The 288,358-nt window shown below is 44.0% G+C and overlaps 5 protein-coding genes and 2 non-coding genes across 11 annotated transcripts; 1 reads left to right on the top strand and 6 right to left on the bottom strand.

The window, feature by feature from the left end:
* Positions 1 to 68,992: 68,992 nt before the first annotated feature.
* SLC30A10 (solute carrier family 30 member 10) lies at positions 68,993 to 88,355 on the bottom strand. The gene is given in 6 exon segments (XM_039914811.1): positions 68,993 to 69,563; positions 70,847 to 71,086; positions 72,317 to 72,417; positions 74,998 to 75,019; positions 87,946 to 88,081; positions 88,083 to 88,355. Coding segments are annotated over 6 exon segments (1,269 nt in total). The 3' UTR covers positions 68,993 to 69,066.
* Positions 88,356 to 91,059: 2,704 nt separating this feature from the next.
* On the bottom strand, positions 91,060 to 135,708 carry EPRS1 (glutamyl-prolyl-tRNA synthetase 1). The gene is given in 35 exon segments (XM_029047121.2): positions 91,060 to 91,435; positions 92,966 to 93,030; positions 95,783 to 95,861; positions 96,905 to 97,065; positions 98,071 to 98,235; positions 98,651 to 98,848; positions 99,423 to 99,578; positions 100,220 to 100,321; positions 100,568 to 100,647; positions 101,882 to 101,954; positions 102,401 to 102,610; positions 103,599 to 103,650; positions 104,475 to 104,737; positions 105,286 to 105,519; positions 106,731 to 106,985; positions 107,862 to 108,104; positions 109,904 to 110,248; positions 111,627 to 111,744; positions 112,858 to 112,970; positions 113,443 to 113,650; positions 114,643 to 114,779; positions 115,867 to 115,977; positions 120,474 to 120,494; positions 120,793 to 120,861; positions 121,087 to 121,166; positions 122,008 to 122,246; positions 122,762 to 122,933; positions 123,229 to 123,421; positions 124,828 to 124,954; positions 126,393 to 126,487; positions 126,735 to 126,877; positions 128,464 to 128,620; positions 129,384 to 129,483; positions 132,272 to 132,356; positions 135,607 to 135,708. Coding segments are annotated over 35 exon segments (5,046 nt in total). The 5' UTR covers positions 135,653 to 135,708; the 3' UTR covers positions 91,060 to 91,284.
* A 1,495-nt stretch (positions 135,709 to 137,203) lies between these two features.
* BPNT1 (3'(2'), 5'-bisphosphate nucleotidase 1) lies at positions 137,204 to 154,494 on the bottom strand. Of its 5 annotated transcripts, none has more exons than XM_007672369.3 (9): positions 154,366 to 154,494; positions 145,555 to 145,682; positions 145,191 to 145,295; positions 144,165 to 144,272; positions 143,223 to 143,271; positions 142,396 to 142,487; positions 139,748 to 139,945; positions 139,296 to 139,401; positions 137,204 to 138,050 (listed from the first exon to the last, which is right to left on the bottom strand). In XM_007672369.3, coding segments are annotated over exons 1-9 (936 nt in total). In that variant the 5' UTR covers positions 154,367 to 154,494; the 3' UTR covers positions 137,204 to 137,901. The 5 variants fall into 5 exon arrangements, with proteins under 5 accessions (XP_007670559.1, XP_003431384.1, XP_001511649.2 ...); XM_003431336.5 differs by lacking the exon at positions 154,366 to 154,494 and adding an exon at positions 151,363 to 151,505; XM_001511599.6 differs by lacking the exon at positions 154,366 to 154,494 and adding an exon at positions 148,699 to 149,068.
* A 376-nt stretch (positions 154,495 to 154,870) lies between these two features.
* IARS2 (isoleucyl-tRNA synthetase 2, mitochondrial) lies at positions 154,871 to 190,354 on the top strand. The gene is made up of 23 exons (XM_029047303.2): positions 154,871 to 155,130; positions 156,899 to 157,021; positions 158,287 to 158,446; positions 159,489 to 159,637; positions 159,726 to 159,775; positions 159,869 to 159,978; positions 160,146 to 160,236; positions 161,238 to 161,353; positions 162,969 to 163,138; positions 163,524 to 163,614; positions 163,930 to 164,081; positions 166,199 to 166,359; positions 172,876 to 172,978; positions 174,129 to 174,222; positions 181,209 to 181,317; positions 182,655 to 182,757; positions 184,201 to 184,326; positions 185,180 to 185,311; positions 186,595 to 186,701; positions 187,359 to 187,504; positions 187,845 to 188,035; positions 188,329 to 188,473; positions 189,782 to 190,354. Exons 1-23 carry the CDS (start codon positions 154,903 to 154,905, stop codon positions 189,922 to 189,924), a joined length of 3,000 nt encoding a protein of 999 aa, XP_028903136.1. The 5' UTR covers positions 154,871 to 154,902; the 3' UTR covers positions 189,925 to 190,354.
* Positions 168,309 to 168,426, bottom strand: MIR215 (microRNA mir-215). Its single transcript, NR_034742.1, is given in 1 exon segment — positions 168,309 to 168,426. It is a non-coding gene; the product is annotated as a microRNA mir-215 (primary transcript).
* MIR194-1 (microRNA mir-194-1) lies at positions 169,356 to 169,453 on the bottom strand. Its single transcript, NR_034741.1, has one exon. It is a non-coding gene; the product is annotated as a microRNA mir-194-1 (primary transcript).
* A 233-nt stretch (positions 190,355 to 190,587) lies between the features above and the next one.
* Positions 190,588 to 253,665, bottom strand: RAB3GAP2 (RAB3 GTPase activating non-catalytic protein subunit 2). The gene is made up of 35 exons (XM_029047302.2): positions 253,490 to 253,665; positions 240,749 to 240,813; positions 233,829 to 233,949; positions 231,977 to 232,058; positions 228,737 to 228,784; positions 228,573 to 228,648; positions 227,549 to 227,650; positions 225,762 to 225,861; positions 222,665 to 222,763; positions 221,924 to 222,072; positions 220,362 to 220,441; positions 220,147 to 220,236; positions 218,960 to 219,099; positions 217,358 to 217,574; positions 216,558 to 216,701; positions 216,330 to 216,412; positions 215,947 to 216,011; positions 215,489 to 215,579; positions 214,910 to 215,034; positions 212,390 to 212,603; positions 211,249 to 211,346; positions 207,597 to 207,702; positions 205,292 to 205,452; positions 204,173 to 204,401; positions 202,388 to 202,561; positions 202,180 to 202,286; positions 200,882 to 200,948; positions 199,395 to 199,465; positions 198,864 to 198,899; positions 197,603 to 197,677; positions 196,045 to 196,263; positions 195,123 to 195,212; positions 194,395 to 194,619; positions 193,478 to 193,636; positions 190,588 to 193,179 (listed from the first exon to the last, which is right to left on the bottom strand). The coding sequence occupies exons 1-35, from the start codon at positions 253,614 to 253,616 to the stop codon at positions 193,024 to 193,026; spliced, it is 4,191 nt and encodes a 1,396-aa protein (XP_028903135.1). The 5' UTR covers positions 253,617 to 253,665; the 3' UTR covers positions 190,588 to 193,023.
* Positions 253,666 to 288,358: the final 34,693 nt, after the last annotated feature.

Below are 288,358 nucleotides of genomic sequence, written 5' to 3'. Positions count from 1 at the left end.
ACTTGCCAGCTGAGTGACCTTGGGTAAGTCACTTAACTTCTCTGTGACTCGGTTTAACTCAACTGCAAAATTGGGATTCAATACTTAGACGGTGAACTCCATGTGAGACAGTGACTGCGTCTTACCTGATTACCTTGTGTCTACCCCAGGGCTTAGAACAGTGCTTGACACATAGTAAGGTCTTAACAAAGACTATGAAAAAAAACCTCTCCACCAGTAACTTTACTTTCAAAAACAAAGGGCAGCTTCCTAACAACCACATGTACCTCCACCCACCCACACATACACGCATGAGAATACCCTCCTTGCTATAGTTCTAGACCAAACTGAAGATCTGAGTTCTAGCCTGGCCCTCCCTGACAGCCTGGCTTGTGTCTGAGCCTGGTCCAGACCAAACTACAGAACTGAGAAGCATGATGTGGGGGAGTAGTGTAGCCTAATTCAAAGAATTCAGGTCTGGGAGTCAGAAGAACTGGGTTCTAAACCCAGCTCTGTCACTTTCGTGTTTTGTGACCTTAGGCAAATCACTTACTTTCTCTGTGCCTCAGTTTCCTCCACTGTAAAATGAGGATTCAGTAATTGGTTCCCCCTCTAACTTTGACTCAGTCCCATGTGGAACAGAAGCAGCTTGATTATCTTGCATGTCTCCCAGCATTTAATATTGTGCTTGGTAAATAATAAACACTTACAATCACAATCACAATTATTCCCATTATTACTATCATTATTAGTTCGATTGACTGATTTAGCCAGGTTCAGAGGGAAAAGATGGTGAAGGAACCACCCAATCTGTTTACAGTTACATGAAATTTGACACCTTGGCCCTTAATAGCTCTTCTCAGCAAGAGCCTGTTCCTTTAGAAAAACAAGGGAGAAGACAAAGTTTATAGCAGGACCGAAGAGTGGACGTATAAACACCAGAACCACAGAACCCAAATTTTAATAAATGGTAGTAATGCCCTCCCTCCAAAATTATCAACCGATTATGATTTAAGAAATGTTGACAAGTGAAAAACAGTTGGCAAGAATCACTTCAAAATGTTTTCAGAATTCTTTTAATGGTACTTGTCCAGTACTTATTATGTTCCAGACATTGTATTAAGCACTTGGGTAGATGCAAGCTAATCAGATTGGAGAGAGTCCATGTCCCACGTGGGGCTCACAGTCTTAATCCCCATTTTACAGATGAAGGAACTGAGGGACAGAGAAGTTGAGTGACTTGCCCGAGGCCACACAGTTTACAAGTGACAAAGCCTGGATCAGAACCCTGTCTCCCTGACTCCCAGGCCCATGCTTTATCCACTAGGCTACTCTGCTTCTTGCTGGCTTCTGGCAAATGTGTGAATTCACTCTAGACAAAGCAGGAAAAATAAGATTAGATAAATTGGAAGGGATTAAATTCTGATAGTCCTACATCGAATCAACTGAAGAACCAAGTTCTCAAAATAATGACCTTCATAGCTCCGTGTCAGAGACTTCCACTAAATAAACACTCAATGTGGAGCGACCTAAAACGAAGCTGAGATGCCACTGAAAATGCTTAGGCACATAAACACACCCAGAGCAACAGGAAAGTGTTCAAAAGATAAGAGAGGAAGTGAAGAATGTTTGAACCGGTGGCCTGGGGTGTACATCTTTGATCAACGGCAGGCATTCCTTACAACGCTGTTATACTTAGGACATTATCAGCAAATGATACCGGGGGCAGGTGGATGGAAGGAAGGAAGCTCATTCTGAGAAGTGGAGGGTTGAAAGCTGGGGAAATAGCTGTTGAAAATCCACACTCTATTGTTCCTCCTGCCCCGTAAATTGGGTCTATTTATATTTGATCCTCATTTCCATGTAGGGTGGCTTTCATCGAAGAAATAACACCGAGATCGTTTCCACGTTTTGAATTTTTAACTAAAACAACTAGGTCACTATTCCTGTGGGTAAGGAAGAACAACTGGGAATAGAAAAATCATGTAGCGCTCTGAATTAGTTCTGGTTGGGGCAATTCAAAAGACAGCTACAGCATGGGGAGTAGATTCATTCATTCAGTGATATTTATTAAGCGCTTACTATGTGCAAAGCACTGTACTAAGCATTTGGGAGAGTATGATATAACCATAAACAGACACATCCCCTGTCTACAACAAGCTTGTCACCTACTAAGTGGCTCAGCGTGGCTCAGTAGAAAGAGCCCGGGCTTGGGAGTCAGAGGCCATGGGCTCAAATCCTGCTCAGCTGCTTGTCAACTGTGTGACTCTAGGCAACTCACTTAACTTCTCTGTGCCTCAGTTACCTCATATGTAAAATGGGGGTGAAGACCGTGAGCCTCATGTGGGACAACCTGATCACCTTGTATCCTCTCCAGTGCTTAGAACCGTGCTTTGCACATAGTATGCACTTAACAAATGTCATCATTTATTCATTTATTTTTACTATCTATTTAGATATTACTTAATGGTCATTAAACAGTGTGGTTTAGTGAATAGAGCATGAGCCTGAGAGCCAGAAGGACCTGGGTTCTAATCCTGCCCCCACCATTTATCTCCTGTGTGACCTTGGCCCAGTCACTTCACTTCTGTTTGCCTCAGTTACCTCATCTGTAAAATGGGGATTAAAACTGTGATCCCCATGTGGGACATAGACTATGTTCATTCTGATTAGCTTGTATCTAGCAGCGTGGCTCACTGGAAAGAGCACGGGCTTTGGAGTCAGAGGTCATGGGTTCGAACCCCGGCTCTACCACTTGTCAGCTGTGTGACTTTGGGCAAGTCACTTAACTTCTCGGTGCCTCAGTTACCTCATCTGTAAAATGGGGATTAAGACTGTGAGCCCCACGTGGGACAACCTGATTCCCCTGTGTCTACCCCAGCGCTTAGAACAGTGCTCGGCACATAGTAAGCGCTTAACAAATACCAACATTATTATTATTATTATTATCTACTCCAGTTAGTAAAGTGCCTAGCACATAGGAAGCACTTGACATTGAAAACAAACAAAAAAAGCTTATGGCTTACAGAGAGGGAAACATATCAATATAGAGAAATACTTTTTAATATATAATGATTTAAAGATGTGTACATAAGTACTGTGACTCGATATACTATTAAGATCCACTCAACCTCCTCTCCCTGAAAACTCCCTTGGAATTCATGGGATTACTACAGCCTGGTCTTCAATCCTCAAACTAGAGAATCAGTCTCCATGAGTTTTATTCCCTTAAAGTCCAAATTCCTCCTTGCAAGTAAAATACTACATAAGGAAGTACATTCACCCTCTCTGTTTGATTTCATCCAGAAAGCCACTAACCATACTTACATAGGTTTGCAACAATGAAGATAGAAAGCTGACTGTGTGCAAGCGTTTTGCACATGAGTTGTGAGAGCAAGTAAATGATGATAATAATAATAATAATAACTGTTGTATTTGTTAAGCGTTTACTAGGTGCCGGGCACTGTATTAAGTGCTGGGGTGGGTACAAGCAAATCAGACTGGACACAGTTCCTGTCCCACACGGGGCTCACAAGTCTTAATCCCCAGTTTTCAGGTGAGGTAACTGAGACACAGAGAAGTTAAGTGATTTGCCCAACGTCACATACTAAATAAGTGGTGGAGCCTGGATAAAATTAGAACCCAGGTCCTTCTGACTCCCAGGCCCATGCTCTATCCACTAAGCCACACTGCTTCTCTACGAGAACGTGTGCGCGATTTCACTGACACTTCGGCACGCACCATCTGTTATCTGTGAAGCAAGTGATTTTGCTTGACAGTTTGTATGTCACCCCTGAGCCAGCAAAAATAAACATATCAAAAGCTGTGTTTTCATATGACTCTTTTCGCCATGTGGTTTAGACTTCTTCCCTACCTCTCATTTCTCCCAACTTCTCTTTCTTCCACATACAATCACACACGCACACAAACAAATAATTCTTCAGATCTTTTCTTCAGTGCCACTTAAGAAAGATGCTGGTTTGAAAGCAACAGGAAATACATTTTTCAGGATGGCCTGCTTTCATTTTAAATACACATTAAAACCGTGAAATGATGCAGCGAAAACCTTGTAAATGCATTTTCAGTCTATTCATAGCAAGTGCCTAATCTGACACAAATGCTACTTCGCAGGACACCAGAAAGGCTCTTCTTGAACCACTCAAAGCCGTGTACAATTCCTCTAAATTGAAAATGGGCATTTAGCCTCCAAACTACTGAACCTGGAGTGTCAAAAATGTTCCTGATTATGTGAGAATTTTTTGCCTGCAAAAAATCAAGCTCTTTGGCTATGCCTGAGTAATTCAGAGCCGTGCCAATTGATCAATAGTATTTATTGAGCGGGTATTGCGGACAGATGTGGAAATGCAATAGAACTGGCAGATATCTCCATCTTCAAGGATCTAGTGGTGGAAGATGCACTAAATTACAGGCCAGAGGAAGATGAAAAATGGGACTTGTACATGAGTTAGTGCTTAAGTAAGTTAGCGTGAGAGTAATGAAGTGTGAGTTGGGGTGTAATGGAAGAAGAGAGTGGATAAGTAAGAGGGAGAGAGCTGACTGAGTGCCTTAAAAGCACTACAGCAGTTGGTAATTCCACCCCCTTTAAATGACTTCCCTCCACCAAGCTACATCGCCTCTTAGATAAGGACTGAGAAAAATAATGTCATGGGTCCCGGAACAGCAGCCCTGGAGGACATTATGAATCCACTAGGAGACTTGGCCTACTGGGAAGAGTGCAGAACTGGAAATTAGGAGACCCAACTTCAAGTCCCAGCTCTGCCGCTGGCTACTGTGTGAGCTTGGGCAAATCCCTCAGCTTCTCTGGGTCTCAATTTCTGATCCGTAAAATGGGGATAAGATTGGCGGTGAGACCCATGTGGATCAAGAACCGTGTTTGATCTCATCACTCGGTATTTACCTCAGATCTTACACATACTAACTGCTTAACAATTGCCATGATTTACAGATGACTAAGGGACTTGGTGGCTACAGAAATACACTGCTCTCAGAGACATCTCACCAAGCCCATCCATTCTGGCTCCCTTCCCCTTCAGAGGTGAAGCAAGAGCAAATTCCTAAAGGGACCGATGAAATGAAAGGTTATTTATCACTGTCTTTCCTGGAGGACAAAATGTACCCCAAACAGTTTACCTTTTTGGACTTTCAGTAGTTCTTGAGCAGACATTGCTAGCCAGAACCAGATCCCACGAGCCCCAACTGATTCCGTCTGAAGTGAATTCACAGGGTTCGCGGGGATGAGCCGAAGCTAGTAGGGGTAGGAAAGAAGGAGATGTTCTTCTGGACTCTTCAGCACACCCCTAATTAAAAGGTGAGAGATTTCTGGCAAAGGCAGAAAAGAGGCCATAGGGAGAATTTTATACTCTGCTTCCTGTCAGATAGCCCAGATTCATTATGAAACCTGAAAATTAGCTCCAACATTAACAGTGGGAGCCGCCTCGGGCTTGACAGGGGCGGCGTGTGGGCAGCGGTACAGCTAATTTGACCTCCATTCATTGAAACGAGAGGAAACTGTGATCCGAAACTAACATTTCCTCAGAACATCGCCCAGCTCTGCTAGCAGAGGAACTACAATTCACTGATAACAGGGCTTTGAAGTGCCTGGACCGAGGCCAGGAAACACTGCAAGTCTTCTTCAGAGAAGTATCTGGTTCAGATTACCCCAATTTATAGTAAGCCACACATGCTAACTTGAGCATTTCTTCTGCCTTCAGAGCTCTTTGGCTTCTGCCTGATTGATTGTGAGTCTTATCCCTTGGCTCCAACCCGCTCATCAGAATGGCTGGACTTGGGCCTCTCCTTCCACACACACTCCCGTCCACCCACCCGACTGTGAATTCCAAAATTATGTTCAAGTCTTTTCCCTGCCACCACAGACCTCTTATAAAAACAATAGTACTTGTTAAGCACTTACTATGTGCCAAGCACTGTTCTAAGTACTGGGGTAGATACAAGTTGATCAGGTTGGACTCAGTCCCTGTCCCACAGGGGGCTTACACTCTTAATCTCCATTTTACAGGGGAGGTAACTAAGCCCAGAGAGGTTAAGTGACCTGCCCAAGGTCACACAGCAGACAAGTGGCCGAGCTAGGATAAGAACCCAGGTCCTTCTGACTTCCAGCCCCGTGCTCTATCCACTAAGCCGTCCTGCTTGGTGCCTGCATTGAATCTTATTATTTCTCCCATGACAAAGGAGGCATCCAGTGTCAGAGACTGCTTCTTAATTTCCTTTGCTCTCTTTCCTCTCCTCTCCTTTGCACCGTATGTGTTCCTCAAAGCTGAGTTCTATGCTTCTACTCTCTTTTCACTCACCCTCTCAGGGGCCTCATCCAGTCACACGGGTTTAATGATCTCCTCTAGGCAAATCTAGATCTTCAGACCTGCCCTCCCTCCTGCTGTACAGTCTCATTTCTCCAGCCTCCAGGACATGTCAAGCTGAATAAAAATCATCATCCTTCCAGACCAAGAAACAAAACAGTGACATCTCTGACTTTTCCCTATCTTCTAAGCCCTACTGAAATGATGAACTAAGCTCTCATCTCCCAACCCTATTTCCCACACTTCTGCCTCTCCCAGGCACTTAGTCCACTAAGGCACTTCCCATAAACCCCACAGCATTTATGTACATAATCTTACACTCAGTTATTTCCCCTCACCTGTAATTTATTGTCTCTGTCCCCCATTAGACTGTAAGCTCCTTGTGGACAGGGATCATCTCTAACTATAGTGAACTCTCCCAAGTACTTAGTACAATGTTCTGCACAAATTAAACATTCCATAAACACCACAGTTTGACTCCTCTCTCATTTACCACCCTCAACACATCCTGTCTGCCTCTAATCCTGTCCAGCTCTCCTATAACATTTCATTAATCTAATATTTCCTCTCCATCCTTAAAACCATCACCCTGGTTCAAAACTAAACATTTATAACAGTCTCCTCACAATAGGAAGCAGTTTAGGCCTAGTGGAAAGAGCACAGGCCTGAGAGTCACAGGACCTGGGTTTTAATCCTGATCCACTTTGTATCTGCTGTGTGACCTTGGGCACAGTTCCCTCATACAAAATGGGGATTCAATACCTATCCTTCCTCTTGTTTGAGACTATGAATCCCATGTGGGTCCTGATTATCTTGTGTCTACCCCAGCACTTTGTACAGTCCTCGGCACATAGTAAGCACTTAACAAATACCACAATTATTATTACTATTTTCCCCACCTCTTGCCTCTTCAGTCTATCCGCATCTTTCCAAAGTGTCATTTACAACACATCCTTTTCTTTCTTAGAAATCTCCAGAGACTAGCCCTTCTTTCTCATTTAAATAAAACCTCCTCACCAAAGGCTTCAAGATTCTCTATCAGTTAGCTCCCTTTATCAATCTGCTCTCTCCTCCAGGGACACCCTAGCTCATACCCTTCTCTCCTCCGGAGTTAACCATCTACTTCCCCTTTGCCTCCAACCCAAATTCTATGCTGGGCATACACTCGCTCTTCATCTGCAACAAACCACAACCTTTCCCTTCCCCTAAGAAGCCATCATCTCCAAGACACATTTCCTCATTAATCCTTCTCCTTTCCAGTCAAACCCTAACTTCATCATCAGTGGTATTTATTAAGCATTTACTGTGTACATAACACTATACTCAGAACTTGGGAAAGTACAGTACAAAAGAGTTAGTAGACTCGTTTCCTGCCCACAATGAGATTTACGTGTATCTCTTGCTTATTGTGTACCTACCATTCCCCGACTTTAGACTGCAAACTCCTCAAAGTCAAGAATATTATTTACTTCTGTGTGTCCCCATGGACCTAGTAAGTGCTGGGCACAAGGTAGGAGATCAACGAATACAGGTGCTAGCTCTGATTGGCAAGCGATGCTCTCCTCTGTAGGGAAATATCCATGCTGGAATTCAAGATCAGTTGAGAGAAAGTAAATTGAACAAGCAACAGGAAAAATACCCAGGAAAGAATCTCTACTTCTATTACACATCCTCTCCTCTCATTGAATCTTTCATGTTGCAACTTGTCTACAAGTGTTCCCTCAGCAGTTGTCCTGGGAGATCACATTTTGGTTTGTTCCCCGATCTCTGGACAATAAAGCAAAAAAGACAAGCTTGGTAAATCTTACTGCCTAAGGAAGTTGATTTTAGTGCCTAACATAATAATAACGGTATTTGTTAAGCGCTTACTATGTGCCAAGCACTGTTCTAAGCACTGGATGATGTAACATCCCCACCCCACCCACCATCCACCCTCCACATCCACCCTCAACAAAGCCTGTTGACTAGCTGCCTGCTGCAGTGAGTGATGAGTGGGTTTTGAAATAGTCAGAAGTTCGATTCAGTTCACCAAACCCATCAAAATATTTAGGCCTGGGGGAAAGCTTATATCAACCTTTTGGATTGGAAAGAAAGCTGGAAATTTTAGGAAGATGGATTGTGTCATGAGGTAGTTCCTAAATAACTCTCAGCCTCCTACTCGGCTTTGTGGCCTAGTGATGGAGCAAGGACCTGGGAGTCAGAAGGCCTGGGTTTGAATCCCACCTCTGCTACTTGTCTTCTGTGTATGGTTTTGGACAAGAACCTTAACTTCTCTGTGCCTCAGTTAACTCATTTATAAAATGGGGATTAAGACTGTGAGCCCCATGAGGGACATGGATTGTGTCCAACGTGATTGATTACACCTTGTCCCACATAGGGCTCACAGATACTTAATCCCTATTTTACAGATAAGGACACTGAGGCAACAGAGAAATAACTTGCCCTACGTTCCACAGCAGGTAAGTGGTAGAGTCAAGATTCTCTGACTCCCAGATTTATAACCTTGTCATTAGGCAGTGCTGCCCCTCATATCTCCATCTGCCTGCCTCTCACCAATTTCCTGTCCTCAGATGAAAGCCAGGCTGCTTCCACATCAGATGCAACAGAAAGTCCAGAGGTAGAGACGCACGCAGGACAAGGTATGAGACCTATAGTCATCTTGGGCTTCTTAGAATCCCAGGGCCTGACTGTTTGAAACCACAAAAAAGAAACCTATTCTACCCATGAATTGTTTGGCTTCCCTTCAACCCCAGCCCAGCCTCTCCTTTCAGTGATTAGTTGCAGTGAGCTGCTCCCGTTCCTTTGCTCACTGATACTTACCCTCTTATTCATTCATTCAATAGTATTTATTGAGTGCTTGCTCTATGCAAAGCACTGTACTAAGCGCTTGGAATGTACATAGTAGAAGGAGGACTACATATCCTGCTCCACATTTAGTTTCCTTCTCCAAAACGGAGAATCTGTTCTAGATAAGTATCCTTCTTCTCTTCCTCCACCCTACTGATGAGTGGCCCCTGGATTCCCTAGAGCCAGTGCAGTTTAGAAGCAATCATTCTCACACCAGATACCAGGGAAGCTAGGAGGATAGGTTGATATGAGGTGATGTTTTAGGTGAAAAGAATGCTGAGAATTAGAAATGGATTAATGGATTCAGGCAGAAGAGCAGAAAAAAAAGACAGTGCACATGGCCTACAGGCAAGAGCACGGGCTTGGGAGTCAAAGGACTTGGGTTCTAATCCCAGCTCCACCATTTGTCTGCTGTGTGACCTTGGGCAAGTCACTTAACTTCTCTGAGCCTCAGTGACCTCATCTGTAAAATGAGGATTAAGACTGTGAGCCCCACGTGGGACAACCTGATCATGTTGTATCTCCCCCAGCACTTAGAACTATGTGCTTGGTTCATAGTAAGCACTTAACAAATACCATTATTATTATTTTTATGAACCAGTTGGTTTGTAAACCCCTTAACAGGGCTTCAGCCCACATCATTACATCTGACATGCCAGCAGGGCCCCGGACTTCCACCAGCAGACCAGGCCATTAGAACATGCAAGGACAGGACTGGCCACTCTTAGTAGACCTCGTTTGAGGGTAGGTTTAGTAGAAGGTGAGAGCTAGAGCTGATCCCCAGTCCTCCAATGGAAAGCTTTGTTTCTGCCCACAGGAAAATGAGGAAATGTGGATACTTGTGTGATCTTAATTGCCATTTTCCCCACAGCCCCAAGGTGCTATACAGTCCTAGCTCTCTCTCCACCCCCCATCACCCCAACCCTCATTATTGCCCCTGAGGCCTCACTACAACTTTCCTGTCAGCCACGGCTCTGAAGGGGCAGGAATCAGGGACTCAGGGACTCCAGGAGAGGCAGAGTAGGGCAAAAAGGAGCATAATGCTCTCAGGACTCAGGAATCTTAGAGTAACCCCGGCTCTGCCATTTGTCTGCTGTGTGACCTGGGGCAAGTCGCTTCACTTATCTGTTCCTCATCTGTAAACTGGGGATTAAGACTGTGACCCCCATGTGAGAGGTGGACTGTGCCCAACCTGATTAGCTTGTATCTACCCCACTGTTTAGTACAGTGCTAGACACAAAGAAAGTGCTTAATAAATACCATAAAAATAAAAAAGAGAAATGACAGGTCCTCAGTGGCTTCCAGAGGCTGCCGCCCTGGAAGTCATATGCTTTCTGCTCTGTTTTCCTGCCGTTCCCTAGGAAGCAGTCCGGTATCCTTGCTTTTGCCTGGATGAAGCCAAAAAGCAATTGCACCAATCTCCATTCCACCGCCCCCTAATAGGAAGCCAGAGTTCTGTCCCAGTGACCACTCCCCTGGCTGCAATCTCTGCTTTGATGGGCCTCCTAGTTAATACAGTCACATGAAATGGTCACCTATTCCAGAAAATATCTTCTTAGTCCTCCAACGAGCTAAAGCACTCACAAGAGAACAATCTGAATTACGCAAAAAGGATGACTAAGTGAAACAGCCCCGAACCCAAAAGCACCCCAGCCACCAGACCTGTCAATATCCAGTCAAGGTCTGCTCTGTGAATGAAAAATTGCAGAATTCCCTCTGTTCTATGTCTCTCTTAGGGTGGGTCACCCCTTTTAGGGGCTCTGGACTAGGCACAAAGCTGAGCTTTGGTTTTCAGCTTGTTTCATTTTTAATTGAGTGTGCAGAATTCCTGGCAGGCTCACCCCCGCACCAAATCCCTGTTTGGCTTGGCCGATGGTCCGGAAATGACTTAAGAGCATCGGGACACCTTCCGTCCCATTGCCACAATGTCTGGCCTCATTGTTTCATGTGCTGTGTCATCCTGAGGAGCCAAATTCAGACTTGGTTGTCTACCTGGGGCATGACTCTGAAAACTGGATCTCCGAGGTGTCATTTAAGCTCCACCACCGCTCTGCTGGGTGACCTAGGACAAATCATTAAAAGTTATTTGCCTTTCGATTTTTTGGTCGTATTTCTTAAGTGCTTAATATGTGCCAGGTACTTTACTAAGTCGTGGGTAGACAGAAGCTAGTCAGGTTGGACAAGATCCATGTGTCCATAACAAATACGATCGAATGAATGAATGTCCTTCGTGGGGCTTACGGTTAAGTGACTTGCCCAAGATCACACAGCAGACAAGGGGCGGAGTCAGAATTAAAACCTACGTCCTTCTGACTCCCAGGCCCATGTTTTCTCCACTAGACCATGCTGCTTCCCCTGTCTAGGCTTGTCTAGGCTTCTGCTTAGGCAATCTTTTGGAGAGTGGAATAAATCTCTGGACCTTCTCTCATGGCTTGATTTTATAGGCTTAAAAAAGCTTGATCCAAGTGGGGAGGAGCGATCAGAGCCCCATCCCCCCATAAACACACACAGACACAATGAACTGTTTGAACTGTTCATTTGTATCTAAAGAGCATGGTTCTATTGTCATATTGTACTTTCCCAAGCATTTAGAACAGTGGTTTGCCCATACGACTGAATGAATGAATGAATGAATGAATGAATGAATGAATGAATGAATGAATGGTTCTAGGTCCTGCTCCGCCTCTCACCTGTTGGGTGACTTTGGGCGAATCATTCAACTTCTCTGTACCTCCGTTCTCTAATCTGTAAAAGAGGTATAAAATACCAGCCTTCACACCCTCTAAACCCTCTTAGATTTTGGGCTCCATGCATCTGATCTGATTATTTCGTTATCATCTAGTCTGGCGCTTAGCACATAGTAGATGCTAAATAAATTCCATAATTAAATAATTGTCCCCGGGTTTAGTAGACCCACAGTATATAAATGGAGAAGCAGAATGGCCTAGGGGAAAAAGTACTAGATTGGGTGTCATGATATTTGAGTTTTAATCCTGGTTCTATCACTTGCCTGCTGCGTGACCTTGGGCAAGTCACTTAACTTCTCAGGGGCTCAATTTCCTTATCTGTCAACTGAGGATCAAACACCTGTTCTCCCTCCCCCTTAGACTGTGAGCCCTATTTGGGATAGAGATTATGTCTGATTGTATTGTATCTATTTATGGGCTTGGCACATAGGGTTTAGCAAACACCATGACTATTAAATTCCATAATCTATTGCTGTAAAGGATCAGGTCTTCTGTCAATCCCAAGGGAACATAGCTACATCTGACCATCTTAATTATTGAGTTGAGAAGTACATACCAGAAGTCATGAATTCTTTGGAGCTTTGAGGGAGACTGGCAACCACAGAGGACAAAAGTGAGTCTATCTCTCTGGCTTCCAAGTAAGAGGTTCTATAAACTTGTTGGTGAGGAGAGACAAAGTCCTCAAGCAGATATGACTGCAGCCCATAAAGTGAACTAAAATTCAGATCTCAGTTAAGTAGGATCCATCAACCCTCCCCCCCACCCCGGCCCCCACACACACGTCCATGAGATTCAATCTGGGTTCTAATCACAGTTCTGTCACTTGTCTACCAAAGTTAACTTTTCTGGGCCTCAGTTACCTCGTCTGTAAATGGGGATTTTTTTTACGGCATTTGTTAAGTGCTTACTCTGTGTCAAACACTGTTCTAAATACTGGGGTAGGTACAAGTTAATTTGGTCGGACACAGTTCATGTCCTGCATGGGGACTGTGAGCCCCACGTGGGACATAGACCGTGTCCATCCTGATTAGCTCGTATCTTCCAAGGGTTTAGTACAGTGTCTGGCATATAGTAAGTCTGTATTTAACAAATACAATTTTTTTTTTAAATCACCAACATCACAGCACAGAGTGTGTTTCAAAGGTGAAGGAAAATTACACCCAGAGTCCGCTCAATCCTCTATTTTTAAACATCCAGCACTTTGTTATTTCAGAACCAAGTATCTTCAAACGAAGCAAAGCACACGTTCCTCCTTAGGGCTTTTGTGCCCTCTATGCCAAGCCTGAAATTGAAAAACAAAGCTGCTTTTGAGTAATCCTAATACAAAAAAAGCATTTGAAAAATGTCTGCCCTGCTCAGGGAAAAAAAAAGCCCTTTTTCACTTTAGGTAACTCAGAAATGGCTAAATGGGATTTCATGAAACTTTCCAAAATAAACCAATTTTGAGCTGCAACCAAGCATGAGAAAGTGAAGCCAAAAAGTAATTTTGGAAGGGATACAAGGGAAAGGAAAGAGCTAGAAATGAGGTGAGAAATGGCCGGGTGCTCCGCCCCACAGGGTTTAGCCCCAGGACTAAGGGATCATTCTGAATCCAATTGTTTTCCAAACCCCAACAGACCCAATCTGGGCCTGGAAACTGTCATCACACACACAAAAAAAACCCTAAAAAAAACAAAGGATGAGGTGAAATTCCATCCTCCCCACTCCTGGCATTGCATAGACCGACATCAGCACCCTGAAGGTTCTTTGGGACCAGGGGTCAGGACCTCACTGGTCCCATTCTTAGTACACCGCTTAGTACAGTGACTGGCACATAGTAAGCACTTAACAAATAACATTATTATTATTGTTATTATTAGTTTGGGGCCAGTCTCTTGAGATCTCAGTGCTTCTGTTTCACTACTACCAATGAGCCTGATATTTGTTAAGCGCTTAAAATGTGTCAAACACCGTTCTAAGTGCTGGGGTAGATACAAGAGAATCGGGTTGGACACAGTCCCCATCCCACATGGGGTCCACTGTGAGCAGGAATGAATTTGCCTCTCCAAGCCTCAGTTTCCTCATCTGCAAAAGGGGGGGATGTTACCGTGCTCGATCGTAAGCATGTTGGGAAGCAGCCATGCTTGTAAATTGCTTTAAAATGACAAATGTAAGCTCCCGGGCCAGAGACGAGGACCTGTAGTAATGTACTGGGCCGCCCAGCAAGGTAGGTCATAAGGAGTTGATGGGACTGGCTGATGCCAGGACTGTCCCATCCACTTATTGTAAGTGGCTGGTCACCTTGTGCATGTGCTGTCCTGTTGCTCTTCATTGACCCTGAAAACCAAACAAGAGAAAATGAATATCATATGCAGCAAGATGAATCTGCAAAGCAGTGTGGCCTAGTGAAAACAGGCCTGGGTGTCAGAGGACCTGTATTCTAATCCCAGCTCTGCTGCTTGCGTGTTTTGAGATCTTTGGTCAGTCAATTTACTTACTTGTGCCTCGGTTTCCTCATCTGTAAACTGGGGGTTCGATTCCTGTTCTCTGGCCCACTCAGACTAGGAGCCCAACGTGGAACAGGGCCCACCGTGGTCGGGTTGAGCATATGGTGGCGAGGGTCACCATCGCCAAACCTCTTGTGCCCCTCCCCCAAAATGCTGGACAAGGAGGGGTGCGATGCATGGTGGGAGAGTGAGGCCTGGGAGGTGGAGGTGCAACCTTCTGTTACTAAAAGGCCCCCTTCCCGGGTCTGATTCTATACCACCATTGAGCAGAGGAGCTAAAAACAGAGCCTTTATTTACTGGAGACATTGCACTGTCAGGAGTTACAGAGGAAAAGTGAGACGGGAGCATTAAAATCATATGTGAGAAGCAGCAACAACCAAACTATCTACACATAGCAAAGAAGATGTTAGTTAAAAAGGGTAACTGAACTGAATAGAATGTGAAAGGGGTAATCAGGTCACATTGGATAGCTGAATTTAGCCAAGCTATTCAGGAAGGGAACCTTCAAATAGCTAAATATTTGAGGAGAAGGTGAATTATTTTGCCTGAATTTTCTACTTTGCCAGAACAATACTTACTTTGAAAGCCCCAATTCCTCCATGAGTCTGTCAAGAGAAGCATTCACCAGTTGAACCGTACCTTATCAACCACCATCTTTTGTGGCAAAGCTAAATACCATCGCTCATTATGTGAACGATTTAAAGATAAACACCTAACATTGATGCTAAACATGATTAAACATCAATGCAAGATTAATTAGCAGCTCCGGGATCTGGTTTTGGTTTCTTTAAATTAGAATAGTTTGGCTTGCCAGGCAAACAGAAATGTGAGTGTGCCTGGCGCCCTAGAAAAAGGATGGGAAACCTTAGGAATGGAGCACAAGAGTTTATTGTATATCCACATTTATGCATAGCTAGACAGACATAGGAAGCGTGACTAACACCAGTCTCCTTTCTCGAAGAGCCTCTCAACTTCCACATGCTTCCTCTAGCATCCCATCCCTTGTCTCCAAAGTGGAAGGCAGCAGTGTATGAAAATCATACCTTCGAGGGTCCTGTTCAACTACCAACTGGCTTAAAGAAGCCCAACCCCATCTAGTTTCAGTCAAGTGAGTTACTTTTTCCAAGAGGTTTATAAAATTTTTCTTCCCATTTGCTTGAGCCGGTGGTTCCTTTTGGTTGGCCAAACTGGAGGATCCAAACCTTGCATCAGGTGAATTGATCATTCAACCAAAGCTCTTAATTCAGTGCTCACTGCAAAACACTGCATTATGTCCTTGGTAGAAAACAATGCAATTATTTTTGGTGTTCACTCATTCAATCGGATTTATTGAGCGCTTACTGTGTGCAGAGCACTTTACTAAGCGCTTGGAAAGTCCAGTTCAGCAACATATAGAGACAATCCCTGCCCCAAAACAGGCTCACAGTCTGGGGTAGGAACTTAGAGTCTGGTTATAATGATGGCGTTTGTCAAGCACTTACTATGTGCAAAGCACTGTTCTAAGCTCTGGGGTAGATACAAGGTAATCAGGGTGTCCCAAGTAGGGCTCACAGACTTCATTCCCATTTTACAGATGAGGGAACTGAGACCCAGAGAAGTTAAGTGACTTGCCCAAAGTCACGCAGCTGACAAGCGGCAAGAGCGGAATTAGAACCCATGACCTCTGACTCCCAAATCCAGGCTCTTTCCACTAAGCCATGCTGCTTCTCTGGTTAAATCAAATACCAGGGAATCAAAGTTTGTAGATCATTACTAAACACTGTTTACATTCATGATTAAAGAATAAATTCTTTCATCCAACTAGGTATGTAAATGCTTGGCCCTCTCCTCACTTCTTATAGCTATGCTGATCGGTCTCTGCCAGTTTAACTCATTCTTGTAACCCTCCCTATCTCCCTACCCACAGAACCTGTGCCTGACTGATCAACTAGTGAAAATTATGTCAAAGATGGGCAGCCACTCAGGCAAGCCAGAAGTATGTATAAGTGGGCAAAAGCTGGTGTCACCGATTTTTATTAAAGATATGCTAAGACCCAGTCTCAAGAGAGGTGGTACAGCTGGGGTCTGCTGCTAGAAAATCGTGCCATTCAACCTACCCGCATGAGATAATTAAGACTGGCAAGGCTTTTTTGAGAGTAGAGTCTAGGGAAAAGGACACAGGCCTGGATTCCAAATCCAGCTCTGCCATTTGCCCACTTTGTGACCCCGGGCCATTCACTTAACTCATTTGCACCTCAGTTTCCTCATCTGTAAAATGGGGATCCAATACCTGTTCTCTCTCCTACTTATATTGTGAACCCCAGGTGAGACAGGAACTGTATCTGACCTGATTGTCTTTTATCTACCTTAGTACTTAGTAGAGTGCTTTTTTTATGGTATTTGTTTAGTGCTTATCCGTAACAAGCACCAGTGCTGGGGTAGATAAAGGTTTAGCGGGTTGGTTACAGTCCTTATCCTATAAGGGGCTCACTGTATAAGTAGGAGGGAGTAGACCAGTAGGCCGCAGTAAGTACTTAACAAATACCACAATTATCATTATTATCATTACTATTAGGAAGAGAAGAAGGAAGAGGAAGAATCAAAAATCGTCCCAGGTGTAACTAATAGCAAAATGTGCAGGACAGCTAAGGGGCGGGGGTGGGTGGGTATAGCATCTCACATCACAGAAGCTCTCTATAACCCTGTAAAAGACACAAGACTCAATACCCAGTACCCTCGTTCTTTACTCAAAGATGCATGTGATTATCAGCAAGTAGATTGGCTTCTAAACGCTCATAACATCTAGAATCCTTCCCTCTTTGTAGGCTTCCCTTTATTTATTCGTTCATTCATCCACTCATTCAGTCGTATTTATTGAGCGCTTACTGCGTGCAGAGCACTGTACTAAGCACTTGGAAAGAACAATTCAGCAATAGACACAACCCCCGCCCACAATGGGCTGACACAGAGTAAGCATTTAACAAATAGAGAAACAAAAATAATATAATAATGATTATTCTAAACCTACTCTTCATTGAAAACAATCCAAGATATTCCAGATATTCAAACACAGGTGGAATGGAGCAAAAATTTTCAGTTAGATAATTACACAGGCTACATATTGCCCCAAGGAGGTGTTTGTGATAGCATTTGACTGTTGGCAATGATAATATTTGACCTTGTGATAAGCATCGAATCCAGTTGTTTCCCACCACGAATCATCTATTTTGGGACAGATACGAAGCTCTGACTCGGTAAAACAACTTCTGTTTATCTTTCATCTTTCATCATTGTTTGATCCCCTTTCCATCTCTCACCTCACACACCAAACAGAAACCGAATTTTTGTTTTCTTTTATTTCTTTTTTTTTTCCTGGTGAAACTGCAAACCGCTTCTAACCTAGGTGGAGGGCAGAAAAAAAAATGTTTTCCTTTTGATATTAAAAAGTTCTCCCCGCAATTAAGTAAACACTGGCAGCCCCACAACATGGGGAATGTTATTTCAGAATGCAGCCTAGTACAAAGCCAGAGACTTTTCAGCGTGTCAAAAAAAACCTCAGGCATTGGACCTCTCCCCAGCAAGCAGATGAAAACGACATGAACACGTGTTGGAATGCCAAATGGAGTTGTATAAATGTATCCCCCTCGTTCAAGCTAGTGTTGCAGCAATCTCCCAGCAAAAAATGGCTTTCTAAATAGATTTTAGGTGAAAGCACCTTCCATGCTTTCAGTTTAGAAGAAACTTAGTGGCCCACTCAGGGCTGGGCAGAGGAGAGAAAGCACCTTGTTCCCAGCTCTGGCTTTTGGCTCGCTGAGTGGCTGCCAGCTAGTCACTTCACAGCTTTTTGCCTCAGATCCCCCACCGGCAAAACAAGGAGGAAACTCAGCAAGAGTTTGCTCAGATTCAAATCCGGTGAAATTCTCAGATGAAAATTTCCCTGTAAGAAATGAAGAATTGCGATATTATTAATGAAAGAACTATTTGGTGGAAAGAGAAAAATCGACCAGTGGTCTGACGCTGCTTCTCCTGCTTCTCCTCATAACTCCTACATTCCTCCCACCTAATTCATGTCACCTACCAGTAATAGTCATAATGGTAAGGATTAAGTCTTATGTGTACAGGGTACTGTGTTAAACACTCAGAAAAAAATTCAAGGGCCTCACATTCGAAGAATAAGAGAGGGGAGAAGGGACAGACAACAGGCACAGCACATAAGGAAGGATGAAACAATGAAAACACGAAAACAACACAAGAGACAAGGCTAATGAGCAGAATTTCTTGCCTCTCACAGTTTAGAAGCTAATAATCCCAGATTAAAACCCAGGTTCCTCTGACTCCCAGGGCCATATTCATTCCAATCATCATAATAATAATAACGGTACTTGATAAGCATTTATTATGTGCCAACCACTGTTCTAAGCACTGGGTAGATACAGGTCAGTCAGGTTGGACTCACTCCTTGTTCCACAAGGAGCTCACACTCTTAATCCCTATTTTACAGATGAGGTAACAGAGGCCCAGAGAAGTGAAATGACTTGCCCGAGGTTAGACGGCAGACATGTGGCGGAGTCAGGATTAGAACTAAGGTCCTTGTGACTCCGAGGCCCGTGCTCTATCCGCTCGGCCACGCTGCTTCCAACACCCGCAGATGATATCGACGGCAGTGGTGACGGTGATGATGGTGAGGCTGACGATGACGGCGGTGAGGAAGAAGACAATTAGGGTAAGTCATCTTTAATGAATACCATTTTCAAACCCCAGAGGTGGAAGGAGCCGATGTAGCCCTTCCTCTCATCCTCTCTGCTCGGTAACATCTTTAAGCTTTCTCTGGACTGAGGGCAGGTTGGACCTCTTTTTAATCTAATAAATATTCTGCCGAGAGCTTTTGTTTCCCTTTGCTGCCAAGGTGAGAGTCTGGCTCTCATTTCCTTTGAAGAGCATGATTCGATGAGTAAGGTACACATCAGATATAATTAGGAAAAATGGCGCCGAGCCCTTCCCGTCAGCCAAGCGGACCACCCAACACCCACGGGGAAGGAGAGCCAGGACTCCCCACCTGCAGTGCGGCTCCCTCTGGGCCAAAGTGGGGCCCCCGGGCTGGCCCAGGCGGAATCAGGTCATCGACAAGAGTCGCTGAGCCCCTCGTCGCCCCCATACCCACTCCCACCACTCCCACCCGGAGAGGCGCTTGGAGTTCAGCGAATGAGTTCTGTCTGTTCTGCGTTTCCCTCCTTTCGTGCCCCGGGGGTGCTTTCTGAAGCTCGTGTGAGCCAATTATGGCTCCTCTCCTCACATCTGGAAAAGTCAAAGATGACCCTGAGAATCATTTCCAAGGTCCCGTGGTTCCCCCGCCACCACCCCTCTCCCGGCCAGGAGGACACAGTGAGCTTTGTGGGTGACTAGTAAAGTCTCACACCTACAGTTTGTTTCTTGCCTGCATCCCCTTTGCCATCTTGGAGAGAAGGGTCTCAAAAGGGTGTCCTAATGATAATGATAACTGTGATTTTTTTTAAGCACTTACTATGTGCCAAACACTGCACCAAGAGTTGGGATAGAGAGAAGATAATCAGGTCAGACACCGTCAATCAATCGATCATATTTATTGAGGATTTACTGTGTGCAGAGCACTGAACTAAGCGCTTGGGAGAGTACGGTGTAATGGAATTGGTAAGCACCTTCCCTGCCCCCATGGAGTTTACATCATCATCTCCCCTGGATGATTCTATAGGGGTGGGAGCCGTCAGGTCTATACGCAGCAGTAAAAGGTCCATCTCTATCCCCGATGTCACCTTCTCCCTTGCATCCTGATTCCATTTCCCAATCCAGGGGATTAGGAAGGCAGGCATGGACCTGAGTTCTAATCCTGCCCCTATCACTTGCCTGCTCTGGGACCTCATGTAAGTCATTTAACTTCTCTGGGCCTCAGTTTCCTCATCTGTAAAATGGGGGTTCGGTACCTGTTCTCCCTCATCCTTAGATTGCAAGCCCTGGGCAAGGCAGGGACTCTGTCTGACCCAATTATTTTATATCTTCCCCTGCATTTAGTATAGTGTTTGGCCCATAGAAAGCACAAAACAAATATCGCTATTATTATTATTATTATTAGTGATATTGACAATAGTGATATTTGTTAAGTGCTTACTTTGGGCCAAGCACTGTACTAAAGGCTGAGGTAGATAGAAAATAATCTCAACATCCCACCCTCATGCTGCCAGTTCCGCCCTTTAACCCTGACTGCGTTCTCCTCAGAAGCAGTTAACCTAGATTTTAAATACTGGGAAGGAAAAGCACACTGACCATAGAAGAAAAAATGAGGTTTATAAATGAAAAACATCTTCTTGCTTTTTTTAAAAAAAAAGTTCAGGCTCTCCTCTGCTGTAGCCCAACTTCCTCTCCTGGGGTGCATCTGGAAGGCTCATTAAGCAGAAATGTTGGCATCACCCTCCGAACAGGCTTGTGACTTCAGCACCTCAGCTTCCACTAGAAAACCGCAGCTGTAACCAAAAGAAGGGCATCTTACCCGGGAGAAGAGACTGAGGTTTGAGCCAGGGAAGGAGAGGACCACAAGGGGCAGGGATCGATAGAGAAAAGGGAAGAAAATAGGCACCCCACTGGAGCAGACGCCCCCGTGCAGCACTCAATGCATTCGGCCGATCGAAGCCCTGGGCGGCTCTCAGCCTCTGCTCACAACGTGACGTGTTCCTGGGGTCAGGAGGACCAGATGGCTGCTGTGCGGTTCGCACACTGTGTGCATGTGTGTATGTTTATGTCTTTGTATGTGCAGAGGTAGGATTGTGTCCACAAGGGACCCAGAGGAAGCTGTGCTTAGAACCCCTTCATTTACTAGTAGGACTGCTGTCCTGTCTGTTGGAGCCTAGCAGCATGGCTGAACTGTTACCGAGAGGGCGGGGACCAGAAAAGCTTGTAATTGCTAGTAATAAAAATGGAAAATCCTTCTCTAGAAAGTCACCCATTTTTTCCCCCCTTCCCTGTGTGTTCAATCCTGAGTTGAATGGAATAAAATGATCTTCCGGGCCTCGGACGCCCAGATAAGCGGAGGGTGAATCCTCCAGGGTTAAAAAAATACACCGGCCAAGAGAAGATTGGGGAAGCAACCGTAAATCCACTGCAGCTGTCCGACTCCCTTCTTTTCCCTCCTTCCTGGAATCCCCAGTTGGAAAGCTAAAGGGGAGAAGGCAAGGTGCCGGGGACGGTTGTCTTGGAGTGTGTTTGTACTGGAAATGGAAAGCATTTTATCTAAAGCGGTTGAAAAATGACAATCTCTCTTCAACCTGCAGGACTGACTAGATTGGGTGGCTCCCCCATTCTTCACCCATGCTTTGGACAGCAAAGCCTGAGGTGTTAGTGAGGAATTTGCAAATCCTTACTGTTGCCTCGATCTCCCCGGGTCGACTGTTTGACAACTGAAGGGTCGACTTTGTTTCATGGGGTAAGCAGAAGAGACCCCACCCCTACAACTCTTGGATGGATAGAGCTGTGTTTTAGATCCAGTGCTGTTCAATCTGTTCTAGGTTGCCACACTTGAGGATCCAACGAGAATTCCAGAAGCTGGACTCAGGCTAAGCTCCCAAGATACTGGGAAACTCTTCCAGCCCAACAGACCGTGAACAACGTAGGGCTGGAATGGCTAAACGCCGATAACTGCACTTTAAAGTCCCGAGAACAAGAAGACCCTCCACTGATCGTGAATTACTTTCCAAACTCAGCATAGCCTAGTGGTAGGTAGCGAGCCTGTATCCATGCACAAGATTTAGTTCAGGGTAACATTATCTCTTCTTTGGTCCTCAGGTGCGTTCAGCTCCCCAATATTGAAACAATACCCCCTGAAACACAACTTCCCTGGGCAGAACACGTGAGAAAAATGGAGGATGGAAATACCGGTGCATGGTGAACCGAACGGGAGCCTCGCCATCGGAACGTAGAACGAATGCTTCAGAAGAACGGAGTGATGCATAGCCTAAATCACATGACTCAAGAGCAGACTTTCGGAAGGCAGTAGGTCATTCTGGCATGCAGCAATCAAGTGGGAGTCTGCCTTCCTTTAACAGAGGCTTCCGGAACGACTGGTTACAAGAGTCAGATTAGAAAACAGTAACGGGCACAGCAGCTGGCAAACCCAGCAGCACAGCGCAGGTAGGAACGAACTGTTAATCGAGGGTAGGCCTCCCCACCACACGTGAGTTATCACTCTCAGTAATAATAATAACTGTGGTGCTTGTTAAGCGTTTACTATGTGCCAGGCACTGTACTAAGATCTGGGGTAGATACAAATTTGTCAGGTTGGACACAATCCCTGTCTTGCATAGGGCTCACCGCCTTAATCCCTATTTTGAGGGAACTGAGGTTCAGAGAAGTTAAGTGACTTGCCCAAGGTCACACAGCAGACAAATGGCGGATCCGCGATTGGTCCCCATGTCCTCCTGAATCCTAGGCTCACGCTCCATGCGCTAGGCCAGGCAGCAGCATCGGCTTCAAAGCTGAAGTACTGCAATTAATGTCAGAGCACAACATAAAGGCAGAAACAGTGCATATTTACCTTAAATGCACTTGTGCCCCCCTCAGTGTCACATTTCTCTTCGGAGTCAATGATTCACAGAAGGACTGCTTTAAAGCGAACAGCAGAGGCTACACTACATTGAAGACCGTCGTTATTGGAATCAAACTAAGCTACATTAACTATCAATCAAACTGTAGTTTTTATTAAGTGCTTACTGTGTGGCAAGCATATGGTAGAGTGCCGTAGATGTAGGAAATGTGATCCCTGACTTCAAGACAATCTAATATGGAAAGCTCAACACACAAGACTCTACAGAACAAGAAAGTGATGTTTAAATATTAAGGTAAACTGATTTATACAGAAATGCAACAGGCATCGTAAGTGCAAAAGTGACGAGAGGCTGAGTAGAAAAGATTCTTGGAGGCAGTAATGAGATTTAAATAACTGCTCAGTATAGAATTCCTAATATGGAATCTTTTGGGTTCTTTTTTCAGAGAGCTAGTTCTTCCAGAGCAGTGAAGAATGTGGAAAGTGAATAATTTTTCCAAAAGAATGAGGTGCTGCTAGTTATTGCTTTTCCTCCAGTGGCTAAAGTTGTCGAGGATCTATCCAAGACCTTACTTCAAGAACTGAAATCTTCTGCATTAAAGGAAATAGCGCAGACACTTTCTGGTAGGAGATAATTAAATAAAAAGGAAATTCCAAATGCAACTTCGGTCACCCATGAAATTAAATTTGCGGTTTCAACTTAACTCACCTCGTTCTTGTACATTCACACGGTCGCCTTGAATTTTACCCTCCTCGCTTGAACTTCAGAGTTCCTACATTTACTACTGCTATTCATTTCCTACATTATCAGATACAAAAAACAACTCACATTGTAAAAAGAAGCAATGCGACCTAGTGGAAAGAGTGCAGAGCTGGAAGTTCAAGGACCTGAGTGCTGATCCAGCTTTACTCTTGCCTGCTGTGTGACCTTGAGCAAATCGACTCCTCTGGGCCTCGGTTTTCTCATCTGTAAAGTGGGAGGAAATGTTTGTCCTTCCTCTCCCTTAGACTGTGAATCCCGTGTGCCAAAGGAGCGGTGCCCGACCTGTTCATCTTATATCTACCACAGTGCCTGGCACAGAGAAAATGCTTAATGAATAGGGTAATTATGAATATTATGATTCTGTTACTGAAATCCCACAAACACTCCCTCGCCCGTGCCAATCGTGTCCCCACCTGGACAGAGAGTGCTGCAAGCGAGCAGCTGGCAAGGATACGGCAGCTTGCGAAGTACTTTCGCAGTCTTTGCACTCGGTAGCCAGCTGCAGAGAAAACCAGAACTAGAATCCAGCTCTCCTGATGCCCAGATCAGCGTTCTTTCCACCGAATAGAACGGCAGGACTCCCAAAATAAAAAAATATAAAGCCACAGTATACAGCGGGACCACCCACCGCTGGTGCGGCACCCAGAAGGCAGGCAATAAAAAGCTGCCAAAAGGCCATCGTGATAGTGGCAGGAAGCCCAGAGTTACCTGAGCGGCGAGCCACGTACCCGACATCAAAGGCCACAGCAGAGCCCCCGAGTTTCAATCGCTGAAAACTTTAAACAGCTGAAAATTAAAATAAGCTGTCAGGCAGCTAAAAAAGGGTTTTTTTTTAATTCAAAATAAATAGGACTAACAATCTGCAGATGTTTGGAAAGAAAATGTTTAGGTTGCTCATTTTCAAAGCTCGATTCCCAACCTTCGCTCGGCCAGGGCATTTCATATCTGCTACCTCTTAATGGACTCTGGCCCGCTTGGTCTGGCCAGGATCTCACAACTCCCATGAGTTCGGATCTCCTCTAGGATATACCGAAGACCACCTGCCTCCCTCTATCATATCTCCACCCGGAAGCTTTTCCCAGTGAACCCCACCCATTCTCCCCACCTCTGCCGGTATGATCTATGATCCCCTCCTCTCTATTCAGTTCCTTTTGCAAATGATCGTATCTCTTGTGATGATTTGCTCTACGTTTTGGTAATAACAATAATAACTCTGGCTTTCGTTAAGTGCTTACTACGTGCCGAGCATTGTACTAAGGGCTGGGATAGATAAGAGATAAAAGCGTGGTGCAGTGGAAAGAGCCCGGGCTTGGGAGTCAGAGGACATGGGTTCTAATCCCGGCTCCGCCACTTTGCTGCGTGACCTTGGCAAGCCACTTAACTTCTCTGTGCCTTAGTTGCCTCATCTGTAAAATGGGGATTGAGACTGTGAGCCTCACATGGGGCAACCTGATTACCTTGTAACTAACCCAGTGCTTAGAACAGGGCTTGGCCCATAATAAGCACTTAACAAATACCATACTTATTTCAGAAGCAGCGTGGCTTAGTGGAAAGAGCACGGGTTTGGGAGTCAGAGGTTGTGAGTTCTAATCCCGGCTCTGCCACTTGTCACCTGTGTGACTTTGGGCAAGTCACTTAACTTCTCTGTAAAATGGGGCTTAAGACTGTGAGCCCCAACTGAGTCAACCTGATAACCTTGTATCTCCCCCAACGCTTAGACGAGTGCTTGGCACATAGTAAGCCCTTAAAGAATGCCATCGTTCTTCTTCTTATTATTATCCACATGGGGTTCCAGATCTAAGGGGGAAGGGTGAATAGGCTTTGAATCCCCATTTCCGGATGAGGAAACTTGAGGCATGGAGATGTGAAGTGACTTACCCAAGGTCACAAAGCAGACAAGTTGTAGAGCTAGGATTAGAATCCAGGTCCTCTGACTCCCAGGCTGGTACTCTTTCCACTAGGTCAGACTGCTTCAATATATACTTGTCTGTATTTGTGTTGAGGGTGGGTGTGTCTTCCTTGCCCCTGTTTATTAACATATAAGCTCCTCCAAGTGAAAAAGATGACTATTCTTTTTGTACCCCAATTACCTATTTTGGTTCTATGTAACCCATGGGACCTCAATAATTACATGTTGACAGTCCAGTTGTGAAAAAGAGGGAGTGAAGGAGAGTGAAGCCAATGTTTTTCCCTAAAGGAGGCCACTGAGGCAGAATTTAAAGATGATAAACAACCAATATATTTATAATAAGGAGAAAAAAACTTCAAGCAAATATTCCTAACATCACATTGTATTCCAAATCCTTTATTACCACCACAGGTTCTGTATAAAAAATCAGCTTGGCCATTCCCAACAACAAACGAGGAGCCTTTTCTCTGGGGTGGACAAACGGAGCTAATACTGAGCGGAGGTTCATGGGAACTGAGCACTTGGATTGCTCTCCACTAGGCCTTGGCTAGAACTTTCAATTTGCCTTTCCAAACCCAAAGTGTCTGACAGAAAAAAAAGGACAATTAAACCTGAAATGGAGAGAAAAGGCAAGAGATCATTCATCAGGTCCTGAGTTTCTTTGCTCTTGCCATTCCACATGTTGACTCCACCTTATTTGAGGTCTCCAGTTTCATGACATCCTTCTCTCCATTCTCCATCTTCTCTCTCCCCTACCTCTGCAGAGTCCTAAGGAAACTCTTGACAATTCTACCCCTTTTCATCTGTCCACCTCTCTTTGCGGTGTCATCCTCTTCCTCCTCCTTCTACTCATCATCATCATCGTGATCATCATTATCCTTTGATTGTCTGCTTTCATCAGAGCCCTGGAATGTTGTGAGGAGCTACAAAACAAGGGTAAGATCTGATCCCTGTCCTTACGAAGTTTACAGAGTAATGCACGAAGAGCCTGGATAGATGCATGAACATTCAATCCGCCAAAGAAGTGCACTGACATAACTTAACACTGAGATCAGGCCTATGTAGGTTATCCTGAGATAGTGCTTCATATGCCATCATGGCTGCGGCAGCGGGGATGACCTACATCAAGGGATTTAGTCAGCCAGTCACAGTCAGTCGATCCTATTTATTGAGTGCTTACTGTGTGCAGAACACCGTACTAAGCACGTGGGACAGTAAAATATAACAATAAATGGACATACTCCCTGCCTACAACAAGCTTAGAGTCTAGGGGGAGAGACGGATAGTAGCATAAATAAATAAATTACAGATATGTACACAAGTATTGTGGGGCTGGGAAAGCAAGTCAGGGATGACTTCAGGTAGTTGGAAAGAAGATGAAGGAGGAGATTACAGTGCAGCAGAGTTGGTAGACATGCTCGCTGACCACAAGGAGTTTACAGTTTAGAGGAAACCATGGAGATTATAAAATGAATGTCTGTATCCCCTTCTATTCATTCATTCGTTCATTCAATAGTATTTGTTGAGTGCTTACTATGTGCAGAGCACTGTACTAAGCGCTTGGAATGTACAATTTGGCAACAGAGACAATCCCTGCCCAATGATGGGCTTACAGTCTAATCGGGGGAGAGAGACGGACAAAAACAAGACAACACAATCACGATAAATAGAATCAAGGGGATGTACACCTCATGAACAAAATAAATAGGGTAATAAAAATCTATACAAATGAGCACAATGCCAAGGGGAGGAGAAGGGAGAGGGGGAGGAGCAGAGGGAAAGGGGACTTAGCTGAGGGGAGGTGAAGGGGGAAAGGGGGAGGAAGCAGAGGGTGGAGGGGGAGCAGAGAGGGAGCAGAGAGAGCAGAGGAAAAAGGGGAAGCTCAGTCTGGGAAGGCCTCTTGGAGGAGGTGAGCTCTCAGTAGGGCTTCTAGACCCTAAGTTCACTGTGGGCAAGGAATGTGTCTGCTAACTCTGTTGTACTGTACTCTCCCAAATGCTTAGTATAGTGGTCTGCATGTAATCCTCAATAAATCCCAATGATTGATTGATTGATTCACTGGTGAGAGCAGAAATTGGGGTATAATGGGAAAAGAGGGCAGTTAAGTTTGGGGGAGCTTTTGGAGGTGAACCTTCAAGCCCATGCTCAAGATACACATCACCATTTCCCAAGCTACCATAAACTTTGTTTCCCAGGCCCATGGCCAAGGACGGTCTTCTTCCCATTTCCTCACACTTCATCTATCCCCATGGCAAGAATGAGAAGATAAATATTCTTGAAAAATAAATACAGAAGGGCCAAAGCACACATTTGAAAGACACTTGGGAGCTGGGCTTGATCCTAGAATCAGTTGGGCCTGCTTTCCCTTAAACCTCTATAATCCAAGTAACATATTCGGTAAAAGCACAATCAGGGCTTTATTTGTCCAGGGAGACATGTCACAGACCCCGAACCTCGGTCCTTCTCCCGGCGGGAGTAGTCAAGTAAAAGGTGGAGGTGAGAGGATGGAAGAGTGGTATGCACTAAACAATAATAATAATTATTATAACTGTGGCATTTGTTAAATGATTACTACGTGCCAGGGACTGCACTAAGCACTTGGGTACATGCAAGGTAATCAGATGGGGTTCACAGTCTAAGTAGGAAGAACAGGTATTGAATCCCCCATTTTAAAGATGAGGAAACCGAGGCCCAGGGAAATGATTTGCCCTAGGTCAGCCAGCAGGCAAGTGGCAGAACCGGGATTAGAACCCAGGTCCTCTGACTCTCAGGCCTGTGCTTTTTCCACTAAGGCATGTTGCTTCTCAACTCCCTCTTCCTCTAAGCTCATTATGGGCGGGGAATGTGTCTGCTAATTTTGTTGTATTGTACTCTCCCAAATACTTAGTACGTTGCTCTGTATGCAGAAAGAGCTCAGTAAATACAAATGACTGTGTGCTGTAGCCCTTGTTTCCAGAAGTAACTTTTCCAAAGACATATATGAGCTCAGGAGGGGAGGGACTGGGATGAACTTCTAAGAAGTCAGGACTCTGTCCATAGATGCAAGAGCTAAGCCCCACAGAGCTCTGGGCCCCATATAGTCCCCAATAATATTAGCCTGAATGCGAGAGGATGGGCTTGGGGGTCAGAAGACCTGGGTTCTAATCCCAGTTCTGCTACTTGTCCGCTGTGTGACCCTGGATAAGTCACTTAACTTCTCTGTGCCTCAGTTTTCTCATCCATAAAATGGGGATCCAGTACCCAGCATGGCTCAGTGGAAAGAGCACGGTCTTTGGAGTCAGGGCTCATGAGTTCGAATCCCAGCTCTGCCACTTGTCAGCTGTGTGACTGTGGGCAAGTCACTTAACTTCTCTGTGCCTCAGTTCTCTCATCTGTAAAATGGGGATTAAGACTGTGAGCCCCACGTGGGACAACCTGATTCCCCTATGTCTACCCCAGCGCTTAGAACAGTGCTCAGCACATAGTAAGCGCTTAACAAATACCAACATTATTATTATTATTACCCGCTCTCCCTCCTATTTAGACTGAAAGTCCCGTTAAGGACCGGTAGTACGTCTGACTTGATTATCTTGTATCTACCCCAGAGTTTTTAATTCAGTACTTGGAACATTGTAAATGCTTAACAAATATTAATAATAATGATGGCATTTGTTAAGTGCTTAATATGTGCAAATATTATCGTTTTTATTATCATTCATGGAAGTATGGAAGTCCGACGTGGATATTCTGGAGAACCCTTTTACATGTATGTATCATCTGTATAAGGGGGAAGACACAATTGATGGATTACAAATTTACGGTATGAAGTTATTTTCTCATTTATTAGTTCACATGGAGGAGACAGTCTGGTAGAGTGTCTATGACATCCGGGATTTATATTCCCATTTACAGCATCACATGTTACTCAGAATACCTTCATTTCCTGGTATTTACTAAGGCTTTTGATTAATATGGAAATCGAGCGCAAAGAGGTTTGGGTCAACCAGTCAAGCACAGCTAAATTCTGGACTCGTGGCGTGCCGAAAAACAGGTTTTCCGGCCCTGACTCGCCAACCGTGTAGCGAGGCAAACGATTCGCCGGTGAACCAGAAAGTTTCTCTCTGCTTCATCATTTCCTTGCATTCTGAAGAGCTGCATCTTCACCTAGGGCATAACCGCTTGGCAATGACGGATTCGCCGGGGACCTTATTGCAACAGGAGATATTTATGTCTCTCCTGGTGCCCCAGAACAGAGGTGGAGAGGACGTGTGCAACACTGAGGGCTTAAACTGGGGATCGTTTCCAAATGGACCCGTACAACACAGCCAGCTCAGGATGAGCTTCAAACAAAATCAAAGTTCAGAGCCCTCTCAAAATAGGTTCACTAATCCTGGGTGTCATTACTGCTTGGGTCTGATTGCCTCAGAACAGGCATTCGAATGAGCCTCTTAGGCACGTCTGCCATCTAGAGCAGAATCCAAGAAGGACCTGAGTTGGTTTGTGTTTCATAAAGGTGGAAATATGGGCAGGTTTAGTAGGGGTAGGAGGCTCCCAGTCCAAGAAAGGGAAGACAGATATTTAGAACAATAAGAATGAGCAACTAAAAACAATAGATTCCGAATGCAACGGAGCAAAATAGCATTGCCAAAGTAAGGGGTGAGACAATGAATGAGGTGAGGAGATGGGTGTGAGGGAAGGGAGAGCGTTAGGGGATGGAGGGGGGAGGGTTAATTTCACTACTCCAGACAATGGGTTTTCAACCCCTGCAGTTTCCCTAGGGTTCTAAAAATTACCCTGTCCTCTGGTGCTCAACCCTTCCTCGTAATAAAGGTATTTTTAAGCAACTATTATGTAGAAGCAGTGTGGTTTAGCGAAAGAGCAAGGGCTTGGTAGTCAGAAGGACTTGGGTTCTAATCCCCACTCCTCCACTTCTCTGCTGTGTGACATCAGGCAGTCACTTAGCTTTTCTGTGTCTGATACCTCTTCTGTAAAATGGGGATTAAGATTGTGAGCCCCATGTGGGACAGGGTCTGTGTCCAACCTGATCTGCTTGTATCCACCCCAGCGCTTATTACGGCTCCTGGCACACAGAAAGCACTTAACAAATCTAATGATTAGTGCTATTATTATTTGCCAACCGCTGTGCTAGATAATCAGGTGGGGCACAATCCCTACCCCAAAGAAGGCTGACCATCTAAGAGAGATGGAGAACAGGTATTTTATCCCCATTTTACTGATGAGGCAACTGAGCCAGAAAGAAGTCAAGTGACTTTCCCAAGGTCCCACAGCAGGGAAGTGGCTGAGCCAGGGCCAGAACCCGGGTCTCTCGGCTCCCAATTCTTGCTCTTCCCATTAGAGCAAACTGTCTCTTCCCGTTATAATGGTATCCAATGTCTATCACAGGGAGGAGCCCAGAGAGAACTCACAAACTTCTCCCATCACTGAACACTGAGAGAATCGGGATCACAAAGGGCACAGTTGCTCATCTTGCCAGAACGGCTATCAGTCAATAGTCGGACACAAAAGTGGAAGTAGTTGTAGTAATAGGAGGAGGAGGGGTATGTATTCACCACTGATTCTGTGCAAAGCACTGTACTAAATCTTAGGGAAACATTGAATTCCATCTTCCCTCATTCCTCTAGAACAGCTGGAAACAGGGTCCACTGTCCAAGGGTGAGGTGGCTTGCCTTCCAAATTATCAGAAATTTACAGGACTATTATCATATTATTATTATATCATTATGACACTTATTATGTACTATGTATTGGCACAGAGTAAGTACTTAAAAATAATATTGTAGTATTATATGTTATTATTTTACAGGCTCTGGTTCTTGAAACTGTCCTAGAGACTTGAGGAATGGCCACCCGGCAGCGGGTTCTAAGCCAGCCCGTTTCTGTCCCAACTCAAAGTGCTCAGGGAAAAAACCACGGGTCGCAGAAACCCAGGGAGGGAAACGATGAGCTGCCACTTTGTTCCATCCTCACTTCCCTCCCCCTGAGATACAACCTGCTCAAATTCCTTTCTGGAGCAAAACTCCAGAGCAGTGAGTTGGGGCAGCCTGTCTGGCAGCTTGACTAATCACCATGGGAGATTGAAGGGCGATGGCAGTTGGAGAATGGCCCCTTCGCAATTCAGAAAACAAAATCCAGTTACCTCATAGGAGAATAAAACCACTTCAAAGTCTCAAGAAAGCTAAGTTTTTTGGCAGCAAGAGCCCAGTAAGGATTGAAATGAAATTCTACCTAGTTCTATAGGGCTGGAACAATGATTCAAACGGCTTAGACGCTCAGTCAGAGTCCAGCCATGGTGGTGGTTCATTAATACCTGTCTCAGACCCAAATGTTTGCCGCATTTTCATATTTTGTCTTTCAAGGTGTTAAACCTGGGGACCGCCATCCAAACAGAAACAGCACACCCTTGAATCCCCAATTTTTCTCCTGCAGGGCTGGAGAATATTTGAAAAGTGAGGAGACAGGGGACAGAGTCAGTGGGGTTTTCTTCTCCAAATCGAGGAGTAGTAGTAATAGTAATCACAGTATTTGTTAAACACTTACTATATGCCAAATACTGTATTAAGCACCAGAGCAGTAAGATATTCAGATCGGACACAGTCTTTGCCCCACCTGTCCCATTCTAAGAAGAATGGAGCCCAGGAATTGAATCCCTATTTCACCGATGAGGGAACTGAGGCATTGAGAAGTTAAAATGACTTGCCTGAGGTCACACAGCCGGCGAGTGGGAGAGGCAGGATTAGAACCCAGATCTTGTGACTCCCAGCCCATTGCTCTTTCCACTAGATCATGCTGGGTGCTCTAGGGAGACATGGGGCCACTATTTCTCCTTCACCTGCAACAGCAACACGGTTAAATGGGTCTAGAGAAAAACTGTTTTTTTAATGCATTTTTTAAGCACTTACTAGGTACCAGGTACTGTACTAAGCACTGGGGTAGATACAAGCTAATCAGGTTGGACACGGTCCATGCCTCACATGGGGCTGCCAGTCTTAATCCCCATTTTACAGATGAGGTAACCGCGGCCTAGAGAAGTTAAGTGACTTGCCCAAGGTCACACAGCAGACGGATGGCAGAACTGGGATTAAGACCCAGGTCCTTCTGACTCCCAGGTCCAAGCTCCATCCACTAGGTCACACTGCTTGTCTAAATCTCTATGGATAACCCTGAAGTGCGCCCCAGCCCTCACGCAAGTCTCCTACTTTGGGAACTTCTCGGCTAAGGGAACTTGAGGGAGGGAGTGGGGATTATGCAACGCATTCCAACCCCATTCAAGCCTATTAGAAACAGCAACTGAGGAGCCTGGGAGGTCTGTAACCGAAAATAGAGCCATCAGCAGAATTATCATCTACAAAGGGTAATTGCTGCATATCGGCAGAGCTCCATATATGCGTGTTCAGCCTTGCAGAGAGTTTCCAAAAATCATTAGGCTGCAAAAGTTCCACTTGGCTCAGAATATGCTCCGTCCTTGCCCACAATTGTCAATGCCATGCTTCACCCACCTGGAGAACTCCACCTGCTTCTCACCCTATCATTAGGCTACAAAAAATTAAGTATCCGCCTGCAGAGTTCTCCTTTCGTCCAACACAAGTTCCCATGAAAATATTTGAAAAGAGAATTGAAAGGAGTGGTAGGCTACGTTCTCGATCTCCCAATTTCTTTTAGCTTTGGGGCTTTTGCCTAATCTCCTTTATGCCGATGAATACAAGCATGTTTCCTGAATACACATTTGAGAGTGATTAGGTCTTTTTCATTTTCCAAATCTCTTCTACAAAACCGATCTTGTTCCCCTCCCAGAATTATTCTGAAGTAATAAGGTCAAGAAGTATTCTCCCTGTTTTACAGGTGGCAAAACTTAGGCCCAGAGAGGTTAAGGGACTCAAAGAAGATTGCAAAGTAGATTGGTGGCAGATATGGGACTAGAATCCAGGGTTTCCAAGTCAGACTTCTCCAGGGGGTATTTATTTTGTTTTTATTCATTTATGGTATTTTTAAGCACTTACTATGTGCTAAGCACTGCTCTAAGGGCTGGGAGAGATGCAAGTTAATTGGTTGGACACAGTCCCTGTCTCACATGGGGCTATACTCTAAGTAGTTAAAAGATAGGGCTTTCAGCTGAGAAACCCTAAGGAGATTTCCCTCTGATGCTTTTCCCCTGTGGAAAGTAGGAGGTTCTGAGGGGATGTGTTGAGTGAAAAGGCAGAAGGCTACAGTGTAAACCCAGCATCTGCCCTCAAATCTGTGCATGCTAAATCTGATCGTATGTAATTGGAAAGAAAACGCGGAACTAGTGGAATTAGAAAGGAACCTGCTCCTTAAAAAAATATGCAAGTAGTTTACAACTAGTTCGTAAGCTCCCGTTAAATGGTAAACCACCAAGGGGCAGGGATGGTGTCCCCCAATTTCATTGTAGTCTCCCATGCACATAATAATCATAAATGTGATATTTGTTAAGAGCTTACTATGTGCCAAGCCCTGTACTAAATATGGGGGTAGGAATAAGATATTTGGGTTAGACACAGTCCCTGTCCCACAAAGGGCTCACACTCTTATCCCCAATTTACAAGGGAGATAACTGAGGCACAGAGAATTTAAATGACTTGCCCAAGGTGACAAGTGCCAGAGCCGGGATTAGAAGCCAGGTCCTTCTGACTCCCAGGTCTGTGATCTATCCACTAGGCCAAGCTGCTTCTCTGCACTTAGTACAGGTCCCTGTCCGTCTCAAGCGCTCAATACCCACCATCGATTGAAAGGCATAGCAAAGGGCTTCAAGTCCCCAATTCATCAAGAGCTAAAGTCCATTTAATCTTGGGGCAAACATAGTGGAGCTAGCTGTTGTGTTAGAAGTTCTGGCTGAGTTCACGTGTCCCAGAAGGTCTGGGCAAAAGTGCGAGTGGAAGATGGCTCAGAGCAGGGACGACGGGCATGGTTCTCTAAGAGACTGGGCCCATGACATACAGCTCTCATTTCCACTGCACAAGAGATGACAAAATTAATTGCCAGGTTGACGCCTGGGCTGATGATGCTTGTGTTGACGTCTCACTCTGTTGGAAACACTTAGCCGGGTCTTCCCCACGTCTTGAGTTAATGCTGTATGCCCTGCATTCCGAGTCCTAGTCCCTATCCCAGGGAAGCAGTGCGGCCTGGTGGAAAAAGCACGGGCCTAGGAGTCAGAGGACTTGATTTCTAATCCCGGCTCTGTCACTTCCCGGTTGCGTGACCTTGGGCAAGTCAATTAACTTCTCTGGGCTTCAGTTTCCTTCTCTGTAATAAGGAGATTTAATACCACCTACTTAGACTTTGAGTCCACATGGGACAGGAACTCTATCCGACCTGATTGTCTTTTCTCTATCCCAAAGCTTAGTACAGTGCTTGGCACACAGTAAGTACTGAACAAATGTCACAGTCATTATTATTAAGGCCAGCTTCAGATATTAGGCCACCTCAAGGTGGAGAAATCACCCCCCCGGCACACATCATCTCTTCCCTGTGTCATCATTACCTTATTCTGGGTGCGCATGTAATGTAACGTTAAACACAGCATTGTGTGGAAAAGCCTTTCCCCCACAACGGCCATATGGTCATCCTACCCCTGAGATGGCCCCCGGACTGAGCTGCAAGGCCCTGACTTACACTCCACTAGCAGATCACTTACTTCCACCCCTCCGCCTTCTCTGCCATCCAATATTTAGCAATCCCTTCCTGCAGCAAGCAGAAACTCCTTACCATCATCCTCGAGGCACTCGATTAGCTGTCTCCCTGCTACTTATCCTCATTCTTCTCCCCGTACAGCCCAGCCTGCACACTTGGTTCTTCTACCACCAACTTATTGTGCCTCTAATTCTCGCTGTTGACCTCTTGTACCTGCATCTCCCTCCAGCCTGGAATTCTCTCTCACCTCACATCTGAGAGATCACTACTAAGAATCACATCTGCCCCAGGAATCCTTTCCTGACTATTCTCCCTTTACCTACTTCCCCATCTACTGCATTCTCAATCCTAAGCACTTAGTTACCCTCCCCACCCCACCTTCACAATACTAATGAACAGGTCTTTAAACTTAGTTGTTTCCCCTATCTGAAATGTACTTTGGAATCCATCACTCCACTTGACTGGAGGCTCCTTGAGGCCAGGGAATGTGTCTACTAAGTCTATTGCACTTTCCCAAGCACTTAATTCAGCCCAGAGTGCCTACTCGGTAAATACTACCGACTGATTGATTACAGGACAATGACGTCGACATCTTAGAGAGGAGCTGGGTGTCTGCCATCTTTATGTGGTTCGAAGTGTCTCTCCCCACTTGGCGGTCCCTGCGCCCCTTGTTTTTGAAGCTGTCCCCTCGGCTCTCAAATCCACCATCAGTTCCAACACCGGCTTCGTGCCCTTGCCGAGCAAGCAATAGCTGGAAAGCTCGAGGCCCATAATTGTCTTTGTCTCCTCAACCCTGACGAGTCGTATTAATGTTCCTTTCGCTTCCATTTCTCTTTTCACTGAGAAGCAGTCCATAAAGTGGTTTCAAAAATAAGACCTTTTTTTTCTGCAAACTCCTTCTCAGAAAAAAGTGCTTAATTTGGATTCCGGAGATGCTTGATCCTCGGTTGAATTGCAAGCCATCCGATCAACGTGGATATCCCAGGAGAATGGGCTTGTGCGATGGGTTTATTATGCCAGGCACACAATACTAGCTGTTCTGTTTTACGGTTCGCTTGAAAAAAGGAAATGGAACTTTACCCATCTAGGTGGCCAGAATTGAGTTGAACGGTAGCCATTTTCATTCCCTGGTCTCTACTTCCCCCTTACGGTCATTTCAAGACATGGCTACTCAGGCCATTTCACTCCTGACATTGTAGTTTCGTCTTGTTTTTCACTGAGTTAAGCTCGATATTTAATTTATCATCCAAGAGTGCCTGGAGCTGAAGTAATTAGGTGATTTTGCATTTCCTGTCATGAAAGAAAGCCCGAAGCTCAGGCAATTATGTAATTTTGAATTTCCAGTGGTGGCTTTGGACAGCGGATTTTTTTCGTCACAACTACCGATGGCTAAAACGCTTCGGGTGAATTGCAATGGTCAGTTCCAGAGTGACCAGGCTAAACCCCGGCAAGCTCCAGAGTAGACTAAGTCCTACTTATGCCCTTGTCTTTCTTCTGTATTCTCCAGAAATGAGAATCATTTAGGCAATATTTTTTCTTTGTTGGTGCGTGCAATCCTGCTGGGATTCAAAATTGAAAATCAATACAAATAAGCTTTAGGAGGTGCTCAAGAAAACACCAGATGCCATCAATGATTCTGGGTTCATTTCCTGCCCTAACAACCTCTTTGGTTTGTCAGAAGATGAAATTGTAAGCCCGTCGATTAGACTGTAAGCCCGTCAAACGGCAGGGACTGTCTCTATCTGTTGCCGACTTGTTCATTCCAAGCGCTTAATACAGTGCTCTGCACATAGTAAGCGCTCAATAAATACTATTGAATGAATGAATGAAAATCCTCAGGGAAGGGGATCTTGCAGGGGCTTCTAAGTCAAGGTGTGTCATATTTTACTCCACACAGGCCTGCTAGATGTCTTTTCATGTTTTACTCAGCCTGTCATCCATTCCACTAAGCAGTTTGCTCAGGCCTCTTCCCATCCCTTCGGACAAAATGTGAAAAATCATCCTGCATCTCAGGCACGATCCTTGTCCCACATGGAGCTCTCATTCTAAGTAATGATTATGGAATCTGTTAAGCACTTACTATGCCTAAAAACTGGGGTAGATACAAGTTCATCAAGTCAGACACAGTCCCTGTCCCATTGTAAGAAGGAGGTAGAAAAAGTATTGAATTTCTAATTTACAGGGAATGAAACTGAGGCACCGAGAAGTTAAGTGACCAGCCCAGGATCACACAAGTGACAGAGGTAGGATTAGAACCCAGATCCTCTGCCCCCGGCCCCAGGCCCATGTTCTTTACACTTTGCACTAGGCCACACTGCTGAGAAGTGACACCTAAAGCGCTCGTCATTTCGATACGTAGCCGAAAGCATTCATCATGAGTCCGACGGAGAACAGGAAAGGGAACGTAAAACCAAACGGATGGGTTGGGGAGGGCAGGCCTATCATCTCTGTGTTAAGTGTATTTATTATATTGTCCCATAAAATGGAAAATGGGAGGAGGAAACCATCCAAGGGAGAAGCAGACATTTATCTTAAACATATGTATTAATTTTGGCTCCCAACCTGGAATGGCAGCTGGAATCTCCAGCTACTGGGAGGGGAGGACAGGAGGTGGGCGGGGGAGAGGGGGCGGAGGGTGGAAGGCACGGACACGAGCCCAAGACGGGAGGGGAGGGTGAGAGAGCAGTGGCAGATTGATGTTTTCACTTTAAGTGACTGTGTTTAGAAAGAGCTCAGAAGAGAACTCAACTCTGGGAGTTTTCCAGATACAGAAGAGGCAGCGGGCAGACCAGAAAGCTTGAGGTCTCTCTCACTTTGCAGCAATTCAAGCCCAGCACTCCTTAGAGGAGCTTATGAGAGGCTCCCTGATGCGTCTGAGCCACAGCTTGGCCCCAGCCAGACTTTGACACCGCAATTTCTAGCACTAGGCTCCCCGTTCTTGCTTGGGTTTCATTCATCCCCCCTCTTTCTGGGGCTACTGGTTTGACCTGGAATGGGGAGGCGGGGAGGGTGGTGGTTGGCATTCATTTTGGACTGAAAAGGAAGGGAAAAATGAAAAAGAAAAAGTATAGTTTAAAAAAGAATCCAACCAAGAAATTGGATCAGGTGGTCTTTCCCTGAAATAGCCCTGCTATTATGGAGACCTTTAAGCTAATACTATCCCAGCTGACAGCTTTCTCACAAGCCACTGCCAGCATCCTCACTTTGGGATCCTTCCTGGAAAACAGAGCTTTTAAAGCATGGCAAGTTATGGAGGATTGTCCCCCACCCCACCCCTCCTTTTCCTATATCCATTGCCAGCACTTTATCATTCTTCCTTAGGTGTGGCCCTCCCTGAGCGTAGCTCAGTGGAAGGAGCCCGGGCTTGGGAGTCAGAGGTCGTGGGATCTAATCTCGGCTCCGCCACTTCTCAGCTGTGTGACTTTGGGCAAGTCACTTAACTTCTCTGTGCCTCAGTTACCTCATCTGGAAAATGAGGATTAAGACTGTGAGCCCCACCTGGGACAACCTAATAAACTTGTATCTCCCCAGCACTTATAACAGTGCTTGGCACATAGTAAGCACTTAGGAAATGCTATTATTATTATCAATGAACACATAGGTGCTTTCAAATATCCAGCTCTAAGTGGTTGGGCATTGAGTATTCTGTTTTCTCCTACTCAGAAGGCAGTGAAGCCTAGTGGAAAGAACAGGGAGTCAGGAGACCAGGGCTCAAAAGCCAGTTCTGTCAATAATCTGCTGTGGGACCTGAGGCTTCTGTTGGGAGCCAAGATAGAATGTCAGCCTTGTGTGGGATGGAGTCTCTTTCCGATCTCAAAACTTTCTACTTACATAATAAGCTCTTTAAAAAATACCTTTACTACTACTAATAATAATGACAATGGTATCTGTTAAGCACTTACTGCATGCCAAGCATTGTTCTACATACTGCGGTAGATACCAGTTAATCAGGTCCTACATGGAATCCCCAGTCTAAGTAGAAGGGAGAATAGATGTTGAATCTCCATTTGGCAGATGAGGTAACTGAGACATAGAGAACTTAAGTGACTCGCCCAAGGTCACACAGCAGATATGTGGTGGAGCTGGGATTAGAATCCAGGCCCTCTGACTCCCAGACCCATGCTCTTTCCACCAAGCCACGCTGCTTCTCACTGCTACTTTTCTTAAACCATTCGGCATCACAGGAAATTAAAAACTAGACAAAGACCCAAGAAAGCATGGACTTTCTCTGGAAGAAAAGTCAAATATCCCAGTAAATTGAGCTGTTTTCTCATCTCATTCATTTTAGACATGTGTGAGCAGAAGGATAGGAGAAATGGGGGAAAATGAATTTCCCACTATCTTCAAAGTGGAAAAAAATCTGTCTTCTTTTCCCTCTCCTTGTTTTGACTGCATGTGTATTATCTAAGTCACATACTCGACATTTTTTCTCCCTCTAAATCTCATTTATTGGCTAAACATTTCAATACTGCAGAATCAGAATCTTGCTTTTGAGGTTGGACATATTTAATTAAAGTCTGTTTAGGAAGAAAAAATATTTTTATTAGCATTGCCATATTGCTTCTTTTCCCCCCTTCCTTTACATCAAAAGTGGCCTTTTCTCAGATGGGCTTTCCTCATGTTACTCTGATTTTGTTAAGACATCTTATTCCCTAGAAATTATGCCTTTGCTCCCCATTAGATGGTGATCACCCCAAACACAGAGAATCCTTCATTAACTTACTAAGAAAAATAATGGTGATTGTTTACCTGTAGAAAAGTTTGTCAGCTTCTTGCAAGCAAAACAAAGGCAATACTGAATATTTTTGAAATACAATTTGTTTGAGTGAAACAACTCAATGGAGGCCTTGAATAGAACATGGTTGTTTACTTCTAAGGTGATGTTTATTGTCCTGTTCATGATAAGCAAACTGTGGTATTTTGACAAAGCATCTGTGCAGTTATCTCTTGCTTTATAATGGCCCTGTGGTAATCCAATAAGGGGTGATTGGTAATTAGCCTTTCTTTGGTTGAACTTGACTTATGCTCATCTGGGAAATCTGAAGTAAAGCAGGACTTCCTGATCTATTGTTCATGCATATATCATGAAGATGAATGTAATAGTTTGTCAGACACTTTGTTTTCTGTATAAATCTAAGGCATTAGTGTGACTGTTAGTATGATATTGTGAACTATGTGAGACCGCAAAGGATCTTCCTTCTTTTTTTCTTTTTCCCCCTTCACATCTTTCCTCTGAAGTCTCAGCTTCTCTCTTGTCTTCCCTGTCTTTCACTTGATCTCCCATAACTTTCTGTGCAGGTCTTCTCTTGCCTGATCTCCTGTTTCCAAGTCTGTGCATAAAAACTCTTTAACTCCCTTTGTCTATTACTTTGTCAGCATCATTGTGTGTCTGTATTTGTGTCCCAGTGTTTGACTCCCCATGTCTAATAACTGTATTTGTAGGTGTCCATGTATTTGCATGAATACCTGTTTTCCTTTGTAGTTCTGCCCTATGCAGTGTGCGTGTGTTTGTGTATGTGTGTGTGTGTGCACGTGACCCAGGTATCTCTGGAGAGTCAGACTGTGGCTAAATTATTGCCCCCCAACTCCCACTTCCCCCCATCGATTTCCCCGCTTCCAGCCTTTCTATCCTCCAATCCAACCCACCATAGTCTTCCCTGTGTTCAAACCTCCCAAAATCCCACCTTCCCCACTGAACTCTGAACAACCCTGCAGCCCCCTCCAGCACTTTATACTTGCCCACAACCCTTATGTTGTGGGTATAGATCTATATTCAGTTGTACACTTCATATTATATTATTCATTCTGATTCCTCAACCTGTTGATTTCTCTTATGTCTGTGTGCCTTCCTCCTTCCCCTTATTAGTGAGCTCCTTGTCGGCAAGGAATATATCTCTTCACGTTGTACCCAGAGGATGTCCGATAAATGCGATTATTACTAATGATTGTTTCTTAGAAGTGAGCTGGAGCGAAGGTTAAGAGGAACCCAGTCTCTTGTGCTCCTCCTGCAGCTAACACTCTGGGGTTGGGTCAGGGCAAGAGTTAAGCTCACCAGCGTATGCTCGGAGAACCTCCCCTAGACGGTAAACTCGTTGGGGGCAGGGTATGTGCCTGTTATATTCTCACTGTACTCTCCCAACTGCTTAGTACAGTACTCAGCACACAGTAAGCACTCGATAATGACGAATGACAAAATGACGGGCACGGCAACTAGCCTGAAGGCCTCTAATGGTTTGACACTCAATCCAACAATCTCCCAGAGAAAAGTTGACTTTCTTGATTCCATTTCCTACCCCTTTGCTATTCAGAGATCTCCGAACGACGTGAATCTTAGAAAGCAGCATGTCCTAATGGATAGAGCATGGGCCTGGAGTCAGAAGGACCTTCGTTCTAATCCCGGCTCCACCGCTTCTCTGCTGTGTGACCTTGGGCAAGTTACTTTACTTCTCTGTGCCTTAGTTACCTCTTCCCTAAAATGGCGATTAAGAATGGGAGTCCCATGTGAGACAGGGACTCTCTCCAACCTAGTTTGCTTGTATCCTCCCAAGTGCTTAAAATACAGTGTCTGGCATGCTTAACAAATACCAATTTTAAAAAGCAGAATTCAGTGATGGTTTTCAGCTCTTTATTTTTTCTTAGGGTATTTGTTAAATACTGGCTACGTACCAGACACTGTACTAAGCGCCGAGATAGATACAAGCTAATCAGGTTGGACAGAGTCCATGTCTCACTTGGCACTCACAGTATCACTCCCCATTTTACAGATGAGGTAACTGAGGCACAGAGAAGACAGAAATGAAGATTGCTCAGGCTCCATCCTTCCCACTGACTCCTTTTCAACCCACTGCGAACAGGAATAAACTCTGGAGGTCTAGAAGAAGTCACTGGGAGTTCCATCTGTCACTCGGAATTTCTAACCAGAGCACCTCCCATCATCACTACTAGTGGAGTGAAGCCATTTTCTTAAGTAAAAACCCCTTCTCTCAGTATTAAATCTTAGTACGGCCCTAGTCTGCAATAAAGAGGTAAAGTGTATTCAATTCGGGGTACATCACAAGAAATAAATACAGACTCCTTCTGCCTAATCCAGGCTGCTTAGAGAGAAAAAATGAAGTCCCATCTGTGTACATTTAGGCAGACTTTATTTCCAGTCTGAGGTAGGCTGAATGGCACCGTTACAGACCTACCCGGCTCTGACTGTATAGGTAGCTTGTCTTAAAGCCAATTTTTGCCAAGTCCCTCAATCCCTCAGGATTTCGATCTGGCAGGAAAATGCGTATTTCAGCAGCCAACTATAAACAGCATCCCAAGACCTTTAAAAGCCTGGGGGTTCTGGTGTGAAATGAAAAGTATATTCCCTTTGTAGATAGAAGATCACGAGTGGACCAAGGTGCAAAATCAAGGCTAAGAGTCTTCCTGGGACTTTGACCTGCTTCGTGTCACTGAGTCATTTGCCTGACATTTCAGCGGGCTACCAGTATGAGGAGCTGAATGTAATATTGGCAACTTCTTTGGACCACTGAAACATTGGAACATGAAAGACAGGTGATTACACACTGGCTTCCAGGGGTTGAAGTACTTCTGAAATGCTTTTTGGCATGAATCCGTCTAAGCCAATTGAAGAGTCTTGTGAGCAGCCATGGGTTGCAGCTGCGACATCTGCCTTGGGAGTTTGTTGGTACGGGCCGGAACCTGTCTTCGGTATAAGAAAACGATCCCAGAACATCTGCTCCGGAGGCAGGTGGGATCCTCTCTTCTCCCCCTGGCAAGTCCCCTCACCAACATGGCTATGGCCCCTCGCCATCCTCCAAAAAATACCCGCTATGCCTGTTCTATTTCTGCCACCATCAGCCTTTGTTCTATTTTCAGTACTGTGTGACGTGTTCCAAGACAGAGCTTCCCGTCAAATTTCCTCTTTGACATTCTTTGCCCCCATGCCTGTAGCGACATCCACCCTTCACTTTCCAAGATGGCACTGACAGTGGGGAGATCTGGGACCAAGAGAAGCTCCTGCAGTGAGCAGAAAGCAAGCCAGCTGGGATTACAATATATAAAACCATTTCAACTTTGCCACAATAAAGATTCCTTCCGCCCTCCCTTTGGCATCTGCCATTCTCAATTTGCAGTCCCATTCTTTAAAATTTTTTCCGTATTAAAAAAAATCCAAACTGATTTTCCTAGGACTAAACCATTCATCTGCAGCAATATTCTCTCCTACACCAGGAAAGGGTAGAAAACCCCAGCCTTCAGAGAAAATAAGAGGAAAATCCCGAATTCTCTCATCATCTCGTCCGTCTTCCTTCTGCTTTCTTCCTGGAGAAAACAGAGACTAAGCTGCCTCAAACCAGTGCCCAGCCCTGCTTTTTCCTTCCCTAGTGGCAACACAAGAGTTACCGAATCTAGATTACCAGACCACCTACTGATCAATCCCTGAGGGGCATTAGATCCGCCAGCTTCTGCTGTGCGACCCTAGGCAAGTCATTTAACGTCTCTGTGCCTCAGTTACCTCATCTGAGAAGTGGGGATTAAGATTGTGAGACCCAAGTGGGACAACCTGATTACCGTGTAACTACCCCAGCGCTTAGAACGGTGCTTGGCATATAGTAAGCGCTTAAATACCAAAATAATAATAATAATTCCTTCAGTTTCTATCTTTAAGCCCATCCCATTCTTCCAAACCAACATCACTCTCCATTGCCTGGAAATTTCCCATCCATATTCACGTTCCAAACTCGTATATTACTTTTCCATTTTCTCAGGGCCATAATAATACCAACGGTAATAACGTCTTCCTTCTCCCGGAAGCGATCCTGGCCATCATTTGGTCTTTTCTGGTTTGGAATTCCCGAATGGGATCCTTTTTCTTCTTCCTCTTGAATGGAAAACTTGACTTTTAGCTGCTGGATTTAATTTCGTCCCATTTAATTACAGCTTTTTGCACATGTGCCCAGGGGCCTTTGGGTACTTGATGCATTTTTAATAAATCTAATATATAATAATGACTTTGTTTTTAAGTTTCCACTGAGAGTTGGATACAGATCTTCTGACAGGAGTTGCTGGCTTCATCCCCTGGTGGTTGGATTTCAGAGAACCATGGGGCCAGTACTATTCTTCTGCTCAATACTTAAACACACCTGTGTGAAAGTCTACATTCCAACCTATCATCCATCATAAGAGGGATAATACTATTCCTTTCCAGCTCAGGACAATATGCAGACTTGCTGGCAATTTGCAACTGGGTTTGAGCAATCTGGAAGACAGGTTAAACTACTGCCCTTAGACAAGACCCAAAAGAGAGTTCACTAAATTGTTGGTGACTGAAAGTTTATTTAGAATTTCTAATGAAAAGTGGAAAGATCCTGGGCTAGGGAGGCAGAAGTTGGGGGTTCTAATCCCTGCTCCTCCACTTGTCAGCTGTGTGACTTTGGGCACCAACTCTTAACTTCTCAGTGCCTCAGTTACCTCATCTGTAAAATGGGGGTTAAGACTGTGAGCCCCATGTGGGACAACCAGATAAGCTTGTATCTACACCAGCACTTAGAACAGTACTTGGCATATAATAAGTGCTTAACAAATACCATGATGATTATTATTATTACTGGAAAAAAAATGTTCCTTCAAGTGTCCATTAGGTAATGACAGTGTGGGAGGCAGCATAGTCTAATGGAACGAGCACAGATCTGGAAGTCGGGAGAACTGGATTCGAGTTCTGACTGTACCACTGGCTTGCTGTGTGACCTTGAGTAAGTTGCTTAAGCTCTCTGTGTTTCAGCTCTCTCATCTATAAAATGACGATAATAATTTTGGCCATCCCCAGGGGTGTGGTGAAAATAAATGTATATCCTGTTGGTAACCACAGTGCAAAAAGGTGGCCCCTCCCTCCCTTCTTTCAATATGGCACCTCCATCCCAGTAGCTCAATGATAAAATCCAGTGCAGCAAAACCTTCCTCCTGTTCATTTACTCCTTCAGTCGTATTTAGTGAGCACTTACTGTGTGCTAAGAACTATACTAAGAGCTTGGGAGAATGCAATATAACAATAAGCAGACACATTCCCTGCTCACAACACTTCCATACTATGTTTATGGTGGCTGCCAGACCCTAGATCTAAGCAGGCAGCAGTCTTTGATATTAAGAACCGTGAGATGGAGAAAGGATTTCCAGTGTTGGGTGGCTTACGATTGTACCATCCACTGGCCTATCTTTTGTCTCCAAAGAAATTGAAATTTCAGAGATTCAGAGTGCTGAAAATGGTACCAGAAAGAAGGGAATCCAGGCAATTGTTTGATTCAGCCCGGCCTCTGAGAAATAGTTCAAAACCCAGGCTATTGATCCTAATGCCTGGATAGTTCTGTCCTTGGCTTTGACTGAACTCCTCTCTAATGGATGGTGTGAATGGCAACTGGAATCTTTGAGTTAGAAAAGGTCTCTCAGGCCCTGTAAATTAATTTGTTCCAACACAAGTTGCATAAATGTAAGAAAGGTCTTATAGCATTTATATCCAAAGTATAATTACTTCCAGGGAAAAAGCCCGTGGGCCAAGTTTCAGCCCAGAGAGAAGGTCTAAACTTTTATAAGAAACCCCCAGAAGTAGGTTCTTAACAGGAAATCAGAAGGGATGACGTTGTCCCCACACCCATGAGAACAGGACCAGAGCCCAGGTTGCCGGGCTGCCCAGGAAATGGGGAGAGAAGGTTGTAAAAACCTCAAAACTCCCCAAAGTTCATCCATTTCCTGTAAAGAGGCCAAGCCTGGCTAAGAGTTACACCTGAGCTATTTGTGCTGGAGTAACCACCTCGGCCACCAAATCCTGAAGGAAGTTGACACTTACCAAGACGCTGATGGGCTGATTCTGCTCACCTGGCTCATTCAATTCTAGAAAGCATATTGAGAAGAACATTGAGATGTTCTTACCACCACCTCAGAATTTCCTCCATTGCCTGCGAGGAGATTGGTGCCATCTTCACTCTTCATGGACAGAGCTACAGCTCTAGAGACCTTTTGTTTAGTCTGGAGCAAATCACCACGCTGCCTCTGTGCTCCGTGTGAACATCTCCCAAAGGATAAGCTGTTCTCCCTGAATGATACACCCTACAGAATGTTGTTCAGGAGTTCCATGTATGCTACGTACTTGGTTCAGGAGTCCTAAGGCATATAAACAACAGATTCAAAATGGGTGCCATCATCGGATCCAAAAGTTAAACCCACCTGCATTAAGTCCTTGGGGCAGGGAAAAGACTGATTGCCCAGTATTGTCCATCTGGTTAAAAAGATAGTCCGTGGACTGGACTTCTACCACGTAAGAGAGGACAAAAATGATGGCCATTATAATTAAGGTGATTTCCCAGGATTCCATTTTTTCCTTGCACGAGACTGGGAGTCAGAAGACCTGGGATCTAGTCCCAGCTCCACCACTTATTATTATTATATTTGTTAAACACTTACTATGTCCAACACTGTTCTAAACACTGGGGTAGATACAAGACCATGTTAGACCTAATTAACAGGTACTTACCCCAGCGCTTAGAAAAGTGTTTGACACACAGTAAGCACTTAAAAAACATTTGGAAAAAAATGGTTAATTAGGCTGGATGCAGTCCCTGTCCCACAAGGGCCTCATAGTCTAAGCAGGAGGGAGAACAGTATTGAATCATCATTTTACAGATGAAGAAACAGAAGCATAGAGAATTTAAGTGACTTGCCCAAGGTCACACAGCAGATAGATTAGAACCCAGATCCTTCTGACTCCCAGGACTGTGCTCTGTCCACTAGGCCACGCTGCTTCGTGCATGTGGCCTCCCTCGGAGCGGAACCCGCTGCTTCTCAAGCAACCTGGGGTGTCTCAAGTGCAACGAGGATTGGAGCTAATTCTTTTTCTTTTTCCCCCCAGCAGATCAGAAACTGCTTGAGGTCATGCAAGAGTGCCTTGATTCTATTGCACTCTCCTAAACATTTAGTACAGCATGTTGCATTTGGTATGCTCTCAGTAAATATCATTTGGTTGTTTGAGTACAATGAGAAGGCTAATCCTTCCTATCCCTATTCTAACTGTTCCTAAAAACAAGCCAGTGGACTAGTGGCAAGACCCTGGGCCTGGGGGTCAGGAGATTGGGGTTCTAGTCCCAGCCCTGCCATTTGCCTGCTTGACCTTAGGTAAGTCACCAACCTTTCTGAGCCTCAGTTTCTTCATCTGTAAAATGGGGATAAGATCCGTACCTTTCAGACTGTGAGCCCCGTGTTGGACAGGTCCTCTGTCTGATCTGATTATTGTGTATCGATCCCGGCCTGCGGAACATAGTAAGTGCTTAATAAATGCCAACGTTATTATTATCATTAGACAATCCTTCATCTAGTTTCTACTACTCCTCTCAAACTTTTCCCCTATACCTCCCCTCCAAAAGAGGTAGTTATGCAGAAGTCGAAGGTAAGTCCCACTTTTATCTTCTGGCATGAAAGAGGCAGAAGCCCCCAGGCGAATGATATACAACAGTAAAACCCCATTATCCTGCTGAGTCCTCCGATCATGAAATGAAGATTTTTCTAAAGAGGCCTGGGCTAACAGGACAGTTTCTACAGAGAATGGCCATTTATAGAAAAAATGTGGCCTAAACCAAGAAGGAAATCACAAGTGTACAAGGTGAGTGATATTTTCTCTGCTTTTTTTTCTTTTTGGGAGTGGTCGGGTTCATTCAGTTTATTCAGAAATGGCTTTCACCTACCAGGACAATTTAGACTAAATAATCTGACTGCCAACTCTCAGTGAGCTCCTGGCTCCCAATTCATTTGCTTTTATGAGGTTATGCTTTTATCATTTCAAAGTTCAATAGGTGTGTTTATTCTCATGCAGCTATTTGCTTTGGCAGGATGTTGAGATGGGGCCAATTTGGGGCTTTTTGTTTCAGTTTCATTCTGTGTTTGGGGAAAGAAGGGGATGATTGCAGCGTCTCCTGACAGTAAACTGGAAATAGATGGGCATGTGAGAAGTAACCGCTATTTCCTTCCTGGGGGAAGGGAAAGAGCCCTGTTCTACCCAAAAAAACCTGCCCCCACCCATTGCCCCTCTGCTGGGAGCTTTAAGCAGCAGCCAGGGAGAAGGGGGAGATGATGCCTAGGAAGAAAGGAAGCTGGTAGGGGATAAGCACAAATCAAAAAGATTTAAAACCTCTCCTTCCTTCACCATCTTGTTCCCCGGCTGTTACTAATACACATATGGCCGGAGTAAGGAAAAGTAGCAGAGATGGCACTGGCAGGATGGGCTCTGGGCCAAAGCGGTTTCACCGGAGCGTGATTCTGGCACTGATGACTTCTTGGGGATTGGCACTCCATAGCCCAGAGCCTGGTCCCAGCGGGATTCTTTCAGGATTCCTTTAGAGCCCATCAACTTGGGCCCTCCACCCCAGGAGCTTAATGCCATCCCCACCAAACTTTTCTTCTTTCTTCTCACACAAATCCAGCTAGTACCTAGATAAACCAAGGTGTCCTCTCTGTCCCCAGGTACCTCCTTTTTATTGGGCATTGTAACCAAGTTTCAATGCCCCATAAATATGGGACAAAAGCCACTGATGACTAAACAGGAACAATGCCCAACTCGGAACTATCCAAGCTTTTTCAAGTATTTCAAATGACCTTGACCTGCTATACCTTGACTTTTTAGAAAGCAGTGAAAAGAGCACAGGCCTGGGAGTCAGAAGTCCTGGATTCTAATCACAGCTCTGCCACTTGCCTGCTGTGAGACCTGTGGCAAATTACTTAACTTCTCTGTGGCTCAGTTCCCTCATCTGTAAAATGAGGATTAATTCCTATTCCCTCCTAAATAGGTTGTGAGCCACATATGGGACAGGGATTGAGTCCAGCCTGCTTAAGTTGTACCTACCCCAATACTTAGTACAGTGCTTGGCACAGAGTAAGCACTTAATAGATACCAGGGAAAAAAAAGGGAATAAAGGTAACAGATTTTTTTTATACTTTTGCACAAATTTTAACCATTATCTGAAACGCTAATCAGGTAATAATTAACCTACCTGCTGGCTTTACGTGATTCCCTCTGGTCCCCTTTGAAGGATTTGCAGAAGTGGAAAGGTGAGGTAGGAGGAAAAACATGGTTTTGCCATCTACCATTCTGGCACATACAAATCATTCAACAGTCTATAAATGACTCAAAAGGCACACAGTCAGGCTGCTCAGAGTAAAGGAATTCCACTCTCCTTGCAGGGTTAGAAGAAAAACCAGCCTGAGACGTGAGTTCCTTTTCATTAACAGTGCTTCTCAACCAAGCAGTACCCCATCCGCATCAAAAGGAAGAGCGAAAGGGCTAACTCACTATTTGCCCCAAATCTCTTCTCTTTTCATCAGACTAAAACCTCAAGTCACTAAAATAGCTAACATAATAAGACATGAGATTGTAAACTCCTTGAGGACAAAAACGCTGCCTTTTACTTCTTTTGCAAACTCTCGGGGGGACAGTGAAGTGCCTATCAAATAAAATTACTCCCTTTCAAATGAAAGGCACGCCTTCAGTTTCCTAAATGAGATTAGCATCAAGCGGAAGAGTTTGGACCGTGGAAGTTCCAAAAGCCTAGTACGGTGCTCGACACAGAGTAAGCATGAGTAAGAAGCAGTAGCCGACCTAGTGGAAATGGGTCGGGCCTGGGAGACAGAGAACCTGAGTTCTAATGCCAGCTCAGCCAATTGCCTGCTATGTGACCTTGGGCAAGTCATTTAACATCTCGGTGCCTCAGTTTCCTCATCTGTAAAATGGGATTCAATACCTGTTTGAGTTGCAAGTTAGCTATTGATTACAGCCTCTAATCTTGTCTCAGGAGATACGACAACCCCCGATTACCATGTCATCACATCTCACAGAAAAGGCAAACTCAAAAAACTGTGAACATAAATATATTTGGGAAAACATCTTCAACCACGCAATGTCCTCAAACAAGAAAAAAACCTCACCTTCTTAGACAACTAGTCAGCAAGGTTTATTGAGCACCACTGGAATATGTCTGCTTTAGGCAGTGAGGAGAGTTACAAAGGCAATAACGTGGTTTTTGCCTTTAGGAAATTTGGAGTCTAGTGGAGGAAAAGGGAAAAACATTAGTGTCTTCATAGAGAGACAATACACATCAGAGAAAGGAAGACTCTATATGAAAGATATAAAAAAACAAACAACAGAAATGTGCATGTACAAGGCTAGCCATACTGCAAAAGGGTCTTGTGAGAGTGTTTGAAGTGATTAATCTAGAAAGGCTTGTTGGAAGAGGTAGCTTCTTAGTAGAATTGGAAAGGAGAGAGGGCATGTGAATTGGCCACTGGAGTGGCCAGAAAGAGGAGAATAGCAGAGCCAATTTCAAAGCCAAGAAGTGCTGCTCTGACAAAGGTGAACAAACTCCAACACCATCTTGTTCATCCTGGTCCAGTTCCATGACCCCAACCTATAAATTCTGAGGGTTCTAAATCTGGCAGAGTCCATTTCTCACTTCGCGTTATGAACCTTAAAAACCCTGCTACTGACAGTCATCGGTCCCTGCTCTATCCTATTTTCGAGGGCCCCCACGCCCTGACCCGTATCTCAGCAGTCAGCAAGGCTTTGTCCAGGTAGCACTGAACTGAAAAGTGTTCACAACTCATCCATAAACTCCTGCAACCCAGAGTCATAGGAGTAGCCATGTTTTAACCCTGACTCACACTGACCATGGAGTCTCCTGTTGGCATTATTCCATGCCCTCTTCCTTCAGAATGACAGAAAGTTAATGTTAAACCAGGAGCCCTTAGAAGACCTTCTTCAGCCAGGTCAATACACACGATTCCTATCAGAAATGATTGCAAGTAGCCAGAATTTTTATACTTTAAACAATGGCTTAAATCATAAAAGGCAAAATGAAAGCCCCAGATCTCCACAAGTAAACATCAACAGTCAATTTTCAAAGGCAAGCACTTTTGATTATGCAGATGTCATATCACAATATTACTTTATGGCCCTCAAACCCACTGAACCCAAGACATCCAAGAACACTATGAAACCATTGACCCTCACAAACTCCTGAGTCAAGTGCCATGTTGATCCCCAGTCACCTTTGGAGCAGAGGTAATAGTCATAGCAGTTATAGTATTGATTAGCATTTACTGTGTTCAGAGCACAATACCAAGCACTTGGAAAGTACATTTAGCTGGGCATTAGACATGGTCCCTCTCTTTCCGGGGGCTGGGAAATTATTTGGGCGGGCAAGAGAGTTTCAGAGTTTTCCATACTGCATATAAGGGAGGTGACCAGATGTGCTATTTTAGCAGGGCAGTCGCAGATTATAAGGCTCCTTACCTTTACTTTCTGCCTGGAACCTCTTCAAGAGAGAGCTAAGGGCATCCAACCTGATTTTGAGAGTGTTCAGATGCAGATGAGTTAGGGGCAAAAGAAACAGAAGAGGGTGCTGCCGGGCTATAGATGCTGAATCCACGGTTCAACAGAATGAGGCCGGTCCTGCATTTCTAGCAAGAAAAATTCAGTCCCGGCCATTTTGCTAGGGTCGTGATTTTGTCAGACCACACCGGCCAGGGAAGCACCAAGCCGCTGGCAAAGCTTTGGGATTGGATGCCAAGAAGTGACTGGTTTCAGTGAGATTCGGTCCACAGCTCTGTCTTACTTTGGGCCATGTAGAAACAGGCTTTGAAATCCATGGTAATCAAACAGTGGTATTTACCGTGTGCTTACTGGGGGCAGAACACTGTACTAAGTGCTTGGGAGAGTGCAACGGTGTTGGGAGACTGTTAGCCCGTTGGATAAGGATTGCCTCTATTTGTTGCCAAATTGTACTCTCCAAGCGCTCAGTGCAGTGCTCTGCACACAGTAAGCAGTCAATAAATACGATTGAATGAATGAAACAGGTTCTCTATCCACAAGGACCGTACTGTCCAGTGGCTAAATCAAGAGCAGAGTCCCAGTTCTCCTGGCTCTAAATACATAACTTCTTCCATGATGCGACAGGCGGGACCATCCCTTGAACATCCTTAGGGAACTATTACAGGCAATAAAATTCAGTAAGGTCTTTCATGGAATAGACATTTGAATCTTCAATTGTTTCCTCTCACTTGTGAGTTTTTACTTAGACCGAATCGATCGTATTTATTGAGTGCTCGTGGTTTGCAGAGCACTCTAATAAGTGCTTGAGAGAGTACAATACAGCAGAGTTGGTAGACGCATTCCCTACCCGCAAAGAGTTTACAATGTAGAGTGAACCAAAGCTACTGGTGAAGATCATTGTTTTTCTCTTTCATTTTGCCATTTCATCATTTCCATTTTCAGCTCTGCCAGCCCCACAAAAGGTGACCGCGTTCTTGATTCTAATCTCCCCAGGAAAAAGTGGTAATTGTTTTTTGAGTCCCGTATGAATTTCCCAGACTTTGAAGCTTGAAGAACGATATTCTCCCACAGAATATAAACTGTTGAAGACAATTTAGTAGTATTCCTCTTGTAAAGGAAAGTCAGTATTCATCTCCTGTGTAAGTGAAACAGGTACAGGAATTTCAGACAGTTTTTAAAAAATCAATGAAACTGCTTGTTTACCCTTCTGTTTTGTTCTATTGGAAGCGGAAAACGTGAAGGTCTATATGAACAGTACACCTCTGGTATAGGAGAAAAGTGGAAAGAAGGACTCGTTCATTAGAAGGTTAAAAACTCACTATGTTTAAATTGTAATAAGATTGATAAGTGTCAAGGGAAATTAATTCTTGGAAATCCATGAGAGAAAATGGTTAGATATTGTTTGGAATGCCTGGTTCCAAATCATTATCTAGAACTTTTAAATTTCCACCTGAATACTAATCTCCAGTAACATAACAACACCTTTCCTGCTGTCACAAAGTGAACCCATTAACTTTGAAAGAAACCCCTTACAGTACATTTTAAAACTGCAATATGAATCATATCCTTTGTCTGGTCATTAACTCATCCACTGCTATGTCAATATTTGCAAGACCCCATTTCAAAAGTAGCTTCTGAATTAGGTCAAACCTCAGTACCCTGTTTATTCTGTATAGATGTATGGACAAATTTGAACTCATTTGTAAGTGATCCTGGCATATTGCATTCTTCTAAAAATAATCCTCAGTGGTTTGGAAAAACCATTTTCAACACTTAGATTCAGTATTATGTCCTTTTCAGGCTCTACCAGAATCAGATGGACAACTCAATAATGGAGCCAGTTTCTCAAAGTCAATTATCACTGGATTTGAGCCATTTTCCTAGAAACATTTCCCTGGACTCCTTAGGAATAAGACTTTGGTGTAATTAATGTATAATAAATGCACTGTCTTTTAAAACTCCTGGAGCACTGGAAAAATAATATGCTTTAAACATATTTTGTTTTCCAAAGAAAAATACATTATAACTGGGAAATATTTTTAAAATATGGTATATCTAAAACTCTGTTATCTATATCAGGATGATTTTAGAATTACTTAAAAGGCTATCAAATCAAATTTATGTCATTTATCTCAAAAGGACAGGAAAGAAAAAAAAACATAATACTTAAAAGCAATACAAAAACCCTACCATTTAAGCAATGTAATGAATTTTAGAAAATTCTGTTAATGCTTCCTGATACAAGTAACAACAATTAGATGAACAGAGTGATTCCATTTTATCATGAATACACTCAAGCAAACGGGAAAAGTACTACCTAATTAAAATACACTGACAATATGCCCATCATTAGGTGCAAATAAAAAGAATATAATAATTGGAACACATTTTCGGCTTTCAATTTCAGATACAAAACACAAGTAGTAAGAGATTTCTAAAAGGGTTCCAGGACTATAATAAATCAAACAAGAGTTCGAAAGAGAATGTTAAAATATTATTTTCCTGAAATTTTTATTTTACAATTTGAGATGAAATTACATACCAAATATAACTTGATATATGCTTCCTCTTCCAGTACATAGCAATAGAGAACAAAAGTTAACTTTAAAAATCTGTCAAATTGCAACTTTAAGATACACCATATCACCTACATGCACTGAAATTAATGTCATTAATAATCAGGTTTGCAAAATGTGATTTACAGCATTTAAGCCAATCCAGGTTTAAAAAAACGAAAACTCTAAAAATGTAAATCTACATTTGTTTGGAAAAAAAGGATTCCAGCTTTGGAAACTAATCAATGGGCTATCTAGTGCTGTTTGTTAGTAGAAGATTACCTTCTTTAATATTTAATAGCCAGACAACTGTGCAAACTGAACATCGTTTTAATTGGCATTAGTTTAAGGGTTGGTTTCCAAGGAAAATTCTCCTGTGAAATGACCACTTACTAGTGAGGTACCAGTGTTCCTTCAAACTCTCAACTCAGACTCTCAACTGAAATGTTGGTTGCTCTATATGCCCAGGATTATCTGCTTTGAAGTTCATTTCTACCAGTTTCCTAATCGGATGTTTCTCCCTTAATACTTTTCAGATGCCTTCCAAATCAAAATTAAATTTGTATTTCATGTCCTGATTAACAGGTAAACCCCATTATTTTTAGAAAGAATATTAAGACAGTTTCATTGTTTCACCTATTTTACTACTAGCTTTAAAAGCAGTGTCCACATCTTTGCATTTTTTAAAAGAAGACTCTTGTTTCCTATTTTGTATATTGAATTCCTGAATAGAGTGATATTAAATTGTTTTCATTTTATGTAATTTTCAGACACTGAAATCTTGGAGAAATGACTTAGAAGAAAAGATGATGTTTTCATATATAAAGTTTCTTTCAATTGTTTTTCTTTATTATTTTAAAAATCGTGAGCAGGAACATGTCTACCAACTCTCCCAAGTGTTTAGTTCAGTGCACTGCACACCATAAGCACTCAATAAATACAATTGATTGATTCCAGGGGCTGTTTTCTTGCCTATACAGAAAACTACTAAATGTTCCACATCAGCCTGATCTTTTTAGACTTTTTAGAAAGGAATATAAAAAGCTACCCACCACTTGGTACAAATGCCTAATTTGCTTCTTTGTCTCGCCTTTTTGCTTCTTTTTTTAAAAAAGGTCCTTCATTTCACAAACTAATTTTTCTCTGGGATGCAAAGCATGTGCTCCAAGTTGTGATTACCAGATAGACACGAGCAACAATGAGTAGGGTTTTGTATTGCGTACCAATGTTCATCTAAAGAACTCAGAACCCTTGGACAGCGTTATCACATGGAACTCACTAAATGCTGGTCACAGAGATAACATGGGAGACTATCAGTGATGACAAATCCAACCAAATGTTTTTACCAGGATCGGTGTGAATGTGGGACCTTCAGTTAAACATTAGTCCACGTTTACAGAACACATGGAAGAAGAAGAGTGCTATACTGTGTTCAGGATTTTTATTTTTACTGAACAATTTACAGTGGACAGAAAAGACGATGACAGAAAGCACAGAAGGTGATTGGGAACTGTTTAAATTGGAGCATAAAATCTGACTAAATGGAAGTGAAGCACCCATGTATTCCTGTAATATACCAGTAGAAGCTACTTCCAGTCACCACGGTCCAATGGGCTAGCAGAAAATGCAGTCAAAACAATTAAGAGATTATTTTGCCAAGACAAATGATTCAGGAATAGATTTGGCAACATTAAGTTATTAAACCATTCCTCTGGCAATGACAAGACCACCACCAGAGTCATTACTGAGGCTAAAGTAAGAACTTAATATCGAACAAATTAGGAAATGAAACCAAGAGCAGAAAAAGCACTTAATAGAAACAGGTTAACAAGGAAATAAATTTTATAAAGCCATGGAATGACTAGGGTTCTCGAGCTTTGCCTAACTTAAAGGAGGCCCATAAAATTAATAACTCTTTAGACTAAAACAGTGCTCTTTAGACTAAAACAGTGCTCTCGGATGACTGATTTTATTCCAAGCGAAACAATTCTTGTTCTTTTAACCTTGCTACCTAGGAATCATTTTCCCATTGTTTTGACTGCTCTGATCATTGGCTCTACTGATATCTTTATAAGAAGTCGATTGCAGTTTTTTATAGTATCAAAACTTTCTTTTCATGGCATCCTAATAAGACTGTAGCACGATCTTCCATAATGAATTGACAAAAGTGTAGGTGAGCCCATTGCATTGACTCTATTTGCCTCAATGTTCCAAACTTTGAAATCTCACCAAACCACGTCTTCTCCTCTTCGTCCTCTTCTGCATGGGGCTAACTCCACCAACTTATCTCATGGCTTTCTTCTAAGGAATAATTAAAAATAGAAAGTGTTTTACAGCTACTTAGGGTTCTATAAATATTTAATAACTACAGAAGTCTTTTGGTCCTGAAATGCTCCTTCAGATCACTGAATCTCCTACTCTTTAGCAGAAGCAGTTTGAAAGCCTGTTCCTGCATCGGTAGTGCCCCAGGCAGCTGGTACCTTTGAGGAAATCTGGTTCCCTCACACTCCATCCTTCTTGCCAAGACGCAAATAATTCTGCCGAGTCATACTATTTATCAGCTGCTGAGCCTCACGATTTTGTTTGTGATTCAATGAACTGAGAAGAGAAGAGGAACAAAGAGCCTTCTTGTTTCAGGAAAGAGAGAGGAAGAATAAATGTTCTGGAATGAAATGTAAATGATGCTCGATTAAACAACCAGGCTCAAATGAAGCCTGAATAATAATTGTAATGGAATTTATTAAGCACTTACCATGTGTTAAGTACTGTACTGAGCACAGGGGTGAATAGAAGCTAATCAGATCAGACAAAGTCCCTGTTCCAATCTAAGCAATCTAAGAAATAGGGAGAGTGGTATTTTATCCCCATTTTACAGGTGAGGCATGTGAGGCACAGAGAGGTTAAGTGACTTTACCCAGGTCTTTGACAGTCTGACAGTCACCTGACAAGCACCAGCAGGCCAGTGGCAGAGTTGAGCCTACAGCCCAGGTCTTCTGTTCCCAGTCCCACGCTTTTTCCTCAAGTTGTGCTTCATACTGAAAACAAGAAAATCCCAGGCTGAGAAAAGAAATTACAAATCACTTTTACAATGTATGAAAGCCACATTTTCTTTTATAGATTCTCTCAGACCAGGTTATCTGGATGTTTCAGATGAAAATTGTTTTGGGCCTGAATCACCCTAATAATCGTTTTAATTCTTAAAGCACATGGCTGGAAAGCCTCCGTTTTAGAAGTTCCCACAAAATAACCTAAAAGAAATTCTCTATTCATAGTCTTCTCCTCTACCAAAAAAAACTATCTCCCCCTCCTACAGTCCTCTCATCTCACAAGGCTGACTACAACTCAGAAGGTCTTGGGTTCTAATCCCAGTTCCACCGCTTGTCTGCTGTGTGATCTTGGGCAAATCACTTCATTTCTCTGGGCCTCAGTTATCTCATATGTAAAATGGGGATTCAGGCTGTGAGCCCCACATGGGACAGAGCCTGTGTCCAACCCGATTGGCTTGTATCCATCCCAGCGCTTAGTACAGTACCTGGCACATAGTAAGTGCTTAACAAATGCCATTATTATTATTAATAACTCTGTGACTGAATTAGTCTCCCAGCTAAATGGAAAAAAAAACCAACATCCAAAAACTCTGAATGGCCACTCCTCAACTCTTCTCCTTTATTTTTCCCTTCTCCCTCTCCTCCCATCCCCATCACAACCCCCAATGTCTTTCAATCACACACCCTGCCTCCGCCTGCAAAAAAAACTGACAGTGATTTTGTTTAATAGAGAGCACACTACTTCTCCAAAGGAAGCCCAGCAGTTTTCAAGAGTTTGAGCACCGAGAGTAGGGAAGTGAGGGATCAGGGTATGAAGTTTTCTGAGACTTCTACACCTCTCTTTCAGAGATTTGTTTTAGCATTCCCCTGCCACTAACCCCTTGTCCAATATAAAGAGTTATTTTCCAGGTGTTTTGGGCTCCTAATTCTAGAAAGAAAATAGAGGTTTCCATGGTTCACCTTTCAGCTTTTGCACAACTGTCCCTATCTCTTCAACTAAGCATTTCTGGCTACTCTGGTCAGTAGGTGTTCTCCCTCCAACTTAGACTATTTTTTTGTTAATGGTATTTGTTAAGTGCTTACTGTATGCCAGGAACTGTAATAAGCACTGGGGTAGATACAAGACAGTCAGGTTGGGCACAGCCCAGTCTTAATCCCCATTTTACAGATGAGGTAACTGAGGCACAGAGAAGTTAAGTGACTTGCCCAAAGTCACACAACAGACAAGTGGCAGAGCCGGGATTAGAACCCAGATCCTTCTGATTTCCAGGCCCTTACTCTAGCCACTAAGCTATCCTAAGTGCTTAAAAGAGTAAAATACCACAGAGTTGGTAGACACAATGGACTATCAGGCCAGAGCATCAGATGATTAACCAGGTGGTTTGCAAATCATAGTTTCTCCTTTAGGTACAATTGTCATTAGATGATACCAGCAGCTTAATCATTTATGAAAAATGAAAAGACCATATCATCATACAAATGTCCTTGTAATCATTTGGGTAAATAATCTGGAGGCATCGGTATTACACCTTAAGGGATAATGAGTTCAAAGCTGTAAAATCTGGAAATATTTTACCACAAGAATGCTGTTATAGGCATTTCCCATACAATACCTCCTATATTGAAGCTCAGAGTAATGTCTTGCTGGACAAAAGGCTGTACAGAGGGTGGTAATGTGTAATCATCCCAGCCAAATTGGGGAAATGACCTATCTCTGGGTTCAGTTAGTCCTTTCCCTCCCATGCTCCTCATAGCCAAACCAGCCATCAAAAATATCTGTCCAGCACCCTGGGATCTGAATCATCGTTTGCCTTGTCTCTGTCCTTCCAGGAATGTTCAGAGGAGCCTGGACTCTTTATTAGCTTGGTGATTCAGCAAAAAATGAGTCAAGGAACATATGACCATTTTTGAGACATTGCTGCCCTAAAGGTCACCTGAAGGCTATCCGTAAATAAGGAAGCGGCTTAGGGAAGAATAAAAAGAACAAAACCCAAAAATGATAAGCAACTTAAAGGCAGCCATACATCCCTCCTCACGTGTAAAAATGCTGGTTTGCTTTTCCTCCATGTACATGTATTCTATAAACTGGGTAGGAGGGTGCAGGAGAAAATAAGGAGAGCAACAGAGAGTCGGGGAATTAGAAGTGGTTTTCTCAGGCAGACAGTAGAGAAACTGATTGCGAATACGTCCGTCTTAGACTGACAGCTACAAATAAGGAGATGACAGTAATGGACTTAGTGATGAAAGAAATCACGGGAAAAGTGGATGTGAACTGGCAGACTCTAGAATGTCAAGAAAATAACGGAGAGGAACTAGAAAACTAAAGCAAATCACCCTACATCAATCAATCAAGTATTTATTGAGCATTTACTGGGTGCAGAGCCAGGGACTGAGTACTTGAGAAAGTACTCAGAGAAAGTTGGTAGAAGCAGTCCCTGTCTACAAGGAGCTTAGAGTCTACAGAGGGGAGAGAGACATTAAAATAAATTAGGGATGACAGAAAGTAGAGTATAAGAATATTTTTATAACTATTGCAGGGCTGGGGTGCGTACCGAAGTGCCTCGTTCAGACTTAGTCCAAAAAGAAGAAACTCACCAGAGCCAGAGATTCTAGCCCTTAAAGGCATTATGGGATATAGAAATCCTCTATTAAGGAAAGCTGGCTTTCATACCAATGTCAGCACTCTGCCATGGGGGATTCCTCTAGACATGGCGGGAGATAATCTCTTCAGCCATGAAGAGCATCGAAAATGGGGGACTAGGAGCCGGAATAGAGATAGTGTGGAGTGGGGTTGAAACAGAAGAAATGTGATGGAAGTGACAAGATGTTGGAAAAGAACACGTTGAAAAGACCATGTTTGAAGAGAAGGGCAGAGGCTGTGGGGGTGGGGAGCAATGAGGAAGCAGTGGGTGGAAGGGAGGCCGGGGGACAACCCAGGGACCAGCAAATGAAAAGAGCTGATAAGTAAGGCGGGCAAAGCTGGTGGAGAGTCTTGAAACCTTTAAGGTCTTGTTTCCTCTACCTCTGAATTTGCTGGATGCTGAGCTGGCTTTTCAGACGCCCAGTTTCAACCAGCTGGAGCTGAACTTGTTTTCCCAAATTAAAAACCTTCCTGTCAAGTAATAAACAAGAGTCACAATGCTTGAGGTTTTGCTTCCTCAACAATTCCCAAACCAGCCTCTTTATGACAGGGCTATCATGGACACAAATGGACAATCTCTTAATACTTCAACAAAAAGATAAAAAGGAGCAATTAATAAGCCCCATGTTTTTCAGCCTCCGAGATTAGACACGCTACCAGCCATCAGCAGCTATTGCAAAACAGTAGCCACTTGATTAAGAACCGAGAACTTTCAACTAGTTCGACGAGACTGCTTTGCTACTACCCTTTCGTTTCTCACTGGGTCTCCGCTGATCAAGCCTCCCGTGGAGGTTGAAGGACAGCCGACAGTCCCGAGGCTGCAGGATCGTGACCCTGTGCGAAGGAATCGATCAAAGGGTTAGTGGCTCGTTCCCACTGAGTTGGAGGGTGAAAAGCTGGCTTGAGATGCTCTGATGGCCTGGAAGCGAGACCGGGAGAAAAGGTCAAGTCGAAAGGCTGGATGCTAGGAAGAGATCAGCTATGAGTGTACTGTGAAGTCCCGTCCTAAGCTCAGCTTTGCATCCGCTTCCCAAGGAAAGCACACACAGACAGCACTACCTTGAATTCCGTGGCCATGGGGTCATTTGGCTAGTCATTTTGAGACACATCAACTGTGTGTAGAAGAGTTAAAAAAGAAATAGAAGACAATCTCTGCCTTGAAGAGTTTGCAGTCTGAAGGAAGAGACAGGGCAAATAAAAACATACTCAGTCAAATCAATCGGTCAATCAGTGGTATATACCGTGTGCAGAGCACTGTACAAAGTACTGGGGAAAGCAGAGATGAAGGACATATTCTGAGACCTTAAGGAAGCTACAACCTAAGGTAACCTAAAAGACAGACAACACTGTTTACAAAGAGGGGAAGCAAGGGGGAGAGTGACAATGTAATAGTTAATAGTGTGAATAAAAACATATAAAATACACACACTGGATGAGTAAAAATAAATTATGAGGGTATTTGTACAAAAACATCACTGGTGGGAATAAATATGTGTATACGTTTAGGTACCTTTAAAAGATACGAAAATGGTTAACCAGAGTATATAAAAAAATGTAGAGTGGAAAGAGCACAGGACTAGGAGTCAATTGACCTGGTTCTAATCTCAACACAGCTATTTGCCGGCCATCTGAGCTAGGGCAAGTCACTTAAACTGCTCTGTGCCTCAGTTTCCTCAATTTAATGGGGATTAAATGCCTGCTCTCCTTCCCACTTTGACTGTGAACCCCTTGAGGAAAAGAGACTGTGTCTGATCTGATTGCTTAGCACATAGTAAATGCTGAAAAAGTACTATTGGTCGAAGTAATAATAATAATAATTAGGGTATTTGTAAAGCGCTTACTACGTGCCAAGCACTGTTCTAAGCGCTAAGGTAGATACAAGGTAAGCAGGTTGTCCCACGTGGGGCTCACAGTCTTACAAGCTAGAGTGATGACAAGTTTGTTGTGTGTAGGGAGTCTATCTACCAACTCTGTTATATTGTACTCTCCCAAGCGCTTAGTACAAAGTACTGCACAGAGTAACTGCTCAATAAATACCATTAATTGCTTGACTGATTAATGAGCAGTGAGGCCAGCCAATGTCTTAGCTAATATCCTGTTCCAGTAGGTTGGGATTCTTAGAGAAGCAGCGTGGCTCAGTGGAAAGAGCACGGGCTTTGGAGTCAGGGCTCATGAGTTCGAATCCCAGCTCTGCCACTTGTCGGCTGTGTGACTGTGGGCAAGTCACTTAACTTCTCTGTGCCTCAGTTCCCTCATCTGTAAAATGGGGATTAAGACTGTGAGCCCCACGTGGGACAACCTGATTCCCCTGTGTCTACCCCAGCGCTTAGAACAGTGCTCGGCACATAGTAAGCGCTTAACAAATACTAACATTATTATTATTTCTTCAGAACCCTTTTTGGGATTACAGTAGGAAATATCAAACAATGGGGCAGTTAGTAAAATGATGCTTATTTGTCTGCTCTCTGTATTACTGATCAAAATATTAGTTTGCAAGCCAGACCCCATTACAGGTGCCAGTCAATTCTAGAGGAGATTTTTAACCATGTCATCTCTGGTTTCTAAACAACAAAGTTATCTCCTCGAGTGTCGTCTATCACCCCTCCACAGCAACTAGGGGGCTTGGTACAACATACCACACCCAAAAAAGTTTCCAAGCCTTCAAACTCTCAACAAATGTTAGGGACGATGTGCTAGCTTGATAAACAATTGTCTCTGTTGTCTTTCCCCTCCACGTTTTTTGAGCCTCCCTAATCTCTCTTCTTCATTCCTTCCTTGAAAGCATTGCATGTCCAATGATCCAAATCCTCAAAACAATGCCTGGCTCAGAAAATGCATTTGGATAACTCTTCAGTAAAATTCTCTGAGTCCACCGTGTGGGCTTGGATAGGCTAGGGAAAGATGTCACCGACCCAAACAATTCCTTAACATTTTCTTCTATAGTATCTACTACTTACTAGATACTTGGTGGCTTAGTGGAAAGAGCTCAGGCTTGGGAGTCAGAGTTCATGGGTTCTAATCCCAGCTCCGCCACATGTCAGCTGTGTGACTTTGGGCAAGTCACTTAACTTCTCTGTGCCTCAGTTACCTCACCTGTAAAATGGGGCTTGGAAACTTTTTTGGGTGTGGTGTATTGTAGGTAAGAAGGGGAGAGATGGTGGAGAGCCTTGAAGCAGATCATGAGGGGCTTTTGCTTGATACAGAGGGAAATGGGAAATCACTGGATGATTTGGAGGAGCAAGGGCATGTGAGATGAACACCAGCTCAAGAAGATGATCCGCACAATAGCACGTAGTATAGAGCGGAGGGAGGAGAGGCTGGAAGCAGAAAGACAACGGGGAGGCTGATAAAACAGTCTAGCCACAATTTGACAAGAACTGGGACCAAGCTGGAAGCAATCTATGAGGAGAGGAATGAGTGGATGCGGGGAATATGGTGTAGGAAGAGCCGGCAGGATCCAGTAACGGTTCGAATAGGAGAGTACGGGCCGCCACTGGCTACCCCAAATTCATGTGAAACTCCAGACATTATTAATTATACATTATTCTAAGTAATTTAATACATAACTGTAACATAGTAATAAGAATGGCATTTGTTCAACACTTACTATGTGCCGTGCACTATACTAAGCACTGGGGTAGATACAAGATAATAAAGTTGGGCACAGTCCCTGTCCCACACGGGACTCACAGGCTAAGTAGGAGGGAGAACAGTTATTTAATCCCCATTTTACACATGAGGTAACTGAGGCTCAGAGAGGGGGTGACTTGTAAGGTCCCACAGCAGGTAAGTGGCAGAACTGAGATCAGAACCCAGATCCCCTGACTCCCAAGCCCGTGCTGTTTCTACTAGGACATTCGGCTTCCTCAACCAAAAAAATAAGCTCTTCGCACCCCAGGTGGAACCCAAACCCAAAACCCTGATTTAGGAGGCCAGTATCTTATCAGTTAGGCCAGTGGGGCCCTACATTATGCTGGGCACCCTGTGTAACATAACGATGACCTACAGAAGTCCCCCCATATCCCCAAGCCTAGATCATTTCCCTGAGGGGACCCCTGACCTCTTCGGGGGTCACTGCATCCTCCTCCTCCTCCCAAGAGGGGACACTGTTCTGCACCCCAGGACTTGGTAGCAGGAACTGAGGCATAGGAAGTCTGGGCACCTCCAAATTTTCAGATATCCCCACCCATCCCCTTGATGTGCACCCAGAGACACCAGCCTTTCCTTTTTACTTTCTGAAGCCGACCTGGATCTGAGGGCTTTCTGAGTAGGAAAGAGTCCAGGTTAAGAATGCCCATTTAAAGGCCAGATTAACCAATCAGTCAATCAAGGATTTTTTTGAGCATTTAGTAATAAGAATAAGAATAATAATGGTATTTGTTAAGCGCTTACTATGTGCCAAGCACTGTTCTAAGCGCTGGGGTCGGGGAAGGGCGATAGAAGGTAATCAGATTGTCCCACATGGGGGTCTTAATCCCCATTTTACAGATGAGGTAACTGAGGCACAGAGAAGTTAAATGACTTGTCCAAAGTCACACAGCTGACAAGCGAGATTAGAACCCGGGACCTCTGACTACCAAGCCTGGGCTCTTTCCACTGAGCCACACTGCTTCTCTGTGTGCAAAGCAAGTGAAACACCTTGAATTCTCTGAATTGGTCAACAAATCAGCCTGAGAACATTTTTATTTAAAAATACATTTTATTTTACAGCACCATTGAACTTCATTCACATTCAAAAAAAAAACAAACAAATCCATACACAAACTGGTGAAATTTCATACATGGGTTAACAAACTCTCAAATCTTACATCTGACTAATTATGCAAAGATTACTCCGTTTCACAAGGTTACACTTTGGCCAAACCGTAGACCATGATAAAAGAAGGTTTATAGGCAACAGAACTCCATGACACTGTAACAAATTCTGAAATCCTCCAAAAAGGAATTACCATCTTCAGAAAGTGTCCCTCCCTTCCACTTGCATTTCCAGTAGAATCCCAGAAACCTAATGAGAAGACTGCTGATGTCTCCCTTCCTCAAATGTGAACGATGTCACGCTCAACATCAGCGACCCTATAAATGAGCAAAGACATTGTTGGCTGGCATAATCAAAAACCATCAAGATCGCTACAAGATACAGTTATGATTTGATACTGTAAATATAATGAGATTTTTCTGTCCAGTCCTTCATTTCTCCCTCAGTCTCCCCCTAAGAGAAATGGCAATGCAGTGACTTCACGATGTCACGATGGGCGTCAATGGGCAAAGGAAGAGTACGACCAGGAAAGAAGATGGCGTTTCCCTTTGGGAATGATCGGTGAGCCTCAGTCCTGCAACTTCGAGACTGAGAACCCATACAGAGGAACTAATTATAGTGCTAGTAGATGACACGGGGCCACTTGCAGTCTCTCATCCCTGTCCGGCATCCACTGGGGCCTGGAGTACGAGCAAATAGGCCGGCAGCGGTGAAAAAACAAAGACATACAACGGTAAGCCCCATCTATTCCAGCTTTGAAATTTAACATTAATAATAATGAGAAGTAGAAATATAGAAAAATTCACAGTACACTAGAAAACGTTTAAATATTAATAAATTATTAATACTTGAAAATGGGAGAAATGAAAATCTGCTTCACAGGACTTCAGAAAAATTACAATGAAATCTCAACTTGGAATTAGTATTAGTAGCATTGATTGTGTCTTTTAAGTGTTTCCTGTATGCGAAACACCGTACTAAGACCCGATAAAGAATACCCAAGTGAGAATTAGACCTTTTCCCTGACCCTCAAGGGGTTTACAATCTAGCAAAGGGACTAGCAATCTAAGTTAGTACTCTACTGGGATTCAGTAAGCCCAGCAAAAGCCCAGCTGCTTGGAGAAATCGAGAACTAGGACGGATTGTAGCTCCAAGGATATTTATGAGTTTGAACAACTCGGGTTCAAGCAAGAGACTTTAAATAAGTCAGATTGGATAGATCATTCAACGATGGTGTCGGAAGAAAGGCCCATTCTTGGAAAAGTTGGAAAAGCAGAGGAAAGAGAGGGTGGTAGCCACTTACTGAAAAGTTCCAAGTTAAAGGGAGCTTAGTGCAAGGACAACATAAGTTATCACCTATAATGAGCTTTCTTCATCTTATCTGCCTTCCCTGATATACTGTAAGTTCCTTGAGGGTGGTGTTCCTTTCTTCCAACTCTACTGTACTCTCCCATGCTCTTGGTAAGTGCTCTGCATACAGTAGGCTAAGAATTGACTGAGTGAATGAGTCTGAGAGGCTCTAGCAAAACAATTAGGCACTCTTCTGAATTACAAATCTCACTGGGAGGCAACTGCACTTCGATGGGGTTTGGGGTTTTTTTTTCTTTCAATTTAAATAGGCCTAATTCTTGAACAGCGAAAGGAATCAAATGGTAATAGAAGGTTGCCTCCCAAAGTCCAAACGGAAATGTTTTCCATGCAAACAGTGAAATAGCCAGCGAGATCAATACTTTTAAAGGGGGAGTATCCAATTTGCATATGCAAGCTACCATCTCTAACAGGGGTCAGATCTCAAAGACTCTGCCTATCCAACTGTTAGGATTCAGGGAAGGTGTTTATTCTCAGGATTGAATTTGAAACAAAGGCCAAAACTAGGCTCTGTCCAGTTGATTAGGTTCATTGGTCAGGGAGTCCTGATAATTTAGGCCCCAAAATGTTTGCTTTGGTTGGAGAGATGTGAAGCGAGTGGGTGACTGCACCTTCTTTTTGTCCTGGGTAGAAGCATCTTAGCAATTCTGGAAACATTTACTTCACGGAGGGCCAAATTTCCATTAATGGGGCCTCATTCTCAGAACGATATTTTTAAAATACAATTTAAGGACCAAATAGAGCCATCGATTTATTTCTCATTGCTAAAGATTCCTACTGGGCCTGGTATTTTCTGATTCATATATAAGAAAACACATGAAGAAAATATGTAACTAGAAATTAGTAATTAGTACAAGTTAGAACATAGATTTAGGCTAAACACCTCACAGAGGTAAAGGATGCGAAATCTCACCCAAACTCGGAGCAAAAGAAAGCAAGGAGAAAACATGCGACCCAATATAAAATAATTTATTTTTAGTTGTCCGCGTTCCTGTATTCATGCTACTGTCTGCGGATCTTTCAGCTTTGATGCCCAAATCATGCACCCTGATGTTTGAATATGCAGAATGACACTTTAGAATGTAGGCTTCTTGTGGGCAGGAACATGACTCATGCTTCGATGACACTTTCCCCAGGGTTTAGTACAGTGTATTGCACCCAGAGGGTGCTCAATAAATTATTTTACTACTACTAATAGTATTACTACCACCATTACCATGTAGTACTTATGTGAAATCTCACAATGCGATACTAACGCACATGAAAAGAAAATACCTTTGAAATCCTCCTAAATTATATTGGGATTGGATTTTGTCTTTTAAGAAAAGTAGCTGGTAGAAATATTAAGCGACATCCAGACACCGGTCAAAGCACATTCAGTCAACACAGCTAGAAATAAACCAATGGGAAGGGAAACACGGAGTTAATGAAACTGCGACTTATTTTTTCTTCCATCGGCTAAATAAAAGCAGAATGGGATGGAATCAAACTGGCCCCCTGGACTTCACCAACATACCCAATGGCAGAGTTTGACTCAGACCATCCCCATAAAACCCAAAGATTGTCCCCGGTTTGTGTCAGCTTGGGCCATGTATGGTTATTCACGTTCCTTGCAAATAAAGTAGTTTATTTTATCATAACCTTTGCATAAGGTTATAAAGCCTATAAAGAGACGATACTTTTTTAGGGGAAAATAGGGATAATTATCCAAACAATTCTGTTTCATTCATAATCGAGAAGTGAATGAAGAAAAAAAAATTCTAAAGCCCTTTTCTCCTACCCCACCGCTCATCGGGGTCCATCTTAATACGTCCAGTCAGGGGACGTTTTGAGAACATGGAAAAATGCTTATTTTCATTTTGTGTGCTTTTTTTTTTGGCTCTCGACCCTGAGAATTCTAGGCATGGTTAGATCCCGGGATGCCATGAATAGACTCATTTTCACTTAACTTGGCACCCCATGTCAAGAGCTGAAGGGTCCCCAGTTCGGGGGTCTTCACTGAGGCAATTTTCATTTCCTCGAGGCTGCTTGGAAGCACTCTGAATGAAATGCTGACTTTTGAACATCGGGTAAGAAGGTGATTGGAGGTGATGACAATACACCTCCAATACAATATCAAAAATATCTAATTAAAGAATAGTATTCCCTTAACTAGGCATGAACAGAAACATCATCTTGCTCGTTCAGTAATAATGAAACTGCTGTATTATAAATCCCAGTAATGTCGGTCTTCTCCTGAAGAGTGACAGAGAGATCTCTTGCGATCGTATAATAAGGAAGGACTCAAAAGGAGCTCACACTAACAGACAGTCCATAATCCAATCAGGGGATGAGACCGGTTAACAGCAGAACTTACTGAAAGAGAGACGGCAAACGTACCACATTTAGCATGGATTATAAGGAACAAAAACTTGTGGTTTCCCTAACCATCGATAGTACAATGTCCCGAGGTGCCACACCCAGTAGGAAGTTACAGTCAGCTATAACATCCTTCAGTATTCACATATCAGGTCAAATATCATCTCCAAATTTTGAAGACCATTTCTACCTTAAACCAGCTGCCCAGTAGCCCCTACTGTGGTCAGGACTTCCTTACCTCCCTCTTAAAATACAATTAGGAAGATGTGAGGAAAAAAAAAGCACCTATCTAAGGCCTTTACCAAATGAAAACCTCAGACACTGGCACAACCAAGAGCCAAAGTGAAGTAACCTTCAGTTGTAAAAAGCCAACAAAAGGACGAAAACTTTAGTCTGGGCCGTAAGAGTTTCACATTCCCATCTATTGGCTATGACTGTTTACTTCAAGAAAGATATAAGTACACAAACTCAAACTGCTAAGGCTCCTGGAGTCCTGGGTAGTTGAATGGCCCTCTGGTAAACCGGGAGGTTTTTGTGGAATCCCCTGATTATCCAATTAACCCTTTATTTGTGCACGGAAGGTTTTTGCTATTGGCTTTAGTTCATGACTCTAACCCCGAAAGGTTTCCCCCTCTCCCTCCCACCCCACCCCCAACACCTCACATGCATCAGTTGGGACTGGTGGCCCCTTAGGGACCTTCAAAGTATCTCAGGATGGGCTGGAGCCCAGTTAAAATTGCGTGCTCTTGGTTGGTGACTTTTCCCTTTGCAGTTTGTGAAGAGCCTGTCCTTGGTCACTCAGGTGACCGGCCCAGTCTGCTTCGATGGTAATTTCGGCCGCGTCGCTTCTACTTAAGCTTCCGCTCCACGGCCCGGTACGTGAAGCGTCCCCGTTGGGCTCAGCGTAGCCGTTGACTTGAGTGAGAGGCATTTCCTGATTGCAGCACAACTTGCTGGAGCAGGCCTTGGAGATGCAAGGCGAGCTGCAGAAGAGCACTAAATCCTTCGGGTCTGTGGGCTCTTTAGGGTCCAGGTATTCCGGCTGGATGGTCACGCTATGGATGCCCGCGTTGTGGAAAATTTCCCGCATTTTGAAATTGGCATCTCGGTAGTCTCTGCTCTTTTGACATTTGACGTGGAGGGTAGCGATGGTCTTCCCACTGGCCAGCTCCCAGATGTGCACGTCATGAATGCTGCTAATTCCAGGCACTTGAGACAGCTGGATGGCTGAAACATGAAAGAGCAGAGAGGGTGCAAGGGGAGCGATGAAGTTAAAATTCAGAGAAGTAGCTGGGGAACAGCAAGGTAGTCCTTGCTTATTGACCATTCTAGCCCACCAGGCTAGAAAGCAAAGTCATTCAATCGATCAAATGGTATTTATCGAGCACTTGCTGTGTACAAAGCACTCTGCTAAGCACTTGGGAAAGTACACTATAACAAGCTTGCTAAACACTCTCCCTGCCCCACGAGGAGCTTACAAGCTTACGGGAGAAAACAGACGTGAAAATAAATGACAGATAGGGGAGATACTCAAAAGTGCTCCACTGGCTACTTAGCAGAGCTGCCAGAGAAAGTCAGACCGAAAGATTAGCCTCCTCGTGCTCTGCACACAGAAAGCGCTCAATAAATACGATCGATTGATTGATTTGGGGGTCCACGTGTCATCCCGTTAGACTCGGATGGAAACCATGGAGCCGGAATTCAAGTTGCCCTTGTACTTGGAGTCGTCAACCTTTTGGAATGTTTTGTTTCACATTTACTATATCATCAGTCAATAAAGCATCCGGGAGTAAATACAGCAACAGGAAACATTCACAAGATAGAAGAGATTCTAGACATTCTAAAAACCTTCTTTTGTACACAGTTGCACACTGAGAAGCGTCCAGACAAAACCGGAGTAGCTGGAAAATGACTTTATCCATCTCGGCACGGAGAGCATCGTGACATAACTGGTCTACTGGTAAATGAAAAACAGAGAGACTAAAGCTTTTATTTCTATGTGTGCATATTGCACCTAAGTCGGAGTTTAGTGCCTCTGTCAGGAAAAGCTAAGCAAAGAAATAGAGTTCGGTCTCAAAAGAGGTCACGAGTGCTCGGAATTTAAATGCAGCAGTTTCTACGGTGATACAATAGATCTGGTTCCTCGCTACATACAAAAATCAATTAGGCTGCAGGCAGTGCCTTCCAAGTGGAACAGCTGAGAAGGAAATGGGAGAGGGGAGGATCTTAGCACCAACTATCATCTAGCCATCAGCCCAGGAGTTGGGATCCCAGCCGCATCTGTAGCTGCTAAGGCACAGCATTCTCGGGCTTCATACTCCAACTAATCCTCCCACATTTGAGTTAGGTTGCTAGGATGCAAACGTAGAATTGAGTTTCTCCCGTCTCCTGGGAATTTACAGAAGTTGGGGAATTAATAACCTGATCTCGTGAGGCCAGGCATAATGCCGGCATTCATTTTTACACAGACGAAAATACCGTAAGGGGATAAAAGAGCAAAAGCGACTCACTCAGTTCTTCCACATTAACCCCTTTGGGAACCATCTGTAGCAAAATGGTTGCCGTCTCCTTGATGAGAGGAAAGGCAGAGGACAGAATGATGATCACCATAAGGATGGTGAGGCTGGGGTCAATGTAACACTCCCAGTTGCAGGGCTCAGAGGGATCGAGCGGGAGCACGTAGAATATGGTGGCGGCTATGACCACGACCACCGAGCCCAGTGCGTCTCCCATTACGTGCAAGAGAACACCTAGAAGAGAGAGGTTAGAAACACTGTCATGGTTAGAGTGGCGTTTCCGGGTTCCCTTTTTGATTAAACAAGAAATCCTCACTTTGATTTGGGGTACGTTTTCCCGTTTTCCTATTAGACTATACGCTCCTGCCCTTCGCCTCTGTCGTACCCTCCCAAGCGCCGGGGCAGTGCATTGTACAGAGTAAACGTTTTCAGGAAATGTCATGGATGATTTTAAGTGAACTGAAAACCAGCTTCTAGCGGTGGCGACAGCACGGTGAAAAAGCATGGGGGTACACTTGCTAGTCTGATGAAAAGGTCAAGTCACCAACTGCGGGGATCTAAAGAATGAACAGAGGAAGAGAGACTGAACTAGAAACTATGCAGGCAGAGCCACGGGGACCACATCTCCTGAGACCACTCAACAACCCTATCTCCACTCGGGATCCGTAGACCGGAGCCGGCTGAAGAGGTTCCGAGCTTCTGGAGTCATTTTTCTTTCCAACACAAGGGCCTCTTTCGGGTTATTTTAGGTTCTTTTCCTCCCCTCTCCGCCTCAGTTCGCTTTCATTCTTCCCTTTCAGAACTACGCGTCTAGTCACCGACTTCCTCAAGGATCAGTAATAATAATAATAGTATTTGTTAAGCGCTTACTACTTGCAAAGCACCAGGGTAGATAATGGGGTCGGACCCAGTTCCCACATACAGCCCACAGAGCAAGGGCCTCGGAGGTAGAAGGACCTGGGTTCTAATCCCAGCTCCACCATTTGCTTGGTGTGTCACCTTGGGCAAGTCATTTAACTCCTCTGTGCCTCAGTTACCTCATCTGTAAAATGGGGATTAAGACCGCGAGCCCCATGTGGGACACGGACTTCATCCCAACCTGACTAGTCTGTATCTACCCCAGCGCTCAGTACAGTGGCCGGCATACAGTAGACGCTTAACAAATACCATCGGACAAAAATCCTGCCGATCTCTCAACCGAACCAAAGTGAATAATCAGCCGTCAGTATCATTCCCCAGACTAGATACTGAGATGGAGGGATGAGATGGAGGAAGAAGTAAAGAGGTCTGCATGTGATTAACCCATTTTCCGAATAACCCCGCCCTAAATTAAAATGAAACAAAATTGAAAAGCTCATCGTATGTTCCCAGTAGTTGTTCTGTGGACAAAGGGGGTCGGGAGAGGTGGTTTGTGTGTGTTTGCTTTCCTTCCCTTTTGTTTAAAGGTCACTTGAGTCAATATACCTCTGATGTTCAAGGCTTCGGATTTTTTCTCTCTTTTCACTATCTCCTGTTCGGGTCCATGCTGAGTATTCAGGGAATCACCTGCATTCAAAGAAGAAACGCTGTGTTGTGTATAAATTCTACAAACAAAAGAAACCAAGCGACTCAAAACCAGTTGAATTTCTTTAAAAAACCCAAAGAAACAAGCCCTCTGATTTTGGCAGTAACCCCTCCACTCCCACCCCCACCTTTCCCCTCCCCTCTAGATAGACCAGGCAAATAGAGACAGTTCAATTTGGCCCCAAAGCAAACCTTGTCACCTATGGACTTTGTCCGTGCCTCCATTAACCCTTAAGCAAACTCAGAAATATCGAAAACCCCAACACTCTCCTCCCCGCCCCCTCATCCCCACCCCAATCTCAGAAAAAGGGTGGAAAATAAGAAAAGAGATATGCTCCTCCAAAAGATAGATGTTCTTTTCTATGAAGAAAATGCATTTCCAATACTGGAGAAGCAGCCTGGCCCGGTGGGAAAAGCCCCGGACTGGGAGTCAAGAGACCTGAGTCCTACTCCCAGTTCTGCCACCTGTTTGCGGTGTGACCCTGAGCCAATCACTTTACTTCTCTATGCCTCAGTTTCCTCCTTCGTCATACGGAAGTAAATCCCTCCCGGTCCGCGCCTGAGCTGGTTGCGGGGTGTGGAGAAGCAGCGTGGCTGTGGCAAGGGCACGGGCTTGGGAGTCACCGGATGTGGGTTCTAATCCCGGATCCGCCACCTGTCTGCTGCGTGACCTTGGGCAAAGCCACTTCACTTTTCTGTGGCTCAATTCCCTCATCTGTAAAATGGGATTAAGACTCTGAGCCCCATGTGGGACAACCTGACTACCTTGCATCTACTCCAGCGCTTAGCACAGTACTTGGCACATAGTAAGCGCTTAACAAATATCATTATTATCATTATTATTATTATTATTATTATTATTAAAGGGAGCGGGAGAACTTGAAGAGAGGGAAGGCCGGGTGGGCTGGCGAAGCGAAGGGGAGGAAAAGGAGATGGAAAGGGGGTGGGGTGAGGGTGAGCCTAGGGAAGGAAAAGGAGGTGTGGAGGAGGTGGGATGGGGAGGGGGGGTGCGCCTAGGGAAGGAAAAGGAGATGGGAAGGGGATGGGGTGGGGGGGGGAGGGTGCGCCTAGGGAAGGAGAAGGAGATGGGAAGGGGATGGGGTGGGGACAGAGGGGATGCACCTAGGGAAGGCAAAGGAGATGGAAAGGGGATGGAGTGGGAGAGAGGGGGTGTGCCTAGGGAAGGAAAAGGAGATGGGAAGGAGGTGGGATGGGGAGGGTGCATCTGGGGAAGGGAGAGGAGACGGGAAGGGGGTGCGGTGGGGAGCGAGGGGATGCACGTGGGGAAGGAAGAGGAGACGGGAAGGGAGTGGGGTGCGCTGAGGAAAGGGAGGTCGAGGGCGCAGGTGGAAAGCACCTGTTGCGGCGGAGCGGGCGCGGGAGGCGGTGCGGCAGGAGGAGCAGTCCCGGAAGATGAGCAGGCCGAGCAGGTTGACGGCCAGGCCCAGCGCGCCCACGGCCAGCACCAGGGCCGGCCGCTCGATGGACTGGGGCCGGCCCAGCCGCAGCACGGCCTCCACGGCGATGGCGAAGCTCAGGGCCAACAGGAAGACGGCGTTGGCCAGGGCGCCCACCGCCTCGGCCCGGCCGTAGCCGTAGGTGGCCCGGGGCCCGCGGCGGGGCCGGCGCGCCAGGCGGCCCGCCCCGATGCCCACGCACAGCGAGATCAGGTCCGACAGCATGTTGAACGAGTCGGACAGCAGGGCGATGGAGTTGCCCAGGTAGCCCGACAGCAGCTCGGCCACGAAGAAGGCGGCCGTCAGCACCAGCATGAAGATCAGCCGGCAGGTCTTGCCCGAGTAGCGGCCCATGGGGCCCCGCCGCCGGGCCCGGGGGCCGCGGGGGGCCGGCCGGGGGGTCGGGGGGCCGGGCGGGGGGCCGGCCGGCCGGGGAGCCCCCTCGGGACAGGGGAGCGAGGGCCCGGCCGGAGCGGACGCTCCTAGGAGCTCAAGGTCCTGGGGGCGCACCGGCCCGAGAGCTCCAGGTCCCGGGGGCGCACGGTCCGAGCAGCTCCAGGTCCTGGGCAGAGCGCTCGGTCCTAGGAGCTCGAGGTCCTGGGGGCGCACGGCCCTAGGGGCGCACGGTTCTGGGGAGGGGGGCGATCCTGGGGGCGCACGGTCTTGGGGAGGGCGCACGGTCCTGGAGGGGAATGGGCCTGGGCAGAGCGCAAGGGCCGGGGGGGGAACGGGCCTGGGGGCGCACGATCCTAGGAGCTCACGGTCCTGGGGGCGCAAGATCCTAGGGGTGGCACGGCCCTGGGGGGGGGGCGGACACGACACGGCCCTGGAGAGGGAGCACGATTCGGGGTGGGGGGGAACGGTCCTGGGGAGGAGGCACGGTCCTGGGGCGCACGGTCTTGGGGAGGGCGCACGGTCCTAGGAGCTCACGGTCTTGGGGGCGCAAGGTCCTAGGGGTGCACGGCTCTGGGGAGGGTGCACGCTCCTGGGCAGGGAGCACGGTCCTGGGGGGGGAAGGGAATGGTCCCGGGGGCGCACGGTCTTGGGGAGAGCGCAAGGTCCTGAGCGGGAACGGTCCTAGGGGGGGCACGGTCCTTGCGGAGGGGAACGGTCCTGGGGACGCACGGTCTCGGAGGGGCGAGTGGGCCTGGGAAGGACGCACGGTCTGGGGGGAGCGAACGGTCCTGGGGTGGGCGCCAGGTCCTGAGGGGAACGGTCCCGGGGGGGGGCCCCGGTCCTGGGGAGGGGGCTCGGTCCTAGGAGCTCACGGTCCCGGGGGCGCAAGGTCCTGGCGAGGGCGCTTGGTCCTGGCGAGGGCGCTTGGTCCTGGCGAGGGCGCTTGGTCCCGGGGGCCCGACTTGGAGGGGCTCCCGCTCCTGGGGAGGGCGCGCCGTCCTAGAAGCTCCCGGTCCCGGAGGCGCCAGGTCCCGGGGCAGAGCGCACGGTCCCGGGGCGGGGGGAGGACCAGGGAGGCGCCCCTCCCCGCGGGGCTGGGCCTCGGCAACAAGTGCAGCGCCCGCCGCTGCCTCGTCCTCCTCCTCCTCCTCCTCCTCCTCCTCCTCCTCCCTCCCCCGAGGGCGAGCGGCTGCCCTTTGGCTTTTATAAGGCGGCGGCGCGACCCCAGCCCCGGCCTCCGGCCTCCGGCCTCCGAAGGAGGAGCAGCCGGGCAGCGAGTGCAATCAGAAGGGACCTTGCACCTCCGGCCCTGCCCACTCCCTCTGTCCGCTTTGACGGTCACCTCGAGGCCAGGGCATCACTCCCTTCTCCGAGCACGAACACGGAAGAGGGAGGAAGAGGAGGAGGGAGGGGGAAGAAGTCGTGGAGTCCCATCCCTGCGTTGGCCAAGGGCGGAGGTGCTACCGACCTTCTGTCCGAAGGCGAGACCAGGCCCTCCTGCTCTGCCCTCCGCCGAGCCCTAAGGATCCCCGACCTCATCCTTTCCCCAGGGCCCCGGAGAGCGGGTGCCGAGTGGATGCGGACTAGGACCCAGTCTTGACCTTGGGAATCCCCGACCTCATCCTTTCCCCAAGTCCCCAGAGACCGGGGGCCGAGTGGATCCGGTCTAGGGCCCCGTCTTGGCCTTGGGAATCCCCGGCCTCATCCTTTTCCCAAGTCCCGGGAGACCGGGGGCCGAGTTGATCCGGTCTAGGGCCCCGTCTTGGCCCTGGGAATCCCCGGCCTCATCCTTTCCCCAAGTCCCCGGAGACCGGGGCCCGAGTGGATCCGGTCTAGGGCCCCGTCTTGGCCTTGGGAATCCCCGGCCTCATCCTTTTCCCAAGTCCCGGGAGACCGGGGGCCGAGTGGATCCGGTCTAGGGCCCCGTCTTGGCCTTGGGAGATGGCGTGAGACCCTTTCGCCGATGGATCCGACAAGGCCCGGCAGCGGCGGCGGCAACAGATTCATTTTCGACGACGGCCGAGTCGGGCAAAAATACGTTCGGTTTACCTTATTCTCACCAGCGTAAGACAAGATTCTCGCTAAGGATTCCTTAACTAAGCAGACGCCTAGCTTTTCCTCCGAGGACCCGTCACTATCGCTTAAATGTCTGCGAGTGCCCGCTCTCCTCGGTTCATATACCCAAACTTCTCCGGTCCTCGGCCGTCACGGCTTTCGGCTAAACCGTGTCTCCGGGATCTACTCTTTCCCCATCCTTGATCCGTGAAAGAATCGACCTCCCCTGACACGCGCACATACACCCCATCCCTCGGGAGCCTTTCTTTTCACAAAATCCCCTCCGTCTTCGTTCGGTACGTCTTCTGATCAAGGGGCTGCCGCACGAGCCGCCCAGAACCACCAACCATCTCGAGGCCAATCCACGACTTTCAAAATGTGGTTTTAACACACCCTTCATAAAGGCCGTCCCTACTTTTGGCTCTCTCTCTCCTCGTTCTCTTTCTCGCTCTATTTATGTACATAGTATGTATACATGTATATATGTGTAATAATGGCATTTGTTAAGCACTTACTATATGCAAAACACTGTTCAAAGCTCTGGAATATGTATGTATATATATAGTATTTGTTAAGTGCTTACTATGTGGTAAGCACTGTTCAAAGCGCTGGGGTGGATACAAATCTAACAATAATAATAATAATGTTGGTATTTGTTAAGTGCTTACTATGTGCAGAGCACTGTTCTAAGCGCTGCAGGAGATACAGGGTCATCAGCTTGTCCCACATGAGGCTCACAGTTAATCCCCCTTTTACAGAAGCGGGAACTGGGGCCCAGAGAAGTGAAGTGACTTGCCCACAGTCACCCAGCTGACGTGGCAGAGCTGGGATTCGAACCTCATGACTCCCAAGCCCGGGCTCCTTCCACTGAGCCATGCTGCTTCTCCATAAATTTATCAAGTCAGACGCGGTCCCTGTCTCACATGGGGCTCACAGTCTAAGTGGGAAAAAGGAGCGAGATCGAATCCTCATTTTGCATCTGAAGAAACTGAGGCACAGTGAAGTTGTGACTGTCCTCGGATCACGCAAGAAGAGAAGCGTCTGCTACGGGATTAGAACCCAGGTCCCCTGACTCCCAGGCCCGTGTTCCTTCCACTAGGCCAAATTGCTTCCCAACAGTAGTATTCCGTCAGAACGTTCCTTAACTACAAGAGGGCAAAAAGTAGACCTTCCCTAAACGCCCCTTCTGAGACTGCATCTGACAGAAACACGAGCCATCTGTGCAAAGATCACTTCAAAGAGGTAAAAACGTATATTCAATACAACTTCTTCAATTAGGAACTTGCTTTATTCCAGATCGACGTTAGCCAACGTAAGTATAATCATAATTTTGGTATTTGTTAAGTGCTTACTATGTGCCAAGCCCTGCGTTAAGCGCTGGCTAGATACAAGGTTGTCGGGTTGTCTCACGTGGGGCTCCACTCTTAATCCCCATTTTTCAGATGAGATAAACGAGGCACAGAGAAGTGAAGCGACTGGCCCAAAGTCACAGAGCTGGTAAGTGGCGGAGCCGGGATTAGAACCCGCGACCTCTGACTCCCAAGCCCGTGCTCTCTCCACTGAGCCACGCTGCTTCTCAAATACTTAAATATTTAAATACATGGCAAACAGCGAAGGTTTGGGGCTTTAGGGTGAGAAAAATCCACCCTGGAAATTAATGATCCGTTTCCAGCCGTTGGAACATCTTAGCAGGCCTTCATGACATCATCACTCTAGAAAGGGGGATTTAGTAAATCACTCGGAGCTCGAGCTCCAGAAAAGAAAAAGAGACGGGAGGGTTTTTGCTCATAGTTTAGTCAAGCGCCTAGTCCATGTATAAAACACAAGGGAATTTTAAAGGAGGATAACATAATTCAAGAAATCGAAATTTCTCCCCGCTTGGTCCCTGAATCTCACACCTGGTTCCTAGAAATATTTAACTGGGAGACGCGGGGCAGTTCAACCGACCTAAGAGAGATCCCGCTAATCCACAGTGGTCTGAGCTGTTTGCAGCCGGCTTACGAGGACCATGTATTCCACCTCACTGCTTGCAACTTGGGCACTCGTAACTCGGAGGAGAAAAATGCAAGGATCAGCAAAGGCATATCGCAGTGGTAGTAAACTCCAGGTATGATGAACTTTAGTCCGCACTCCACCACAGCTGCCCTGCAGGTCGGGCGCATTCCCAAGATGCCAGGCCACTGGGTGGAGTGTCCAGGGGCGAGACTACCCCGAGGGCTGACCTGTCCATATGATGTCACTGGGCGGAAGGGTTTAGAGGTGGCCCAGAGGTAGACGGGGCTGGCGGCCTCCCTCCTGCTCCCCGCGAAAGCGTGCAGTGATGCCTCAGTTCCCTCATCTGTAAAATGGGGATTAAGACTGTGAGCCCCACGTGGGACAACCTGATTCCCCTGTGTTTACCCCAGCGCTTAGAACAGTGCTCTGCACATAGTAAGCGCTTAACAAATACCAACATTATTAATAATCATAATGTTGGTATTTGTTAAGCGCTTACTATGTGCAGAGCACTGTTCTAAGCGCCGGGATAGATAACAGGGTCATCAGGTTGTCCCACGTGAGGCTTGTGGTTAATCCCCATTTTACAGATGAGGAAACTGAGGCACTGAGAAGTGAAGTGACTTGCCCACAGTCACCCAGCTGACACGTGGCAGGGCCGGGATTCAAACCCAACACCTCTGACTCCCCAGCCCGGGCTCTTTCTACCGAGCCACGCTGCTTCTGTACCCTACAGTACCCTGCAACAAAGCAGCATGGCCTAGTGGATTAGAGCGTGGACCTGGGAGGCAAAAGGATCTGGGTTTTAATCCTGGCCCTGCCGCGCGTCTGCTGCTTGGCCTTGGACAACTCACTTCACTTCTCTGTGCCTCAGTTACTTCCTCTGTAAAATGGGGATTAGGACCGGGAGCCCCTTTGGGCCAAGGACTGTGTTCAACCTGATTATCTGGTATCTACCCCAGTGCTTAGAACAAGCGTTGGGCACAGAGAAAGCGCTCACCATATACCATAAGGACTAGTATTCTAACACGGGGAAGGCACCCAAATGCCTTCAGGCACAGTTCAACCCCGACTGTAAAACTTCTCTGTAGTCACAGAAACCTAGCCCTTCGACGGGTTACCCAAAAGGGCAGAACTGTTACAGTGAAAACAGTGAAGCCACAATGGGTGATACGCGCTAGGAGAAGAACTCACAAAAAAGGGACGGCAACCATTCGCGATCGGGGAGACGTCTTTGGGAAGATCCGTCGTCCGCAGGATTTTACCCCAGAGAAGCCTCACCCTCGGGGGAACCCACAGGGAATCAACCCTAAGAATCGCCTTGAAGTCGACTTTACCCTTGCCATTCCCAGTCAATCGAGCATATTTATTGAGCTCTTACCACGGGCCGTTCACTGTACCGAGCGATGGGAGAGTACAGCATAAAAAAGTTGGTAGATACATTCCCTGCCCGCACGAGTTTACAGTCTAGAGGGGGCGACATTAGTGAGAATAAATAAATGATGGATCAAGAAATCAAATTTATTGAGCCCTTACTGTGTGCAGAACACTGTACTTACGCTTGGGGAGTGTACAACACCGCAATGTAACAGAATCATTCCCTGCCCACGCTGAGCTTGTAGTCTAGTGGGGGAGACACAGTCTAGATGGGGAGACTCTACAGCTTTGTACATAAGTGCTGTGGGGCTGCCTAATAATAGTAGCATTAATATTTGTTAAGTATTTACGAGGTGCTAAGCGACTGTACTAAGCGCTGGGATAATAGGAGAAAATCAGGCCGGCCCCAATCCCCGCCTCGTCTGTCTCACAGTCTACGTAGGAGGAAGATCAGGTATCGAATCCCCGTTTTACAGATGAGGAAACTGAGGCATAGAGAAGTTAAGTGACTTACTCAAGGTCACACAGCAAGCGGTCGCAGGGTCAGAATTAGGACCCAAGACCTCTGACTTTCAGGCCCGTGTGCTTCTCAGCGCTTGACATAGTAGACATTATTATTGTTATTATTATTATTATTCCCACTAGGCCATGATGATCCATCACACCCTGGGGGTTGACTAGCCAAAGGGCCACCCCTATATTACATGAGAACACTCCTAAAAAATTATTTAGAAACGTACATCCCACACTCTTTAATGACACTATAAAGATATGACTAGATTTTATTGACGTAATTTAATCTACCCGGCAGTGTCGTTATCCTTTCTTAACTAATCACGCACACGGATTGGAATCAGAATAAGTACGCCATTCAGAAATGATGGAAATACGATTGGACCGACTGAATTGGAAAGGCATTTCATTTATTTTTTGGTGGAGATAAGAGGGTGGAGGGGAAGATTAGGGGTGTGAGGAGAAGATTACTCTGGACAGTTTTTCATCATAGGCAGAGTGGGTGTTAACTTACCCTATCTATGCCTTCCAGTCATGCTGACGGCAATATTTCCGTAAAGGACCGCAGTTAAGCCGGTAACACGGACAAGGAGGAGAAAGATGGTGGAGGCGTTGGGCCGGGAGATGGGCGGGAGGGGCTTGGCTTACAGAATTCTTACCACCCCAGGGCTACTTGATCTTCCTCTGAGGCTGTTTCTTCCTATTCGTTTTATTCAATTAACCTGCCATTGATTTCCAAGTGTATCTGTCCTTTCCACCTACTCCCATTCTAGTTGGTGAGCTCTCTGTGGGACAGAGTTGGCCAAAGCAGCAGTTAACGCGACTTGCAAACTTTTACAAGACGGGCTGAAGATCTCTGCACTTTTACCATCTGGAAGAGAATATGAAAGCATGACTTACAGAGTCCAACATTGATTTTCCATGGCCGGTGTTTAAAGTGTGTCCGGGGGGGAGAGGCCAGAGCAAACATTATGTTTTTCCACTCACTACGGGAGATAGAAAACATGGAGCTGATCTCTCACCACCCAAATATGTCAACTGGCAACTGATAGGATGGAAACTTGAAAAATGAGCTGGCACACAGAGATCTGTTTTGCGGGATGGTTTGTTGGGTTGCAGAGAATCAAGCCTTTTGCGCTAGAGATTTTTCTAAGGGCTATTAAAATGGTTAGAAGGGCTACCAGAGGATTGGTGCTTAGTTTTCCCCAGCACCGTTGACCTTATTTTACATATGCTATTACTTCCTCCTGAAATCTGTTTTAGTTTCCGTCTTCCCCATTAGATTGCACGGTCCTTGAGGCAGGGCTTTTGACTACTAACTCTACTGTATTCTCCCAGATCTTGAGTACGGTGGTGGGCGCACATTAGATACTCGAATGATTTGTCTGTATTTTACAAATGTTGGATGAGCTTTGGGCAGCTTATTCTTAGGCGAGTTTCAAATTAATGTTTAATTTTTATTTCTTTTTTTTTTATTTTTTTCATTTCCCACCTTCTACCCCTGGCCTAGCTCTATACACCGGGAAAAAATGTCGAGATACAGCGGTGCCTGATGGAAAGATTATGGGCCTTGGCATCAGGGAATCAGAGAACCCCAGCTCTGTCCCTTGTCTGCGATGTGACCTTAGGCAGGTTGCTTAACTTCTCTGTCCCTTAGTTTTCTCATCTGCAAAATGGAGATTAAATACCTGTTCTCCCTCCCCTTCAGACTATGAGTCCCACTTGGGGCAAGGATTGTGTCCAAACTGATTGTCTTGTATCTATTCCAGGTCTTGGTACAGTGCTTGGCACATAGTAAGTGCTTAATAAATTTCATCATGAATATTACTAGATGTCCAGGATCAGAGAAGACTCTAACAGAGCTGGGAACATTTTGCCTGGTCCCGCCTGGCGATAGCATGTAAACTGAGCTACTTTATGACAATCACTGTATAAGGGACAATAAATATGACCATTTTCATGAATAAAACTCAATAACCCAAATTCTCCATTATCATACAAAACCATAGAGTAGAGAGTTTCAGAACAAACCACACCAGTAGTTCTTGAATGGTACCCAAATATCAGATCAGGAAGGAAAGAAAACATTCCTCCCCAAAATTTAAAAATCCGATTTTCCCTGCTTTTCTGAAGTGTAGGGGGATTGTCCACGGTCACCAAATAATACTAATATTTTATGGGTTGCTTTTTTTTTTAAATGTAGCACTTTATATTTTTCTAAAGTGGTTTCCCAACAGTTATCTCATTTTTATCCTCCCAACATCCCGGAGGGGAGGGGAGAGACAGGAGACGCGGATCAGAGAGGTAACGTGACCCGCCCAAGGTCACGCAACAGATCAGCGGCTGAACCAGTAGAACCCAGGGCTCCCGTCTCCCAGCCTCAAGGTTTTTCCACTAGACCCTGGACCACAAAGCTTCCCCAGTTTGGTTGAAGCCTTGCTGACATCAGAGTCCGAGAGCTGGTTCACCGATCCTCGACGGGAGCAACATCCATCCTAGATAAGGATGAACTTTGCAGTATCACTAAATTTCCCATCTAATAATCCAGGAATCCAGTATAGGACCCATTTATATTTTCAGCCTCTACAATTTGTGGAAGCAGCATGAAGCAGCATGGCTGAGTGGAAAGAACACAGGCTTGGGAGTCAGAGGTCATGGGTTCTAGTCCCAGCTCCGCCACTTGTCTGCTGCGTGACTTTGGGCAAGTGACTTAGCTTCTCTGTGCCTCAGTTACCTCATCTGTAAAATGGGGATTAAGACTGAGCCCCGCGTGGGACAACCCGCTTAGCACATAGTAAACGCTTAACAAATACCATCATTACTATCATTCCTGATGTTTATCTACCGCTCGCTGCCCGTGAAGATTTCTTTTGGTTTGTTTTGAACCTCCTACCTCCAGGCTCTAGTGGATGTCCCTCTTTCAGCTGTTGTGGGATTTAATGAAGACTATTCCACATTTACACACTGCAGGATTTTGTTCATTGTGAACCCAGCCCCTTCTCTTGTTTGTTTTTTTTTCCAGACTGATCCTTTCGGTCTTTCTTTCCATGGAATCTGTTCCATTCTCTTGGTCATTCTAATTGTCATTCTCTGTACTTTCTCCTGCAATATCGTGCTACTTGTAAGACAGAGCAACCAACCAGAATCCGGAGGCAGATGTACCACGGTTAAGAAGCGCGAGAAAACTCTGCCTTTGGCTTGGTGTCTCAAACAGCTTCCTTCCAGTCATCTTATGTGCTAGACCAGCTTCTTAGACTTCCCTCAGTTTTCTTTCTTAACCCATTCGATTTACTCATCCACTTCTTCGCCGTTTTTCTTCTAGCACTTGTATTAGTGGCTATTACCTGTAATCCCTTGCTTTTTCCATTGCTTTTCATTCCTCCTTTGAGACATCTGTTAGGGAGGTGAGGAGTGAGGGAAGGAGAGGTGGAAGAGGGAGGATGAAAGGCGTGAATTCACAAGAAAGACCTAGAGGGATCCTAAGCACCAGTTAGGACTAACTGTACAACTCCAAATTTTGGAACCTCAGGAAAGGAGTCTCAAATAGCTCGGGAAGAATTCTTCCCCTAAAGAATTTTTTTTCATTTTCTTCTTCCACAGAGATTAATGGAATGGAGAATTTAAAATATTTTATGCTGTGGCTCCCTCTATCCACCCTCCCCTCCGTATTGACTATGCATCTCTTAAACACTGATAATAATAATGCTGGTATTTGTTAAGCACTTACTATGTGCAGAGCACTGTTCTAAGTGCTGGGGTAGATACAGGTAATCAGGTTGTCCCACATGAGGCTCACAGTTAATCCCCATTTTACAGATGAGGGAATTGAGGCACATAGAAGTGAATTGACTTGCCCAAAGTCACCCAGCTGACAACCCATGACCTCTGACTCCCAAGCCCGGGCTCTTTCCACTGAGCCACGCTGCTTCTCTACACACCCCTGTGGGTCTGTGCACTTATGTACGTCTCTTATATACGTCTCCTATATACCTCTATTTCCCCTATCTCTAATCTATTTAATGTCTGTCTCCCCCTGTAGACTGTAAGCTCTTTGTGGGAAGGGGTGACTCTACCGGGCTCTGTTATATTGTACTTTCCCATGTGCTTAGAACACTGCTCTGCATAAAATAAGTGATCAATAACACACCATGATTGATTGATTCAAGGTTTCTAATAGAATTTTCAGTTTCACTTCAGAAGCAGCTGTGCCCAATCAATCGATGAGGGGCAGTTGGCTTAGTGAACGGACTTGGGTGTCAAAGGACCCGAGTGCCAATTCTGTCTCCGCCACTTGCTTGCTGTGTGACCTTGGGTATGTCACTTTATTTCTCCGTACTTCAGTTTCTTCATCGGTAAAATGGTGTTGAAATATCTGTTCTCCCTTCTACTTATTCTCTGGGCCCCCATGAGACACAGGGACTGTCTGACCTGATTAACTTATATCTACCCCGTTGTTTAGAACAGTGCTTGACACATAGTAAGTGCTTAAATTCTGTAATAATAGTATTTAATGAGCATCCACTGTGGGTAGAGTAGCCTACTGAGCTTTCAAGAGAGTATAATGGAGTCGATGCCCTTGGTCCCTGCCCTGAAGGAGCTCAGATTCTGCCCGTGTGACAGACACTAAAATAACTTTAGGAGAAATGGAGGGTAGGTATATGAGTATATGGCTGCCCAATCCACCTCCACATCAAACAAAACTCCTTATCATTAGAGCACTCAATCAGCTCAAACCCATCCTAACTCTCCTCAGGCATTTCCTACTCCAGCCCAGCCCTCACGCTCCGCTCCTCTAGCCCCAGCTTACTCACCGTGCCCCGATCTTCTCTATCTCCCGCCGACCCCTTTCACCGTCCTCCTCCAGTGTTTTGACAAGAGTGAACTTTAGAAATAACAGCTGAAATTAAGATCCCAGTTCTTCTGTGCATCCAGGTATTTTTTTTCCTCTTGGTTGATGCCAGTGCCCTCTCAGATTATACATGAGCAGAGGGGTGGCAGTAACTATCTCTATCGGTCTGGCATGGAAAAAATTGACGATACTGAAGGGTCCTTCGAGTCCAGTGAGTCTCCAGCTTCCGAAGATGATCTTGGGGGTGATGGAGCAGAGTGAGCTTTGAGGTGCCTTGTTTCGGATGTTTCTTTCCTTTTTCACATCTTTAGGTTAGTCACCCTGAGCTACAGTTCCACAAGAGAGCAAGCAGGGCAAATAAAGATTGAGTTCAAATCGGGTCATTGGTTGGGGTGGTGACAGATGATTTGATACACTGAGGTTTGGCATGTGCCGGCAGATGTCATTTAGTCAAGCTACCCATTTCTAGAGGAAAGCAAGAACTGCCTCAGAGCTAACGCTCTGTGACAGAACGTGTTGCTAAACACATAATGCTCTTACAGTAAAGTGATTTTATACGCCCTCTGGGTAGATTAACTTTTTTAAAATGCTATTTGTTAAGTGCCTTACTATGCATTCAATACCGTTCTAAGCACTGGGGTAGATTCAAGTCCCCACATGGGGCTCACAGTCTAAGAAGGAGAACAGGTATTGAATCCCCATTTTATAGTTGAGGAAACTGAGGCACAGAGAAGTTAAGAAACTTGCCCACAGTCACACAGCAGACAAGTGGTGGAGCCAGGATTAGAATTAGACTCCCAGTCCCCGTGCTCTCTCCAGTAGGTCATGCTGTTTCCAAATTTAACAAATTTACATTTGTTAATCTGAAAATGCATTATGTTGAAACCGGCTCAGTTTAGTTGTGGAGCCCCTACATGTGATGCAAATGAAGTAGTAAGTAGTAGAATTTACTGAGTGTCCTCTTGGTACTGCACACTATGCTAGGTGCTCAGGAATTTCAGAATAATAAAGTACTACATTCTCTGCCTCGATCTCCGAAATGCCCTCAGAGCTTCATAAAATGCTTTGTACCATTCTCGGCGCAGAGCAAGCGCTCAATAAATACAACTGATCGATTACAGCCTTGCTGAATTCAACCTACTCAGACTTAGGGTTTTGATTATTTAGCAAAATGTTCTGGATCCTCTTTCTCTTTAAGATCAATTGAGAAGGGCATTTTCTAATCTCCTTTCCCTAATATTTACTAAAATAGATAAAATACTCCTCCATGCTACACCGCCCCACAGAGCCGGTGTCTGAGGAACTATCCAATTCAAGCGTTTACTGTTTTTTCTTCCCCCAGCCTTCTCTCCGGAGGCCCCATCTCCATTACCTTCATCTTCATCTTCTCTCTCTAAATTCCGGCAAGTTCCTTTCTTGGAGGCTCTTTTGGATCCCCTCTCTCCCTTCCAACTTTGCACTTTTTATCTGTGCTATGCCTTACCCATGTACCTGCCTTCTAACCGACTATTAAATTGTTCCCACACATTGCTATCAAATAAGCAACTTCCCAACAGTCCAAATTAAGTGTTCTCAAAGGGGACTGACCATCTGGTTCCCTTAGAGTATTAAGGGAGGCTGCCATCTTTCGTAAGTTCTGTGAAAGTCCATAACCCCTTGTGACTGCTCCTAAAGTATGATTTTATCCATAGGCAGACGGAGACGAGGGGTTGGGGCCTGGAGGGAATGACTGTATTTGCAGACGTCAATAGCTGAGTAGGATAAAACGAAAGGATTTTGAATCAATTTTCCCCTATCGTTTTTCATCCAAGTCATCCCTCGTGGTATTCTGCTCCCCCCAGATGGAGAAGAGCTGACCAGGATTAAGCAAGGAAAAAACCTTAAACTTTTGCAGACAAGTTTCTTCCCATGTTATCAGAAAAGATCTGGACTAGGGCAACCCGAACCATAAATTCTCAAAAGGCTACCCCCGCTGGGGCGGTCTTTATGGAAACGACCTTACCGAAGGACTCGGGATAGCAAATGTGAATCCACTGTTCGGTCTCCTGACAAAGAAACTGCTCCATCTGTTGCTCTGATTTTCAACATTCCTTCCAGGGGAACTGAAACTCACACAACCGATAGTCTCATCGAAACACTCTCCCACTTCAGTTCCTTTCCAAAATAAGAATTTTAAAGGTTTTTTGAGGGTAGTCTATACCACTTTGAGTGGCCGTGCAAATTTTTCTCACACAGAGAAGCTATTACCCTTGACAAAGATCTCTTTTACTCATCATCTTCCTATTTTATTTTGACAAAACATTCCTCCCTGACGCGCTCTTTAGGATTCGTCAACCCCAATCGTCGGTAAGATTCGCTGCATGGATTCTGAAGCGAGAGACTATTTTTTAGAAAAGTATTAAACCTAACACCCGCAACTTTCCAAAATGCCCTCTGCAAGTTCAACTTTGACCCCGCTTTCTTTCACCTTCTTATTCCACCAAATAAGCCTTTCAGGAGAATGCTAAGGGCGCACATCACTTTCCTTTCAGCTGTTTCTTACTCTCCCACCTCAGGACTCTAGACTCTCTGCTTCAAGCAAGTCTCTTTCACGATTTCTCTCGGAAAACACCAACTGCAAATAAACAAAAAAAGAGAAACTCTGGTGGGAAAGTGCTGTGCTTCCTCCGGCGTACTAGCGAGCTCCTCCTCCCCCCCTTCCCCATTCAAGAACTCTTATTTTCACCTCCTCACCCCCGGCAAATAAATTGACGAGGCATCATTGACCAAAGCAGCCTCAGAAGTCCAGTACGGAAACGAACAAAGGAGCGGCCCCGGTTAGAAGGATCGATCGCCCCGGATTTACCTGTTTCGACGTCATCCTGGACCGAGGGGGCCGTTTCGGTAACAGCAGTCCAGAAAAATAACGTAGTTGAGGATGTTGACGGCGAGCCCCGTAACTCCAGCCCCGAGCACCAGCAGCACGTTGTCCGTCTTCTGGGGGTTGATGTACCTCTTGAGGGCTTCGACCAGGATGCTGAACATTCAAGGCCGTGGCGAAGACGGAGTTGCCGAAGGCTCCCAGGACGTCGGCCCGGGGGAAGCCGAAGGTGTTCCGTCTGTGCCACCGGACACGGCTGACCCGCACCCCGAAGAACCCTATGATCATGGAGATGAGGTGCGACAGGACCGCGACGGCGTCGGAGGCCAAGGAGAGGGAGTTGCCGACGTAGGCCACCGCTAACTCCATCGCGAACAGCAGAAAGCTGACAGCGGTCATGACGAGCAGGCGGAAGCTTCTGCCCGTGTACCGCCCCATGCCCGCCGGCTCTCTGGCTGTCACTCTGGGGGCGAGGGGCGGCCGGGCTTTAGCAGGGAGGTGGCTGGGCTGACGATTTAGCGATTACCGCTCCTCTAGAACTGTCTCTCTTCGGCCTTCCTCTGAGGGCTCGGCATATTTAGAAATGGTTTATAGGCTGCAGTAAAGCCATAAAGCGGTTTAAAGGGCAATTAAGCAAGAGCTGTCAGGTGGGGAGACCGGAGTCGGTGAGAGCCCCCGGTTTCCAGCTACCCCTCTCAGTTTCACTGACTGGCTCAGGTGGAGGGAATCGATGGGTCAATCGGTGGTATTTATTGAGCATTCTGTGTAGAGAACACTGTACTAAGCGCCTGGAAGAATACAGTACAATGTAGCTGCTACACTGTAGAATGGATATTGTGCACCCCGTCTTGACCGTAAGCTCGTTGCGGGCAGGGAACGTTTCTACCAACTGTGTTACACTGTACTCTCCCCCAAGCGCTCAGTACAGTGCTCTGCACACAGTAAGCACTCAATAATCACGACCGTTTAATTGATCGACATTTGGTAGAAACGGTCCCTTCGTCAGGTTACTATTTAGCAGGCACTCGCTGTCTCCCCACGTCTCTCAGGGCCCCGAAATTAATATCTGTCTCCCCCTTAGACTAAGCTCACTGTGGGCAGGGAACGTGTCTGTTTCTTGTTATAATGTACTCTCCTGAGCACTTAGGACAGTGCTATGCTTATAGTAAGTGCTCAATAAATACCAATGATTAAGCACCGACAAGAATTCATTAATAAACACCTAAATCTCATTCAACTCCTGCTTCGTCAGTCTTTTCCCTGGTCCTAATTACTTACAACTTTGGAATAAGGACCATTCCACGGACCTTAAGATACTGAGTTAAGGGCCTCCACTAAGGGGCTGTTGGAAATTGCTGGAGTTGGAATCCAAGGGAATTTGCCACAGAGTTAAAGGTTTCAAGTTCTCAGTAAGTGATTAGTAATTGTAATCAAGTATCACTTTGTTTTGAATTTTGCCCCTTCACTTTGTCCAAGTTCTTGGCTCAGGTCCCTCTCCTTGATCCTTGGCAACATCAGATGTTGCTTTTTGTTGTGCAGGGCGTGAGGGACATTCTTTATCTAAGGCAAGGGCGAGAACCAACTAATAACATAATTGAAGAGCCATTTGGGATGGAAAGCTGGAAAACCAACGTAGGAAAGGGAAAGAAATGGATAGAAGAGACTTGCAGAGCCTGCAGACAGGCAACCTGGCCCACTGAAGGGCTTCATGTAAATTACTGCAGAGTCCCCAGCTTTGCCATCTTGGAACCTGGGACGGGAGCCCCTGAAAAGGATAGATGTCTTGCTCGTGATCTAAAGTAAAAGAGGGAGAATCCGGTCGCTGGAGGTTGATCAGTTTGCGCGTCGATTCCTGGCAAGACACCAGAACAAATCTCTAACAACTGATTTGTAGCAGACTAGAAGAATGAGCTATTTGGCAGCAAGCAATGTCGGTTTGGAAGGACACAATGTGGCAGATAAATTTAATCTCTTTTTATGATAGTAACAACCCTTGTGCCTTAGGGGGACCAGCAAAAAAAAAAATAATTAACTTCTGTTGGACTTGTGATGCCATGTCATACAGCATTATCACCCACAAGCTAGGAAAATGTAGCTTTTATAGTAAAAACTAGTTTAATTTGGAATAAGGAGGGGGGTGGGGAGGAACTGGTGGAAAAAGCACCTTGCCTGGATTTGCAGAAAGTCTGAATTGTAAAAATATCTCTTAAGATAAATACCATTTCTTTAATGGCTATCTGGCCATGTTATATTTTATTTAGAAAAAAAGTTTCTCCCAAAGAAGCTGTTTCCTCTCCTTCCCTCCCCCTTCAGCAAAGCTCTTCAACTGAGCTGGAGGAAGGGAAGCACCATGGCCAAGTGAAAAGGGCATGGATCCAGGAGTCAGAAGATCTGGGTTCTAATCCCTGCACCACTTGTCTGCTGTGACCCTGGGGCAAGCCACTTAACTTCTCTCTGCCTCCATTTCTTCAATGTAAAAGGAGGATTCAATACCTGTTCTTCCTTCTACTTGGTCTGTAAGCCCCATGTAGTACAGGGATTACATCCAGTCACAATCAGATGGTGGAGGCAGAGAAAACAAAAAGTGTCATCCTAATTTGGAAGTCATCAAAAGGGCCCTGAAAATTCCCAGCAGGGTCGTGAGGCTGCTTATACCACCGGCCTGTGAGCGGCTCACCTGTCAGGGTCAAATTCTTGGGATGCCAGGGGATGGAGTACGGTCTACTTCATAGATCAACCAATAAAATTTCAGGTAAAAGTAACAAGTGACACTCAAAAAATAAAAAGATTGATTACCCGAATTAGATGAACACTCTAAAAATGAAAGTCCCTAATTTCTTTTAAAATGCTGATTAAAGGATACTTTAAACATACTACATTAAAAAGTTACATAGAGAACAACAGAAACGTTTCAATCCTTTAAGGTTCCCACATGACTAATTATCAGAGAAAAACCAAGTTGACCCTCTTTTGTCAAGGATGCAGTTATATACTACAATCCATATACTGTAGCTAGGACAGTGGTGTGACTTAAAATGAATCCCTTTGACTATTTTCATCACCTTTTTTTCCATCGGGACATTTTTTGGTGAAATAACGAACTGGACCACCCCACCAAAACGAGTCAAACTCAGAGGCAATAATAGCTCACAATACATATTTATTTTTAGAGTTGTTTACAGAAAAGTCCTTACCACTGCTATGCTGAGACAATGATGACTTTTTTTTTTTTAAACTGTTTCTTATGGCTTTGTTTTTACAATTTTCATCTAAAAAGTCACAAAACCGGTATGTACGTGGGACGGTTTTCAGCCTTGTAGTTTAAAAAAGGTTTGGAGGTTTGGAAATCAGAGAGGCGACACTGGCACTAATAACTACGACCGAATAAGGTGTAGTGCTTGGCGGGGCTCTTGCCACAGATGCACGTGGCTCCAGGCTGCAGCTGACAGAGAGGTTTGAAGGGGATGCAGAGACTTTTCGCTCCCATGGATGGGGCGCCAGGTTCGAGATCTTGATCCCTGCAACGACAAACACAATTTCCTTCCTGTCTGTGTCCTACCAGGACGCAGAGTTTCACGGTCAAGTTAAATCCTGCACTGTTCTGAAATCAGTGGGATCCTCGATCTAAGTGCCCTCGATCTGGTCCTCAGGAATAGTAAAACTCGTTACCATGGAAAATTTTCAAATGAATCGGTGTGATCGAACAGGATATTCATTTAGGCTGCGAGGCCTAAATTAGGCTGTTTAGACTGTGAACCCCATGTGGGCCTGGACTGTGTCTGATCTCATGATCTTGTATTTACCCTCACGCTCAAAACAGTGTTTGGCACATAGTAACCGCTTAATAAATACCATAATAATAAAAAAAATAATAAGCTATTGCCTCTCCAGCCAGTGGATCGTGGAACAGCAATCACTATTTCCAGGATGGTGTTTTGCACAAATAGGAGTTTCTAGCAGCAGCTCATGGGATCTGAACTCAGTGCCACACATTAAAATACAGCCTTTGAGGCTTTACTGACCCCAGCTCCCCAACCCCCAGTTCCTTTGCTCCTCCTCCTCTACCTCTCAGCGCCTTATACCACCTCCCGTTGAAGAGGAGGAGCAGAAGCCTTTTGTAGTTATCCACCCTGCAGCTTAGCCCTCACTGTTCGAGAGAGCCCTTGATAATCCAGTGGGAAAGATTCTCATCTTGGTTTCAGAGTTATACAGTAATGCTTTACAGAAAAAAAACAGGAATGAAGTATTGGTGTACTGATGAGACTTCAATTTTCTACAAAGTGAGGGATGAGTCGAACTGTTCCTGCAAATTGAACTTTCTAGGGTACTAAAGAAGGTCAGTGAAATAGCTTTGTGAACATTTCTAGGTGTAAAGGCACTACATAAACACAATGGATTGCATTTCTATCTCCCCAGAGACAAAAGGGATATGTGATTTGGACCACAAGCATATGAAAAGAAGCATTTCCTTGAATTGAAGTAGAAAAAATGTGAGGGGTGAGGTAAGGGGGGGAACCTTAGTGCTTTATAAGATTATGTTTTGGGGGGAAGGGACTACCCCAATTGATCTCCATCACGCCACGCATATTTTTCATGCTTTGAAGTTAATCTTTACTAGGGCCTTAAACAAAAGAATGACCAGATTACATTTCCTCCAACTAAATTAAAAAAAAATTTGAAAGACCAAAAATAAGAAGCACCCCAGAAGCTGGCCATGTAGCCTAGTTATTTCAAACACTTCTTATTAAAAAAGAACCTCAGTTAAATAGTATTCATTTAGAGGAGGTGCTGAAATTAACCTGAAGGGGGTAAAATCAGAGGACTTCAAAAGTAATGAGTGAGGTTAAAATCATACAGTAAAATGGGAAGAATGGACCATAGGCACTTAAAATAGATTTAACAAAATGCAAAAAACATCAAGGCTGCTCCACTACTTAGAAGTTTGTGATAGATGGAATCAGCACCTATTTCAGGTCATTCCTCAACTATTTTGTTCTCGAGGGTGGGGTGTGTGAGTGTGTGTGTGTTGCATGTGCAAAACAATTTACCTGGCTGTAGTTTTCTTGATCCAGTCCTCACAGTGAATTTCTCCACAGAATGGAATCTGAGCAATCTAAGAGAGGTGGGGAGGAATATATATTTTATAACCATAGGTATTTCAGAGCACTGCAAGATATAAATCCTTTATTATATAAATCTCAACTCTAATAGCTCCCCCCACCCAGGCATATATAGTCAAATCAATTTCATCTTGGTTAAAAAAATTTCTGCAAGTTACAGGCCACCATGTTTGTGCTAAATGAAATGGAAACTCAGGCTGAAAACAAAGAGCACTAGGTGAAAACAACAACGTGAAAGCTGCTCCCTTGTGGTGAGACAGCAAATCGTTACACCACTCCAAAGATTTACACAACCACAAAAAACACCCACAAATATACCAAAAAATACATTTTAAAAATCCATAATGAACCTAAGACAGGATGACAGTAACCCCTTACACCTGAACATGCAAAAACATGAAAAATGTTCAAAGGAAGTTTTCCCAATGAAGTTTGTTTTAAAATGACATCTTTGGTGAATACGCTCCCTTTTTTTGATTGCTTTGACTTAATGAGCTCGTTGCGGGCAAGAATGTGTCGGTTTTGTTGTTATATTGTACTCTTCCAAGCGCTTAATATAGTGTGCTCAATAAATACGATTGAAAAAGGACCTCAGGTATATTTCTAAAACGGAGATCTCAAAGGTTATGGAATCCTGTTAAGGGAGTTATACTTCACTAAAAAATCTCAAAGTGCAAAATCCTTTCATATTTTTACTTAAGAGAATCAGAATAATTGGCCAAAATCTGCCAGGGAGAATTCCAGAACATCTGTTTAAAAATTAATTTCATTTTTGAGAGGAAAACTGACCTAAGCCAAATTTGTTATGATTTGAACTTATTTCTAATAGCTAATAAATTCCTAGAGACCAATTTGGAGGCTAGAATACTTAGAGATTCAGTCACTGCTCTTAACAAATACCCATTTGAATGTCTACAAAAGACTGCTTATCTAAAGTTTTCAAAAATAGCTTAAAGAAGGTGCATGTTACAAAGCAAGAAATGAATACCCTGAAAAACACTTGGAGCAATCATGCTGAAAAGTAATCCCAAAACAAAATATTTACTGAATTTTGAGGGAAAAATGAAATTGGCAGCAGGTCACCATGAGTTAAAAGAAAATTGTGAGAATATTTTCTTTTTTTCCTTGCTAACCCGTGAGCCTTTTTTTATCAACAGCCAAAAGCAGAACTATTTTTTCTAGAGAGTTCTGTGCTTTCATTTCAGGCCCACAAATTTCTTGATTATCATATCCTAAAAGACAGTCAGAGTCTAACTGTATGACTACTTGTTATTTCTTCCGACAGTACACTTGAAACCTCAGTTTGGCCACCTTTAAATATTGCATCAGTTAAAATATTTACAGTAGCTTATCATACATTACAATGAATGATTCATAGTGAACTGAGATTAATTTCTCTTAAAAATTGGTCATTAAAATGATAAAAAACCCTTTACTAGTTACCTTACTGACCTTTAATCTCTTATGCAACTTACTGTGGCTCCAAAAGCGAATTGCACATATCCGCTTCTATAATAAAGTAGGAATGCCTAAGAGATGGTCAGAACACAACTAGAAAAGTGTCTGCGGCCTTGAAACTCTCAAAATCACTTCAGATATGAAATATATCACGTGCCTCTCTCTCTCTCGCCAGTCAACAAGTACAGGAACTGGCAAATACGATGTTTGCCCTCAATCGCTGCAGTTTTCTTGGTACAAACAATTTAGAGCAACAGCTACCAGGGGCTTCACTCTAATTTGGAGCCACCAATTCTGTCTCCTGTCCTTAAATCCGGTAACTTACTGAAGGGAATGAAGGAAGGGGATAGAGAGAAGTTGTCAGCCTAAGAATATTGCCTTGATCGACCTCTCTGCCTTGCAGAAGCCTCGTCATCACGACCATCATCATCAATGGTATTTACTGAGCACTTACTGTGTACAGAGCACTCTACTAAGCACTTATTTGGTAGATACGTTCCCTGACCATGAGTTGAAAAAAAGTTTAAAAAAAAAAACTTCATCTCAAAAAACGTTAGATTCTAAAAATCTGAATTCCAAGATATTGTAATACACAACTGGACGTTTAGGCAAGACTAGAGGAATCTTTAAGTAATGAAGCACATAGAATTGCTATAAGCAAGACCTTCAATAACACATCAGACTAGGTGAGAGTCAGCTTGCTTTGCAGGGGAACTGTGAGGCTCTGCTACATCGCACTAGTGATGTCTAAGGCTTAATTATTTATTTGAGAAGTAATTAACACACTTTTGCCATATTAAGCACATTAATGACAACGACTGAAGGAATGGTCGAAAGCGAACGAAGTAAAAAGGATTGTTACTGTACTAAATTAATAATGGATGAGTTAATTAATCCCCCCAAATTCATCCAAAACCAATTTTTAATCCAATCAATCATATTTATAGAGTGCAGAGCACTGTATTAAGCACTTGGGAGAGTACATATAACAGAGTAGTAGACATTCCCTGCCCACAATAAGTACAACGGGGGATATGGACATTAAAATAAATTACTGATATGGACATAAGTACTGTGAGTACTGTGGCTTGAGGGAGGGGTGAATGAAGGCTGCAACATTCATTCATTCATTCATTCAATCACATTTACTGAGAGCTTACGTGTGTGCAGAGCACTGTACTAAAGCACTTGGAAAGTACAATTCGGCAACAAAGAGACACAATCCCTGCCCACAGCAAGCTCACAATCTAGAAGGGGGGAAGAAAAAATACCTCCCACTCTCCTCACCTTTCCTGAATCCAGTACTTTCTGAAAATCTTCCATAGTGTTAGCAACGACCATGTGGGTCTTGAGATCTGCAGAAGCCCTAAGGAAAAAAATGATAGAAACAGATTCTCAAATTTGGAGTTACAAAAAACAGATTGTCTGTTGCAATATTTTTAGGTTGGAGGCCAAATCACATGACCTATTTGTCATCTCCCTTTTCTAACAACTTTTTCTAGTTTCAAGTTTTGAAGTACACAGATCCAAAAAATTTTCCCCCAAAGGCATAACCATAGGCATTATTCTGAAAAATCTTTAATATTCAAAATTGCTAGTGTCTGAAGCTATTAGAACACATCAAGCGGAAGTTTAATGGACATAGAATATGAACATTCAGGGAGTGGTGGCAGAATTGAGAACTGCTACAAACCAGAGGTGATGCGGTATTTGGATCCCAAGAGGTTGCTTCCCTTTTTCTGTCCATTATATCCGTGTTTGCTATCTACCTCTGCATTCCGGAGAGAGAAACCAGCTATATGAGGGCTACGGCTACCATGGGTTTCACTCCCGGCCTCTCATCCCAAGCCTCCAACAAGACTCAAAAGTTTCTGAACATCTGAAAAGACTTTCCAAGCAGAGCTGAAAAGATCCCATAACAGGCCTGACCTGTTAGCGCTATGAAGCTTGGACCCAGCCCTATCCTGCAGTGGCCAAACAAGATGGAGTCCAGGCCTTAAGCCTGTCACATTTGCTTTATAAAATGATCCCCATCCTTCCTTACACTACCTCATAACATGAAAAGTTGGCCCTTAGGTATATGACAGTCATTTCCTCTTAGGGTCTAAGTATATAATCAATCAAATTTTGTGAATAGCAATTTGACACAACCACGTCTACACAATCATTTACAAAGGTTTTCTGCTGGTCTGGCAGAATTCACCCTCCCTTTGTCAGAACTGCTTCTTCCCTGTTCAATTCTCATCAGAAACTTGGTCAATGGAGGAGACTACGAAACTCAAAATTTGGAAATTCTTCTCCATGACCAAATCAGAAGAAGAAGCCAGTAAGACTTGAGAAAATTTCTTCTTCAGGAAAGGAAACCTCTCCACATATATTTTATATGGTTTAAGTCTCCCAATGTCTAACCTGTTGAAAAGATTTACATGGATCTCCTCCAAAATGGTTTTAAGTTTAGTCTCTGCCTCATTTTCAACAATTGTAATCTTGTCTCCGGTATCTCTTCTAACCGCTACGAACTGAGAGTTCTTCATGTCACGTGGTCCAACTTCAAGTCTGATAGGGACTCCCTAGGGAAATCATTACAACAAATGAAAGCGTGTTTTTACACGGTCATAAATCACAATGGGAAATTTAAAAAAAATAAACTCATAACTTACACAATAAAGCACCAAAAAGAATACCGTTTATTACAGTGCTCTGCACCGAATTAAGAGCTCAATAACTGATTGATGCTGCTAAGATGCTGAGGCAACCTAACTCAGGCAAGTTGGTTATGAGCCAAGGGACCATATGTCTAGCCCATTATTTTCAGGCAAGAGATGATTTTCTAAAATGTAATCTGCTTTTTCTAAGCTATTCCCTGGTAAACTAATTTTCCTTGCATTTGGTCTTCAGAAAACAGAGGAAAAACTGAATGGTACCACCTCATAAAAACCTGAAAATAACACTACTCAGCTCGGTTGGTTATAAACACAGTATTAGCAAAGCCATTTTTTAAGAAAGACTGGTTTAAAAGCATAATTTAAGGATGCTGGTACATTTCAATCTGAAATCCCACAGAAAAGGTGCTTTGGAAAAACCTGAGAACCTGCCCAAAGGAAAGATTAATTTGATGATCAGTTATGAAAAGCATACATAAATGTTAAAATGAAAAAAAACCTGTCAGCATTTGCAGCTTTGAAAGCACATAAAGGATGATAGAAAGTGACAACAATGAAAATCTCAGCAATTAACTTGATGAACTAATAAAGTTAAATTTTGGCAATTATGACTACGTGGGAAGATCATTCAAAAGTGAACCTGTCGCCAGCTAAGCACAATTCCAGAGGGAGAGGAAATATATACCAATCATAAATACCAATCTTACAAGGTAAGTAACGTCTTTGATCATTAGCAGGAAGATTAGTTTAAATTCAACAAATGCATGAACTTCCAGGAGTCAATGTCTAAAACGGTATGGTTTTATAAAACCATCTGGTATCCATGAGTGCAAACAATGAATTAAAATGAAAAAAATAAAAGGACAGGGGAGGGAGGGGAAAAGACAGAGGAAGGTCTGAAGAGAAATTTACCTTGAGTTCCCAGTGATTGAATTTCCATCCTGGCGAGTAATTGTCTCGCAAATCAACGCGCACACGGACATTTGCACTGAGTAGTCGTTTTCGATACTCATTGCACTTCTTTATCAGGGCCTCTCTGTCTTCTTCAGAAAGTGAGTTTGTGATATAAACAACAACCTGTAGCCAGAAAAATGCCCCAAGTTAATATCCAGTAACACAATGTGCAAAGCGGTATACTAAGCACTGAGAAGAATACAACTTTAATTTATAGATAATTGTACGCCAAGTGACTAGGGACCCTTAATCCACAGTTAATGGCATTTTGCAGAGGGTAACTGTCACAATCCATTTAAGCTCAGCTCTAGAAAAAGTAATAAATGTGAAAGCTGCTGAGAGGACTGATGTTAAGGGCTCTCAGGGCAGAAATGAGGCTGGTAGTTAGAAGCCAGATTCATTCTGCCCAACCTGGTTTCATGCAAGCTCTCCTTCATGGTCAGAAAAGCCTTTCTTCCAGTTTACCGAAATGGAATTTGACTTGTACAATGTAAAAAAAAATAGATGATACATTCCCTAAATTCAATGTGCTACTCACCTGAACAGATGCTACACGGGGAGGCAGCACCAGGCCCATATTATCTCCATGAACCATGGTCATTACCCCAATAGTCCGTGTTGTAAGGCCCCAAGAGTTTTGATACGCAAACTGTTTCTCCCCCGGTGTCTTTGGATCTTCAAAAATAATCTCAAACATTTTGGAAAAATTCTGACCAAGGTGATGGGATGTGGCTCCCTTAGAGAAAACACAGAGAAAGTTACAGTGAGCTGAAAGGATCTATTCTCAACCCATGTGCTCTTCAGAAACAAAAGTGTTTTCTTCCTGGTTCTAAAAGCCCTCTGACAGTGGGATACCAATTACCTGAAATTTCCTGGAGAAGCCCAATTCCTATTTTGCATAAAGCTGGGACAAAGAAGCTTGGTATAGCCACAGTAGAAAGCTGCAGACCAGCAAAAGGCATATTAGCATGGTGCGCTTATGCCTAAACTATTACACGCAGCTGTGGTTGCGGGATTTTAGAAAGGATATTATGAAGCTGGAGAAAAGTTACGGTCAAAACCCAAGACGATCCACAGGGGTGAAAAAGCTTCCAAATGAGAATAGGCTGACAGACTAAGACTTTTCGGCCTAAGAAAAGAATCGGTCACCAAATCCCCTACACAACAGGACAAAGATGCACCTATGAAATTTGAAACTGCGGGAGTCAAAACACACAAAATCACCTTCTTCACACTGCTGGTGGTAAATATATGGAAGTTAAGCAGCAAAAAAAAATCTCCAGGTAAACGGTTTAAATAAGCGTAAATACCTGGATAGCTCTTCCACTGGCTGATATGAAGGCCTCTACAGTAGTGGTATAGTCTCCTCCTGCAAATTTCTCCTTTTCAGTCTTTCTTCCCTTCACAACAGGGATTGCCAGTAGTTCTTCATACACCTTAGCATAGAGGTCAAGTATCTGCAAGACCTAGAAAAAACAGGTGGAATAAAGAACATCTTTAAATCTGGAATTGATCTTTTCCATTTAAATTGATAATTACTAAAAAAGGTTTAAGAGGACAAAAACTGCCCTAATCCAGAGAAACCTTTCATACTTTCTTCCTAAAAAGCTCACTGTGGTATACTGTACTCTCCCAAGCACTTAGTACAGTGCTCTGCACACAGTAAGCGCTCAGTAAATACGAATGAGACTGACTGTGTTAAAGGTACTGTTTTTGGATTTAAAGAATTAAATTCAAGGAGTTCTATAGGAAATCCAATAGATTGAACAAAAAAATCCTTTCCTGAAAACTTGGTTCATTGCTTTAGGGCACAAGGGAGCCAAGTAAGAAAATAATATGCCTAGTTCCAGCTGCCTTAGTGCACAAAGGTAAAAAGGGCCACGTGAAAATAACAAAAATGCAGAGTTGGATTACTTCATTTACTAATCAATCCTTAATTAGAAATTGCTAAAATCCCAAAATACCAGATGCTTTGATTTTTTTCCCCCTTGGACTAGGTGTTACAATCAGTTTGTAATAAAACGTAAGGAGCAAATTAAGTTCTTAAACTTTTCTATACATATGAAATGGAATCAAACCAAACAAAACCGAGATATCGATTAGGTACCTCCTCTGCTGCTTCTTCATATGTAGCGAATGCGCTGTGTCCTTCCTGCCAGAGGAACTCACGGGTGCGCAGGAAAGGCTGTGGATGTTTGAATTCCCAGCGCTGCAAGACAATAAGCACAAAGAAAAATGAGGCATCCTACAGGCACTTTTTAGAGTTTATCAACTGAGAACTCCATTTTTCTCATACTGCCATGTTCAGAAACCTCATCTCTGGAATGATTTTTTTCCAAAAACAAACAAAAAATCTGCCTACATCCAAAAGTAGGATCATTTGGAAGACTTGAAAAGAGAAACACTTTTAAATTCTATGAATAAAGACTCATCCATACAAGAGGCCTGTACTTACCACTACATTACACCATTGATTAAGTCTGATAGGCAAATCCCTATGTGACTGGACCCATTTTGCATAAGCAGGATACATTACTGAAAAAAGAAACAAAAGGGAAGGGAACCTTTAAAAATCTAAAAATTTGCCAGTGGTGCATAGAACTTCAATACCACGTACAATACGAAGGCAAGTCTTTTAGCAATCAATGCAACTCTCCTGTTTTAGGTGCTCAAGGACTCTTACATGTGCTTTTGAGGACTCTGAATACCATCTCTACATTTAAATGATCACTACATATTAATACATAACATGAAAGAGGGGATTTGGGTGGAACCAGGTCATTCACAGGAAAATTTACACTAAGAGTAACAAATCTGTCCAAAACTTTAGAGGGGAATTTCTGGCTCTAAGTGGCTGAAGAAAATTCTGTTGGTGACTTCTGAGGTAAAGGGTGTGGGGGTGAGCGACTGACTGGACTGTCCTATGGCCTGGCAGAAGATTTACTTCAAATGTAGGGCTTGGTCTGCAATCCGTGGGAGGAGACGGGCTAGGCAGTCGATCCTTTCCCTCAGCATTGCGCAGTGGGATGAGTTGGTTTTGGGTGGACCCGCCTGAAAATTAGTGCCCAGACGAGATAAAATCCCCCCATTTGCCAAAGAGTATGTGGACCCTCATTTACTTCCATCCTGTGTCTTAACTCTCTAGGTAATGATCATTTAAAGCAAATGTAAAGTATTAGTTCCCTGACCTGAGTGCTTATCTCCACTTGTATCAGCAAGAAGTTGGGACCCCAACAGCTTGTAAAACTATCCTGAGTGCTGTTCTCAACAATGGCTTTTGATATGTGGACATAGCTGAATCTGAAGCCTGGGGCCTCACAGTGAATTTCTGTTCAGCAACCTCAGATTACATCCACTATTCCTGCTACCTAACAGTGCAATCTGAGGCCATTTAAGAAGTGGGTAAGAGTAAGAATAACTCAGGGCAGAGTTCCCTACTACTACAAAAGTCAACCAGCCACACATGCTGCTCACAGGAAAAAATCTCTCCCCCTTTGGTCCAAAGAGGCAGCCCCTCAAACTGGTCTCAGTTGCTGGAGAGGTAGAAACACTGTTTTTGGCAGCATTTTTAGTACGTCAATAGCCCAATTTAGGAACACGTGGCTCTCCCTGTTAGGACGCAAGTGTAAAGAAGGTGCCCGACTATATCTGCTTGTACAGTGGAAGTGGTTGTCTTTTCAGTCACGCACTCGTGAAATTTCACCATCAGAAGCTTCATCTCAATATAAAAGGCAAACAAAAACATGAAATAGTGTTAAATTCTATTTACCCGTTTCACTGGTAGGACGAACTGCTATTGGTTCGGCCAACTCTGTTTTGCCAGACCTCGTAACCCAAGCAACCTAGCAGAACAAAAATCAGTTTGTCATTTCCAAAATCCTTGAGAGTTTAACCTAACTGTTGATTATGGGTTTTAAAAACAGTTGCCTTCCCTCCATACTGGTGAGGAATAATACGGTGGAATGTGAAATTGAATGCAATTCCCATAATTACCTACAGGAGAAGCAGATATGCAAGCATGTGCTAACTATAAAAATTTTAAAAAGAAAAATCTGAGGAGCTTAGATTGCTACTCTATTACAAAAATAAGGCACTCCCCAAATTTGAATTTAGAAAATGCACCCCAATTTTACCTGCCACCTACCTTCAATCTAGAGTTCCCTTAATTTGTGATTACCCGGGGTTTTTTTATTTAATTTCAAAATAGGAAAGTGAAAACAACCCAGCTCTTTAGAGGGAGAAAGGCAGTCCATATGAATCTTTTGAATGAATAAATCGGCACGCTTACCTCGGGGGCAAAATCGGCAATGTGAGTCTTTTCTCTCTCCAATGCAGCTTGAGACACAAACATGGGGAAGTAGCAGTTCTCCACTCCAAGTTTCTTGATCTCAGCATCGAAGAAATCTTTGATGGCTTCCCAAATGGAATAGGCCCAAGGACGGAGAATATAGCACCCGCTCACATCATAGTACTCAATCATTTCCGATTTTGTAATGACCTGTACAACGAAGACATATGCTACGAGATTTTTATTTTATGAAATCACTAATTGCAGAGGCTGGATAAGCAAGTCATAAGTATGGAAATTTCTTGCCTATTCCATTTAACTCACTCAGTGTTGCTCTATAAATGTTACTTGGCCAAACAATTTGTAATCCACCCTCTTCCAAACCTGAACCCCTTTACCTCAATCATCAGTAAATGTACCTGTCTTTTTTCTGATATACAAAATAATAAAAAATACAGTTTTCCTGGAATTTTTTTAAAAAATTAAAATTTAAAATACCTTACAGTGACAGAGAAGAAAAGGTAGATATTAATTATGGTATGGGATTAAGTCTTAATTCCCATTTCACAGATGAGGTGATTGAGGCACAGAGAAGTTAAGTGGCTTGCCCAAAGTCACCCAGCAGACATGAATGAGAGCTAATACTTAAGTAACAGGGTAACATATGTGGAGAAGTTCTAGTTGACACATACAAGCTGAAGTGGAAGTTGTGGGGCTATAACCTGGGAAGAAGAGAAATGAACTGAAGGAGACTTCCTGTAAATGTGATTTCAGAAGGGCTTTGAAGATGAACTTTCAGGTATTTGGGGTTCGCACAGGCCAGACCCGAAAAGCCTGGGTCTACTGAGGCTCGGATGAAGCAATAAATAGCTTTTCATAGCACACCCCACACCACTAAATGCTGACTGGAAACCACTAGCCTCCAGTGAGAACCTCACTGTAATTAGTGGCAATGAAGGCTTTATTGCAATAATGATTATGCAATTCTAGATGAAATAAGAATTATACCCTGCTTTAATTTTATAAACCCTTGTACTCAGATTTCACTTGTAAATAGCATATTTTTGGAAATATTTTATTGCAAGCAATAAGAATTCCATCATAAAGCAGTTCTCCCATTACAGCAGGCCCAGCTCAAGAGTAATCAAGCTCATACATCTATTTAGCCCAGTATGCACTTAAGTTAAGGCACACTCACCTGAGAAAACCAGTCTGCCAAATTTTCTTCTTTTTTTGCCTCTAAACCCAATCTGTAGACAGTTAAAACAAATTTGCAGTTTAACTCCCACTTCACATTCCTATGACTAACTTCGAGAGAAAAAAACATTTTCTGGCAATGGTTATAATTTATCAACCCGATCAAAAATTTAAGTTGATTTTTACTCCTCATTGCTTTACACCTCAAAATATACAGCTTTGTTCTTTCTATGTATTGTTGCATTATTTCTGCACACCTGAACTAGAAAAGGCCCAGAATGTGATATTTTCTTCTGAATTCTATTACTGTTACTAATACTGGTTGCTTTTGTGCCCAGTACTGTTGGAAACACTTGGGATTATACATTAAAAGCATCCAATTTGAAGACTGCCATTGCCTTACAAGGAACAATCTGGGTGTAGACAAATGAGAGGCAATTATGACAACTTTAACTTAAATATCAAAACTATCCCTTTTCTCCCTCCTCCCCCATTTTCAGTCCCAAAACAAGCCAAGTTCCCAGTGGTTTACATATTTCTAAAAGGACTGCTTCGCCTGCCTTCCACTCCCATTGAGGGACTTGGGCGTCATACTCTCAGACAGCGCTTCTGAGAGAAGATGGACTGAAGCTCAGGAGCCCTAAAATTCCTTACATTTGGAAAAATCTAATGTAACCCGGTTCCCTTGTGAAGGAGATTTCATTCCATTAAAAAACAGAAACTGAAGTTGTCTGCTTATTGTTATACTGTACTCTCCTAAGCCCTTAGTACGGTACTCTGCATAGAATAAGCACTCCTGACAAAAACTAAAGTACATCTTTCACTAGCTGAATTCTGTCCCAACTTTCCATTTTGTGATTTCCAAAAATTTCATTACCTTGTCTGTTTCTTAGGTCCTTGACCATCTCCGGGTCCCCCTGAGGACAGCCCACTGCCTTGGTCTTTTGCAGATTCTTTCTTTGGACCATCGTTCTGTTTCTGAGGCTTATTCTGCTTTTCAGATTTATTCTCTTTCTCTTTCTTCTTCTTATCTTTGTCTTCAGTACCAGTGGCAGTGACCGGTTTATAGTCCATGCCTGTCAGAGATTTGTACTGGGCCTTCAGCTGAAGGAGTTCCTGAACAGCTGCATCTATCTTATCCTTCGGTGTGCAGGAAAATCAATGGAATAAATACAAACCATTATGGATCAAATTCACCGTGTGCGTGCATCCTATAGAAACTTTATTACCTCAAATGAGGACGTCCTTGACTGGCTGAGCTGTTTCCTCAGAAAAAGTTAAAGCCCCAAAAGGCAAGAAAATGCCACAACTAATTTTGAGATGATACGAAAAAATCCCATCCCTTGATGGAAGCAGAAATCATAACGTCTAATAAATTTCAAGGCTGAACTGTAATACATCAAATCATGATTTTTGCATAAAGTAGATCAAAGAATACAAGTCAATCTAGATACTAAATATGGTCACATCAGGATAAGAAAAAAATTATCTTAATGCAAAGACCTGACCAAGGATCTTAGTATAGGCTTCTGATAACTGCATTATGGCCAATCCTACTGTTTCTATCACTTTATTAATGACAAAAAAAATCATACCAAGGTATAGGTTATTTAGCTTTATCATGTGGCATGCCGGGCGAATTAATACATCAACTGACAATGTAATGGGTATAAATGCAAGAAGCTGACCTTGGAAGCTTTCTCAGCTTTCAGTTGCCGAACCTCTTCTCCTTGAGAAGCCACCTTGTTAAAGAGAGCTTTAGCTTCAGGGGTGTCAGGACCACTGGCGTCTGCGCTTTTGGCTGGACCTGGAACAGAAGTCTGGAGTGCTGGTGGTTGCCCGGGCTTGTACTCCTGACCAGTCTTTTCTTTATACTCCGCTTTCAGAGACAGTAATAGTTTTACGGCTTCATCCACTTGATCCTGGGTAAAAGAGAAACAGTGAAGAGGAGGTCAGAGGAGGACTTAGCCAAATTAATATTCATATCATACCTAGGTCTTAAAAAGTCATCACAGAATTCCTTCTAATGGCATTAGGACAAGAAAAACAAAGGGAAGTTAAATATGAGGCTAAAAGCCAAAACTGAGAAAAAAAATAGATCCACTACGTAATCTGTGGTTCGCCAGACCCACTTGGTTCAGATAGTACACTGAATACCTGGAAATTAGACTTCCTTTTGTAAAAGAATGCCTGGAAATTGGAGTAGGCTCTTATAAAAGAGTAGGCTCTATATTTCTAGGGGTTTAACCAGATTCCTGCCTCCCAAATAACGAAAATTAAAATACCCTCTCACCACTGTGGATCACTGGTCAACTTTGGCTCCATTATAAAGCACTCACTTCAGAACCACGACTTGGATCATGTTAAAGTTCGTACTGGCGATGGTGTCAAATACTCAAAATTTAACAAAATGCCTCCCCACTGTTCTGTATGCCAGAAATAACTTAAGTGCTGAATATTCACTTAGCCATATGTCATTTGCAACCACTGGAAAAAGTCCTATTACCTAAAAAAATACTTTGCCATACAAATGCTTTTTCCCTGGAACATAAAGCAGATAAAATCAAAATACTTTAAAATTTACATCAGGTTTTTACCCAGATTTAAGGAATAAAACCAAAAGATGATCCCCCAAATTACATATTTTTAAGCTCTATAGTCATGATACATACGATAGCATATGATGGCAGAGCAGACTCACATGTATGAATTGTCACCAATTTAGGGTTTTTTTAAATCTTAAATTATGTATTCGTTCAGCACTTACTCTATGTCAAGCATTGTTCTAAGCACTGGGGTAGCTACAACTGTTTGGAAGCCATTAAGCAGCCCCAATTGGGGCTGAGTTAACAGACAAAGGACAGTGATATATGGGAAAGTTGGGACCTGAAGGTCCGCATGCCTGATCTAACTATGCCTTCAGTTTAACTACATATTCCTGGCCCAGGGACACATAATTATTCAAAGTTGTCTCCCATTGTGAAATGCAGGGGTGGCAAATCAGACACTGAAATTATGCCCAAGGTACAGGGCCATATTTGTCCGCCAAATTTCCAAAAAATGACAGTCGACCTATGCCAGTTTATCAACTTTTCAGAATGCAACCTGGGGAGTCAGCAAGGATAATGGTTACCTTTGAGGCTTTTTCAGCTTTGAGTCTACGGACCACTTCTCCCTGTTCGGCTACTTTATCGTAACACTTTCTGCTTTCTGCTGAATTAGAAAATGTCACATCATTGCAGGGCGGTGAGGGGGTAAGGCTGGGAGATGCCGATGTGCAAAGCGGAGAAGCTGCAGGAGGGTTCCCAGGTTTGTATTCCTGGCCTGTCTTTTCTTTATATTCTGCTTTGAGAGTCAGAAGCACTTTCACAGCTGCATCTATTTGATCCTAAGCAGAAAGAAAAAAAGTGAATTCATTCAATCGTACTTATTGAACGCTTACTGTGTGCAGAGCACTGTACTGAGAGCTATGAGATAAACATAATTGCTTGGGTGGGAAAATGTGTTAAAAGCAACGTAACAGCAACTCCTACTACTGAAAGGGAAACAACTAAAACAGGGTTTACTTTCTATTATAAATATTTGTTCATTGAATGACAATGTTGGGCACTGTTCAGTTGGAAACCTTCACTGAGGTAAGCTTAGTTTAGGAAGGGAGGAATTGAAGAAAACACAAGAATGGCAAAGAATGTGAGGAAAAAAACTTGAAGATGAGGATAATTAAGAAATTAATAAGGAAATGGCAGTCAAAATTTTTTAATTTTGAAAGAGAGAAATTCAGCACACTGAGGAAGGAGGAGAGTGCTATGTAAACGACAGCTACAGGTGCAAAACAAAATACCAGTAAGGAGTATACTGAAAAAAACTGAGTGAAGATAACCTGAACACAAATCTAGTTGTAGGGAAAGAGATAAAGAATAGGGCAGGTTTTAGAGACAAGACTATACAGCTGTTAAGTTATGATTTTAGTCAATTATATGGCAGGAAAACAAAATGTACATTGGACAAGAAATACTAGGAAACTCAAATGACCAAAGAAAACTTTGGTTTTAAAATGGGGTAAGACACACCTGTTTTGCATTTGAACGGCACAGATTTACTATTTCTAAATCCAATTTAGCTCAAGCACCACGTTTATACCACCAATTTAAATCTTACAGAATTAATGAAAACTCTCTCTTCACTCCTCCCATAACTTAAAAAAAAAGGTCTAAAATGTGCCAGTCATTTTAATTCTCATTTCTTCATGCTCACACAATTATACCTTTGGAGCTTTCTCAGCTTTGAGTTTGCGCACCCTCTCTCCTTGTTCAGCTACCTTACTGTACAGAGCTTTGCTGTCTACCAAAGAAGCATTCGAAGTGGAAGCAGGAGTAGGAGCAGAAGGAGAAGGCTGGCTAGGAGGCAGAACAGAAGGTGGGGCTCCAGGTTTGTATTCCTGCCCTGTCTTTTGTTTATATTCTGCCTTTAAAGTTAAAAGTTCTTTCACAGCATCACTTATCTGATCCTAAAGGAGAAAAAGAAATGTGAGAAATACAGCAAATATAGTTACAATGACCAAATGAGGGTTTTTTGAGAACACCACTTGAAGCAAAAGCTCCTATATTTCACCCCAGGAAACATCTATGTTGGACTCTGCACTAGGCCCTCCGACATTTGAAAAGTCACTGCAGGACCCATCACTAGTGTTTTAAAAGTATCTGAGGAAAATCAGTAATTTTTTGGAAACAAAACCCAGAACTCTGTATTTTCTTAATGGCCATACAGGAGCAACCATCCAATGCAAGGGGGATTTTGCAGCCATTTCTTTTTAATTTATAGGACTCCATTAAAGTTATTTGTTTGAACTCCCTTAAAACCACTCATTTTTCTCCCCTGAAACTGCCTCCTGGGCCTCTAATCTTCTTGGTGGACACTGCTCCTGGGGTACAGGGATGGAGGATTGGGAGGGGTTGAGAAGCGGCATAGCCCAGTGGATAGAGTTTGGGTTTGGGAGTCAGAAGGATCTGGGTATTAACCCTGGCTCCGCCATTTGTCTGCTGTGTGTCCTTGGGTAAGTCACTTCACTTCTCTGTGCCTCAGTTCCCTCATCTACAAAATGGGGATTAAGATTGTGAGGCCTATGTGGGATAGGGACCGCCTTCAACCCGATTATCTCGTATCTAACCCAGCGGTTACAACAGTGCCAGGCGCACAGTAGCACTTAACAGATACCACGATTATTATTAAGAGTCCAAATTCTTTATTTCTGATCTTTCTGAATGCCATATCTTCCATGTTTCCAAGTCATGCCTATTTTGCTTTCGCTAGACTGGAGCAACTTATCTGTTCATTTTCCCCTTGTTCCTGGTGAGAAACCATCTCCATGAACTCATTTTATAATGAACTCATTGACACAACAGTTCTCCATATTACCCTGATTTTTCTACTTTAAATAGAATTATCAATTTGGTGGGGCTTTTCTTTTCTCTTCCCAAAAAGAGCAGCAGTAAATCAACAGGACTTGAGTCAGAAGGAAATCGCTATTCAGTCTCAGTGGGTATTAAAGAACACAGAATTCGCTTGGACATGATTCGAGAACCCATGCTATGTGTCTGTAGTTCTTAAATTATCAAGCCCAAAACTGAGCTCCTTATAGCCTGATAACTTCTTCCTCAAAGAATCCTGGCTCCCACTAGCACATTAAGGTAGTCCTGTGAGCTCCTCAAGGGCAGAGTAATGACTCCCATACAACTTTGAAGAGATTATGGGAGCCTTACAGTAGAAGAGGTGCAAGTATCAAATTCAAATTTTGTCACCTCTGAGATGCCCACAGAGCTCCAAACGTTTGGGAAGTCTCCCTGGAGCATTCGTTCAATCGCATTTATTGAGTGCCTACTGTGTGTAGAGCACTGTACAATTCAGCAACAAAGAGAGACAATCCCTGCCCACGCCGGGCTCATCTGTCCTGCCCAAATAGAGTTTAAGAGCAAATGATTGGGTGTCCCCCGTTCCCTGTTGGGTGCCTGGCAAGGGAGAGGAGGGAAGGAAGCAGTGAAAGAGGAAAGAGGTAAAATACCAGTCATGGGCAAAATACCACGTCTAAGAGGCTATAGGACCTGCATACTCAAGTAGTGTAATCAAAAAGTTGTCTTTACACCCAAGAGACGGCGCTTCAACAAAAAAACACTTTTCCAAAGACCCAAGCACATAAGACACACAGGACTGTCCATATATTTGGTTAAACAGACTAAAATACGTGTAGGCAAGCCCTCATTTTGCTTTATTCATTTCCACGATTGCCTGAACTTATTTCGCTGTGCTCACCTTAGAAGCTTTTTCAGCTTTGAGTTTCCGGACCGCCTCTCCTTGTTCAGCAACTTTATCATAAAGAGATTTACTATCCAGAGGCTTGGAGGCAGCATCCTGTACTTGTACTGTTGATGGAGGACTACCAGGTTTATATTCCTGCCCAGTTTTCGTCTTATATTCCGATTTCAGAGCCAAGAGTTGTTTTACAGCAGTATCAACCTCTTCTTTTGCTGCCTTCTTGGCTTTCAACTCTCTAACTACATCCCCTTGAGAAGAAACTTTGTTGTACAGGTCTAGAGGGCTCTCATTCGTAGTATGAGTTACAACTGCCACAGACTTTCCTTTGACAGCAGTAGGTGCCTTAAGGAATGTAAAAGAAGAACGGCAAACATAAATGCACTGACCTTAGGGGAATCTTCAAAAACACAGTCTTCCAACAATACAACTAGAAAATGCCACTTTTCTTATTTTTAGAGTTCATAGGAATATCAGTAACAAATAAAGCACATTTGCTTTTTAAAAGTTTTAAATTGACATTACTGTAAATTTGAAGATAAATTCTAACTTTTCCATAATTAAATAAAAATAATTGAAAGATCCTGGATATACAGTACCTGCTTCATAACCTACAATTTATTTCAGAGAAATTCCTTGAGTCACTCACAAAACAGTGCATTAATACTTGAAGATAGTAGAGGGAGAAAAACAAAATACTTTTGCCTTATAACTAAAAACTGCTTTGAGAAAAGGTTTATAAAGTTCGGATTGTGTGTTTACTGTAACCTACTCAGGAAGGGAATACTCATTTAAAAACTAGAAGTTAATTTTTAAAATGATTAACCTAATACTCGATTCTCTAATTAAAGAGATGTAGAACAGTATACTATATTATCTAAATAATGAAATGAATGCCACTGGTTGACACAATGAAAAAACAACTCTAAATATGAAGCCCTTGCCTATCTTCAGATCAATTCTTTAGGATTTAGGCACTAAGATTCTAGCAGAAAGAGCCTGTTCCTTCATGTTTTAAAAAATAATTTTGTGATTTTTCTGTGTTGCATATCCATGAGGAAAGGAGAGCAAAATCCTTGCAATTAATTCACAGTGTAAGAAATCAAATTCTACCAGGCAATGGAATACTATTCCAAATGGTCACTTTGCTTCTCCAGTGTGGCTCAGTGGAAAGAGCATGGGCTTTGGAGTCAGGGCTCAAGAGTTCGAATCCCAGCTCTGCCACTTGTCGGCTGTGTGACTGTGGGCGAGTCACTTAACTTCTCTGTGCCTCAGTTCCCTCATCTGTAAAATGGGGATTAAGACTGTGAGCCCCATGTGGGACAACCTGATTCCCCTATGTCTACCCCAGCGCTTAGAACAGTGCTTGGCACATAGTAAGCACTTAACAAATACCAACATTATTATTATTATTATTCTCCATAGCTGTTTCCCCATCTGTAGAATGAGGATTTAATACCCGTTGTCTCTCTTACTGAGACTGGGAGAAGAAAAAACTATGTCTGACCTGATTATCTTCAATCTCCTCCAGCATTTAGTACAGAGCTTAGCACACAGTAAGTGCTTCTTATAATGCCAAAATAAATCAAGTTGTAAAATGATGGTTGCTACGAAACAAAGTTCAAGGTCATCATAAATGTGTAATTTACTAAATACAATACATTATTGACAAAAAGTGTGCTAATTTAAATCCAATAATAAGCAGGCACCAGAACCTATTTACCTCATTCTTTGTTATTTCTGCCTTGGTCTTTTCCTTTGAACCAGATGTTGGCATTTCCTTTGTGTGTCCATCAGGGATATAGATCAAAATGCATGGAGCTTCTCTACAACTGTGAGGGCTAAAGAAAAATTTAGAAATAAATTCCAAATTCCTATAGGTATGATAAAGTAACTTGAAAAGGGCAAAAATAATTGAAATAAAATAGACTGGGTTCAAAATTCTAATAGGGCATGACTTCTGCAAGTTCAAACTACTCTAGTCTATTTGGTCCCAAAACAATGGTAATTATATACGTATATATATTCCTGGGTTTCTTAATTATTAATAATCTTTCACTTTCAAGACCAGCTTGATTATTGAGCAGCTAAGAATCAAGCTGTTCTTGAAACTGAAAGACTATAAGCAATTGCTCTCTCACCAAATGTAAAACACAATATTATGCATTTATTTCCCAATCCGTAAAACAAGAACTACAATAACAACTAGTTAGATGCTCAGAAAGGATAACAATTATAAAGTCCAATTTTAAAATCTCTTACAAAAAGTCTTACTGAAATCTAGTAAGCATACAAAATAGTAGAATTTTCGCTGTAACGGAAGCTTTGAAGAACAAGATCTCCTCACGTTATGGCACATGCGGTACAACGAGAGATGCCTATGTCTCAGCTTCTGATCTGGAGGTGGGATTCACATGATACACCGAGCCCCATCCCAGGGCAAGAAATAGGACTAAAGACTCATTTTTCTAAGTTGGGAGGGGGAGGGGGGAAATATCCTTTTAGCTAGCCTCCTTTCCATACATCAAAGACTCCTGGACCCTGTTTACTAATCTAACAAAGGGTCCAAGACCTACGGTTAGAAAGCAGATTCCAGATATCACCTGCTCTGCAGCACCCCATTATCTGAATTAGGAGGGCTAAAAAGAACTCCTCTAGACAGTTCCTCTTATGCGGAAGAAAATTTCCTACCCATGACAGGTCAGTTCTCCCATTTCAGGTTCAGTGCAATAGATCCATGGCCTGAAACTCCGAATGGCTACTAGGCCCTTTGTGTTCAGCTTGAGCCTCATCCCCTCTGGCTTTGCACTCCCTTTTCTAGCTCTCGGTTTTAGATCCCAGGTGACCGATGGGTTTTCCCAAGCCCCATGAGAGTTCTAGCCTGTGATGCGTCTGGGCCGACCAAATCCTAGCTAGGGAAAGCTAGAGATTATTATTTTAGAGTATATATTTACCTAAAGGGCTCGTATGGTTGATCACAAATGAAAAACCCTCTTCTTTGCAGCTGAATTATTTCTCCTTTTTTCAAGTCCTTAAGGCAAGGATCCCCCAGCATAAGTTCTTCTTGCTATAAAAGATTAATCGGCTTTGTCATAAAATAAAATTAGTGCATTTCTAAGCCCTGAAGTGAAGGCACAACTAATTTAGCAACCCCTATCAAAGAGGCTGTGAAATATTTTATATGGAAAATTTGCCGCAAGCCTTACTTACAGTTGAACAAAAAATCAATTACAACAATCACCAGAAGATACTTCTTTCCTAAAACATCTAAAAAATTGAATTTTTATATAAAGAAGCATATGAGTACTGTTTTGAGTAAGGATTTAATTAGACCGCATAATATTACATTTTTTGATTAAATAAATACAAATCTTCCACTTGAGTTTAAAAATGTCAACTTTTGAGAGAATGGTTACTTAAATAAGGTACCCTTTTCTCCCTCTAAACTTCTAATTACTATTAATACAAATTCTTTCAAATTCCAGAGGAAATGTGACAGTGAAAATAAATGACCGCACGGTCTCCTTTCTGATAACTACCTTGCTATTCTTGTTCACATACTGCTTGAAATCTTCATCTTTGCCCAGGACTGGTTTAGTGATCAGATGTTCATAATTCACACAGACAGCAGGGATGGGCAGAGCCAGAGGATTCTCTGCTAACCAGGTAATCTTAGTGGTTTTCTTGTAGTCCTTGTTCTCCAAGTTCAACTTTCCATCAAGGGACACGATTTTCCCGTTAGGATTTCTGGAGAGAAGTTAGAAAAAGATTTGATAGCCAATAGAATATGATTTACCTGAGTTACAAGGAGCATGGCTGACCATCCTTTTTCCTTTCCTCTCAACCTAACAGTTCTCCCTATAGCTCTCCATCCACCCCATGTCTCTCCATCCCTCCATTTAGTTATGTCTTTTCTGTTTTCCATTTATCCGTTTGTACTTTTCCTTTATATGTATGCCCCTCACTTCTGCTATCTTCTGGTCCTTTCCTTCCTGTTCAAGAATGATAAGAGTCTCACAGTTTGCTTCAGGGCTCTCATTCTGGCAGCAGCTAACCTGTTCTCTTATCCTGTTATTTTCCAGCTGGCTGAATTCATTCCTCCCAAGCCAACTCTTGACTCTCCTGCCTGTCTGTCAATCAGTCAATCTTGGCTAATCTTGCCCCCAGCTTGGAACTCCTTCCAGCAGACAGACCAGCGCTCTCTTGATATTCAAATCCTGCTTAAAATCCAACCTCCTCCAAAAATCACTGTTCAACCGATTGCCCAGCGCTGCACTAAGCACTTGGAAAGTACAATATTGCAATAAAGAGAGACAGTCCCTGCCCACAACGAGATTACAGCCTGGGGGTGGTGGTGGGAGACAGACATCAAAACAAGTAAACAGGCATCAATATAAATAAGTAGAATTATAGATATAAACATACACACAAGTCCTGTGGCGGGGGGAAGCAAAGGGAGAGAGTCAAGTAAACGTGTATGCAATAATTTTGATCACTGTAGTCAGAGTTTTATGTTTGTCTCTTCCATTACAGTATAAGGTCCATGTGGGCAGGGAATGTGTCATCTCCTTATTCTTTCTCATAGAGAACACCATGCCAAATGATACTTTTCCTACTAAATGATGAATGAAGGGTGCTCATTTTCCATTTCCCTCTTTTAGCCTAGGTGGCCACTGAAAAAGGCTGCTGCCCCCTGTTTCGATATGGTAGACCCTTGAAAACAAACGATGGCTCCTTACCTGTGAATTTTAGTGATATCGATGTTACCCCAGTTTATGAAGGTAACAGTTTCTCCCTCTGACAAGGTCTCTGCATCAGCTCCTTCAATGAGTACCCTGGGACCATACCACACAGGTTTCAAGCCAACATCAGGATTCTGAAGAGGAACAGGAGAAAAAAAAAAGGACACAGCTATCAAACAACTTGGATTTACTTTCCTCACAACACAAGAGAGTTGGGAATGATGAGGAAACCGCTACTGTTATGTACATACTAAATTCAGATCACTGCCTACTTCTACTTTAGTAATTGTTTCCATTCTCATACTTCAGTGACTTACTGTCTGCATTTTAAGTTTTTACCTGAATTCCCAGGGTTTCAGCATTCAAATAATTTTAATATAATGTACTAAAAACAAAAAGAAACTAAACATTCCCCCATTAGACAAAAGTGAAATCCACAACTAAAATAGCTTATCCATAAGCAAGCATTAGGCTTCTGCGCACAATATAAATTACTACCATCACAACAAATTTTACTTTGCTATTTTATTTTTAGGGCCCAATCTCCCTGCTCACTTCATTCCCCTAGGTTCACATCTGGCATACTGTGCACCGACTGAATGATGCTGAGCCATTTAAATTTAAACTATTACTAGCCACACCAAGTTTTGAAGGACAGATTCAGAAATATAGTTACCTGCATAAATAGTACCCCTAAAGTTCAAGAGTTCAGAGTGTGATTTCTGTAACCCACATAAAGTTTAAAAAAGGACAGAGGCCTCGGGTAAAGAAATGCATTCACCCTTAATGCTTCAAAGGACAAATTCCCAACGTGGGAGGCACATTTATGATGACAAAATTTCCCATTAACAAGGAAAATAAGGTGGCTTTCCTGTGCCGAATTAGGAAATTAAAACTGATAATTCAAAGGAGTATGTGAAAAACAGCTTTCTCATATTAAGAAAGTGCATTAAAAGACTCGGCTTAAGTGAAATCCCACTGCTGCCTTCCGCAACTGTCAAAGTTTATTACTGAGAGGCTAACCAGTACCTCGCCCTAAAAAGTGTTGGCTCATTCAACATTGCAGTTGGACTGGGGAATGCATAAGAATATTGATCAATCTGGCATCAAACCTCTAGACTCTTCCAACTGCTTACTGAAAATACACTGCCTCCCTTCTTACACTGCTCTGATGCGCAAGTTTTCCTAAGAGAAGAACACAAAGTAAAAGAGCAATGTTACCTTCGGATGTTTGGCCACTTCCTTTATCTCCTCCTGAGCTTCAGGAATGTTCACTGGGACAACTTCATTCTGCAGGAGAGCAACATACCGAGGAGCTATGGGGTCTATGACCTACAAGAGAAACCCAAAGAGTAATGAACCTCATTTTCAGATCCTCGTCCAAATAGGTTAGCTTACATGAACTAAATTGTACAAAAGGAACACAGGACTATTAACTGGGTTTCTTTAAGTTACTGCATTTGCTTGTTTTTATTCCCCTCCTTTAAAAGTTCAGTATCTAATAAATGAGGAAAAAAAGCCACAGGGAGGCAGCATGGCTTAACAGAAAGAGCACAGGACTGAAAGTCAAGAGACCCAGGTTCTAATCCCAGCTCCGCCACTAGCCCACTGTGTGATCTGGGCAAGTCATTTAACTTTTCTGTGCCTCAGTTTCTCATCTGTAAAATGAGGTTAAAATATCTGTTTTCCTTCTCTCTCAGGTGCGAGTCCTGTGTGGGACAAAGAAGTGCCTGACCTAATTATCTGGTACTTTAGGAGTGCTTCTCACACAGTAAGGACTTAATAAACACCATCATTAGTAGCACAGAATAATTTATAATTCATTTTTAAAGCATAGTTAGAGCACTGCAGAAAGGAGTTAACCTGTTAACCAAGGACTTTTAAATCACTGCTGCATATCCCCGCTGCAACAGATTCCTGACACTCTGAATTACTGCTCCTCCTATAGTGCTTACCCTACTACCTGGGAGCAATCCTAGCCTCTGGGCGATTGGCGATTATTTTTTCCACCTGGTACCCCAAATGAGAAAAGGTTTTATTGATGCTTTGATTTTTTATTCCACAGGCTACAACCTATCAATAGAATATCTCCTCTGGGTTTGGGGGGATGACTCAATCCTAAATGAACATCCATGTTTGTTTTTTCTCTTGTTCTACACAAGCGCAATGTGGGGTGATTCCACATTGCGAATAGCAGAGTAGCATTTGGTCACCATAATAAGGCAATCTCAAAGTATAAAACTCTTGACTCTCAGCTCGTCTTCCTGACAAATTATGCTCTAATCCACCCTCAGAATCACTCTCAACTTTCCCCTTTTTGGAGGGGACCAATGCATTCTTCTCACTTCGTAGGTGATCGTAAATCTCCACAGAAAGTGTAGGCTGCTCAGAGGACTGGTGGACTTGTGTAAGGAAGCAGACTGCCCTTGGTCTCGGAGGCTAATAAAAACACAGGCGCCAGTAAGTTTTACCTGAATCTCAGGGTCATGCACCCAAGCAAGGCCCATTGCCGATGCCTTGTGAAACCAAATGCCTGGAGCCAAGAAGAAGAGCGGCAAGATTCATGGGAGGGAGGATCCAGTGGGAATGGGAGTGAGGGGATGGAGGGGCACATCAGGAAGTTGATGCCTCAGCCATTTTCAAGGCTGCTGCTAGAAGGCCAAGGTCTCCCATAAGGACCAAGGCTACCCCCCAAAAAGGCCAGGACTGTCCACACTGGGCAAAGACAGGGAGCTGGTGGGTACTGGTGCGGTGCTCCGAGACTGTTCAGTTAGAAGAGAGTCTCCCTTAGATCAAAAACAATCCTGGTTGGGATGCTAGACGTGATCAAGAGCAGACTGGAGATTAGGTCCTGGAGTGTGTCTGAAAGAGGAGAACCTGCTGCAGTTTGGAATTCATTCACTGGGTGAAATCTGCAGCTCTCAGAAGCACGGCTCCTACTAGATGGTGATAAACCTTACCAAATCCCACCTAAGACAACTTCCTGCTAGATTCAACTGCTGGGGACAGTCACTGGTCAAGGGATTCTTCATAAACCATAGAGAGGGCACACAGGTTTCAATGGTACATGGCGGATAAAGACAGAGAGGGTTTTCAACAACCAGGTTTTATTTTCTGTTATAGAAATGCATAGGAAGTTTGTACCTCAAGAAGAGATTGAAACTAGCCATGTAGGTGGCCAACTAGTTTACCAACACCAAGACAATTAAACATATGGGCCAGAAATATGAAAGTTGGGGAGGATTTTTTAAACTAACTTCTCAGTTCCCACCAACGGACAATGGTCAGAGTCCTTAACTCTGGTCTTGGGAACAGCATTATTAAAGATTCGTATTTTTCCCTCCCTCCAATCTTTCATGTTCATAGCCAGATGTGGATCTGACAGCTGACAGTTTCCAGACCTTTGCAGAAAAAAAATCCCTGAGAAGTCGAAATCCAGTTACCTGAACTAATAGGGAAAGACACAAATTTATATAAAAGTTGAAATTTACTAAACAAAGATAAAAGGAGGCTATGGGAACTTGCTCACTCTGTTTACTGTCTTATGTGTGGGGTTTTTCCCCTCTTTTTTAATTAGCCAAGCTAGCTTCAATTTGGATAATCAGCATTTGTATACTCGGCTGTCTACTTTTTCTTTCAGCACTGAGGAGATGGGGAAAAAATGCTACATTTTCAGAATGCTTTTACTGAAACTGCAAATGAAATGCAGCCTCGAGGCCCCGGGGACCTTTGTCTGATTTTCATCTGTGTATCCTTTGCATGTTGTACATGTTTAATACTACTACTAAATGCACACAAATCAACATAGCTTGTACTTATAAGTAACGTTTTGAGCCTGGATGGCTCAGTCGTAGAGCATTCTGACTTTTTAAGCTGAGGCTCCAGCTTTAAAGGTGCGACACATAGCAGGCACAGAGCAAATACCATATTATTCATATGTATGAGTTTACCTGTTACCCTAACCCTCTCCCTAGATAACTCAGGATCTGCAAATCCAACTACTTAATCCCTACTGTATGTCACCATTATTCTTTCCCTTTAGCCCCCTTTCATACCACATTTTTATTATCTGTGACCTGGGCTCACCCTTTCCCATCATCTTGTCCCTCAATTCTCCACTTAATCCCTACTGCATGTCACCATTATTCTTTCCCTTAGTCCCTTTCATTCCCACATTTCATTATCTGTGACCTTTGCTCACCCTTTCCCATCATCTTGTTCCTTAATTCTCCATTTCCATTACCACTTTCCTGCGGTTCACTTTCACTGGACTGTCTCTTTGCTGGTTACAAAGTCAACAGTGAAGTTAATAACTTTAGAGGGGTTCCGGAGATCTGGTGAGGGTAATCTTTGTTCATCAGCCTTTTTCATCTGGTCCTCACTTTGTTTTGCCCTGGGAAGTTGCGCTGGGTTTATTAATGGCATTTGTTAAGCTCTTCCTATGTGCCAGGCACCATACTAAGCGCTGGGGTAGGTTCAAAGTTATCACGTTGGCACAGTCCATGGCCCACAAGGGGCTCACAGTCTTAAACCCCATTTGACAGACGAGGTAACTGAGGCACAGAGAAGTGAAGTGGCTTGGCCAAGGTCACACAGCAGAAAAATGGCGAGCCGGAATTAGAACCCCGGCCCTTCTGACTCTCGGGCCCATGGAAGTCGTCAGCATCGCCACGGATAGTATTTACTGAGTGCTTACTGGCTGGCATATCACTGAACTAGCGGGCTTGGGAATCCAGCATAAGCAGAAAGACAGAGTTATTGGTCCCTCCTACCCGTGAGGAGTTTACACAGGTGGCAGAGCAGTTGTACAGAGATGGGGACTATAGACTTTATTCTGCGTGGCTTTCAAAACGCTACGTAGATAATCCTTCATAACATGGGACCACAAAGGATTTCAGTAAAGTGGGGGGAAATGGGAGCAAGACCCCCAATAAGAGATATTGCCTGCATCTGCTCAGAGTGCTTTCCAATTTCCCTACCTTCTCAAAATTTCCTCATATTGCACTCTTCCAAGCGCTTTGTACACTGTTCTGCACAGAGTAAGCACTCAGTAACACCACTGATTAACACTATCAACTTGAGGGTGTGGGCTTACATAAGGATTTTGGGCCCAGAACACTGAGGTTTTCTGTGCAATGCACCAACTCTGAATTTTGGTTTTACATTCACATCAGACCACTGGATCACTGCAGCAAACCGAAAGACCAATTGATAATCCTTTATGTTCTTCATGGCTGACAAAAACACAGGAAAGGAAGGGGCACACGACATGCCAGACAAGCAACTACTTTTTAAATGGGGCAAGGCATCAGCAGAACCAAGGCAGCAATGCAAATGAAGAAAAAAAAATGTTACACGATCCATACAACCACACAAAGTTTTCAAATTGGCATTTCTAATAATATTGCCTTATTATAGTTGTCCAAGCAAACTGCTGTCAACTAGCAATTAACCATATCAAGATGCAGTATTCTTATTGACAATTCAGTTCAGGCGTAACTGGATACAGGAAAGCACAGGAAATAAAATCGGTGAACTACATTCAATAAGTTCATGGAATGCACATTTTTCTTTAAAAAAAATCCTGAATCCTCTCACCCCAGGAGGGAAAAGTTGTTAATGAGTTAGGAGATCTTCCTTTGCCACTATGAAAATCAGAGGAAGAATTGAAAAAATTAGAAATAATGCATTTTTAATGGGTTTGTAAAAGCTGTTGCCCTTTATAAAAATGCGATTTTGCTCTAACGCTGCATAATGACATCTGAGATTTTGTATCTTTAAAGTGCCGAAAGCTATGTGCAAAGGCAAGCAAAAGCATTAAGTAATACCTTCTTACAGATAGCTCGCAGCTTGAAAGCAGAAAAATGAAATGCAAAGTTTTCATATCAGATTCACAGCAAAAATCGTTAGCCTTTCCCAAAACTCCAAGTAAACAACAAACACCTTTACTTCGATTTAGCGAGTCAATATGCTTAGTGCTATTTGTACGTTAGAAGAGAGAAACATTCCATTTTCCTGGAAGTAGGCTAAATGATGCAACATTCTGCAATCACTTCACTATAATGAGTACTCTAATGAATGCCAGATTCATTATTCGCTCTGTTATCCAAGAGGAGAGTACAACAGTGAAAAGCCAACAATGAAAACCTACCTTTTTTGTTAAAATGACCAAATTTTATCCCACTCCATGTTTCACAACTGACCGAGGAGGAGGCCCTGGAAAAACAAAGTTAAAATATTTTCAAGTCCCCAGAGCACTCAACTACTACCTTAAAGTTAATTTGGTTTTATTCAATGTCACATTTATCTACTGCTTTCTGCTGAACACAACTTTGCCTTATGGGGCAAAAAGATGAGAAGAGGGAACTCCAGGAAATCATATAAAGCCTGAAAAAACACATAACTCAGAAGAGAAAGAAATGAAAAATTACATCAACTCACTTGAGCCGCAATGAACTGTTTCAGCCCTTCGACTGTCATCCCTCTCCTAAGGACACCGCGTACTGTTGGAAACCTTGGGTTCATCCCTGAAAACAAACAGGATAAAACTGGAAAGTGTCCCTCACTTGGAATGTCCTGAGCTTCCACCAAACCACATCCTTCCCCTCTTTCAAAGTCCTCCTCGAAGCCCACCTCTTCCATGAGGTATTCCCCAATTGATCCCTTAAGCTTTACCATCATACCATCCCATCAGCCTCCAGAGCAATAGAAGCAGAACCTCGGGAGTCTTTGAGGTTCTACTTGGGGTTGCAGCGCTCCTTCGATCTAGAAAAGGGGTCTGAAACGCTAAACACTCCAACTCACTCTACAAGAGAGAGAGAGAGCAATGCACGGGGCTCGGCCAGGTCAACGGGTCCTTAAAACCCAGGGCCGAGCCGGCACGGAGCCAGGGCTGGAGCAGGTTCAGTGTTGACTTTGGGAGAGGCCCAAAAGATTACAAACAAACAGGAAGTGACCTAGAGCGTCTTTCTGGGAAGCCCCGAGTTAACGGGCAATAATCTGCTGGGCTCTTGGAATACAATTTTCAGTAGCCCACAGAGGCCACTGCACAGGAATGAAGTGGCCCCTATAAACTGGAAGAGTGTGGACCTCTTCCAATTTGACTCGGTGCTCAGATATTGAGGTTCAGAGTTACGCAGGTCTTGAATTGTTGAATTGAATCTATAAATCATTATAAAAGATTATATTTATCTTTATATTTATCATTATAAAAGAACCCTATTCTGTTCATGTGTAATTTCCAACACCAATTTTATTTTTACTTCCTTGCACTTGCCAAGCTTCCAATGAGTACGACTTGTCTTTTCACCGCCAGAACACCAGGGCCATTTGAAATGAGAATGATGCTTCCACCCATTAACACATACCATCCATCAACTAGTCCTTCATTGACAAACCACGTAAGTTTTCTTTTTGACAGAACGGTGTTGTTTAGGTTTAGACGACTATACTCCCAAATATACGGCTTTCTTATGCCCAGAGCTTCAATAATCCAGTAGAACTGCTCATCCCTGTCGTGGTATTCTGTTGTCCTCAAAGCATGAGTAACCCCCTCAATGCTGTCGACGATGGGGCACGCAAAATCATATGTGGGGTAAATGCTAGAAGAAAATCAGTAGCAGTATGAGAAATGTCACCGGTTTTAATTCATCCAATCACTGACTCAACTGTATTTATTGAACGATTACTGTGTGCAAAGCACTGAACTAAGTGATTGGGAGAGTACAATACAACAATTAACAGACATAGTCCCTGCCTGCATCAAGCTTCCGGTCTAGAGGGGGAGATCTACGATACACGGTGATTACAAAAGGGTTTAACAGATATTGGTTTAGTTCACCACAAATACCAATTATTAAAAGTACCGCTTTCCCCGAGATCATTTTCTGAGCTGAAGACACTAGGGAGCCACTGAAACTAGACAGTTACCGGGCGAGATAGACAGGATCGAATGAGCCGGTGAAGAAGACTGTACTAGAAGCTTGGGAGAGTACACTAAAGGATAGAGTTCCTGGCCAAAGAGTTTGCATTACAGCTAACCTCATACAAATCTGGAGGCCTGCAATCACAATATGTGAGCAGTGAATCCAGCTGAGCAATGAAGAAGTTGACTTACTTGTATTTACTTGCTGTACGTGGATGTGGTTGGATTTTGCAGCGATAAAGAGTTGGGTCCCTCATGCACCCATTATTACTATTCATGTCAATTTTTGCTCGTAAGCAACAAGTCTGACCAAACTGAGATCCTTTTTTCATTTCTTCCCACATCTGCAGATTCTTCTCGACAGCTAATAAAATTCAAGTGACAATCAGATTCAACGCAGGCATTGGCTGAGCTAATTCATATTCCTCTTATGACAGGTTTAAATTCTATTTCAAAAAAATTTCAAACTGTACTTGATCACACCCATAAACTGCACAAACACACACCCTCACAGGGGAATCTTTAGGCTACTTTCTGCTCTTAAAACAATCCTAGTCATCTATTTGGGAAGAAGGTATGAATACTGTTTATATGTTAAACAGGAGGTCAAATAAGTTTCAATGATTTCCTAGTAATGACAAGCAGAAAATGAACCTTACAGTTTTTTCGGTGTTTAGATTCTGTCCTCTGCTCCCTTTCGGCCTTCATTTGCTCTGCTGGTGTATCATCTACATAAGCTTTCCCTTCCTGAATAAGTTTCTCTGCATATTTCATTATTGTTTCAAAATGGTCTGAGGTGTAAGTAAACTGATCTGGGTTGATATGCAGCATTGCAACATCCTCCAAGATAACCTGTAAAATGTAATCAAAACAAATCGTTTTCTTTAATGACCAGACATTCAATCAGAGACAAGTGATTTCTAATCCCTTTCACTAGGCTTCCTTGGCACTGTTCTATTGTTATTGATTTGGAGCCGGTCGATAATGGACAGTATGAGGAATGCTTGATGAACCTACAGGATTTAGGAGCCCCTTGCATAATCAGCGTTAGATGGCACCCATATTCAGTGTATGGTAGAAAACATTTTGATATTAACCTCAGACTCTCACTCTCTAAGAAGGAAACTATGGGAGTACAGAGAAAAAATTGGGGAGAAAGGAAAAAAAGGTAATTATTCATTCCATGTCCTCTTCCCATTTTAGAAAGTTGATTACGTCACGCTTTAAGCAGTGTGTAGTAGCCTATTAATCATTTTCAAGACAATCCAGTTCTCTTCAAAGATAATGCTTCCAGATGAAGAGAGTGCACGAACACTGGAAACTTTCAAATTTCTGACTACATACTACGTTCACTGGCAAAACTGCCTTTACCGCATAACCCCCACCCCCCGGCAATTCTTGAAGAAATAAAACACTATTTTTGTAAACAGTGATAAAGATGCTCAAGGGGTAGGAAGAGGAGTAGAATTAAAACCAGCTAAAGCCACAGCTACAAGCTTGTGGAGACAGCAAACTCCTAAATACGTCTTTAGACTGTAAGCTCGCTGAAGGCAGGGAATGTGTCTACTCTCCCAAACGTTTAGTACAGTGCTTCGCACAAAGTAGGTGCTCAATAAATACCATTGATAATGATGAAGAGTTCACTGTGGGTAGCAAATGTGTCTACCAACTCTTATGTTGTACTCTCCCAAGCACTTAGTACGTGTGCTGGAAAGTAAGTGCTCAATAAATACAATTGAGAGCAGGGGTGGAATTTACTGAGAGTCTACACAGTCTCAAATGCTCTCTTCCTTCTCCCCTCTTTTCTCCTGCTCCCCTTATTGCTAGGCTTTAATTCCCCATGCAACAGCCTCTCCCCAGTCTTTGGGTGGCAAAATTTATTCAACAAAGTGGGGGTGATTATGCCAAACAAATATGGTACTTTGGATTCTAGGCTTCGCTGAAATCAATGACATTTACAGGTTGTCAAAAAGTTACCTACTATCCACTATTAATTTAGAGAAAAGTTGAGAACATTTCCTACCACCTGATTAAAACAAGATTTTGTTGGTAGGAAGGGAATATGAGATAAAGTACTCAAAAAGTAAATGATTTGCTACAGAAATATTGCTTCCTGGAAGGCCCCAAAATCTGAGTTATGATCGGGTTGAGCAGATAGGAGAGCAAACATTAACATTTCAACCATGACTGAAGCTACCGGTCAACCTCTAGTTGTAATTAACATGATTGTTGGGGACATCGCTATACTCTAAAATTACCTTTTCAAAATCTTCCTTTTCCTTTTCAGGATTTGTGTCATCAAATCTCATGATCAGTTTCCCTTTAAAGTTAATCTGGTAGTGCTGGTTTAAGAGAGCAGCTTTGGCATGCCCAATATGTAAGTAACTACAACAAAAACAGTTCACAAAGATAAACTTCATTAGCATATTTTAGGCAAATTCATGTACTTTCTTTTTCTTAACCCATTTGATGGATCAGAGCACTCTTTTAAAATGTCCCATAGATGTCATTCTTATAATCTGACAATTGTATAACCTGTCAGTTCTGCTAGCAAAGGATGCCTGATACAACATATTTGGATAACAAAAATTAGGTAGATATTAAATTGAACACTTACAGGTGCCTAATTCCTATCTCAAACCTCAAAAAAAGGTGGTTAATGGATAAATATCCCATCTCTTCCACGGATCACTAATTTTTTTAAATTATGTTTAAAAGTGAATGTTGCCTGTCACCCAGATATTTGTTCTAGGGCTGTTCAAGAAAGCTTCTAATGCAGAGCATCAAGCTATTTCCCGTAAATGCAAAAAGTGCAACGCAATGACCACTAATCTATAAAAGGACTAAAATGCCATTAACAGCATTTCCCTTTAACGGATCTAAGGGAACACAAAAGTAGCTTCATTTACATTTCCCCAAACTACTTACAATTCTTACCCAAGATTCTAATCCCAATCACTTCACAATGGGGCAGCCTTATAAATACCTTAGGCAGCAGCTAAGGGGCACTTAGTAATTTATAAATGGTGAATAATAGAAGAACCCCTTGAAAGGACACTAAACAGTGAAAAGTAGGGCTCCTAAGATGATACTTCCATGGATCCTTTTTCCCTTATTAAAAGCATAATAAAAGTCCCACTCTACAACCATGACTTTTTAATTATATGTTTATTTCCCCATAATATATGGCTCAAATAGGATGTTGCAAATGTATACGAATACTTGCACTCTGAGAAAAAAGTTCAAACTTTCACTAAGCACGAGTAACTCCGAAGGTAGCCAAACCAAGAAATAAAGATACACTCACGTAAAATCTAATTGCATGTGGACTTGTCTGACTTTAAAACTACACAGCATAATTTTAATTCACCCAGCGTCTATTTTCTTCAAGCAGATTGAGCTCAATTCTCCCGGCTGCCCCAAGCTTATTTCTTGGTAGTGAGTTAAGGAGTTTTGGTTGGAACAATAATCTTTTCAGGACACTAGGAGACCGTTTACTGCAAATGTTGTGCTTACACTGAACCACTTGCCAAACTGTCCTCTGAATTCTGAAAACTGTTGCTGCTCCTCCCAAAAGGCTTAATTTATGAGCAGGGATCAAAGTTGGGACTTGGAAGAACTGGTCTCACCTTAAACCTAAGAAACCAATCTTCTCCGGACTACTGTTGCAACGATTTTGCTTCAAAAATTACCATAAAGGTATTTAATTTAAATTTCCAAACCAATACAATAACATTCTTAATTTATAATACCTTTGGAATTAAATTCCTGGAAGGTTTTTTTAAAAATACATACAAATAGAACTTGAAAGGCATCATCTTACCCACTTGCTTCCGGAGGGAACCTGACAATAACCTTCCCCATCTCTGCTCCTGGGAGCTCAACGAACTTCCCAACATCCTGCTTCTTTTCAGTCGCCTAAAAAAGTAAACCATGATGCTGTTAAATATCACCTATGCATTGAAAAGAATTGGCACCATCTGGGTAGGACAAGATTTCAGGTGAAACAGGTAGAAATGGCTCTTTGTTGGCAATCCAACTGGATTTAACAGCTTTCAAATTTGCTTTTTTAAAGAAAAACTCAAAATTCTGCACCACAGAAATCTACCGCTTAAAACCCAGGGCCCCCGGTGTATCAGAATCAGAGATATCACGAGAGACTTACCCCTCTGGTCTTGGGTTCAGCAGTAACATTCCATTTGGAACCCACTGACTGAAAGGCATGCTGAGCCTCGAGAAAGCCATACCAGCGCTTCACATGAACGAGAGTTTTGTTCTGCTTCAGTTGCTCCTGCCAGGTATTATTTCCTGTTGACAGACAATAAGGCACACTTGCAAATTATGATGACAAAGGGTGTCTACTACCACTCCCTTCAAGTAAAACAAATGGATGAAATAGGATTTCTCTACCGCACCTAAATGGAAGATTATTTTTTCCGAATCACACACTTAACACGGTAGGCTAAAGACCAAAGATGCATCATTGTCATTATAAATGAACTTAGGATTTCTCTTTTTCCTAATCGCACTCTTAACACAGTAGGATAAAGACCAAAGATGCATCATTATAAATGAACTTGTCAGTCAAGTACTTAAAAAACAATGACGCTTCTTTGGCTCGCTTCATATTTGCACTGCCCTGCAAGATCTCTCCTACATTGCTCCACAGATGTTCTTTCCGATGAGTAAGACATGAACTGAACCTTCTGTGGACCAAAAAAAAGAAAGCATCAAAGGCCAGCAAAAGAGCCCGGCTTACTTGCTTCAGATCTCAATGTTGAAATTAGACATTGTGAGAGTAGTTTTATTTAGACACAAGCTACTTATTAAGGTGACTGCATAATTTGGTGGTAAGCGCCAAGGTCTTAGTCAGAGGCCAAAGTTATAGCCCCAACTCTGCCACTGACCTGTTGTATCAGTCAGCCAGTCAATCGTATTTATTGACCGCTTAATGTGCGCTAGCACTGTACTGAGCGCTTGGAAGAGTACAAAATAATATAAAAGACACATTCCCTACCCACAGCGAGTTTACAGTCTAGAGGGAATGAACTTTCATGAACTTGGGCAAGTCACAGAACCTCAGTATGCTTCGGTTTCTTCATCAGTAAAATGCAGATAACAAGACCCACCTGTGCCCAAATCACGGGGATGTTGTGAAGACAAAGTGAGAAATGCAGAGTCAAAAAAAAAAGCACTTTGGAAAAATAAAAGTTCAAAGTAACACCATGACTATAATAAAAATCTTACTTCGATTAAGATCTTCATAGCTTCAAGTGTACATAATTCAATCACTCCATAATGCAAAATAGGTTTAATATAACCTGCTCCAAATGCTTATCTCCTTTTTTTAATACTACAAAATCCAGTCAATTTAAAGGGAGTTTTAAAAATTACAATTCATTACCAACCAAAAAGCAACAAGTAAAAATCATAACCTAAAACAATTTTTTCTGAATGCACCAGAAAGACCAGAAAAACTGGAAAGGTTACTTGAAAAACTGTAAAATCACAGCACAACTTTAATGATGAAGACTATAAGATGAATCATAAAGATGTAATGTTTTAGTGTCTGAGTACATAACATGACCACACTTAACGTACTGAAATGATACAGACCTCAGCAAACCAGCTAACGAGGAACTCTTCTTAAAAAGAAAAATCTAAATGTTGGAAATGACTGTCCAGTTTCAAAGGTTAGAGATTCTTGGTGATCTGGCCCGATCCACTGACCATCCTCTACTTACCTTTCTACTGAGACCCTCTGAGTGCAGAGAAGTGCATTAAGCACTTGGGAGAGTACGACAGTCACCTTAGGGAAATACTGGTTATTTAATATCATGGTACAACTGCAAGACAAAGAGAAATTTACCATTAAAAAAAAAGGCTGACAATACCTTTAAGGGTGGCCCAGACACACAAATCTGCTAAACTCAGAGAATTTCCAACCAAGTAAGTTCTCAGAGAGAGGGAATGATTGAGCTCACTGATTGCTGAATCAAACGAATTACAGGTAGATAATTTTGTAGCACTGAACTCAAGCCAGTGGTCAATCTGAGAAAGCAAACACACAAGGGATAAATGAGAATCTCTTTTTTTTATGGTACTTTTAAAATGCTTACTATAAGCCAAGCGCTTCAGTAAGCGCTTGGGTAGTTACAAAATAATCAGGTTGACAAACTCCCTGTCCCAATGGGGGTCACAGTCTAAGTAGGAGGAAGCAAGAGTCAATCTTCATTTTACAGATGAGATGACCGAGGCAAAGAGAAGTGACTTGTCCAAGGTCACTCAGCCGACATGTGACAGATGCAGGGATAAGAACCCAAGTCCTCCATGTCTAACCCTTTCCCCGCATAATCGGACATCAAGTTACAGAGGTAACAGAATTCTTTCGTTAATGAAATGTACATCCCCTTGATTCTATTTAGTTGCCATTCTTTTTACGAGATGTTCTTCCCCTTGACTCTATTTATTGCCATTGTTCTTGTCTGTCCGTCTCCCCCGATTAGACTGTAAGCCCGTCAAACGGCAGGGACTGTCTCTATCTGTTGCCGACTTGTTCATTCCAAGCGCTTAGTACAGTGCTCTGCACACAGTAAGCGCTCAATAAATACTATTGAATGAATGAATGAATGAATGAATGAATGAATGAATTCAGTGGCTGTATTTGACTGTCTCAGCCCTGGACCTCAGGGAAGGACTGAGCTGCGATGAATCAATCTTCTCGTTGATTTCTTTTAGTGCCAGACAGGTGGGTAAAGCATAAAAGCAGTGATTAAGTCCAATGAAAGATCAGGGATAAAAAGACCACGCTCACCTCAGTATGTTCCATCAGATTAGAGCCATACAATCCAGTTGAAGCTGCCACTCTAGCTAAGTAACGAACTATGGAATTCACATCGGTGAAGGAAACATTGCTAGAATAAAAACAAATAATGAAAAGACCTTAATCTGTCTTGTATTTTTGTTTTTTCAGCCACTCTAGCTAAGTAACAAATTATGGAATTCACATCGGTGAAGGAAACATTGCTAGAATAAAAACAATGAAAAAGACCTTAATCTGTCTTGTGCTTTTGTGTTTTTTTTGCAATTCCGTTTCATTTCAGATCCCTCGTGTTTCTAAGATGAAGAAAAACAGATTGTTTTGAGGTGAATTAATACTACTGGAATTCTAATTGCCAATACAGTTCGTCTTTTTTTTTCCTCTTCTGCTACCTTGTCCTCTCAACCCCCACACACCCCCACCTGTAAAATGGGGTAATGTTTGAACTAATTCTCAGCTCTGAACTTTCTTCCACCAAATGGGACCAGTGCTCCTTCCCTAAAAGCCAGAAAAGGAGTCCAGGAATCTTCACTCTTGTAACTCTCGTGTAGGGGAAAGGTTTTTTAGCTCAGTATTACTCAGAGTTGGAAGTCCTCGTAAGAGGGAATGCGTAGGAACCCTTTCTGATATAAAATTAACTCTATTTACCCAGAAATATTATTTTTCCCACCTATTTTCATCAGGTTTTGTTGTAGATAAGTCCCCATGAAAATATGAATAAAATAAAACCAGACATGAAGGTCATTCTGGGTGGCTTTGAACACTGAACAGGATGTTAGCATGGCACTTGAAAATATGAGGCCATACAATACAATAAATAGTTAAATATTGTATATCAAATATAGTAAACAGCTATTGGAAATTTATGCAAATAGCACCTTCAATATTTGTGCCATTAAAATTGTTTTTTAAAAAGACAAATAAGGATTAGTATCATCAAGTGTCACTAATATCAAGTATCATTAGTCTCCTGGGTGCACAATATATGGGGTGCTTGAGAGACATACAGAAGACCTTATGTTCTAGTGGAAAAAGCGAGGAGACAAACGGATGAGTTAAAGGAGCAGGTATGTCTTTTCCAATTCTGCTACTCCCCAATTTGAAAATATGGCCTACTCAGGATCAAGCAGTGTAAAATCATGAAAGAACAGAAGACAATATAATCTTGAATAAAGCACAACTTAAGCACTCAGCAACATTCAGAACAGGTTAGTGTAACCATAAATTTACAGCAAAGCCAGGTTTATAAATAACTGATAGTTACTTTAGGGGATTAATAGACTGCTAAACCTAGATCTTGCTCTAAACAACAAGCTGAAGTAATAGCTAAATTGGTCAGTGCAAGTATGCCAGATGAAGAGACAGGGACATATAGAAGTCCAACCCAAAAGATCACAAATCAGCATCCTAGAGATGTTCTTAACTGAAACAAAGAATAATCAGCTTAAAAATTCAGCTCTTGCAAACTGATCAAATGCATATAAAATTTAAATAAATTTCAGATTTATAAAAATACATATGAAACATGAAATTAAAGAGCATGGACACATCAGACTTGCAAGGCCAATACTAATGGAATTTAACAAACTTAACAATGAAATTCCTAAGGACAAGTTACCGTTTACAGCCTGCTTCAGAGAGATGGGTTCTTATAAAAATTATATTAAAACCAACTACAGTATGAGAAATATAAACCCCAGTTTATTGGGGGATTTAAACTATAAGACTGAAATGTGTAATTTTCTAAGCTGCAATTCTTAAAACTTTACTTACCAATTTACATAGTAGAAATTTTGCTAAACCCTTAATTAGGAAGTAACCAAAATTCTTGCCAAACCTTTAGCTTAGCTTATAGGACAACTTACTTGAACGAGCGAGGACTCAAAAGTGCTACCCTGCTCAAAATAGTTTAACTGCTCTAACCAATAAATGCCTGAACCTCAAATCTGAACTGTCCCAAGTGATTTCTGGTAGTGCCAAAACGAAGTTCAGTTTTCAGTGCTATGGAAGCCATTTCTCCAAACCATTAGGAGAGCGAATAGTTTAGCGGATATCTCTCATGTTTCAAATCCCATTTAAAAAGACTGAACCATTTCAAGAAATCAATTTCAAAGAGTAACTAAATAACAGAAAGGGATGAATGTCAAAATCATATTCCTGAGGATGAAATGATCATTCTTTAAGAAAGATCGGGAAAATATTAACATAATTTATGTACCTGTTTAAAATACTTGTTCAACTGTGCTAAAATGGGGAGGGATGTCCAAAGTTTAGATGGGAGTGCTTGGGGCTGAAAGAGCTAAGCGGCACCAAAAGTCTCAGGCTGATGGACAGAAGACGAAGAACAAAGAATGCACTTTGCAACGCTCTTGCAACTTTGGCATCTTCAGCATATAACTTGAAGAATACAATATTAAATGTTTTAGAAGCGTTAAATATTAATTTTTCAGAATTTCCAGAACAACGTAGCTGAGCATTTGATGTAGGTCTGCCAATCAATATGAGGTACCTAATGCACCGACTGATGGTCGATGGCTTCATACTTTGCCAGACCAACTAAAGAAGAGGATGAAAACGATGAAAATGGAGATGATGGGGGGGAAAAACCCTTCCCTGCAGTTCCCTTCCGGTTCAAATACAGAAATCATTAACAAGCACATTTCTGGATGGAACAATAAAAGGACATGACCTTCTCATTTTTTTAAAAATTTTAAAACACCTTATCTAACCCATATCCCTAATACAGTCAGGGATGCACTTATTCAGTAACATGCAAAATCTACTGTTGTATCTTGGAGCTCTCATTCCCTACACACCCATCAATTGCTAACGTATAAAACTGACTTCAAAAACTGTTGATCCACTGCTGCAAAGAAACTTACTCAGAAACGCGAAGGATGTTCTCTTTCCCTTCTTCAACTGCAACTCTGACATTCGTCTTCACATGCTCAACGGTCAACAGAGCTCCTAAAAATAATGGGGAAGAGAAATATTTTTTACCCCTCTCTACAAATGATCGCTTAAAATGTAAAGCATTAACAATGAAGCAAGACATCTGAAATCGACAGCTTCGGTCTTTAAGTCTGGGAGAAGAAACCAAGTCTCTAGCCTGAGGACATGAAGCTATTTATTCCTGGAAACTTCAATACAGACCAGAGTATGGTATCAATAATAAATATAAAAATATACCAAAAGGGTAGGTTGTAAGCTTAGCAGGCATCATTTTTAAAGTTATTTTACCAGTAGCCACACAAAGAGTCAACTTTCCCCTTCATGTAGTGTAGGGAATCACATTAAATCTGCAGCCCACTACCCTGGAAGCAGCAGTGGTTTAGATGAATTTATTATTTTAATGTGCTTCAAGGACACCACTGCATGCTTTAAAGAGGCATATTTGGACAGTGGACTGCTTTGGTTAAATCCTTAGCATAGCAGAAGATGCTGCTTGAAGCCATAAATCATCAATATGGAGATTGGATCCAACTAAAACCAACAGAGAATATAATTTTTTTTTCCTGGAATTTAATTTTAGTACCCTTGAAAAGTCAGTCATTCCCACAACAGCCCACAGACAAAAAGGAAAGCAAACCTCTGATTTACCAAAGTTCTTCAAAGCTATATATGATGGGATTACCCAAAAGAGTGGGTAATTAAGGAATGGGCCCTTTCCTTAACCTTTTTGCTGAGATTTCCATTTTGGGTACTGGGAGTTCTAAATTTTGGGAAATAAGAGATGGGAGTCAATTCATCTCATCATATTTTACTTGTGCTCGATCTTGTAAAGAATGCCACACCTAAAGATTACAAAGCTGTTGCATCACCCTCTTATTAAAATGTAATTTCTGGCAAGGATTTTTTCCAATTAAAAATCTGGGATAATTTTTTCATTATTCACTTCAACTCAAAAATTAAGAGGTAATTGTAAAGGAAAGTAGGTAACTTTTAAATAATTCAATCTAGCCCAGAGTGTACTGGAAGCAGCATGGCCTAGTAGATCCAGCACAAGCCTGGAAGTCAGAAAGACCTGGGTTCTAATCCCATCTCTGCCCCTTGTCTGCTGTACGACCTAGGGCAAGTCACTTCACTTCTCTGTGACTCAGTCACCTCATCTGTAAAATGGAGACTAAGATCGTGAGCCCCATATGGGACAGGGACTGTGTCCCACCTGATTATTGTATATCTACCCTGTGCATAGAATAGTGCTTGACACACAGTAAGTGCCTAAGAAACACCACTACTATTGAACTTCAAGATATTCTTTTTCATTGACATTACAGTTCTATTTTTTGAAGAAACTGATGTGACAATCGTAGAATTAAATTACTGGCTAAATATTAAATTCCTTTAAGCTCTAATGCAGGTTGAATTCTAAATCAACTTCAGAACTGTCATAAATGACTGCTGCAGGAAAAACACCCACAAGCGTGGCTCCTTAAAACTTTACCAAAATGTGAGAATTTAAAACGACACAATTGGATCGCCTTCCCTGCCAGTGACACCTGTGGATGGTTCCAATTCCTTCTATCGTATTTATTGAGCGCTTACTGTACGCAGAGGACTGTAACAAGTGCTTGGAAAATACAATCCAATGTTACCACCCTGCCTCCGACTCAAACCCCTATTCCATTTAGATAGATCTGTGGCTCAAGGAATTAAACGAAAGTGATGTATGATCACTAATACTAAAAAAAAAAGGAGAAAATAATTACTATACTACGGTTCTACATATGACCCCCACGCCGCAGGGGAGCCAGAGCAACCTGATGCGGTCTTTTTGGTCATTTTATCGACAAGCCCAACTGAGTGGAGAGATTCCCAAACTGGGGAGCAGGGAGAACCATAAATAAGGAAGAGTGAGAAATAAGGGCTGGGCTAATTGGTTCCCGATGAGGTTTATGTCATCGTCGTTACTGGACGAGCCAGGGTGAGTTTGCCATCATCACCCGACTTTGCCTGGGAGCCCAAAAGGCTTTCTCTCCGTCCACGTAGCGAGATTGAATTTGGCAGCCCTGAGGATGGAGCGGTGAGACAGCAAGGAGGTGGCTGCGAGGGGAGGACAGGGAAAGAGGAGAGGGCAGGAAGGGAGGGAAGGAAGGGCGAATGATGGATTTCCAACCCCCCAAAGCAGGACCATTTCACGAGTCTGGGTCCGGGACAAACTCCACGGGACGCCCCCACCCCCCTTCGGGGGGGGATTTGCTGGGCGCCCACTGTGTGCTGAGCACTGTACTAGACGGTCAGGAGGGTGCGGTTCGACAGAGGGGGTGGACGGAGTCCCTAGGCGGATGAAGGGCCAGGCCCGGGCCCGCAAGGACAGAGAGGGAGAGAGGGAGGAAGGGACAGAGAGGGAGAGACGGGGGAGGCCACGGGGGGCCGGGGAGGGGGGGAGGATGCAAGGGCTGGTAAGGGCCGGGGGGAGCATGGAAGGGCTGGTGGGGGGAGAATGGAGGGGCTGGGGGGGGGGGGAATGGAAGGACTGGGGGGGGAGAAGGGAAGGACTGGGGGGGAGAGAAGGGAGGGGCTGGGGGGGGGAGAATGGAGAGGCTGGTGGGGGGAGAATGGAAGGATTGCTGGGGGGAGAATGGAAGGACTTATGGGGGAAGAATGGAGGGGCTGGTGGGGGGAGGGGAGAATGGAAGGACTGGTAGGGGGGAGAATAGGATTGGCAAGAGGGAGAATGGAAGAACTGGTAGGGTGGAGAATGGAAGGAATGGTAGGGGGAGAATGGAAGGACTGGGAGGGGGAAGAATGAAAGGACTGGTGGGGGGAGAATGAAAGTACCGGTAGGGGGGAGAATAGAAGGGCTGGTAGGGGGGGAGAATGGAAGGACTGGCAGGGGGGAGAATGGAGGTGGTGGGGGGGGGAGAATGGAAGGACTGGCAGGGGGGAGAATGGAGGTGGTGGTGGGGGGAGAATGGAAGGACTGGCAGGGGGGAGAATGGAGGTGGTGGTGGGGGGAGAATGGAAGGACTGGCAGGGGGGAGAATGGAGGTGGTGGGGGGGGGGGGGAATGGAAGGACTGGCAGGGAGAGAATGGAGGTGGTGGGGGGGGGGGGGAGAACGTGGAGGGAGCGTGGGGAGGAGACGGACTCCCCGGAAAGGCTCAAGGTCTCCGGGCCGGGAAGGCCAGTGAGCCGCCCCTTCGGACAACCTCCTCCCCGCCTGCCCATCCGATGCAAGGTCGGTGCGGTGCGGTGCGTCCCGATCCGGCCCTTACCGAGAGGGAGGTCTCCGGCGTTGACGGTGAGGCTGAGCGCCGCCATGGCCCGGCTCCGTCCGCCCGCCCGCCCGCCGGGGAAGGGGAGCGACGCGCCTGCGCACAGCGGCCACGCGCGCGCGCACCCCCTCCCCCCCCCGCACGCGCCCGGCCGACCCTGCCGCTGCCAGCCCACTTCCGGGTGTCGCACTCAAAAGCCGCCGCCGCCGCCGCCGCCACTTCCGGCCCCGCCGCCCCCGGCGCCCCCGGAAACCCTCTGTGCGGGCAAGAAAGGGCCGCGGCGAGCGAGGCCCCCGGGACCGGCCCCTCCGTCATCCTATTGATTGAGCGCTTCTTGGGGGCAAAGCACTGTACTAAGCGCGCGGGAGAGAGCACTATAGCATCAGACACATTCCCTGCCCATACACTACAACATCAGGCAAAGAGAAACAGCGTGGCCCAGTGGCAAGAGCCCGGGCTGGGGAGTCGGAGGTCATGGGTTCGAATCCCCCCGTCAGCTGTGTGACTGTGGGCAAGTCACTTCACTTCTCTGGGCCTCAGTGACCTCATCTGGAAAATGGGGATTAACTGTGAGCCTCATGTGGGACAACCTGATGACCCTGGATCTACCCCAGCGCTTAGAACAGTGCTCGGCCCATAGTAAGCGCTTAACAAATACCGACATTATTATTACTATCATCAGACACATTCCTCAGTTACCTCATCTGTAAAATGGGGATGAAGTCTGTGAGCCTCACGTGGGCAACCTGATTATCCTGTGTCTCCCCCAGCGCTTAGAACAGTTGGTTGGTATTTGTTAAGCGCTTACTATGTGCCGAGCGCTGTTCTAAGCGCTGGGGTAGACACAGGGGAATCAGGTTGTCCCATGTGGGGCTCACAGTCTGCATCCCCATTTTACAGATGAGGTAACTGAGGCATAGAGAAGTTAAGAAGTTAAGTGACTTGTCCACAGTCACACAGCTGACAAGTGGCAGAGCCGGAATTCGAACCCATGACCTCTGACTCCAAAGCCCGTGCTCTTTCCACTGAGCCACGCTGCTTCTCAGTGCTCTGCACGTAGTAAGCGTTTAACAAATACCAACATTATTATTATTATTATCATTATTATCAGACACATTCCTCAGTTACCTCATCTGGAAAATGGAGATGAGGACTGTGAGCCTCAAGTGGGACAACCTGATGACCCTGTATCTACCCCAGCGCTTAGAACAGTGCTCTGCCCAGAGTAAGCGCTTAACAAATACCAATATCATTATTATTATTATTCCCTGCCCACAACGAGCTCATCTGTCCCGGTGACCCCAAGGCCACAGTCATTTTTCTGCAATTCTTGCCTTTTTTTAGACTGTGAGCCCCAGTTGGGACAGAGGCTGATTAACGTGTATCTACGCAGCACATGTAATGTTAAGTTAGAGTTAAGTTAGAGATGATCAGAACATTTCTTTTAAAGTTTATAATCTGTTTGGGGTAGAGACGGTTTGCCCACTACGGAAACGTCCCTTCACAAGGTTAAAGGATTATGAAGCACAACCAGCGGAAGCTTTGAAACAGAGATTGACGATGGTTCTCAAATAACGAAAGGCATACACACAATCCGTACATAAAACACCTCAGAACTTTATTATAAAGGAAATGGATCCCACAAATCAAACTCTATACAATTAGCATCTACACTATCCCTTCAAAGAAGCACGTTAGAAATGAGAAGGCTAAAAAATAACTGAGCAAACTAAAACCGGGGAAGCAATTTAGACACGTCTCTCTGCTCTAAAATTGGAAAAGGAATCCGCTTCATAAGAAAGGAATGATGATAGTTCAATTGAATTAAAATGTCAGCCCCCAAAGCTCATCTTTCTTTTACTTCCACTAACGTGAGGAAGGGAAACAGCCAACTCTGCAGGCTAGGAGTCACTCTATACCAAGTAGGCAAGAGTGATTCAACCTTAGCTCTGTGATGAGGACTTAAAAGTGGATTGATCTGCACACACTCTGCTGCTTTGGACTGTATGCCACGTGCACTTTCATACGCTCAAAATGCACCATGGCTACGGGTAGTATCCACTGTCCCACCCCCAACTTCAAGATGAGACTTCGAATGTCATAATTTTACCTATTGGTTTCCGTGAGTCAAGACTCACACTAAAAATCACACATGCCTTGTACGCCTTTTTGTCTAAACAAAATCACCGATCGTTAAATGTTTAAAGTGAAAGTTCCGTATAACCGCTTGAATCATTTATTCGCTTTCTCACGGAATAGAAAACGTCTTCGCAGACAAGTGGACCAAGACTTCCCTTACGGCAAAAGTTCTTTTTTAACGGCGTCTGGGATACGACTTGCATAGTAGTCATAATTTCTCAAAGTGGCAAGGACTCCTGCTGAATTCATGTGCTTTACATCCTTGTCATATTGATATGGATTGCCATGGATATCGGTTAGCTTGCCTGCAAGAGAGACATTCATGTATGATATTGCTTATTGCAAAAAGGGAAGATTTCTTCCTCCCCTCCTCCCTGCTGGTTAATGGCATAGCGATCGGTCGTATTTATTGACTGCTTGCTGTGTACAAAGCACTGTACTAAGTGCTTGGGAGAGGCAAATAAATAAGCTGTCCCCCACAATTAGGGCTCTGTGGGATACAGATAATGTCAGTCAGTCAAATTTGCCCAGGACTCCCTAATGGGGAGCCTTGAACTAAGTCACGTGGGTGGAGCCCTCAAGGATTATTTCTTGATAAATCTGACAAGAAATATGCCCACCAAAACCAGCTACATTTCTTCTTGGATTGTTTATCGTGATTAGACTGTAAGCCCGTCAGAGGGCAGGGACTGTCTCTGTTACCGATTTGTACATCCCAGGTGCTTAGTACAGTGCTCTGCACATAGTAAGCGCTCAATAAATACTATTGAATGAATGAATTCTGGGAAGATAATTATGGAATGTGGGGGCTGTATTGTGAAATAAAAAAAGAACTGAGCTTGGGTATTAATACCCTGATGAAGATAAGCTAGGGTACCTCCGGGAAAAATCAAATGATTGGATTGAGAGTCCAACCTCTGAGAACACATTTTAAAAGACAAAGCCTTCAAATAAAAAAACAGAATGGAAAAGTGAAAAGATGTTTGTTGGGAGATTATCATAGGATAGAGTCTTTCTGAATAATGCTGGCTAGCACCTAGATTCTGTGGTAAAAATGGTGCTCAATATATACCTTTGGGGTTAACGAAAGATTAATTAAAAAGGTGTTTATGTATGATATAGCAAAACCACCAGCTAGCCAAAAGCCACTGATGTAAAACAAGTGAAAGTTAAATCCGATATTCTCCTGTTTCACATATTACTTTGCAAATCATAAATTATTCCCCCAAAAAATATCTTAATTACAAAAAGATAAGAGAAAGGACAGCTTTTTACAGAGCAGCCTTGCTCTCGCTATCACCAACAGTTAATTTTTGCTCTCCAATATATCAAGTGGAGAATTTTACCGCTAAACTCCACTCCCACTCATCCATGCTGAGTTCAAAGTCAGATGCAGACGCACAAGTCAAGAGTTCTACAGCTTCTGGTACAAAAAACAATGCTAAAATAGGGCATCCTGTCAAAGTCGAATGTTCAAGGTAAATTATGAAAGAACAGGAATCCCCTTCTACCATCTTCAAACAGTTTGGAAGCTTAGAAAGTTTGCTCACCTCCCACCGCATGCAAAATGACTTCAGGAGCACATGTATCCCACTTTTTGCACCCAGGACTGGCAAATACATAAGCAGAGGCCTTTCCTTCAATAAGCTGAATTATCTGTTAAGGTAAAAAAAAGTATTAAGGTGCTATTAAATGTCAAAGACCTTACAATCTAGCAGACGGGCTGTAGTTCAATCACACTTTATCAAATAGAAGGTGTCTTAGCAGGAAGGCAGGAGCTGCCGACAGTAAGAGTAGCATGCTACTCGGAAACATAAAATGAAATGCAGGTGAATAGAATTGAAATTCAAAGGTTTTATGGCTTTGTGTTTTACAATTAAACCCCAAGATGACATTTTTACCTCTTTGATCTTACTTAACATTAAAAGAATTACGGGCAGCCTTTTTCTCCATCAAGGATGGTGATCAAATTTGACAAAAAGTGAGGGATCCCTTTTCTTACCTTATTTCCTGCTCCTCCAACTCTCAGCACAAGATCAGGGTTCATGGCATCAACGCAGTCGTTTACCAACTTGCTACTGTGGGAGCGGGTAGTGGTGACAATATGCTTCCCAGCAGGCACTTCTTTGAGCTGAAACCCAAAGGCTCCCAAGCCCAAAATGCCCCATATTGTCCTTCCCAACACGGCACCTGATCCTGCCTAAACGGTTGAGTAGAATAAAAATCATTTGCAATAGTTGTACATAAAATCATCGTCCCTGAACAGTGTAAATGGTATTTTAATCTCATTCTTTGTGCTTCATAATAATAATAGCACCATACAAAATAGCAAGACCTCAACATCAACAAGGGGCCAGTGTATCAGCTAGCGAGCATTTATTTCCCATTGCCATAACAGCTTGGTCTCAAAGATGCCAAATGGAAGTTTTAATTATGGGCACAACTCAGAAAAATAGATACATTTTAATAGATACTATTGTTCTGTTGACTGCTGGAATTAGCCACTGTAAGTAAAATTGTGGACATCATTTGTCACAGACAGTTATTTAGCTCCATGAGGTATCATGAAAAAGCCCAATCCCAAAATGGAGATAAAAGGATAATAATAACAACAATCATAATAATAACAATAGCAATGAGTTTGATTTTGCCTCCTACAGCAGAGGAGACCAACTGTCATAAGTCTAGAGGAAAGCAGTTACAAATTGACTTGGGGAGGAAAATGTGAGGTCTCCCAATGAAAAGAGGCCCACAGAACCCAGTGGCCTCCATAGATTAAGGACAATGAACAGTCATTGAAAGGCGAGGCTGAGAGAGACACCGACAGCTCTCTTCTCTCGGTGATTCTGACAAAGTCACTTCAGACGCGGTTGAACTGCTTAGAGCGGCTTCCTGTGTGTCTGTTTGAGATGTTCAAGCAGGCCGGCAGTTCTAGAGCCTGTTGATTACCCAGCAGCAATTCTTTGCTACAAGAGGACATCAAAGCTCCCACAATTTTAACCTGCCCATTTTACTGCGACAGAATTTCCCAACAAGACATCCAATCGAAAAAAGCCCAATAACTATATGGACTTTCGACCCATGAAGCAAAAGAGATCAAATTCACCCTATGGTGCCTTACAAATGTTTTTAAAATCCCTCCTCACCAAACGGTACAAGTTTCGAAAGGGAGGAACCTTCTTTGGGCATGGCCTGCTGCAATAATAATGATAATAATGATGGTATTTGTTAAGTGCTTACTATGTGCCAAGCATTGTTCTAAACACTAGGGTAGATAGAAGGTAATCAGGTTGTTCCATGTGGGGCTCACGGTCTTCATCCCCATTTTACAGATGAGGGAACTTAGGCACAGAGAAGTGAAGTGACTTGCCCAAGATCACACAGCAGAAAAGTGGTAGAGCCGGGATTAGAACCCACGACCTCCGACTCCCAAGCCTGTGCTCTTTCCACCGAGCCACGCTGCTTCTCTAAGTCAGCTGTATGGAAGGTAGTGGGCTCCAGTTTGGGAGTTCCATTAGAATCATTTTGTGTCATCTTGTCTCCATCTAATATGTCCATTCATTAGAATGACAGGAAAAGGAGACTCCTTTGGAATTTGAGTACATGTCTAGTTATCCTTATTCTCCAAGGCAGATAATCCTTAGATCTGGGTGGTCCCCAAACCACTTTTCACCCACTGTTCAACATATCTTCACCATCTACCTGATCCCAAGGGGCTTCCTTCTCTGATGACTGGGCTTTTGGGTGGCTCACTGTGGTCTGAAACCATCTCACTGTGACCCACCCTCATTGATCCCACAGGCTGGAGAGTCAAGCCATTTCTTCTCCTTAAAGTCACTTCCAGAAGGACGAGTGGCAGCTGGGGGGGCAGGGGTGATGGTAACTGGAGATGACTGTCTGTTTATTGTTGTACTGTTCTCTCCTAAGCACTCTGTATGGTGCTCTGCACACAGTAAGCGCTTAATAAATACCACTGAATGAACGAACGAGTGAACGAATGAGTGGACTAGGGGATTTTGGACTATCCACGTTATTCATGTCAGCGATCATCTCGATCGCTGCGGATATTTGAGAGTGTTTGGTTCCGAATTGTTAAACACCCTGTGGACTGTTTTCCCAGGTTATGTCTCCCTCTCTATGTGGAACCCTATTGGAAATTTACAGGAGCTACAAGTTTTGCAAAGATTGGGAAAAAAAGACCAAGGGGCACATGGGGTTTCCTGGATTTATTCTAATCATATAGTTAGAGTTGTTCTTCATATCTGAAGAACACGCTACTGAAGGTGGAGCTCACCTATTAAAACGTGTGTAGTTAAAAAGGCCAATGAAAAGGCCAATGTTTTGTTGTTAAAAAATTCTGATCACAACTCAGTTAACAACAACATGACTCAAAGCAAATCTTGCCCTTTTGCCTGAATCAAAAATACAACCTTTGTAAGATAGACAAGTCTCCTAAAGGATAAGCGTCATGACAAATTAATCAATCAGATAATAGTATTTGTTGAAAATAGGAGAGATTTTTCATCTTTCTTCAAGGGCATTTTCCCTGTAGATTGGGGGAGGAACCGATTACTTCTTATGGTCTCTCCAGGACAATAACCATATGATTATTAAACCAATTAAATCCCTCTCCACCAGTGCATTTCATACCTGATAGTTGTAGTAGGGCTGGTTGATAACACCTGCTATTGCTTTCCCTTCATATGCAATCCCAATAAGGACTGTGACATTGTCAAGAAGACCTGTACACAAGTAAACAGATATTTAATTTTTCCTCTAAAGAGCTGGGACTAACTCCTGCTCCATTCAGACATGTTTCCTCACACTTATTCCAAAATTTATTTCACCATTTCGTGGTGACTTTCAGAGGCTTACAGTATAGGAGATAAATAATGACAGTTGAGTGTGAAGCTTGATGTGGATTTTATCTTGGAAGGAGTTTGGTCTACTTGTAGAATAGATGCGTGAGGATTAAGAGTGTTTACGTCTCCTAAATCTGTCTGGCAATATGTGCAGCTGGAAAAGCCACTTAATCTTTCAAAACTCCAGTTCATCCACCCCCAAAATCTAGGTGTCAGGTTCCCAGGACCTGGCGGATCTGCTGAAGTTCAGTGGGGGTGATTCTGGTGCCAAGAAGCTGTGCCAGGCCATTAGCAGATGCCCTGGGCCTGACTAAAACCAAGGACTGAATAGGGAAATACATTTTCACCTCCCATCCTGCGACTACCTCTGCCATTATTTATTCATGGACTCCTGTAAGTCTTCACTTCCACTGCGAAATCGGGGATCGTGTTAAAAACGCTACCCAGTTCTCAGTCTGATCCCTTCCAAAATTTGTTTGCCAGTCCTCTGGTCTTTTACATTCTAGGAGATCGATCTGGAAGGAGAGACTGCCTCTGCCATCATTTACAGCCAATGTTAAGTAAACAGTTGAAATTCTGGTCAAGGAGAAATGTAAGTTGAAGAGAGAAGCTGACCTTCAGTGTATTCCTTGGTGCCATCCAGAGGGTCGACCCAAACGACCAGCTGAAAAACGTCAACAAGGGATTAGGTTGCCTGTGAATGTGAGTGTCTGGGAGAGCAGCTTCCTGTATCTGTGTGCCTGTCCGATCACAAGTATTTCTGTTAATTAGTCTTACATTGTTTGTAACACCCTGTGGGCTCCTCAAGGACTAGAACCCACTTTACTCTCATTAGACAATAGCTTGTATAGTCCCCAGAGCTCCTTGCTAGGGTGACGGCAAGAAAGGGCAAAATTTCACAGTAACTGCCAAATATCTGGAATCAAAGAGGAACTGTAATATTCCAAATTCAAAAGAAGCTTCCTGGAATTGATAAATACAACTTTTTGCGGAGGTCATCAGAACCCAAACTGATCAAAAGCAACTAAATTGGAGCGGATAGTCGCAATCCAGTTGAGGATTCACACTGAAAAAGAATTTGTGGAAAACAGTTTTGATAGTGAGTCTAGAAAGGATAATACACAAAAGGGCTGGGCAACCGAATTATTCTTATCCCTAAATACGTTAGTTCAATCAGTGGGCTTTACTGGGCTCTTACTGCAAGCAGAACACTGCTTGGGAGAGTAGTAATAATAATAGTAACTGTGATATCTGTTAGGCTGTATGTGCTCAGTACAGGACTAAGCGCCGGGGTAAATACAAGTAAATCAAAATACTATACAGCAGAATTGGTAGACATGTTCCGTGGGTGCAGGGACATACATATCAGTAGGCCGGAGCTAAGTTACACAACTGATGCGATTCCAGCCGCATGAGAAAATTTAATTTTTAGGACAGACATCTTTCACAACCACTGGATTCAATTTAATACAGCTGCATGAACAAAATGATATTTCTTATTTTCTTTTCTTTCTTTGAGACCGTACCAGTTAGTTAAAGAACAAACATTAAGCTTACATCTTCCTCTTTGATAGAACTGTACTGCACGGGACAAGGTTTCTTCAAAATTTCATCCCACTGGCCACTCTCAATCAGCTCTTGATCCACATCTTGAAAGGGTAGGTCCTTCAGAAAAGACACAGGCATTGGGGGCTGCAGGAGCTCAGTTGAATTAGAGTGCCAGCAGTCAATTAATCAATTGATCAAACAATAGTATTTATCGAGCTCCTACTGTGTGCAAAACCCTGAATTAAGAGTTTGGAAGTGGGCACTAAAGATGAAAGATACTATCCCTAAAATAATCATTGTGGTATTCGTTAAGCACTTACTGTGGGCCAATCACTGTACTAAGCGCTGGGATGGATACAAGCAAATCGGGTTAGACACAGTCCCTGTCCCACGTGGGGCTCAGAGTTGCAATTTCATCAACTCAGGATTGGCTAGCTCCCTCTTCCTAAATTCTTGCTATGGACTAAATTTGCAAGAGGGGGAAAAAGAAGGATTTCTCTCTCAAGATTTATTAAATGACCATTAACCAACTCTCCCCTTAACTATCCCTCTGACCTGTCCCATACACCTACTCAGGGTCACCTCGCTGCCCAAGCCAACCCGCTGACCACCTGAACCACTCTTCTTTGGGTCCGCTGAGCCATTTTTCCTACTTTTTCTCCTGCTTGGAATGTTCTCTTCATATACAGCAACGCACCCGCCACAAAAACTCAGTGTTCACCTTTCTCCCCACATGGGCTGCTCACTGTATGAGCCTGCAGGGTTCTACTGTGTCTTTCAATGTGCAGCCACTGGGATCAGACACAGAAGCAGGCCTGGTCTTAGCCTAAAACTCTCTTTCCTTTAGTTCAGGGCAGCAGGGGAGCCAGGAGAAGGCTTGGTTCCTATTCCTGGCCATAGGAACCGCCTTGAAAATCCATCCTAAATCTAACGTTTGGCCTATGAACATCCTCTTAACAGTGTCTGATTGATATACATAGATGTAAATCAGATATAAACAGATAAACTGGATATTTTACAAGTAGACACTCTTACCTCTTCACCTATAATTGTCAATTTGGGGAATTTTCGTGCCAATGACGAGCATATACTCATCTGGACCAATCGGTCTGCTTTGGTCTGCAGGTCTGAAGCACTCGTCTACAAAAGAAGGGTATTATGTTAGACATGATAAAGGTATTTTTCAGCTACTGTCAGTCTAGTTCTTAATGCACAGATCCTTGTACTGTACAGAAAGCATTCCGGGCAGTCATCCAAAAGCAAGCACTAAGCAGTTGGGAAGTACAAAACAAAGAAGTGACACCTTTTCTGCCCACAAGGAGTTTACAGGCTAACGGGAATGAATATAAATATAAAGAGAATCGGTACAGCATGCAGTCAATTCAGTGACTGTGAGTACCTTTTCCACGATGTCCAGGTCTCCTGCAGCCATGACATTTCTGACTATTGTTCCGGCTTTCTGGGCAATGGAGTAGGCAGAGGCTACTAGGCGCATCAACACAGTTGGGTTGGAAGCCATTATCAGCACTGAAAGGAAAGCAGCAGAAGTGAAATAGTGCACGAAGTAGCGTGGCTTAGTGGGTAGAGAACGGGCCTGGGATTCTGAAGGACCTGGGTTCTAATCTCGGCTCCATCACCTGTCTGCGCTGTGACTCTGGGGCAAGTCACTTCACTTCTCTGTTCCTCAGTTACCTCATCTGTAAAATGTGATTCAATAGCCATTCTCCCTCCTAATTAGATTGTGAGGCTCGTGTGGGCCAAGGACTGTGTAATCCCTGATTTTCTTGTATCTATCTCAGCGCTCAGCACAGTGCTCGACACAGAGTAAACATTTAACAAATGCCAAAATCATTATTATTGCTGCCATTGGGTCTATCTCTCTACTCCCATCTAGTCTGAGAGCCCTCTGTGGGATTTTGATCTGTTACGTTTGCATCTACTCCAGAGCTTAGCACTGTATTTGGAAAACAGTAAGCACTTAATAAACTCCTGTCTGCTACCAATGTGGAAATTGGTGCTTTCTGTCCTTTAAAAATAAAAAAAGTAAAAGCTCTGGCTCCCATTGCCAAGTTCTACAGCTCTAAAGAGCACTAGAGTTTATTTGAACCTGGGAGACAGTGTAATAGCGCTGGAGCAAATGGGGAAGCTGGAGGTCCTCCTGAGAAATACTCTAGGATGGGCCAAATTTGGGCTTTCTAGACTATAAGCTCCTTGAGGGCAGGGCTTGTATCTACCAACTGTGCTTAGCACAGTGCTCCGCAGACCGTAAGTCCTCAATAAATAATAAACTGGCAGCGGGTCCCGGTGGATGGACACGGGCCTGGAAATCCGAAGGACCCAGGTTCTAATCCCAGCTCTGCCACTTGCCTGCTGGGTGACGTTGGGGAAGTCACCTAATTTACCTCATCTGTAAAATGCAGATCAAGACCGTGAGTCCCATGTGGGGCAGGGACTACGTCTAACCTGGTTATCTTGAATCCACCACGCTGCTCAGTACAGTGCCTAGTACGAAGTGCTTAACAAATACCATTAAAAAAATAGCACTGATTGAGCACGTTACGACTTGTGCCCAGGAAATGCGTGTGGTATCGTGTGCGCCCTTTAGTCTGGAGCACGCGGGGTCTGTCAGAGGTGATTCTCTCTGGTTCTAATGGATGCCACAGTGGACAGGTAGGACAGGAATGACAGACGGCCTCTGTTGGCACGGGTAGAGGCTCTCGGCTGTAGTTTCTCTTACAGACTCTGCACCTGCTACTGTTTCCCCCGCTCTGCCCCAGAGACATCTGGGGTGTGGGGGAGGAAGTGTTACTGTTTGTGTAAGTGCCTCAGTCCTCCTTCAATCTCCGGCTCTCCTGGGGGAAACACACCCAAAACACAAAACCACACAAGGATAAAATACAGGGAGAGGCTGAGAGACTGACAAGGGATTGATGATTACAAGGCTTGAAGAGAACAGGGTCAGGGAGAGAACATTAGACAAATAATTAGAACCACATTTTATATTTAAACCAAGTAAGAACTGGATATTTCTGCCAATTACTTAATAAGATCTTATTTTTAAAAAGTAGCAACAATAATCCAGAGTCAATTTAAAAAAGATTGAAAGCACGGAAGTAATCTTTAGAGGGCTGAATTTGCCTTTTTTTCCAGAATATCACCCCCTGCCAGCCAATCTCGATTGGTTGCATTTCCAAATCTCTAATTGGAAGTCCCTAAATACCAAAAAGTTTTATAACTTTTTGTTGTTATACACTGGTATCTTCCACAACTTTTCCATTTGCTCAAGGTGGGTCATTTTTTCTTGATTTTTTTTTTTTGGTTTTGACCGATAAGCATTACTTTTCACCTAGTTATACAACAATCTCAGTTTACTGAAAGAAAAAAATTAGAGTTGTTAAACTTCAACTATGACAGTTTTCTTCTTTCACATTTGCCAAATTGATTCCCTATTTTCTTTGTAATAAATTACTTCCCTTACCAACCCACAACAAAAACAAATCTGTCTGTATGCTTAGAACAAATAAAGAGCATGTAATGCAAATTTACTTCAAACTTCCAAAGTGCAGTAATACACAATAGGGACTTAAGAATTGATATTTTAAACCTGATTTTTAATGTAGTTGGCTATTTCTCTTGTGGTCCCTGAACTGCTCCCAAATGAAAGAAGTTCTTTTTTTTTTCCTCTTGACTTTCCCAATCACCTTACTTTAAAATGAAACTAGACATAGAAGTGCAGAAAACACATCATTCATTTCTGTCGCAAATCACTTAGCAAAACACAAAATCTCTAACTAAGCACTCCTTAAATGCTGATTAAGAAGCTCAGCTTCCAAATCATTTATTGCTCCAAAATGGAAGAAATACCTGTTTCTGGGCTGGTGCACGGGATAGAGCAGAACAAATGAGCAAGAAGGCAACCTCTTCCTTATTCCCACCCAACCAAATTCATTCTCTTAAATTCCAAGAACACCTCCTGGGTCCTAAAACCCTAAATTTATAAACTTTCTTTCCTGACCCTCAAATTACACCACTTTGAAATATGGCCAAGATACACACACACATGCACATATGCATACATAGGTGTGTTTGTAATAAGTATGAGTGGGTATAAAATTAATTATATGTTTTTTGATCTGGCTCAGTGGAAAGAGCCTGGGCTTGGGAGCCAGAGGTCATGGGTTTGAATCCTGCCTCCCTTGACAGCTGAGTGACTTTGGGCAAGTCACTTCACTTCTCTGGGCCTCAGTTCCCTCATCTGTAAAATGGGGATTAACTATGAGCCTCAGATGAGACAACCTGATGACCCTGTATCTCCCCCAGCACTTAGAACAGCGCTCTGCACATAATAAGTGCTTAACAAATACCAACATTATTATTATTGATTAGACTGTAAGCCCGTCAAACGGCAGGGACCGTCTCTATCTGTTGCCGACTTGTTCATTCCAAGCGCTTAGTACAGTGCTCTGCACATAGTAAGCGCTCAATAAATACTATTGAATGAATGATCTCATAAAATAATCCAAATAGAAGATTGAATACGTACCTAGGTAAACTGATAGCTTCCATTCTCCAAGGTGTCTGTCAACTGAGTGAATGTCAGTACTGGCAAAGAGAATCTTAGACCACACAGTGTTCAGTAAAAAAGTTCAGATGTACTTTTTTTTGATAATGTCAACTAATTCTACTGTACCCTCCCTATCACTCAGTACAGTGCTCTGCACATAGTAGGTATTTGATAAATACTACCATTTAATCCCCTATAACTCCAGTTTCCTAGTATCTAGGACACTATTTTTTTTTTATCACCCCTTCCTTCCCTCTGTCTCAGAGAACAAAACTGTAAGTAGTCATGGGCCACATCTGTGATAGGACTGAAGGAAAAGGGAGTTGGGGGAAAAGAGTGCTGGGGCAAAGAGAGGAAGAATAGTAATAATAATTGTGGCTTTTGTTAAGGGCTTACTATGTGCCAGGCTTTGTACTAAGCTCTGGGGTGGATACAAGCAAATTGGGGTGCACACAGTCCCTGTCCCATGTGGGGCTCACAGTCTCAATACCCATTTTACAGATGAGGTAATGAGGCACAAAGGAATTGAAGTGACTTGCCCATGGGCACAGAGCAGATAAGTAGCAGAGTTGGGATTAGAACCCAGGTCCTTCTGACTGCTAGTGCCTGTGCTCTATCCACTACATCGTGTAGTGGGGGAGAGAACTAAAGGAAGGCCAGTAGAGGCGATCTGATCTAAAGAGAGAGGAAGGGCAGAGAGATAAAGTCACAAAGAGGCAGAGTGTGAGGGGCAAGTTTGTGAGAGAGGAAGACGGAAATAACACTGGACTACACACAGGAAAAGAAGACTGGCAATCACCAGAAAGAAATAACCAAAATGAACACACCTATGTAAGCAGGTTAATGAAGGATGAGATCGTTTTATAAGCTAATTACAGCAAAGAAAATGCTGCTTTCACATATTTAATACAGTAATTTCCATTCTAACACATTTTCATTTCCCAGTTTAGATATAACATTGTACAGTATTCTGGAACCTTCTTCCCCAAACATGACTTGATACTAGATATAACCTGTTTCACAACTTGGGGCAGGTAGCTGTAGTTTAGGCAAAAAAAAAAAAAAAGGTGTGAATGCATGTGGGATTGGCCAAAGCATGATTTTGCTACACTACCCAATGTGAGCCTCAACCTTAAAGGGCTCTACCCATACTTTGTGTTTCTTAAATTTTAGGGCATTTAGTACAGTGATATGAGAGGCGAGAATGTAAAGCATTCTGCTGGTGGTGGACAATACTACAAGATCAGTAATAACAATAATATAGGAATTTGTATTGAAAAATGTCAGTAATGGTGGCATCTTCAAATCACCTACCCCCTAACCCAATTCCATCAAAAGAGATTGTCTCATCTCTTGAAGTTCTTCAAGAACACAAAGATCATGTTTCAGCAGAAATTACTATCTACTACGTTAGTTGTAGATGTAGTCAAGTACTTCATATTGAACCCTTATGAAAAGTAAATTTCAACTAGAGTGAAAACCCCCTTTGTCGTGTTTATCATTTGATAACCACCCATTGCTTTAGGGAACATTTGATTTCTTTTTTTGCTATTTCTGAAATTTCAATTACATTCCTTTTAGTTAACTGCAACTGTAGTCACTGGGGCTGACAATTGGTGAAATAAATACTTGCCCCGGTTGCTCTTATACAAGTGTTTTCTCTGGTGCTGAAGTGTAGAATAAATGAACAAAGACTAACAGGAAAATCAGCAAAGGGAAGGTTTTTATTTTCCCTGCTGATCTGAAAATGGGAGTGTTTACGTTCAAGAGGGGCTATCCTGTTTCTTTGCTCTTTAAGATACATAATGCAAGGAGTGTTCACGCCTGGGCTGGAAGTCTGAGAAACTCGTTAAACCTGTCCCTGTCTGATGCCATCTTTTTTTTTTTTTTTGTCTCTTTAATGGTATTTGTTAAGTGCTTAACTATGTGGCAGGCACTGTACTAACCACTGGAGTAGATACCAGCTCATCAGGTTGGACACAGTCCCTGTCCCACCTAGGGCTCACAGTCTTAATCCCCATTTTACAGATGAGGAAACTGAGGCACAGAGAAGCTAAATGTTGCCCAGAGTCACAAAGCGGACAGGTGGCAGATCTGGGATTAGAACCCACGTCCTGACTGCCAGGCCCATGCTCTATCCACTGGATCCAGATGCTTCTCATCTCATCAATGGGCTAGACTAGAAGTGGGCCAGACATTTGTGTCTTTTCAGTCACATTCCTGTGCACGGAGAGAAAAATTTCACCATAAGCAGTATCATCTTTGAAAACCCCAAATTGCTATTTACTGGTATCCCTGCAGCTGCAGCAAACCTACTGGGCTTTGAGCTGGAGCTCAGGTGTAGAAAGGGGGGGGGGGGGTGGGGGGCTTCTCCATGCACGTACCAATTAAACCTCATTTTTGGTCCCATAAACCTCGAGACATTCAATCAGCGAAATCTGAACAAGGTAGGAAATAAACCACACGTGGTCACATCCCTACTCAGTTCCCCAGCCCTGCTTTTGAACCAAGCAGGCACTACTCCTATTATTTTTGTCTCCTGCCATTATCACACTTAGTATCTGGCCAAATACTCATTTAGGGTCCCCTTGGACCCGTCCACATTCCTACTTATCGGGATTACTGATGTAGGGAGAAACTTACTTGCTCTCTAAACCTGCACTAATTCTTGTTAAGGAGGCCAGGAGGAGGGCTGGGCCTGGCAAGACGCGTTTTCAGCGGCAGGTCCCTCTTCGAGCACCGTAGGGCAGATGACAGGCGGCGATGTTTTTTACGCATGCCCAAAATATGGAGGTTTCTCCACCCCAACCCTTTACGCATGCCCAGAATATAACCCCTCTCTGTCTCTCTCTCTCTCTCCCCCCCCCCCTTTACGCATGCCCAGAATATAGAGACTCCTCTCTCTCCCCCCCCCCCTTTACGCATGCCCAGAATATAGAGACTTTTCTCTCTCCCCCCCCCCTTTACGCATGCCCAGAATATAGAGAATCCTCTCTCCCCCGCCCCCTTCTTTACGCATGCCCAGAATATGAAGCGTTCCCCCCCCCCTTAATCCCCTCCTTCCCCCCTTTGGGAAAAATCCAGGCCTGATTTTCGCATGAGCCCCCGTTAGCCGTGCCCTCCTGAGGATGGTTCTGTGGCTCCCAACCATCAATCTTTGCAGCTCCTCCAATCAATCAGTAGTACTTATTGAGCTATTACTGGATGCAGAGCACTGTACTAAGCGCTTGGGAGAGTTGGTAGATCCATTCCCTGCCCACAAAGAGTTTACATTGTAGAGGGGCCCCTGATGTGGCTCCTTCCAGCCAGGTGTCCCACTGCAGGCCTGTTTGCCCCTCTCCACCCTCATCCCTTCATTCAGTCGTATTTATTGGGCGCTGATTGGGTGCACAGCACTGTACTAAGCGCTTAGGAGAGTTGGTAGATGCGTTCCCTGCCCCCAACGAGTTTACATTCTAGAGGGACCCTGGCCCCTTCCAGACAGGTGTCCTATTGCAGGCCTGTTTGCCCCTCTCCACCCTCATCCCTTCAGTCGTATTTATTGGGCGCTTATTGGGTGCCCAGCACTGTACTAAGCGCTTAGGAGAGTTGGTAGATCCATTCCCTGCCCCCAACGAGTTTACATTCTAGAGGGACCCTGGCTCCTTCCAGCCAGGTATCCCACTGCAAGCCTGTTTGCCCCTCTCTACCCTCATCCATTCATTCAGTCATATTTATTAAGTGCTTATTGGGAGCACTGTACTAAGCGCTTGGAAAGGACAATTCGGCAACAGAGAGAGAGATAATCCCTACCCAACAACGGGGCTCACAGTCTAGAAGAAGGGGGAGACAGACAACAAAATGAAACAAGTAGACAGGCATCAATACCATCAAGATAAATAGAATTATATAGATACATCAATAAAATAGAATAATATGTACATATAGGCACAGGGGCTGTGGGGCAGGAAGGGGGGTAGAGTTGAGGGAGAGGGGAGGAGGAGCAGAGGAAAAGGGGAGCTTAGTGTGGGAAGGCCTCCTGGAGGAGGTGAGCTTTCATCCTCCCCGTTTGACTCCCTTTTAAGACAAAGAACACCGGTCTGGGTGTTAGAGGACCTGGGTTCTAGTTCCGGCTCTGCTGGGTGACCTTGGATAAGTCACTTCCCTGTGCCTTAGTTTCCTCATCAGCAGAACAGGGAATTAATCAATAGCTGTTCTCGCTGCTCCTTACTCTGTGAGCCCCAGGGGGGACCTGATGATCTTAAATCTCCCCCAGGGCTTAGCACAGGGCTTGCCACATAGTAAGCGATAATAATAATAATAATGTTGGTATTTGTTAAGCGCTTACTATGTGCAGAGCACTGTTCTTAGCGCTGGGGTAGATACAGAGTAATCAGGTTGTCCCACATGAGGCTCACAGTTAATCCCCATTTTACAGATGAGGTCACTGAGGCAGCAAGAAGTGAAGTGACTTGCCCACAGACACACTGCTGACAAGTAGCAGAGTCGGGATTCGAACCCATGACCTCTGACCCCAAAGCCCAGGCTCTTTCCACTAAGCCAAAGTGCTGAACAAACACCATGTTGTTATATTATTAAATCAGTTTCGAGGGTTTCCAGCTGAGTACAGTGCCTGGTACACAGTATGCGCTTAACAAATACCATAATTAGCACCTCTGTAATTTATTTATTTAGATTAATGTTTGTATCCGGCTCCCGGCGCTAACCTTTACTTCTCTGGGCTACGGTGATCTCATCTGTAAAATGGGGCTTGAGACCGTGAGCCCCATTTGGGACAGGGGCTGGGTCCAACTTGATTTGCTTGTATCCACCTCGGCGCTTAGTACAGTACCTGGCACACAGTAAGTGCTTAACAAATACCATCATCATCATCATTATTATTACTGCTTGTATTCCCCCAGCGCTTAGGACAGTACCTGGCACATAGTAGGTGCTTAACAAATACCACCCTTATTATTATTACTGCTTGTAACCACCCAGGCGCTTAGGGCAGTACCTGGAACATAATGAGCGCTTAACAAATACCACCATTATTATTATTATTACTGCTTCTATCCAGCCCCAGCGCTTAGGACAGTACCTGGCACATAGTAGGTGCTTAACAAATACCACCATTATTATTACTGCTTGTAATCACCTCGGCTTTTAGTACAGTACCTGGCACATAGTAAGCGCTTAACAAATACCACCATCATCATCATTATTATTATTATTAGTGCTTGTATCCACCCCAGCGCTTAGGACAGTACCTGGCACATAGTAAGTGCTTAACAAATACCATCATTATTATTATTATTACTGCTTGTATCCACCCCAGCGCTTAGGACAGTACCTGGCACATAATAAGCGCTTAACAAATACCACCATCATCATTATTATTAGTGTTTATATCCACCCCCAGCGCTTAGGACAGTACCTAGCACATAGTAAGTGTTTAACAAATACCACCATCATCATTATTATTCTTACTACTGTATGTATCCACCCCAGCGCTTAGGGACTGTCTCTGTTACCGATTTGTCCATTCCAAGCGCTTAGTCCAGTGCTCTGCACATGGTAAGCGCTCAATAAATAGTCTTGAATGAATGGCCCATAGTAAGGCTTAAGAAATATGATGCTGCTGATGATTAGATTAGAATCGCTTACTTCGATTAGACTATTAGCCCCTCGCTGGGCAGGGATGGCCTCTCTCTGTTGCCCAATTGTATATTCCAAGCGCTTAGTACAGTGCTCTGCACATAGTAAGCGCTCAATCAATACAAACGGATGATTAGGAGTAAGCAGGCCCCCCTCCCCCCATCCCTCTCCGGCGAGCGGCAAAACGCGGACTGGGGCCTGGTTTTGCCGGGACGGGAGGCGGTCTGCGGGCGAGACTGGGCATGCGCGGGCTGTGGACGGACGGGCGGGACTGGGCATGCGTGGGGCTGTGGACGGGCGGAGGGGACTGAACATGCGCGGGGCTGTGGACGGGCGGGGGGGGGGGACTGAGCATGCGCGGGGCTTTGGACGGGCGGGATTGGGTATGCGGGCGGACGGGGCTGGGCATGCGCGGGGCTCCGGACGGGTGGGCGGGACTGGGCATGCGCGGGGCTGTGGCCGGGCGGACGGGGCTGGGCATGCGCGGGGCTCCGGGCGCGGAGCTCGGGGCGCAGGCGCAGTAGGGGGCGGCGGCGGGTTTGGACCATGCGTTGGGCGCTGCGGCCCCGAGGCCCGGCCGGGCTGCGGGCGTTGGGCGGCCTGGGCCGTCCTCCTTCCTCCTCCTCCTCCTGCTCCTCCTCGTCGGCGTCCGGCGTCCGGCAGCCCGACCCGGACCACGGCAAGTACCGGGCCACGGTGCTGCTGCCCCGGACCGCCTTCCCCATGAAGCTGCTCGGCCTCCAGCAGCCAAACACGGAGCTGCACGTCCAGCAGGTACCCGGGCCCCCCCCCCCCGGGCTCTGCCCCCACTCCCACCGTCTGCTCCTACTCTCAGGCTCAGTCCCCACTCCCAGGATCTGCTCCTATTCCCAAGGTGTGCCCTCACTCCCAGGGTCTGCCCCATTCCCAGGATCTGTTCCATTCCCGGGGTCTGGCCTCACTCCCAGGGTCTGCCCCTATTCCCAAGGTCTGCTGTCACTCCCAGGGCCTGTCCTCGCTTTCAGGGTCTGCTTCTAGTCCTAGGGTCTGCTCCATTCCCAGGATCTGCGCCATTCCCGGGGTCTGCTTCTATTCCCAGGGTCTGCGCTGTCCCCCAGGGTCTGCTCCATTCCCAGGGTCTGGCCTCACTCCCAGGGTCTGCCCCTATTCCCAAGGTCTGCTCTCACTCCCTGGGCCTGTCCTCGCTTTCAGGGTCTGCTCCATTCCCAGGGTCTGCTCCATTCCCAGGGTCTGCCCCTGTTCCCAAGGTCTGCTCTCACTCCCAGGGCCTGCCCTCACTTTCAGGGTCTGCGCCTATTCCTAGGGTCTGCCCCCGCTCCCAGGGCCTGCCCTCACTCCCAGGGTCTGCCCCATTCCCAGGGTCTGCTATTCCCATGGTCTGTGCTCACTCCCAGGGTCTGCCCTCACTCCCAGGCTCAGTCCCCACTCCCAGGGCCTGCCCTCACTCTCAGGGTCTGCCCCGGTTCCCAGAGTCTGCCCCTATTCCCAGGGTCTGCCCTCACTCAAGCAGCGTGGCTCACTGGAAAAAGCCCGGGCTGGGGAGTCAGAGGTCATGGGTTCGAATCCCGACTCTACCACTTGTCAGCTGTGTGATTGTGGGCAGGTCACGTCACTTCTCAGGGCCTCAGTGACCTCATCTGTAAAATGGGGATGAAGACTGTGAGCCTCACGTGGGACAACCTGATTACCCTGTATCTACCCCAGCCCTTAGAACAGCGTGGCTCAGTGGAAAGAGCACGGGCTTTGGAGTCAGGGCTCATGAGTTCGAATCCCAGCTCTGCCACTTGTCGGCTGTGTGACTGTGGGCGAGTCACTTAACTTTTCTGTGCCTCAGTTCCCTCATCTGTAAAATGGGGATGAAAACTGTGAGCCCCACGTGGGACAACCTGATTCCCCTATGTCTACCCCAGTGCTTAGAACAGTGCTCGGCACATAGTAAGCGCTTAACAAATACCAACATTATTATGCTCTGCACATAGTAAGCACTTAACAAATACCACCTCCCAGGGTCTGCTCCTATTCCTAGACTCTGCTCCTATTCCCAGGCTCTGCCCCCACTCCCAGGCTCTGCCCCCACCCGGGACCCTCCTTCGTCAGAGCAGAGAGCCTGGCAGCAACTTGAGGAGGGGAAGAGAAAAAATGTTCTTCCTGGTCACCAGGAGGCAACCTCGCCTAGTGGAAAAAAGAAGAAGAAGAAGAACAATAATTGTGGAATTTTTTTAAGCACTAACTGAGTGCCAGGCACTGTGCCGAACGCTGGAATTAAGACCAGAAAATTGGGTTGGACACAGTCCCTGTCCCACGTGAGGCTCACAGTCTCGATCCCCATTTTACACATCAGGGATCTGAGGCCCAGAGAAGCAAAGTGACTTGCCCACGGTCCCTCGGCAGACAAGTTTTTAAAAAGTGAATTAAGGCACTTCTTTTTCTTCGGAACTCCTCAGTATAAAGTAGGGTAATTGTACAGTATTTTTACCCAAAGAGTACTCTGTCACTTTTAGGTTTTTGAGGCCTGGCATTCTTTTTTATATTTTCCCGACAGAAATGTGGGTTTTCAGAACTCTATTCTTGGCAAAGAGAAAGAAAATCAAAGGAAGATTTTTGTCTCCATGATGGGCCTCCATATGCCAATGGTGACCCTCATATTGGTCATGCTTTAAACAAGGTAATTCTATTTTTTATTCGAATTTTAAGACTTGAAAACATCGGAGTTTCTAAGGAGTCGTTTTTGAACTGTCACGGTATATATGTAGTCCAGGTACCTGTGGTTGTGCCATAGAACCAGAAGAAGTTTGTCCTACACTCTTCAGCCTCAGTCTGATCTGCCCGACAGACAACTCGGGGTCATAACTCCAGTGCATAATAACTGGTGATCGCTCTGCTTGCGTCGACCATATGCTGTGCTATTAACTTTCCACAGCTGCCATAGCCGATAGCCCGAGTCTTTAGGCTTAAGAGAAACTCTTGGGAGAAACCCTTAGGATCCAGAAGCTAATTTCCCTCTGATGTGTCCCAAGGAGTTTGCAATCCAGAGAACCGTGCATTCTACTTTTTTTTAATGCTTCCAGTGATCCATTATAGGATCTTGCTCCCAGATGGTCTGTATAAATGCTGTTGGTGATAACTACCTAGGGCAGCTGGAGATCAGGAAGTCCTCTGACTCTCCCTCTGTAACCTCAGCTGCTCTTCTGAGCTCCAGGGAGCGTCTATGGTGTAGATTAGCAGTGAGTTGGTGTGTGACGGGTTCAGAGTCCCCCAAACCGATGGCTTCTTCGTAGCGCACATGGCCCTTTTCCGTCCACTGCGCCCCTCCCAGCTTCATGCTGGCTAAGGGCAAGATGTGCTCTGGCTAGGAGGTGGTTCTGGGTTCTTGGGGAGGGAGGTTGAGAGTGCCGGGTACGGAGGTGAGTTGTAAATGTGCCGTGAAGTGACAATCACCTTTAATCAGGCTGGGTGTCCTGGACCTACGGCAGCAGTCCCTCAGCCCTGGAAAGAGTGCCTCTTTCCACCTTCCAGAGCCACTAAGCAGGCTCAAAGATACCCAGGCCACCGATTCCAGATTTCCGTCCTCGTTCCAGTCACAGGACTTTTCTCCTTGGTCCATTCCTGCTTCTGTTCAGTAGGAAGGGAATCAGACCTGGGAAAAGCCGCAACAGGCGGAGGGAGCGCTGCAGGGAATGGTAACCAGAGAGCTAGGGAAATAGAATTCCCTTTAAATATAAGAATTATATTTTATGATTGTTATATCGTAATGTATTAAATAGAAAACCAAGATCTGTAGGCCTCTCACTGCCACATAGGTCCAATCACTGCTGGGACCATCCGTCTCTAAGGCCGAGTGCTTGGAGGTGATGACTTAGACCCCGTTCCCGTTTTAGATTGTCTAGATACTTTTTCAGACAAAGAGATATAATCCTTTGCTCTTGATAGATCTTAAAGGACATCGCTAATCGGTTCCATATGATGAGAGGTTCTAAGGTCCATTACGTGCCAGGTTGGGACTGTCATGGCTTACCCATCGAATTAAAAGCACTGTCAGAATTTGGAGGAGACACCCAGAGTCTTTCCCCGATGGAAATTAGAGAGAAAGGTAAGCTGCCTTTACGGGAGGAAAGATTACAAACCAGCCACGTTTTCTAAGCGATTTCCGGAGTCCAGATCACGCCTGTGGAAAGTCTTTGAAAATTTATAGAGGCCTTCATGCTGCGCTCTGCAAGTTTTCAGCGCTCGACGTCTTGCAGACAGCATGTCTGCTCTGCTAAACTGGCATCTGAAGGCACACGGTGATTCCAGCAGCATTTGGGTGGAGATGTTCTCCTCTAGTTGGTCCAGGATTGCTCTGCCTGAGATCTTACGGGCGGTGGACAGTAGTCAGATCAATGAGTCGTATTAATTGAGTGCTCACCATGTGCTTAGTGTTGTACTAAGTGCTTGGGACAGTACCATGTAACAGAATAGGTATATCCCCAAAATTGCTGCAATCTCACCTTTCTCCTTCTTGAAGATGGTGATGATGGAGGCAACCTTGAGATCCCTTGGCATCTCCTGTGGGTTCCATATGCTGTGGGAAGAGGTTGTATTAGTGTTTAAACAGGGTGCCACCTCCATACCTCCACGGGTCTGGAGGAAGCGGTATGGCCTAATGGATAGAGCATGGTCCTGGGTGTCAGAAGGCCGTGGGTTCTAATCCTAGCTCTGCCACTTATCTACTGTGAGGCCTTGGGCAAGTCATTTTTCTTCTCTGTGCCTCAGTTACCTCATCTGTAAAATGGTCATTGAGACCGTGAGCCCCACATGGGACAGGGACCGTGTCCAACCTGATTTGTTTATATCCACCCCAGTGCTTAGAATGGTGCCTGGCACATAGCGCTTAACAAATACCACAAATCATCTTATTATTTATATTATGCCATTCAGTCCAGGTGCTTTTCCATTTTTTGTGGCTGTGATTTCCTCGTTTACTGGACAAGTGTCCTGTTTTTCCATGTCGGAGGGTTTTCCGTGGTTTGAAGGACATGGGTTCTAATCCCGGTCACATACTTGTCTGTTCCGTGCCTTGGGCCAGTTAAGATCATTGCATTATTGATTAAAGACTTTGTGAGTTTATATTGAAGATTGGTTCTATTTTTCAGCAAGAGAATTTGCAAAAGCAGCCATTGCAAAACAGAAATCTGCATTTATTCGCTGGGGCGTGATGGCAGACTGGGACAATTGCTACTATACGTTTGACGGAAAGTATGAGGCCAGACAGTTGAAAGTTTTCCATCAAATGTATGATAAGGTATTTCATTGCCAGAATTTTTCACAGTGTTTTAAAAGCCTAAAGTAAAATGACTGAGCTAATACTGTTTATTCTTTTCCATTTCTAGGGTTTGGTTTATAGAGATTTCAAGCCTGTTTTTTGGTCTCCTTCTGCAAGGTACTGCTGTCTTTTGGCAACAGTAAATAGGCAAATCGCGAGCCCTGGGTTTCAGTGCATTAATGTTCCCAATTTAAAAAAATTTTAATACAGGACTGCATTGGCCGAAGCTGAACTAGAGTACGTTCCTGAGCACGTGAGTCGTTCTGTCTATGTCAGATTCCCACTGCTGAACCCTCCTCCTCAATTGGCCTCCTTATTAGGTAGGATTTTTTATAGTTGGATTTTAATGTGTCGATTTGATTTTTATTTTTGGTTCCTTGAAATCATTATCATCAATCTTATTTGCTGAGCACTTAACAGTGTGCAGAGCACTATTCTAAGTACTTGGGAGAATCCAATATAACAAACATTTTCTTTTCACTTACAGATGGCTCATCCCCTGTTAGCGTTCTGATCTGGACCACCCAGCCCTGGACAATTCCAGCTAATCAAGCAGTTTGTTACATGCCCAAACTGAAGTATGCATTTAACTCTATGGATGTGGATTTTTAATGTGGTATTTGCCAATTGCTTACTATGTGCCAGGCGCTGTACTAAGCCCTGAAGTAGGTACGAGGTAATTGGGTTGGACACAGTCCCTGTCCCACGTAGGGCTCACAGTCTTAATCCCCATTTTTCAGATGAGGGAACTGAGGCAGAGAGAAGTGTAGTGACTTGCCCAAGGTCACACAGCAGACAAGTGGCACAGCCAGAATTAGAACCCAGATCCTTCTGACTCCCAGACCCGAGCTCTACCCAGTAAGCCACACTGCTTCCCTATCCATCTATCCGGGCTTCGTATCCACACCACCGGTAGAGATGCTTGGGTGCTCATGGATCTACTCGGTTAAGACAGTAAGGTTGATGGTTGGTGAGCTGTGCAGAAATTATTTGTGTGTGCAGCTGATATCTGACCAGTCACCATCTGCTACCTGCTCCCTTTGAGGAGTGTCAGAAGGGAAGGGGAGAGAGGCAGCTCAGCCAACTGCTGAGAAGCTAAGGAATTGTCCATTCCAAGCGCTTCGTACAGTGCTCTGCACATAGTAAGCGCCCAATAAATACTATTGAATGAATGACTGAGAAGCCAGTGGAGATATAGATAGGCTCGTTGGGCCAGCTCTCTTCCTGCTTCTCCTGATACTTTTGCTGGGGCCCTGGATTCCCCCATTGCTGCCTCCTCCCTGACATCTGATTGTACCCCTAGACTAACTAGTCATCATCTTAATTTACTTACTTTGCAGGGGATTATATTTCTAGTACGGACATGAGAATTCAATCTTTTTTAACGCAGTAAATTGTTCTGTTTGACTTTTTCCATTTACAAAATTGCTGTATAAATAATGCATTTTTTTCAAGGAAAAAAATTAAGTGGGGGGAGTCCTTTTGAATGGCTTTTTTGTTCTTGTAGGGAAAAAACTCTTTTCAGTTGTCACCCATGCTTTATTAATATTAGTAATTGTCTCCAAAAATTGCCCGATAGGTATTCCCTCGTGAAGTGCTCGAATTCTGGAGAACTTTACATTCTGGGTGCTGAGCGAGTAGGATCAGTAGCTGCAACTTTTGGAACAAGGTTTGAAGTCATTTCAACCTTTGTAGGTAAGGCTCTGTGAACCTTTGGGACATCATCATTGGAAATGCTTCTTAAGACTGCGTGTGGCATTTTCCTAGGTCCTGGACAAAGTCATTTAAATAGATTCGGCCCTTTGCCTTTTATCTGCTTACAGTCCGACCCAAAAAGACCTTAGCGCATAAAGACATGCTGAACATTGAACAGATTTAGGTATGTGAATATCAAGTACAAACGTTCATACCCTGTGCATATGTCTGAAAACGTTCATGGGGGAATAAAGACTTAGCACCGTCATATATGATAGATTGCTTGCTTTGGTTGATCCTTGATGGAGTAACGACGTGTCGATAAGCTCCAAAATATATCTCACAATTCACCTAAGATGGCACAGAGTGCTGTTTTGTGAAGTCCCTAACCCAGCTGTGAGGGGCTGTAGATCCCGGCCAGAAGTTGTCAGGTGAAGTCATTTACGTCGGACCCAAAGATAATGAGGTGAGGGTGATCTCCTTTTGAGAAGAGTGCTCCTCCCTCCTATTTAATCACTCTCTTCTCTTATTCACTCCCCTATCTGCAACCTGCACTTTCTTTTCTTCTCAAGCTGTCCTCACTGCGCCTCGTTCTCACCTCTCTCCCCGCCGACCTCTTGCTCATGCTCTTCCTCCTTGCCTTGGAATCCATCTCCTCCATGTGAGGCAGACCATAGTTCTCATCTTCAAAGCCCTTCTGAAATCACAGTTCCTCCAGGAGACCTTCCCCAATTAATCTCTTCAGCTTCTCACTTGATATTCTTCTTGGTTCTACAGCAGCACTTTTATCACGCCTAGGAATTTGAGTGTGCACCAACCCCCACGGCACTTAGGTACTCTTAACTTCCTCCTAGCTCTAATTTACCTTCTGTCCTGCTAGATTTTCAACTCTGAGGATAGAGATCATATCTCCTACCCTCCCCAGCTCTGTACAATATGGTTGATTGGGAGATGAGCCTTGGTCCCGTGAGGAGGAAATGAGTATGATAGTGGTTTGGGCGATGTCCCTTCCGTTCCCTGCCGGTCAGGTCCCTGCCAGGGCACAGCGTGCAAAGTGGCAAGTAAGCAGATGGTGCTGCATATTTGAGCAGCGCCCATGAGGCCTTCTCGTGGGCAGGACCCATTTCTGGCCAAAGTGGTCATGGAATTCGAATGTGGAAATCTGAAGGCTCCTATTGCACTGGATCCTGGAGCTCCCTTTCCCTCCTCCAAGAAATTGTAAGTGTCTACATAAGCCCTCAGTACAATGCTTAGCGCACAGTAAGCGCTCAGTAAGTGCGATCGAATGAACGCACTACCCTCCACTCAACCACATACTTCCTATCAGAACTCCATCCAAATAAAGACCGTCCAACCCTGTTCTCTCAAACATTCGTGTTTGAGGGCTTACTGTGTGCAGAGCAGTTTAAGTGCTTGGGAGAGCTCAGTACAATAGAGTTGGTTGACACGTTCCTTGCCCACAAGGAGCTTGCAATTCAGAGAGGGAGGTCTAGATTCTGAGAAAATGGGTCTTCCTGTACCCTTTGTGTTTTGGTTGCGGAGAACCTTTGATTTATTTGAGGAATGCCGCTGGAAAAGCCCAGGTGAATTTTTTTTCCATGTCTGTTCTCTTTAGGAGCGGATTTGGAAAGTGGTTCTTGTGCTCACCCAACGATTCCTGGCAGAGTCTCCCCTCTCCTGCCTGCAAACCATGTAACAATGACTGCAGGAACTGGGTTGGTTCACACGGCCCCAGCTCATGGAATGGAAGACTACAGTGTGGCGTCCGATCACAAGCTGTCGATGGTATCGATTCTTTTTTCTTTTTTAACGAAGCTTTCATTTGCAGAATTGAAATCCTTTATTACTTTTTCATGGTTTAGTGTGATCCTTTTCCTATTTGTCCATGTTTCCAGAAAAGATGAGGTGTATATTAAAAAATCTGGAGGGTTTTCATTTTTAACTTCAGGATTCTAATACGCTTACTTTTCCTTTTTTATTTATTTTCGGATTTGCTAGGCTCCAGCTGTTGGGCTTCATGCTTGCCAAATCAGTGGCTAGTATCTTAATCTGAAACAAATTAAGGATCTGTCAGATGTTACCGTGCATTCCTCGTTTGTCTTCTGCATTGGCCAAATAAAATGAGCATGTTAACAGTTTAGTGAAATAAAACATAATTGTATGTTTCTAGGACTGTTTAGTGGATGAAAATGGAGTTTTCACAGAAGGAGCAGGAAGTGAACTTCAAAATAAGAGTGTCCTTGAAGAAGGAACTGATATTGGTCAGTATTTTATAGTGCGATATAAAGGTGTGGGGTGTTTTCCTCTGTTTTTATAATTTAGCCAATAGGATATCTCTGTCTCTCCAACCCCTTCTCTCTCTCATTGTCTCATGAGCATGGAATTATTACAGTTTGAAAAGATTATGGGGGAAAGCAAAATTTTTAATGTAAGGTATTGGGTTGTTTTAGCTATTTTATTGACTGTCATTGTGGAATTCTGTTGTTGATTTGGGACAAAAAACGTTAAACCTGGAAAAGGCTTTTGCAGATTGTGCTCTGTCTCATTCACTCGGCATTTTCAATGCTTCTTCTTAGTGATTAAAATGCTTCAGTCTGCAAGCAATTTGCTGAAGGAGGAGAAATTTATCCACAGTTATCCCTATGACTGGAGGACCAAGAAACCAGTAATTATCCGTGCCAGCAAACAATGGTTTGTAAATATATCAGATATCAAGGCTACGGCTAAGGTATGTGACTTGACATTTTACCCTATTATATGGACTTTTTTCAGTAGCAGCACCACCCTCAATTGGGGCAGTGCTTTTATTTTCCAAAGAGTTTTCTCATCGCTGATTTTATTTTATCTGTCTGATATACTTGTGGGGAGAGAGGGCCAAATATCACTGAGAAACAGTAGTAGTCAAATGACTTGCTCAGATTCCAGACTCTTACTGGCATTGCTCGGGCAAGGACCAAGTTTGCAAACTCCCAAACATGTTTTTTGCTTAGACCATCCTGCCTCAACTTTGGCTTTGGTAGAGAACAGCAATTTGCTATAGAGGTGGTTTAAATAGAAATAATTAATAATTTACTCAGTCTCTTGCCCTCAGACATTTATAACTGTTGTTCAACCTGATGTCTACTTTGGTTTGCTTATTTTGAAATTATCTATCATTAGCCAACCTAAAATATTAAGCTTAGGAGCTTACCTGTTACCATCAGTTATCTTAAAGTAATAAACCATAGTTGCTCCTTTTCAGAATCTGCCTTCAACAGAAAGTAGAAATTTTTCTTCTTAATTTCTCAAAAAAAAAAAAATCCCATTGAAGTACAGTTTTAGTTGTAGCAGTGATGATACAAAATCTGGAATGAAGGAAATTACAATGCTGAAAGAAATAGTAACACTCGAAGTCTTGGATCCGTAGTTGCCTCCCAATAATCCAGTGAAGAAGAAATCTTACCAAATTCAAACTGATTGAAGTAATTACAATTCAATTACATTTGAGAAGCAGCGTGGCTCAGTGGAAAGAGCACGGGCTTTGGAGTCAGGGCTCATGAGTTCGAATCCCAGCTCTGCCACTTGCCGGCTGTGTGACTGTGGGCAAGTCACTTAACTTCTCTGTGCCTCAGTTCCCTCATCTGTAAAATGGGGGTTAAGACTGTGAGCCCCACGTGGGACAACCTGATTCCCCTATGTCTACCCCAGTGCTTAGAACAGTGCTCGGCACATAGTAAGCGCTTAACAAATACCAATTCTGAGTCTTTTTATCCCAAGTTAACTCTTAAATTGGTGATCCTTACTGAATGGTCACCAGAGGATGCAGAGGTAATCTTAATATCAGTGATCAGTATTGGCTCTGCCTTCCCTCATTTTGGTCACGTGGGGCATTATAGTTACCATGAGTCCTTTTCTCCCCTTCTCTGCTCCTTTTGTGGCTCCCTGCCAATCATCAGAAACTGTGATGATAATAACGAGAGTGGTAAACTGTGTAGTTCCCATTTTTCAGATGAGGAAGCAAAGGCACAGGGAAGCTGAATGGTTTGCCCAAGGTCACATAGCAGGCAAATGGCAGAGTTGGGGTTACGAGCCAGGTCCTCTGACTCCCAGACCTGGGCTCTGTTCTCTAAGCTATCCTGCCCGGTAGCTTTGAAAGCTATGTTCAGGGATAAGCAGTCAGATAGGGCTAGATCCAAGCTTCATGGATTAGAGGTGAGAGACCAAACAAAGAAGTTTAGGAGACCCATGTTTTAAATGATTATTAATGGGGACAAGTGTTCCCCGTGCCAATTTCACGGTGGTGAGGTAATTAATAATTAGAGAAAATAATCTGTAAGTCCCTAAGGAGAGTTGCTGTTCAATAAATAAGTGGTATGTTTATTTTTGTTTCATTTGTAAACAAATCTTTAAATTTGAAAACCAAATTTTGATTTTTTTTTCAGTCATTGAACTATCTACCTGTTTGATGATTTTCATAATTGCACATTTGTTTTGGAAAAATACTGGAAGCAATATTCATTTTAGTAATAACTCAATAGCACTTTAAACAATTTTATTAATTTTTATGTGGAGTTTTGAGGAACTGAAACCTCTCGTCGTCTTTTCAAAAGTGTTAACCCATCTGAAGTGTCATTTAATGTGTGTTTCTGCTTACCTCCCAATGTTCCACAGCCCTCTAACTTCTACAGTAACTGGGGGCTTCTGCCAGCTTTCTTTAAGCTTGGGAGGCATGGATGGGATTGTGGTGGAAATTTGACTAAAGCAAACAGCAGAAACATTGTTAAAAAAAAAAAAGAATGAAGAAAATATAGTGGGTCATTTTGAGATTTTCACAATTATCACTGTGCGAATATATTGTCATTGCAGGAATTATTAAAAAAAGTGAAATTCATTCCTGGATCAGCCATGAATGGTATGTTGGAGATGATGGACAGGCGGCCGTATTGGTGTATATCAAGACAAAGATGTTGGGGTGTGCCGATTCCTGTTTTTTATCATAAGACGAAAGATGAATTCTTGTTAAACAGGTAGAGTTTTTTGGAAAACGTTAATCTTGTGAGTTCTGGATATTGTAAAATGTCAAAATATTTCAAGAGGCATTTATAAAGTAATTAGAAGTTAACAGTCAGAAACCACAACTGAGTGGTTTTGTAAAGGCCGAGAATTTTACTGCCTCATGCCATCCTGCGGGTTTGGGTTTGGTTCAGAGTAAGGTAACTTAGTGATCCTTCTAATATTCTTTTCAAATGTACAAGCTGAAGTCTGCTCGCCCACCCGGTTTTGGTGAGGGAGCGGAGAGGCTTCAGGAGTAGAAACGGATGTGATTTCAGGCGTGGGTATAGTACTGATCTGGCAGGAGTGTTGCGAGATGTAGTCATATGGTTCAGCTGCAACACTCAGTCCTAGAAATGCAGACTAAAAGAGGTCCAGGGCCCATCTGCCCCGGCAGTTGCCTGGTTGGGGGTCCCTTTGCCAGGGCACAGCATCTTTTTCACCAGAATAGCTGCCGTTGCTTGGATCGACCGAGAAGTACCCGGTGGTTCACTGGGCGGTCCAGCAGTCCCGCTGCCGTCCTGTTTCCCCCCGGCATTCTGCACCAAACGTGGCCACTCTGTGGGGGCCGAGGGGAGCAAACAGGTTTAAACGCTACCGAACAAATTCTCGTCTTAGGGAAACTGGAGCATCATTCATATAAGGTGGAAGGGGCATCATGGTTGCTCCAAGACTCTCCGACAACTTTCTGTCCGGCCCCTCCCCCTGCTATGTTTTAGTCATTAATGCAGTCTACTTCTTTGAGGCACTACTCTGTCCACTTTACGTAGTTTCCTCATGTGGAACATACCTAGAATTAGAACTTACTGCCCCTGAATTTGCAGGCAATTGCTTAGCCGCAGAGGTCGTGTTTTTCCCAGCCCCTCTTTCAGCGTGCCTGTGTTTTTTCTACTAGGTTGTGCTGATTATCGACAGCCGCTGAAAACAGTTTGATTTTTGTCCATTGGGTAGTCCTAAAATCTGGATTTTTCCAAGCCCAACCCAAAAGTAGTACTGTCTACACGGGGACTCCTTCTCCCTCGGTGGGCACATCGTATGAGCGAGGCTGAGTGTGAGGCTGGGAGTCTAGGCTAGGAGGACGGTGCCCCGGCCACAGGACGTTGTGGACACATCACCCACACAACTGGTGTCAGAAAAGTATCGGGGGGCGGGGGGGTGTTTTTCTTTTTATGGAACTTTCCAAGGCAATCCAGGGGAAGGGAAAAAAGTGTTAGTGGTGAGCCTGTTTTGAGGAGTTTTTACATAAATGACCTAGAGTGTACTGCTAGTGCTTATTTAATAATGCAAATCAGCAATTCAAAAATTCCATTTGTAAAGCATTTTCTTTTGAATTTTCAACCATGAGAGGTCAGGCCTCCTGGGAAGAAAAGACTTGCTCCAATCAGGCCCCGATGAAATCTGCTCCCCGAATTGCCCACACCCCTAGTAAGAGCCACTGTTATTGTTCACAAGTACTTTGATAGAGGTGTTATTTTACTGTAGCTAATGAAACTCCTTAGCGTGATCATGCAAAACCTATTTAAAAGGCTATGTCCTTAACATGGTAACTTGTTTTGAGGAGTTTTATGAAGCTAAGAAGAGAAGTGAAGCTGATGAACTCTTGGGTCCCAAAGGCAACAGAGGTCAGGCTGTTTCTTTGGAAAACAGGAAAAACAGGAGAATAGCAGCCTCATTTTTACAAAAGGAAATTTAGCCAAGAGGGTTAGCTGGCAATTATTTGGGTGTACTGGTGAAAAGATAAGAAGCAAGAGGAGAGGAAAAAAAAAATAAACAAAAACACATTTTCTTGAAAGATTCAATTTGCATATTTTTGGTATATTAATACTTTTATTTGAAATTTACAAGCTTTGAATAATCTTTTTTTAAAAAATGATTTTACAGTGGAGATTACTTTAGATTGCTTGCAGAGGGCAAGTCATCTTTTCTGGCGCTGGAGCAGTGAAGGCATGCAGAACTTTGGCCTACAGAAATGACAGACAATCTAAATATACTGTCTGTCAATTCATAGGTCATTTTCCTGTACACCATTTCTTCCTGGATTGCGGAGGGCCACTCGTTGAAGCTTGCAGGGGGTAGGTTCAAACAGACAGAAGGAGGTGCTCCTTTGCCCAGCTGGTGGTAAACGTATGAAGTCTGTCACCTCAGCAGTTTTGCCGGCCGAAAGATCAATAAGTTCCAGGGAGGTTTTAGATAAATTCATGATTGAGGGGTCTACAATCAATCAGCTTTATTATTTAGTGGTTACTGGGTGCAGATCACTGTACTAAGTGCTTGGGAGACTGCAGCAGTTGGTAGACACGTTGCCTGCTCACGAGGAGCTTTCGGTCTATAGCTTCCAGTCCATAGTGCTTAGTACAGTGTATCGCACCCGTTGGGTGCCGAATCTATTCCATTTCTGCAACTACTACTACTAGGGAGAGTTAGGGACATTGGATTATACATCCCAAACTTCATTTGGGTGTCAAGGATGGTAACTGTTATTAGGTTCCTCTGAGCCTCCTGATGCCCCTTACTGGAGGCAGAATATTGTGTCGGATTAATCGATCAGTGGTATTTATTGAGTGCTTTCTGGACGTAGGGCACGGCATCAAGCATTTGGGAGAGTACAGTATAACAGAGTTGGTAGACATTTTCCCTGCCCACTACAACCTTAGAGTCTAGAGGGGAGCTTGCAGTCTTGAGTGGGGTGAGAGAGGTTAAGTTCCATGTGAGTATGGAACACGTAACTTATTTTTGTATTCCCCAAATACTCAGTAAAGTGCTTTGCCACAAGTGAGCACTCAGTAAATACTAATATGTGCCCTTGTATTGGTTTATAAAACTTGCAGATCATTTCATTTTGGGAACTATTTCATGGAACCTAAGTATTCATCCTTAATTAGGACGTGGTTTACCGCTAAACTGAGGCACTTTTTTTTTCTTTTAAATGTGCCTGCCCCAAGTCATATGATTCTGTCTCTGTAGAGGAGCTGTAGTTTGCCAGTTTCCATCAAAAGTAACAGCCTCTCCACTGGAAATCAGCATAATCCACATGGAGTTGCTGTTACATATGATAACACTGTTGGTCTCGTTAAATTACCTATTTAACTTTCCTGAATAATCAATCGAATGAACTCTGCGGCAGATTACGTGTTCGGATAGGTCGGAAACCTGATCTTTTTTGTCGTTGTTGATGGTCCCTCCTTTTCTTCTGTAGCCTAATGACTAGAAGGATTTATAGCTTTGAAGCACTGAAATATATCTTAAAGTGGAAGATTAAAATTCAGATTCTAATTTTACACATTTTATATCCCATGTAAAAAAAAAATCCCTAGAAATGATTTTCTTCAGACTTGGATAAATAGTAGTAATTTTTTTTAGTCTATAACATATTCCATTTGCATTCAAAATCTGTTCCAGACTAGTGAAAAAATCATTTTTAGTAACTAAAATCATCTTAGTACTTTTAGAATGACAAAACTCTTCATTTGAAGATTTTTCCAATGCAAAGACAAATTCACATTACCTAAATTTTAAAAAAAAACCCACATCATTGATTACATTTTGAAGGCTTCAGCCTTCAGGTTGGTTGCATTTTTTAAATTATAGTGATCTCGCCCATTAGATCATGTGTCACTTTGTTTATGCTGATCTTTGTAATAAACAATCTGAACATAGCACTTGTTTTGAGAAATTACCTAAATCTTGGAATGCAATAAATTGCAGGTAATATGCTCAAGAAATTTAAAGTTTGCTTTGAGAATTTAACTTGTGCTTAGCCTCTCACTGATATATGAATCAGTTAGACATTTATCTTCCCCTTCGCCCCACCGAATTCTCTTCTGTTGATTCAGATGGTGTTTAGAGATAAATCATCTAAATTCAGATTTTTTTTTCAAAGTTCAAATTTGGTTTTAGGGAATTAAAAAATGCAGTGGGGTTTTACTGAAGAATGCTATACCTTACTGAAACCGATGTTATTAAGTTCAAAGCAATTAGCTACTTACCTCTTCCTTAAATACAGCATCTTGAAAAGGCTCATTCCTCCATGGGGAGTGACATTATCTTGTAGTCCTAAGTGATCCCTCTTGTAAAGAGGAACAGCGAACGCAAGCAACTGTTTGTTCATCTCCTAGCAATCCTCTTTAATGGGACTTAATTTCTGATGGCCCGCTAAATAAGCATTCGGCGCAGTCGGTATCAGAGTTCGTAATGATTGGCTGGTGTCATGGCAGCCTGAATTTACATCATAGATTTTCAATATTAGGAACCTATCAAGTGACACGTAATACAAAGTCTTCTAGATATGGTCATGGAATAAAGAGCAAAGTTTTATGGCAGTTCTTTTGGCTTTGAGTAATATGGCACTTAAAGTACAGAGATTACGCAGTGATAAGTGAGTTTCTGCTGCTTTTATAACTGTTACATTGATCTCTAGGATTATGAATTATCTGTGTGGAGTAGGGCAGAGTAACAGCAAATAAATGAAAGGGCGAATAGTTGAATTGGAAAGCAAGAACCTAAGTTTCAGAAGGCTTTGAAAATTGCAGAGCAGTATAAAGTTTTGCCAAGTCAGTGCAACAGAATTTTTTAAAAAAACATAAAATGAGGCAGCGTTCAGCGAGTTTCACATTTTTGAACAATTCTGATCCATTTGGCCCACTTTTGATATTAATCAAGTTCCTTTCCACACCTTTTCCAAGTTAATAGTGTACATTAAGTTGACTTTTGGATACCATAAAACTTGAAATTTTTAGCTAATGATTGGCAAATCTGTCAATATTTAACTTTTTATTTCACCCAGTTATATGCATGTGTAATCAGGAGAATCGTAGGCCGTTTTATTAATTATTTTGTGGATCTTTTTCGGTGAAGTAGGAGTTTTCTCATTCAAAAAACATCTCACTTTAGTTCTTTTAAAATAACGCATGCAGTAACTTAAGATTTTCCTTCTAATGTTAATAACAGATCAGATTTTATAGAACTATGAGACTGGGCCTGAATAAAATAGGAGGGGGTATGTTTTGACAGGAATTACTGTGGTCACTTGCAAGGAAATTGTTGATCGTTTAAATGTCTCTATAGATGGCGATGATTAATTGAAATTGAGGAGTGGGTTTCACAGAGTTCATAATAGTATGAGAAGGCAAACTGAGTATGCTCCTTTGATGTTTAGAAAGGTAGATTATCAGTCAGTCACTAGAATTTGAATTGGGTGCAGAGCACCCAATTAAGCACGAGGGAGAGTATAGCGAAGTTGCTAGACACGTTCCCTGCGCTCAAGGAGCTTACAGTTTAGAGGACGAAACAGATACTAAAACAAATTACAGATATATACGTAAGTGCTGTGGGACTGAGGATGGGGTGATTATCAAGTGAATAAAGGGTACAGACTCAAGTGCGCAGGCAGTGCAGAAGGGAGAGGGTGTAGGGAAAAAGGCTTTGTCGGGGAAGACCTCTTGGAGGAGATGTGATTTTCATAGGGCTTTGGAGATGGAGGTGATGGTAACCTATCAGATACGAAGGGGGAGGGAATTCCAGGCCAGAGGGAAGACGTGGACAAGGGGTCGGCGGCAAGATAGATGAGATTGAATACGGCGAGTAGGATGGTGTGAGAATCAGCGAGGGTAAGGTAGAAGGGGGACAAGCTGACAATCCTTTAAAACCAATAAAAAAGAGTTTCTGTGTGATGTGGAGATGGATGGGCAACCTTCGGAGGTTCTGGAGTAGGGAGACGTGGACCTGAACGTGTTTTAGAAAAACGATCTGGGCAGCAGAGTAAAGTATGGTCGGGAGGATCAGCGAGGAGGCTGATTTAGGAGTCAAGGCAGGATATAAGTGCTTGATTCAGTTGAGTAGTTTGGATGGAGAGGAAAGAGCGGATTTTAGCAATGATGTGAAGGTAACACTAAGGTGTTAGGCACTGGGATTTCTGTTGTTCCCCCGTGACCCCAACTGTTTCTGACCCCAGAATTTTATTTGCCTGAGAAGTAATTTGGTTTCGGTATGAAAATTCAGAAACTTTGACAAATAATGTCTCCTCAACTCTTCTGAAATCTCATGTGGCAAAAAATCTGAAAATCCCGATCAGGGCATCAAAGATGAAGATTCTTTAAGAAAGCGCAAGCCTAAATAAGTGGAGCACAGTCCTTCCAGGTTCAGGGGTTACAGTAATATGCCACCAGACCTGTGGAAATGAAGAATAAGAGCCCAATTTTCTGCTTATCCTTAGTCCTGTTGTGCCAGGTTGAGAATCTTTCAGCCACCGCCGGGAGCTTCAGTCTTGGTGCAAAGATGTCCCGGCTCCTGGGCACATACTGTGTGCACGGGAAAAGGCCTGGCCAGCTCCCCCAGCAATTGCGGGGAGAGCAACCTGGCCAATATTGGGGTGGCATGCTCAGGACCTCCTTCCTGGGTCTAACTTCACCTCACCCCTGGAACACTCCCTGGTTGTGGGTGGAATCCGGGCATTGCTGTTGACCGCTTCTAAGCACCGTATTCTCTTTACCCAGCCAAACGATGGAGCACGTTATTAAATTAGTGGAACAGCATGGCAGCGATGTGTGGTGGACACTTCCTCCCGAACAGCTTTTGCCCAAAGAAATCGTGACTCAGGTAATAATCATTCTGATCTGTATTGTAGTATTTGTTAAAGGGCTTACTATGTGCCAAGCTCTGGGGAAGAGGACTGTCAGGTCAGGCAGTCCCAATCCTTCACGGGCTTCACGTTCTAAGGGGAACGCAGAATGGGTAAGCAATCCTCATTTTACAGATGAGGAAACTGAGGCGCAGAGAAGTTCAGTGACTCGCCCATGGTCACACAGCAGGCAAGGACGAAGCCAGGTCTCCTGATTTGCAAGTCCTGTGCTCTTTCTACTAGGCCTCGCTGCTTCTCAGTAGGTAACTGGAGAAATAATATAATAATTACGGTATTTGTTAAGCGCTTAGTATGTGCCAAGCACCGTCTAAGCTCTGGGGTAGATACAAGGTTCATGGGACTCACAGTCTTAATCCCTATTTTACAGATGAGGTAACTGGGGCACAGAGAAGTTAAGCGGCTTGCCCAAGGTCACACAGCAGACAAGTGGTGGAGCGGGGATTGGTGTGCAGCATTTAACAAAACAAGCCTACGTATTGCAACTCACTTAAGACAATATAAAGAATATTTGTTTGTTTTTTTTTTAATCCATCACCTTCAAGTTATTGATCCAATTACAGGAGGCATTTAAACCAATTTTAAAGTAAAATGGGCTAATAAAAATGGTTCAAATAGTAAAAAAAAGGCTTTCAGTTTAAGTGACCTGCAGTCTCAGTTTAAGCCATAATTTATAACAAACATTTAAGATTATGACCCAAACGTTGCCCTGAGGTATTAAGAAAGTTAAGGGAGTGTATGCATTTTGCAAAACTAGAACTATGTTACTGCAGCTTGCATGGTTTGATGTCACACACTGCACAGAAAACTCATTCTTTCATGTCAGTTTAGGAGTAATTATTTCAACAGAATTAAGAGCCATACTGCATTTTGAATGCTTGAGCCTCTGCTTAAAAATTGATTGTGGAAACCATACGACTCCTAAGAACTTAATTGACAGTTGAATGCTTTTTGGTTTAGTCATTTGGTTGATTGGAGTTGATTTTGTGGGGAGGAAATTTAGTGAAAACTCAGCAAAGGTTTTATTTAATTGAGGGGCATATAAATATTCGGAAGTATTGTGTGGTGTCTTGCATGTACCTCAAATGTTCTTCATTTGCATTTTCCTAGAGTGGCGGGCCTGATGGCTTGGAATATGTACCAGGCCAGGATATTTTGGACATCTGGTTTGACAGTGGAACATCCTGGGCTCATGTTCTGCAAGGTATTGAAAAAATGAAAATGGAACAGTATGGATTATTATCAAAATATTTTTGAAGGTGCCAAAGTGTGGTTTCCCTTAAACACAAAATCCCCTTCATTGCTTCCGCTTGGCTTTTACAATCTTAAAATATTTAGAGATTTTAGATAGTATTTGCAGGGTAGTAATGATGAGTATAGGTGATGAGGCAGACAAATGATCTGAAAGGAAACGGCCCTCTTCTTCGATGGTAGAGGATGGGGCTTTAAAAGAGCAACACTAAGCGCAGTCGCCTTGCAGGCGTCAAAGAATTAATGGACAGTATTGTAATAGAAAGGCCCACTGACAAGTCACAGCGTGATCTTTTACGCTGAGGAGCACAAATGTTATCAGATTGCTCACTTTTTAAGGACAACTACATTTCATTCTTACAGTCCTGGGAGGAGGCTGTCAGCTGATTTTCCATTTATATTCTTCGTGGCCTTGTCAGTGGCATAGTTGATGACTGGGACTAGATTTTCTGAATCTGAGTATTTCTCTTTCCATCAAACTGTATAAGAAACTAGCTGAATGTTTACATGTTTATAGAAATATGCTGCTCTTTGGTGATTTTTTTTTTCAGAAGTAGTAATGATCGTGGATAGTTTTTTTATGACATATTCATTGACACCCTTAATTACCTTGGTTTGAAAATTATTTTAGTTGCCTCATCCAAAAACTCCTAACTTTTACAAGGTATAGAATTATTTTTCAAAGTCAGAGCCCTGTGCAGGAAACCTTTCACACATTTACCTAAGTAGAACCGGAGGACATGAACTTATTACAGGCAGATCTCAGTAAAGCCAAAAGGTGAGGATACTGTATAGGTCATAAACATTGCTGAACTTTGAATAGGGTGTTATCAAATCAGCAAGACTTTGTCCACCTATGTATTTCATTTGATATCCTGGCAATACAGAGGAGCAGTTGCTTCATCAGAAAACAGCTTTCAAAATTTAACAAAAAAGAACAGTGACCACAAAGAATTATCTTTAATAGATACCGTTTTATTTGCCACAAGCAGAAACGGGTCTGTTCATTATTCCGGTCAGAATCTCGGAGGAGGATAGTGTCCAATTTAAGCAGTTAAATGGGTAGTTTGCCCACGGCCAGGTATTTTATTCCCTCTCGAGCAATAGCGCAGACACGTCAGGTAAAGAGCCGGGGAGTTTTTCCGTGCCCTCGGGTCGGGCCCAATAGAGCCCAGCTTTATTTGCAGGGTTGGGGGGATGAAGCGCGTAGGAATAATCCCAGGGAGCATGTGGGGTTTTGTGCCACTCCCTCTGACCTCTGGGAGGCCAGTTGATTTGTTCCATGCCTGCCCTCATCAATCCATCAGTGGTATTTATTGAGCTCTTACTGTGTGCAGAGCAGTGTACTAAACACTTGCGAGAGCACACTGCAATTAGAGTTAGTAGGCACGTTCCTTTCCCACAACAAGCTTACAGTCCAGAGGATATGTAATTTGTAACCCGGGCCCTGCTTCGCAGCTCTTGGTAAAAACAGTGGAGACTGAAGAAACACTGGACTGGATTGTTAAGGGCCAAGGTCGCCCGTGTTGGTCAAACTGGCCCCCTATTGTCCTAAAATGCAGCATCCAAGTTAAGCCAGTACAAACCCAACCTCACCTCAGTTTCGGCCAGCCCCTCGCACAACCCCTCGCACAACCCCCTTTTCTGGCGGGAACCTCAGGAGCAGCAGGGGTTCGGCTCAGCCGGAAATCAGCAGCCTCCCACCCCCCTATGTACGTGTAGCAACGGAGAGAAGCAGCCTGACCTAGCAGAAAGAGCCCAGGCCTGGGAGTCAGAGGACCTGTCTTGTCGTCCTGCCTCTGCCATTTGTCTACTGCGTGACCTTGGGCAAATCACTTAACTTCTCTGTGCTTTCTTTCCTCATTCTGTAAAATGGGGATTAAATCCCACTCCCATTCACGTCAACCGTGAGTCTGATGCTGAAAAGAGACCATGTCCAAACTGATCACCTCGTATCTACCTCAGCACTTGGAACAGTGCTGGGCACGTAGTAAGCGCTTAACAAAAAATACGTTACTATTTCTCAGCAGTTAGTAATAGGGCCACTTCCGAAATGGGTATAAAGCGCTACAGCTAACAAGGCCTCTAACCAAACCTCACCACTTGGGCCAGTTTATTGCTGGGCTTGAAGCCAGGAGGATTAAGTAAGACGGGCTTTGTGTGGGGCTGGACTAGGCCCTGGATTTCCAGCCCAAGCGGGGTTCTGTTCCCAGCAGCCCAAAATAGCTGTTGAGACCTAGGGGAGCTTCCAAGATGTTGCCTGCTCCCATGAGTTCCTGCCCCTAGTAAGCAGCAAAATATTGGATAGAAAGCTTTGGTAAAATGAGTAAACCTCGGCTTAGATCGTGCACTTCAGCAGAAAAATAAAAGGAATACACACGTTACCACAGAAGTTGGTAACCATCATTCAGGGCACCACAGAACGGTTGATTTTTGTGGACGATTTGAAACATCAAGAAATGACAGAGTAAAGGAAAAAGGCTGGTTTTCACCACACTACGTGGTGAAAGGCCTTACTAAGAAGAGCAAGTATTGGGTAGATTCAGGGTCTTAGCTCATTTGTAGTAGAAATTCACCCTGTACCATGAAAATGAAAAGTAGAGATACACAAAACCGCTGGCTGGCAGTGTATTATTTAGAGAGTTAGAAGCTGAAACGATTAAATAAGGTGTTACTTCTGATGATTCTTTTCAATCAAAGAATTATGTTTCTTGATGTCAAATCTGTGGACATTAATACTGAGTGAAACTGAATTTGAATGTGTCATTATATTTATATTAATCTCTATCTCCCGCTCTAGACTTTGAGGTTGTTATGGCCAGGGAACATGTCTGCTAATTCTGTTGCATTTTACTCTCTCAAGGGCTTAGTACAGTGTTCTGCACATAGTAAGCTCTAAATAAGTGCCATTGATTGATTGATAGCTATATGCACATATTGACTCAGTAACCTTGATTTGTCCTTGGTAATAAGGAAGATAGTGATAGTGTAGGTCATTTAAATTCACAGATAGTCTGATTTTTATCAATACTTTCTACATCTTTACCTTCCCATTGGTGAAGTAACTAAAGGCAGATCTGAGGAGGGGGAAAAGAAGGAGAAGCCAGTTCTAGGATTGGATAATCTGTAATTGGATAATTAGCTTCAGAATAATTGAGAGTTAATATTATGTCAAAATTTGTGCTTATCAGTTGCATACTGAGGAGTGTCACATTCAGCACATCTGAAGTTTGGTTAATCTGTTAAATGATTCAAAATGGGTTGGTGGGGGCAAAATCTTCCGTTCCACTTTGCTGCAAGAGTAAGTGATCTTTGTTTTCTGAACTAATTGCCTTCTATCATATATGCTAATATTTAATAGAATGAACCTGATAATCTTTTTTAGCACACACACCTGATTTCACTTTTGTGCTGACAGGTTTTATAACAGGGACAGAGATTTACTGATTTATGAGTATTGGCAATGGGGTGTAAGCTGAAAAAGGATTGTAATATAGCTTTTACAATTAACAGAATTCTTAAAGTAGTCTTACAAAGTTTTAATTAACAGTGTTGTTCAGTTCTACATTATGTCTGTCATGACTCAGTTTCAGTTTTGGAAATCTTAGTTTGTTTTATATAAAAAGTAAAAGACAGGTAAATAAACCAAGGGATTTAGTAGGAAGATTTAAATTAACAATCTGCTGATGGGCTTTTTTAATAGAAAAGTTATATTTAGGAGTGCATCTAAAAGTTGTTAAAAGAAAGTAAATATTTAAAAATATAATATTTGATTGTCTATGAAGTAGGTCATATTGAGGATCTGTTAGTTCTGGCAGAATGACAGAAGTCAGTAGTCATTTCAGTTTATGAACAGAAGATTTTCAAAATGTTTTTGAATATTGCCTAAATTGGCTGGAGATTATAAATAATCTGTACAGTTAACATACTAAATAGATCTCATTTGGTAGCGGGGAATTGGTACAGGCAGTCCTCAGATTTATGATCCAGTTGGTTCCTGAAAACTGACTTCAGTCGAATTGTAAGCCAGATCCAGTTAGCCCTTAGGAAAGGTGTTATAAATGAGAAGTTGCCTCAAGTTTCATAACTTCCCCTCTGACACCCTTCAGAAGCATCAGAAGGGTTCATTCATCTAGGCCTTGTGATTTAGTTAGCATAGTTTTAGTCATCTAAAATCACCCCCTGTATTGTGTCCCCAATTTGATCCAGTTTCCTGGAGCTGTCGGCTACAAAAGCAGACAGAATTAAGACTTCATTGAGAGGCTGAGTTATCTCCCTTTCATCTGGGTACAATTTTACACTGATCAAATGGCCACCATGATTCTTCAGCCTTTCCGTTTTTGAAATCCTGGAAAAATCACTTAGCAGTGGTGGCATCCCTCGTGAGCGGCTCCACGTACTCCTTTGTAGCCTCTAGATAGCCTACCGACACTTAGTAGACACTTACTCTTGCTCTCGTCCTCTTTCTTCACTCACGTGAGCTTTCCAGATTTAAAAGGGTGATTTCTATTTTCCTCTGAGGATCACTAATTTTACTTTGCCATTCAACCCTGCAGAGATTCCAATTGATTGCCAGGTGTTTCTGTATTCCAGTGCATATCTTTTACCTGCATGGTGTGTCTCAGTAGCCTTTTTAAGTTAACCTGCCCTTTTAGCTACTCATTTCAGCATTTTTTTGTAGCTAAGCTTCCCATTCTCTCATAGTTAAAATCAATAAGCTTGTGTTGGTCTTTCCATGACCTTTCCTTCCACCCAAAGATAATTGTTCCATTCTTGTTATGAACATTAGAGTGGCTCCTACACACATACCTCTTGAACCAGATCCTGCTCATTGCTCAGAATTGAATGCCGTAGAGTATTGGAAGCAGGGCCCAAGAGGCAGAAGCACCTCCGTTCTCCAAGACTGGCTCGGACAAATGTTTAAGGAGTAGGAGTTGAGGTATATTCAAAATGGAGGAGGTTTATCGGGGCCGGAAGGACCAGGATTGGAGAATCAAGGTTCACCTAGAACAAAATGGCACCCAAGTGCTGCCGCTAAAAAGTTATTAATTTTTTTTAAATGGTGGAAGAACAAATTAAGGGCGCCATGATACTTGCTGTCCTTTCCCCTCCTCCTCTTCCTGCTCCTCTTCTGCTTCCTCACCTGTCTCTCCATCATTATTTGGTCTCTTAATTCAGCGTATTGATCCAGTTACAGGTAAAATGTCTTATTCAGCCCCAGCACTTCCACCTTTATAGCTTAAAACAAGTTCAGTGAGTCAGTAATAGATAGCTAAGCTTTTCTGTTGGTTTTGCTGCAGTATGGATTTTTTATGGGATGTTGATTCATTACACTACTACCTTATCTTCCTGCCTTTAAAAGTATTGCTTATTGCCTTGATGCTTAGATTAGGACGTTTATAGCTCTCTCTCAATCTAGATCTTTATTGGTTTTCTTAGGGGGAGAACAGTTAAAAGTAATACAGAACCACACAGTTAATTGCTGAATTTCCTTGACCCTTGTAACCCAGTCACAGGAAGGTTCTAAATGTCGCCTTCCTTATGTGAAGTATCTCTGTGCTGTGGTGAAATTAGGGATCTAAAGGTGCGGTTTAGGGAGGGATTTTGGATCCATTAACCAATGGCACTTAGGGTTAGGGAGGGAACTTGGGAGTAGGGCAGTAACAGGAAGATTCCACAAGAGTGAAGCTTCCAACCGAAGCACTCATTCTCCAAGCGGAGCGGACGTATGCCATCACTTCGCATTGGAGAATTCGAGCCCCAGTGCATCGTGACGACTAAACTTGGCGCCATCCTCAGCTTCAGGGTCTTGCGGCAGGCCGCCCTCACCTACCTGACCCCTTTCTCCTCCGACTCCCACCCCACGAGCCCTGATTCAAAGCCTTCCCCGCTCCTTCCCTTTCAGAAACCATCCAAGATTCCTCATCCTACTTAAAGATTTCCCCGACTAGGTAGAAAGTTGATCTCGGGAAGTCCCCCCACCACTCACTTCCAAATCAATCAATCCCTGGTATTTATTGAATACGTGCTAGGGGCAGAACACTGTACTGAGTGTTTGGGAAAGTACCATGCGACAGAATTAGCTGATGCCTTCTTTGCCCACAAGGAGCTGACAGAGGGGGAGACAGACAAAATTCTCAGATTCTGCAGTGCACAAAGAGAAAAGCTTGAACCCCAAGTAAGAAGAAAATGATTATGCCCTTTTGTAGCATATATTTTAACTGCATGGTGTCGCAGAAGCCTTTTTAAGTCAACCCGCCCTTTTAGCTACTCATTTCAGCAGTTGGGTTGGACTTCAGGTCTCTCCACCCAGGAGTCTATCTCCAGCAGTGGCAACGCAAGATGCTTGGGGTAACCACGTGATGGGTGTTCTCCTAAACATTTGCCCCAGTCGTTAAAGATCAACACCTAATATCCCTAATGGTTCTCCCTACACCCCAACTTTCCCCGTAGTAATCTGGACCTCTGATCCTGGAATTTGTCCAAACTGCTCTTGGGTATCTCTGCTTTCAGATCACACAATTCCATGTGTTTACCCAAGTTGACGTCGGAACGAGCAGTTGTGCGCTTGCAACCAGGGTCAGTCAAAGCTTGTACTCTTTAACGTGGGGGGCTGTCCCCGGTGCTCGCGGTCTCCAACAGGAGCGGAGTGACCTAATGTGCTGTGTAGTTTTAAAAAACAATGAAAACAAGGTAATCAGCTCACCTAAGAGTAGGGATGACTTTCCAATTTTTCGGATTCTCTCCAGTTGGAAACGTAACAAGAGCCTGTGGGCATTTAGTAGCTGCTGCTGTGTGGGATTCGCAGGCAAGAGAGCCAGTCATTTCTATTTCTGCAAAGCCAGTCAGTGGATTGGGAAACCAAATGCACACTCAGATGTCATCTTCTCTGTCATTTTAATGAATTCTCAAAGTCTGTGTTCCACATTTTTTTCAAAGATACCGGCCAAAGCGCAGATGTGTACATGGAAGGAAAGGATCAGCTTGGAGGATGGTTTCAGTCTTCATTAATAACTAGTATTGCAACGCGGAAAAAGGTCCCTTACAAGTAAGTAATCACACTGAACCGAAACTAGTCCTCACGCTTCCAAACGTCACTTCTTCACATATACGCACGCATACAAGAAGTAGCGTGGCTCAGTGGAAAGAGCCCGGGCTTGGGAGTCAGAGGTCGTGGGTTCTCCTCATGGCTCCGCCACTTATCAGCTGTGTGACCTTGGGCAAGTCACTTCACTTCTCTGTGCCTCACTTGCCTCATCTGGAAAATGGGGATTAAAACTGTGAGGCTCATGTGGGGCAGCCTGTTTACCTTTTATCTACCTAGAACTTAGAACAGTGCTTGGCACAGAGTAAGCACTTAAATACCAAAATTATCATTATTATTATTACACATAAATAGCTAAGGGCCTGAACTGCAGTTTAAGGAGTCACCCTGACAATCAGTCTATCGATGGTATTTATTGAGCGCTTACTGTGTGCAGAGCTCTGTACTGAGTGCATGGGAGAGTACAATACAACAGAGTTGATAGACTTGTTCTCTGCCCACAAGGAGCTTACTTATGGCCCCCTCCTCTTTAGACTGTGAGCCCCATGTGGGACCTGATGATCGTGTCTCTACCTCAGTTCTTAGTACAGTGCTTGGCACATAGTAAGTGCTAAACAAATACCACGATTATTTTTCTTATTATTGTTAATAATGGTAATGCACATAATCATGGTCAAGTAAGTCTATCCATTTAGTTTGTTTCTGAAAATACTCTACCGCGATATGTAAATTTTTTTTTCCCTTTTCTAGGCTAAACCAAGTATTTTGATTGTGCCTTTGTGTAACCATAGTCCAATTTAAAGATGATTATTTTCACTGCCCTTATTTTGTAATATTCTTTTCCTTGATTCTTCCACCTTAGAACAGTCCACCTTTTGACAACTATTATTGTATTTGAATTGTATCTCTTGAATACCCACAAGAAAACTGAAATTTCCAGGCTATATTTTGGTGTCCTATTTAAAGATAGCATTAATAGTACATTTGGCTAAAAGCTACTGGAACAGAAATTATATTCTATTTGATCAGAAATATGGAAAAGCTTTGAAGAGCGTGTTCCCCTTAATTACCATGGTCAGAAGATCTCGATGAGATTCAGTAGAGGCTTTGGTTCAAGTTTGCTAAGGGTAGGTGAGGCCCCAATTATTTATAAACTAAAATGGAGCCAAGTAAGCTTAAATTTCCATCCTTTGCCAATTTGTTGGGGTGAATTTTTTGAAATCAGCCTAGGCTAAGATGCAGAGGATGGAGCAGGCTGAGAGATTCTAGACTTCTGTTTTTAAAATGGCTTGTGTCTTCCTTGAAATGTATAATGTTGGACTCACTCATTTTTCCTTCAGAACTGTAGTTGTCCACGGGTTCACTCTTGGAGAAAAGGGAGAAAAGATGTCGAAATCTCTTGGGAATGTAGTTGACCCTGATGTCATCATCAACGGAGGCCAGGTGAGTGAGTTTTACTAAGCATTTTGGACATTTCAATCATGTTTCAAGACTCAGAAGTTTACAGTTAATGCTCTAAGACCCAGCTGCTTGAGTGCCCCGAAGATTCTTCGGTATTAGACCTCAACAAAAATCCCAGTACCACATTCAAGAGAGTGTCTTCGAGGCAAACCTCCCTGGATTCCACACCGGCTTTTGATCGGGATAGGGCCACCGAAACCTTACATCGGCAGTCAGACCACTTCTGTGCCTTCTTAGTCTGGTACTGCTTCCGGGTTTGAGTCGTCACTCCCAAGACATAATAATAACAGTAACAATACCGATGGCATTTGTTAAGCACTTACTATGTTCTAAGGACTGGGGTAGCTACAAGGTAATCAGGTTGTCCCATATGGGGCTCACAGTCTTAATCCCCATTTTACAGAGGAGGTAACTGAGGCACAGAGAAATCAAGTGACTTGCCCACAGTCAGCTGATCAGCGGCGGAGCCAGGATTAGAACCCACAACCTCTGACTCCTAAGCCTTTCCCCTAACATGCTTGGTCCCTGTGGGTTTCCCGCTGCTCCCTGCCACAGGCCTGGTGAACCTATCGGAGTGCACTGGGATCTCTCATCCCAACGGCGTAGCCCTGGGGAGCCACCACGATAGTTCAAACACACCAAATTGGCCTGGACTATACCAGCCACCACCCTCCCTTCCCTCTTCACCCCCTCGGCTTAGACTGTAAGCCCGTCAAACGGCAGGGACTGTCTCTATCTGTTGCCGACTTGTTCATCCCAAGCGCTTAGTACAGTGCTCTGCACATAGTAAGCGCTCAATAAATACTATTGAATGAATGAATGAATGAGCCTGACACCAACCCGACCTGGATTGCGTTGGGCTCGGCCTCCTCTGTTCCCCGGCCTGGCTTCTGTCCAGCACACCCAACTTCCCTTTGTCTATGTGGCTCATCTTGTCGTACACTTGAGCCGTGGGCGGGACCCGCTTCCGGACCCAGATTTCAAGATCTCTGCTGGCCCTTTTTCTCCCGATCTGTTGCTGATGATGAGCTTGGAAAGAAGGGATCATTCCACTGAGGTGTGCTCTGATGATGCTGATCATTGGTTCTTCAAAACTGCTGGGAAACAGTGAAATGTCTGCATCGTTTTCACACAGTCTTCTCAGGGTCACAGTGAAGGGGCGTGAGCATCAGTGACCCAGAGCACTCCGGGACTGACACCGGAGGGCAGTTTTTAATGTACTTTTTAGATTTTTATTCCTTTCAAGACTAATCAGAACTTTTACAGGTCCCTGGACAGTCGGGTCTGTATTTCTCTGCACTGCTGTAGTAAGCGAGCTGTGCTAGATTCACACGCTCCCCAGTAGGAAGCTAGCCTGCTGGATTTGTAAAGGCAAACGCAGATTCCAAGTGTCTAACACGGGTCCGCATTTTTCTCCATCAAAAGGATCACAGCAAAGACCCACCCTACGGCGCCGACGTCCTTCGCTGGTGGGTGGCCGATTCGAACGTCTTTGCCGATGTGACAATTGGCTCGGCTTCACTGGCTGCAGCCAGAGAAGATGTTAACAAGGTGAGAGTCGGGGCTCTCTTGTGCTGCCTAATCTGTAATGGGAAGAATGCAGAACTAAACAGGCATCCAGACAGATTTTAAAACAAGGAACCCTCAGCCCCAGGGGGCGGGGTTTTCCTTTCCCGATTGTGAGGCTTTGGGCCCCGGCTCCTGGGGCGGGACCGGGTCCGAGATGGCATCGGGAGACCGGAGCGTGCCGGGGTGTGCGGACCCCGGTCTGTACCCTCGGCATTGAGCCGAGAGCAGCTGGTGGGAGCAGGCATAGGAGGGAGGGGAACGGCCACGATCCCATCCACAGTGTGGAAGCTGGGGCCCAAGGGGATGTGCTTGCTCTCCCTGCCTTGGGTTGCTCTCTCCTCCCTTCCCTCTTTCACTGAGGTGATATGTCAAAATCTTGGCCTGGCAGGAGCTGCCGGGAGAGAAAGAGGAGACAGATGTAGTGTGGGTATGAGGGAGAGAATCTGTCCTTTTCATGTCCTCCTCCTCTTCCCCCCAACCCTTTATTCTCCTGCCAAAACCCCTCTCGCTGCCATGGTCTCTCATGCCTCACCTACCCCCACTTCCTTCAATTTTTTCTCTCCTGCCCTTCCCACTGACAGGGAGTCAGGAGCAGAGATTCTTCCTCCTCCTCCTCCCTCCTCCACCTCTGCTGCCGGCTGTGGTACAGGTCCCTCCCCCTGCTTCGTCCCTCCCTCCCTCTAAGCTCAATCATTTGGACCATCCTGACTTCCAATTTAGAAAAATTCTATTAGGAAACTAGCACATGCAGAGCAAAATTTTAATCACAGAATAGACTCTCTTTTTTGGGAGCCACCAGTTTTAAAACATCCATTTTTTTCCTCCCCGTTTGTAGCTGAGGAATACAGTCCGCTTTCTTTTGGGCAACTTGGCCGGTTTCAATCCAGAGACAGAGTCCATCCCCACTGAAGAGATGTATGTCATAGACCAGTTCATGCTACACTTGTTGCAGGATTTTGCAAATAAGGTAAATGTGGACTAACAGGTAGTGGAAACCGGGAAGGGGGGCTAGTGGATGTTTTGTACTTGGTGGGGATAAACAGGGAAGAGTAAATTGAGCATACCTTTCAAAGGTATCTTTGTGAAAGAGCAAGTCTTCACACATTGCCTTCTGGCAATTTTATTTTCCCCAACCGTGCACTACATTGTTGAAGGAATTTTAGTTCGGTAGAGTAAAATACCATTCACTGAACCCTGTCCTCCTCCCAAAGCCATAACCTCATCCCCACTGAGACGTCTCCACCTTCAAAATAGCAACAGTTGAAGTTTGTCAACAGTGGGGTTCGAAGCATTGGTTTTAGGCAATTCGTTGGGGGTTTTTTCCATTTTCCTCTAAAGGTCAACCCAAACAAGTCTGTTTTGATTTGATCCCAGCAAAGATCACATGTGCAGGAAACAAGCGTCCAGAATGCTTGTTTGCTGCCAAAATAGCCCTTGCTTTCAAATATTTTATTTGAAAGCTGTTTCCTCAGTTGTCATATCTGGGGTTGTCCATTAATGTTAAAAGCATGTTTCTTCCTCCCCTGCCGCAGGTAAACTGCTAGCTCAGTGGGGGATAAAAGGAAAGTGTCTGAGCAGAAGCTATTCTCAGAGCTATAGCATTCCCTGCCCTGGTTCAGGCCGGGCCGAGTCACTGGTCCATAACTCCTGGTTGGCCAGTGGAAGCTGGCCAGGCCCCCCGCCGCCCTCCACCCTCTTTGGTTTACATCCAGATTGAACGGTGGCGAATGTTTGGCCCAAGAGCCGTCTGTCCTTTTGCTCCTGTCTCCATTTGAGAAGCAGCGTGGCTCAGTGGAAAGAGCACGGGCGTGGGAGTCAGAGGTCATGAGTTCGAATCCCAGCTCTGCCACTTGTCAGCTGTGTAACTGTGGGCAAGTCACTTAACTTCTCTGTGCCTCAGTTACCTCATCTGTAAAATGGGGATTAACTGTGAGCCTTATGTGGGACAACCTGATTACCCTGTATCTACCCCAGCGCTTAGAACAGTGCTCGGCACATAGTAAGCGCTTAACAAATACCAACATTTGGCCAGCCTGCTGACTCCCATGTCAGAACGACCAAACGTAAAGACTGTAAGCTCGTCGAGGGCAGGGGAACTTATCCGTCGACTCTGCTCTGTCGTACCCTCCCGAATGCTTCGTACAGTGCCCCCTACCCCGTAAGCTCTCGACAGAATCAGTTGGTTGTAAAACTGGACCTCTCCGGATGGGTGTCATCTCACCCCCCTCTCCTTTTGTTTCTGTCCCCCAGGTTACGGAGGCCTACAAGCAGTATGATTTTGGAAAGGTCATCCGGCAGTTACAAGTATTCCAGAACAGAGAACTGTCCAAGTTTTACTTCAGCATCATCAAAGACAGGTAGGAGTGCTGGCTGGGTGAAGTCTGAGCTACCGACGCCTAGTGAGGCCCTAGGTGTTGCACAGAGTTGGAACTGTTGATCCTTCCTTTATCCCCAGTTAACATGCCAATGAGAAAGGCATGAGGTGGTATTTGTGTAAAGGTGGTGCTGATGCCCCCTCCTCGGCAGAGATGCACCCAAACCAGTTGCCCAATGATAGTGCCCCACTACCTTTTCTGGCTAGCCCTCCTTGCCCCCAAGGCTCTACTGGCAGAGCAGTCCTCCCTCCCAGCTTCCGGTGGACCAGGTGACAATTAGGAAAGCATCCTATATTTTGGTCGGCATTTTTTTTGAAACACCATTAGAACCGGTTAAGGAAAAATGGAAAACATTACTCAAGAAGAGAGCTGCCAGCTTTGTATTTTGAGGGCAAGGGCAAGTGGGGCAGGGATTTTGAGGGGGAGATGAGGCCTGGCAGGACAGGCTTTCAAGAATTTTGAAGCCAGAAGACTACCAGCGAACTGGGATGAGCAAGTCTGGGAGGCCGAATCACACGGGCTCGGGCCTGTTCACCCCTTGGAGTGGGCACCCGTGTTTAAGAGTAGTTTATGCCTTGATCTTGATTTTTAAAGACGTGTACACGCAAATTTCCGCCTCCCTCATTCCTCCCGGCTTAGGCTGTATTGCGAAGGGGAGAAGGACCCCAAGCGGCGCTCCTGCCAGACCGTGCTAGCGGAGATCCTGGATGTGGTGGTCCGCTCTTTCGCCCCGATCCTTCCTCATCTGGCCGAAGAGGTGTTCCAGCATCTCCCCTTCGAGAAAGGTGAGACGTCCCGGCCGGAAGCTGTAAGGCAGGAGTACCGCCCCAACTGAGGAGTTAACCTACCTTGGGCTCAGTGGCCATCTTGACGGGTAGTCCCTGACCTGTTCCTAGCCAACGCCCCGGCGGCACGGCTGCCCTCCGTCCCTGCATCTGGGTCTGGGGGAGCGGAGGAGCTCTCGGAGGGTCTCCCCCCGCTGTCTCGCCCTGCAGGCCCTGCTTCTGGTGCTAGCAAGGAAATGTCGGAAGGAGGCGTGCGCTGAAATACTTAAAGCACCCACGGGTTTTGTTTCGCCAAAGGGTGAAAATTACAACGTGCCTGATTTTGGGGGGTGTTTTGCAGAACCCAAAGGGGTCTTTCGGACCGGATGGTGTAGCACGAGTCCCGTCTGGAAGAAACCTGGGTTGGAGGAAGCGGTGGAGGGTGCCTGTGCCATGAGAGATTCATTCCTCGGAAGCATCCCCGGCCAGAACGCCACCCAGTTCAACGTGGTCATCGTCATAGAGCCCGGACTGCTTTTCGAGATAATGGAGGTAAACGGAGCGGCGGGCGGGGAGCCGGTCCATCCATTCGGGGGCTTTTGCCTGATGACCTTGCCTCGGAACGACCGACTGTACCATTTCCCGGCCCCCAGCTTGCTAAGAACCGAAGGTTCAAGTGATAGAATCGCATCCCCTGGTGCTGGGGGATTTCATCCCGTTTGAGAAATTGGACCTCGGGCCCTCGGTTTCACCTCTCCTGTCTCTGTCGCTGCAAAACCCAACTCCCTCCTCCCTCCCCCGCACACGGAGATTAGGAAGTAACAGTGGCGAACATCTGTCTCTAGATCCTGCAGGCCGAAGAGACTTCTAGCACTTCCCAGCTGAATGAGCTGATGATGGCCTCCCAGACAACGCTGCTGGCCCAGGATCCTATAGACCTCCCAGCCGACGTCACCGAGGTTAAAGGGACTTTTCTGATCAACTTGGAAGGTAAGGCGCTCGGTGACCGCTGCCCCGGACTGACCGGCAGCCGGGATGGAGGAATTTTCCACCCTCAAGTGGGTGCGGGTGAGCAGGCGTTCGTGGACTTTTTTCCCTTCTCCCTCTCCAATTTGGAAATGAGGCCAAGGGAGTTAAGGGTTTCTTGTTTACTGTGGACTCAAATAGCCTTAACCTCCACAGAGAACCCTAGCAGAGGACCTAGCATAAGGACCTGAGTTAGAGAAAATTTACACGGATGGCTGGGGCACTAGAGACACCTTGCTGAAATTGGAGTATAGCCCATCTGGCCGTAGCGTGTTTTCACTACATGTTGCACCTGGGACGGTAGAGTGGAATCAGAGCTTCCCATGCGATACCCACGTCTGTCGGGGCGGGACCAGCTGTGGCTCCAGAAGACGATGTATCCGGGAACGGTCCCGTCGGGGCGGGGAGAGAGCCGTAGCTGCTTTGTCCCCCCCCCCCGGCCAAGGGTGGACGCAGTTGGAGGATCGGATGATCCGGCGGTAGATGGTCTCGGGTCTCGGCCACCCCTGCGAGGCCGGGACGGTTTTGTTGGTATTTTCTGTAGTTGGATTGTAATAGTAATAATGATGTGGTGTTTATTAAGCACTTAATGTGACACAGTTCCTGTCACGAGAGGAGGGCTGTCCCCCGCATCCCCATTTTACAAATGAGGAATCTGAGGCACAGCTGGCAAGTGGCAGAGTTGAGACTAGAACCCCCCCGCTCCATGCTCTTCTCATTGAGACCACCTTAACATTCATCACTAAAATCAGCACACTGACGTGCACCCAGGTAGCACTCACTACCAGTCATCGACTGGAACCTTGAAATAAACACCGAACACGCCACCCTTTGGGTTGGGAATTCAAATTCAGCAGCGGGTCAAGGAGCGTCTCCTTTAGCACCGTGAGAGTTGGAGCTGGTTTTCTATTGTTCGGAACCGGTGGCATCGCCACCAATTCCACGGAAACTTGCGTTTCCACCGTAGCGCGGCCTAGTGGAAGGAGTCCGGGTTCTAATCTCCTTGCTGCCCTTTACCTGCTGCCTGACCTTGGGCGAGTCGCTTCTCTGTGCTTCTCAGTTCCCTTAGAACTTAGACCGTGAGTCCCCTGGGAGACCTGATTATCTTACGTGGTGTTTAGATCAGTGCTTCGCACCTAGTAAGTACTCGTCAGGTAGCACAGTCGTTATTACCACTCACCGTTAGGCACGTAGTCAGGGGGAGCAAGCGCCTGGGGGCGGTCCCCGACTCCACACCAGCGACTCATCGGAAACCTTCTGTTTCGTCCGTAGGCGGCGATATCCGTGAAGAGTCATCTTATAAAGTCATAATCGTTCCGACTACCAAAGAGAAGTGCCCCCGTTGCTGGAAGTACACGTCCGAGTCTTCCGAGACACCTTGCCCCCGCTGCCTAGAAGTTATCGCTGGGAAGTAGCTGGCGCCTCTCCGTCTCTAACAAAACAGCTTAGTGCTCACCGAGCCAGCTTTGATAGGTTTGAAACGGTCGGGAGCTTAAGCACCCGTCTCCGGGTGACAGGGAAGAACAGGAGCGGGGATTGTGTGTGTGTGTACTAAGGCTTGGCTTCTATTTATTACCTAGCGTTAAAGAGGCCGTATAAATGGCCGGGGACCCTGTCGACGCAGAGATTCCTTCCTAGCTCTGGAATACAGGAGTGACGGGGGCAAGAAACACCTCCCTCCTCCTGGCTGGTATCAGGCCTTTGATGCGTGCTGTGGTTTGTCTTCGGCAAAGGGAGCAGAGTAGAAACCTTCTAATGTTTTATATTTTGTAAATATTATTCTCTGGCAGAAGCGGGCCCAGAGTTCTGTAACGTTTGAAAATAAAGACCTACCGGAGCAGTCGATCTCGGTTTAAGTTCTTTTAAGTTAGTTCTTAAAACGGCCCACGGACAGAACGCCGCTGCCCAAAGAGGAGGTGCTCCTGTCGGCCGGCGTAATTCCCCCTTGCGAATGAACTACGGCTAACTGGACGGAGCTTCATTTTTAGTCAGAGAGGAAGAGAGAGAGATGTACCGCAAGCGTGGGTAGGCACACCTTTACTTTACACCTGCATTTTCTGAAAGTTAAGGAAACAAAGTAATGAAAGCCCAAAATTTATTTCACCAATATACACAAATCCACCAAGATGAACCGACACTGAAAAGAGGAGCAGTATATACAGCATTTGACTACTCAGTCGCAAAACTCCGCCAGAAAAGCATCTATCTGAAATGGGACTGTGACGGGACAGTCGGCGCTATCCCGCAACGGGTTAGCTTTCGGGAGCCGAGTCTGAATTCCGAAGCCTCATCTTCCAGGTAGGAAGTGGTTCTTAACTTACTACTTTCATGCCATCTACGGGTCACGGCGAGAACCGGGCAGACACATCTGAAGGAAGCTTAAAAGAGCAATATCGCAGAGTCTAGCCTAAGACGTTTCTTTCACCAGAAACCGAATCCGATCTGGAACCGAGTTACTACTCTAAGTTACGTGTCGGTAGGATCCATAAATCAAAATACCAATTCACGATCTGACTGCAGACGCTTTATGCCGTTTCACGGAGTCCCTTGGGAGCCCAGGAACAGCGACTGAGTTTCCTCTCACGGAGACCGATCGCCGTGCCCCATCTTTACTATCTTGATTTTCCCGTGACTGCGTCGCAGATGTCGCGATGGACCAGATTAAATAGGGTTACGAGGAACAGTCCGTTTGTTCCCTGTGCAACTGACTGCCCGTTTTGCAGGCGATCTATTTAGCCCAGAAACGTCTCTGCTGCCATCTTACTATTCTTCAGAGAGTAAGTAGCTCGGTGCCCGAGTGCAAATCAACAGGACCACTTAATTCTGCTTACTAGTCACCACTCTAACTGCCACCTTCCTTTAAGCCCCCAACATTTCTGCGGGGCAGTTACCTCCTCATTATCTGAACTTATAAGCCGACTTGCAACCGTTTCGAATCGGACTGCAAATGGCTGCAGGGTTTGGAACCGCTACGGTGTTTCTAAATGGGATTCTTTTTTTTTTTTAAAGTAGAACAACAAACTTATTCCATTCATAAACTATGCCCCCCTCTCCCGAATAAAGATGCAGCTATTTTTTACTTACAGAATGCTCCTAAGGAATCTCATAGCTAGACCTGGCAACTGTAATGCTGCAGGTAAAAACGGCCCTGGGTCATACCCCATAGCGATGCGTAAAAGCTCAAGTGAAAAACAAGAGAGCAAAGCCTTCAGCGGGCGGAACGTTTAGTAGAGTGGTGCGCATTAACATGGGGGAGTAAATCTGGGCTTCGGCCTACTTACAGGATGGCAGACCCAGAGGGAACCGAGCCACGGGCTAGCGAGGGAAGGCCTCAACGGGTCACGGCATCTCCAGGAATCGTTTCTGCCCATTCAGCGCCTTTATCGCCTCCTCCTCCTCGCTTATTCTCACTCAGAAGAAACCGCCCAAGTAGTGAAAACGTTTCTTCTTCTGGGTTGAAGTGCCAACTCGTCTTGTAACATCTGTGACTCATTCAGGAATATAAAAAGGCCCTCCAACCAACGCCAGGACACCTGAACGGATAAAAATGTTGCTTTAACTTTAGCTCAATTCTTGGGTTATAGGACTGGCAGCTCAACATTCGGCATTTTCCTCCCCCTCCCCTCCCACAGGACCCATGGGTGGGGGCAGAAATGGTGGGGCAAAGAAGAGATCCGTTACATTTCAAGAGGTGACTGTTGAGATCCCCCAGCTCACAGCCCAGAGCTATGCTCTTGAAATTTTAATTAAGTCTCACAACACCCCTGTGAGGTAGGTCTGCTAAGTCGTTCTTCCAAAGCATCGTGCATATCGTACGTTACAATTTATGAGCACAAAAGAATCACCGGATCCGACGACGAACCTCTTAGGAAAAATAGTGTCTGGATTTAAGATTTACAAGATAATACATTTTTACATTTCTCATTTCCGTCCTGAGGGATTCACTGTGATTTTACGGGAGACCCAGCAGTTCAGGTGCAGTTTCGCTGGTTTGAGTCCTACTTGCTTCTCCTTTTGCTCCTCCGGCCCAGCAGCTCCACCCGAAGGGACCTTTCCACAGCCAGATCTTCCCCGTGGTCGCAGCCTAGCTTAGGACGAAGCACGATGGCACCAGAGAAGGGTTTTCCTAGCGTCGATTGAGGGACCGTAGAGGTTTTCTCCCTCCCGTTCTCACCGGGATCGTACAGGAGCACACAGATCACGACGACTAACGTATTTAGAGTATGAAACGGAGAATCGGAGAAAAAGGACACCTGAAAACTAGGCTAACGAAAACAGCGGCTAGAATGAACAGCTACACCACAAGTCGAGCCCGGCAGACACGGAAAAACCGGGCTTCGCTAGTCTTTGCCTTAGATGGCAGTTTAAACTAATCTCTTCGATATTCATTTGGTGGCGAAGAATCGAGCCGGGACGTCACGGTTTCAAAGCTGCGGATGTTGTTCTCTTATTTACAAAAAGCCACGAGGAAGGGTTCTCCTCGAAGTTCCGGGTCTCCGGGCGGGCGAGAGGCGTCACGACGAGGGGACCGAAATGGCGTCCACGGCCTCGATGAGGTGCAAGGCCAGGCCGTACTGGCCGTGGTTCTCCGGTAAGAGCTCGATGACCTTGTTTACCAGTCTGGCTGTCGTGGCGATTGGCACTTGAGTGTTTTGAAGATCCTGGGGGTCCTGCGAACGTGAGCAGAACCAAGTCACTTCCGACCACCCGCCTGCCACTAGAAGAGTCCATCGTAGAGACGGGGCCTGCAGGGGCCTCTCTGGCCTTCTCCCACCCTCTCAGAATCCACCTCCTTGGCGGCCCATGTTGAGGCCTACGAACCGGGCCTATGAACTTCCCCGGGCAGCTCTCCTCAACCGCCTTTTAAGCGGTAGGAACAAATCATCCCGCATTTCTCTCCCGAGAGCCCTCTAGCAGGGGCCGCCGGGTGTCCCCATCCCTCTCCCGTCGGGGCCCCGCCTGACTTACCATGGCCTTGAGCCAGGTGCACAGCGTGGGTGGGAACCTGGCCAGCAGCTCCATGCCTTCCTTGGTCTGGGTGTGGAGCAGCGCGTAGGCCAGCCTCTGCCCCGTCAGCACCAGCAGCTGCGAGGCCAGCACCTCCTTGTCGTGCACCTGAAGGATGGCCTGTGGGCGCACACAAACCGGGAGTTGGGCATGGGCTGCCCTAGGTGCAGGACACGGGGGGGGGGGGGGGCGATCCTACTGGAGATAGGCTTCCCTCTGGGCTCTCCCCCCGCCCAAATCCGATCCCGGCATTTCAGACCCTGGGGATCCACCGTCCGGACCGTTGGGACTTTCTACAGGATTACAGGTGCGTTGGTGGAGACCCTGCAGCTCATCAGAAGGATAGTCTAGCAGCAGGGAATGTCTGCTGCCCTTTAACTCCATTTTTATTTCTCTCTAGCTGTACTTTGCTGTTCAGCATTTACAGCAAAGTACAGCTAAAGCGTGTGGCCTAGTGGGAAGAGCACGGGGGTGGGAGGCAGGGAAGCTGAGTTCCAATGCCACCTCTTCCCCTTGCCTGTGTGACCTCAGGCAAATGGCTTGTTTCCTCCTCTCTAAAATGGGGGATAAATACCCACTCTCCCTCCCACTTAGATCGTGACCCTCTTGGGGACAGGGACTGGGTACGAGCTGATTACCTCCTATCTATCCTACTGCTTAGTACAGAGTAAGCACATATTATTGAGGGGGGGTTGGGGAGAGGGTGTTAAGGGATGGAGGAATGCCTGGCGGTGGAAGGCCCCTGAGGCGAAGCAGACAAGGGCCGGGGGCAAGCTACTGCTCAATCACCCAGGAGAGCCCATCTTTACAGGTCCAGTGGATAGTCTGCCATTTCCAAGACGTAGAACAGACACCCCCAGTCAGAAAATAATCATTACCTCTTCTCCAAGTTGATCGATGCCATAATTATAGAGCTCGCATACATAGTGCCTTCTGATCACGTCCTCGTTCACTTGAAGGGGCTGGGACAAGTCCACGGCGAGAGCGGGCCAGTCTCGTTCTTTCCCGGGAGCAGGAGGGCAGGCCGCCTCTCCTGCGGTTTCGGGCCCCTTGGGCCCAGCAGGGTGCACCTGGACTGCGGCACTCACCACTTTCAGTAAAAACTCGGAAGCGAAAAGAGGCCAAGTTAAACCTGGTGGATGAAAGAGGGTCTTCCCGCTCACGGTTTCTGCTTGATTACGAACCCTAGATTTGGATTCAAAGTGAGACTGCTAATTTGCCCCCGAGACCGGAAACTAAGTGCATCCTTCCGGTCTGCCTTAGAGGTGGGCTTGCGCTCCGAACGGAATCGGATAACAGAACCCTCCCCCTCCATCCTAGGGGGTTAAAGTTTGGTCACCGGTTTCTAAATGAAAGGGAAACGGTCTAAATCCCCCTTCCCATCTGACTGCAAAGACGCTGGCTACCTCTAGCCCAGGTTCCCTCCAAAGGTCTCCCCGAGGCTTGGGCAGAGGAGCTGGCCAGAACACAGTCCCAAGTCAAATTAGGTTTTTAGCGGCCACCGGGGTCCCCGCCCGGACAGACGTTAACTAGCTTCCTTCCGAGAAGAGGGTCGTCGAGGGGCAAACCGGTGCAGTGGCGGAAACCAGCTCAGTGACAAACTCACTTGTTGACGCATGGAGATAAAGTTGGGGTCCATATCGCCACTGGGCAAGAGCTGAATTGAAGTCAGGTCTTTGAAAAACGCATTCTTGCCCTGAATGGAAAAACAGAATAAGGAAATGAAGCCTTCGCACTCCCGTGGGCATTTCGGAGAGGAGCCGGGGCCAACCCAAGTGCTAAATTTACTCCGCTTCTTAACTTTGCCAGTTTCTCTTAACTAGCGTGGTCTAGTCAGTAGAGCACGGGGCTGGGAGTTAGAAGGACCTGGGTTCTAACCCCAGCTCCGCCACTTGTCTGCTGTGTGACCTGGGGCAAGTCGCTTCACTCCTCTGAGCCTCCGTTCCCCTGGTCTGTAGAACGGTGATAAGACCGAGGGACACGGACTGTGTCCAATTTGATTAGCTTGTACCTACCCAGTGCTCAGTACAGCGCCTGGCACCCGGTACTGTCCCGTACAGCTACCGTTAAAAGCAAAACACAAAAAAACCAACAACTTCAGGGGTAGGTAAATGAACGTGTGGTTCCGAGGCAAATCTTACTGAGGTTCAATTCTGAAAACCTCAAGCTCCTCAGTACAGGTCACGGGTGATGAGGCCACGGTGACAAAGCCGAAGCTCAGCACGAACTTAACTCCCACCCCCCTGTGGTATTTTCCCTAGGACGGTGGCAACTTCCTCTCCTCGTAAACTGCCTCTTTTCAGGCAATTACCCCGGCACTGCCTGGTCCTGCTCTGGGTGCGGTAGAGGGGTACGAGGAGGAGAAGTCTCCCGTCCAGGACAAGAAGGGGCCCGGTGGGTCCAGCCGGTACTACGGACCCGACACACCCTCGTTCACGGTGACACACTCGTCCTCTAGAAGGCCGGGCGGCAGCACGGGGAGATGGGGTGGGACGGGAAGCGGAATCCGGAGACACGGTCCCACCTACCTTGCTGTCAAAGAGCGAGAGGGGCTTCACTGCCTTCAGAGCAAACCTCATGATCCCATAGAGGACGGTGCACAGAACAGAATGGTGCTCCACCAGCGGGTAGTGGATGCGTTTCTGCTCCACGGCCAGTTCCAATATAGAGATGGGCCCTTCGACGGACACCCACGCGTCCTCCAGGTCGAACACGGGGACTTGCATTTCATCGCTGCCAACGTCGGCCTGGGGGACGGAGGCGGGGACACAGATGGATGCGAAGGGTCTGGTCATGCACTCCAAAGGGGGTTGAGCGACTCAGATTTAAAACAGTTACATCTAGCAGCGTGGCTTAGTGGAAAGAGCACGGGCTTGGGAATCAGAGGTCGTGGGTTCTAATCCCGGCTCCGACACTTGACTGTTGTGTGACCTTGGACAAGTCACTTCTCTATGCCTCAGTTACCTCATCTTTTAAATGGGGATGAAGACTGAGCCCCACGTGGGACAACTTGATGACCTTGTATCTACCCCAGTGCTTAGAACAGTGCTCGGCACATAGTAAGAGTTTAACAAATACCAACATTATTATTATTATTATATTCAGTCTGTCACCCTAGTGGATAGAGCACAAGCCTGGGAGTCAGAAGATCAGGGGTTCTAATTCCAGCTCTGCCACTTGTCTGTGTGACCTTGTCTCCCCCGATTAGACTTGTCTCCTCCGATTAGACTATAAGCCCGTCAACGGGCAGGGACTGTCTCTATCTGTTGCTGATTTGTACATTCCAAGCACTTAGTACAGTGCTCTGCACATAGTAAGCGCTCAATAAATACTATTGAATGAATGAATGAAATCACAACTTCTCTGGGCCTCAGTTCCCTCATCTGTAAAATAGGGATTAAGACTGTGAGCCCCATGTGGGGCAAGGATTGTGTCCAACCCAATCTGCTTGTATCCACCTCAGCACTTAGTACAGTGCCCGGCACCTAGTAAGCGCTTAACGGATTAACAGAATTATTTTTACACAATGAGCTGTTTTTTTGAAAAGCGTTCCAGCAGAACCAAATTCAAATCAGAATTTCCTCCCTGCTGCCCACCACGGTTCGGGCTGCCAATTACCAATCACATTTGGGTACAGAGAGTTCTCTTAGAAGACAGGAGTCGTCCTCCCGAAGAACCTCATGTTACGGGAAAAATCACACTATTGTAACCACTGATTTGAGGAGAACTAACGAGTGGTGGAGAGAAAATCTGAAAATACCACAGGGACAATGAACTCCGATACCGCATCGTCCACCTCTTCGCACGCTCCCCGATCACTGCTCTTTTGCTGTACTTAATCCCATCGAGTCGTAAAAACCAGGAGTCCTACGCACTATGGCGAGGCTTGACCCTTGACCCGCAAGCAGGTGCCCACTGTTTCTCCCTCCCCCAAATCTATCTGTACCGTTAGGCTGAGAACTGACTGGTGTTGTGGGAAGAATTCTGGCCAAGTCTTCCACCGGGCCAGATTTAAATCGGGCACTGAAAATCTGTAACGGTAAAACTTGGTGCATTTTTCCCTAGACGACGATGCATCCTTTTTACCTCCATTAAAGTCTGGAGCAGGTCCAAGCACGAGCCAAGAAAAGATGTCATCGCTGTGTCGCTCATCCCCACATCCTGGTTTAAAGGAGGAAAACTGTTAGACCATCCAGTGCTATTTCAGCTCTCTGCCCAATAAAATCTTCATCGACGTGATACATCAGAACTGGGGCGGGGGCGGGGAGGGAGGTAGTCTGATAGATTACATCGGCAGACACTGGAACACTAACTCTTCTCCAGCCTTAAATCAAGCTCTCTCTAAAACCAGGCTGTGAAGCACATAAAACGCATAACCTCGTGACCCGACAGCCACAATACGGCTACCCCAGCCGAGTGACGCCACGTGTCGTCGTGGTTAGAGAGCAGTGACCAGCTGTCTGCACCCGAAGGCCGGGAAAACCAGCCAGACAGGCCTCCCTCGTTCCCACCATACCCCACCACTCCATCTTGGGCTCTTAGCTCCTGCCAAATAAACCCCTAAAACCATCCTCTGTTCCTGACTCTTCCTCCTGCAACCCACTGCTCATATTCAGGCCGGAGCTTTTGCAAACCACATCCTTGTTCTCCTTCAAAGGCCTCCTAAAAAAGCCATGTCTCCAAGCGTAACCCTCAATTAATCACGTCCCCCAGCTTCCCCATCCGATCAGCCAGTTCAACGCTCTTCTGCCCTTATCTGCTGCTATATCTTCTTCCATCTCCCTCATTAGACTGTTAAGTCATTGAGAGCGAGGATCACATAATTTACTTCTTTTGTATGTCACCCAAGCACCAAGGACAGTCCTCGTTTAGCACGTGTTTCCACTCTGCTCTCTGGATAGAAAGCTGTTGGGAATTAAGGAAACGTCCTCTGATAAAAGCTGCTTGTTTGGATACAGCACGACATGGCGTGGCCAGGGGAGGGCACACTCCAACGCAAATTTTCCTTAACCCGGGATTAAGAAGCCCGTGTTATAGGAGGAACGACTGGACGGAGCGGACGGTCGCTAAACACTACTGATACGGACACCCGGGGCTTCGACGGCTCACGTCTGGGTCTGACAAATCTGGAAGCTGGAATTAAAACTGGCCAAATCCAACTGCAAGTTTCCCACAACATACAGTATTTCCCTCTGCTCCGCCCACCTCCTGATATGACTTCAAATCGATCCAGAGCAACGCTGAAAATTCAAAAAACCGCAGTTCAGAAACGACACCCTAAAATGACAGTTTGGCAACTGGCTCAAACCCAATCACTTGCTTAGTTTAGAAGAAAAGATTCACTTACCCTCCTGCAGAGTCTGTCCTTTGGAGATTTGCCAACCTAGAAGAAAAAAAGAGGAATGTGACTATGGCACGAAAGGACAAATCCACCACACCCACCTACTCTGGATAAAGGAGGTCATACTTTTTAAAAAAAAGTTTATTCAAATTACTGTGACTTTTGAGGTAAAGGTGGTGCCTAGTTTGGGTTATCTGACTTTTTAAATTAAAGGTCATCTTACTGACTGGGGAAGACCAGCTACTTCGGATTCCTCACTATTTTGAATGAGCTGATTTTGGATCAATGAGGTTTCAACTTATAATGTATAATGGAGAAGACTTTATGCAGTTGAATAAAATAGGGATAAACACTATTAAACAAAACTAACCCTTGTAATCATTTGGGTTGGCAGGAATAGCTCAGGGCGGGGCTGCTGCTGTGTGGTCTAGCATACATCCCACCTGACAACACTGTGAATCTGGTTCAACCGAGCAAGCACAGGGATGGCATAAAACAGGTCGAACCCAATTCAGAACTAAGGATGACAAGGCTCACCTTGTCCATCAGATACGTAGCAGCAGAAAACCTCTTAACGATGAATGTGTTCCACATCATTAAAGCGATCCCTACAAAACAAGGGGGAAAAAACACACATTTTCATGATAGTGATCATCTTTTCGGACACACAACTGTCCCTGAATGCGTGTTTTCAGACAGTAGGCTCGTTACGGGGAGAGAACAGGTCTGCTGATTCTGTTGCACTGTATTCTCTCAAGCGATTACTAGGAGTTAGCACTCTGCATATAGTAAGTGCTCAGTAAATACCACTGATTGACTGATTTTGGCTCGAGTCAATGGAGGGTAAAAGCTGTCTTTCCATGGTTACCCGAGCCGCTGGTTTCCTTTCGGTCCCGCTTGGACGCTCGGCGATACCTTGAAGGGGAGGCAGCTGGCCTCGCTGTCCAATCCCTCCCCCTCGGAGCTTCGCCAGCACCCACAAGAGGTCCAGAGGACCAAAAGGACCTTGCCCCAGGCCCCTGGCAGGGGCTTCCTGGCTAGAGGTCACGCAGGAAGAGCAGGGAGGGTCGATTGCAAATAGGTTTCTTGGCTGCCTCCCTGAGGGGACTGGTCCCTCTGTCTGTCTTGTCCTCTCCCAAGCGCTTAGTACAGTGCTCTGCACACAGTAAGAGCTCAATAAATACCACGGATTGATCGCTACAGCACATACCGGTGGCCTGGCGCTGGGAAGCAGCTACAGCTGGAGAGAGGGAGGAGCTGGATTCTTTGAACATTCCCAAGTGCATCGTACAGTGCTCAGCACACAATAAGCACTCAGATTGATTTGGAAGGTCTTAAATGTCCAGCTCTCTAAAAATGTGAGGCAAACTTTGTGAACCAATGTAGAGAGGGAATTTCCTTCTTTTACAAATTTTGCCCCCGTAAAATCTCAGCAATCGAAACAGGCACAAAAGAGGGGAGAATTCAACTACTGTGTTTTTCTACTCTCCCAAGAGCTTCAGTACCGTGCTCTGCACACAGTAAATGCTCAATAAATAGGACTGATTGATTACATTTGTCCAAGCCCGATTCTAGCCTTATTGAAAGCCAGTGGCTAACGGGATTTCCCCAGGTGAAATCCTCTCGATTCTGCTCTCTCAATTTCTGCCTGTCATTTACTCATTTATTTCATCTGTGTTAGAAGCAATCAACTGATATGACAGTAACGGGGCAGCTAATGTAGAAAAGAACAGTTCCGGTGCCTCCCAAGTCAGAAAAGGAGGAACTTCTTGGCAGAGACTTAATTTCTCTCCAGAAGAAGTGTATGGTGGAAAGCTTGAGGATGGAGGATGGTGAAACTCCGTTACTATGACACCGAGGAAAATCTCAAATGGCAGGACCGGCAACAGTGTCACATTCCAGGAGGGAAAATACATGTATTCGTTGCACCACCAAGAACGGGCTCAATTACCTCTAAAGAGACTCAAACATTATTTCATCTTTGCAATGTCTACCAAGGATGATTTGAAGAACAGTTTGCTTACCGTGTTGCACATGGGCGTTAAGGATACATTTCAGGTGTTCTATAGACCGAATGAAAAAATGTGCTACCTTACAAACAGGAAAAGAAAAATAAAATGATTAAGTACCTTGGGGTAGCAGTCACATTCCGGTAGTGATTTATCGGATATGTCCAAATACATATCATAATGAGCTATTAGAAGATGGGCCAACTTTGGCAAAGGAAATTTTGACTTTCCCTTCTAAGATCTCTCTTCTGAACACTCTTCCCTAGTTCTAAGATCATGTCTTCACTGGCAAAGGAAGTAAAAGAACTTAGAGCTGATTCTACATTTCAGAGGATGCCGTATCTCCTCAGAAGATTTCCATCCAGTTCTTTTAGGAAGTGGATTTTGCACTTGACAATATTTTTGCATTCAATGTGGCAAGCAGGATGGTGTGAGCTCCTTGAGGCCAGAGACTCTGATTATACACAGTAGATAATAAACATCATTGATTAAAGAAAGTGACATGACAAATCTGGATACAGATTACAGAGAACATTGGGTTTTGAGGGAAATAAAATTAAGATGAAAATTAGATTTCCAGAAAACAGTGAGAATGTGACCAATTAATTCAGAGTTGCTAAAAAAAAGTGGTTCCCCAATGAAGACACATCAGAAATGTAAATATCACTGCCCAAACTGTATTCCTTAAGCCTGCCCAGCGGTATCCTTTTTAACTGACCTACATCCAATTCACAAAGGTGTTAAACTGGTGCCCATGCATGTGTGATAACAAAAACTTGAGTTCTTTCTACTTAGAGTTCATAATATCAAAAACTGGAAGGGTCTGGGAAAGATCAGCTCATCCAATTCCCGGTTTCTAGGTTTCCATCACTGTCTTTTTTTAGAGACTCCAAATTGGACTTAACACAGTCCACCTCTGGGAATTTCAGAGTCTAGTACCAGCGCTTGCCTCTCTCTCCAGCACACTGTAAGCTCCTTGAGCAGGGATCGCGTCTACCGACTCTACTGTATTATACTTTCCCAAGCGCTGTGCTCTGTGCACAGTCAGCACTCAAATACCACTCATTTTCTAGATTTTGATCTCTAGCACCTCTTTCTAGACCCTGACAAATTAAGACATTGTAGTTAGCTGACTGCATCCAAGTCAAGATTTGGGTGAAAAAAATAAACCTTGGGGTCAGGACTGATCATCCCAACCTAACTGTAGATAAAGAGTCAGTTCCTAGCAAAAGCTAGACAACCAGACACTATTTCGTCCAAAAGGTATAAAGCACAAGAGACCTTCTGTCAGTAGTAGTCAGCGAGAACTTTACCTCTGGGTCTTTATTCCACTGCACAACATATTCCCAACAACAGTGCGCATGTATCACATCAAATTCAAGGCTACAAGGAAATTGTTGATATGCTAAATGCAGCAATTCTGAAATTTAAAAGAGTGTTAGTTGGGTTTTCATTCCTCAATGCAATGAACAGTCAACCACATTACTCCAGTCTAAACCTTGGGCCCTTACTGAGGTTTACCTAGTATTGTTTGCAAATCCATCCCGGCCTCTGGTTCCTCAGGGAAAACTTTACTGGTGGCTTCATGAGGTGGTTCTGCAAGGTCTTGATCTCTTTCTCCATCAGCCAGTTTCAACACATCAGGACTAAAGTCTTGCTTAAATATCCATTTAGCTACACTATCTGCAATTCCTCCTAAAGGAAAGAAAAACACAAAAAAAGGAACGGATTAGCGAATCTGGCCAAGTCTACCGGGGGAAATCGGTTTCCTTTCCCTGAAAAACAGATCTGGTGATCAACATAGGCAGAGGGTAGGCCTACAGTTAAATGCCAAGGTATTCTTAGGAAATTTGGAGCTGTGCAAAGGCTTACCTTGAATTCTGCCTCAGAGCCAGCCCCAGGAGCACTAGAGCAAGCTTTGAAGGAGACCTTTGGGCTTTCCGGCTTCCAGCCCTGATCTTGCACCTCACTGACACCCAAAGGTGGGGAGGGGACTTAGGGCAGCCCAGACCTTTGGGATGAGGGGAGCGATGCCCAGACACCAGCTGCCAATCCAACAGTTACTGAGCCAATCAGGAGGCATGCACAAACCCCTACCTTCAAACAAAAAATATACCCACGCATGTACGAGCTAATGATTTCCAGTCTTCCCCTGCTGAATCGCGACAAAAAAAAGTAATGGAAGCAAATCCTGCTGTTATCTATCTATTGGGCATGTCACCGAAAACACTAACGCACGGATTCTGCAAAATATGTCCCATCTGACACTGGAGGGTTCGCAGACACTCATCTGCACACCAGATGAGCATCTGTACACTCATCTGTACACGTGTATACCAGATGACATTATTCCCAACTGAATTATCAAGGAGGAATTTCCATTTTAGCCACATTTCTCAAACAAACAAGGGTGATGCCCCTGTCACTCCAACAAATATGGTCCATTAGCTGGGTAGCTCCTATTTCCCGTTAGGGAGGCTACCCAAAGAAGGAGATTTCTGCTGTTCCAGAAATAAAGACTTTACTGAATAAACCTTCACTTTAGAAAACGGTACAATTAATTAACCGAAGTTGTCAAATTCACCGGAAAAACCAGATAGTGCCACACAAAACGTATTCCAAACTGTGACACAAGGAGAGGTCCCAGAATGAAGTCATTCCAGATCATTCTTTGAGTTACCTTAATTAACAATTAGCTAAATTGACCCAAAGCAGTTCAGACTCCAATGATTTGGAGAACACCTGCTCCCAGAGGGTCAGTTACTAATGGCAGGATTTTAAAGGCTCATTAGAAGTCCTTCAAAGGAGTTAAAATAAATTATATAAATGTGTGAACATACAGAAACAAACAGAAAGCTGAATGTTCTGACATGGTTCAGATAACCAGTTTGGATAGCTCAGATGACTTAAAAAAAACAAAACACACCTCACAAAATCAAAGAAAATGGTCAAACTGCCATCCTGAACAAAACTGAGTTTAGCCGATACCCGGATTAGTGACAATTTTGAGTCAGTGAGTATTTTCATTTTTAAATGCGTAAACAGAGTTAGCAGATCAGATATGGTACCTGTCTCTCACTGGGCTCATAATATCTTCTCCCATTTTAGAGATGAGGAAACCGAGGCCCAGCGGTTTTACATAACTTGCCCGAGGTCACACAACGGGATAGGGGCAGAGCAGGGATTAGAACGCAGGTCCTTTTATTTCCCCAGGCTGACAGACGCAGACCCGGACTCACTATCCACCTCTCCCTTTCTCAAAGAGCCACAGAGACCCCTCTGAAGCGTCATGTCAGCCACTTTTACCTTTTCCTCCTTCCAGCAGTTTCTTTACCGAAAGTCTGGCCAGGGGCTCGGCCTGCAGAGCGGATGACTTGGAGCCTCGGTTGTTCGCTCTACTGTGTAGCAGCGTCTGAAGTATCAGACAATCCTCCAGCTGTTTCAGCAGAAGTTTCCAGTACTCGGTGTCGAGCGAGAGCGCCTCCCAGGAGTCGGTAAGGCCTTCCGCATCAGCGCCTAGAGCCAATTGGGAAAACTAACAGGAGAGGGACTGCTGTCAACAGCCGACGAACAGAAGGCACTCCTTTAAATAGCACCTGGGGCCTAAAAACGGCGCTGACCCTCAGCCGTTCATTCATGCAATCAAATTTACTGAGAGCTTACTGTGTGCAAAGCACTGTACTAAATGCTTGGAAAGTACAATTCAGCAATAGAGACAATCCCCGCCCGTAACGGGCTTACCGACTGGAAGTCCTCCCAGTCTGCCTCCCCAGTGAGGCATAATCATTGTGGCATTTGTGAAGCGCTTACTTCGTGCCAAGCACCGCATTACGTGCTGCGGCGGATATGAGCACGGCCCATGTCCCACGAGGGGCTCATAATCTCAATCCCCATTTTATAGATCAGATAACCGGGGCCAAGAAGAGGGAAGTGACTTGCCCAAGGTAACATAGCAGACAAGTGGAGGAGCCAGGATCAGAACCCACGACCTTCTGACTCCCAGGCCCGTGCCCCATCCGCTACGCCGGGCTGCTTCTCCGGGCCACCCGTCTAACTGTGGAAGTGACTGGGCTTCCACCCACATTGCTCCTCTCTGGCTCAAAGGCTCAAGCAGAGTCAGAGTCAATCAAACAGCCCGCGAGCCCCGGAAGCTGAGAGCGGCAACTCCAAGGAAACTAAGTCTGCAGCGGGGTCAGAGCCAGAGGAGCGCCTCTGCAGGCCGGAGAGTGACGGCTCCTGCCTTTCTAACATGCCCCCTCCCTCTCTCTCCCTGACGGCCTCCGCGTGTGGCCTTTCAGGCGCTTTGAAATCTGCAGAGGGCCTTCCAGCCAAAATCATCGTCCCCCGGTGCCCCAAGGCGAGGGGCGGAGAGCAGTCAGGGGCGTTTCTGGGCACCAGGCGATCGTGGCACCTCCGCCGGCTTACTTTTTTCTCCGCCGTGCTGTCCGATATCTGGGCTGCAACAGAATGCCCGACGTGTGCGGAGAGCAGGGCCGCGCCGTTGTTCTCGGACTGAATGCAAGCTGTACGCATCTGCTGCCACCAGGGAGACACCGACTGCGAATCCCAACAATCATCTATTGCAACTGTGGGTGGGAAGGGAGAGGGAGGAGAGCGGAGAAAGAAATCACGGACGTTTGCCTTCCTTTTTTTAAAACAATTCAACTCTCGTGCGGATCTTTAAGCTTGAAAACCAAAACCAGGTTGAGCAACGAGGCGCTGCTAAGACCATCAAAGACACATCAAGGAAAAAGAAATAACTAGGAAAGATTTACCACTACATATACGGCACCCTGCCCAGAAAAGGAGGAACAAGCTTAAACCGGGCTCGGAAGAAAACTATTCCTGAACCAAAGCTGCGGGGGAGCCCAAGATGAAAAGGCCTCATTCCAATTTCACTGCTTAATCATTAGGTGCGCAAGGAAACACTAACCCTTACTGCCAGACGTAATGCTGATAAATGTTAGACGAGAGACACCTCAACGACCTGGTCATGTTCAAACTGGTTTATGTGAACCTGAATTCTGGGTCACCGCTTCAGGGTAGCATAAAGTGCATTTCCCCACAATGCAGGAGACTTTTTTTAATCGTGGATGAACCCGAGGATCTCAGGTCGACGTTGAGGATTGTAATTAAAAACACTCACCACATGCATTCGAATTCATTGAGCGCTTACTCTGCGCAGAGCACTGTACTAAGCGGTTGGGAGAGTACAGTACAACAAAAAACAGACACATCCCCTGCCCCCAACCAGCAATTGTTGTGATATTTCAGTGGCATGCCTATTATTACTGTGGTATCTGTTAAGCGCTCATTATACACCAAGCACTGTACTAAGCGCTGGAGTAGATACATCATCAGATCCGACAGTCCCCGTCCCATGCAGGGATCACAGTCCGAGGGGAGAGAGAAGGGGCATTCAATTCCCATTTTACAGATGAGGAGAACGAGGCACAGAGAAGTGACTTTTCTAAGGTCATACAGCAGGCAACTGGTAGAGCTAGGATTAGAACCCAAGTCCTCTGACAGGCCCAGCCTTCTTCCACTAGCCCACGCCAGAAATCCGACCCAAGCTTGGGCTGAACCAGAAGCCGACTAGGATTCATTTTCCGGGTGCGGGGGGGATGGGACACTGTACTGCCCCAGCGACCCATTGGGCAACCAGTCCAGCTGTTACCTAGGCAGGAGCAGGATGACACCGGCAGGGGGGCAATTCTACATCGGGCAGAAGATACGAAAGAGAAGCAGAAGAGTCCGGGGTAGATCTGGGCAGTAGGGAAAGAGCAAAGACCACCTGAAATGCCAACTGATTAGCTCCTACCACCTCTCACCCAAGGACAGAGTAACAGTACAGGAGAGCAGGCAGAGGCAGAGACTCTGGAAGAGAATCACAGAAGCAGAGCCGGCCTAAAAGCAGTGTAAGGGATGGGTGAATGGAACCTGTTAAACTTCAGAGTGAGCAAAGCATAGGAGTTGATTTTTTCGATAGCGATCCCCTAAGGAACTGTATTCTCCCAAGTGGTTGGCACAGGACAGGTGCTCGATAAATTCCACTGATTGACTGGGGAGAACCACCACTACCACCTCTCCCCCCCTAGACTGCAAGCTCATTGTCTGACAACTCTGTTGTACTGTATGTACGCTTCCAAGCGCTTAATACAGTGTTCTGCACATGGTAAGGGCTCAATAAATACCATTGACTGATGAACTGATCAATTGATGATTCATCAACTGATCGACTGATCCTCAGAGGCCCAAGGGAGTGGCAGGTGCTTACAGAAAGCAGGAATTTTCTGACAATGTTCTGTTAAACAGTGAAATGTGCTCTGAAGGGAAATTCTAGAGTTTCCCTTTCCTTTTCTTTGCAAGGTTCCTGTTTTGGCCTCCTGGCGCCTTCATTCGGACTGAAGGGGGGCTTGGGCATGTTTCCTGCAGGTGAAATGTGAAATGACCTGGGGCACCCAACATCAGCTCCCACGACAAGCCCGTGGGGACCGTCAACCCAGCGAATACGCTGGTGTCTTGTAGAATCATTTTTCTGAGCAAAATTCAACAGGTCACTCTGATTATCTGTATCCACGCCAGGCTTAACACAGTGCTCTGGCTCACAGGAAGCACCTAACGAACATCATCATTAACAAGGGCAGCATAAATTGCAAATACGAACGACCACCATGAATGCTATTTCTCTGTATTTCTCAGTGACAACTCCACATTAAAATCATTTTACCTTTCATCTTGCTCAGAAGTGACAGCATTGTGTGAAGGCAGCAAACAGACTGTGGTTTATCTATAATATCCTTTTCCTTAGAAAGCCACACATTCAGAAGCAGAGACTAAAACAAAGGAGAATGAAATTAAACTTAATTCTCCTGGAGCCTGGCATTTTTCCTACCTGGTTTGACCTCCAACTGAAAACCAAGGTTCTACGAAACGCAATTTCACCAGACCCAAACGCCACGCTCCGTGTTTTCATTCTTGATTAATTGTAAGAAAAGCTTTTAAGCAGGTACAGGACACTAAAATTTAGGTGTCAGTTCCACATACCTAGCTATAAATGTCATTCACCACCTGAGAGCCAACTCCTACTTGGGTCCAACTGAACTGTACTCTCCCAAGGATTTAGTACTCAATAAATACTATTGATTGGTTGTACTCGGTCCTAAAACGTGTTTCTGAAGATTCATGAATTTTGCTATAAACACATAACCATACACACGAAGAACTTAATATCGCTGTATTATGAGGCACCATCATACATTATCTGCCAAAGTGAAAGATCGTAGTTGTTATATCCCTCTATCTTTAGAGGCGTAAAAGTTAAAAAAAAAAGTTGAGGGAGGAGATGAGAGAAAACAAAAAATTGGTCCAGGCTTGCACACCTCATTTTCAAAAATCATAGGTCAAAACTTTAGTTGACCCACAGATATGTTCAATCCACAACTTTTAATACAGTTGCCTTCCCCCTCCCCCCACAATAGCTTTCCTCACAACCATTTATTGCTCCCTATTCCTACCACTTATGACTAGACTAAAAGATCAGAAATAAAAGACACTGAAATCAAGCACAGGTTACCACAAGAATCACTCTAAAAGGAAAAAGAGAGGCAAATTTATTTCAGGCCCACTAGCTGATCTTCATTGTCCTATTTTTCCATTAATCTGTGGACTGGTTCTTATTTTTATGACTGGAATAATCTCCTTCATCTCTCCTCAGATGTAAAATGTACTGCTGAGTTTTGAAAAAAATTGCAGTGCTGTGTTGTAAATGAAGGATCAAATCACGGCCTCATCAAGACAGAAAGAAAAGAAGGATGTTATATGAAGGGGTGGGATGACCTGTTCCTTAACTCCTCTAAAGAGAGAAAGAGAAAATGAATAGATGAATTAGAAGAGAGGCATCAGTTTATATGGAAGGATTATTTAACATGAAATAAACTAGGGGAGGAGAGGGAGGGAACCGTATTTTCTTATACCTATTGTACTCTCCCAAGTACCAAGACCAGTATCTTGCACACAGCTAGGTTTGCAATAAATATTACTGACTGATGATAGGCCTCCTTGTTGTCTAAGGAGGTCCTTTCTAGAACTATGAGTCTATGAACATAGTTTTTCCGCAAGATAGGAAAAACTTGTTTGGAGAATACAAGTCGAGGTTTGGGTTTACATTGGAAAACTCATTAACAATTAAGTTTCAATTAAAGGTAAAAGTATAACCATCATGTTAGTGTAAAACTTTACTAGACTCACTTTGGTGCAGAACATCACACAACAAATGTCAACTGTTAACTGGCGGTCTTTAACCATCAATGGCTACAGTTTCTCAGTGGTAGGATAAGGACAAAAAGATGAAAAACAAACCAACTATTAAATGGAAAACTTTAAAATAGATTTAAAGACCACTGGAGAATAATTGACAAAATAGGATTAGTGAGATGAAAGGGACTTTGAGAGGCAATCTACTTAATCCCCCGCCTGAAGGCAAGACCACAGCTAAACCATCCCAGAGAAGGATCTGCCCTATTTTAAGGACTTTCAGGGAGGGAAACTCTAGAATTTCCCGATAGCACATTTCACTGTTTAAGAGCACACTGTCAGAAAATTCCTGCTTTCAACTAATCTAAGCCTCTCATCTACAGTTTCAGCCCACTTCCTTTTGTTTTACCCTCAGCAAAGAGCCACAGCGAACCTTTCATACTGTAGAAGACCATTATTAAAGCATTCTTTAGCTGCCTAGTCTCCAGGTTAAATATTCTCAGTCTCTTTAGCCTTATAAGTCTTATTTTCCAATCCTTAATCATCTTTGTGGCTTTCCCCTAAATCCTTTTCATATTCTCTCAGGCTACGCAACCAGGGAAAAATGAATCGGAAACACTGCTGTACCAGTAATAGCGGGCAATATCTGAAATCTCCTGGGAACTGTAATATTTTGGGGCTGCCTGGCAAATGTTAACAGATTTTATAGCCTTATGTCAAAGCATAATTTATGTAGAATGCTTTTTTTTCCACCAATACACACTGTAGACTACAAGTACAGAAATCTTCATAAACTCAGTCCCTCTAAAACTGTCATTTTATACTACCAGATAGATAAATATTAGTATGAATATTAATCAGTATTACTATTTTTGGTGGTGGGATTTATTGAGTGCTTACTACATGATGATCACTGTGCTAAGGACCTGGGGAGTTACCACTTCAAATACCTCCTTTTAAAAGCTTAGCCTGTTTTTAACTTAGCTTCTTACTCTAATCCAACATCATACTACATGTCGCTTTCACTATCTTTCTTATTAGATCTCCTCATTTCTGGCACCTGATAACTGTCTTTCAAGAACAGGAGAGTTTTTATCACCTCACATGTACATAGCCTCTATCTGTGTGCTTTAAACCAAATGTTTCCTTATCCATTTTTCTCCTTGCCTCACCATAGAGCTAGGTTGCTCGAAAACACTGGGCTGCTGTGGCTTTTAAAAATGGGGCAGGTTTGGGTGTTGGGGACTGTGAGCCTGTGGTGGGCAGGGATTGTCTCTATCTGTTGACGAATTGTACTTTCCAAGCGTTTAGTACAGTGCTCTGCACACAGTAAGCATTCAATAAATACATCAGATTGAATGAATGAAGACAAAAATGAAGCAAAGGCAATAACCTGGGTTGCACTCCATTCACTAGTTGGGAGCTAGATAAAGTTTTGGAAATACTCTTTATTTAAGAGTCCCCAAGCTGTTGAGGTTGCAATCACAACTCCAAAATGTCAAAATATATGCACAACCTTAGAGGATTCCCTCTCACATCCATAAGGTTATTTTAAACTCTCTAGGCCTGATCTCAGGAACTTAAGTCTTCTGATGTAAATAATGTCACTGCCAGTCAGGTATGGTAGGTGACAAGCATCTATTGTAACAGGACAAAAAACAGGAAAAGAACACCACAGTTCTCATTTTATCTTTGTTAGAGTAGAGGAATTAAAATTCTGATTTAGGAACAAGCCAAGCAAAGTTCTGCAACATTTAGAAGGAAATGCGCTGTATATTATTCTAAGGGAAGTTTACTCCCCTGCAAAATAGAGCCATATTTGTTATTAGAGAAGAAAATTACATTAGGGATCAAAGTCAAGCCTGAGAGAGTGTGTCTAATCCCAAGTTTACTTCATCCTGACTTGGAATACATCTTGAATAAGATTTGCTGCAGCTTTCAGAGGAAAGAGAAACTGTTCCAGCATGAGAGTATGAACAGAGTTTGAAGATCGTCTGATTTCTCTGATGGTCCTCCAGAACATTTTTACCCATTTTCCAATAATGACGTGCCAAGGCTGAATGTTTTCCCGGATTTCCTTTCTCTGGGCAGCAGTATATCCAAAAATGAAAGACCTTGGATCTTACCAACAACAACTGGGGGCTGAGTCCGGCAGACTCCAATGTCCGGCACATGTCCTCAGTGGAGCTTTCTCCATGCAAACACTTCCAGAAAAAGAAGCTGCCTAGAAACACAGAAGGACAGAGATCTTACAGAAAAAACACTTCCCGACTAAATAGCCTGACTGGATTTCTCATTATGATGCATAGCTCCTCAATAACAAATGAGTGCTCCAGAGAAGGAAAAACGGACAGTCCATTTGACTCGATTGGAAATTGGCAGAAGAGTTTAACACTTAAACTCACTAAACACACTAGTGGATCATCAAAAACCTTATATGAACAGGAAGTACCTAAAAGAGGAAGCTCAGGCAGCAAGCAACCTCATTCAGACCAGAAAAACGGAGCAGGTCCAGGCTGAGTGACTGGGAAGATGAATTTTTATCGCATTCATTTCCCTGGGCTTGGTGGTAGGAATGCCCTGGACCCCTTCAGAGAGTCAGAAATGGGATGCTGGTGTTCCCTCCATCCCTTGAACCTCAAGGGACTATTTTACACTTCTTTCAGCTCCAAGAATGGGGTGAGGGAGAAGGAATGGCCGGGCGCTGTTCTCTGACTTAGGACGGATGGCACCCCGTACCCCAGCAGCGTTAAGAAAACAGGACCCCCTGTGCCTTAGAGTCTAGCCTGGAACGGGGCTAAGTCCAGCCACTCTGAAAATAGGGCTGTAGGGGACAAAGGAGTGACACTTTTTGATTCTGTCTGGACCCAAAAGCACACTCTCTGTGGGGGTAGGCTGTACTGTAGACTGGGAAAGGTAACGGAGGAAAGCAAGATGAGGATCTTGCACCTCAAAGCCTGTATTCTGATCTCAGTTTACTGGCGCTGTTCCAGTGAAAATACAGAAAGTTTGCTATTATATAGGACTTTAAGACTGAATTTTGTTTAAACTGAATTCCCAAAGTAAAACTCATTTTTCCATTTTAAGAGCATTAATGGCATTCAAATGGTTTTGAATGAAGTTGCGATTAACTAAGGCATTTAAAGGGGTAAACACACCACAAACTCCTCACACCCATAATTAAACAAGGTCTCTGTTTCCTGGTCCTCCTTTACTCACCCACTTCAGTCAAAAATATGAAACCAATCAGCCAGTGGTGTTACCTACCTAATGCCACAAATTCTGCATCACTTATCTTCTTCACAGTTATCACATCCTTTTCATATTCTAAATATTCCAGGAATGTCTTCACAGGCAACATACCATCTTCATCATCAGCAAATCGTACGCTGGTTTTCGTATTTTCTTGTTTATAGTTCCGTAGCAAAGCCTGGAGCCTAAGCAGTTCTTTTTCATCGAGTCTCAATAACATAGCCAAATCCTTAAAAATCGAAAACACAGAATCCAATGTTTCCTATGGAATCTGAATTAAAAAGGGATATAAGGGCCCTGCATTGGATATAAGCTCTTGGCATATGAGAGAAAAAAAGGATCTGTCCAGCACTGGGATGTCCACTTCACCTGTACTGCTCATCCAACCACTCTTTCTCAGTTTCCTTCATGGGCTCCTCTTCCACTTCCCACCTCCAACTGTGGGAGTCCCTCAAGGCTCGCTTTTGGATCCCTGTCTACATTTACTCCCTTTGAGAATGTATTCACTTTCACTGCTTTGGACTACCACCTCTATGTAGATGACTTCCATAGCTACATCTCCAACCCTGACCTCTTCTTCTCTGCAGTCTCACATTTCCTCCTTAAAAAAAAAAAAAAAGGTACTTACTAAGTACTAATGTGCCAAACACTTCACTAAGTGCTGGGATAGATAGAAGATAATCAGGCTGGACAGAGTTCCTGTCCCACATGAGGCGCAGATCTAAATAGGAGAGAGTAGGACTTAATCCTCAATTAACAAATGAGGAAACTGAGGCACAGAAGTTGAGCGACTAGCCCAAGTTACACAACAGACAAGGGGCAGAGCTGGGATTAGAACCCAGGTTCTCTGACTTCCAGGGCAGTGCTCTTTCTACAAGGCCACAATGCTTCTCCTGCCTTCAGGAAGCTCTACCTGTATATCCCCTGACACCTCAGACTTTAAATGTCTAAAACAAAAGCTCCTCATCTACCCACCCAAACTCTGCCTTCCCCGTGACTTTGTCACCACTACAGACGGTACCACCATCCTCCCAGTCTCACAGGTCCATAACCTTGGCATTATCCTCGACTCAACTCTCTCATTCAATCTGTCACCAAATCCTGTTGGTTCTACCTTCACAACATTGCTAAAATCCACCCTTTCCTCTGAATCTCTTTCATCCGAATCTCTTCCACGCTGATCCAAGCACTTAGCATATCCAGCTTTGACTAATGAATCGGCTTCTCTCTGACCTGCCTGCCTCCCGTCTCTCCCTACTCCAGTCCATACTTCACTCTGCTGCCCAGATCATTCTAAAAAACCATTTAGTATGTTTCCCCACACTTCAAGAATCTACAGTGGCTGCCCATCCATCTCCATATAAAAAAAAACTCCTTACCAATGGCTTTAAAGCATTCAATCAACTTCCCCCTTCCTATCTTACCTCACTGATCTCCTTCTACAACCCCCCCGTTCTTTACCTCAATCCCCTTTATGTCAAGATAAGGACACTTCAGTAACTGTGTATCTGAAAAGAGAGAAAATAAGAACTATTTCTACAAAAGGGTGTGTGTTTTAAATACTTGCATTTCCACTCGGTTAAAAATATAAATTTCTTTATTAAAATTTGCACCATGAAATCACTGAATAAGACGCTCATAGTTGTTGAGTTAGTTTAATAATGCAACGGGAATAAGACATTATCTTAGGACCGTTGCAATTTAAGGGAAACAAACTTTAAAAAAGAAAAAAATAGCCCAGTTACACTAAAAAAATACTCATCTCAGAGCTTACATCACAGAGATTACAAGGTGATACATTCCAAGCCTCAGTGCTTTATGGAACATAAAAAGGGTAGTTCCATGAAAACATTACAAAACAATAAACTCTGACAGAGTTATAACTACAAAATAAATGTCACTTAAAGCATCCAAAAAAGGAGTAATTTATTATTGCAGAATTCACAAAGCAATTCTGGTCCCTTTCATTTTTTAGAACCAAGTATTCTATTTCCATGAGAGAGATTAAGAATGGCTTCACACCAGCCGGCCATTCTTCCGAGCACAGGCAATGGCAACTTTTTGTCGCTGAACATAAGGTTTTGAGGAGGGATGTGGGGAAAATGGATAAGGGATCTTAGCTCCTGTCACTTCCAGGTCCAAGCTAACTCTGCTACCAATCCAGAGGCCTCTCTGTAGGGTCCCTGCTGTCTGAACCACCACAGCATCTGGAAGGAAAATGGACGGTGGGATGCCAGATTATAGTAAATATAACCCATCAGGGGAAAAAATGAGTTCAGGAAAACCTATTGAATAGCTAAATGATTATTTTGAAAAACTGGGATACTAAAGAAAAGATGTCCATCCCTGTGGGCTAGAAGTACCACGCCCACGTAAAGTCCTGAAAGGGGCAAAACGGTCAAATCCTCTTTGACCTTTTTCAAAAAGAACGGGAGTTTAGAGTTATCTTTCTAATCCTACTGAACACCACACTGAAAATTCCCATATTTAGTCTAATGATCTGTTTTTAAAATAACATGCTGTAGACTTACTCACATTTTCAGAGAACTGTGTGTCAGAATGCCCAAGGGAGTTCAGTTGACTGACTGATTCATACAGATTCAACAGCTTCAGCTTGTTGGCACAAAACTGCAACAGTCCTTCATCGATGCACTCAAGCTCTGGAAGGCGATTAAGAAAAATAGGCTAAACAGAAAGAGCGGCACATCACGTACGATCATCAAATTATGTGGGCCCAGAGAGGCATTTGACGAGCCCCTCGCAAGGGATGCCAGAGCTAACAAAAAAAGACTCCTTCAACACAAAAAAAGCAGGAACAGGAGGGCCTGAAGGAATACAACCTCTAGGAAACGGATTTCGGAAAATGAAGATGGATGAATACAGAGGAAGAGAGGGGAAAAGCAATTATGCTTCATATTTTAAATGCTCCTATTACGTTTCCTTAATTCTTGGAAACCATGACCAAATCAATTATTCAATAACATAGTCTTTAAGTGACTTTAAGAAGTTAGAATTTCTGAAAGAGACTAACTAAAATCTATTTTAAATATCCACCCCAGCAGAATTTGAATTGCAGTACTGAAATGACTGGTTTTTAATAAACTTGCCTTTTACCTTGGTTTTTTAATGTGTCCATCAGTGTTTGAGTGATATTCTTCAGGAAGGAAAATGGCAAACGTTCACTTGCCAATATGCTTTCTAAAGCCTAAGGGATAGGAAATTCAGCACTTTAAAAGAGCAGAAGCCAACATGTTCATGATTATAATTTCTTATTACTTTCTGGCTACCCTTTCACATTACTTTTCTACTCATCTATTTACCATGAACATCCAACCTAGATGAGTTCAATCACAATTGCAGTGAAGTCAATTACATGCCATACCACCCACTGAGCACTGGACCAAATACAGAAGAATCAGCTCCCTAACACCTCATACGCCAACCAAAATACTTTTTAAACAGATGTGGCAAGAATAATGAAAAAAGTCTTAAGATCTTCATATACTGATAAAGGTCTACTGATACATGTTTCTGAAATACTTAGAGTGAAATGTCCAACTCTTCGTGTTTACCTGTTTCTTGGTAGCAGGGTATTTAATATCAATAATCAATTCTTTTGCTTCAGTTTCAACCAAATCTAAAAATAGAAAGTTAGTCAAATAAATATTCAACTTACATTTACAGAAATGTAGAATTCATGTAATCAATTCAGTGAATTTTGGGGAAATTGAAATTAACATAGAATTTTTGGTCTCCCCAGCTAACTCGTTCTAGCACTTAATACAGTGACTGGCATATAGTAAGCACTTTGCAAATACCATAAAAATTAAAAATAAACACCTTTAAGCCCAATCCTAAAATGGCTGAATGCATTATAAGATGATTAGACCTAGATTCCCCATTAAAAAAAAAAATTATCAAAATGACTTCATTATTTCTGCTCAAGAACACCTACCAAGATTTGGAGTTTTATTTTTCAAAAGAGCCGTTAGCTTTTTCACCAAATGCATGTCCTTGGCTCGTTCACTCTTCTTATCACTATAACAAAAAGCAGAATTTTGTTTACAAATTCATTTGGTGTACCTTGGGGTTTTTTTTCTTCGATGGGTTTAAAACAAGTATCCTTTTGAATTTTAGGTGAATTTTAGCTGCCTGCTAATGAGCAGGTGAAAATAAATCTTACCTCAGTGCTAAATGGAAAGGAACATTAACAGTTTTCACACCTCCAGCCTCTGGGTCAACAAGACAGATCTGATGCGTCTGGGGCTGCCAGCTCTGACTGGTCACGTTATTTAAACCCATTATCTTATAGCCAGGGTACAGCAACCTGCGAAAAACCCACACACCAATATAAAAAAATATATTAGAGAAAGTATAAATGCCACGGTGCACTTTCAAAGAATTCAGGAAGTAAAATGCTGAGAAAAGCAATGAACTGTAATTGATGTTAGCAAAGGTAATTCAAGTGGAAAGAGGTACTCAATTTTCTTCCCCAAAAACCACCGGCACTACTGAATTATATTTAAGTCACTCAAACCATCTTCTTAGTAACATTTCAACATGATTTTACATTAACAGGGTTAGGTTCAGTGGAATGGACTGAAATTAACACATCTTTCATTCCCTTTTTTCAAGGAGATCCATTAATACTCTCCATCCAAGGCTCTTGAACCATTCTGCTTTCAGGAAAACATGTCAGAGAGATTAAATAATATTTCAATTTATGACTCTCTGTCTTTCCCCATTAGCAAAAAGCTCTTTGAGGCCAGGTATTCCAGGCAATATTGCTTTTGATTCCCAAGTGCTCACCAAAAGCACACAATAAATACAGTTGATGGTGACAAACCTAAACAGGCATAAATAAGGGTCTCAAGGAGTCTATCCAGAGCTTTTAACTCCATCTTAAATAACAGCCATTAGGAGAGTGTTTCCTCTCCAGGCCATTCTTGGGTACTGTCAGTGGAGTAGACCTTAGTTACTTACCTACAATGTTTTCCCACGTTGAAAGCTCCTACCCGGGGCCCCTGCTGAGTACTCCAAACTTCTAAAATCCCTCTCCTTGGAGCGTAAATCACCAGAAATTGTGCCACTCTGCTTGGGCCTTGAGTGTTCCCAAAAGGAGAGAGATCCGTCTTTTCCGATTCTCTTTCATGCAGGTCTTCTATGACTTGCACCCATCCAATCTGAGCATCGCGGTATCCTTTGTGAGGAAGGGAGAGTCAAGTAATCTGGGTCACGCTAGCAGTCATCACTTCTGTTCGCAATGTAGTTCACTCATTTCAGTACCTGCTGTGACACTGAGAGCGTAATGGCTAAGGAGATTTGTATACAAGTCCAGCTTTAATCATACAAGTACCAGGCTTTCTTTATCACGGCAGAAGAGGTCACTTGAAAAGTTATGGCCTGAGATTTGAAAATGCTAGGACACCACATAAGTATAATAATTACTGGGGCATTTATTAAGCATTTATTACATGCTGGGATGGAATCAAAATTATAAGGCTGGACAAAGTCCCTGTCACATGCAAGCCTTCCAATCTACCTTATTCCCATTTTACTGATGAGATCTCTGAAGACCAGAGAGATTAAGTGACTTGCCCCAGTTCACAGAGTAGGTCAGTGTGATGGGGGGAGCCGTGATTCAAACCTGGTGTTCTGACTCCCTGCCCTGTGCTTTTTCCATTAGGCTGTGATAAGTCTATTTTTTTCAACGAAATAGCAAGAATCTGTGTGGTTAAAAAAAACAGCTAACTCTGACACACAACTGTCATATACCACAAATTAACTTCAAATGTGTTGAAAGTGACCTAGTTTACACAGAAAAGAAATAATAGACATATATACGAATATAAGTAAATTAAATTACATAATACAACACTTACAGAGCATGGGGTTGGCGGGGAGGGCAGGGACTCTGTCCAACGTGATTACCTTGCATCTAACCCAGTGCTTTGCACAGTGTTTTGGCACAGTGTCTTAGTACCATAGTTATTTATAATAAGATGGCACTTTTTGAAGTATTCAATTTAACCATCCCCTCAGAGGAACTGAGTAATGTTCTAGCTAAGCAGATATCTCGAACGGATTCTATTTAGAATTGAAGAGTCTGCGCAATTTAACATTGAAGATGCATGATATAAACTAATTATGCTTTAAACCTGAAAGGTTAGGCTATGAATCTTTAAAATGACACATAACTCCCTCTCTATTCTGCATCTACTCCCTTTCCCTCTGCGCCACTCTTAAACTTGGATTTGTACCTTTTATTCACCCCACCCTTAAGTACGTATCTGTAATTTACTTATATTAATGTTTATCTTCCCCTCTAGAATGTAAACTCTTTGTGGGTAGGAAGCATGTCTATCAGCTGTTATATTGTACTCTCCTTAGTACAGTGCTCTCCACAGAGTAGGTGCTCAATAAATACAATCGATTGGCCGATTAAACCCCCCCCAACACCCAGTAAGCCCCAATAAAGTGCAAGCCATTCAAATCGGTTAGGCTGAAACCAAAATGAAGAAGACAAGGAGAAAAGTGTTGCCATTAAATCAATGAGAGACCCCTGGACGTTCAGCAATCCAGTACCTTTCCACATGCGAATCGCAAGTCCTCTAGCCACATCCAGTAAAATGACCCTGCCAAAATCATCCGTTACTGCTGCCAGCGTGTTACAAGGAGAGAGACATATGCTCTCACCATGGCGCCTGGAATCCGGAAGTCCAAATCTAGTATTAAAAAGAAGAAAGAGAAAAAACACAACATATTCCAATCTAGGAATTTCAATGGAAAAAAACCACAAAATGCATAAATAAAAGTTGTGGGGTCCATTTTTACTACAAAAAAATATGCATCTTACCGAGGAGTTAATGACCATTTTTGAAAATGGTGAATTTATGCAGGTTTTTAAAAGTAAAAAGTGTAGAAAATAATCTGGCAATCTCTCAGAAGACCTTCTTTAATGACATCTAATAATAATAATAACTAATAATTATTAATCTCTCTCAGAAGTTAACATGAAGCAGCCTCCCTAGAATGAGATATTCTAATTAAAGCAAACAAAATTCTCCTGGCCTGGTCACACATCCTACAGATCAAAACGGGCTTCCTTTGAGAAACATTCTCAAGAAATCTTTAACAGTTCCCTTCATTTCTATAATTATCATGGCAACGAAACATTAACTTCCTGCTAAAAATGAATTAAGCCTGATTCAGTGAAAGGATCCCTCACCAGGGAACTCCTTGAAGAGTGACTGCTTTGTGCACGGCAAAATGAAATGTAACATCACTGAATTAACTTAGCCTTTGTGGAGTTTGCAAGAGGACAAAAAAACTAAATGTATCAATTGGGGCTCTCCGCTGGGCCACCATAGCAATTCTTAAAGTTACCAGAGGACTTGAGCTCTGGGCCTTCATCTAAAGTCTTGAACCAGGCCCTTTAGGGCAGTAAACTCAGCTGGGTGGGCAGGATCAGGGATCTTTATGAGAATGAGGTTGCTGAATCCTACCTCCTTCCTCTAAAGCTGTGACAATATGCACTGAAAGTAGGGAACGTGGAACTTCCCCCGACCTTTGGGCCTGGGAATTTATTCCGCCTGGACCTGCCTGCCCATGGCCCTGCTTCACACCACCTTCTCGCAGGTTCCAATGACTGATCAGAATGATGGGACGATGGCCTCCCAGAGATAATCCAACTGGACAGTTTCAAACTCGAAAGGTTCAGTGTCCATTTGAATTTCTAAAAATGCAAAAAATAGAAAAGTATACAGACTTGCCTTACAGCTAACGGTGTAGCCGGCTCAACCTTTGGCTTCTGCTTTTGGACGGCCTCCTCTTCGTGCTTACTCTTCCAGCCAAGCCAACCACTTGCAAAAAAGAAAATTTAGCATCAAACTACTGCTTCTAGAATGTAAAGATGCAGGGCCCCGAAGTAGCTTCTAAATTAAAACCGTGTACCTCAAATGGGGAGATAATGTTGAATTTTATTTACCTGGCAGCATTAAATAAAGCGGAAGTGAGTTTACTCGCAACTGCTAAAGCAACATGAGACAGCAATGGCTGGGTGCTACCCTGAAGGAAAAACCAAAACAATGGAAAGCTTTAAGACAATAATATAATAACAGCATTTCTGACACAAAAAATAGGCATCTAAGAGAACTTTTTTGTAAGTATGGTTTACTAATAGAGTACTAAAATGCTTAAGATTTTCCAGATGATATAGTCCACAGGTCTACCTAAAACAGAAGCACATGCTCCAAAATGCAAACTTGCTGATAAAAACTTGTTCAGAGGTAAATAACCTTGTCTCTCTTTCAGGGTTCTTAGTCATATCTTTTGGAAAAAGTTACAAAAAAACAAATTCTTAAGGTTTGCCCTGGGTTTACATGCAGTAGTAACAAGATATACCGAGTACCTGCTGAGTGCAAGGGACTGTTCTTATGTGCTTGAGAAAGTACAACCAAAGCCAAGTCACATTCCCTGCCCATAAGAGGTTTCTGCATTCAGCTGGTTATTTTGCTTCCTAGACATGAGCAAATAAATTCCGTTGCATGATTTTCGAGTGCTTCCTTTCAGCACTTTTCAACACTCCTCCTCAGATTTTCACTGATTAACTGCTAAAAGAACCCCTCCACATTAGACAAGGCCTGTCCTTCGTTAGGTTGGGCCAAAAGGGAAAATCTCAACATAACCAGTAACCTCGGGCGTAGAATGCTGTTGCCATACTCTCCAAGATTAGTGCTAATCTCGTTCTTTTGGCAGGTGCTTCCTCTCTCTACACTATTTTCCCCTACATACTCCAAGCCACATCAGAGACTCTAGTCTGCTGATATCATCAACCGCTTTCACCACTTGCGGTCTTAACACGCAAAGTGGGGTGGAGACTTGGTTTCAATTCTGAGACAAGATCGGCAAGGCTCCCAGAGGGCCTGTCTTCTTGTTATACAATTGAAACTGAAAAATGATTAACATTAATGAAAAGGGAAGTATAAAACCTCTCTGACAGATTTTTAGTAAAGCGCATTACACCAGGTATAAAGGCTGTAACCCCATTTCTGCCAAAAAACGGCCCTGGAGTAACTCAATAAACTTCTGGTTGCTCCACCTGAACAATGGAAAAAAAAACCAAAAAGCTTCTTCCCTGACCTACCTCAAAAGGCAGATGAGGTGACAGACGTGAAACGGTGTGGGAAGGAAAAGCAATATAAATAAGCATTTAGTGAAGGAGCCCTAGGAAGATATTGAACAGGGTTTATCCAGTAACTAGATGAACAGAGTGTCCAAACAATCAACCACTTAGAACTCACTGCTTTACTAAGGTTACTCAAACTTCAGAACTTTAAAAAGTCTCAAAGTGGAAACTGTAATCTTTGATATATACATATCTTTTTTTTACTGGTAGGAGGCTGAGAAGTGAGTAATGGAGGGGAGAGATAAATCTGCTTAAAGAAACAAATTTTAATTTTCAGAGATGGTTATGTAGAATTGTGAGGTGTAGCCCGGGGAAAATTCAGAAGTGATTCATGACAATTTATATAACGAAGTCACACATACCTCTAAAGCATAAAAGAAACCAGTAAACGGATTGGAACCAACAGTGATGTATTGGGACATGGCAGGTGGGCTATTCTTTATCGTTGCATTAAATCCACCAATGTTTGAGGCAGTCTTCATTTGATCAAATGGAGAAAGGGTCATGATACCTAGTGCAGCCAAACAAATGGAAATGTTTTCATCAGGCACAAATTTTATTTTGGGCTGCTATTTTTTTTTTTAAAGCAAACAGCACCCTTTAAAAATACAGTGTGGGAGGCAATTGTTTTTTGCCACTGGAAAGCTTGATTTCACTCACTTTTGCAGGAGCAGAACGTAATACTTATCTCAAAATGTTAAAAAGCAATTTCATTCTAAAATTAATTTTACTCTGGCTTCCAAATTAGTTTCATCGAGTCCTAGAAATGCAGACAATCGGAAATGGGTTCCAGAATAGGGTGTACTAGGTTGGAAAAACGCATTAAGCAGTGAGCAATCATATACAACATATAATTCCAGTGCGATCACCATTTTTAATGTTTATGAAAATCTTACTTGTCCTCACTCTTGTTTCTTTTAGGTCTGTGGACCTGAGGGCCTGTACTAATTTGAAAGGCAGGCTTAACCGGAAATTTCTCCCCAAAAACATTGAAGTCTTCCTTTCACAGCATTTATACTTCCATTTTTATACACCTGTGAATGTTTGGTCAAACATGACTGTTCAAAGTGGTTTAGAAAAACGTATGAAGTGGCAACGCTTACCGATACTTGCATGATCGATTATGGTGTCAACATCTTGCAGGCCCCACTTCTTATACGCTAAGGGCGGTGGCTGAATGTTCTCATTGCCTGATGCTGCAGCTGACAATTAGGAATTAATGGACATTAGAAAATATTTTGCCCCTTTTCTATAATCCGTGAAGAGATCCGTTTAGAAAAATGTTAACGAAGCCAATGTGATCCTCTTTGGCATTACTCCCTATCTTCCTTCCCGGATCCCCTTGTCAGCTAGAAGGTTGGCTTGGGTAGAACAAAGAATGAATTGGGTTGGAGAAGGTGAAGAGATCAGCGAGGCCAAGGTGGGGGGCTGGGGAGAGGAGGGTGAATTGGTGGAGAATCTAGGAGCCAACTGGGAGGAGTTTTTATTTGAAGTGGACAGTCAGAGAGCCACTGGAGAATTCTGAGGAGAGGAGAGAGGTGTGGGTCGAGTAAGGCCTCTAGATGACCCACACAAGAGCAAGCACTACAGTTTAGTTGGACAAAGTCCATGTCCCACATGAGATTCAGAATCTCCTCATTTTACACAAGGTAACCGAGTCACAGAGAAGCGAAGTGACTTGCCCGAAGTCACTCAGTGGACAGGTGGCAGAGCTGGGATTAGAACCCAGGTCCTTCTGATTCCCAGGCCTGTGCTCTATGCTCTATCTGTGTCCAACTTGATTAGCTTGTATCTATCCATGTGCCTAATAGAGTGCCTGGTACATAAGCATTTAACAAATACCATTTTAAAAAGTATGCAAGATGTTCTCTCTATAAAGCTAAAAATTAAATTTCTACAAAGAATCTTCTTGGTCTTTAAAACACTGCACATTTGATAATTATGCCAAGGAAAAAGAAATTTCAAATTCTCGATAAAGAGCCCACCCTGAACTGTGGGTAGATATTGCAAACTACTCAAATACGGGGAAAGAGTGATTTCATTTTCTTCCACAGCTGAATAAAAAATGCTAACAGCTCCTAGTGTTCACCATACTAGGTAAAATGGGTTAGCACCCCAATATTTTCAATTAAATATCTTTGGCCACCTACCAACGACAATTAGAAACATAAGGGGACATTTCTGCCAAACTGAAAACTCCTCAAGGACAGGGATCATGTACAAAATTCTACTGGACTTACCAAGCAATTAGTTCAGTGCCCTGCCCACATAAAGACTCAATAAACACAACCGCCTTCCTGAATCCTTTCTTGCAGAGAACAGCGTGGCCTAGTGGGGAGACCACAGGCCAGGGTGTCAGAGGACCTGGATTCTAATCCCAGCTCTGCCTCTTTTCTGCTGTGGGACCTGGGGCAAGTCATTTCACTTTTCTGTGCCTCAGCTACCTCATCCGTAAAATGGGGATTAAGACTGTACGCCTCAAGTGGGAAATGGACTGTGTCCAACCTGATTAGCTTGTATCTACCCTAATGCCTGGCACATAGCTAGCATTTAAATACCATTGTTAAAAAGTCATCAGGTGTAAAATCACACACTTGACTCTTGACAAGATGGCATAGGTATCACTAATTGAGTTGATTTAAAGTGACCTTAGCTGTAGAATATTCAAAACTCCTGAAAAAAAATCTCGAAAATGCAACTGGAATTCCTCAAATTAATTTCCAGAAGAATACAGTTAAAATTTAATTTTAATTTCCAAGAACTCACTCTGCTACAACTCCCATTATATCTTATTGGCTTTATTGTCTTAATCCTCCTCAAGCTCTTGAACGCCTTCAACACTGTTGACCACCTGATCTTCAGAGTAACTTTCTCCAGCCTTGGCTTACCAACATATTACTCTCCTAGTTCTCTTACCAACCTTTCCTACACAGTTTGCTTTGATGGCTCTTCTAACTGCCAATGTCCGGTAAGATTCTTCTCCATCTACATTCATTTTCTTGGACTGCTCATCTGCTCAGAAGTTTCCAGGTCTGTACAGATGATCCCCCAAATTACATCTCTAGCACTATTTTCTCACAAAGCTCTAGTAATAGCATCGGTATTAGTACTTTCTGTGCAAACGGCACAGGGCACTGAACTAGGCAGTTGGAAGACCATAATTACCAGTAAGAAGGTAATTACTAAGACTGTAAGATCCTTGTGGGAAGGGATAATGTCTCCCAACTGTACTGCAGACTACCAAGTACTGAGTAGAGTGTTCTGGACCAAATAAGTACTCAATAAATCCCACTGACTGACTGTACTTGGTGAGTACAGAGTAAACTTATATTCTATTGGGAGACAAACCACCCCCAAGATGACACCACCTACATTGTCTGCTGGGACCTGAAACTCACTGTGCAAAAGTTGGATTCCTCATCTTCCTTTCTAAATCTACCCTGCTTCCTACTTTTCCCCCATCACTGTCAAAACCATTGTGCACAATCTCAGAATCACACAACCTTGTCATTTTTTACTCCTCTCTGCCACATACCTTCCATTCTGAATCTTGCTCTTCTTCCGCCAGAACATTTCAAGAATCTATTCCTCCCTTTCCACCCCGACACCACCTTCGAGGGCTAGATTACCACCACCCTGCCTCAAGCCATCTCCCTCTTCATACAGTTAATGTATCGATTTTTTAAAACACTCTTCAGAACTGATTACTCCCTCTCCTCAAAAGCCTCCAATGGGTCTCCATTTCTTCTCAAACCCTAATCCTTGGCTTCAAAGTTGATAGGAGGTTCCCCTTTCTACTCCTCCTCTTCCTTTCTAGTGAACATCTCCGAGCTTCTAATACAATGCTCGCCACATAGTAGGTACCCAATGACGTGGTAGCTATTATGTGTTTCGATTAGAAGGGCTTCCAAAATTCCCCAGTAGGCTCAATGCTTTGAAGAAGATTGTTTTTTAAAATGAACATGAGGTCTGTGCTTTTAAACAGCCTTCATTAGGAAGATTTCAGCTGGGGCAGAGGGGAAAAGGGAAATACAATTTTTCTTGAAGAAATTTAGGGAACGCTCAATTATCACCAACAGTGCTCTGCACTTAGTAGATGCTCAATAATAGCTGTTGATGAATGAAAGACATTTATTTGTGTGTATAATGAACTGCAAGCACCACTGCTAGTAATTATAAAGTTCCTCACTGGAACCTCACCTCGTGCTACCTGATTTCGACAAGCCCGAAGGGACTGAAAAAGGCTGAAACCGTCGATCGTTACAATTGCGGCTGGATACAGGATACTCAATTCTTCATTCTTTGAAACAAAAAGGAAATTTTTTTTTTCCCAACACAGTCACATCAGCAGATCTGTTTGCTCATTATATTTGAATGTCATGAATAAAAAAGGAAAACAAACACAAGAACTGAACGGCTAACTATTAACAGGCTCAACACAACAAAATACCAGGCACAAAGACAAACAAAACAAATGGAAACTTAAAATTCCCAGAAGCAATTTGGACAGTGACTTAAATTTTTCCAAAAAATAAGCTTTTGTTTTTATGGAGAATGATGGTCACACACTAGAAACTATCATATGATACTTTCTACTAACTTTTATACTGCTTATATACCTATTAGCGTAATGCAATGAGGCTTACTCATAGGTCACACTTACCTTCAACTTCTTCCTCACTTCGTTCCACCCCACACACTTTGCTTTTCTTACCCCAACCTATTTAATGTGCCTTGATCTCATCTCTCTCACTGTCGATCCCATGCTCCCACTCTCCCCTCCTGCCTGGAACCCCTTCTTTCTACACATCAAACAGTCTGGTGCTCCCCCCAACTTCAAAGTCTTACCACATATTAAGAAGAGAGCAGTGAAATTTTGGGGTGGGATGGAGAAAGCTTGCTATCCGATTCAAAAAAACAAGCGCATTTTTAAAATACTTTGAAAAATGAACTGGATCACTTTATACCGGAACTCACTCTCTCCCTAAGCTCTCCTTCTTCCTATACATGTTACTTGTTCCCTTACAAGCCTCCACCTTCTTCTTCTTCAGCCTTCTTCTCTCCAACTCCCCTTCTTCCCCCTCAACACTAATGATAAGTCACAGTGTATGAGATGCAAGAGAAGTTTCTATTAACTTCAAGAGCAGAGAGGAACAGAGGGGGGATAAGGAGGCAGGTTATCAAACCATATGTTCAAGATCCTGCTGACAGTTGTGTTTTTGGTCTCAATTTTCCTGCCCTTTTTAAGTTCTTGCAATAGTCTCTGCCTTGAGTCTTGAAGTAAACTTTTTCTTTTGAGAAAAATTGAGAACCTCTGGTGTAAAGTGATGGTAGCTATATTATTCTATCTTTCAAATGTAATGGAAAATATGTTATAACTGTGAAAGGATTTATTTTCAAACAGTCTGAAAAATCTTTCTAGGAGATTGGCTGACATTGTAAAATGTACACTAATGAGAATATTAGTAATTTCCTTCCTTTTTTGGAAGTTACTGTTTCAGAAACATTTCTGGGAAGCAAAGATTTAGACCCATAGTGCAGAACGGTTATGTGTCTGGATCCACATCTTTCCTCCAAAGCTCCTTATTACTGTACAAAATTTCATAAATATGAAAGTGATGTATTTTCTGACAGAGCACCAAACTCTACTATAGAACTAAATATGCTACGGAACAATACAATTACATTCTTTCTGACTTCTACATATTTAAAGTTAGCCTGGCTCTACCTCTACAACTACACTGAAGAAACTCTGAGAGCTGCCTAAATTTCTGATGTAATCTTAGCTCCCCTTCTAGACTGTAAACTCATTAAGAACAGGGAATGTGTCTGCTAACTCTGTTGTACTGTACTTTCCCATGCTCTTACTTAGTACAGTGCTTTGCACATAGAAAGCACTCAATAAATACCACTGCAGTGACTGATTAGAGGCTTTAGGCACCACCCCATAAGGTGTCATTAATTTGTTTAAAATAATATTATCACACCTGTTCTGTGACTCCTGGATGACGGGGGATTTCGTAGGTTCTACATTTAAGCTGTAACACAGGGTCTTCATTCAAAAGTTGTGCAAGCAGCAGCACACCGTTCTAGGAAGAAAAACCAACCTGGAGTAAATACTCTGGTTTATCTCTGAGATAATCCATCCTGACATACCCAGAGGGCTGCAGTCCATGGACTCCAGCAACTCTTTCCAGAGAATACAGCTTTCATAAGTCCTTACTGCTTACTTCAAAATACACCGGTTCCACCCAAGACTCTTCACTCCCAGTTCAATGTCAAAGCAAACGAGTGACATTATAGAGCCTAACGGAAAAAACATGAGCCTAGGACCACCAGAGTTCTGATCCCGGCTCTACCACCTGCCTGCTGTGTGACTTTAGGCAAGGCACTTACCTTCTCTGGGTCTCAGTTTCCTCATCTGGGAAATGGAGATTAAATACCGATTCTCCCTCCTACTTAGATTGTGAACCCCATATTACAGGGACTGTATGCTATATGATTATCTTGATTACTGTATTGTACTCTCCCAGGTGCTTACTGCAATGTCCTGCACCCAGTAAGGGCTCAATAAATATGACTGATTGATGGCACCTATCCCACTGCTTGTCACATATTACGCACTTAAAAAAACTGTAATTATTAATTATCACTATAAGTGCTCATTCATTCAGTAAACACTTGCTGGCATGAGACGCTGCGTGGCCTAGGAGAAAGAGTACGGGCCTGGAAGTCAGGAGGACCTGGGTTCTAATCCCAGCTCCACCACCTGTCTGCTGTGCTGGCCAAGTCACTTAACTACTCTGGGCCTCAGTTCCCTCCACTGTAAAATGGGGATTAAATGGAATATGGACTGTGCCTATCCTGAGTAGCTTGTATCTACCCCAGTATTAGTACTGTGCCCAGCACATAGTAAGCACTTAGCAAATACCACTAAAAAAAAAAAATGTAGCAGAATATCTACTATAATCAACCGGCCAGGAGAAAAAATACCAAAATGGCCCAGCTCACCTCAGTGTAGAAGCGCACGTAACCTGAGGTAAATCCCACCACGATGCAGGTCCAGTCAGGACGCCCAGTAGAACTCCTGTTCCAGAAACACGCAATGACAATTAATATCCCAGTAATGTATAAACAAAAAGAAATGTTAATTTTTGTTTGTTTTGTTTTTTTACCTCTTCTGACTGGCCAACGGGATGCATAAAGCGCTGCTAACACATTCCCTAGAAATAAATTATATTTTAAATATATGGGTGAAAAGGACATATTAAAATGTACAACTGCAAAGCATCTATGTGGGATCCTCTACTCTGATAAATTTGAAAATATTTTTGAAAACAATTAAAATTCAAAGCAGGGTAATTTCTGGAGATAAAAATGAATTTAAAAGCCGTTCGGTCCTATTGTTTCATTAAAGAAAAGCCTGGTGAACACGACAGGAAAATTTCATTCAGTATTACTGAATATTCATTACATTTGAATAATAATAATGATATTTGTTAAGCGTTTACCATGCAGCAAGCACAGTACTAAACACTAAAGCAAATATATTATATGCAGATTGGACAAAGTCCCTGTCACATGCAGGTTTCACGTCTAAGTAGGAGGGGAACGGATACTTAATCCCCATTTTGCTAATGAGGAACCAAGCACAGAGAAGTTAAGTAACTTGTCCAAGGTCATACAGCAGACAGGTGGCAAAGGCGGGATGAGAACCCAAGTCCTCTGACTCCCAGGCCCGTGCTCTTTTCACTAGGCTACACTGCTTCTCGGGGACCTTCCTGTGAAGGATGTGGTGCCCGAAAGTTCAGGCCTGAATTAGAAACTGGATACACGGAAAGAATATTTTTCCCAGAGGACTAAGGTATACTTTCCGACCAGTTTGGCAGAACACTGTGATCATGATTATTTATTACACAATAATGGGCTAAGTGCTCTGAGAGATACATGATTATTCGATCAGACGATCTCTGCCCCAAATGGAGCTCATAGTCTAAAGAAGAGTGAGAACAGTATTTCATTTGTATTTTACAGGTGAGGAAACAGGCACAGAGAGGCTAAGTGACTTGCCCAATGCCACACAGCAGGCATGTGTCACAGTTGGGACTAGAATCCAGGCTTCCAGACTCCCAGTTCGGGATTCTACCCACTAGACCATACTGCTCCGGCAGAGCATGCTGTAGTCACTCTGGGCATAAACGGGCTTTGCATGGAAAATTCTTCCATGCCTTCAACCATGTGTTGCACCCCTGCCAACCTCCTCTCTCGTCGCACGCTCTGCCCAACCAAGAATATGAACGAGAGGAATGAGAGCTTAAGTAGCACTGTCCAAAAAACCTCTAATGCTTTAATCAGCTGCTTGGCTCTTGGTCCCAAAGTGGCCAGAGTCAGGTCTGTAAGCCTTGTGTCTAGCTGAAATGCAAGTCCAATAGGACCTGGCAACCCAGGGTAAGGTCAGCTTAGATGCCACTGCATTCTCACCATTTTGGAAACCACCTGACCTGAGAGTCCTGGCCTGACTGAGCTGAAATTTGAAAAAGAGGTCCCAGAATATTCAACTCAGGCTGTGTAGGGTGGGACTGGAACAGGATTTGGGGTGGGGGGAGAATATATAAAAGGGGCAGGGGAGCGAGGGGCTGGAGAGGAGGAGAAAAATCAGTCATTACCCTGGAATCCAGGACCTGGATGACCTCCTGCTGAAGTAAAGGAAATTGCCTCAGGGCTGGTGAGCTGCCAGCATTCCAAGAACTCGTTGCTGGGATTCTCACCCCACTATCTGATGCTCAATCTGGCTGTCCTACCTCTGACCTGGAACGCCCTCCTTCTTCGTATCCAAAAGACGATCACTCTCTCCACCTTCAAAGACTTATTAAAAGCACATCTCTTCCAAGAAGCCATTGCTAAGCCCTCATTTCCTTTTCTTCCACTCCCCGTCACCCTTGCACTTAGATTTGCTCGCTTTATCAACCTCTCCCTTAGTCCCACTGCACTATGTACACTATTTATATCCACCCTCTAGACTGTAAACTCGTTGTGGACAGGGAATATGCCTACCAACTGTTACACTGTATTCTTCTGAGCGCTCAGTACTGTACATACTCAGTACTACTCACACACAGAGTAAGCACTCCATCAATATGACTGATTAAAACTGTTCCAAAAGTTGGATATCTTCTGCCTCACAACCATATAGAATTTTGGCCTTTGCAACAGCTTCATAGACCTTTAATTTGGCACGGAGCTTGACTTTCCATTGCCAGCACATTCTGTCAATCTGCCAAAGATCAGATTTGCCTCTTGGGTTCTACTTTCTCCTTTCACTGTTACCTATATAACAGAATCCAGTGAAAGCACTGAGGTCTGGGTTGCCAATGAAAATCTTCGGGTAGTGTAGGGAACCCTAGGTGATGGCTGGAATGTAACTTCAGCTCGTTTCAAACTTATTAATGCTCCACACTGCTGGACCAAAACGGAAAAGTGATTCAGGATCACTCCCATGTCTCCTTGGGTTTGTACCTCAAGGGTACGGCAATCTACATACAGGGGTTCCTGAGCTACTTCTCAGAGATATCTGATGATGCCTGTAGTCTGCTGATCTAAAAAAGTTTTCCGGATGAACACAAGCAGCGTGGCTGAGTGGACAGAGTACAGACCTCGGGTCAGAGGACTTGGGTTCTAACCCCAGCCCGCCGCTTGCCCAGTGGGTGAATTTAAGCACATTATTTAAACTCTGTGGCTCCGTTTCCTCAGCCGTAGACTGGAGATTAAATGCCTGTTCTCTCTCCTGCCTAGACTGTGAGTCCCATAGAAGACAGGAATCGTTTCTGAACTGATTATCTTGTAACTACTTGAGCACTTAGCACACTGGGTGGCACATATTAAACATTTAACAAATACCACTCTTTAGTATTATTATAACATCACAAGTATATCCCAACTCCAGCTTCCAGACTGCTTGTTTCATTAAGAAGCCTGAAGGCACAGATCGGTTAAACAAGACCCAGTTTGTCACCCAGCCCTATTTTACTTCAAGGTGATGGGGAAAAGATTAGACAGAGTACCTTAAACTAACTTGAGATGAAACTGTCACAGAGTTCCTAGGGATTTTGGTGAATTTCTCAAGGTAGGTGACTTTGCTTAGCAACTGCCAATGGCCTGGCTGGTTGATGGTGTCAGATGTAAAAGTCTCTGAAAACAGTTTGGAGGGTTTGTTGTTTCTTTCTGCACTCTTCCAATATCTGCCATTCTGCAAAGACCATGTCAGGTGCTGCTTCTTGTCTGAAGTATCATTTAGGGATGAATAAGCTCCTAGTAATCAATATGCTATACGCTGCTTAAATCGACCATATTTTGAAATAGTCCAGTCATCCCAAACATTTCACATATACACATACGTAAATGATATAATTACGCACCCTTCTTCAACATTTAAAGACCCACTCCAACCGACAGCATATTGCATTTCTTCCTTTCCTTTGTCACTGTATTTCCATTTTGCTGAAAAACAAAAACGTTACTGTAAATAAGGGGATCTCACCATGCAAACGATTTTATCTTGGAAGAACAGAAGACGTTTAATAAATTGCTGGAATAATCAGTTCTCCTGCAACTTGGAGGATACACTCTTGATGAATCCCCATTAAGGAACACTCACCTTGAGCTCATCAGTGTTTCTGACAATGCACACAAGTGCAGAACCACATTTTCCTGTTTTCAGACACTCGTAGGAAAAAAGGTTCCCTAATTATGCCATCACATTCCATCCGACACCCAGCAAAAACACCCATTCTAGGACAATTTACTATACATTTTTTGAAGTAGATTTCAAGGCTAAATAAAATGACTTTTCATCAAAATCAGTTTTCTACCAGATCCTGCCATTTTTTCCTCTGCGGTATTTCCAGGCCTTGCCACACAAGCAGTCGCCAGGCTGGCTCAAGAGCTTATCACCTGCTACAGTTGACATGCTCATCTTCCTGTTTCCAGTGCACATTTCACCTTGCAGTGCAGATCATTTTTCTACAACTTTTTTCTGCACGCATCCCCCCAATCCTAAGTTTCATTCCTCTAAAATCAAGGAATCAATCAAACTCCTGACCATCAGTTCTCTCTCTCCTCCCTCTCCTTCTCACATTCTTGTCCCATCAAATCCCAGCTCACATTCTTCACTGCTCTCAAGCAAACCTATTCAGCGTCCTTCATTCTCATTTCCCCTGCCACCGACCTCTTGCCCACACCCTTCCCACTCCAGAAGTCCCTCCAACTTTCTGAGAGTCCACTACTTTCCCCATCTTCAAAGTCCGTCTGAATCCCATTGCCTCCAGGAGGCCTTCCCCAATTAATTTCTAAATCCCCTACCTTTTCCCCCAACCGCCACTTAATCACTTGTCTCTTCCTTACATTCCCATTAGTTAAGCACTAAATCATGAAAAAAATCCCACTTTTCCTTCTTCCTTCTAAGTGTAATTTATTTTAGTGACGGTCTCCACTAGACAGACAGATTCACGCAGACCCCTAGCCCACATCCTGCCTCAGGAAAGCTCTCCCTCCTCAAATCCGACAGATAATTACTCCCTCCCACCCCCTCCCCCGCCTCAAAGCCTATTGAAGGCCCATCTCCTCCAAGAAGCCTTCCCAGGCTAAGCCCCACCTTTCCTCATCTCCCACTCCCTTCTATGTCACCCTGACTTGCTCCCTTTGATCTTCCCCCTTCCCAGCATCACAGCACTTATTTACATATCTGAAATTTTATTTATTTGTATTGATATCTGTCTCCCCCACTGGAGACTGTAAGCTCGTTGTAGGCAGGGAATGTGTCTGTTTATTGTTGTACTGTACTCTCCCAAGCGCTTAGTACAGTGCTCTGCACCCAGTAAGCATTCAATAAATACGACAATGAATAAATGAACAAATTCTTATTGTACTCCCCTAAACATACAGTACAGACCTCTGGTACACAATAGGTGCTCAATAAATATTATTGATGGAATAATGATCAAAAATCTGCAATTTTTGAAATCAAGCAACAAGCAGAGAGAGCATGTTTTTTCAAGATTTCAGATATGCCCAATGCAGATTCTCAATTATCTGTTTAACTTAATTAGGGGATGGTACGGAAGGGACAGTGCTAACCAAAATGTATAGTAAAAGTACCCTTTCTAGGAAAACTGAATGTATGCCATGATCCAAAATCCCCAAAGAAGCATTGTGTGGAAACAAACATAACTATTTTTACTGGGAAAACTCTGATAATCAAAGCATACTTACGCACTAGAAATACAGCCTTTTGCTCACGAGCTATAACCATCAGATCATTAGTTGGAGATAGGGATATCACACAATCTTGGAGCCAATATGTTTTGGGGGTCTTGCAAGGAATTTCTTCCTCCTGTGGGGAAAATTAAAATCATCACTCCTTATTGCAAACACCTATGAGAATATATCTGTTCACTTCCTTTCCCCTTTTCTTCTGCAGCACCTTCTCATCTAGAGCCAAGACCTACATTAAGGCTGACCTAATGAATGCGCTGGCCTAAACTAAGCACTCAGGAAGGTTCATCGGAAATGCGAAATGAATTCTACTGAGGCTTGATCGGGCCACCATTTTAAAGGCCCTGTAATGAACAGTCTCTAACGATATGACGGAGCTGGGGATGGTTAGAAAATTACTGCAGCAGATGGAAGGTCTGGAAAAAAAAAAAATCAGAAGACCAAGTGGTGATTGTGAAAACAGCCCTTGCAGACAGTAAGTGCTTCGGCACAGCAAGGAGCTACTTTTTCACACCCCCAACTTGCCACCGACTCTTGATCCACCATCGTCTCTTCAGCCACACTGGTCCAAATGGACCGAACCTCACCGTCGGCAGCACCTTCTTCTAAAATAAAGTCACAAAGGACGTTTCTAGATGTGAAGCAGCGTAGCTTAGTAGAAGGTGCACAGGCGTGGGAGTCAGAGGTTGTGGGTTCTAATCCCCGCACTGCCACTTATGAGCTGTGTGACTCTGGGCAAGTCACTTCTCTGTGCTTCAGTTCCTTCATCCGTAAAATGGAGATTAGGACTGTGAGCCCCGCGTGGGACAACCCGATGACCTCGTATCTACCCGAGGGCTTAGAACAGTGCTTGGCACATAGTAAGCGCTTAACAAATATCATTATCACTATTATTATTATGCCAACATTATCTGTTTGTCTCTGATGCCTTCCTTCAATACCTCTTGCTGCCGTGTGTGCTAATCACGGTGGCATTTCACTCCCCCAGAAGGTCGATTTGTGGAGCCCCATGATACCAAAACATCGGAATACACTGGACAAACCTCCACCCACACATAACGATGGGCAGGGAAACCTGCAACAAGTTCAAATATTTCAAATGAGCCAGCCGATCCCAACGACCTTTCCAGGCTCAAAGCTCCCTGCTGGTGGACAGCATTCAACCGCTAGCACTTTCTCAATCAACCTTGTAAAGGCTGAGGTCTTTCCACTCTCCCTGTCCTGACATCTCCTCACAGGTGGTGGGGCGTGGGAGATGGGGGCCAGGGTTTGCAGCCACTCTCCCATGGCACCAGGCCCGACAGCGTCAGAGAACGTGCACGGACCCCGGGCCAGCTGTTCTTCGTGCAAAGACGCAAATGCTGGAGGCCAAAAAGCCTCTCAGGGCAGCTGAAACACAAATACAACTCAAGAACATGCACCGAGAGGTACATACCACCTCTATTTCTTCATTTTTTTTGTATGCCTAAATGGCCAGTTTTGCCCCCAGCTGTGTAATTCTAGCAAAGAGATCATGAAAAGAGATCAGAAACACGAGAAAAAGTTGGGGAAAAAAAACCAACTCATCAAAAGTCCTCCAGGATCCAAAAAATAAAAAAAAAGGATCTGTGCTGCATCAGGAGATGAACTCCTTGGAAATAAGCTAAATCAAACAAAAAACTGAACAAGGGAAAATATACAGACTGACAAGCTCTCCATCTTCTGGAGTTTTCTGAATCGAGTAGTTGGGCGAACAACCAGACACTAAATCTGTTCTGTACACTTAAAGATTGGGTTTTAGAAACCTGTCAATTAAACATGAGTTTTTTAAGGCTTTTAAATATATTTTCAACTATTCTTTTAAAGGCCTATAAAACTCAATTTTCACAGAGTAGGACAACTATTTAAAAAATACACTGTTGAAAGCCCAGTAAAACTTAATGAAGTAAACATTGAAAAGTAACAGAGTATCATCTCTTTGTATATCATTACTCACACACAGCACGTAATAATAATACCTGTGGTATTTGTGAAGTGCTTCCTATGTGTCAAGCACTGCATCAACCCCTGGGACAGATACAAGATAATCAGGTCCCAAATCGGGGTCACAGTTTAAGTAGGAGGGAGAACAGATATTGAATCCCCACTGTGCATATGAGGCTCAGAGAAGTTAAGTGACTTGCCCAAGGTCACACAGCAGACAAGTGGCAGAGCTGGGATTAGAAACCAGGTCTTCTGGCTACCAATTCTATTATATTGTCCTCTTCCGAGTGCGCAGTTTGCGGTCCTGTGTACACAGTAAGCACTCAACAAATACGGCTGATTGATTTAAGTACCCATCCATGTGTTTCACTAAATTAGGCACTGTGCAAAGAGAACTGAAACACTCATTCATTCCATCGTATTTGTTGAATACTTACTGTGTTCAGAGCACTGTACTAAGCGCTTGGGAAAGTACAACACAACAATAAACAATGATATTCCCCACCACATTGAGCTTAGAGTCCAGAGGACTCCCAGACATAATTTAAGACCAATAACATGCACAAGGGTATGCCTGAAAAGGTTATCCAGACAACTGCAGAAGCAATGTACCGGTATATAAATTAAGTGAAGGAATACCTCATTAACATTTTGTAACAGCAAAGGGGGCAAGAGCATATTAGGGTGGGTTTTTAAGAGATTATCTTGGGCAGTAAGTCTAAGAGTCAAGCGACAACTTGACTCTTTTCCAACACTCCCAAGAATTCATTCCCTTCCTAACCTCACCTTTACTAGCTGCCTTCCAAAGACAGACAATATTCACCTTATGGTAAAGACAGCATTTTCAGGTTTCAGCCTTAAACTCCGGCTTCCACAAAGTCTAGACCCTTGGAAATGACATATCTGCAGTGCGTACGTCAAACGAAATGCCTGTGACACCGCTGTAATTTAGGTTGAGCTAGATATTAATGGCTCTGGGGCAATGAAGTTTACGAATATACAAGTCGTGGCACCCCAGGCAAGGGTCTACAATCTATCCATTTTTATTCAAATAATCAAAACTTCAACATGCGCAAAAACCCAAGGTACTCTTGCAGATCAAGAGGAGAAGAAAATGCACAGGGAAGCATGCATCTTTTTCCATTCGTTTACATTGCCTGTAACTCTGGAAAGACTGTTGAACCTCCTCTTTTGTTATGTCCAGCAGATGGAAGATTGCAGTGATTCACTCGGGCTGTCATTCACAACTGGCCATTTAGAGAGACGCTGATAATTTCCACTTTTGAATCACACTCCATTTTTTTCTGGGAATCAGCTTTTATAGCAATTAGCTAACCTTCAATGTGTGGAGTCTCGTTTCTGAGCCTTTGATAGTTGTTTCTGGTACAGTACTGCCTACCAATCATTTGAGATGTACTAAGAGTGCCCAGGTGTTCATTTTCACAGACACGTACCTATTACCGTGGTCCAGTACGCTCAAATATAATTAAAGGGTTGTCGGCATATCCATTATGGTCTAATTCATGAAAATAAATGCCCCCTCTACGTTTCACAAAGAAAAAAGAGCCCGAATGCTTTAGCAATTTTGAAGAGAAACGGAAAATGTGTAGAAAATCTCTGGCATTAGATTTTTTTCCCCGTTCCCTGCCCACCATTAGCAAGGACAGGTATGTCTGGGCAACGGGAAGAAAAAACAGACCATTTCCCAAATCACGATTCAAGACACTAAGCAGCAATAAGGCCATCGGTTCTAAGTGTTTGAAAGACTGCAGAGGCCCTCCACAAAGGCAAGAGCCTTTCCTAGCGCTGAGCCAAACCAATTGCTATATCCAACATGTAGCCCTAATGGAATTCAAATATAGATACCGGAACTTCCACTTGACTAGACTTTGGATAAAGACAAGGGCAGCTTAAAACGAGTTTAGCTTAGGAAAGAAAAAAAAGGTATTTGAAGGATAAACTCCAATCATCTAGCAGTTCAATGAAAGAACTTCAAGAAAGAGACAAAGGTAACAAAGACTGAAAGATTTCCGTAAAGATGCATTTTTTAAAGCAAGCATATTTGCCTCACACGAGCCCTGACTCTTGGTATCCTGATCTTTACAAGGCCTCGGGTTAAGGACAGCAACCCCTCCTCCAGTTAATAATAATAATAATGTTGGTATTTGTTAAGCGCTTACTCTGTGCAGAGCACTGTTCTAAGCGCTGGGGTAGATACAGGGTAATCAGGTTGTCCCACATGAGGCTCACAGTCTTCATCCCCATTTTACAGATGAGGTCACTGAGGCACAGAGAAATGAAGTGACTTGCCCACAGTCACACAGCTGTCAAGTGGCAGAGCCGGGATTTGAACCCAGGACCTCTGACTCCTAAGCCCGGGCTCTTTCCACTGAGCCACGTTGCTACCCACTAGGCCGCACTACCCACTACACAGATCTCCACAAAGTCTGCTGCTTTATCGCACTGTTTGGGACTGTGCTTCACTATGCCTTTTAATCATTTTTTCTACCGATAATTACTAATAATTGTGGTATTTGTTAAATGCTCACTATATGCCAAACACTGTATTAAGCACTGGAGTAGATACAAATTAATCAGGTCCTACATGGGGCTCACCCCCTTGGCCGACGAGGGAACCGAGGTACGGAGAAATCAAGTGACTTGCCCAAGGAAACGCCACAGGTAAGTGGCGGAGCCAGGGTTAGTACCGAGGACTCTTGGGAGTCACCAGTCCACTAGGCCACACTGCTTCTCCACCTCGCACACGTCCCCTTTCGGTTCAGCTAGTAGCGAGTTGCTTGTTTGATCTGCTGTCATCTGCCCTTCTCACTAGCCCGATGAAACTGTGCTGCTGCTCAATGCTGGTGAGCTGGCGGCGTGCCCGGACCTTGGGACTGGTCATCTTGCCCAGCCACTTAATCTTGAGGCTGGCTCCTAAGTGACACCGGTGAAATTACTCAATACGTTTGATGTATAGGTCCTTCGGCAGCCATGTGGAAGGTCAGGCACCTCCTCAGCTTTCTAGGTCTTCAGGTTGCGCCGGAGTTCAACGTCCTGTTGTGTCCACATTCTGCCAGTCTGCAGAAATTCCTGCTAACCTTTTAGACTCTGCATTTTACTTCTCTGCCTACATGACCATTTTGGAGAGTACCTCCTAGCAAGGAATCATATTCTAATTGGGCTCAGTTGCAAAACTTGACCAAATGAAAGTGAGACACAAAGGAGGCGGACACTTTAAAATGTTAACACAACCTTTGACATTTATAATCAAGAAGCAGCGTGGCTGAGAAGCAGCGTGGCTCAGTGGAAAGAGCATGGGCTTTGGAGTCAGGGCTCATGAGTTCGAATCCCAGCTCTGCCACTTGTTGGCTGTGTGACTGTGGGCAAGTCACTTAACTTCTCTGTGCCTCAGTTCCCTCATCTGTAAAATGGGGATTAAGACTGTGAGCCCCACGTGGGACAACCTGATCCCCCTATGTCTACCCCAGCGCTTAGAACAGTGCTCGACACATAGTAAGCGCTTAACAAATACCAACATTATTATTATTATAATCATCTCCCATTAGGAAAGGAAGGTAAGAGAGAGCTACATTCCACCGAGGAAGCCTATTATCTTAAGGTCTTCTGAAAACTCCATGGATCCATTTCACTTAGTCTTGCGTGATGATCTGAAAACCTAATGGGCTTGTAAACAATTCATTCAGACTGTGAGCCCGTTATTGGGCAAGGACTGTCTCTATCTGTTGCCAAATTGTACATTCCAAGTGCTTAGTACAGTGCTCTGCACATAGTAAGCGCTCAATAAATAATAATGAATGAGTGAATGAATGAATCTACCTGTCTGAAAAATCCGTGATCAACCGTCATGCTTTTCACTGTACCAGCTGTCTGGACCAGATTAATGGAGGGACTGAGGGGGTTGAAGTCTCAGACTTCTAGATTCTACCTAAGAGAAATAGCTGGCCTAGTGGAAAGAGCACGGGTCTGGGAATCAGAAGACATGGGTTCTAATCCCGGCTCTGTCAAGCGTCTGCTGTGTGACCTTGGGCAGGTCACTGAACTTCTCTGTGCCTCAGATACCTCATCTGTAAAATGGGGATTAAGACTGTGAGCCTCATGTGGGAGAGAAGCTGGGTCCAACTTAATTAGCTTCTATCTACCCCAGTGTTTAGAACAGTGCTTGACACATAGTAAGTGCTTAACAAATACCATAATTATTATTATTATTATTTACTGTTATTAGCTAAGGCCGGAGGGAATCCTGAACACCCCACAATGGCCCTCAGCATGGACCCTTCCTTGCTCTCCACCTACACCGGGCTTCGAGGAGATGTGGGGTGTAGGCCCCATCCTCTTACGCAAGACTGAGGGAGCTGGAGTAGCCAGGCTTATTGCCATGTCCACCTGGGATTTCACTCGCTATCCTCTCCTTCCTCACCCCCAGGAAGGTGCTGCCTGCAGTGGGACCCAAGAATCTACGATGGCTGGGGAGAGGCAGGAAGGCCAAAAGGTAGAGGTACCAAGACCAGTGACATCATATTGGATGTGCTATGTAGGGGACTTACCCGGTCTCACTGGCTACATCCCTGACAATGAGCCGGGTAAACACAAGCAGGTGCCTGCTTCAATGAGTACCTCAAAGGGTCCCCACCTCCTCAAAACTTAAAAAAAAAAACTTAAAAAAAGTAACAGAAGTCAACTCTAATTTAATTTAGGTCCCTGAGAAAATGGTAATTGGCATAATGTGGAGGTCTTCTTGCCGCTCGCTTTAGGGTGTGTTTTTTTTTTTTTTTAGTAAAATTCAATATTATCTAGAAGTTCTATAGGCCAATAAATCTCAAAGCTTCAATTAGTTGGAAAAATTCATTTCTAGCAGTATATTCTTTGGAAGGACACCTAGTTGACATTTCCAATAGTCAGTTACAAAAGTCAAGCGCATGCGAAAGAAGACTTACAGGTTCTTTTGCTTCAGTTTCATCCCATGCTCCCCAGCCATCATCTTCCCAGTTCGTCAATTTACCTATTTACAAAAGATTCGAGGGTTTAGGTCAAGTACAGAATGTAGACTCCTTCAAAATGACTTTTCCAAGCACTCTGCCAGCCAATCAAAAACAAAAAAAGAATACAAACTACAAAAAAAAATTGCTAAGCACACGCCAGGTAGGTTAGTGTATAACACGTCGGGAAAGATAAAAGACCTTATCTGAAAGAAATGCCTGCAATTTTGACATACTGTTCCGGGACGCATCTACAAGACAGGCTTCTCGGTAGACAAAAGTTGTCTTTTAGCTTTATGTAGTCTCTCTTTTACCGGGACAGAGTGTCGACAAATGGCCAACTTGCCATTTATAAACACACCAGGACGACTGTTTCATGTCCCTTTTTTCCCAGCTGCATCCCTCCCTTCTTGCACCATTCCTTTCACTCAGTGAAAAGTACTCACGGAGTGCCTGTGTGCAGAACACTATACTAAACACTTGGGGGAACACAAGAGATTCAGCAGACATGATCTCTGCCCTCAAGGAGTTTACAATCCAACCGAAGAGTTTACAGTTTAGAGGGGAGGAATTTTAAATTCTTTCCCATCAAATGAGGGTGGGGATGTGGAGCAAGCTTGTGCAATAATGACTGTAATTACAGTAGGAAAACCAGCTACTTCAAAAGGTTGGGGAGAACCAATGAACTGTTGATTTTGTTTATTCCAAGTTCACCTCGTCTCATTTTTTGGCTTTTTCAAAAGCGCAACTTTCAAGATGATTGCAGAAAACAGCAACAAAAATAAAACAAGGATACAGCAACAATAAAAAACAGCAACAAGATCAAGAAATACATTTTATAAGTCAGCTTTATAACACCACTCTGCCAGGCAAAGTCAATTTAAAAAGACGGGTCTTGCATCTGGGGTTTAATTGGATCAGGTTCAGCAAAGCATTCTACAGTCATTAAATGTGTTTCACGCACCCAAGTATATTCATTTCAAAAGGAGACAGAATCAAGTATATTTAGAAATGAATTTATGAGATTTAAATTTGCAAGTAGACACCTAAAATTAGCTGCTTAAATGGCATTTTCCCAGAGTTTTCATTTCAGATACTTCAATTCACCTTTGTGTGATGAGAAAATAGACATGCCCAAAGTTCCTCCTATCCAGACGCTTCCTTGGTTATGCAAGAGCATTTTATCCCACTGTGAAAGTTCACAAGTTGAAACAGTTGAAAAGGGCAGTTAGCAGTCAATCCTCCACATTAGCATTTGTGCTGATTTTCCTAGGCCATCAAAAACAATCACTGTCCAATGCTCTGTGAACATATCTGACCAATGAGGACACCGGTTATTCATTCGTTCGATTGTATTTTATGTATGTGACTTTAGAAAATTTCAATCAACTAATGGAGGAGAGGAGCAGGTGAACGCTCATCAATCTGGTCCGCTTAACGGCCATTCCTAATATCTCCAAATATGAATGGCCTGGATACACTTCAAAGGGACAAACACTGGTGTGTTTTAGCATTCTGCCAAACTATTCTGCAAGCACAGAGTCCTGAAAAGTCGGGCTCGCTCAACAAGCTGGTGATCCCTCCATTACCCCTAAACCCCATGGTGGAATACCAGTAGCAGTGATGGGACTCACTGAGCACCCACTGGGTATGATGCACTGGACAGGGTGGTTGGGAGGTACAATAGAGAGTCGTGACACAGTCTTCTCCTGCCCGCTACGGGATTTCTGAACGGCTCGGGATTTCTCACACCCAAAAATGCATTTTTGGCTGGGCACAGCTCCATACATCAACTGCTGAAATCATACGGCAAGGCAAGGACACAAACAATGAGATCCTGGAACGTGCTCAGCCCACCAGGTTCGAAGGATTGGTCATCTCACCAAACTTGCGCTGGCCACTACGTGAGGTTTATAGCCGTCGGCTAGCAAATGATTGGTCGGTTGTGGTAGTCCACCCCCAGTCTGAGAAAAGTCAGTCAGTCAATCGTATTTACTGAATGCTTACCGTATGCAGAGCAATGTACCAAGCACTTGGGAGAGTATAATATACCAATGAACAGACCCATTCCCTGCCCACAATGAGCTTACAGTCCAGAGGAGGAGAAAGCTAGGCTACCTAGCAGGCCACCTTGCAAAGGCCCAAATACCTCAAGTAAGATAACCCTGTCTCATATGTAGCCTTATGCAAAATCCATGGCTTTGCAAATTACATAAATTGATCATTTTCTTAAACAAATGAACACCGCTGCCAAAGAGACACTGTACTGTGAAGAGAAATAGCAGGGAGTCTGAGATACATAGGAGAAGACATTATTTTAACTTAATATTTGGGGGATTTCGAAAGACCATAAGAATGTCCTTGAGTCTATCTAAATTAAAATGGTGCCACTTGGAAAGATGATCAAGCAGTCTGTTAAAGGTTCATACGTTGCCTAGCACAAGGCACTCAGTTCTGCCGTGACCCATTTTCAGTGTACATTTTGGCCAGGGCGAGACTAGGAAACGTCACTGTGAGCTTCTTTTGGTTTCACTGTTCCACAATGTCAAAATATTTGTGTGCACACATACACACACACACACAGCAGAGGAATGGATGATTACTAAAGTGCAAGTTTTCTTTTGTGAAGGATTCTGGCAGAATGCAAGCCTCACGTCCTAGGAGAACTGGATGTACTCGGCAAAGGTGTGAGAAAACATATTTTAGAATGGGCACAAGCCCTGTTCTAGGTTGTAGGGCTCAGCATCCCTTTTAAAATATTAATGTTCAAACCAAGATGCGCTGTTTTAAAATATTTGTACACAATGGTTGCTTCAAGATCCCAAGTCCTATAGCACATTCATGCCACTGCATCCGATTAGGACAAGACAGAAATGAAATCTTACCAAAAGTTAAGAATGTCACTTCCCCACAATTCTCTTTTTTTAAATGATATTTTTAGGTGTTTTTTATGTGCCAGGAACTCTACTAAGCACTGAGGTAGGTACACGATAATCAGGTTGGTTACAGTTCATGTCCCACATGGGGCTCACAGTCTTAATCCCCATTTTGCAGATGAGATGACTGAGGCCCAGAGAAGTTAAGCAACTTGCCCAAGGTCACACAGCAGACAAATGGTGAAGATGGGATTAAAACTCAGGTCCTCTGACTCCCAGGCCCATGTTCTGTCCATTAGGCCACGCAGCTTTTCCTTTTTTTCTGCAATTCTGAGAAGCAGTACTTCAAAACAGGGAGAGCAATTGCATATACTTGAAAACGCAGCATTAAGTCTTTGGTTCTACTGAAAACAGATTGTTCAAAGAGTCATTCTATAATCCATAATCTATAATTGTTGTTTTGCTTGTGTTGCGTCAATCTTGCCTTCAGAATGTTTTCAAAATGCTTGAAAATTGGAAACAGAGATTTCATAGGAGTCAGAAGAGTCTGAATCTAAACTAGGACTCTGAATCCAAACCAGGAACCCCTACAGTTTCATGTGGCTTTTAAGAGGAGAGATGAATTTTGTCTGCCTGGAGAGGATCACTTGAATAGAAAGATTCCCTAAACTCCAGAATGAAACCGTATGAAGATGGCACAGTCATGATTAGGAAATGCGTTGAGCAATACAACTAGAAATAATTTCTTAAGGGATGTTTAAACTCAATCGATGTTGCTATTCATACAATTAAGTTCTTAAATTGTGTCCATTTTCTTTTCCAAAAGGCCTAGTCTGGAAAAGAAAGCTACAAATGCCTTTAAACTGGTTATATGGAACTCAAGGAACACCCAACAATGCCTACTGGATAAACCTATAAATAGATTACGAGAGTGCTTTTCTATTCTTATTACATTTACGCTATGAGGCATATGCCAGAAATTATGCATCAGACATTTTTGTTATTTCTAGCCAGGTCATTTTAGAAGCTCTTGCATTAAGACAGCAAGGAGTGCCAGCTACTCTGGGAAGAGAGGAGGAGGAGAAAGAGGAGGAGAGAAGGAAGAGGAGGAGAGGAGGAGGAGGAGGAGGAGGAGGAAAGGAAGGAGAGCAGTGTACTACAGAAACAATAAGAAGTTCAGTCTACTTTTGGTACAGCACTTTCGAGCACTCCATTTATTATCTACAACGATCTATAATTTATATAAATGTCTGTGTCCCCCACCTAAACTTGTCAGCAAGGACGGAATCTTCCAATCCTGTTATACTGTACTCTCCCAAGTGCTTAGTACCATACTCTGCATATGGTATGTACTCAATAAATACCACTGCTTGATTGATTTCTTATTCATGAGGAGGATGATGATGAGAAGTTTGTTCTGATTAAGCTTCAGTCTACTCATTCTCAACCTTCTCTCTCTCATGGGTATGAACTGATTAAAAAAAGGAAATACATGTGCAAGCAAGTTTGATTTTTAAAGCATGCAAAGGTTAAGAGTACAATATTTTCCGCAAAATTAAATTGGATATTTAGAAAAGTTTCAAGAATTTCAAAGGACATAAATGGATGAGAAACTTGGTATTTTCAGGAATCTTGTCTAGTAGTACCTAAAGAAATTCAACAATTATCTTCCAATTAATCTATACAAATTTTTCCCTACTCAAGTTCCTGTCTTGTTTCAAATGTTTCAAGAAAATGAAGAATGACTTTTCCTTCTCATATTAATTTCCTGGCTGAAATTTTTTTTTTTGGTGGGGAGAGTGTGGAGAGAAGCATTAAAATAAATAAATGAATGTGTGCTTGTCCACTTTTAATTTGTGGGCCTCACTTGGGATTACTTCCCATTGAGACAGAAGAAAGCAAATTCTCTAAGCGTTCTTTAGTTTGTCTTCAAAAATAGACCCTTTGGGGATTGCATTTGCATATTCCTTCATGCAACAGATCTTCCCTGCTGTCTACTCTAGAAATCACATTTTCCCAGGATAAAACATTATCAAAGGCAAAGCTACTGCTCTTTCCATTTTGGGATATTCTCACAGCAACAGGAAAGAAAGCACAGATCTGCCTCGCCAATGAATCTGTGAAAGTTGTTTTTTTTTCTCTTTCCTTACTGTACAAAGTGAATTCTTCCCCTCCCTGGAATTCCCTTCCCCCGGATCTGCCCACTTTCAAAGTCCTCTCGAAGAAGGACTCACTGAATAATCATCCACTCTCCTACTCATGATACCCCACCAGACACTTTAGCATTTCTTTTTTTGACTCATTTATTGGCTTACTTTTTAATCATTTGGATCCTTGCTCCTGCTCTCCATAAATTTGGCAATCTATGTTCACTTGCCTCTCCCATAGGATTTAAGTCCCTCTGGGGCACGGAACATGTTTCTTCTAGTTTATGTCCCCAGGAGATTGGGACACTGCTCTGCACCACTCAGTGGGAGATGGATAAATAAGGTTGTTGATGATGAAGCTGATATTACTCCTTCGCAACATCTGCCAGAGGCACACAATGGTTAAATACACATTCACCATCACCCCTATTACAAATAGAAAGTTGTGGCAACTAACCTTGCTTATTTTGGTTTGACTCCAACATAAACCGAGCAAAGTGAGATGGTAAGCTCCCTCCCCGGCCCCTCCAAGGGCCTGGGTCTAATTCCCACCTGTGTATTCTTTCCCAGCGCTTAGTACAGTTCTCTGCACACAGTAAACGCTTATTACTGTTACTACTATTACAAATACCCAAATCTTGATTTTGAGGTGAGAGCTCTGTATCAAAGCAAAAAGAATGAGAACGTTCTCAGAGGGGTAAGCCAAATTTGACCTGATACCTAAGGAAACATCAGCTCCTTTACAAAATGGGGTGAAGAGAAAGGCCCCAAAATAAACAGAGAAGACAGCCAAGCCTTCCAGATACTGCATCTCAAAATACATGTGGCTTCTCTTAGTCTGTGAATCTCAGGATCATTCTATATCTATCCCGGTGCTTAGCACAGTGCTTGGCACATTGTAAGCACTTATGGCTTAGTTGTTGCCACACACATCATTCATTACACAAATGTATGAACGCAGAATTAGGATGGATTGGTAAATCAGTTGAAGCACATTTTGTCAGTGAAAATGGTAAAAAAAAAAAAAAAGACTTGATGCTTAAAACAATAATTTTTAAAAATAATTGATGGGGCAGCACTGGGGTTCAAATTGACTAACACCTTAACAGTTCATATAGTAATTATGTAGGCAGCTGGGAAATGAGGTATTTTAAATCTCATGAATTAGCTCAGGACAGGAACTCAAAAATGACATTCACCTGTTCCTCGGATAGAGACACACTGAGATATGCAAAAAAACACTCACAAAGACAGAGAGCATCTGACTAATGATATTTGGATTTGACTGGTGAACTAAGCCACCTGTTGAGGCCTCGAGAATAAACAATAAAACAAGGGAAAATGAACTATAATTCACAAAGAGAATTTACATATCAATTTAAGCATGCCAGATTCACAGTCACACGTATAAATTCCCTGCGTCAAACTGCCTATCTTAAGGACCATGAGCCCTTATTATGCTTTTAAATAATAACCATCAACTCCAACAAAACCTGCAAATAGCCAGGAATCGATGGATGCTACATCAATGCCAATTGTTTTTATAATTACTGCCTACCTATCTCTTGGAGGGAGGAAAAGCTGCAAAAATAGTTAAGCTTTAAAATTATTTACAAAGCTACTGCAAAATATCGTGCCACTACAATCCTTCTGGCACATGTATTACATAACCTGCACCTTCCCAGTCACATTGAGAGCAATGTCAAGGGCCTTATTGGAAAGGGATTGTAAAGGAATCTTATTGGAAAATTTTCCTCTAAGCTTTGTGTTTACCCTGGAAAAGTACATCAAATGGCAAGTGTTAAAAAAATAAAATCAAGAGCTGTTTATGAAAATAGAACATTCCAGGGCAACCTATGAATAATACTTATGGTACCTGTTATTTGTCAAACTCAGGACTATGAGCTGGGGTAGATGCACAATGATAAAGTCCCACATGGAGCTCACGGTACAAGTTGGAGGGAGAACAGGAATTGAACCCCATTCTGCGGATGAGGGAACTGAGGCAGAGAGAGTTATTGACCTGCCCACATAGTCACACAGCAGATAAGTGGCGGGCCGGGATTAGAACCCGGGTACTCTGACTTCCAGACCCATGCTCTTTCCACGAAGCCTGCTGCCTCCCTGGGAGAGTTATGAAAGTCTGCAGCATAGAAATTCCATGAGGATTAAGGAATTACCAGTTCGTAGAATATAATTTTTGACTGCCCCACTCAAAAGTTTGGAAATGAGCTGCAATTTTGATACAGATTTGATTCGTAGACTTACTGAGCCCTCTATCTTTCCTCTGCTCCTTTTACCGTTACTCTTAATTCCTCCAACAGGTTCTATCAGTTGTGGAAGTCGTGGCCCAGGGTCTACTTGGCTCCCTAAGCGTGCAGAGAACCAACCACACACTGAATCTTCTTCTTTCCAGCTATCAGTAACAAAAGAGAGCTTAAGAGACAGAAGCGTGGCCCCTTCTGTCCGTAGCAGCTCTCACCTAACCCCAACCTGCCACGGCTGCACGGAAGCCTTGAGAAGCAGAGTGGCCTAGTGGAAAGAACACAGACCTGGGAGCCGGGTTTTCATCTCTGCTCCGCCACTTGTCCGCCGCGTGACCTTGGGCAAATCACTCAACTTCTCTGATCCTCAATTCCCACATCTGTTAATGGAGATTCAATATCTCTTCTCCCTCCTACCTACGAAGAGAGCCCCGTGCGGGTAGATTATCTTGTATCTACCCCAGTAGGTTCAGTGCTTAGAGCAGCGCTTGGGTGCATAGTAAGCGATTAACAAATACCGCTATTATTTGGTTTAGCAATTTCCCCAAAAGCAGCGATCCGCAAGAGTTGCTGACTGCACCTCTGGGAGCTCGGCACAAGGGGAAGAACCACAGTGGTTCAGAAAAGCGCAGGCCTTCCGCAAATAACTGGCGATCCACATCTGGACCTGTGGGTCATCATCTGCCCAGCCCCGTGGTTCAAAACACAAATGCACAGTCTCCACTACCTCTCTGATGACTGTCTTCTAGGCAGCCTGCATTTTGGGTTTCGCCCTCTTTACTCCACTGAACCCCCTCTCGCTAAGGTTTCTAGTAACCTCCTTCTGGATAAATACCGAGGGGGATATTCAAAAACATCAACCAGCGCAGGAACTTACCCCTGTACACAGCATGGCAAAGGGTGATCTTTAAGGGCTAGGAGTTGCATATAAATATTTCAACCACAACGGCATCCAAGGGTGGGATCTCATCAGTGTTGTCCATGTTGAACCCAAAGGATTGCTAGATATACCCCAGAGTACAGTCTGGCACTATTTATTCTGCTTTTCAATAGTAAAGTCTAAGGCAGTTTCTTAGCTTAAGTAGCTAAGCTTAGCTTGTGCAGCTTAAGTTTTAAAAAACCACAGCATGTCTACCAACAATATTACTAATATTGAACCTATCTTCTCGATGATGAGAGAAGCAGATCTTTTCACACCTTTCTACTAGCAAATTAAAATTTTAAAAATACCCCCACCAGGATTCTTCTACACTTCTCCACAACAAGAAGCCATACTAGAAGAAAGCGCGTGTAACTGGACAGAACACGCCACGGTAGGAAATTCAAAAAACGAAGTGTAGGGAATCACAAAGATTAGTAAAATCCTATAGAGTCCCTAGCATTCCAGACCCTTCAAATGATTTTACATCAATTATAAACCTTATGTATTTATAGGTACATATAAAATTCTAATTAAAGGCTTTACCTGATCCGTGAGAAAATTACTCTCTGGAAGTACAACGGTATGAGATTGTGAATGCTTAACTGTGTGTAATAATGTTGACTATGTTGTCTGGAAAGTTTCCTATGTGAAAAACATTAATTTTTCTGGACTACAGAAAAAGTTTCTTGAATCAGTAGACTCCCAGATGTCCTGTAATGTGGGTTGCATTCTCGTACAAGGCCAGGTTGGGGGAAACTTGCCTTACAATACTCACCCTAGTCTGACGCCACAAACGCGAACACGTGCATGTGCGAACAAACTATTTTGTCCGACGCCATAGCACGCCAAATCCAAACAAGCCTGCACTGAGGTAATTACGTTCCCTCATTCCCTTATGACATTCCAGACAAGACATATAGAGAAAACACAGATTATGGCAGAACTGAGTGCAATTAACTACCTGACATTTTTGGAGAGTTAACTGTAGCTGTCCCAAAAGATTGAAAACACAGGTGCAGATCACCCCCCACTGCCCTCTTAGGGGACTTTTTTGGGGGGGGGGGGTGGTAAGGGGGTTGTTATAATGAGAGCATTCCCTGTTCTGGGGGCTGGGTTTCCAGTCTGTAGGAACAGGGCAGGACAGATAATAATAATTAGGGTTCTTCTTAAGTGCTTACTTCGTGCCAGGCACTGTACTAAGAGCTGGGGTGGGTACAGGCAAACTGTGTTGCACAGAATCCCTGTCCCACGTGCGGCTCACAGTCTTAATCCCCATTTTACAGATGAGGGAAAGGAGGACCAGAAAAGTAAAACGACTTGCCCCAGGTCACAAAGCAGACAAGCGGCGGAGCCAGGATCAGAACCCATGACCTTCTGACTCGGAGGCCCATGTTCTCTCCACTACGCCAGGCTGCTTCTCCATGAGATGAGTCTGGCTAGGTTCCCTCCACTACCTATTTTACCTGTTCCACTGGGGAAGCAGCCGTGCAACTAACTCTACTCAAGCGCAGGTCTGCTTATGTCACTGGCTGGTACACGTGTGCACAAATGGAATTCCTCACTCCAAAGCCCGGGAGCAAGGACAAAGCCACTCCCTGGCCAGGGCCCTTTGGTGCCAGTGTGAATCATCCTCATATTTATTGAGTGCTTAATGTGCAGAGAGCACTATCCTAAGCACTCTGGAGAGTACCCTGTCAGGAACGTTCACCTGATGTATTTGTAACTGGAGAGGAACATGGAAATATGGAATTTTAGAACTTTTCTTGGTTTGGGTGGCATTAGGCAAGCAAGCCTGGACAGATCACCACTGTCAGCTGTTCTTTTTTGGAGGGACATGTGAAAGGAAAGGCTGATGGAGGGGATAGATCCAAGTACCTTAGAAGGTAAGTGGCACCAACACAAAAGGCAAGGTGCAGTGGCTACAGCCCGGGCCTGGGAGTCAGAAGGTCATGGGTTCCAATCCCAGCTGTGTGACCCTGGGCGAGTCACTTCACTTCTCAGTTACCTCAACTGTAAAATAGGGATTAAAAGCATGAGCCCTATATGGGACAACCCAACCTGTATCTACCCCAGTGCTCAGAACAGTGCTTGGCACATACTAAGTGCTTAGCAAGTACCGTAATTACCAACAGGGGCAGCTGAACGATGTGTGGGCTTGCAGGGGGCTCAGGAGGATGATAATAACACTATTATTATTATTATGGTATTTAAGGGCTTACTAGATGCCAGGCACCATACTGAGCACTGGGGTAGATACAAGCAAATCAGGTTGGACACAGTCCCTGTCCCACATGGGGCTCCCAGTCTCAAACCCCATTTTACAGATGAGGTCAGAGGCCCAGCCCGTCGTTGGGCAGGGATGGTCTCTATCTGTTGCCAAACTGTACATTCCAAGAGCTTAGCACAGTGCTCTGAGCACAGTAAGTGCTCAACACTACTGAATGAATGGAAGTAAAGTGACGTGGCCAAGGTCACCCAGCAGACAGGTGGCAGAGCCAGGATCAGAATGCCTGTCTACTTGTTTTATTGTCCATCTCCCCACTTCTAGACCGCTGGTCCGCTGTTGGGCAGAGATAGTCTCTGTTGCGAATTGTCCATTCCAAGCGCTCAGTCGAGTGCTCTGCACACAGTAAGCGCTCAGTAAATATAACTGAATGACTGACTGAATGGCAGACTACTTGTTTGGCTGTCTGTCTCTCCCATCTAGATTGTGAGCCCGATGTTGGGTAGGGATGGTCTCTGTTGTGAATTATACATTCCAAGGACTTAGTCCAGTGCTCTGCAGAGTACGTCCTCCATAAATATGACTGACTGAATGCCAGACTACTTGTTTTGTTGTCTGTCTACCTGTTGCCAAATTGTCCATTCCAAGCGCTTAGCCCAGTGTTCTCCACAGAGTAAGGGCTCCCTAAATACGACTGAATGACTAACTGAATGGCAGACTATTTGCTTTGCTGTCTGTCTCCCCCGTTTAGACTGTGAGCCCGATGTTGGGCAGGGATGGCCTTTATCTGTTGCAGAATTGTCCATTCCAAGCGCTTAGCCAAGTGCTCTGCACACAGTAAGCGCTTAATAAATACGACTGAATGACTGACTGAATGGCAGACTACTTGTTTTGCTGTCTGTCTCTCCCGTCTAGATTGTGAGCCCGATGTTGGGCAGGGATGGTCTCTCTTGTGAATTGTACATTCCAAGGGCATACTGAGTCCAGTGCTCTGCAGAGTACACGCTCCATAAATATGACTGAATAAACGCCAGACTACTTGTCTTGTTGTCTGACTCCTCCTGTTACCCGTTGCCGAACTGTCCATTCCAAGCGCTTAGCCCAGTGTTCTGCACAGAGTAAGGGCTCCCTAAATACGAGTCAATGACTAACTGAATGGCAGACTGTTTGTTTTGCTGTCTGTCTCCCCCGTTTAGATTGTGAGCCCGATGTTGGGCAGGGATGGTCTCTATCTGTTGCCGAATTGTCCATTCCAAGCACTTCGCCCAGTGCTCTGCACACAGTAAGCGCTTAATAAATGACTGAATGACTTAGTGAATGCCAGACTACTTGTTTTGTTTTCTGTCTGCCCCTGTCATCTGTTGCCAACTTGTCCATGCCAAGCTCTTAGTCCAGTGCTCTGCACTCAGTTAGCGCTCCATAAATACAATTGAATGAATGACTGTCTGAATGCCAGACTTCTTGTTTTGCCGTCTGTCTCCCCCGTTTAGACTATGAGCCCGTTGTTGGGCAGGGTTCCAACTCTGTTGTCAAATTGTCCATCCCAAGCACTTAAGCCCAGTGCTCTGCACAGAGTAAGGGCTCCCTAAATACGACTGAATGAATGACTGACTGAATGGCAGACTACTTGTTTTGCTGTGTGTCTCCCCCGTTTAAACTGTGATACCGATGTTGGGCAGGGATGGTCTCTATCTGTTGTCCATTCCAAGCGCTCAGCCCAGTGCTCTGCACACAGTAAGCGCTTAATAAACATGACTGAATGACTTAGTGAATGCCAGACTACTTGTTTTGTTGTCTGTCTCCCCCTGTCATCTGTTGTCGACTTGTCCATGCCAAGCGCTTAGCCCAGTGCTCTGCACACAGTAAGCGCTCCATAAATACAATTGAATGAATGACTCAATTGCAGACTATTTTTGTTGTCTCCCCCGTTTAGACTATGAGCCCGTTGTTGGGCAGGGTTTGACCCTGCTGTCGAATTGTCTATTCCAAGCGCTCAGCCCAGTGCTCTGCACCGAGTAAGGGCTCCCTAAATCCGATTGAATGAATGACTGGCTGTCAGACTACTTGTGTTGCTGTCTGCGTGCAAGCCCGCTGTCGGGCAGGGATGGTCTCTGTTCCGATTTGTCCATTCCAGGCGCTTAGCCCAGTGCTCTGCGCAGAGTAAGGGCTCCCTAAATCGGATTGAATGCCTGGCTGCCCGAAGGGCTGCCCTTCCGCCTCGCAGCCCCGGAGGGCGTCCCGGAGGGGGCGTCCCCGGCTCACTCACCATCGTCCCTCCGGGGGGGGGCGGGGGCGGCGGGGCCGGGGGGCTCCCCCCGCAGGTGCGGGAACAGGAAGTCCCGCGCCGCCTGCAGCTCCTGGAAGGAGCAGAACTGCGGCAGGGAGCAGGCCATGGCGATGACGGCGGGGCGGACCCCGGTCTCCGCCGCTCCGCCTTCTTCTTCTCCGCCGCCGCCGCCGCCGCCGCCGCCGCCGCCGCCGCGCGGGCTCCGAACCGGAACCGGAAGCGGGGCCGGGGAGACAAACCGGAAGTCGTCAGCGCCTTCCCCTGCCCAGGGAGGGGGCAGAGCCCACTGCGCAGGCTCCGACCGGGAAGGGGGGGGGGAGCGTCATACTGCGCAGGCTCCGCCCCAGGAGGTGGGGGGGGGGAGCGTCCACTGCGCAGGCTCCGCCCGAGAAAGGGGGGAGCGTCCACTGCGCAGGCTCCGCCCCGGGAGGTGGGGAGGGGGCAGCGCCCACCGCGCAGGCTCAGCCCGAGGAAGGAGGGGAGCGTCCACTGCGCAGGCTCCACCCCGGGGGGCGGGGGGGGGAGCGTCCACTGCGCAGGCTCCGCCCGAGGAAGGGGAGCGTCCACTGCGCATGCTCCACCCCAGGGGGTGGGAGGGGAGCGTCCACTGCGCAGGCTCCGCCCGAGTTGGGGGCGAGTAATGTCCACTGCGCAGGCTCCTCCGAGGCCTGGGGTTAGAGGACTGGCTGAAACAGCATGTTGCTGCTATTCTTCCCAGGCCCCCTCCATCTGTTAATCCAGGAGCCCAGATCAAAAATCACTCTGGATTCAGCAAATTGCAGCTCTAGCTGCATCTTGCGGGAGGAGGTGGCATCTCCCAACTCTGTTGGATTGTGCTCTCCCAAGCATTTAACACCCTCCTCCGCACACAGTAAGCGCTCAATCGATACGAAGTGATTGCTCGGAGAGAGAGCAGCCTATCCGTGGGCCCAGTTTGAAACGGCTTATCGGTCACCTCTACAGATACTGATCAACATCAGTACTTGGACCTCTCTTTGGTTTCTGTGTTTTAAAAAAGATGTAGAGAAACTAGGGAGGGTCCGATTCATCGCTACTATTTCCTGAGGACTGTGTGTGGGGTGCTTCACCCCTGCCTCCAACCTCTTCATCACACCTTTCAACCCCGTTGTAGATTTCCTCCCCTGCACTTCATTCTTTCAATAGTATTTATTGAGTACTTACTATGTGTAGAGCACTGTACTAAGCGCTTGGAATGTACAGTTTGCACATCAGGGCAGGCTACTGTTCTCCCCTTCCTCAAAGCTCTTCAAAAATCACATCTCCTCCAGGGGGGCTTCCCTGTCTTATTTCTCTTCTCCACCGCCTATTTCCACCCCCTGCTACTGAAGAACTTCGTTTTGGGCTCCTGGGCATTCACGCCACCAACCACCCTCTTGCCCTTCGGAACACATTCAATAGGGCCATTTATTTCAGTGCCTGTCTCCCCGGAGAGGCTGTGAAGATCAGAGGGCAGGGAAAGTGACTATTAATTCTACTTTACTCTCCCACATGCTTAGCACAAGGCTCTGCACACACTAAGCCTACAAGAAATACTACGGATAGATTTATTATCATTGAAATAACACACACGATCCCTGCCCTGAAGGAGATTACAGGCTAACAGGGTAGGTGGATACAAAATTATTTATAGTGTGAGAAACAAGAGAATGAAAAAATAGATAAGTGAATAAGTACTTAAACAGTAGAGTACCTAAATCAATATGTCCATTACTAAGTGTTCTGGGTGACTGTGAGTGCCATGAGCACTGAAGTGGTAATTGGGAAGATGTGTCAAGGGGAGAAGAAAATTAATCTCTTTCTCTGTATCTTTCTGTGCCTCTGTCAATCTGTCAGTCAATCCTGTTTGTTTAGTACCTCGTGCTTGGGAGGGTACTCTTTCTCCCTGTTTCTCTCTCATGCCGCATACTTTCCAATTTCTGATTTGGAGTGATTTTCTTTTGATGTAGTTTACATTTTAAAGGTTGACTACGAACCTCATTTTCTCCTTTCTTACCCTGTTTTTCACAGCTCTACTCCTGGGCGTATTAACTTTTTGGCCCTCACTAATGTCTGCCACACCTCTCAATTCAGTCTCTTCTGGGAACATCATCAGTCTGGTTTATCCTTCTCTTTGACAGACAAATAGAAATATGTCTAATACATATTTAGGGTACATATAGGCCATGCCTATGCAAATCTATGACTGGATTTAATTTCAAGCCCTGCAGCATTTTGTATCTACCAATATTTCCATTTACCTTTTTTTATGATCGTAAGCACCAGTTCCAGATCCTACTGACAAAACTCATTTCCAAGCCAATTTGAATTGATTTAGCAAATACAATTTCATGAGACACTACATCATATGTTTCATTCCTCACATTTACTAAACACTGGATGTTGACACTGAATTGGTGCTAAAATGTAAATCGGTCTCATTCATTCTTTATAATTCTATCAGAGAAGCTCTCAAGGGTACCTGACATCATTTTGTTTTCAAAAACCTCTGAGCCTAATTATTGCTTCTGATTCGATTGTCTTCTTGTCATTCCCACATATGCCCTGTTCTCAGATATCCACTGGGTATTTCTGTTCCAAATACTGTTGTTCTGTTTTCTTTCTAAGCCAAAATGAACACAGGTTGAATCTGCAACAGACAAGTATTTTGATTCTTTTTTTTCTAAATTTCAGTTTTGCTCCAGGAGCTCAAGGGAAAAAACCTTTAGTGGCAAACCAACATTCGTGGGAATTTTCACATGCGGGCAAAGGGAATGTTTTAACTGGCAGGTGCTATTGTTCCATTGAACCTGCTCCTTAAGAGCACTGTACTGGACACCTGAACTCCTGAAAAACAGCTAGTTAATGTAGGTGGTGAATACAGCAGGTGTTAATGCACCAAAGCAACTGTCTGCTAGGTTACTACAGCCCCAAAGCAGCACTCTGTTATGGGCCCCTTCTGAGTAAATGGGCCCAGAATATATTCCAAAAAAAAAAAAAACCCTTAAACTTTCACTTGTACTTTGCAAGTTTCCACCCCTGCCCGCCTGTTCTCTTGTTGCCCCTTGGGCATAAACACATCTGGCCATGTCAGGGGAGTGTGAGTGGCATTACCCAAATGAATACAGTTAGTTTGCTCCTCAACATGAGTTTTCCATCCTGAAATCCCAGGGCTAAGACTCTTCTGTTGTTGTCGAAGGAAGATTCCATCACCACCACTCCGCCCCAGAGCCTGCTCAATCAATTAAAGGTACTTATTGAGGGCTTATTATGTCCACAGCACCGTACTAAGCACTTGGGAGAGTACAACACAACAGAATCAGCAGATACGTTCCCTGCCCATGACGAGTTTACAGCCTAGAGGGGGAGATGATCTTGTTGTTAGCTTCGTTGGTCAGTGGGTCCTGAACAGGTGTCAACTTTCTTGACTCCCCTGTTAGTTCTATATCTGGGCTACTTCTGCAGGTTTGGGTTCACTCCTTGAATCTTTTCCTCCTTTCAGCACACAAAAGAGGGGAAGGAGGAAACTGGAGGCGTTAACCCCACAAGTGTGAAAGCAAGCAATAGTGTCAAACATATGACTGGGCAAAAATAGCCTCAAAATTTAACAGTCCATTAAGAGGAATGGATAAGTTTACACCTCCCTGATTCTATTATTTGGGTTTCTGTGTTGCAATAGCTTTTCATCACCATTTCTTCTGATTCTCAGTTGGAACAGGCTTGCTGTTTGGATACAGAATGTATGACCCTGGATGAAGAAGGAACAGAAGAAGTTTTGCTACATTTTCTTTCCAAAGAGAGATTGGGAAGCTGGAAAGAACTTAAACTAGGCACATTTCCTCAACTCCTCCAGCGGCTTGGTACATAAATGTTGCCTCCACTTCCTGTCCTCCAACATCCTCCATGACCAATGACTTCCTCCTTGCCAAATCGAACGGACTCTGTCCTAATCCTCCTTAACCTCTGTGCTACAGAATAAGCACTTAAATACCGTAAAAAAAAGAATCTTTCAGTTAACCTTGTATTTCCTCAGATATATGGCATTTTACCTTGCAAGGAGATTGTTTGCACAGGGAATGACAACTAATGCTATTAAATGTGGCATTGCCCATCTTGGTTTCTGTTGTATCAACAGAAGTTAAGTTCCAAAAGTGCTGAGATATTAAGCAATGAATAAAACAAGGTAATAAATAATTCAGTAAATGCATTTAATAAATATTTCAGGGCTCGATGAGGCCCTGGTTAATGTATGCTAATATCTTCATAAGTGAAATTCCTGGGCGTACTTGTCCCCCACTTGTTTTACATATGTATAGTTTTAAAAATTCAGTATTATTACACAAGGAGGCATAAAAGCAACTCATAAAATGTCAGTAGTAAATCTGAATCAAGTACTTTGGAGATGTTTTCCTAAATGAACATAATAAATACTCAGGATCCCATCAATCAAATATATGTGTTTCTTAAAGATGATAGGTATGGATTTGAGCCCGTCATTGGGCAGGGATTGTCTCTATCTGTTGCCAAATTGTACATTCCAAGCGCTTAGTACAGTGCTCTGCACATAGTAAGTGCTCAATACTATTGAATGAATTTGCCCAAGCTGAATTTATGCACCCCTGCCCCTAGAGGTGAAGGTCAAAATGAATGTTGCAAATGAAAGTAGGATACAAATCAAATTGATCTTGGGAGATATACCTGTACTTGGTAGACATTCAACCTTACCGCTAAGATTTTTGAGAATTCAGATGTAAATCCTAAGGATGAGGTTCAAATGTGTGGCTAGAGATTTGCGGTCAAATGTGTCATACGGGGTTCGATATTTATGCGGTAAAACTCAGACCTCCATACTCACCGATGACATGAACATTCCTCTTCTTCCCATTTTACGCAGGGAAACAGAGAGGCTGGAAAGTCCAGGGCCCAGAATGTGGCATGCTTCACCTCAGAGTCCTGAATTCAACAGATGAATGAAAACAAAAAAAATTAAGGACTCAAGAATGGGAAGTGAATTAAAACAAAAACAAGTAAGGACTCAAGAATGGGAAGTTAAATTCTTCAAACTCTCACTTTGGGGATTAGGAAAATTGTGGGGATACCATTCTGGGGAAGCAGCATTTATTGAGCTCCCTCTTAGTGCCCCTAGGTGCTTAGGATATATAGGATAAAAGAAGTTCTCTACTCACAAGGAGTACATTCTCCTTCGCTACTGAAGATAGGACCTTCTTCCCGGTTATTCTACCTCATCAGCCACCTTAACTAATGGGCAGACCTGTTTATTTATTTGCTATCTATTTGCTTATTTTTGGTTTTATAGTTGGGCCTATTTTTTCCAATTTTCCTTACTGTATTTTTGACCATTTGTGTCTGCCAGTTTTCCTCACTGAATTACAAGTTTCTTAAGGGCAGAGACCATGTATTCCACTTTGTATGGGCACTAGTAAGTGCCCTGTTTATAGTAGATACTCCAAAAATGCTATTAATGATTAATTCCTACCCCTATATACTTTCCCAGCTCTTTCAGTACTCTACACATATTCATTCATTCAATTGTATATTTTGAGAGCTTACTCTGTGCAAACACTGTACTAAGCACTTGAGAGAGTACAATATAACAATAAACAGTAAGCATGTACTAAATAATCTCATTGTTATAATGATGAAGTATGACTCAGAGACAGCCTGAGGAAACTAACTTTATGAATGCAGCACAACTATGGGAAAAGTGAAAGAATAAAAACTTAGCAATTCTCCTTCCCAGGTAATAAAATAACCCTGGCATTGACTACTGTAGCTTTTGATTAGTCAGATTTTATCCTCAATATTTCTGTAGAGGAAATGAAACTATTGAACTGCAGAGTCACTTTCATCTCAAGGTAAAGTGAAGCTTTTTCTAGATATGTTGGTCTGATCTATTTATTCATTTATAATGTGTTGTCAATGCATCTTAGTTTTACAGGAATAGAGTCTTCAGGACACATTACACCTGTAATTAATCAATTTGTATTTCGTTCTCAACAATACAGCTGAAAATATTTTCCAAGGGAACCAACCATGAATTTTTTATTACTTTCTGTACTAACTGATATGTATGAACGAGTTACGGATCTTTTGGGGCATCTGCCCCTCCACCTTCTCTGCCGCTCCCCCCTCATCGTGGCTCTGATTTCTTCTGTGGTTTTATCACCTCCTGCCTCTGGTTCGATCTCTCCCCACCGCTCATCCCTCCACCCTCACATGAAAAAGAAGAACTTTGTAAACATTCTCAGGAATGTCACTCTTCTACCTCTAAGGATGTTGATCTTCCTGAAGCATCTGTGCATGGAGACCAATCCCTTAATAGTAACTGTGGTGTTTGTATAGCACTTCGTAACGGACCAACCACTGGGGCTGATATAAAATAATCAGATCAGATACAGTTCCTGACCCTCACAGGACTCGCAGTCAGAAGACAGGACTCGCAGTCAGAAGGGGAGGAAACAGAGGCATAGAGAAGTTAAGTGATTTGTCCAAGGTCACACAGCAGGCTACTGGTGGAGCCAAGATTAGAAACTGGGTCCACTGACTCCCAGTCCCATGCTCCTTCCATTAGGCCATGCTACTTCCCAAAGATGCTTTTTGTAGTTGCTGCTGCTAAAGGAATGTTCATTCTTTGGGTAAATTGAATGTATCTTCCTTCATCTGGTCGGTATTTTTTTATTAGGAAGCTCACTGCCTGGTATATGGACAGAGCTCTATCTTGAAAATATTTTCGTCAGCATGAGGGATGAGGCCTGGACGTGAATTCCATCCTCCTGAAATATTAAGACTTTGAGGTCTAACTCTGGGACCTTGCCAGAAGAGATGTCTCTTCATCTTCTCCACCTCTGTCAGCCATGCTAACTCTCACATCTCTGCCCCAGTGAATGTGAAAGCCAAGGGTTGCTAGATGACTGGGATCGGGAGGAGGCCAGCAGAATATCGAGAAGGGAATTGGCCAGTTTGGGGAACCAGGAGGCTGATTAGAACTGGGGGTGCAGAGAGAAAGGAGGGAAGATTTGGAAAGAGACCTGGGGCCTTATTTACAAAGACAGAAAATCGGCCAAAATTAGAGAGATGGGGAGTGAAATAGGAAAATGTAAATATTAGAATGGAATATCAGGCCCTCCCTACTAGGAAGCCCTGAAGTTTTTGTACTTCTGAATACCACCCATTCTAGACTGTAAACTACTCGACTCTGTAAACTACTGTAAGATGGTCTAGACTGTAAGCTCATTATGGGAAGGGAAAGTGTCTGCTAATTCTGCTGTGTTGTACTCTCCCAAGCACTTAATACAGTGCTCTGCACATAATAAGCACTCAAATCATTGATTGATTGATTCTCCCAGGGATTTGATGTGTGTACAGAATTCACCCATCTACCAAATATCCTTTTTTATGGTAATTGATGTGTCTACTATGTGCCAGGCACCGTCCGAAGCACTGGGGTAGATACAAGCTAATCAGATTGGACACATTGCATGTCCCACATGGGGCTCACAGTCTTAATCCTCATTTTACAGATGAGCGAAATGAGGCACAGGTAAGTTAGGTGACTTGCCCGAGGTCAAACAGCAGACAAGTGGGAGATCCAGGATTAGCTCCTTCTGATTCCCTGGGCCATGTTCTATCCACCACACCACCCTGCTTCTCCGAATGTCAGGATCTGATAGCAGGATCTTTGTATCCTGAAATGAAAACTGCACCTTCCATCATGTGCTGTCCGAAACTGCTTAGTATCCTCTGGCATGGCACAGCAGAACTAATCAAAAGGGACCAATCCACCCCAGAAGTTGCTGCATTTCTGGGGTGGACCAAGAAACCCCACTTTACTTATTATCTTCAAACTACCTATCCAGCCTTTGGTCTTTACAAAAGTTGTCTTTAAGGATTATGCATTCAACAGGAGAGGCTTTAATATAGCAAGCATTGTATTAGAAGGACGTAGCATCCTGGAATGATGTAACATTTTCAGAATGAGCGGAGGCTGGGCTACTCTGTCCTCTGCCATCAGCCGCGGGGCAGGTGCTTCTGGGAATATGGCCATGACTAAGTTTCCTGGGCAGATGCTCAGATGGCTTTTCTTTGGGAGTCCATAAAGAAAGTCACCCAAGATGGTGCCTGCTCCCAAATATTGTATAAGAGAAAGAAGTCTTAATTACATTTTTATAATTTTTGACAATATTAGAAATATTGGATTACAAGGTATCATGAAAGGTCATCTGGCCCATCACTCTGCCTCCATGTAGGATTGCTCCAAAACCCTCTCAGAAAAACAGTAGCAAACTCTTTCATGAGAACCGTGCAGAGGAAATTCCACGGGTCCCTTCTTAACCTGCCTTACTATTTCACAGTGCTTTCCCTCGGGAAATTCTCTCTAACAAATATCCTAACTTCTACCTGCCCAATCTCTCCCGTCACATCCTCCAGGGAAACCAAAACAGCTACTCATCTTCCATAGGAAAAGTGGTAGCTATGGTCTTCACTCACCCAGGAGGTCAAGAAGGACTGGCAGATGACATGATCTGCTCAAGACTAGGGACAAATCCGAGCAGAGCCGGAACTCAGAAGCTCATCCCCTTCTGCCATGCTGCTATTGACCTCTACTCGAGCCCCCAGAATAAGAAGGATGGGTACCTAGGCTCTGCCCACCCGCAGGCATTAATATCCCTACCTTCCAACCACCAGCACTAGATCCCTGGACCACCATCACAATTCCTATACATTCATTAAGCTATTATAACGACAGCATGACTTGAACTACATTTCTAAGACTTCCACTATGACGTCTCACAAGAAAACAAGATAGAATCGGAAGCTTGCGTAGCCTGTTATAAATTAAATAATATGTGAAAGTTTCAAAGACATCTTACTGTGTAGTGTGATTGCTATGTTATTTGCATTCTCTTCCTACATATCACTGCTAATCAAAAAAAAAGCCTTCAGAGACATTTTATTTCATGTCAGGACTAGAACTGTGCCATTTTACCTATTGTCCTGAAAAATCCTTTGAGGGTGGCAAAAGGTCCCCTTATCCATTCCTCAATTCCTCTCACACATCACCTAGCTCTTCCTCCTGCCTCAAAAAACCTTTCAAAAATGAAAGCAGGATACATTACTCATCCTCTGCCTCAAAGTTCCGGCCTTCAACCTCTGCAAACATTTCAGTTTTGACAGGATAATCCCAGACTGCAGGCTCAGGTGCTTTCCCCTGGTACAAGCAGTAGACATTTCCAGGGCACTATTGGCAAACCTAATTGCTGGCAGCCTGTTCGCTACCAGGAGCAAGGTTTTACCTCTGACGTTCCAGGAAGGGTATAAGCTTCATCCATAAACCTACCTAGTCAATCACTCCAAGCCCAGAGCAAGGACACAGGAGTTCCAACAGAGCAACATTATTTCAATTATCTCATTTGTATTATTATGACTATAATTACATTACATTAATATATAATTAAAATATGGGATAGAATAAGAATATGATGATGTCTGACCCGATCCCTGTCCCACCTGAGATTCTCAGTCAAAAGAGAAGGGTGAACAGGAATTGAAACCCCATTTTACAGTTGAGGAAACTGAGGCACAGAGCAGTTTAGTGACTTGCCCAAGGTCATGCAGCCGGCAAATGGCAGGGCCGGGATTAGAATCCGGGTCCTCAGATTCGCAGACATGTGCTCTTTCCACTAGACCATGCTGCTTCTCCCAGAATTGGCAATCTCATCCTGACCCGTCAACCAATATGTCAAACATATTTATTGAATGCTTTTCTCTGTGTAGAACTCTGAATCAAGTGCTTGGGAAAATTCAGTAGCATTAACGGACACAATCCCTGACTTCAAAGAGGTGCCCTTCTAGTAGATCGGCATTACTTAATGCTATGTCCATGTTCTTCCTCTTGCTCCCACTGTTTGCAAATCATTTCTGTCTCTCCTATTAGATTGTAAACTCCTTGAGGGCAGGAACCATGAGTCTTGCTTCTGTGGTATCCTTCCAAGCACTTGGTGCAATGCTTAGCACTCAGTAAGTGCTCAGTAAATGTCACTGATGGATTAGCTGGGTTTAGAAAGTCAGAAAACGAGCTCTTCTTTTCATTTACTGCAAAGTCCCCGAGAAGCAGAATGACGTCGTGAAAAGACGTTGGGCCTCAGAGTCAGAGGAGCTGACTTCTAATCCCTGATCCACCCCTTGTCTGCTGTGCGACCCTGGGCAAGTCACTTCACTTCTCTGTGCCTCAGTCACCTCATTTGTAAAATGGGGACTAAGACCATGAGCCCTAGGTGGGACGAGGACTGAGTCCACGGGTTTATCTTGTATTTCCCCAGTGCTTGGTACAGTGCCTGGCCCATAGTAAGCACTTTAATACCATTATAAAAATGTACTTACTACAATGTAAGAGCTGTGTGAGGACAAATTAGCTTATGGAAAGGATAGCTTCCCTTGCGCTTCAGCTGATCACATGATCTCCATAAAACATAGAAAATCCTTTACTTTTCATGGGAAATGCCCTCAACTTTGGACTCTCAAGAATGTGAATCACTTCACTTTATATAGGAATTATGAGTTTACAAGAGTTTTGGGAGGCTAAGAAGTCAGGAAGGTTAAAACTTTGGCACTATTTGGGGCTTCATTTCATTCACTGCAAAGCATGAGAGTGCTGTGTCAGTGTGTGTCTTGTTCTTTTCCATTTCGCTCTCCACTCTAGGGGAAAAAGTGAGGCCTCACGAAAAGAGGACAGGACTTGGAGTCAGGAGATCTGGGTTCTAATCCCGGCTTCCCTATTTGCCTGCCATGAAACTTTGGGCAAATCATTTAACTTCTCTGAGCCTCCATTTCCTCTTCTGTAAAATGTGGATTTAAATATCTGCTTTCCCTCCCTGCTTAGACTGTGAGTTCCCTGTTGGGAACTGTTTGAATTGTATTCATTCATTCATTCAACCGTATTTATTGAGTACTTACTGTGTGCAGAGCACTGTACTAAGCACCTAATTGTATTTACCCCAGGACAATTCTTGGCACACGGTTAGCACTTGACAGACACGGTAATTATTACTTTTGAACTTCATTTCCTCATCTGGAAAATGGGGATGGGGATGGGGGGGGGGGCGGTGGACATTACCAAAAATGGGAACAATACCTGTCCACCCTCCCTCTCAGACTGTGATCTCTGTGTCAGGCAGGAACTGATCTGCTTATACCGTAGCTCCCTCAGTGCTTGGCACTTAGTAAGGGCTGAACAAATACCATTATATAAATGGTAGTATGTTCTCATAATGATACTTAAGGTCTTAGTATTATTGTCATTATGACCATTGTCATCTTAAAGGCCAATTCCCTGTTCTCTGGAATAGGAGGAAAAGAATCCCAGTTGCCCAGAAGGGGGCCCCCTAATCCTAAAGTGAAGGGACCCAGGGGGTGAGTAGAGTGGACAGTCAACAATATTGGACTCCAATGGCAACCTTCTCCCATACCCAATTTAGGACTGCTAGTCACTGGGCCCTAATACGGACAGTAGTTTTACCACCCATCTAGCGCTGCCTCTGACAGGCAGGATGTGGGGCTTGCTGGGAAACCCAGACCAGCGGAGAGGAACTTACTCCCCCTTTCAAATGAGTCACTTTGTGGGTATGACTGGTGGTTGGGGAAGTTGTGGGAATAACATGATTGGGTTTGATTGAGTTCTGTGGTTTTGATTTCCTAATGCCCCTAAAACCTTAAAGGTCAGCAATAATACGCGTGCGCACAGACCCGGATGGTTTTTCCAAGAGGCTGGCATTGGGATATATCGAAGTCCAAAGAGTGATAACACTAGTAACAGTAGTAATTATAATTTAAAAATGAGATGACTGAACAAGTAATTAGAGGATGTACTCTCTTGACTGATGTGGATGAAACCCACATGCCCGATAATGTTTCTGGGATTCTACATCGAGAGTTGGGGCTCACTTAAGAATATGAACCTAAAAATGTATTGGAAAACAGTTGCTTTAAGATATGTTCTAACAGAGTCGTGATGATAGGACAAGTTCTGGCCAGGTCTTTTGCTAATAATAACAATAATGATATTTCTTCACTGCTTACTATGTAGCAGATAATCGGACTGTATAGTCCCTTGACCCACACGCAAATGGAGAACAGGAGACACAAAATCCTGTTGGTTCTACTTACACAACACATCTAGAATCCGCCCTTTCCTTTCCATCCAAATTGTCACCTCACTGACCCAAGCACTCATTTCCCATCCTGACCTCTTCGCTGACTTCCCTCCCTGCATCCAAGCTCTCCCCGCTCCAGTTCATAGTTCACTCTGCTGCTCTTACCATTTTTTTCTGGAAAAAAACATTCAGTCCACATCTCCCCACTCCTCAAGAACGTCCAGTGTTTGCCCATCCACCTCCACGTCAAATAGAAACTTCTCACCATAAGCTTTCAGGCAATCAGCTCTCTCCCTCCTACCTAACCTTGTTGGTTTCCTATTAAAACCCAAACTGCACAATCCACTCCTCTAACCTCAGTCTACTCTCTGTACCTCCATCTTGTCTGTCCCGCCATCGATCCCTTGCCCACGTTGCTATGGGAAGCAGCATTGCTTATGGGAAAGAGCCTAGTCCTGGGTGTCAGAGGCCCTGGGTTCTAATCCTGGCTGTGCCACATACCTGCTGTGTGACCTGGGGCAAGTCATTCTGTGCCTCAGTTCTCTCATCTGCAAAATGGGGATTCAATACCAGTTCTCCCTCCTACTTACTCTTGAACCCTGTGTGGAATCCGATTATACTGTATGTATCACGGTGTCTAATACGATGCCTGGCACGTTAAAAAAAACCAACTTTCTCACTCGGGCCTGCTATTTCCTTTCCTTTCACATTCATTCATTCATTCAATAGTATTTATTGAGCGCTTACTATGTGCAGAGCACTGTACTAAGCGCTTGGGATGAACAAGTCGGCAACAGATAGAGACGGTCCCTGCCGTTTGACGGGCTCACGGTCTAATCGGGGGAGACGGACAGACAAGAACAATGGCACTAAACAGCGTCAAGGGGAAGAACATCTCGTAAAAACCGATGGCAACTAAATAGAATCGAGGCGATGTACAATTCATTAACAAAATAAATAGGGTAACGAAAATATATACAGTTGAGCGGACGGGTACAGTGCTGTGGGGATGGGAAGGGAGAGGTGGAGGAGCAGAGGGAAAAGGGGAAAAAGAGGGTTTAGCTGCGGAGAGGTAAAGGGGGGATGGCAGAGGGAGTAGAGGGGGAAGAGGAGCTCAGTCTGGGAAGGCCTCTTGGAGGAGGTGATTTTTAAGTAAGGTTTTGAAGAGGGAAAGAGAATCAGTTTGGCGGAGGTGAGGAGGGAGGGCGTTCCGGGACCGCGGGAGGACGTGACCCGGGGGTCGACGGCGGGATAGGCGAGACCGAGGGACGGCGAGGAGGTGGGCGGCAGAGGAGCGGAGCGTGCGGGGTGGGCGGTAGAAAGAGAGAAGGGAGGAGAGGTAGGAAGGGGCAAGGTGATGGAGAGCCTTGAAGCCTAGAGTGAGGAGTTTTTGTTTGGAGCGGAGGTCGATAGGCAACCACTGGAGTTGTTTAAGAAGGGGAGTGACATGCCCAGATCGTTTCTGCAGGAAGATGAGCCGGGCAGCGGAGTGAAGAATAGACCGGAGCGGGGCGAGAGAGGAGGAAGGGAGGTCAGAGAGAAGGCTGACACAGTAGTCTAGCCGGGATATAACGAGAGCCCGTAATAGTAAGGTAGCCGTTTGGGTGGAGAGGAAAGGGCGGATCTTCACATCTGACAGCCTACTTCTCTTCCTACCTTCAAAACCCTCCTAAAAATCAAATCTCTTCCAAGAGGGCTTCCCAGACTAACCCCTTTATTTCCCCATCATCCCTCCCCTCTGCATCAATTATGAACTTGGCTGAGTACCCCTTAAGCACATTTATACTCTCCTCAGCCCCACAATACTTAATGTAAATGTTCTAATACTGTATTTCCCCTCTGCCTAGTCTATTTAAGTGTCTGTCTTCCCTTACAGATTGTAAGGTCCTTGCGGCAAGGGATCGCTTCTGCCATCTTTACTGTATTGTACTTTCCCAAAAGCTTGTTACGGAGCGTGCACGTAGTAAGTGCTCAATAAATATCTGGTTACTTGAATGGATAGTAAATCCTCATTTTACAGATGAGGACACTGAGGCACTGAAAAGTTAAGTGACTTACCCAAGATCACGTATCAGGAAAATGGTACAGCCAGGAATAGAAGCCAGGTTTCCTGACACCCAATAGAGATGGGATGGAGCAGCTTCTCTTTGAGGACAGGCTGAAAAGATTAGGGTTCTTCATTATGGAACCTCACAGTGAAAGGTCAAACAAGTGAAATCGGTGAAATGAGAACGTGTGAGGACAAGGAGAAGCTTGAAAGTGGTAGAACACCCAGAATATGTTACCACAGGATATTGTACAGACCAAAAAAAAAAAAAAATTTTAAGTAGGTTCATGAAGATTTGGCTTAATTCATGGATGGATCCATAATGAACTACTAAAGTAAAAAGTTAGGGAACACCTTAACATTAACATCAGTGTCAAGAAGATCAACTATCACATTTCCTCCAAGCATTCTATCAAAATAATAATAAGAAATAGTGGTAGTTAAGCATTTATTGTGTGCCAAGCACTCTAAGCCCAGGGGTAGAGACAAGATAATCAAGTTGGAAGCAGTGTTGCCTAGTGGATAGAGCACAGGCCTGGGAGTCAGAAGGATCTGGGTTCTAATACCATCTCTGTCACTAGTCTGCTGTGTGATCTTGGGCAAATCACTTTGCTCCTCTGTAACTCAGTTATCTCATCTGTAAAATGGGGATTAAAACTGATTAGCTTGTATCTACTCCAGCGTTTAGTACAATGCCAGGCACATAGGAAGCACTTAACAAATATCATTTAAAAAAAAAACAGTCCCTGTCCTACATGGCATCCACAATCTAGGAGAGAAGAACAGATTTTTAATCCCCATTTTACAGATGAGAAAACTGAGGCAGAAATAAATTAAGTGACTTGCCCCAGGTTACGTAGCAGGTAACCGGCAGAACCAACATCTACAAAGAGAGTTTTTCACTGCATGAACCATTTGGTCTGACCCGATGATGACATTTGATTTCCATATAATTATATTTTATAATAATTTCCTGACTGTGCCTCTTCATCTCCCAGGAAAGAGTAAATCCTTTAAAGATGAGCTGAGCCATACCCACTGGCGTTTTTCCCTCGCTTCCCTCCCCCCACCCCAAGCTGGCGAACCTTTCAAATCACTAAACTTCAGAGAGTGGAGTTGCTTTTTGTTTTTTGGGTTTTTTTTCTTAGGAGCTCAGAGATCAACTCAGGTCTCCAGAGAGGCATTAGCATCCTGCAAGAGGACTGGAGGCAGAATTGGAGCCTCCTGGGGCCTCCCGCTGAAAAGCAGCCTACGCCACTGTTTCTGCTGTTTTTTCAGTAGCAGTGCAGAGCATTAGCAGGGAGAAGAGGGGACGGGGAGAGATGATGAATCTTTGACTCTAATGGGACCTCAAAGTAAAATTTCAGGCTTCATCTCCTATCCATCAGCCCTGATTAGTAGCTCCTATGGACAGAGAGGCTCTCCCAGAAGCTGGGAGAAAAGCCGTAGCTCGGTGAGAAACTCTGTTTGATTCAAGCCCTCTGCCTCCCCTGCTTGGCTTCAGAGAGATGATCTTTTTTATATTGTTCTCAGCTGAGGAGTAAGTCTGAAGCCTCTTCTCTCCCCCACCCTTTCTTCCATCCCATCTTATCTTTCTGATCATTAAATACTGATCAGAAGTAGCGTGGTCTAGTGAATAGGACACAGACCTGGGTTCTAATCCTGTTTTCACCTCTTGTCCGCTGTGTGACCTTGGGTAAGTCACTTGGCTTCTCTATGCCTCAGTTACCTCCTCTGAAAAATGGGGATTAAGACTGTGAGCTCCTTGTGGGACATGGACCTTGTCCAGCCGGATTATCTTCTATCTTCCCTAGCATTTAGCACGGTGCGTGCCGCACAGTAAGTGCTTAACAGTTAAGGGGGAAGGCAGTGATATAAAGAGGTTGGTGCCTTAGTGCCCTAGACTGCCAGGGTGATAGGCAGAACGCACTGCATCTTAGAGGCTTCACTGGCAACAGGCAAACTTCCAGGGCTTGGACTTGCTAGCCATGAATTTTTTTCTTCAGCTGGTGGTTATGATGTCTTGCTGACCTTTACCTTTTTTTTTTTAAATGGTATTTAAAGGCCTTCTATGTGCCAGGCACTGAACTAACCATTGAGGTAGATGAAAAGTAATCAGGTAGGAGACTGTCCTTTTGAGATGTCTTGAAAATCCCTTCCCCAGGTGAGCTTGTGTCACTGGGTAACAGGATATTTAAGTATTTGGTGGAGGTACGCTGTGCCACTTCCTTCTGCCTGGTGAGATTTTGCCCATCACCCCTTTATGAAGGGGGGCGTGATGAGGGGAGCCGCTTGAAGTCACAGGAACAACTGAAACTCGGCTACTTCTAGCTGGACTTCTCTGTTGCCCACCTTCTCAGTTCAGATGGAGGGGCAGTGGCAGTGGGATTCCTTGGCAGAAAGCCTGGGCTTATAACTGTGGCACTGGTTAAATGCTTACTATGTGCCAGGCACTTTACTAAGCGTTAGGGTAGATTCAAGGTAATTGGATTGGACACAGTCCGTGTCTGACATAAGGCTCACAATCTTCATCTCCATTTTACAGATGAGGGAACTGAGGCACAGAGAAGTGAAGTAACTCGCCCAAGATCACAGAGCAGACAAGTGGTAGACTTCAAGAGGTCATGTAGCCAAACTCCCTGCCTCACAGCGGAGGAATGGAAGAGATGGACCCCCAGCTACCTTCTCTTTCCCACAAATGCAAACTTCCTCTTACCCCCCTTTCCCTCTTCCCAGTATGAATTTTAAATGCCATGATGATCAGCTCTGCTGGGTGAGATCTTTCCACCTCCACTCTAACCCCGTGAATTAGAACAGTGCTTGGCACATAGCTTAACGAATACCACAATAATAATAATAATACCTATGTGCCGTTGGCATAGTGGTGAGGCAGGGAAGAGGGCACAGACATTGGTCTTGCTATTTCATATGCTTACTGACTTCAACACCCAGGAAACTAAATTTATAAATGTCTGTAAGAAACACTACTCTGAAGATTTCCCTAAAGATCACACACTTTTTTCTTTCAGCTATTTCACTGATTCTGGAGTCAGTCAATGGCCTGAAAACTGAATTTTGTGTATTTGCTAATGAGAAGACAGCCACCTGATTTAACTTCTACTGTCATCATTACGGCTCTTCTTAATTAAAGAGCTTTGGAAAGGAAGAGTGGGAGAAGGAGGTGGGGAAGATTAAATGACAGGAACAGGAGAAAAATAACAGATCTGCAGAATAACTATCCACCCCCTTTAAGAACATTTAGAAAAGGTAGTTCATTTCAGATGTCAGACTCTGTGCCCAACCAGCCTTTTTTTCCTCCGGAGTAAAGGACTGGTAGTGTCACAAACATAAATAGAAAAAAAAAATTGATCAATTCTGAAGTTATCAGCAACTTTAACCATGTTGTTCTTCTTGGGGTGTTGAATTATATATTGATTTCTTCTTTAAAGGTTTTACAGGCCTGGAGCTATAAATTTCTATGGTATCACACTGCGATATATAACAAGTTGCCGCATTTTTTTTTTCTTCCGGTGCTATATTTCCTCCCAATCTCAAGGAAATAGAAAGACCAAGTGTAAGTAGACATAACTTAAAATCTGTGTATTAATCATCCTCGTGAACCAATGAATGAATTAAGGATCTTTTAGTAAGGCTAATTTACCTCAACTACACCGAAATGGCATACCATGATGGCTTATTGGATTTTATTAATACTGATGGAAAATTTCAGTCCTCGTTTAGTAATGTCCAAATGTGAAAAAAGGCCAACGAAGCACATGGAATTGGGAAACCTGAGTGGTTCACAGTTCAGAAAAGTGCCCCCCACCAAAAAATCTTGTAATCACCAACAACCTCTTCTACCTACTGAATAAGAGAAAATGTAATAGTAATAGTAGTAGTGGAGTATTTACTGAGCACTCATTAGTTGAGTACTGTACTAGGCGCTTGGTAAGTACAGAAAAAAAAAGTGACAATTCCTGCCCATAAGGAATTTACTCTTGCCTGAGGATTCCACTGTTTAGATCGAGGGATGAATCCCTTGATGCACTTTCAATCTAAGGGATGACATCTCAGTGATTATATCATGGTGCGGCATAAGGATCTGAATAACCTACAGGTCGCAACACTATTTACTGTCCATTTCTATGCCACTGGACATATATATATTAGTGCATTTCATATTCAAAGAAGACACCACTGAAGGTGAAATTTCACCTCTGAGTGTGTGCGTATGTGTGTGTGGCTGGAAAAGTTAGTGTGGGGTTCACAGTCCCAGCCATACTGGGCACCAGAAAGGTTGCCTCTTGTGTGTTGGACACCTCCAAATGAATGAAGTCAGCTCTCCACCTCCTAACTCTCCTCACTGATGCCCTACTACAGTCCAGCCTGCACACTTTGCTCCTCTATCAAAATGCTCACTGTCCCTCCATCTTGTCTGCTGACCTGATGCCCACATCTTCCCTCTGGCCTGGAATTTCCTCCCCCTTACTATCTGACAGGGCATCACCCTCTCCCATCTTCAAAATCCATCCTAATGTCACATCTCCTCTAAGAAGCCTTCCCCAACTAAGCCCCCATTTTCTCTTCTGCCTACCCTTTTGATTCACCTATGCGCTACTGCTGTGTTGTACTCTCTCAAGCACTTAGTACAGTGCTCTGCACACAGTAAGTGCTCAGTAAATGACTGAATGAATCCGTACCCTTTCAGCATTCAATATACACCCCACCCTCAACCGCTCAGCACTGAGGTACCTATCTGACATTTCCCTCATTTTTTTATGGTATTTGTTAAGTGCTTACTATATGCCAGGCACTGTAATAAACGCTGGGGTAGATACAAGCTAATCAGCTTGGACATAGTCCATGGCCCAAATGGGGCTCAAAGTCTTATTCCCCATTTTACAGATGAGGTAACTGAGGTACAGAAACTTGCCCAAGGTCACACAGCAGACAAATGGTAGAACTGGGATTAGATTCCCAGGCCCATGCTCTTTCCAAGGCCTTGCTAAGCTTCATCTGTAATTTATTGCAATGTCTGTCTCCCCATCTAGACTGCCAGCGCCTAGTAGCAAGGATTGTTTCTCTGTTATATTGTGCTTTTCCAGGTTCTTAATATAATGCTCTGCTCCCAATAGCACTTAATAGAATTACCAATGATTAACACAAAGATTAACACAGAGACAATAGTGTTATTGATAACGTTAAGAAGACCCTACCCTGGGAATTTTCCCATCTCCATGTATATGTATTAGACCAAATCTTTGGAAGTTGGGAATATTTACAGTGAGAATTGGGGTTTATTTAAATAACAACTTAATTCTGAAATCCTGCATCAGAGTACCAAATGATTCTTTTTTGCCCACATAAAGCGCACTTGCATTCATATGCAGCACGCCCCTTTATTCAATGATTAGTCTTCTCAATTCTCTACCCACTTAGAAATACCAATGAAGTGTGAAATGACCCAAAGGTGAGCAAGAAAGAAAATGCAAAAGGTCTGGGTGATTCATACAGTGGATAGTCGGTCTCTGTATAACAAGGCATCAATTGTACTGTTCAAATAAGTTAACTGACCCTTCTCTGCTAAGTTTTTTAAAAGTCGAGATTGAACATATTTTTCTCTAGCCAATTTGACTGAGAATCACTTCTCTATCCTACTTAATGCCCATCTTCTTCCCTGCCTAGAACTTCCATTGATGTGAGGAGGTAATGAGCAGTTCTCCATCTCACGGGGTCTAGACGTGGAGAGCAGCAGGGAGAATAGGCATTAAGAATGACCATGCCAAAAGACATGAAGCACCTGGTTACTCTCTCTACCCATACACAAAGACTAGAAGGAGAATATTGGGTGGAGGGAGGAAAGTGAGGCTCATTCTGGGGACTAAACCTCTCTCCAATTAAGAAATCAAGAGAAACAGCTCCCAGAACATCAGCTTGAAAAGACTGAAGGTTCTTGTCCTTCCGCCTACTCCTAGTCTTAGTTGCTAATAGCAACAAACAGGGGATCGCAACGAAATTCCACACTGAGAAACTCGCTAGATAACCAGCAGAAGGTCTGTAACAACAACATATATGGATGTTTAGGATCATTTCAGGCACTCGCAGCCTTAACCACACTCAGTCTCTCCACCCCAGCCCAAGAAGAGCATCTGCTGCTTTGGAAACGGAACTTTAATGATCTGGATCTGAACGATCTGAAAAATAATCGCCATAATAGTGGTGTCTGCTAAGCATCAGTTATGTTCCAAGCACTGTGTTTAGCGTTGCGGTAGATACCAGACAACCAGGTCGGATACAGGTCCTGCCTCACATGGTGCTCACAGTCTAAGGGGAAAGGAAAACATCTATTTCATCCCCATTTTGCAGATGGGGAAACTAAGGCACGGAGCAGTTAAGTGACTTGCTGAAGGTCGCACAGAAGTCCAGGCTGAACTGGGATTAGAATCCACGTTCCCTGACTTCCAAACCCCGGGCTCTTTCCACTAGGCTATGTTCCTTCCCAATGGGGTCTAACATTTTGGTTCCGTACATCTACAGTTCAGGAAACAGCTCAGAGCTGAGTTTCCCCTCTGGATTGACAAACATATTTCCATAGGGACATGGAGTGCAATGGCTCAGCAGGTGGGCGGGGATACACACCTTCTATATAAAATGCAAACAACCTCTTAACACAAACACTCAGCTTCCATTTAAAAAGCATCTAGGCGACTGTGCTTGTGAGGAGGTGTTGATACATATTGCTGACTGTCAGATATTCTGAATATTTATTAGCTATGTCTGTTTAAAGTCTGTACTTTACGTGCACAAGAATATAAGATTTCATAGGCACACTGGTGTATAAAAAATTACACCACAGGTGAGGATATTGAGTTATATGGGTACAGGAAGACGTGACAGGAAAGGAATGTCGTTGGAGAGTTTTTTTCATTAGGAGCACTTTTTTTTTTATAACTACAAGGAAATGGTTTAGCACCTTGTCCAGTCAGAGAACGTGCAGAACTATTATAAATATCCGTCTAATAACAGTATTCTGTGAAATATTAGACTGTAGCTCAATAGTCCATTATTAAGTTGTTATGAAAAGCCTATCATGTCTGTGGCTATCCTCCCATTCCTTCTTGTTTATTGGCAAGCGTCGCTAAGGAAAGTGGTCTCGGAAAACAACTCTTTCTGGAAATCAGCTATGCTTCCTGACTTTCTTTTAAGTCTAATTAAAGGACAACTCCTATAGCACAAGAGTTGTTGGGTTTCATTCCTCTGAATGGGATTAAGAAATCAGGGAAAGTGCTCTCAGGACTCATTGAATTGATGATGTTAGAATTCTTCAGGTGCGATTTCCCAGTAAACTCACTGAGGGCAGGGAACGTGTCCATGAACTCGACCGTACTGTACTCTCCCAAGCACTTAGTACAGTGCTCTGCATGCGGTAAGTGCTCAGTAAATATGATTGATTTTGGCAATGATCATGTAACACATGCAGAAGATTTGGTAAACTACCAGAGAATATGGACACCCTTTGTGTGTGTGTAACCTCCCATAATTTAAGACTGAACAAGTGGATGAATAATAGATATTAAGAACAAAAGCAAAGACAAACTGAATCAGATCAATCGCCCATCCAGCTCCAGATTCTGCCTCCAACCAATAGCCCCAAAACACAGTGTTTGGGCTTGTCTCTCAACCACACCTCCACACAGGTACAGTCTCATCAGTCGTCCACATTATCACCTTTGAACACAGAGGACATTTCTAGCCTCATAGACTACATGTAAGGATAGGTACTAAAACATATTTACATGAAAGAAAAAGGGGAAGACAAAGAATCTGGGGGAGCTGGGGTAAGGACAAAAAAAACCCGCTGAACCTACCAGGACATCAGACTGTTCATTTTGAAATCGAAACCACCTAGGTTGGATGGGAAGTCCCCGTACCGGACTCAGCTTCCCCACTCTGAATGATCAAACCAAAATCGGAGTAGCTATCTCACTGGAAAGCGGGCACTCTCCCTCGCCTCCCGTTCCCACTGCCTTGAGCAAACCCGGACACAATGTCTAGAACATCTAAGCAGATATTTTGTGTCTTGCTGTGTGGATCCAGTCCTTTTTTCTTCTGCCCGTAGAATAGGACTAATTATACAGTAAAGCAAACCTGCTTATCTCTCTTAAAACCCCACTGCTTCCATAGAGCCAACTCAGCTTAACTCAGTGTAACACTAGTCATTCTAATCGCTCCAGTTCCAACCTATCTCACACACCCTTTAAATTTGGGTAGATATTTCCAAATATAATAATAATAATAATAATAATGTTGGTATTTGTTAAGCGCTTACTATGTGCCGAGCACTGTTCTAAGCGCTGGGGTAGACACAAGGGAATCAGGTTGTCCCACGTGGGGCTCACAGTCTTCATCCCCATTTTACAGATGAGGTAACTGAGGCACCGAGAAATTAAGTGACTTGCCCAAAGTCACACAGCTGACAAGTGGCCGAGCCGGGATATGAACCCATGACCTCTGACTCCAAAGCCTGTGCTCTTTCCACTAAGCCACGCTGCTTCTCAAATATATTACATTCTCTACTCGCCCCCTCTTTCTCAGACTGCCATGCCCCACCCCCCGCCCCCCAACTGCACATTTGGGTAAATGTTTCCTGATAGTTATATTTCCTGCCTCTGTCCCTTGCCTGATTGCTTCATATATTTATGTTTCTCTTCTCTGCTACTGAGTGATCGCTCTGAAGGCATGGATCAGCATGGCTCATTTTTTTTCCCCACCCTCCTGCACACAGTGTTGAGTTCACTGTCCTACATTCAGTGGAAACTCAGTCAATACTCTTGTCTGACAAATCCTTTTGGCCACCCAGAAGCATGTGATTCATGAAATACTTTCTTTTCTCAAGCCCCATCCCTCCCGTCCTCCTTGCCATCCCTATAATTTGTGATTTAATAACACCACCCTTACTTTGAACTTATACACAGCCTTTCATCCAAAATGCTCGACACACACTATTTCATGACTCCTCAGATGCACCTACGAGGTGGACTGTAGATGAAGAATCTTTGGCCCCATTTTATAGGTGGAGTCAGTTAATGGATAGGTAGATTTTCTGAGTTCACTGAGCAAGCCAGAGATGCAGCAGGAATTAATGAGCATTTACTAGCTACTTGCTAAGTGCTTACTATGTGTCAAGCACTGTACAAAGCCATGGGGAAGATAACAGTACCCAGGAAGCCGGATTCAGGTGAATTCAAATTGATCAGTCTACCCTGAAATTGACCATCTTGAAGTTTCCTATTCCCCAGGCTCACTGCTACAAGCACAATTCATATTTAGACAACTCAAAGTCTAGTGCACAAGAATGGTCAGGGATATTATCCCTGGATGCCCCAAACAAATGCCTAACGAACAATTACACACCCAAGATTATCACTGAATCAAATATGAGTTGAATTCAAAAACCTACAGTCCTTTTGTTTCTGTGTTCCTAATCTCCACCCTCTTCCTCTGCTGGAATGAAATATCTTACAATAAAATTGCCAACAACCATCTATTAGGATAGCAGCAGGGGTGAATTGTTACAGCAAATAGTTTATTAGTAAATTGGTAATAGTAAATGGCAGTGAAATTCAAAGGCAATTTATTATTTTAATAAAGCAACACTCCTTGCCGTTAAAGATGCTGTGGGGAAAGGGAATCAAGCCTACTGGTGGAGATTTAGGGGCTCACCAAAGTTGAAATTAAGTTCACTTAATTGCTACAGATAAGAGTGGGTTATCTTTTTTGAGCACATCCATCTTGGCTGGAGTCATCCATAAAACTCTACTTTCTATGGCCGTGGCCTACCACTCATCCTTCCCTCCTCTCTTCATCCCCTGGCTAGATAATTCTGCAGGAACGGACAATGTTTTCCTAAATAAAATCCCCATCATTTGGCCGGGGGAGGGGTTAGGCTACAGAATGAATGGGGATGGAGAAAAACGGTGACGGTGACGGGAGAAGGGACGGCCCGAGGGGTCAGAAAGAGCAGAGGAGAGCACAGACAGGGAACGAATTAAAGAGAGAAAGAAGGAAAGGAAGAAAAGGAGAAAGAGAAGAAGAAAGATGTAGGGAGGGTAGATTCTTGCAGTTACTGCTTCCCCTGCCCTGTGCTGCTAGTGGAGGCAGCAGGGGGAAACTAGTGAGGGGTGGAAAAAGGAGAAAGCTGGACAGATTCTCCTCTTCCCCATCTCCTGGCTGCTGGGCCACTATGGCTCTCTAGTCCCCTGCCATCTCTCTGGCTGAGCGATGCTCTTTAGGTGGTGGGACAAAACCCACCGAATTGTGTTTGTTCCACTTGATGCAGAAGGATAATTTCTTACAAGCTCTTAGGCTGAGATTTAAGCCCGTCAGTACTATCTTCTAGTCATAAGGTAGACTTCTTTGCCAAAGATCTGAGCTGATCTGCAACAGTACTTTAATAAGGTTGCCAAAATCCCTGACAGGTTGATAAGGGAAGATCTGATTATCCCTGTTCTACTGCGGAGGAAACAGACACCAAGCAAGTTAGTGTCACTAACTTAAAAATGCAGGTTGAAGTTCACGATGGAACTTCAAGGATTTGCTCAAATTACACCAATATCAAGGATGTAGCGGATGGATCACGGATCTCATCTTCAATGGCCGGGGAGTTTTTGAAAATGTGTAAATAAAAAAGGGATTCTTCAGTTGACTAAAATGGAGATCTGCAGTAATTGAAGCATATGGGATACAGTTCATTGAATCAGGCATAAAACCACATTGCCCTGTACTTAACATTTTAGTTAAATGAAGTGTTTTCCCTCCTCTTTGCTGGAAAGTTATTGGGAGGCTAAAATGCTTTCACTGCTGTTCAGTGTGCACGCACCCTAGCTCTAGAATGAGCAACAAGCAGGTCTGTGGTTTTTACCGTTTTAACTTGTCACACAGGCAAGACGATTAGTCAGGAGAGTCGGGTGGGGGTGGGGAGAACGGAGGAAGGCCTGGCCACACATGCTCAGAGAGGGTGGGAACTAATGAACTTTGACCCGGAGGCCCCATTGGTCTTCCAATACTCTGGGCCCATGAAGGCCTTAACCTGACCTCGTATGAATATTTCCAAATCACAGCATTTGCTACTGTTCCTATACTTTGTACTTTAGCAGAGACTTTCATCTTTGGATCTCAAAGCACTTTAATAATAGGGATACTTGGCACTTGTAGTGAATTTGAGAGTTCAAAGCTCTCCCCAGACATTCATTAATTCTCATCCCACTCCTAAAATGTGGGTGTGATGATCACTTTTCATATCAGGATATTTGCCTTGGGGTTTTCAGTGGCTGAACAAGAAGGAAATCCCAGAGGTTTCTAGGAACGTACAACCTTTAAACAGTGGCTTGGCTTAGTGGAAGGAGCCCGAGTTTGGGAGTCAGAGGTCATGGGTTCTATTCCCGGCTCCACCACTTGTCAGCTGTGTGGCTTTGGGCAAGTCGCTTAACTTCTCTGTGCCTCAGTTATCTTATCTGTAAAATGAGGATTAAGACTGAGCTCCATGTGGGACAACTTGAAAACCTTGTATCTACCCCAGTGCTCAGAACAGTGCTTGGCACATAGTAAGCATTTAACAAATGCTGTAATTATTACTGTTATTATTATTATTCTCAAGTAGGCCCCATTTGAAGCTAGATACCATTAAGTGGGCCTCAGGTAGATAGAATGGTCTTTAAATAATATTTGAATCCCACAGAGTCTTCTAATGTTTTTATGAAAAAAATGCTAGTTGATAGAAAAACTAATCAGCACTAAGGATTTCTATGAGACGAGCTCTGAAATAAGCATCAGGTAGTGTCACAGCCATGGCACTTCAGCTTTGGACCTCTAAAAACCGGAGCGGTTCTGGGGGTACTCAGTGTCTTCCTTGGGTTATTCACAGTCATTGGTCGACCCTAACCCTGTGGTGATTCTTCAAGTGGAGACTACCTTGGGCTGGTTTGGAACTCCTGAACCCCCCAAATCTAATCAGACAACTGGCTCCTGCAGCATCTGCACCCCCAGGGCTGGGTAGGACCTGGACCAGAGTCTGGATTTCTGAATGAAAACCTGAAATTGCTGCTCAATCTCAAACACCATGGGAAATGCTATTTTCATTAGCCAGCTGAGTGCAAGCAAGGTTTGTGTTCATTTTCATCAAAATTGCTTCCCTAAGCAGACCTCTGATCGCCACTAAAAGGGTAAATAGTAGTTTTGTCCCTCAAGCCTCAATTTAATGAGTCATTGTTGAAATGAAGCAATATCCTGACTGAAAACGTTTGGAAAAAATGCAGTCAGAGAGAGGGCAAGTTGGGAATTCCAGGCATGTGAACACTTTAGTACCAAGGAAGGGAATAATACTAGTTGAGAAAAGAAGAGGGGAAATGGAGGAAAAAGAGAAAGACCCTAGTCCCTTCTGTCGGGCAATCAGTTGAGTGAGGCAGAGACGAGGACAAAGAAAACAACCCTCCAGTTGGTCAATTCTGGCGGGTCCTCTTGCAGCTTGGGCACTTGGGTGGAGAAGGAGGAGGAGGCGGGGGGAGGTGATGATGGAAAATCAGGCATGGGCTTCCCTGCCTTCCACTGCCCCACTGCCTCATGCCCAACATTACAGGAATTGGAATCCGGGAATGTAGGCTGGAAGGGAAGATGGGGTTAAACGGTACAGTCAGCACCCCTGACCTGACCCCATTCCTACCCTGACTTTGATGACTGAAGAATCTTAATAGAACATCTTTTTTCAGACAAAAGTAACCCCAGGGGAAATTGGCCAGACTGTAGCAGACCTGGAAAAAATGCTCATTTACATGGTTCGGGAGAGGCACCTCTCTGGGCCTGTAAGAAGTAGATGAGACAGTCAAGGGGAGACAGCTGGGCAGAGTGAAAGAAGAGAAATGGAACAAAGAAAGCACTTCCTCTCAGAGAATGATTAGGAACAGGCTGGAAGGGAAGACCTGTTCAAAAGGACTTGGAGCAGGTCACGTCTCCAACAGGAAGAAGCCTAATCCCTGCTGAATTTTCCAGTTAAAGATTCTTGCTGTAACCATGGTTGAATATTCAGCTCAAAGGATATGATTTTAGTTGCAGATCAGATACAGAAGAAGGGAAGGACCAACATCAAAACCTCTCTAGGATGCCTGCAGACCCTTTCAATGGTATTTATCAAGCACTTACTGTGTGCAGAGCACTGTTCTAAGCACTAAGGAGAGTACAATGCACCAGTTAGAAGACCCGTTCTCTGCCCACACGAGCTTTCGGTCTAGAGGGGAAGACAGACCCTATAAAAGCATTTGACACTATCAATAAACCTCAGTTCTGATAACTAGCAAAGATGGGTGATTGCATTGAGAAATCCATCAAGATTCTAAGATTATTCCTTGATAGTATGGCTGCCGCCATCAGAAGTGGAGTCTTACTTGCTCTTTTCTCCACTAACACCAACAGAACAGAGCAGGGCTATATATTAGGTTCAGACACTGTGGGCAGAGAACGTGTCTGCTAACCCTCTTGTACTTTCTCAAGGACTTAGTACAGTGTTCTGTGCATAGTAAGCACTCAATAAATACCACTGATTAATTGATTCAGGGTCTTCAAGGAAACTGATCTCCGAGAGGGGGAAATAGAAACATAAAGAACACGGACTAATACATCAAAGACCAATCTTCTTAGGCCAAGAAGATGAAAAGCATCGTCACACATGTACTGGTCTCATCAGCCACACTTTTTTTTAAATGGTACTTGTTAAGCACTTACTATGTGGGAGGCCCTCTACTAAGTGCCAAAGTAGATACAAGATAATCGTGTTGGACACAGTCCCTCTGCCACACGAGGCTCGCAGTCTTAGTAGAAGGGAGAATGGGCATTGAATTCCCAATTTACAGATGAGGTAGCTGGGGGGCAGAGAAGTTATGTGACTTGCCCAAGATTATACAGCAGACAAGTGGCAGAGCCAGAATTAGAACTCAGGTCCTCTGACTCAGCCCCATGCTCTTTCCACTTGGATAGGAGTGAAAATCACATCTTCAGAGTATCATATTCAAAGAGGACATAAATAATTCCAAAAACTTACATAACACTCATGCTGATGGTCTTTGGGCTGTATACGCAAACACAGTGTTACATAGGCGATGGGTATTGAGGATGGTAGTCAAATCAACAGTCCTGGTCCTTAGCTACTCACTGGGGTAAACTTCCAAACCAATAACAGAAGCACAAGCTACAGACCAGCAGATTTTCCTTTCTACGCCAATCTGCTATTTCTAAGGCAAACTGGGCAATTTGCGACAAGAAAATACTAGGTATTAATTCCCCTTAGTGTTCAGCTGAAAATGAGTCTGAAATAGCAATGGCCATTAAGCAGCAGGTAGAGTTCTTTCATGTTCTTTCTTTTAGTTTTTTCAAAGCTGCAATGTTTTTAGCTTTTTGTAGGCATGATATCCAATGATGAATGGAATGACTGCGGGCCTGGGATTCAAAGGAAATGGATTCTAATCCTGGCTCTGCCACTTACCTGCTGTGTGACGGTGGGCAAGTCACAACTTCTCTGTGCCTCAGTTACCTCATCTGTAAAATGGGGAGTCAACACCTGTTATCCCTCCCTCAGAGTAGGAGTGAGCCCCAGGTGGGACAGGGACTGTGTCTGAACTGATTAATTTGTATCTACCCTAGTGCTTAGTACAGTGCTTTGTACATAAGCTCTTAGCTAAATTATTTTCACAGTGTTGTCCTGGAAATCAGTTTTTAATCCTCTTCTGATTCAACCTAGGCTCACTGTACACCTGGCTTACCCTCTAGACTGTAAGTTCGTCTTGGGCAGGGAATGTGTCTGTTATACTGTACTCTCCCAAGTGTTTCGTACAGGGCTCTGCACACAGTAAATGCTCAATAAATACAATTAACTGACTGATAAGCCTGGGCCAACCCTTGCTAGGCCAGAGTAGGCCACCGGCTTAAGGATTTCTCCCCCTTGCAAGACTGACCTGTAGAGGGATGGAGAAGCTAGATAAGTCAACTGGGATGGAAGAAGAAAGACTCCTTGAGGGATTTGATAATAATGAAAATAATAATAATCATGGTATAGGCTAAGCGCTTACTATGTGTCAAGCACTATGCTAAGCTCCTGATCCACATGGGGCTCACAGTCTAAGTAAGGATCTTCAGAACCTTAAGAAAGTTGCAGAAAGACCCACATACTTCTTAGAACATTTTTTCCCTCTTCACCCTCTTCCCACCATCATGGATAGGCAATGTCTGAAAAGATCATCTTTCTTTTGACTACAACGAAAATTGGAATTAGAAGTCTCTTGGGGTACCAACTCCCACACTTGAACATAATAAACAGCACTGAAAACCGGGTCTGGCTACTTAAAATAAAACTTTCTACAACTGTAGGAATATTTTTGTCCGGGCTTCAATTACTGGAGTTAATGGGTGGGACAGAAAAAAGGCTAGGAAGTTGAAATCCTAGGGAACCTTAAACAATCAAAACATGTTATGCTAATCACCACTTTCCCCACCATTCCATTTACTAGAAGTACAGGATTCTCTGGCTCACCTTGGAGGGGTTAGATTCCTGAAATTACCCACATTAGACAAAATCGTGGTTTGTAAGACAGGAGGCTCAAAGAATCAAGGAAGTTAGCAACTGAAATGAAAGGTTTATGGGAAACAACAACCAAAAATCGTTCTACGTGTATGGGAAACAGAAGGCTTTGAATAGTGGAACTAAGATCCCCATGGAATGCGAAGAGCTACTGGTACAGTGTGGACAGGAGAGATGGAGGTAGGTGAGAGGGGAGTGAGCTGGACAAGTTAAGGATTCTTATCAAGGGCATGGAAAACCAAAACTACTCTTAATTGTATATCCTGGCACAGCCAAAACGCTGTATGTAAAACTGAATGTGAAGAGTCAAAACTGAGGTTGGGAAAAATGTAGTTGGTAAGGGAAATCTGTACTAAACTCCTTTCTCCTCCCAGCCAGTAGCCAAGCGAGTAAGGAGAAAAAAGAAGAAAAGCACCCGTCTAATTTGATCACTGGCTGATAAAAATAAAAAAGAAAAATAAACTGAGGGAGCAGGAAAACTAATCAAACTGGGCCTCAAGTGATATTTAAAATTTACCACATCAGGTGTTTTTCTAAGCTCAACTATCAATATTATTTCCAATAGCTAGTAGAGATCAATCAAGCAGTAGTATTTATGGAGTGCTTACTCTGTGCAGCATAATGAAGTGAGCACTGGGGAGAGTATAATAGAGTTTGTAGATGCTATCCCTGTAGACCCCTGTTTTACAACCTAGTAGGGGTGGTCTGTCACTCCTAAAACAAATTACAGGCACTAAAACAAATTACAGGAAGGGGAAAGCAACTAAGTCTAGGATTTGGTCATCAGTGCTAAAGGGGAAAGGGTTCAAGAGGTTAGGTGACACAGTAGGTGGGGGGAAATAGGATAAGGAAATGGGAGAAAGCTTTCCTCTTCTCCCACTCCCTTCTGCATCATCCTTGCACGTGGATAGGCTCCCTTCATTCACCCCTCTCTCAGCCCCACAGTACTTAAGTACATATCCTGAATTTACTTCTATTAATATCTGTCTCCCCCTCTAGGCTGTAAGCTCGTTGTGGGCAGTGGACATAATAATGTTGGTATTTGTTAAGCGCTATGTGCAGAGCACTGTTCTAAGCGCTGGGGTAGATAGTGGGTAATCAGGTTGTCCCACGTGAGGCTCACAGTTAATCCCCATTTTACAGATGAGGTAACTGAGGCACAGAGAAGTTAAGTGACTTGCCCACAGTCACACAGCTAACAAATAACAGAGCCAGGATTTGAACCCATGACCTCTGACTCCCAAGCCTGGGATCCTTCTACTGAGCCACGCCACTTCTCTATGTCTACCAACTCTGTTACTCTCCCAAGCGGTTAGTACAGTGCTCTGCAAACAGTAAGAACTCGATAAAGGAGATTCAGGAGATGTGGTTTCAGTTGAGTTTTGAAAATGGACAACAGTGCTCTGAGAGCTGAATGTGGATCCTTCTGCTGACTCATCTTGGAATAACCGATGAAAAGTGTCATTTGTAGATAATAATAATTACGGTATTTGTTAGGCTCTTACTACGTGCCAGGCACTGTTTTAAGTGCTGGGGTAGATACAAAATAATCAGGTTGGACACAGACCCTGTCCCACATAGAGCTCACATGCTCAATCCCCATTTTAAAGATGAGGGAACTGAGGCACAGAGAAGTTAAGTGACTTACCACGGTCACATAGCAGACAAGTGGCAGAGACAGGATTAGAACCCACGACCTTCTGAATCCCAGGCCTGTGCTCTATTCACTAGGTCATGCAGCTAGGGCTGTTAGAAGCATTTTCGCCTCTCCCCAGCACCGACGTCTAAGAACCGAACGCTACGTCGCTTAGGGAATGATGATTCATTCTGACAAACTGGGATAACTCTGCTGCAAAAGCTCCTCAGGGACTGCCGTTGGCATTGCCATGGGACTCTGAGGAAGGCTGTGTTTATTGGATGAACGCTGCACAAATCAGAATTCCTAATAAGGAGAGTAACCAAAGCGCAAGATCAGAGGCTAAGATTTCTGGACTTCCTTTAACAGTAAAGCGATCCATTCAACTTCTGTGACAGCGAAAGGATTAACTACCGAGTGTGACGTTAAACCCATCCAATAATTCCCTGGTCCGGCATAATACCAACTGGAGCCCTGAAGGCTTATTCAGTCTATCACTCCATCCTCCTCCTCCTCCATTACTTACCCAAACTACATTAGAGATAAACAGTAATTGCAGTTTTTTCTGGGTCTCTGACCCAGAAAATAAAAGCCAATAGGTGGGGGTGACAGAAGTGAGGTTTGGGGAGAGAGAAAGAGGAAGGTTTCATATGCAGCTGGAATAACTGAAGCCACACTCAAGGGTCTCCTCCAATGATTACATTGTTCAGCATAAACCCCGCTGCTCCAAATTTAGGCCAGCAGGAATAATGATAACACAACATCATCACATCATGCTACACAACATATTGATGTCAGGAAGAAGCCCCTTTGAGCCTCTACATAGCTTACTACACAATTACCCTCATACTCAATGTCTGATTCTCCCTCTAGACTGTAAGTTCGACATGGGCAGAGAACACATCTATTAATTCTCTTATACTGTTCTCTACCAAGTGCTTAGAACAGTGCTGTGCATGTGGTAAGCACTCAGTAGATGATTGATCGACAGGTGTAGATGAGTTATGTGATTGGATACAGTCCCTGTTACTCATCTTATTCCCCATTTTATAGATGAGGAAACTAAGGCTCAGGGAGGTTAAGTGACTTGCCCAAGATAATACAAAGCTGGGATTCAAACTCAGGCTTCCTGGAGCCCAGTTTCATTCTCTTTCCACGAGGCCGTTCTGTGGAATTGCTAGGCTTTTTTTCAGGTTCCACAGACAGGGACAGATTAGCCTAAAGAAACATCTTTGATCAGAGAGAAGCTGAAGGAGCTAGGAAGAAAATAAATCACTGCTGCCACTAGTTCCATCATGACAGCCACTGTGGCTGAAGGTTAGCTAGAGAAGCAGTAGGACCTAGTGGTTAGAGCACGGGCCTAGGAGTCAGAAGGACCTGGGTTCTAATCCCCACTCCGCTACCTGTCTGCTGTGTGACCTTAGGCAAATCACTTTACTTCTCTGTGCCTCTGTTATCTCATCTGTAAAATGAGGAGGGACTGTGTCCAACCTGATTAGCTTGTATCTTTCCAGTGCTCAGTAGAGTGCTTGGCACATAGTAAGCGCTTAACAAATAACATCTTTTTAAAAAAGGCCTGGCCAGTGGTGGCTGCAGCAGCAGTTTGGTGTTTTCCTGGTCCTGGGCTTCTTGCACAGCTTTTTGTGGAGGCAAGAAATCAGGTATCCAAGAAGAAGCAGAGTAGAAGAGGCAAGAACAGGAAATGACAGAAACTCCAGCTCCTATAGCTGAGATTGCCTTCCCGAGGCAAGGAAGGAACCTTGCACTCCTTCCCACTCGCCAACCATCCTGATTGTTGCAGGGAAACCACAGCCCTGTTACTTGCTCTCTGTTCTGAAGATCTCTAACAATTAGACTGAGTGTCTACTGGGTGCAGAACCCTGAACTGAGGACTTGGGGGAGCATATCAGAAACAAAAAAGCACCGTCCCTGCCCTAGGGAAGTTCATAATTTAATGGGGGAGGCAGATAGACATATTATTTATAAATAGAGGGAGTGGAAAGAGGAACAAGGATATAAGGATCAGAATTAAATAGGTGAGTAAATAACCGAATATACAATTTGTTTAGCGATATCAGGGAGGGAGCATGGAGAGCCAGGAGCTCTATATATGAGAAGGCGGATGGAAAGAAGAAAGAGGAAAGAGATGGAGCGAGTATCTAGAGGAACAACGTCATTAGACGAGTATCAGTGACTCCCATCTGGGACAGAGACTGTGTCCAATCTGCTTTTATTGTATCTACCTCAGCACAAAATTTGGCACATAGTAAGCACTTAAATTTTACAATTACTATCATTCAAACAGGTGTGCAAATGCTTCTCAGTCCACCCATACAACTCTCAGTCCACAGATGCCCCCAAACTCAATATAATTGGCACTGCACAAACTATTTGATTCCATGATTTGCATTTTCTCTTGTTTTGTGCTGAATTTTAGCTTGAATATTCATAATTGCCATATGTTTCCCCATTCAATTTCAACCTTCTTGAGGGCAAGGACGGTGTCATATTTTCCTGAGGAAATTTTCCTGAGAAGCAGCATGTAGCATAGTGGCTAGGGCACGGGCCATGGGTTCTAATTCTGACCACCATTTGTCTGCTGTGTGACCTTGGGCAAGTCACTTCGCTTTTCTGTTCCCAGTCTAATCTTCATCTGTAAAGTGGGGATTAAGTCTGGGAGCCCCAGAGGGACAGGGACTGTGTCCAGCCTGATTACCTTGTATCTGATACATTATTATTATTCCTTTGAAACCCCTATAGGCTTATAAAGAACCCTGAATACAGTGAACACATAATGAATATTGCTGTCAAAGACTGATATGTTCAAATGTGAGCCCCACGTGAGGCAGGGACTGTGTCAACCTGATTAACTTGTATCTACCCCATGAGCTTAATACAGTGCTTGGCACAAAGTAAGCACTTAGCAAGTACCACAATTAGCAGTAGTAAGCATATCAAATTAAAAAGTTTACATTTTCATTTCGGTTTCATGATAAAAATCAATATTTCTAAGACAATGATTCCTTCAAATCTATTCATATTTTTACAGGCCAGGTCTTCGCCTTAGCTCTAACTTCACCCTGATCCTTTTAATTTATATAAGAAAAAGGTGAAAGGAAGACTGGAGGGGTTATTCTGGGCATCATAGAAACCACTCATCTCCTTTTTCAAGGAACAAACCAGATCAAGAAATACCAGTGGTGATGTAGGTAAGCAATAACAAAGTAGTAATGGATCGGTAGTGGTAGCTGCTGGCTCTGGTTACCAAATCGGAAGAGCAGCTGGTAAAGAGATGGCAAGGACTGCTATTTAAAGAAAACAATATACTCCAAGGAATAAAGAGGCCCTTTCTTCAATCTTCACATGGAGCATTTGC

The sequence above is a fragment of the Ornithorhynchus anatinus genome, chromosome 19, assembly GCF_004115215.2.
Source record: "Ornithorhynchus anatinus isolate Pmale09 chromosome 19, mOrnAna1.pri.v4, whole genome shotgun sequence".
In the NCBI taxonomy this organism is placed as follows: domain Eukaryota; kingdom Metazoa; phylum Chordata; class Mammalia; order Monotremata; family Ornithorhynchidae; genus Ornithorhynchus; species Ornithorhynchus anatinus.
The sequence above is the reverse complement of the archived record's forward strand: the minus strand, read 5'-3'. Positions and strand labels throughout refer to the sequence as shown.

Excerpts from the sequence above, each read along its gene's own strand:
- BPNT1 (XM_007672369.3), bottom strand. Across the intron at positions 145,296-145,554 it reads ACCTGGACATCGTGGAAAAG|ACGAGTGCTTCAGACCTGCA; the intron begins GTACTCACAGTC and ends CTTCTTTTGTAG. Across the intron at positions 142,488-143,222 it reads CACCAAGGAATACACTGAAG|GTCTTCTTGACAATGTCACA; the intron begins GTCAGCTTCTCT and ends ACTTGTGTACAG.
- IARS2 (XM_029047303.2), top strand. The coding sequence starts at position 154,903 with ATGCGTTGGGCGCTGCGGCCCCGAGGCCCGGCCGGGCTGCGGGCGTTG. Across the intron at positions 161,354-162,968 it reads AGTCATTTCAACCTTTGTAG|GAGCGGATTTGGAAAGTGGT; the intron begins GTAAGGCTCTGT and ends TGTTCTCTTTAG. Across the intron at positions 182,758-184,200 it reads TCATCATCAACGGAGGCCAG|GATCACAGCAAAGACCCACC; the intron begins GTGAGTGAGTTT and ends CTCCATCAAAAG.
- RAB3GAP2 (XM_029047302.2), bottom strand. The coding sequence starts at position 253,616 with ATGGCCTGCTCCCTGCCGCAGTTCTGCTCCTTCCAGGAGCTGCAGGCG. Across the intron at positions 195,213-196,044 it reads TCTCGCTCTTTGACAGCAAG|GGCAAGAATGCGTTTTTCAA; the intron begins GTAGGTGGGACC and ends TTTTCCATTCAG. Across the intron at positions 193,637-194,394 it reads TCGATCAACTTGGAGAAGAG|GCCATCCTTCAGGTGCACGA; the intron begins GTAATGATTATT and ends GTGCGCCCACAG.